Source organism: Eublepharis macularius, chromosome 11, assembly GCF_028583425.1.
Source record: "Eublepharis macularius isolate TG4126 chromosome 11, MPM_Emac_v1.0, whole genome shotgun sequence".
In the NCBI taxonomy this organism is placed as follows: domain Eukaryota; kingdom Metazoa; phylum Chordata; class Lepidosauria; order Squamata; family Eublepharidae; genus Eublepharis; species Eublepharis macularius.
Genome location: NC_072800.1, coordinates 61,895,127 through 62,183,484, shown reverse-complemented (window position 1 = coordinate 62,183,484; position 288,358 = coordinate 61,895,127). Strand labels below are relative to the sequence as shown.

Genomic DNA, 288,358 nt, shown 5'->3' with positions numbered 1-288,358 from the left:
GAGAAGAGAGCAAAACTTGTAATGCTTTGGAGAGTTCTGAAAACAGCAAAACCATTGCAACTTAATCTTTTATAAAATGCTTGGAATGCAAGAAGGACTGACGATGCCTCTTGTCTCGGTGTCTCTCACTGAATCCTTTCTTTTTTCTGGGAAAAGCCCAGCCTTGGAACCAGGCCAGATGTTTGCCACTTACCTTCAACTGATTAACTATTTGGGGATGAAAAAACCAGGAAGACTAACACCACGATGTGGCTGCAGTCACATAGTGCAAAATACTGGACGGGTTTCTTGTTTGTGGTTTTTATCCACTGCACACCAGCCATTTTTGTTTAAAAGCAAAAGCAAAGAAGCACTTCGTTTTGGCCGTGTAGTCTGATTGCCAAAGGAGAAAGAATGATTTACATGATCTGGCACCCAACAAGTGATTTGGTATGGTATCTCTTTGGGGCAGAAATTCTGTACCCATGCAATGTAATGATAGCCAGTAGGAGCAACTGTATGCCTGTGACTTGATCCTTCTTCCTTGTTCAGTGGGCATGGGAGAATGCAGTCCTAACACTTCAGGTCATGGAGGTCCATATGACCTTGTAGTTGTATGATGTTGGGTAGGCGTTTTTGTTAACTGTAGCCACAGCGTATTTCTGTAACTTATGAACAGGAAGTCTCTCCTACCCAGGCATCCAGTAGGCTGGACCTGTATGTGTGGGTTGGTTCTACTCCAGACAACAAAGATAATCTGGCTGGAGCAAGGGAATACCTGAATCAAGCCCTACCTGAGTACTGGTGATTAAAAAGGCCTCCCAGGGGCACATATATTAGGGGCCCTGTCATTTTATTGGGGGGCCACAGCCTTGGTCCCTGACTTCTCAAGGTGTGCTCACATTTAGTGCAGAAACAGAGAGATCTGTACCTGTGTGCTGGCTTCAGGATCCAGCATCTCTTAGAACCTGCATTTCTGTTGCACATTTCTTGCAAATTTCAGGGTTTTTTAAAAAAAGACAGTACTATGATAGGTTCCCACTTTGAATAAGTGGCAAAACTTCTTCAGATTTCTTGTCTCCAAAGTGACGATTCTCATGGTGCCACAGGGTGTTCTGCTCCTCCACTCTGCATTCTATTTTTCTAACAGTGGGTACTTCACATAATACTTTTAACTTCTCCATCCTCTACCAGGACTCTGTCTCCCAAAGCCTGTAAATTGCCCTCTGTTGAGTTAATGGATATATCACTCTGGATCTCTATTTAAAGTGTCCTTACTCCTTACCCCTGTCCTCTCTGTCAATACAAGGTCACCACAGGCAATGATTAAGAAAGTTTTGGCCTTCCACATACTCTTGCTCTTGTACGGAGAAAGAACATTGCAGCAGAATGTTGTACACATGCACACGCTCTCATTCTTTCTTGTTGTGCTTTAGCACTAGAGATGTTGGGGCCTTACATATTAGGATCCAATATCTCCCTCTACTCTACACAATGGGAAGGAACTGGCTGCAGGCTAAATTTTTCTTAAAAAGCAGAGTAGGACAACAATATTATATACACTTGGGAGTAAACACCACTGAACTCAGTGGGTCTTATGATCAAGTACATAGGTATATCACTGGGCAGCACGTTAGGGTTAGAGTGTTTGAACAGGACTTGGTAGAGCCAGTTTCAAATTTCCACTCAGCTCACAGGGTGACCCCGTGCCAGTAATTGTCTCTTAAGCTAACCTACCTCACAAGGTTGTTGTGTCAAATTGAACAGAGGAAAGGAGGATGAATATCAGAGATCCATGGAGGAATAAAAATAGGTTTTATTGTTAGTGGGGTAAAAATTGATACTTTACTATACATTACCAAAACCTTTGAGATCTTTGCCAAGATATAGTATAATTGATACATTTCTCTTGTTATGGTATAACCATTTATTTGTTGAAGATCTTGTCTATCTGTTACATTTTTAACCCACTAATCCTTCAAGGAGCTCAGGATGACATCAATGGCTCCCCCCTTCTTAATTTTATCTTCACAACAATCCTGTGAGGTAGGGTAGTCTGAGAAAGACTATTTCATGATCACCCATTGAGCTTTATAACAGAGAGTGGAATTTAACTGGATCTCCTCAGTCCTCCTGACCCAATACTCCAACCAACACAGCACTAGAACAATGGTTTGGTCAAGATGATCAAGACCAGTCCCTAATCACCAGACACTATAAAGCCCCACCCTGAGAACCATCTCCTTGGTCTGGGAGCAATTTGTTTTGCCTGGAGACTGTACCTGGCCCCTGTTTACACACTGCCTCTTTTGGATACTTGACCTCCTTCCTGTCCTGTATTATGCTATCTTTTCTGGATCTTCAGATCTTCAATTGCTGTTTTTAAAGTATTCAACCTCTTGCCTATTCTTGGCTGCAGTGCCAGCTTCTGGCTTTTTTTTTTAAACCTCAGTAGGATTGGCCTACGTTACTTACTCTGGACCCTGGCCAGTTAACTGTAGAGCCTGACACCTGGCTTCTTGGAGGCCACTGGCTTGCTGCTCTTTAAATTTAGGTAGCAACATCCACTTTCTTCCCACCTGTGCAACAGAACTAGAGTGAAGAGAAGGGGGCTGCAGCTCTCTTGTTCCTACTCAGCTACATCATGATTTTAAAGGGAATGTTTGTTACTTAAAGGAATTGGGCAAACATTCCATACTGAACAGTGAAGCATTTCTGTAGGTCTTTGAATGAAAAGAAGCATGTCTTTAATTTACACATCAACAAGTAAAACAGGTTTTTGTCCAGGATTCACTGTGTGGCATTTTATTACTCCAGCAGTAACTGATATGCCAACTGTCACATCACTGTATTGTTACAGCTGTGGGAGTGTGGAAACACAGGTGACAACCAATTGCCCTTTTCCTCCTCTCCTGATATTTGGTAGCTTTATGGCATTGTTATTACTAGGATAATGTTACGTGTGAATGACTGGGAAATTACAGATCTATTTTCAAAATGATTGCATTTTTAAAAACACAGTTTAAAAACACAGGCCAGAACAAACATGCAGTTACATTGGTTCCATGGAGAAAAACATATAAATAATAGGGCACAAGTAATGAGACTTCCAGATAGGTATCAGGGAGGAAATAATGTCTCATCGTCAGAGGCACTGTTCTTCAAACTGCCTTGCTGGCAGAAGATTCATTACTGCAGTCTTTTGAGTGATGAAAACAAGTCCATTAATATCTACAGTGCTTTCAACAAAAAATGACCACATCTTATATTATCTGTTTCTGCCTCTCATCTCTCCTCAAGAATCTGAGGATGAAATATAGAACCAAATTCTGGATAGCCTCATTGAGGATGTACATGAGAGCAGCAAAACCCAAAAAAGTGTGACTCACCTGAATCTGCTGTTATGGTATTACAACCTCTCTCTCTGCAGTGCAATTTAAAACATGGGAAGTGTTACTTCTAATGGATATTACAGAAAACGCTGGTCTCCCCCCCCCCCCCACACACACACACTACCACTACTGTCAAAATGGGAAGCTAACTAAATAGAACAGCCCACTCGTAAGAGTTAATCCAGACCTTCATAACACTCCCTGGTGGAATCCTTTCAAGACTATACCACCTCCGACTCAGTACTGTTAACATCACTCTATTGACCAGGAACACAAAGCTGTGTGTTGACTCTTTTGTCTGTTGTGCTCCCTGTACTCCATTGCCAAATTATGTTGCTTTCTCCTGTAATATTCCTATTCGTGTCTGACATTCTGCAAGCAGGGTGGGTCTCTAGGATTCTTTAGTGTAAGGCCTCATACTTTGCTGACTTTGGCAGCACAGACTGGAGCTTGCACCTAATGGATCAGTTAATTTAGCAATGCAACCTTCTCAAGCCTCAGCCTAAATAGGTGGAGAGGTATTCTGGCTCAGCTGCATCTGCTGGCAGGCGTGGAGGCTCCTGTCCTGAGTCCGGGCTGTGCTTCGGCCAGGATCTTGCACAACTGCACCACTCTCAAAGCCCTGTGTTGGGTTCAGGCTGGAATTGCGTGTTGCGAGTCTGGCACTTTGCCTCCTTTGTTCTATCTTGTTCCACGGTCTCACGCCTTTTGCTGACACTGCTCTTGCAGAGTGGGAGTGGATCATGGGCCCGAGCAGGGGTTGCCAGGTCTCCTTACCCTCCCAGTGGGCCGATTTAGGCCTCAAACATGCCCAATTTGGCCTGTTTGAGAACTAAATTGGCCTGCAGCAAATCACGGGAATGCTCTTGGGGTGGTGCAATGATGTCAGTGACATTGTCACGCCACCCTGGGAGGCCCCTTCCTGTGACTTCCTCCCCCACCCTTAATGTCTCTATCCAGCTTCTAAACCGCTTTTCACATCATCTTTGGCTTAATCCTTAATGCTCGTTCCCAACTGCGTATAGGCTTCAAGTGCATATAACTTGCATGTGTTGATAATCATAAGAAGACTTCTGTCTACTAGGCTTGCCAAACTCCAGGTGGGACCTGGAGTCTCTCCCAGAAATACTGCTGTTCTCCAGACTACAGAGATCAATTCCCCTGGAGGAAAAGGCAGCTTGAGAGAATGTTAATTATGGCATCACATCTGCACTGAGCTCCCTCTTCTCCCCAAACTCTGCCCACCACAGTCACCACCCCTAAATCTCCAGGAATTTTCTTGCTGATGTTGGCAACCCTACTTGTCCCCTTCTCCCCTCCTTCTCTTCCTTCCATTGTCTATTTGAAATTGCAAGCTTCCTGGGGGGCGTGTGGAGTGAGGGGAACCTGTTTGTGTGTGTGTGTGTGTGTGTGTGTGTGCGTGCGCGCTATTGCCTGCCACTACATACTGACCCTGGACTTCCTTGGTGGTCTCCTAATCAAGGCCGACTCTGCTTCGCTTCCAAGATCTGATGACGACATTGGGAGAGCCTGGGCCATCCCGGTCAGGGCTGTTTACTTAAGCAACTTTTCTCTCTAATATTCTAATTTCATACATGCAGAAAGGATATTTGGAGGGCATTCTGTAGAATTTCTCCATGAACAATCAGAAGTGGTCCAATTGCAGCAAAAAACCCCCAACAACCTAGCAACAAAATGTTATGTAAATAATCTTCCACTGCTGGCCATGCTATACAAACTGTTAAATTGTTTCATTGAGTCACCAGGTACTTACAACTGTATTGATAAGGCAAGATTTGTCTAAGAATCAGAGCTGCATGATAGAGGGCTAATAAAACTGCTGTAACTGTTTCGTATCTGATTACTCTTGCGTGACAAAGTGTTGCTTGGTCTTAACAGGAGAAGTTCCTTGAAGACTCTAGATGTCTGCTTTCTTAGGGTGCAGTGCAACAACAGGATATAAATGCACTCAACGTAGTGTTACTGGGCATGAGAATAAGAGCAGGAAGTTTCAAGGAGTGGTGAAGTGTTGAACTTGGAAAAGAAGCTTGACCCCAAAATTCACTTAAGACATGCTAAAGTCATTGCAAGTTTTCATACTAACCGAGTCTGTAAGGGAGAAACACATATAGCAGTGCATGAAAGACCGAGTCCAGGTCTGGCTCAAGATATTTTGGCTTAAGTTACCTGTGCCTAGCTGTTGGATGCAGGGGATACAGCAACACTGCAGCAGCCTGCGGTGTTTATACAGGACGTGAGCCACGTGCAAGATCCTTTGTTCGCATGCATTAATTTCTCAGTGGCCTTGCACTACAATTGTTCTAGAAAGCTTAGGGAAGAAATAAGACAACTGACGGATGACTTTTAAAAATGAGAATTTTTTCAGATGTTAGAGGGATTCACATAGACAGTTCCTGTCCTTTATTTCCTACTAGGAAAATCTATGGAACATAGAATATATTTCATACAATTCATATAATTATACCTCAGCAAGTTTTAGACATATTTATCAAATGAATTTTTTCACAGCAAGGATACAAAAGTTACTGATTTTTTTTTAAAAAAAAAACTTGCTAAATTATCATATTTTACGGTGTTTTCCATCTTTGGATGACGATGTATTTAAAATGTTTTTCATTTAAAGGAAATAATGCTCGTGAGAACCATTTTGAATCTGGCTGCCAGAACCTTTGCCAATATCCTCTTGCCTACGGAGTTATTATATGAAAGCCAAAAAGATATTAGTTGTAGTGATTATCTGGTTTAGAAGAACAAGTACTACCTTTGTGCTAGATGCTTAGAGTATGCTGATCAGAGCCAGGAAACAAGAAAAGCTATTAACCTTTGTTTGTATTACTGATGGAGGTTTCCATTCAATTCCATAAATTTTAGGTTAAGAGCACTTACAGATAGCTCTGTGGGTTGAGCTACATTTTCACAAAAGACATATTGTGCATCCCATATAGATCTGTACCACTTCAAAACCACACAACTCACTGTTCCCCAACCCTTACGTCAAACAAAAATTCCTGTTTTTGGAAAGGCAGCATGTCAGAGAAGATGATCCAAGATTTTCACCCCCCTTCTAAAGATTCACAATCCCAGAAGGGCTGTACAATGTGATTTTCCTGAATTGGTTCTAGTTATGGACATTTTAAGCATTTAATTTCTTCCATCAAGACCTTCATCCCATGGCATGATGGTGATCAGCATGGCTTGTTTGGCCTTCACAGGTGGACTTAACCGGGTAGACGAAACTAGGATGAAAATGCCTTGGAGGAAATGTACCTGTCTTTCCCTGAGACATTTCTTGCAGCCCCACATACATAGCTAGTTAGATACTGGAACAGATTCTGTGAGCTGCTCTGAGACCTTGGCTGCTTCCACACACGTTGGATAATCCACTTTCAATACTCTTTAGTGAACATTTGAAACTGATTTTCCATGTGTGGAACAAAAAATCCACTTCAAAAGGATTGCGAAAGTGCATTATTCAACGTGTGTGGAAATGGCCCTTGTCTTACACATTGGACAGAATGAGGTGGTAATAGTGCTGATATGATAGGAGGGTAGTGGTGAGCTAAGAAAAATTGTTATAATTTTGTATACAGGGTACTGGGGGATTTTTAGTATGATTGCTTAAATTTGTGTGGGACATCACTTGTTTGGGATTCAAATCCCTATGGTTTGTTCAGGTTCTGAAGGTTTCTGATTATTACTTTCAATGAGGAATCTATTGGAAGGTCAGGAGCAGCTGTTTATAAAGATAATGACACCAAATGTGCACAGAACATAGTCTTCCCTCTAATCTAAAGAGCCCCCCCCCCGCCAAGTTTCAAGTAAATTGGACCAAGAAGTTTGATTCTTACCAACCCCCAATGTTGGTAAGAACATCTCTGTACACAATGTTGGTAAGAACATCTCTGTACACATGCATTTCTCTCCACTGATTCCTATTAAGAGGAAATGGCACTGGTCACTAGCATGAGAAAAAAAAACCCTGTCTGCATTCATTTCATTTTCCTACTCTTACAGTGACTGACTGACAATTTTTTTTTAAGCTTTCCATTGTAAACTCTGTGCCATCCTTCCTTGTTGTGGTCTGTTGTTTGTTTCCTTTTGCAAAGAAAGGAAAAAGGGACTTTTTCAAGGGAACAGGAGTGGCTGTTTTTCATCCAAATTGCACTAAAATTGTAGGGGTCCTAGGGCTGCCTGTCGACTAACGAGCCCCCCAGTTTAGTTTCAAGTGTATTGGACTAAGTGGTCCAATTCTATGGGCCACTGAACAAAGTGGCCCATAGTACTTGCAAAGTACAAAAGGGCACTGCCCCCACAAAGAAAGGGGGGAAGGAGAATTGTGACTCTTTGCAGCTTGTTGCCAAAGGCTGCGAGTACTATGTGCTCCTCTCTTGCAAGGATCCAATTGGAAGGGGAAATGCCATTGCCATGGAAATCAGTGGAAGCAAAGATAAAAATAAGGACATGCGGCATTGCTGGTAAGCACCCAAACTGCGACAGAGACCCATGGATTGTTTGAGGGAGGGGGATTTGTAATTCCCAAGAATCCTGGATTTGTGATACTGTTCTGGGAAATCACTGAAATGATCCAAACCAGTGATTTCCATTAGAGTTGCCACCTCCAGGTTGGGAAATTCCTGGAGATTTGAGGGTTCAGCCAAAAGAGAGAGAGGATCCCTTTAAGAGTTCAGGCTGTAATTGACAGGAGCTCCTTTGTCAGTGATTAGAACAAAGGCTATGGTAATTGGTCATCAACAGCTTCAAAGGTGGCATTCACACACAAGAAAAGAGAGTTGATGTGAGTAACTATTTTGCTGTGGTGACCTGTATTGTTATTTGTAAACAGGCAGAGAATGTTGGCAACAGGTTTGTGTATTTCAGTGATGGGTTTTTTGACATCAGGGACGCCCATGAAAAAGATTAGTGAAACGGGCTTTTGGCTAGCAGCCTGTCGGGCGGACTTTATTGGATTCTCCTGGATCTTGTGTACCTGCAAAATACAACGGGAGACCATTAATCATGGAATACAGAAGAGAATAAGACTATGAACTCACCTTGGTATCTGGGAGCACCATGAAGGCAACACTATTCTTTCTACCTGTTGAAAAGGAGAAAACAGGAATCACTTGCCTTGGACTTCAGGGCCACCATTTCATTTGGCTGGATTGACTTTTTGATATTGTACTCATTGTATTTCAGATGTTTGTATTGATGTACTTAATGTTATTTGTTGTAGTTGTTTATTGTACTTACTAGGAAGGGTATTTTCAAGTGTGAATGCATATTTATTGTACCAAAGCACTTTAATTTCATTGCACTATTATATGAAAATTCTGATATCTTATTAGTCATATTGTTGATTGACTTTTTGACTTGCACCATGGGAGGATTTTATACCCTTTTGTAGAGGTTGGTTTTTACCTGTGGTAGCCTCTCTTTGCATTTTTTTTTAAATAATTTTTTATTTTAACATCTAGAACAATAAACTACAAAAAACTACAATAGTACAAGGGGAGGGAAAGAAGGGAGAGAAAAAAAAAGAGGGGGAAGGGGGGGTGGAAAAATGGGGAAGGCAACTCACAAACACTAAACACTACACTTCAATGCTTTCCCTTCATACTGCCATAATTAAAGAAAATAGCTTAATAAAGTAATGATGGAATGGTTGATCTTACAAAATACAAATTACAGTTCAAATTAAATCTCCCCCCCCCCCTGGGCCTCGGACGCAGTTCTCTCTGAGCAGCTACAGCCGCAGCGCTCGTTGCCTCCCCCCTCCCTTCAGGCTTCAAATCTTCTTCTTTTTGCTTGGTGTCTGGCCCAAATTCTGGATTTTTGTCCACAAAATCCCTTAGCTGATCTTCCGAATTAATCTTGTAAGCTTGATCTTTATAACTAAACCCGATTCCTTCCGGAAGTAGCCATTTGTACTTTATGTCACGTTCCCTCAAAAGAGCTGCCAGCTTTTTATACTTAGACCTTCTCTTCTGGACTAAAAATGGAACGTCTTTCAGTATCTTGACTTTATTTCCCAGAAAGTCCAACTCCACCTTATATGAGTTATATAGGATATTGTCCCGGACCCTCCTGGATGAGAACTCAATAACAATCTTGCGAGGCAGCTGCCGCTTCATTGCATATTTTGAAGATGCCCGACGGACTCCCAAAATGGCGCTTTTTACTTCTTCTTTAGTTGCCCTCGCGGGTGTCGCTAAAAGTTCCGAGGCAAGATCCCATAAATCCTCATTTTCCTCCTCTTTAACATTCTGGAGACGCAAAATGGTCTGTGTTCGCTCCACTTGCAGCCCAATCAGCTGGTTTTCCACCAACTTTAGCTCCTTGTTCGTTGCTCTCATAAGTGACGCATTTTCCCGAGCAGACTTCTCTGCCCCCCCCCACTACTTCCTTGATGGCTTTCACATCGCTCTCAATTAAGCCCACCCTTTGATCTGTTTCATTCAGCTTGTCAACAAAGGGTTTTATGGCTTCAATAACCGATCTTTTCACCAGTTCCTCAAGCAACTCGCCTCTTCCCTGCAGGGCAGCCAAAACTGACTTGCCCAAAGCAGGACTCTGCTTTTTTGCTGCCATTTTAGGGGGGGGGAACCGCCAATCTTCCGAGACTCTGCGAGGGGGGGAAAAATCCGAATCTTCTAAACTTCAGATCCCACCACTCCTTCACATGCGCTTGTAGTAACAGAAGGGATTCACTTACTTACAGGCTTCCGCCTAATCCTGTTCTTTGCTGTTTTCCATTGCCCGGCAGCACACAAGGTGCCGCGCACATCTGCCGGCCTCCATAGGGACAAACGGGCAATTTACCCCCTGCCTCGATCTGCCAGAGGGCTCTTCCCGTCGTGTCCCGGACCCAGACTCCCTCCCTGGGAGCCCTGGGGGCTAACCTTTGCAGATCAGCCGCCCGGTCAGGCTGCTCGGCCGCTTCTTCTCGGACCTGCCGAGAGGAGCGTCCGACATGGCCGCGAAAACGAAACCGAATCCGCCTCTCTTTGCATTTTGGAATACACATAACCCCTCCCTCCTTTTATCCTGCATCATGACATTTATCTGAAATGTGGCTTGTATTTCCAGTTTTTTAAAAAGCACGAGCTCCATTTGCAAATCTTCCAACATCATGAGAAACAGCAGCTTGCAGTTTTGACTGGACACAGGCAGAGAGAGAAAATTAGGTGGAGAATGGAGTTTTCAGCTGTTGGAAACTGGGATGTAGACAGGGGCTTCCCAACTATGGATCTCTGATGGGAGCTGTGCTGTTAGCAGATAAGACTGCATTTACCTTCACTATGTTTTGTTTTTAATTTTTTTAAAAAATATAAAGGTACCATAAGTCTCTAGATCCAGAGGAGTTAGCTGTGTTAGTCTGTAGTTGCAAAATAGTAAAGAGTCCAGTAGCACCTTTAAGACCTTTATTGTAGTATAAGCTTTCGAGAACCACAGCTCTCTTCGTCAGATGCATAAGTCTCTAGTACTCTCTGGTCTAAAGGAAACTAACAATTTAAGTCAATGGGTTTAGAGTGGTGCAACTCTGCTTAGGATGAAACTGTAAAATCAACAGTGGTGCTGCAGCCAGGCAGCCTCCTTTAGCACTTGAATCACTGTACAGAGAGGCAACAATTCTGCATCTGCATTATGATAGGAACATGCATCACAGTTCCTTCTGAGTAATATGGTAGACAAGGATATTGTTTTTTGTGTGTACCTGGTTATCATTACAACATGCTTTATATTCACTGGAATGAGTATTAGTATGGAAAGGATCATTTGATTTTAACCACAACAAATTCTAAAAAATCAGGGGGAGGATTTAAATGTTTAGGGTATTCCCACAGAAAGAAGCTTTTTGAGTGTAAATAAGAAGCTGTATTGTAATTACATCATCTCCTCTTTAAAAATATGGAGTGAATCACATGTCTTTGCCATTCCGTTCAATTACTTAAAATAGAGCTATTTAGTTTGGCTTTGGGCAAACAAATTCAGCCAAGATGGGAGTTAACAGCTAAAGATTTCTCCAGTACAGCATTAACAGTGAGGCTCAGCCGAATATGCAATATTATTAGATGCTGTGCAAATTAGCAATTCAAGATTTTCTCAGCTATAAAATTCATTTGATTAAAAGAAAAACAAACAACACAAAGTGAGTTTAAAACTGAGATTATTCTGTTGCAAGCTGCAAACCCATAAAAACAATCTCATAACATATAAATATGCTACACAAGTTTTCAGCTTTTCTCTGTGACTAAAATCAAATCACTTCCTGAGAACATCTTCTCTTCCCATTGGTAGTCTAGTACTCAGGAACTATGCTATACTACCAGATTCTCCCAAAAGACAGAACTTCCAGAACTTCACCTACAAAGCAACTCCTGACATTAGCTGCGAACTGCATTCTTAATGAACTGAGAATAAGATTAACAACAACAACAACTGCACTTATATACCACTTTTCTAGACAGATTAGTGCCCCACTCAGAGTGGTGAACAAAGTCAGTGTTATTATCCCCACAACACAGTTGGGTATCTGGGGCTGAGGGCCAAGCTAGAAATGACAAATTGCACTTGAATGGCAAATGAACAGACTCAGGTGTATTCCTCCCTGTTCACTTGCGCTCCACTTGCACTCCACTCAATCAAGTGATCAAGTGGAGTGCAAGTGGAGCAAAAGTGAACAGGGAGGAATATACGTGAGTCTGTTCACTTGCCATTCAAGTGTAATTCGTCACTTCTAGCTTGGCCTTGAGAGGAGAGGCTTACCCAAGGCCACCCAATAAGCTCATGGCACTAGTAAAACTCAAACCAGCAGAGTGCTGATTTGCAACCAGCCACTTAACCATTATGCTACAGCAGCTCTCAAGCCATCCATTTTGCTTTGCAAATTATCATTATGCATACCTGGGCAGTTTCCTGAGTAGATAGAGGTCCCTTTGTATGTAGATAGCCCTGTTGTGCCACTTCCAACACCCGCACACAGCCAGCCACTTTACTGCTATACGTAGTGCATCTGATTCCTCGTCCTGAATGAGGCTGGGATAGGTTTTTGCCCCACTTATCTCAAAAGAATGAGGGGTGAGGCATTCTGGGATTTGACTGTTGGTCCCTTGCCCTCTAGCTAATTGGGGTAGCTTGGCAGCACCCCTTTTAAGGCTTGCCCCACCTTAAGGCAGCCATATTTCCACAGATGCATCATACTAGTTAGCCTTTAACCAGGTGGCAGAAATGTGCAGGATCAAGTAAGGTAGGTAGGAAATTGATGAACAACCTGAGCCAAATGCTGGCAACTAGTAGGTTTAGTGGGCAGGGAAATATAAATATGCATCATGGCAATGCTATGACATCACTTCTGCTGCCAACTTGGAAGTGATATCATTGTGTTGGTATGATGCTCTAGGATTTCCCTGAAACTCTATATCTTAGTTACCTGCATCATCTATCTTTGGACCTTTTAGAATGGTGGGTAATATTTTAATATTTCATGTAGAGTGCCAAAATGTTTAAAAGTCTTAGATTGTTGAACTCATTCAAGACATATTGTTGAAGGCTTTCACGGCTGGAGAACGATGGTTGTTGTGGATTTTCCGGGGTGTATAGCCGTGGTCGTGGCGTTGTAGTTCCTGACGTTTCTCCAGCAGCTGTGGCTGGCATCTTCGGAGGTGTAGCACCAAAAGACAGATCTCTCAGTGTCACAGTGACACTGAGAGATCTCTGTCTTTTGGTGCTACACCTCTGAAGATGCCGGTCATAGCTGCTGGTGAAACGTCAGGAACTACAATGCCAAGACCATGGCTATACAGCCCGGAAAATCCACAACAACCATCATTCAAGACATATTCTTCATTTTTTTATGATCACAACTTTCTGAACAAAAATAACATTTTATTCAAAATAGTAAAGAGTCCAGTAGCACCTTTAAGACTAACCAACTTTACTGTAGCATAAGCTTTCAAGAAACACAATTCTCTTGGTCAGATGCAGAAGAGAACAGTGTTTCTCGAAAGCTTATGCTACACTAAAGTTGGTTAGTCTTAACGGTGCTACTGGACTCTTTACTATTTTGCTACTACAGACTAACACAGCTAACTCCCTTGGATTTTTATTCAGAGTATCTGTTGATTATCACCTCCCCTACATTTTCAAAACAGCTCAGTAATTACATGAAGACAACACTCACTCATAAATTCTTATAGCATTGGTTTCAGTTATGCCTGTCATTTAATGAGAATGAAAACAGTATGCTGGCTCAACTGGGAAACCCCTATACCAAGAAAAAGGCCTTTTGAGGCTTTATCCTATTAAAATAGTAAAAAAGTATATGCGTGTGTGCGTGTGCGTAGGGGTGCTCAAATGAATGCCAAATGTCAGCAAGAATAATTAGAATGTTTGCCGTGGACTGCAGTTATAAATTTGTAGTGCAGCAATGCCCTTCAGATTTTGAATATTGTAATTAAGCCACACAAGAGACTGATCTAAACACCCACCAGAAAATCCTAGAAACCTCTTCCATTGTCCTCTAATTGAATTCCTCCTGTGTATACTAGATACATATTATATAATTATTTGGAGGGGAAAGAGTTCCTCACAGGATGTGGATATGAGAAAAGTTTAAAGAAAAGCCTGGTTTTATAGGAGGATACGTGGGCTTTGATCCTTCATTTACAGTATCTTATGTGTCTTCATCAGCCCTTTTACTGATTTCAAAGTCTAGATCATGGAAATATGGAAGGTTTAATTGCAAACACTGATGAATGCTCTAGGGCCTGGGTTCTTAAGCAGTGGGTAATTACCCTCAAGTGTAATTAGGTTTTTGTGGTTGTAACAAGCTAATAAATGAAGTTACTCATAAGTTATTAACTGTGTGGTCTGCCATTACCATTATGAAGTGACAGGCCTATTGGGCAACAGGGTATTTCTCCACCAGGCTGCTATGTGGCAGTGTTGCTAGGATTGTGCTGTGTTGTCTCTATTCAAACTCTAAAAGGTGAAAGGAAGTTTTAGGACCCAGTGGCATGCATTTAGCAAGCAGCAGATTCCTTCTTTGTTTCAATGTGACATCGGGTGGCACAGCTGCTGCTAAAGCATTTAAATTCATTTCTGGTTAATTCCTTGCATCTTTTTGTTTTGCAAGATCTGGACAGAACTTAGCCTACCTTGAATTTAATCCTTGGTAATGGGATGCAGACTTCAACCAAGGAAGAGTGCTGGGAATATAAGAAGGAGATGACTCTCCCAACTATAGGTACTCAGGTATAACCATCATGACTTCAGAAAAGATTCCAAAGAGTTTTTTTTACAATGAGGCTTCACAAGTATTGTTGACAAATCCATTGAAAAGCTTAAGTGTATTCTTTGCAATAAAGTCCTGAAGGCACAGTACATGAAACCCAGCAAATCAAAGGGCCACTTTGGATGAAGTCATGTAGATTCCATAGCAAAAGCTATTGGATTTTTTTTATTAAAGGAGTGCATTCTGAAATCTTCCCATGTGGATTCAACTGGACACTTTGCTCAGACAAATGAAGCTGTTCTGGAAGTAGGACTGCCAGGATCCTCACCCTCCGGTTGGGAGGTGGGAGATTTCATCATCATCATCATCATCATCATCATCATCATCATCATCATCATCATCATCATCATCATCATCAATTAATTTAATTTAATTTAATTTATTGCCCGCCCGCCCTGCAAGCACTCACTTCTCTTGATACCTTTGCGTGTGCCTGGGCTGCGCATTGATGTCACTTCCAGGAAGTGATGTCACCATGCAGGCCTCGTGGCACCCCTGGGAGTGTTCCAGTGCTCCACAGTGGGCTGATTTTGGCTTGTTTGGGGCTGAAATTGGCCTGCTGTGGAGCGTGGAAGCACTGCTGGGGTGGTGCGACAGGCCCCGGAGTGCTCCTGCGCTTCACAGTGGGCTAATTTTGGCCCCAAATGAGCCTGATTTGGCCTGCTGCACAATGCAGGAGTGCTACCAGGAGGGCCCTGGTGAGCTCCTGTGCTTCACAGTGGGCCAATAGGCCCACTGTGGAGCACAGGAACATGCCGCACTGCCTGGGAGCACATCCCAAGAAGCACGTTCCCTTGCCTTTCTCCCCACTGGCCAGGTAAGTGGGGATGGTGGGTGGCGGAAGGTGGGAGCGAGGGATCCCTTGACCCCAGCAGGGGACTGACAGCCCTGTCTGGAAGCCTCCTACTGTTTGACAGAATATAAGAATCAGAGAGGATCTGTCAAGCCATGTCCAATAGAGACTGCAAGGCTGGTCCTGGAAGAGTGACAAGCGAGAAAGATGGGATTGCCAATTCCAGACTAGGAAATTCCTGTTGATTTGGGGGCAGGAGTGGGATTTGAGGAGCGGAGGACTTAAAATGCAATAGAGACCACCATTTTCACTGGAAAATTGTAGTTGGAAGATCAGTTGTAATTCTGAGAGAATGCAGGCCCTATCTGCAGGTTGGCAACCCTGGAAAGGTGAACGTCATTGGAGAATTTCATTGTCCATAAGGAGCTGGAGTGAATGAAGTTAGGTTGTTGGGGGTTTTCCGGGCTGTATTGCCGTGGTCTTGGCATTGTAGTTCCTGACGTTTCGCCAGCAGCTGTGGCTGGCATCTTCAGAGGTGTAGCACCAAAAGACAGAGATCTCTCAGTGTCACAGTGTGGAAAAGATGTAGGTCATTTGTATCTACTCAGGAGGGGTGGGGTTGAGCTGAGTCATTCTGTGAGAGTTTCCCAGGGTGTGGAATGCTAATGGCGGGAGGCTTCACTGTGTCCTGAGGCGGTTCTTTTGCATATGGATTGGTGCTTGATGTGCTAATCTTCTCTGCAGGGCTATTGTCGGGTGTGGAGTGTTTTGTTGGCCTGGTGTTTTTCAGAACTGGAGCCCATGCTCTGTTCATTCTTAAGGTTTCTTCTTTCCTGTTGAAGTTTTGCTTATGCTTGTGAATTTCAATGGCTTCCCTGTGCAGTCTGACAAAGTAGTTGGAAGTGTTGTCCAGTATTTTGGTGTCCTGGAATAAGATACTGTGCCCTGTTTGAGTTAGGCTATGTTCAGCCACTGCTGATTTTTCAGGCTGTCCAAGTCTGCAGTGTCTTTCATGTTCTTTTATTCTTGTCTGGATGCTACGCTTTGTGGTCCCGATGTAAACTTGTCCACAGCTGCAGGGTATACGGTATACTCCTGCAGAGGTGAGGGGATCTCTGCTGTCTTTTGCTGATCGTAGCATCTGTTGTATTTTTCGGGTGGGTCTGAATACTGCTTGAAGGTTATGCTTTTTCATAAGCTTTCCCATCTGATCAGTAATTCCTTTGATATATGGCAAAAACACTTTTCCTGTGGGAGACTGTTTTTCTTTGGTTGTTTGATTCATCCTGGGTTTGATTGCTCTTCGGATTTCATTTCTGGAGTAGCCATTTGCCTGAAGTGCGTGGTTTAGATGATTAATTTCCTCATTGAGAAAGCGCGGCTCACATATCCGTCTTGCACGATCCACTAATGTTTTCATTATGCCTCTTTTCTGTCGGGGGTGGTGATTGGAGTTTTTGTGTAAGTACCGATCAGTGTGAGTTGGTTTCCTGTAGACCTTGTGACCTAACTGAAAGTTTGCTTTGCGGATGACCAAGGTATCCAGGAATGAGAGTTTTCCCTCACTTTCTTTCTCCATTGTGAATTGTATGTTCAGGTGGATGTTGTTGAGATGATTCAAAAACTCCATCAATTCTTCCTCCCCATGGCTCCAAATGATGAATGTATCATCCACAAACCGGAACCATACACTGGGTTTGTGGGGTGCTGATTCTAGAGCTGTTTTTTCAAAATGTTCCATGTAGAAGTTTGCTATAACTGGGCTGAGTGGGCTCCCCATGGCCACCCCATCCATCTGTTCATAGAATTCGTTGTCCCATTGGAAGTAACTGGTTGTCAGACAATGATGGAATAAGGCTGTTACATCCTCTGGGAAAATCCGATTAATCAGTGCAATAGTGTCTTTTACTGGAACCTTGGTAAACAGGGATACAACATCAAAACTGACAAGTATGTCTTGTGGATTGAGTTTCAGAGAACTGATTTTGTTGATGAAATCTGCTGAATCTTTGATGTAAGACGAGGTTTTCCCGATGTGGTCCTGCAGGAGATCTGCCAGATGTCTAGCTAATTCATATGTCGGTGAACCAATGGCACTCACAATGGGTCGGAGTGGGACTGAATCTTTATGTATTTTGGGGAGTCCATATAGTCTAGGTGGCTGTGCTTCTGTCTTGCATAGTTTGCTGTGCGTGTCGGGATGTAGTGAGGAATTCTTGATCAGCGCATTTGTTAGCCTGGTGATTTTGCAAGTGGGATCTCGTTTTAGTTTTTTGTAGGTGGAGGGGTCCAGGAGTTCCTTAATCTTCTTTTTGTATTCCTCCGTTTTCATGATCACTGTAGCATTGCCTTTATCAGCTGGTAGAATGATGATGTCTGGATCTGCATTGAGGGTCTTGATGGCATTTCTCTCCTGGCGTGTTATATTGCTGGTGGGAAGCTTTGCCTTTCGTAGAATCCTGGCTGTCTCTCCTCTTATTTCCTCAGCTTCCTCTTCAGGTAGATGACGGATGGCAGCTTCTACATTTGCAATGATGTCTTCCACAGGAATTCTGGTGGGGGTGACTGCAAAGTTTCCTCCCTTTGCCAAGATGGAGGTTTCTTCTGGTGAGAGTTGACGGTCTGTCAGATTGATGACAATGCGTGCATTGTCGAGCATTGGGCTTGTCTGTCTTTTTTCCTGTAGTTTGTTCTTTGACCTTTCTTCTACGCTGCAGGGACACAAGAACCATTCCATCCTTTCTCACAACTAAAAGAATCTTCAAAACCACACAGGCGAACCGCATTTATGACCGTCTAGAACAGGCCCTCTTACGTGAGAGAATCCACACTACCCGCAGAGAACTTGCTGCCACAGACAAGGAGCTATTTTGCTTGCATATCAACACCAGCCATAAAATGAGAAGTCAGGATTGGGACAAGGTCGATAATCTCACCTACAGGAAGATGGAACAAGTGTTTACCAACCACACATCCAGACAGAAGCAGAAGTTTAACAAACTACAGGAAAAAAGACAGACAAGCCCAATGCTCGACAATGCACGCATTGTCATCAATCTGACAGACCGTCAACTCTCACCAGAAGAAACCTCCATCTTGGCAAAGGGAGGAAACTTTGCAGTCACCCCCACCAGAATTCCTGTGGAAGACATCATTGCAAATGTAGAAGCTGCCATCCGTCATCTACCTGAAGAGGAAGCTGAGGAAATAAGAGGAGAGACAGCCAGGATTCTACGAAAGGCAAAGCTTCCCACCAGCAATATAACACGCCAGGAGAGAAATGCCATCAAGACCCTCAATGCAGATCCAGACATCATCATTCTACCAGCTGATAAAGGCAATGCTACAGTGATCATGAAAACGGAGGAATACAAAAAGAAGATTAAGGAACTCCTGGACCCCTCCACCTACAAAAAACTAAAACGAGATCCCACTTGCAAAATCACCAGGCTAACAAATGCGCTGATCAAGAATTCCTCACTACATCCCGACACGCACAGCAAACTATGCAAGACAGAAGCACAGCCACCTAGACTATATGGACTCCCCAAAATACATAAAGATTCAGTCCCACTCCGACCCATTGTGAGTGCCATTGGTTCACCGACATATGAATTAGCTAGACATCTGGCAGATCTCCTGCAGGACCACATCGGGAAAACCTCGTCTTACATCAAAGATTCAGCAGATTTCATCAACAAAATCAGTTCTCTGAAACTCAATCCACAAGACATACTTGTCAGTTTTGATGTTGTATCCCTGTTTACCAAGGTTCCAGTAAAAGACACTATTGCACTGATTAATCGGATTTTCCCAGAGGATGTAACAGCCTTATTCCATCATTGTCTGACAACCAGTTACTTCCAATGGGACAACGAATTCTATGAACAGATGGATGGGGTGGCCATGGGGAGCCCACTCAGCCCAGTTATAGCAAACTTCTACATGGAACATTTTGAAAAAACAGCTCTAGAATCAGCACCCCACAAACCCAGTGTATGGTTCCGGTTTGTGGATGATACATTCATCATTTGGAGCCATGGGGAGGAAGAATTGATGGAGTTTTTGAATCATCTCAACAACATCCACCTGAACATACAATTCACAATGGAGAAAGAAAGTGAGGGAAAACTCTCATTCCTGGATACCTTGGTCATCCGCAAAGCAAACTTTCAGTTAGGTCACAAGGTCTACAGGAAACCAACTCACACTGATCGGTACTTACACAAAAACTCCAATCACCACCCCCGACAGAAAAGAGGCATAATGAAAACATTAGTGGATCGTGCAAGACGGATATGTGAGCCGCGCTTTCTCAATGAGGAAATTAATCATCTAAACCACGCACTTCAGGCAAATGGCTACTCCAGAAATGAAATCCGAAGAGCAATCAAACCCAGGATGAATCAAACAACCAAAGAAAAACAGTCTCCCACAGGAAAAGTGTTTTTGCCATATATCAAAGGAATTACTGATCAGATGGGAAAGCTTATGAAAAAGCATAACCTTCAAGCAGTATTCAGACCCACCCGAAAAATACAACAGATGCTACGATCAGCAAAAGACAGCAGAGATCCCCTCACCTCTGCAGGAGTATACCGTATACCCTGCAGCTGTGGACAAGTTTACATCGGGACCACAAAGCGTAGCATCCAGACAAGAATAAAAGAACATGAAAGACACTGCAGACTTGGACAGCCTGAAAAATCAGCAGTGGCTGAACATAGCCTAACTCAAACAGGGCACAGTATCTTATTCCAGGACACCAAAATACTGGACAACACTTCCAACTACTTTGTCAGACTGCACAGGGAAGCCATTGAAATTCACAAGCATAAGCAAAACTTCAACAGGAAAGAAGAAACCTTAAGAATGAACAGAGCATGGGCTCCAGTTCTGAAAAACACCAGGCCAACAAAACACTCCACACCCGACAATAGCCCTGCAGAGAAGATTAGCACATCAAGCACCAATCCATATGCAAAAGAACCGCCTCAGGACACAGTGAAGCCTTCCGCCATTAGCATTCCACACCCTGGGAAACTCTCACAGAATGACTCAGCTCAACCCCACCCCTCCTGAGTAGATACAAATGACCTACATCTTTTCCACACTGTGACACTGAGAGATCTCTGTCTTTTGGTGCTACACCTCTGAAGATGCCAGCCACAGCTGCTGGCGAAACGTCAGGAACTACAATGCCAAGACCACGGCAATACAGCCCGGAAAACCCCCAACAACCATCGTTCTCCGGCCGTGAAAGCCTTCGACAATACATTGAATGAAGTTAGTTAGCAAGGACTCTGATGAGGCACTGTCAATGACTGGCATATTTTCTGGTTTGTGAGTGGTCACGATAGAGCTTCTCGCTGAGCTCTCAAGAGCAGTATTCTGTTTCCTGCTCAAGGCCTATATGAGAGGAGCCTCACTTAGGTCTTATTCTGTGTGGGTGTTGGTAGCAGTCTTCCCTCGTGCGATTTGGTGTTCTCTATCCGTAAATGTTCTCTCCCAGTTGGAAGCAGGAAAGAGACCTGAAATTGAAGCAACTGTAGTCTCATGCGTGTTGGGTATTGAGCAAGACTGAAAAATGATCTGTTAGGTAAGCCTTCCCCTAGTCGCCCTACTTCAGAGGATACTACAGTCACAAGCTTCAGCTTTACCAGCATAAAGAGTTCAGGCTGCTGCTGCCTCCATAGATCTGTCAATGCTACCAGAGGTGGCCAAAGAGCAGTGTTAATTTACTGATGATATCATCCAGCGCTTATTTTCCATGGCAATTGGTGAACACTTCCCTCTTCTGGAACACCATGAGATGACTGTGGCACAAATAACACCCCCCAAGGCTCTTTCAGGTTGGGGAGGGGTAGGGCTACCAGTCTCATGGTGGGGTCTGGTGTTCTCCATGAATTACGACTGATCTCCAGACTGCTGAGATCAGTTCCCCTGAAAGAAATAGTGGCCTTTGGGGCTGGATTCTGTGACATCACATCCCTGCTGAGCTCCCTTCCCTCCCCAAATTCTGTCCTCCTCAGGGATCAACCCCAAATGCCTAGGAATTTCCCAAGGCAGAGTTGGCAACCGGGAGAAACCTCACCTCCTTGCATGCCATGATTCTAATCCAAATTTGGTCCTGGCACACCTGAGAATTAATTTTTTAAAAACATTAGGAGGTCCAGACATGAAACTTTCAAAGCACATCTGATTCAGGCCCAATCCGGTCCAATTTGGGATGAATCCAGCATGATTCAGCCCCTGTGGAGCACGGGAGCATGTCCAGGGAGGCTGTGGCCTGCGTGATAACATAACTTCCCAGAAGTGACGTCATCTTGTGGCTTTGGGAGCATGCACGCACATTACGCATGCGCAAAAGACAACAGAGTGGGTAGGTGCAGGGTCCTCCACCTCCCGCCAGGAGGATAGGGGGACCTGGCAACCCTATGCACATACTTTAATCTGCTTGTCCATAAGTTTGATCATAAGAGTTATGCAACTTCATTTAGTAAATTTAGTATATTTTTGCAGAAATATAATTCTGTTATAATTCCACTATTTCCCCTTTTTATATTTACCATTTATAAAAAAAGGTTAAGAGTTGCTTATGTAAGAAGAATTCTAGAATGAGACACCAGCAGATGATGCTGGTGCACGGCTGAGCTAATGCAATTGAAATTCAGACTATAAAACTGGAAGAAAATGAGTGGAAACTATTATAAACTGTAAATATCACACAAGATATAAGTCCTGTGTGGATCTACTCCATTTGTCATCTCATGGAGGAGGTAAAGAGTTTAATTTTAACAGTCTTTGTGGCCTTTGCTCACAAATTTTTGGGCCTCTCTAGATGTTGTTCACCCAAATGTATCATTTTCTTCAGAGCTAAGGTTGCCACTCCCCCGCTGGGGGTGGGGGATCCCCTGCTCCCACCCTCCCTGCTTACCTGACTGGTGGGGAAGGCATGGGCCTCCTGGGAGCTCTCTCCTGGATGGTGTGGCATGCTCCCACGGGCCCGAATCGGACTGAAGCAGGCCAGATTGGGCCCAAATTGGCCCAAATTGAGCCACTGTGGAGTGTGAGAGTGCTCCTGCACTCCATAGTGGCCTGATTCGGTCTGAATTGGTCCAAATCCGGCCTGATTCAGGCCCAATCTGGTCCAATTTGGGCTGAATCCATCATGATTCAGCCCCCTGCGGAGCACGGGAGCATGCCCAGAGTGTTTGCGGCCCGCGTGATAACATCACCTCCTGGAAGTGACATCATCTTGTGGCCCTGGGAGCATGCACACACTTTGTGCATGCGCAAAAGACAACAGAGCGGGTAGGTGCTGGGTCCTCCACCTCCCATTGGGAGGACAGGGGGACCTGGCAACCCTATTCAGAGCACTTGTGCAAAACTTCACATATCTACCTGCTGATAATTTTTTTCTAGACAGAAATTAATCAGTCGCAATCTGTCATTACGAGAGACTGGGATGCTCCTCCGTTCCAAGTGAATTACTATATCTGTGCCAGAAATCAAATCCTGATGGTTTGATGCAGCACCCTGCCCTTCAAACCTTGCCCATCTGCATTTCAGTTTTAACCCAATCTAAACTGTCCCTAAAATAGACACATTCCAGTCACATGTGCAGATAATAACTTAAAACAAAGTTGAAGAAAATGGAAAATGTTGACATTAGAATACTGAAAATGGATCCCTAGTAAATTGCTTTAGAACAACTAGAAATGTCAGGATTTAAACAAAAAAGGCAGCAACATGGTGTCCTGATGATGATATTAATGTCTCTTAAATGATTCTCAAAGTTGATAGTCTATGAAAAATGTTTTCTCCTTGCAACCAGCATTTACTCCCTCCACCAAACCCTTTTGTAGCAAACTAGAGAGTAGCATTCAGCTGAACCAGGGGTCTTCTGACACAATGCATGTGTTGTACCAGCCCTTCTCCTTCTTTTTAAACATTAATAGTTAGGACTGAATCCATAGTATCATATAGGTACTCTCTGCCAATTATGAGAGGATAGTCAAGGGTTTCAGTAAATTGCAATGGATGGGGAGAAGGGAAGACTACTGAAAGTTTGCTTCTGGTTTGCTATGGACTTCTTGCATCCTATGTCTTGGGAAAAGAGTCTGCTGCTTATATGATACTTGGCGTGGGTGGGTGGGGGGACTCCTCACAATAAACTTCCCTCCCCTCCACAAGAAGTCAAACGCTGCAACCAAAATCTTCCTGTACTCTCAAGGTATCTGATTCAGCAACAGCTTGAGCAGAGAAAATCCAAGAGTGATACCATCTGCTGTACTTCCTGGCCAAGATTTACCTCCTAGGTCTTTCAACCAACATTTATTTATTTACACAATTTATTCTTATTTTCATGTTACTCCCAAAATCATAAAATAGAGTGATTTTTTTAAAAAGTTTGCTTACTTCATATCTGCATCTTCCCCTTGTTTAACACTTTACCTTACTTTAGAACTGTAACTAAAGTTTGGGAGAATCCTACTGCTCCAGCCTATGAAAGACAATAAAGATTATTATAGATCAGATAGCTTTACTTTAATATCTTGTTAGCAAACTATAAAACTGGCTCAGTGCTGAGTGTTTGCTGCAAATAGTTTCAGGGGACAGACAATATGCTCCCCAAATTCTCCCTGGTTGTTTGGTGGAAAGGGGAAATTCACAATCTATTCACTGCCTGACTGGCAGCTGATTCCATGAAAATTCACTGAACCTGGGCTTCTTCCTAGATCCCATTAAGAATCATGGAATTAGTATTCTTTCTACCATCAGCACACCACATAGCCATTCAGATATGGCTATGTCACATCATGAAGCCAGTTTAAAGTAAGGGCAATGCTTCTTGCTCTCACTCAAAATGGATGAACATTTTCATTGTTTTTTGTACATACCTCTCTCAAAATTACCGAAAGGGAGAAAATCTTGCAGTTGGCAAAAGGTTTCATGAAATGCAAATATCCCCATGCAGTTCAGGACTAAATCAAATCAACAGACACTTCCCGCATGATGCTATTATTGATTTGTTGGTTAGATCAAATATACTGTGCAGGTCATCTTTATGGCTTTAAAATTAGTTGATTAAAGAGCCAGTTTGGTGTAGTGGTTAAGAGCACGGGACTCTAATCTGGAGAGCCGGGTTTGATTCCCCACTCCTCCACGAAGCCAGCTGGGTGACCTTGGGCGAGTCACAGTTCTCTGGAGCTCTCTCAGCCCCACCCACCTCACAGGGTGATTGTTGTGGGGTAATAATAACACTTTGTAAACCGCTCTGAGTGGGCATTAAGTTGTCCTGAAGGGCGGTATATAAATCAAATATTATTATTATTAAAGAAAGAAAGTTAGCAATATTTCTGTTTAGCAAAAGAATGTTCAGAATGAAAATACTATGCAAATTTTACAGTGAGCAAACCCCAAGGAATGTTCATGTTGCTCAATATAGATTTCTAAGACGTGTAATGAAAAGGTTAAGCTAATATGAATAAATAAATGGGAGTGTTTGTACACACAGTTACATTGACACAGGGAAAAATGGAAGGCATGCAGTGAACTTGGTTTACTAGGAATTTTGAATTACTAGTGGTGTGTATCCTTCACTTACAGTGAAATCCTAAGCAGAGTTATTCCAGTCTAAGCCTATTGAAATCATAGGATTTCACAGTTAGGCTGTCTGATCAAGATAGGATTGAAATCAAATCCTCACATGCTGATAGAACACAAACTTATGTTGTTTTACAGGAAGCCTGGATCAGCACAAGATGGTTGTAAAAACTCCCATTTATTTATTCATGATATTAAACCACAGAGTTTCTAGTGATTCCTAGAGCTACCCTACATCGTGTCTAGCTTTCTCTCGAAGTGACATAGTGAAGCATAGGATGTTGTGGCCCACCCCACATCCCTACCCTCAACCCCCCTGCTGGTTGCCAGGCTGTCTCTCACCCTGACATACAACGCACTCAATGATCCTGGTCGGGCTGCCACTTTCCTGTTGTATGGTTACCATAGAGTTCTGACAATTAACTAGGGCTACCCTATGTCACTTCCAGGTTTTCCCTGGAAGTGACAAAGTGGATCATAGGATGTTAACTTTAAAAAAAATTCATCCAGAAGTGGTAGGTAGCAATGGGCAAGGACGCAGCGGGAGGCCTAGCAGCCCTAGTATTTGAGAAAGAGTTGTGTGTGTGTGTGTGTGTGTGTGTGTGTGTGAGAGAGAGAGAGAGAGAGAGAGGGTGGCATAGTATAGCCCAATCGTATCAGATCTCGGAAGCTAAGCAGGGTCAGTACTTGGATGGGTGACCATCAAGGAAGACACTGCAAAGGAATGCAGTAGCAAACCATCATTGCTTCTCACTTACCTTGAAAGCCCCTTGCTGGGGTCACCACAAGTCGATTGCAACTTGATGGCACATACACACACACACATTTGTATGTATGCACAGGAAGGGATTATATCAGGGGTCCCCAACCTTTCTGAGCCAAAATTCTGATATGTGGAGGTGGGCACAATCACAAAGTGGCTGCTGCAGGAAGTGGAGCCAATGTCAGAATGACAAGGAGTGAGCTTATGCATAACTTTAGTAGTAATTCTTCAACATATCAGGCAGAAGCTCTGCTTAATGGGGATGACATGTTGGGGACCCCTGGACTGTATCATTCTGCTGCCTACATATCTTTAGAACCATGGATACAAGTTGGGACTTGATGATGGGGAACTGAGTGACAAAGGGACTGCGCAGAAAGAAAGCAATTTGCAAAACCCACCACCCCAGGCAAACCTACCCAATTGTGGTTGTCTTGCCTATATGCTTTGCCACAGTGATGGGCAGGCCTCAGGCAGTTCAGCCCCTATGGCCATTGCTGGTATGACAAACCAAGCAATGGTGGTACAATACAGGGGTGTTGATAGCCAGGTTTGATGTCAATATAACCAGGGGATACTGGCAAGCAATGAACAGTGTAATTCTAAGCAGAGTTACACACTTCTAAGCCCACTGACTTCAGCTGAAATGAGGCAGATTCAAGGTAGGGAATTAGTACAGTGAGCACATTAGTTCAGGCATCAGTCACTCTGGTGGGCTAACATACTGTGTAGTGTGCATGTGAATGATTTTTCCTAGATCTTTCTGGATAATGTAACTAAGGATCAGTATTTTGCTGTTCTCCTAAGATCCCATCAATATTTAAGCAGATTGTACCCCAAAAGATATGGGGTTGGATACAATGCAAAACCCTTCATTTGCTCATGGGCTCTTGCGCAAGTAGAAATGCAAGAAAAAGACTGTGGTTAATGCTTACACTAAGTAAACCTTATTGTATCCTGACTTGCACAAGATCTTGCGCCACCAATTTCAGGGCACAAATAATACAGGGAGGAACACACTAAGTGTTGCACAAGATATTGCACAAGCAGAATTGTGCTAAGTCTCTTTATGTTTTCCTCTTGTGCATTGCTGGGTCCAAGCCATGATGAAACAGAGGACGATGCCTACATGGCTGCTAGTCCTGAGACTCAAACATGAAGCTGGTGGCAGATAGGGCTAGACTGGAGATGGGCACAAAACAGGAAAAAACAAAACAAGAGTTTTGCATTTCATTGCGTTCCACGAATCATGGAACACGAACTTCCATGAAATTGTCCCATTTTGTGATACAATTTGTTAGTTTCATGATTTGTCAGAACTTGGGACACTTCAACGGCCCCCTTCATACTCAGAGATGCTAAACTCGCAGGGAGACTTCAGCAGGCTCTCCTCCAGCCACCCTCCAAGTAGCTCTTTTCAGGCTCTCTTTGCTGACTTTTCTCTCCCATCCTCTTGGCCTCCTGCTTTCTGTCGCTGCTGGAAGAAAAGTCAAGCAGAGCAGATCTGCTTGGGTTTTATTCTCTTCAGGTTCTCGTTGCTGACTTTTCCTTCCCGGCCTCCTGCTGCTCTGATATGCCCTCCCCCACCTCCAAGTTCTCGAAGGAAAAGCCAAGCAGAATGAATCTGCTCAGGATCCACTCTGGGGAGCTTGGGGGGGGGGAGGCATGTAAGAGCAGCAGGAGGCCGGGAGATAGAAAGCCAGGGAAGGGTTCAAACGAATCGGCCCAAAAAGTTGTGGATTTCGTGAAAAACGTGGCCCTATGAAATACAGTATCATGATACATGAATAGGCCCGATTCATCACGAAATTTGATTCATATTTCGATTCATACCCATATCTAGGCTAGACCTTGGAAAGCTATCATGGTGTCTTCAAAAGTGTCTGTTTTGTCTGTGGTTGTTTTGAGAAGATACTGCTCTCTGTTGCAGTTGGCTTGGGTTCTAATTCTCCTGCCCTTCCTATTTCCATAGGAAATTATCATTGTTGATAAGGTCTGTACTTTATCACTGATACCAGTGATTTTCTTTTTCTATTAACCCCTGCTGGCCACAGCTGACCTAGGATGTTTCCTGGTTAGTTTGACAGCAGTATGATCTCAGGTGTTTTGCTGGACAGCCAATATGTGGTGAAATGAATTGGACAGAATATCTAACTGGGCATTTAGTTAACAATTGCCACCAAATTTAGCCCAACCTTATACCCATCCTTAGGTAATCTTAATCTATTCAGAATTCTTGATAGCCTTAGTGTACAAAATCTTGAAGAAAGCTGTGTATAGAAACCTGTGATCTTTTGACAAAATTAAATGTTAATGCTGAACTAGAGATTGGAAATGCATTCTGTAGCTTGCCACTCAGAAAGAGAATAAGGAAAAGTACAAGGTAATATGGATCTGACGTGGGAGGATATAGAAGTTAATTAGAAAGATGATGATACTGAAGATAGTGTCTTAAAATAATGTGTTATATTTTTTCCTTTGATATTTTATTTCATGCCTTCAAAGGATTTTTAAAAAATTGTGCATTCTTCCTCAACAATGTTTTCTGCATCTATGCCTCAAAAAGGCATTTAAACCTCTCCCTCCCCATCTCTTCTCATCTTTCCAGACATGTGGAATAACATTTTAATTTTATTTCTTAGCATTTTGTTTCCGTCCGAACAAAAAAAGGAGCAGAACTTTAAAAAGAAAACGAGAAACTCCATGAAATTTTATCAAGCATGAAATGGCGTTTAAGCAAAACAGGAGGATTGCTGAAGCCATGCTTCAGTAAGGAAGGAAATGCCATTGACTTTATTACAGCTGCCTAATGTTTTCCACGAACTGCAAAAAATAATTCATTGTATCTTAGTGACCTACAATAACAGCTGACTGCTTGCACTTGGTGGAAATGTGATTTGTAACTACAATTTCTTTAACTGTTTCATGTATTAGTTCTTGAGCCTACATGCATTTTGCATTCATTTTGAACCTTTTGTATGAATTATTTGTCTAAGGCCTGGTGTTTAGTGAACAAGTTGAATGATACTTTGAAAGCATATTCTTTTTCTGGTGTGGCTCCAAAGCTTTGCTGCACATCTTACTTATTTTGCAATCCATTTGGGACACTGGAAATCTCACTCTGTCCTTTTCTCTTTGCCATTTTATATTCTCTACAGAACTAAACTATAATGCAAATGATCATGAGTGGAAAATACACATGTTCATGTATAACAGTATAGAAGGGAATGCAGCAGAGATGGTTTCCTAAGAGTCCTTAAAACTGAAATGTTAGCTTTGTTCCAGATTTATTAATCAGCTCATCCTCTGACCCAGAACATTTCTAGACTCTTAATGCCACATTGACCCCAACACCCTGCTGGGAGCTTTCTGACTCACCAATATATCTCTTGCTGATTACTGACAGACCCTGTTACCCACTGGAGCTCATCGCAGGCATACATAGTGTATTTTCAGAACAAAGTATAATGCTTGAAGACAGCTTAAACTTGTTGGTCTTTAAGGTGCAACTGGAGTAAAATCTTGCTCTTCTACTACAGGCAACATAGCTACCCATCTAAAATTGCCAAATAGTTAATGGTTGGGACTGGGAGCTTCCTTTTTAGGGGGGCCCATGTGCCAAATCGTGATTGACTACAGAGATATGATCACCTTGTGCTGCCTAAAGTATGTTAAAATGGAAGGAAAATAATTTCTCTCCATTGTATCTGAGGAAGTGAGCCCTGACTTATGAAAGCTTGTACTGGAATAAATGTTAGTCTTTAGACTTCTCTGTTGTTTTGCTACAATACTACTGACGTGGCTACCCCTCTCAAAGAGTGGTAGATGGACTTCAGCAATACAATATCTAAATAATACAACCACTGTTGCCTTTAGAATGAAAAAAATGGCTTGACAGTACCATCTTATTTGGCTGAATAAATATCAAGCATTTAAGCATTTTGAAGAAGTTCTTTATGTAACCAAATATGGAATTCAGACTGACAATCCAGATAAGGCACATTAAGCTTGTGTAATGCCAAATTTAGTTTACATCTCCTTATGGGGATGATATTCATTCCTGGAAAAGCACCCTAGACAATATATCATCATCTCCCTCCCAGCATTTCCCCTTCTTTATAGGAAAGGCAATTAGAAAGGCAGTGAATTTAAATTCATTGATAAATGTGGACCTAATGAGAACATAAGAGTCCTAATGGATCAGATAAGTCGTCCATCTAGGCCAGCATCCTGTCTTATATAGCAGTCACTGGTCAACCAGTTACCCTAGAGAGCAGGGCTGGCGCCACCATTGAGGCAGTGAGGCGGGCGCTGCAGGTGCCAAGGTGCCAGAGAGGGCACCAGAGGGGGTACCAGTGGCGGAGGCGTGCACCATGAAGCTGATGTGCCTGGCCTGCAGCTGCTGCAGCTGGCCAGCCCCGTGCTGCCGCTGCCGCTGCCACACGCCCCTGGCTGGGCACAGCAGCCGCTGGCCAGGCATGGCAGGCACGGCAGGCAGCCTCTGTGCACTGTCCCAGCCTCCCACTGGCAATGGAGCCGGCTTTGCTGCGTGATGACATCAACATGCGGTGATGTCATCACACAGTCCTGGGGCGCGCATGGCCACTACGTGAGCGCATGTAGGGGTAGCTGCAGTTCCAGAAACCCTGGCACTGCTCCTGCTGGAGAGCCAGCCACAGGGTATAGAGGCTGAGGCCTTCTGCTAACTTTGCCTCCTAGTACTGGTATTCAGAGGCTTACTGTGAATGTGGAGGTTCCTTTTAGTCCCCGTTTCTAGTAGCTGCTGATAGACCTGTCCTCCATGAATCTGTCTGATCCCCCTTTAAAGCCTTCTATGCCTGTGGCCATCACTACTTCCTCTGGCAGCGAATTCCACATTTTAATCACTCATTGAGTACAGAAGTAATTCCTTTTGTCCATCCTAATGCCCAAGAGGAGACTTTTCTGTTTTTGTTTTGTTTTTTTACATGATAAAAACCAAAGAACTTTAACACTCCTGCATTTCTTGCCTTCACATACTTGGTGAATTACACAGGAATGTAAGACTTGCTATGCATGTTCAGACCATCTTGTCTTCAGTCATGTAACTAACAATAGCCAGAATCAGATTCTTTGGAAGGTAAAACACCCACCATTGACAATTACGCAATCACATGCCTTAGAGAGCCATTTTAAGTTGTTGGCTTTTATCCAGAAGTATTTGACTCGAAGGTGGAGATGCCCCAAAATATGCTAGTCTAGCTAAACAGAAGACATTTCTATGATTCATAGGTGAATAGCTAATCTTTTCATTGAACAGCTCCTACCTGTTGGCTTTGAGTTTCTTGTAGTAGCAAGTTCCAGGAGTTAGCTGTGCTGTTAGCGGTAGAAAAACTATATTGGTGCGAAACTTCTGATTTTTAACAAATTATTTGACCCTTCCAGAATTAGACAAGATTGGAAGGAAGTTGAAGGAAAGGGGGGTGATTTTCTCCATTCCCCTCTTCCTGAAGCAGACCCCTGACTCCCTCCACTAGCTATTCCAGGGGATTCCTTGTCTCCTAGGAGCAGCATGGGGGGAAGGACGCTACAGCAGAAGGAAGGAGGCAGAGAAGTCTCACTCCACTGATGGAACTCCTTCTGTCAGCAGATATTTTTTGTGAGAGCCACTGCAATCTGGAATGTACTTATTTGGTTGTTTCAATGGGATTTAATGCATACCAGTGCATTACTAATATAATGGTATAATGCCTACGAGTGCTTTTTAACCATGCTGCAAAGGATTCATGAGCGCATTCAGAGTCAAGTAGTCAGGTCAAGCTGACCCGTTTGCTCTACCTTCCTGGTGAAGCAACTCTACTTTAGAACACATACAAGACCTGCTTATAGCTGAGAACTGCATGCATGGAAGGTCGGGTGGGTAAGCTCTTTTTCAGGGGAATTTGCCAGCCATTGCTGATTTTCTCATTGAGGAACTCCTGATAAATTTCCCAAACATCCAGCATTTGCTCTGTGAGAAGGGTGGGCTAGAAATTAAATAGTTCTGCTAAAATGAATAAACATCAGGTAAGTAAATAAATAGTTCCCTAGGGGCATAGCTTGAAAACCAATGGACTAGACGATGGTCAAGGTAAACGAGGAATTCCTGTCTAATTCTCTCAGCTTTGTTCCTTTTTGGAGTGTCTAATAAATATTTGTGGTAGGATATGAGCTTTCATGAGTCACATCTCACTTCTTCATGAAAGCTCATACCCTACCATAAATTTGGTTAGTCTTATAGGTGCTACTGGACTCTTACTGTTTCCTACTGCTACAGACGAACACGGCTACCCATTTTGATCTAATAAATATTTGAAAGCATTTCTCTGTGTAGCCGCTTTCCTATAATTATTTTTCATTATGGTCACAACATAAGTGGCACAGCAACAATGGCGCAAAACCAGTTTTGTAGCATCAAATCCTAGCACTAGTCAACACCTCGTCTTTGAGTTCCTTCCTGTTCCACTTACTGTTTTGACACTACCATTGCTGCGAAAGCTGCAGCCTGATAGGATTATGAGCCCTTGTGATTTCTGTCTATTTCTTGTTAGTGCAAAGCGTGTGCTTACCACTGAGCTATGAGCCTCCTGCCCCTTGTTCGGGATTAGAATCTGGAGTCTGAGTTGGCTGTTGAATTCCTCCCTGTACAGCGAAGCTGACCATGCTTTGGCAATAGCCGAAAGGTAGAATTGTTCTGCTAAAACGAATAAACATCAAATAGATTTTTTTCAAAACTGCAACATACCTCTGAAAGTTGCCTTTTATGTGGAGCAAAGGTTTAATGCTTAATCAACTGCCAATGAATAAAATATTTAGATGCTGCCTACCATGCCATAGAATATGACAGTCCCTTGTTTATGAGATGGTGTTAGAATGATTATGAGAAGTGGTAATTTCCCCTTTATTGAATATAAAAAGCTGCTCTGTATATGTATCACTGGAATTTTTACAGGAAAATGATCCCTAGAATGGTGAGACAGCTCATCTGTAAAATGATCCCTAATCAGTTCCACAGCTCTAAGCAGTGGAGCCAGAAAAGAGTCCGGAGAAGAATCTTCACTTATGACTGGCCAGAAAGCCCAGCCACAGCCAGAAAAAGGCACATTAAATGCATTCCAGTGGTTGGCATCTCATCACCACGACTGCCAGGCACACCCACTGTGTGGCCATGGGTACTGGCTTCATTTCGAGAACATACTGAGGATATGGCCAAACAACCACTAACCAAAGAAGACAGGCCAGGTTACTGCATAAATTATGGTCAAGTGCCAATTTGCTTGTGCTTTATGAAATATGACATTTTACATAGGAAGCATTCTTATTTATGCAATCCAAAATGACAGTTAGCAGAGATATGCTCATATTTGTCACACAAAAGGGATGTGTAGCTACTTGTGCAGACAAGCAGACACACTTCATGGAATTTCAAAGGATCTGAAACAATTCATTTCCCTCTGAAAAGATGACATCACTTCTGGGCCGTGCAGCTGTATTGATGATAGTTATCTCAAAAGAGGTTTGGGTAGTCTTTTCTGAATTCTCCAGTCCTAACACTTTTCACATTATGCATTACTAGTTTTGAAAGTGCTGCAGCCTAATTAGTTGACCCCATCACTTTTATTGTATTTTCCTTTATCTAATACCTTACACTTGGCTTTGATAAGTTTCATTCTGTCATCCTCCCACAACTCCCGTTCTTTGTGAACAGGAGTTTTAACCAAAGTATTTGTTGCCATTTCTAATTTTGTATTATTTGCCAATTTGGTAAATGTTCTGCTCTCTATTTCATCATTAAATAATTAATGAGAACGTTGACCAACATTGGACCAAGTGCTACTGACCCAACGCAAAACCCTGCTTGAGCTAGGATTGGTTGAATGGGTTTTTGCTGGTACAGGCTTGGCTAACTTCCTTGAATCATCTGTACCAATTTGTTCTAAATGCAAGTTTGTTGAGTAAACCTGATTTTTCCTTTCTAATTGTTGTGGAATACTGTTGTCTAGATTGTGCAGACGGATGTGAGGGAATCCTGGATAAGACGATTGCTGTGTGGAGGATTCAGCCACCAATAATACAGTACATAACAGTTCATATAATTTTTCTGTAAATGTTTACTCTTCATATAGAAGTTAATACTAGTGATACTAGTAAATACAGGTAAAAATTAGTAATGAAAACTTGAAGACTAGACTTATTTTCCATAACAAAAATCTGTAATTATACCTAATTTTAGAACCTTATCCCAACATTTTCCTAAGGCCCAGCTCAGTCCTGGCCCCAGCCTGGTGGAACGCTCTGTCAATGGAAACCCGGGCCCAGCGGGACATATTATCGTTCCGCCGGGCCTGTAAGACAGAGCTGTTCCGCCAGGAGTTTGGTGATTGTAGGGGGCGGTGCCATGTTGGCCTCCCACCTTTGGGGTGGGGAAGGTTCTCCCCACCACTGCACCTTGTTAATTTGTTTTATTATTTGTATATTGATTTTAGTTTTTGTTTTTATCGATTTTAACTGTTCACCGCCCAGAGCCCCTGGGGATGGGCGGTATATAAATTGAAAAAATAAAATAAATAAAAATAAAATTGTGGCTCCTTAGGGAAACTTAGCTCTATGCAGGCTTGCTAATTTGGCTTTAAAAAATCCTGGAGATTTGGGGATAGTGCCTGGGGAGGGAGGCAGAGGGAGTTGGATGTGATGCCATAGGATCTGCCATCCAAAACTGCCACTTCCTTCAGAGGAACTGATAGTCTCTGGTGTTCAGATGTAAATTCCAGGAGAACCCCAGGCCCCTCCTTGAGGTTGGTACTCTAGCTATAAGCACTATTATTGAAGTCCTGGGTAAATTTACCTAGTATTAAGCCTCACTGACCATGGTGGAAGTTACTACAGAGTAAACATGCACAGGATTGCCCTGCACACTGACTATGCATTTCACACATCTCCACCCTTTCCCAATACCTGTGTTCAAGCTTGCTTGCCTTGTGACTGGTTGTTGCCACTGAACATAACACATAGCACCTAGATAACTGGCAACTCTTTCAGCCTCTTTATTTCACAAAAATCTCATTCCCCAAACCAGGGCTGGACATCAGCTTGAACAAATCAGCCAAGATGGTAGATAGCTATACTGTATAATGAGCAGGGCCGTTTCCACACGGCTTACCTTGTTCTGGAAAACAGCGAAATCTCACGCGAAGACGCTGTTATCACATGAGAAGACACGATAATAGCGTCTTCTCGTGAGATTTCACGTGAGTTTTCGCTGTTTTCCGGAACAAGGTAAGCCATGTGAAAATGGCCCAGGTTAAATAAGTGAGGCTCGAACAAAAGTGATACTGTCAGTTCAAAATTAATGGTGGTAATTTAGGAAGGTTCCCTGAAACTAGGATTTCTTCATTTCAGTCAGTTACACATTGTGAGGCCGTTTCCCCCCCTTCATTCCAGGGTGGGACTGGCTTCCAGCTCAGATCAACCCACAGTAAGAAGCTCTCTGCAGATTTTTCTCCTGATATTCCCTCAGGCTAGGGTAAGTCCCTACAGCTGAGCCCAGCTGCATTCCTCTCATGGCTGGGATCCCTGGCAATCCCAAAACTGAGGAAACACAGCTGTGGTAATTTTTTTTTTGTCTTTATGAAGAAAATGTTAACCCTTGAGTAGATTTGAACACCTTAAATAGAGGCTGGGAGATGCACTTTTTTGAAATACTGTGTTTAGCAACCTGCATTGATTTGGTGAAACATTTGTTGCCCTCTTCAGATTCTTGGTGAAAGTAAAGTTCTTTAAAAATAGTTGTAGGCTGCAAGCAGATGTGTCAGAAAATGCAGAATTAACATGTCCTAGACTGCTTTGTGTACATTTTCTTCCTTCCTTATAAGATTTAAGGTCTTCTAAAAAAGCCAAAGATATTTGGGGCTCTAAGATATTCTTACCACTCTCTCCATGTTTTTTCTCCCTTTGCTCTTTATTTTGAGAGCTAGTGTAATGTTGTGGATGAAGTTTTGAATTTTGGCTGAAGAGATCAGAGTTCAAACTTCAACTCAGCCATAGAACAATGAGTAAACTTTGGTCAGGCACTCTTCTCTGGCCTAAACTTACAAATTTGTTGTGAGAACGAAGTAGGGCAATCCCCATTCCCCACCTATGTTTATCACATTGACCTCATTGAATAACGGGTGAGATCTGAATGGGATTCTTATTCCCTTTTACTTACTTGAATGACAGTAAGGACTATGAATTAACTGGTTTAAGTAAGAACTTACTTTCTTCCAGGTGATTTTTTGTACTATCCCCAAAGATAATGACCTTCTGAATGTTACATTTATTAAAGGTATTGTTTTTCTTTTTAAAACCATTGTCAAAGAAAAGAAAATCTCAGTAAGTGCTCATCAAATAAAACTTTATCCTGGCTTCTGCTACTCAGACAGTAAAGCCTTCCTATACAGTACCATCTAGTGGTGGCCTTTGGGTTTATAGAGCAAAAAGAAGGTTGGCATAGGGATGCTGCAAATTTCACCATGAACATGTTCATCATCAGTCGAACTTACCATGTGTGCAAGTGACAATTAGATGTGAGCTGATCATGCAGCCTGTTAGGTTCATGCTGAATAGCCATCAATGCCTGTCGAACAGATTTGCATCAGGTTTTTGCAAACATGCAGATATGCAAAAACTCTGTTAATTCAAACCAATAAGCAGCTGTTAGTGTCACTACGGTAGGGCTGTCAGGTCCAGGTTGGGAAATTCCTGGAGATTTTGGCGGTGGAGCCTGGAGAGGGTGGGGTTTGGGGAGGGAGGGACCACAGCAGGGTATAATGTCATAGTGTTCACCCTCCAAAGCAGCCATTTTCTCCAGGTGAACTGATCTCTGTGGCCTGGAGATCAGTTGTAATTCCGGGAGATTTCCAGCCACCACCTGAAAACTGGCAACCCTACACTAGTGTCTGCTTAAACAAACACCAAATTTTATTAAAACTCAGTATTTATTTATCACTTGTTACTGATGTGTCTATTTGAACAGTTAAGCAAACAAGAGCAGTTATGCTGCAAGGACAGGAGGTAGTAGCACTCAGATTGTGGGACACTGTGCATGTGCAAAAAGCTAATTGTGCTGTGTTGCATGGTATGGAAGGAAAACAGTGAAGCAACCTAATGAACAGTCATGACCAGGTCAATGAACAGTCAATCCAGTCAGCCGAAATGCCAGATATTCAATCATCCCTACCTGCTAAAAAAGGAACTGTGTTGTATATGTTGGACTGTTCCATTGTTGCTTGTTGTTTCTTCTGGAGTTTGAAATTTCTGGGTACAGGCCCGCTTGTTTCTACTGTTAATATGCTGCATATCAGGTCCCCCAAATCTAGAAGGATAATGTGCATTTAATGCAAAGTGTTTGCTAATTATGCAGCTCAAGTATATTAATTGTTGTGTTATTGACCTGTCAGGACTTCCTTGAGGCAAAGTGGAGCAAGGACCTGTGCCAGACAGTTCCTGGTTTTGTTGCTCCCACAGTATGTGGCTCTGCATCTTAAACTAATATGTGAGCAGAGAATTCCATGTAGGAGGTCTTTGTTTGTCACCCCCCCCCAATTCTAAACAATTGACAGGTAAATACTAAATACTCCCCTACACATTGTATGGGGCCGAACCTCACATGTTTCCCACAAGTATGTTCCCCAGTCAGATCAAAGATATGTTCTCGGAGCTCCGTGGTTCCCAGCACAGGGACCTGTTCTGGGTTGGGACTGCAGCATGCAATGAGAAGAGGCTTGGCCCCCACCGTGATGTTCTCATGTCATAAAATATCTCTGCTATTTGTCCCACTAGGGGCTTAACGTGTACTGATATAGCTACATGTCAGTTTCCTCAGTAAAGTAAACAAGTGGGGGACCCACATGAACTTGCAGAGGGTGTCTCATTTTCCCCCTCCCCACCATGTCCTCTTTCTCTTCTCTGAACCACATATCCTGCTTCTTTCTCTCCTTCCCATCCACCTTTGTCTCCCCTCTGGTTTTCATCTTTCCTTCTCTCCTCCCCAGCAGCCTCTCCCCTATGGCCAGTTGTGTGGTGCTGGCTGAGCCAGGCCCAACTGAATAGTGGAGAATCTGCAAGGACTTGTGGGGGTACTTCACTTTTCCCTATACCCCCTTCCCCACACTATTTCTTCTTTCCCTCTGACTGGCAGCCTCTATAAGTCCAGAGGAGTTAGCCGTGTTAGTCTGTAGTAGCAAAATCATAAAGAGTCCAGTAGCACCTTTAAGACGAACCAATTTTATTGTAGCATAAGCTTTCGAGAATCAAGTTCTCTTCGTCAGATGCATGATCCGAACTGGTCAAATACAGAAGAGGAGGGGAGAGAGGGGAGAAAGAAGGGGACATATATCACAAGGGGACAGAATGCAATTAGCGTGGAGGCAATCAAAACATTCCTTTGCTTGTCCCCTTCTTTCTCCCCTCTCTCCCCTCCTCTTCTGTATTTGACCAGTTCGGATCATGCATCTGACGAAGAGAACTTGATTCTCGAAAGCTTATGCTACAATAAAATTGGTTCGTCTTAAAGGTGCTACTGGACTCTTTTTGATTTAGCCTCTATAAGTTCATCTTTCTCTGCACCGTCCTCTCCTTCACACCCATTAAACAACTTATCTTTTATCTGCCCTCCCATCTCCACCTATATTTCTTAATTTACTTAATTTGTATACTGCCTTTCTCCACAATGGGGACCCATGGCAGCTTACATCATTCTCCTTCCCTCCCTATTATCCTCACAACAACCCTGAGAGGTAAGTTAGTCTGAGAGTGTGTGACTGGATCAGTCACCCATAGACTTGGCATTTCCCCACTTCCAGCCTCTTCCCCCTGCTTCCTCTCACCTGGCTGGTAACGAGGAAGAAAGGTGCAGGAATACGGTGCTGGGAGCAAAGTGTAGTCCCATGTGATCCAGAGCGCCCCTGCACTCACCCATGTTATGCCCAGAATGACATCATTCCTGGTGCACCACAGAAGTGGTTGCACTAGGATCCAACTGAGTGAATATCAGCCCCCAATTTAGTGTTTGGGGCCAATTTTCACTCAGTCAGCCTCCACCACGACCCATTACTTCCACATTGCACCAACCAGGAATTGTCATTCCTGGTGCAACGCAGGGTGCTCTGGGGGATGCATGGGCAATAAGTCCCCTGATGTGACTCCTCTCGTGTTCCCTCAGCCCCCAAATTGGCCCCCCAAGGACCTAGCAACCCTAGTCACCCAGTAAGCTTCCACCACAGAGTGGGGATTCACACCTGGATCTCCTTCATCCAGCTCTGAAACGCCAGCCACTACACTACACTGGCTTGTGTGTGTGTGTGGTGGGAGGATGCTGTTGAACAGTAGCAAGCAGCTACTGGGTGAGTCATGCAAAGCATGTGGAATCAAGTCACCCAGCGGTTGCTGCTAAAAGGCCAGAACAGTCCTGAATAGGGCCCTGCTTCTGACTCCTGCCTTTCATGACAGAAACTAAGTCTGGAATACTGGCTAATAGTTGCCTAGCAACAGCCACTGAGGGCATCTGGTTAAAGCTACAGGTGCTCCTTTTATCATTTTAGGTTTTTTAAAAACCCCAATGTACTTTTTTTAGATTTCAAGTTTTTCTGCAAACCTGTGGGATTTTTCAGGTGTGTAGGAAGATCTGCCTTGTCTAGTCATGGCTCCAGTCTCTGGATTTAAGTATCCTCAGATCAAGGCCACTTGACTGTAGTATATAAGATTGTAACTTTCCAGAACTTTTTCAGACGAGGAAAATAGTGTTGGGGAAAGTCTTAGCTCCTTCTCCTCACACCATGATCCTGGTCCAAATCTGGTTCCCACATAGGGCTGCCAATCCCCCACCTGGGGCAGGGATCCCCTGTTCCCTCCTTCCCCCCGACCCCACTTACTTGGCCAGTGGGGGGGGGCGCTGTGCCCTGCAACGGGCCCATTTTAGGCCAAATCGGGCCCGTGGGGAGGCGATTCAGCCCTTCAGTAAGCGCAGGAGTGCACACCAGGTTGCCCTTTGACCCATGTGATGACATCACTTCCCGGAAGGAAAAGGAACGCAGGACGCCACAGAGGGTAAGTGCTGAGTTCCCAGTCCCCCACTGGGAGACTAGAGGGACCTGGCAATCCTACTCCCACATGCATGGGAAATGTGGAGCTCCCAGAACAGGCCCAAACATTAACTCTTTGGAGGTTCCACACAAGGAAAGGATTTTGTCATTTCCCTATTGTCAATGTAGAGAAATGGCAGCAGCAGTGGTGCTTTCACATGGTAGGTTTCCTCACAGTTTCCCTGCCCCTGTCCCTGGAAGTGGCTAACCCCCCTCCACTGGTCTACCAGGGTTTTCGCAATTTTTTAAAATATTGGCACTATGACATCATTACAGCAATATACCGTTGTAACAGTAGGTGTAGCAGATTCTATGAATTCCCAGATTTCATTTAAGAATAATATAAGTCTCCTCTGTGAAGATAGGCCTTTCTTTTTATATCTCCTTAAGTGAAGGGGCTAGAGATTTACTTTTTAAAACAAATGAAAGCAGAGAACCTGCTACACTTATTGTTACAACAATATATCACTATAACAATATCCTAGTGCTGTTTTTTTTTAAAATAAAAGCCTCCCAGTGGCTGGGGAGGGGAAATGGCTACATGAGGGACAACATCAGGGAAAATGACTGCCATGTGGGCCATAAAATCGGAAGTTTCTGTTGTTGAGATTCAGGTTTCCTTGCCCAATTGCTTATGACTATACATATTGGGTCTAGAAGGTAAACTATTTGTTTTAGATTTTAAAACAGTATAAGTACTAGGCATCCATGTTTATGAATCTCCAGACAGATATGAGTAGAATGGTAAAGAAGTGGTACAACAACAACAAAGTTTATTAACCAGAGGCCATCACATTCTTGAAATCAATTCAAAACTACATGATTGCACATCAGCGAGACTCACACCATTTTAAAATAAATATTTAAAGGTACATATTTCAACAAATTACCACCTTTAGAAATTTACTTAATAAACCAATCTTTAAATTGATCAGTCCTACAAGCATCATTATTTGGCAACAATATAAACTTAAAATATCCAGGCGATCATTAAAATTGTAGCTTACTATAATTTACATAATATAAATACCTAAAATTCAAATTACCTTATATTATCAAATTATAATACTTATCTAGGATAAAGAAGTGGTAGTAAGGGAAGTCTGATAAGAGCAATTCAGTTTATAGCGTAATACTGACATCTACAGGATAAATATAGATGTCAGTCTTGCTAGCCTGGCCCTGTGCTCGTTCACTATATTCATAGGTACTTATTTCAAAGTAAGTGTGTATAGAATTTCTGTCATGTAGAAAGTGCTTTGTAACAAGTCAAATCTATAGTGTCTGCAGACGTGTATACTTTAATGTCAATAGTATGAGCATTGGCCCTCAAACTAAGCCACATTTGAAATATACGACACATCTTATGAGAAGAGACAAAATATGAAAGCAATTATTTAAATTGTCAATGGCTGTACAGTCACTCATCTGTTACAGACAATTGGTGTACGAGAGAAGAGGCATTACATGTATACATGATCATTTCCTTAGGATATGGGTCCCCAACCTTTTGGAACATGGGGCCGCATTAGAGTACCCAGTCCCTAAAGAGGGCCACATCTTAAATTGAAATGTAACAAAATTATTAACTGACCTATTTAGATCAACCGTAAACATTCAGAGGTCAATGAAGAAATGTTAACTTGTATGCAATTAATTTTGGAACAATATTTTACTGTCAAATCATTTTATCTAGCTACATATGCTTACTTAGTTAGTGTGATTTTTGTGGCTATTTTCTGTTAGCCAAGGAAATAAGAATGGCTTGCAAATCAATTAGTTCCATCTGAAAACAGTTACTTGCATCTTCTGATGCTACTTCAAATGGATTCTGAACCCTTCTCGTGTTCTTTCCATGCTTCTGGCAATCAGTGAATCTGTTCTGGAATTCTACTATCATCATCAGACATAACTTATCAAATGGGCAGATATTACCAACTACATAGTATTAACCATTGACAATAGATTTGAACATAACTGTTCTTTTGGATATGGGCAACTGCCCAGCTGGGCCAGTGCAGCTTCTCATTCCAGAGGAAAGTTCAGTGGGTTTTGGCATGGCTCCCACTCTGGGACTCATCACCTCCAGCTGCCTAATTCAATTTTTGTTACTTAGGCCATTCTATGCATTTTCGAGGCTTTCCCAGACTTAGATGACCTAAACCTATAAAGAAATTTGTTTTCCCACCCACCATTAGGGTCTTTGGTGTAGCATGCTGTTTACCATCACAAATATGCTAAAAGTTATTTATGATGCATTTCTTCTTTTCTGATGTAGTATAAATATTGCTGTGCTCCTGAATGAAAATCCTCTTATTCTTTTCGTTGGCTATGTGAAACACTTTCACAGTATTCATCAGTAATAAGAATATTGGACACATATTTTGTCTCGTCGCTAGATGGCAGCAACATGTTTTACTGAATGAAATAGGTGTTTAAACTAGAGATGGGCATGAACAGAAAAAAAATCCGAACATGATGTTCGTTGTTCGTTGCCATCCATGAACAGGGACTCATGAACAACCACGAACGTGACCCTGTTCACGGACATGTTCGTGGTTGGCTGTTCGTGGGGGGCCAGAAGGCTCTCCTCCAGCCATCATCCAAGTCAGGATCCCTACTGCACCACTCCCAGAAACCTGACCTGAGCAGGCACCAGGAAAGGTACCAATAATAAAAAATAGCTTGGCCCCAGAACCTGGCAGCAGCCCTGGAACTTGAAGGGGTAGATCCCTACTGCACCACTCCCAGAAACCTTACCTGAGCAGGCAGCAGAAAAGGTACCAATAATAAATAATAGCTTGGCCCAGAGCCTGGCAGCAGCCCAGGAATTTGAAGGGGTAGATCCCTATCCCACCACACACAAAGAAAATTCAAACTCCAATGCACTCTATCAAAATGCCAACAGCAACTCTCTCCCTCTCCACTGTCTGCAAACTAAGCCAGAGCTGGGAGCCCCCCTCCCCCCCTGGTCTTTGCTCCCTTGTAACAAATTTGGAGCTCCATACTTGAAAGGAAGACCCGCCTATCAAGCTAAATTGGGCTTAGATTGGGGTTTCCAGGGCAACAGCAGGAGTTCAGACAGAGTTCAGACAATCCTTGCCTAAATTGCCAAGAGAATGCGGCTCTCCCAGCGCGGCAGAATGCCGCTCAAGCTGGCAGCCGTCCTTTGTGGCCCCGCCCTGGAGGAGACAGGCTCCCTTCCCAGGCATCTTGGGCTTAGCTGGGGGGCGGAGCCAAGAGCCTGATCCAGGCGGCTCCGCTCTCTCCAGCTGCAGTCTCTTCGAGCGCTCGGTGAAGCAAGAGCTCTTTGCTCTGCCTTCCTTTGAGTGGTGAAGCTGAAGGGAGGAATGTGTGCTGAACAAGCATTGATGGCGGCAGTGGAGGCAGTTGGAAAGCAGCGATAGCAGTCAGCTCTTGGAGGCGGTTGGAGGCAGCTGGCACCTGCAGCTGCAGCGCACAATACAGGCCAGGGCTTCAGGGCCTTTTGGGGCTAGAGTAATTGAGCGGTTTAATTGAGCAGGCTGGTTGGGCACTGGGGTGGCGGGCAGCTAGGCTGTATCAGAGGGACTTTGGCCCAACTTGGGTGTGGTCACTCCCCTTAATAGTTGTCTTGGAGAGAGTGGGTGGTGAGAGCCCTCTCCCCCCCCCACTTACACATAAACCACTCTTCCTGCCATAAGCCTGTTTGTTTCCATTTAGCCTCCCCCCACCCCCGGCAAGAAGTAATATAAAGTAACTTAAAAACAGAGCCTGTGTTCTTCACTTTGGCTTACTGGTAAAGCGGCACCTAAGCCTATATTCTTGTGGGCCATAAAAGAGGGCCTGGTGGCCTGTCTCTGCCTGACAGCCATTCTGTTGGCAGGCAGATTTGCTCAGGGCTGTGCTCGGCGCCATCTTTTGGTGGAGAATTACTGGTGGCCTGTTTCTGCCTGACAGCCATTCTGTTGGCAGGCAGATTTGCTGTGCTCGGCGCCATCTTGTGGTGGAGAATTACTGGTGGCCTGTCTCTGCCTGACAGCCATTCTGTTGGCAGGCAGATTTGCTCAGGGCTGTGCTCGGCGCCATCTTGTGGTGGAGAATTACTGGTGGCCTGTCTCTGCCTGACAGCCATTCTGTTGGCAGGCAGATTTGTTCAGGGCCATGCTCGGTGCCATCTTATGTGGCAGCTTGGTACTGCTCCTTGCAATTGTTACTTTTGCAGGGGCTTAGTGCTACCTGTCAGGGCTAGCGTTAACAGTTGGTTAAGGGGTAAAGCTGCGAGCCAGTCCAACACATTATTAACGGCTGCTGTGTCATCATTTGGGAATGTTTATGCTGCCCAGAAATGGGGGTGTCCCATCAATGGGGAAGTGGCCTGTAAAAAGGCCAGTGCAGCGGAACCCTACTCGGGCTCTGTCTCCCTCAGACAAAGACGATGGCCCAAGCAGGCAGAAACTTATGGAGCGCATTGTTGCTCTTGAGAGGGCTGGGAGTGGTACAGCATCAGCTGTTGCACCTGTTCAGCCACGCACGGGTGCTAAAAGAATGACCAGGGCTGATTTTAATATGGATCTTGCCTCTTGTCTTTCTGCCCTGGATGGAGTATCAGGAGTGGTGGCAAGTGATGGAGGCAGCAGCCAGGACCATCTAACATTAACTGAGAGTGTGGCTGACATTGACCAGGAATGGTCAGCTGACAGTGGGCAAGTTGCCATAGCAGTGGAACAACCCATGCCTGACGGTAAGGATCCTTTGCCCAAGCGGAGTGCCACTTGGCCCTGGGGCTCTTTGGGACAGGTAGCTGCTACTGGCGCTCCTGCATTTTCTGTTTTGGAGACACATCCCATGCTTGGTTGGCCTTCTGCAGGCCTAACTATTTGGCCTAGTTATGCCAGTGGCTCCTTGCACCTGCAGCAGGCGCAAGTACTGCCTGTATTGGGCTGTGCTACCAGTTGGGATGGATAGGCCTTCCCTCTGTCTGTGACTGGGTGGCCTGGTTGCCTTTTGGTTATGGCAAGCAGATGGGCCTGGCCCCTTATGGACCCCAGAGATATGGCATGGTTCCTTATAGGACACTTCCCCCGGGAGATATGGCATTGCCTGCGGGGGGGGGGGGGAATATACAAAGGGTTAGTACATGGATGTCTTTACCCTTCTCTTCAGGGAATGGGAGAAGAAGGATATAGATGATCTGTACGATAGGGATAAGGAGAAGATCTGCTGCAGGCAGATTGGCAGGAACTGGACTCGTTGGTTGTCTGGGTTCCTGGTTTATGCAGGGGTATTGACTAGGGCACAACCAGGTAGGGCTCTCCCCCTTTTCCAATACATGAATATTATATACAGGGGGTACACGGACTTTGAGGGGACAGCTTGGTTGATACAGCTGTGGGTGCAGGTCATGGCCCTTGCCAAGTCCAACCTCAGAAATAGGAGCGAGAGTGGTCATATGATTATTCTGCCCTCTCAGGGTTCAGGTTCCCGCACTTCTGCGGGGCAGCAGGTTTAATTATGGCTGCTTTGTTGGGACTTCACGTCCGAGGAGCTTTGCAACAAGAAAGTGGGCAAGTATATGCATGACTGCCCTGCATGCATGGGAACCCACCCATAATCTGCCTGCCCCAAAGGAAGACAGGGTGGGAAACGTTTTGGGGGCAGTGGTGGCCAACAAGAGCCTGGAAAAGGGGCCCAGCCCAGTAAAGCTGAGGGTACTTGAACGGTTTCTTCCGGTCTCCCCAAGGCGCAGAGATGCTGACTATTCATCCATTGTTTAGACGACTTTATGATGTCTGGGCCAGCTGGCTTGGGGCAGTGTGCCAGGCTTTTGGCAGAGTTCATGGAGTTTTCTGAGGAACTGGGGGTTCCTTTAACTCATGAGAAAACCAAGACACCATCTGTTGTCATAACGTTCTTGGGAATAGAACTAGACACAGTTCAACAGACCTTAAGGTTGCCCTTAGAGACGGTGGTAGATCTTGGGCTCGATTGGAGGGCTGCTTGAGTGGAGCCAAGATATCTCTCCTTGAGTTGCAGCAATTAGTTGGCCAATTAAACTTTGTCTGTAAGGCAGTTGTGCCTGGGAGGGCTTTCCTCAGGTGGCTGTGCGATGCTATGAGGGCCTTACGGTTGCCCCATTAGCGTTTAAGAATTAATAAGGGCAAGCGGGATGACCTGTTGGTGGGGAAGGAATTCCTTGACACCTTTAATGGGGTGACTTTTTGGAGGGAGGAGCTTTTGCTAGAAGCCGAACTTCAAGTCACCCCTGATGCCTCCTGGTCTACAGGCTTTGAAGTCTTTTTTAGGGGGCATTAAAAAGCCAAGGGACCCGAGGCAGCCCATCTCCCCGTCAGTGCTGAGGGGGCTGGTGACTGCGTGGGCGGAAGTCTGCTCATCCGTGTTTGAACAGAAGCTTTTTTACACTGCTGCCTTAACGGCATTTTTTGGGGCCCTCCGAGTAAGTGAGCTGGTGGCCTCATCGCGTACAGATGCGTCTGGACGGGCCTTGAAGGCCCAGGACATTAAATTTGTGGGGGACAAAGTCTCCATTGGGATTAGAAGGTCCAAGACAGACCAGCAGCAGCAGGGGACCACCTTGCTTTTGGGCCCCTGCTCTAAGCAGGAGCTGTGCCCTGTGAAGGCCCTCAAGGAATATGTCACGGTTTGTGGGGATGCCCAAGGGGGCTTGTTCCGCCATGAAGATCAGGCCCCACTGACTAAATATCAGTTTTGGGCAGTGACAGAGAGGGCACTCAAGAAAATTGGCTTGTCGGGGGTCAAATTCAGAACGCACTCCTTCCGGATTGGTGCGGCCTCCATAGCAGCTTCTATAGGATACCCTCAGCGGGCAATTCAGAGAGTGGGCAGGTGGCAGTCAAGGGCATTTTGGTCCTATGTCCGGCCCCTACATCAGTTCTAAATGGCAAACTAATTGTTCTTTCCTCAGGTGCCGTGTCGGGCCAGGAGAAGAAGAGAATCCTGATTTGTGGCCACAGCATGGTGTTCTGGGCGGCCAATCAAGCCAAGAGAACACAGTTTGGATCCCAGCTGGGCCTGTGCGCTGTGGCCACAGTGGATTGGCAGGGCAGGCGTGGTCTCAGATGGCCCAGCCTGCTGCCTCTCCTGTTTAGGGGACGGAAAGGTCCTCCCCCACACATTGTGGTCATTCACCTGGGTGGTAATGACCTTGGGCTGGCACAGGGCAAGGCCCTGTCGATGCACGTAGCTGAGGACCTTGAATACATAAGCAGCCGATGGCCGAGTGTGCTTATAGTATGGTCAGAGATGCTACAACGATGGGTTTGGTGGGAGACCTTTGACACCAGGGCAATAGAGAGGGCCTGACATAAGGCTAACCACGCCATTAAGAGGTCTTTGGGGCAAGGCTTGGGTATTTATTTGCCACACCCCAAGATTAGGGCCGAATTTGTCCACCTCTACAGAGGAGATGGTGTCCATCTGTCACCTGAGGGCAATGGTATATTCCTAGATGACCTATGGCAAGGGCTTTGGGTGGCTCTAGGCCACCTGTGGGGCGCGAGGGTCTAAGCAGAGGCTTGACCCTTGCGGTGGCAGGAGATTTTGGGAATAGGGTGCGGGCCGGTGAGCCCCTGTGGCATTCCCCAAGGTTGGGGAACAGGGTCTGTCATTAGGGCGGTATGCTTGGGCGGCTACCGTCAGGGAGGGCAGACGCCTGAGTGGATCCCCGGGAACAAGGCCTAACCTCATGCTTGGGCGGCTGGGGCGCAACAGGTGCTTGAGTGGGGATCTGAGGGCCTAGCTGGCCGGGTTGCAGCCCTTCCTGAGATGGCCTACACCCGGGGCATTGGGGCTCGCCCAGACAGGCAAGGCGGTGGTCAGTGTGCTGACCCCAGGGCTTGACCTGTACCGCTTAGTTAGCTCTTGCCGTGCATTACCTTTATGGTCATTTTAATAAACGGCCCTTTATTCCAAGTCTGTGTCTGTCTCTTCCTTCCGGCTGGGGTTGCAATTGATTGCAGGTGCCAGACTGTCTGGCTTGACGAACAGCAATGAACAGCAACGAACGAGGCTTGCAACGACCACCTGTTCATTTAGAATGGGGCCTCACGAACAGCTAGTTCGTGAACAGCAGATTGGGTTGTTCGTGGCTTTTTTTGTTCATATTGCTGTTCGTGCCCATCTCTAGTTTAAACAGACAATGTTATAGGTAGAGAACAATACAATTTGATAATGTTCATGATTCAATTCAGTTTTCATATTTTTTGAGTAAATGTACTTCTTCCATGTCTGATTCCTATCCCTCGTTCTGTAAGCTCTCCAGTACTCAGACGCTACAGTCTACTAACTACAGCTGATGACCTTCTCTATTTGATTATTTGCTTTGACTCATGTTTATTCCTAAGTGTTAAATGGAATGGGTATCTCCAAGTTTATGGGAGCTTTTGCTTCTCTCAGGATTGCTGGAAAATCCTTGATGCTTCCACTGAATCGTAGAGTTTCAGTTGATAAATCTTGGAATTCTTGGATGATATGGTCCTGCAAAGGTACCTCATTCCATCCCAAGATAGCTTGAATCTTTTCATCTTTGTGATTTCAATGCGCACTATGTGATATCATTTGGTTTTATCCATTTCTCATGTAGAAATGGCCAGAGTATATGGGTTCTTTCCATTGTTAGTACTTGTTGGGGTAGGTCTGGACATATTGTAGCCAGCTGTGCCTATATACACTTCTTTGAGCCTGAGCCTTCCTCATCATATTCTGGGGAACTGCGAGTGCATGTGTGTCTTGCACCCCTAGTTTTCCATATCATCTAGCTTGTCCTTGAGTTTTTATTGGAAAGAATGCTTTCAACATTGCTTGTTCCTTTCTCAATGTTATTGGCTGTTTTTTTCACACATCTCTCCCCTCACTCCGCTTCATGATCTATATTGTCTTATTGACTGTTTTATGGGGGCCAATTGAGATCCCCCTTCACATCCTTTTAGTTTCTTTAAACTGAGTAGCACTGCTACATACCTGTTGGGTGAGTTTTAAGCAGATGTTATAGGCTTATTTCTGTTTGCTGTATTTTGAAGACCAGGGAATAAGGTGTTTAATTGTTGCCTGCCAGATGGTTAAAATAATCTTTCAAATCATAGCCCCTTGACCTTTTCTTGCTCCTTTATTTTGCCATTTGTTCTTCTTGATGGATTTTTTTTTAAAATTCTCAATTCTGGACCAATTAGCCAGTGGCTGTAGAGGATCCATCGTGAATGGTTAAGTCACTGGAATCTTTATTTTTTTTAAAAAAATGAAATGATGGTGATTATGATGATAGGGTGAGATGGTGACACTATATTGAGAGCTTAACAGAGTCAGGAGGGCCTGTTCTCCTGTCTTACAGCAGTCTTGAGTTTCAAAGATCATGATTATGTCCAGTAGTGAGAAAACAGAGATTTAGTAGGGCAAATTAGACACTTCTTTGGGATTCCCTTAAATCATGAAAACCTCAGGGTGAAACCAGTCATCTCAGCATGAGATTATTCCAACACTCACTGCATCTCCCCTATAGATGACATATATGATACATGTATTTTATGTCTACAGCCTACCTATCATCCCCCCCCCCCCACTTTCTACTGATAAACTCTAAGGAAAGATATTTTACAGCATTCTTGCAATGCTCTCCTAAGTAGAGTTAAAGCCTTCTAAGATGATTGAATTAAATGGGCTTTGAAGGATATAACTCTGTTTAGGATTTCACTGTTCACTGAACTGTTGGCTTCTCATTGACTTGGGGAATTGAGAGATTCTATGCTTTCTAGGCTCAAGTGTGTGTTATCCACAACCTCCAGTCAACTTAATTTCTCAATGTATCATTAGCCCAAAATCAGACCACTAGAATCAGGTTAGAACTTTAATAAAGCTTATTGATATTTTGAAGCATATTAATTGCAAGGCATAATGATGATGATGAATGGAAGGTAGGGTTGCTAATTCTGTGCAACATATTTTTGTACAAGACAAAGGGCTAATTGATCCCCGGTTTGCAAAAGTTTCATCCGTCATTATGATGAAAAAGAATATGTAACACCAGGACTTAACGTCTTGTTCTCAAACAAGAGCATTTCCCCCTCCAGCCTAACAGAGTGCATCTTGAAAGTTTGCAAACTGTTTTGTTGAGTGAGCCTAACAGAGGCATTATTTTCCTGACACTGTAATCTTTTTCAAGAAGAGAAGTTGGAAGCGTTATGAGTCCAAGGCATATATAGAGGATAAAGAAAGGATCAACAGCAGAGAAACTGTGTGTGTGAGAGAGAAAGTATCGATGAAACTTAGAACAGAAAGAGTGAATGAGAAATTCAAAAGAAAAGACCCCAAGAAATAAGATCAAATACAAGAGAAAAATTATGTTCCTCTGATGAGACAATCAGGGACTGATTTTATTATATGTAAAAGCAACCTTTCTGATAGCAATCGGAAACATTTTAAAGTTTTTTTTAATTTTAATTTTTGTGCAGAGCAAAAAAAAAAGGAAAGAAACAACAACAACAACAAAACTATGAAATAATTCTGGTGAATCTGTACATAAACTTCTATAAAAGGTCTCCAAATATCTAAAAATTAGTCCACGTGCAATTGTCGTCTATATGCAATATGTTCGAATGCTGATAAGTTTATATAAGGTCCTCAATCCAATGAGTTATGGGAAGTGGACTTTTGTCTTCCCTGTGCTGTAATATTTATTTATTTATTTATTTATTTATTCAATTTATATACCGCCCATCCCCAGGGGCTCTGGGCGGTGATATAAATATATAAAAGATATAAATCTTTTAGCGATTGTAAGGTCACAGAGGAGCCATTTCCATTAACCATTGGTTAGATTCCATGAGACAGGCAAATCATTTAAAAGTACGTAAACATCCTCACAAATAAATGAGTATTTTAATACAAAATTAATATGAGTAATGACATCCTCCCCAAAGGACCAAATAACGGGACATGTCCAAAACATTTGCTTCAGAGACATATTTTGTAAGTTACAATGCTAACAATTGGACATTGTACTTAAATCTTTTACTGAAAAGGCGCTGTGGTCTCCAATATACACTAAATAATTTTTTGCTGAATAAGTCACAGCTTAATATCCATAAAAGCAACAGGTATAAGGCTTAAAGCCATGTCCCATTGCTTTGGCAGAACGGAATGATCTAGCTCACTATTGCATTCATCTTTGAGATTCTGCATATAATATTTATTAACTGATATCAAATATTTATACACAAATATTGTAGGTTTCGTTCTTTGTGTTGATTCAATTCAAGTTTCCAAAAGAGGAGGCAATTCTGAAGCACTCAAAACTACAGGGCCACATTTGAACACCAACAGATGTTGCAATTGTAAATATTGCCATTCAGCAAAATTAGGCAAATCATAACTAGACCTCAGCTGAGAAAAGGACAAGAATTCATCATCATAACCTATCAATTGATCATAAAAATCCTCCTGTCTGTCCAAGCCTTCCAGAAAAAAGATTCCCTCCTAATTTTTAAATTTGAATTGGCCCATAATGTTAGTTTAGCAGGTGAGATTGGGTCAAATTGATATTTTCATGATGTTGTGCATCATACTTCTCTAACTGCAGAGATTGCAAGAGGAACATAATCCATTTTAACGTAAGTATATCTTAATGCATTCAATTTAAAAACTGGCTATAAACACAAAGCCTTCAAGAGCCCAAGATGGAGTGAAAGGGGTGATCCCAATAATTCATACAAGTTAACAAATATGCTTGATGATATAAACAAAGATCAGGAAGATTAAAACCTCCTTTTTTAATTGCAAGTTGCATCCTCTTTAAAGAAATCTTAGGTGGTGATGAACCCCACATAAATTTCTGAACAAAATATTAATTTGATGAATATATCTACAAAGTATATGAAAAGAAATTGCATACAAAACATATATAATTTGAGATACAATATTCATTTTGAGTATATTTACTTTATCCTGTAATAACAGGTGTAAACATGCCCATCTGACCAAATCCAAGGATATATTAGCAATTAACTTGCAACAGGAAACATGACATGCAACAGGATTTATAAGGAAACTGTTCTTTAATGCGCACTAGAACAAGCTGCAGTGGTATCTAATAGTGTAACTGTATTCATGAAAGGATTATTACCATAATTTGTGGCAGGCAGCAATATCAATAGCTAATAGTCAAGACAACCTACCCTCCAGTCATTATTTGCTCACTCCCCTCCGCCCCACTGCTGTAGCTGTAGTGGTCACCTAAAGAGATCTTCAGTGGAAACAGAGATCACTTAGAAAACACACTATAATTCATTTTGCAGTGTAGCTCCATATTAAATGTAAATGATATCTTTGTCCTTTAAAGTCAGGGGATGCTGCATGTGCAGTTAGTACGGCAGATAGTAGGGTAGTGATGGTGGAATACACCTCTTACAGCTGCTATAGACAAAACAGATGCGACATTCCATTTACAAAATCCGAGGAACATAGTTTCAAAAACAGTTAAATGATTTCTATGTCATAGGCTATCAGGCCTCCAATGGAAAAACCCAAATAAAAAGACACTCTTTCGATGCTTCTGCCACTCTTCAGTTGACCTAAGAAAACAGGCCGCGCTGGAATTTTCAGATCTTCATCAATACCATAATCCACGTATACAATGTTATCTTCGGCCTTGCCAGTCAGCCGGAGCAAAAGATATTTGGCATTCTTTGTTTTCCATATCTCTCCACTTTGCCAAAGGGCGCTCAACTCATTGTTGGACCAGGTACTGAAAGACTGATCAATTTTTCCTTTATGAATAAATTTATTCAAATTGCTGCCTTTCCCAAGATAGAAAAGTGCTATAGGTTGTTTGGAACGACACATTTGCCAGTACTGTCTATTAAATGCCTTCCTTAATGAATTGATATATTTTTCCATTTGCTTCGAATCTTTATCTAGCTGTTTTTGATTTTCGGGCCAGAACAACAAGGAAGCTAAGAAGTATGGTTCTGCAAATCGATGCTCTAGGTCTACTGACTGTAGGATTGTTCTGAGCTGTTCTTTCAGCTCTGAAAAAGATCTCACCATCTTGGATTTTGGATTGAGACAATGAAGAATAATATTGGCCAAAATAAAATTCTGTTTGTCCCTCTGCAGAAATTTGGTAGAGCTCTGAGCAAGCAAAATGTTATACTTCTTTACTATGTCCTCCAGTTTGCTTATAGCCTTTTCATGATTACTGAGATGTTCCAAAAGCCCAGAAAACTTGTCTGCTTTGGAACCCTCTAAACTCTTCCTATAATTTTCCACTTGCAAAGATGAACTCAATTTTGAGTTCATTAACAGGTCAAAATCAGACTTGCAAAATATTTCGACATATTTTTTAAAAAATTCTTGAACCTTCTTCCGTATTTTGAGCTCAACAATTTCTTTTTCAGGGTTCTTTGGTTTTAGAAAGACAAAGTAGTTCTCAAAAAAGTCAAATGCTTTTTTAAAACTTCCTTGCAAGGTACCTAAATAACTTCCATAGTCTTCAAGTATCAACCTATATTCTTCACTTTCCGTGTTCCATGTGGATTTGGGGATACCTTGGTTTCCTGATAAGAAGTGTATGAGATGCTTTCTAGAAAGTTCATCTTTTTTATTGAACAAAGGAGTACATTCAAGAATTTCTATAGTGTACAACCCAGTTTCTATTTCCCCTAGATAACCAGATGTATTATATATTTCGTACCTTCTTTTGTATTTTGTACTCTGAAAATCTTCCCTTTCACTCTCTTTGTTTTCTGTTTGTTGTTGAGATACTTTAAATGCTCCTGAAGCATTCTTTGCAAGTTCCAATAAATCTTTCAGAACATCAACACTTATGATAGATTTTTGTGCATTTTCCTCAAGCCGATATTTTATCTCACTTTTATAAACTTGGCCCAAAGTGTCTGATATATAGGAGTTATTAGGAGCACCTTTTCTTGCTTTCATAGCCCACTCTAGTGCTACGTCAAATTTTTTCTCCTTAATGTAGAAATGCCGTGCTAAGGCTTGACTAAGAAATACATTCTGGTTAAATCTTTGGGCTCCTTCACTTAAGACCCTTTCGACTTCAGTGCCCCGTTCTTCTTTCTGAATGGCTTCAATTAATGGGGAAAACAATGTGTCTGTGTCATCTCCATGTTCCTTTCGGTGTCTTGTAAGCAGCATGCTTTGCACATCTTGCTGTATTTTGTCTCTCCCTATGCCAGTGTCATAAAATAAATTATTTTGTAACAACAAAAGTGTAATCTCACTTTTAGTCAATTTGTATGTTTGTTTAAATTCTTCTAGACACTGTTTAGCAATTAGTGAGTGACTGATCCGTACCCCCTTGTAGCGGCCACGTTCCTGCACTTCAGTTTGAATTATTATGTTGGAACAATTTCCCATCTTGTCTTCTAAGCTTTCTCTACCCCAGTAAGCCTTTTTGGTGCTAATTCCTAAAAATTCTTCACATTGTGAGACTGAGATGGTGGACTCTGTAACATAAGAATTTAACAGTGCCAGAAAAGAAATAAGTTGAGCTTGCTTACTTGTAACATTAAGACCTTTCAATGTGTTCTTAACTACATTTTCAATGTACTGCTGATCAAAATTTTTTTTCATAATCATAAATGAATAAAAATCTTCAGGATGCTCATACTGGTCTTCAATTTCTTTTAGTTTTTCCTCAAAAGCTCTTTGTTCTTTCACACTTAGATTTTGCTTCAGAGCAATGCTGTTCAGACTGTTGCTCTTTGAACTTTCTCCAGGATTCTGTGATCGCATACAATTTAAGATGATGACTAGAGGATTTTCATACCGAATACCCTTTTCAGTTATAGCGGATTGGATAGCATGCTGCAGCAAGTAAACATTTTCTTGTTCTTCAAAATCATCCACAAGTAGCAAAACAGGCAAATAATCAGACTGGTTTGATGTCCCATATGTGATTAAAGTGGTCAGTTGTGTTCCAATCTCTGCAAAATCAAGTGTTTTGTTTTTCAGAACAGCACATCTAAATTTCTTTCTCAATTCCCAGAGAATATGCATAGCTAAAGTAGTGCCACCACAGCCTGGGTGATGGTACAGGTTGATAATTTTTGTTGAAGATTGTTTTGGGGACTGAGGTTCTGATTCAATCAGCTCTTCAAGTTTCTCATACGTGTCTCGCTTAATAAAAGACAAACTATAGTTTTCAGAGGAGAAATAAAAATTCCACCAAGACACTTTCCCACCTCGATAAAAATTCTCTTCTTGGGATTTTTTAAATTTAGAAAAACGGTCCTTATCCTTCTCAATCTCTGTGTCTTTGCATTCATTTTCACAAAGTATTTCAAGGGCAGTCATGCAGTCTTCATCTTTCTTTGAGAGAATTGAAGAGGAAAATCCTTTAGATGGTAAAAATCTCTGAGAAGTTTGTGTCACTGATTTTAATTTTAAGATAGTACCATTCACCATTTCCAGGCTCAGATTAGATATGCATCTGTCTGCTAGTGCATCTGGTTCAATAAATCTGGCTTGCAAGAGGTCTTTCCAGCGCTGGTAAGTTTTCCCCCCAATACAAATGCACAGCATGTCATCAAGTCCTTGAAGCTCTTGATAAAATGTACAAAATACTTCAATCATGGGATCACCTGGATCCTCTACTTTGGACAATAAGAGAAACACTACCAAAAACTTCCCTCTGGGCATTATGTCTGGACGAGAAAGAAATGAAATCAGTTTTCGGACTTCAGCAGCCCTCTGTTGCTGCCACAGGCTAGGGTTCAATGGCTGAAATGTTTCACCACTCAGATGTGACATACCATTGCAAAAAATCCAACTTGGTTGCTGATAAAGATTCAACTCTTCAGTTGTTTCAGAAGCTGAATTCCCAGGTTTCTGATATTTCTTTGGAATATGAAGATTTGCAGCTCTGTTTTCTCTGAATGCTTTGACCACACCATTGCTTGCTGACTCAGGATCAAACTCCAGAACAGCAAATATGTTTATTTCCTGCAAAAAGTGCACATGTTGTATATCAGATGGATGGCATTTGTTTAGAACTAAAATATACCAGTCATAATGGGAGTTATCTAACAAGTCGTTATTTCCAGTGAGTAGGCTCACCAGCTTGTGACCTTCGCCATCTCTTTTTTTCCTTTTTTCTCGATGTTCTTCCTCAGCTTCCTTTCGTAATGCTGCTAATTTGTCCAATTCAGATATAAATAATTTACGTTCTTTACCATGTTCAGGAAGGTTTTTAGAAGAAGCTCCATCCCTTATAAAGAAATATGATTCCATTTTTTGTGTGTCATAGTTGTACATCTTACTTGGGAAATATTTAGATTGACAAACAGAATGTTTTGGAACCACATCTACTTCAATGACAAATGTCTCAGATGCAGTGTTATTTTGCTGTAAAACTTCCACAAACCTAGGTTCCCTAATGCAACCCTTTGCAACATCTACAACATTTTCAAAATATTTCTTTATCATTGCATTAAAATAGGAAATATATACATCTTTATTTTCAACTTTCACTCCAGCAATTTCCCCATGAGGTTTGTCTCGAACTCCTAAATGGATAGTACCATTGGTGCGAGAATTCATGCATGCTGCAGCAAATCGAAACACCTCGTTGCAAAATTTCATCTTCAAATTCTCTTCAGTTGCATTCTCTATTGCATTTGTAAAAAGTTTAAACTCATGAGCTGGCTCAATGAGATTGAGTGGTCCTGTCTCAGGAATACTGAGAACATGTTGTTGTATGTAACGATGACCACTATGGAAGTCATCAAAAGGATATGGTAGGCAAGTTTGTCTTGTTGGAAGTGGGTTGTTTCCATTTTCCTGGCCATTCACATTGTCCATTGCTTTTTGAATTGCAGGCATTGGTTGTTCAGTGCATTCAGGTTTTGTAAGTTCTGTTGGTATGTAGATGTCAGCTGACTTTGATTTCCCTTGGTCATTTTCTTCCATCCTTCCTTCATCTCTGTTTTTCATGGAAGGCTTAGCATTAAGAGTCTCTGTGCTGGGTTCTTTACTAGGAACTTTGCTAGTGCCTTCTCCTGGATCATCTCTCCCTTTTAGTGCATGCATAATTTGTATAGCTGGGCCATAGGTTATCCCCATATCAATAAAGTCTTGCTTGGACAAGAGCTTCAGAATGGTGCCTGTCACATCTTGCTGAAAAAGGGTATTGCCATGTTTCTCCTCCAGCTTAAGTTCATCTGTCACCCATTGTTTCACATGTTCTTTTGTCCAGTCTTCAATTTTTTCAGGCAAATTTTGCTGGTCATTTTTCTTAATACTTTTGTCTTTAGCCCTTTTAAAAAAGAACCAAAAGTTATTAAGTTCAGCACTTGAAAAAAGAAACAAACTGTAAACAACATTTTTCTACATCTATGCTCAATATATTGAGCATGTTTGTCCTTTGCAGAATCCTGTCCAGCATACCACATATCAATGAATATTTGGTTTGAAACTAAAATTACAATAATTTCATCTTTGACCATGAAAGTGATTCTGAAACAGCAAGATGTTGAGGATCTGAGAGAGGCTACATTTGGACATAAAAAACCCCCTGGAGTTTGTTCGTGATGAACAATAACTTGTGTTGTTAAGCTCATGCATTCTCTCTCTCCTCCCTTTGTTCACAGAGCACAGTTGGAAACATTGGGCCAAGCTACACATGACAAATGACACTTGAACGGCAAGTGGATTGAGTGGAAAGCAAGTGAACAGGGAGAAATACACTTGCTGTTCAAGTGTCATTCGTCATGTGTAGCTTGGCCCTAAGTCAGACGCTCATTAACACTAGTGTGCTGTTGTGGTTAGAGTGTTGGACTGGGATCTGGGAAACAGAGGGCCAAGCTACACATGACGAATGACACTTGAATGGCAAGTGTATTTCTCCCTGTTCACTTGCCCTCCACTCAATCCACTTGCCAGGCAAGTGTCTTTCGTCATGTGTAGCTTGGCCCCCAGATTCAAACCTCCACTCTACCACAGAAGATCACTGGGTGACCTTTGGCTAGTCATTCTCTGTCAAACGCATCTATCTCACAGGGTGATGGTTGTGAGGATAAAGTGGAGGAGGAGAGAACAATTTTGTAAGCTGCTTTGGGTGTAGAATTGTCAGGCACAGCCTGGCAACCAACATGAAATTAGAGGGGCAGGGACATGGGGAGGGGGGAATGCAAAAAGTGATGACAAGACTTCTGGGAAAAACAGGAACTGACCTCAATGTAATCATCTGGAGATTCCTAGATAGGACTGACATCACTTCCAGGTTTTTCCCAGAAATGATGTCACGCCTTTGCTGAAAGCCATTTTTTAGATTAAATTTCTCCCACTGGCCCCCACTAAAAAGAAAAGAGGGGTACTGATAGGCAAGTGACCCTGATCTGAGGATGCTTAAATCCAGAGACTGGAGCCATGACTAGACAAGACAGATCTTCCTACACACCTGAAAAATGCCCCAGGTTTCATGGAAAGGAAAGAAGAAATAGTGGGGAAGAAAAAAATGAGATGCCTCCTTTGTGTCCCCTGCTTGTAGCTGTCTAAATTCAAATAAAGTCTTCAGTCTAACTGTAACTTGTTGCGATGTTCACATGTAGATACTTTAACAAATTAATATGTGTTTCTTTCCCAAGAGCTGGTATTCTAACATTGCAATACTAAAGACACTTTCCTGGGAGTAAGCCCCATTAAGTATACTTCAGTAGGATTCTGAGGAGATTTGCTTAGAATTGCACTGTAAATGCTTTAATCTTGGTTTAGCATCCAGTTTGTGAGCAAGAAACAAAATTCACCTTGGGTGCTCACACTGAATAGCAAATTGTAGTTTAATCAAAGACTTCCAAAAGCAGATCCAAGAATAAACTATAGGCCAAGAATAAAACTGATTTATGCTCAGGAAGAGCACGCTTCAATTTGTTCCTGACAAATTGAACTCACAGATTTTGAACAAACTGAATTTAGACACCCAGATGTTTTAGTTTCATTATCATTTTTCTATGACATTCCTATTAGTTTGAATCACTGGCATTGTTTCAATTAAATGTACCTTTTCTTCCCCATGCTTCAATTTTTCTTTCTAATGATACAATGTCCTGTTTTTCTTTCTTAGTATATCCTGAAAAAGAAAAAAAATGTATCATCTATAAATTTCCCAACAATTTTTCTGCATATTTACAAAGATTAGGAATGTTAATTTGTCCATTCATAGTATACATAAAATAAGAGTTTATAAACTACTTTTGAAAGCTATGTTGGTGTTTTAGTCAATGACATACTGAACTCAGTTGATTTTTCCCACTCTCTAACCATGATCTACGTACCACAGTGTCTGTATACTTACTATTATTAGGAGCTAAAACCTTATGCCTTGATGCTAAAACTTTACATTAACTCCTGTTTAATTTTGTTTCTTCTTTCATGGAGCTCTGCTGGTCAGTTGATGAACATTCATGAAGTTGTCTTATAGCTATTGACAACATTGTTTCTCGCCATCATCTCCAATCCTTGGGAAGAAAGCCAGCCTCACAGTTTACTACAGAGTTAGGCAGGGCTTTTTTTCTGGGAAAAGAGGTGGTAGAACTCAGTGGTGGAACTCAGGACCGCACAATGACGTCACTTTGGGTCAGCTGAAACAAGGGGGGAGTTTTTAAAAGTTTAAATCACCCTTGGCGAAAATGGTCACATGGCCAGTGGCCCCCGCTCCCTGATCTCCAGACAGAGAGGAGTTTAGATTGCCCTCTGTGCTGCTGGAGCAGCGCGGAGGGCAATCTAAACTCCCCTCTGTCTGGAGATCAGGGGGTGGGGCCGCTGGCCATGTGACCATTTTCAAGAGATGCCGGAACTCTGTTCCACCGTGTTCCAGCTGAAAAAAAGCCCTGGAATTAGGTGACCTAAAGAAGGCTGAAAGATGCCTAGAAAAACACTGGTAGAAAACTCATGCTGAAACTGATAAGAGCATGGTACAGAGCCCATTGAAAGACCTATGAAGTGGCAATGAAAGCAGTAAAGAAATGTTATTTCTCTGCAACCATCGCATTAGCTAATTCACAACCATCTGAACTGTTGAAAGTATCTTGACATCTGACTCCTGAATCTGAACCTTTACAGTCTCAAGAACAGGCAATTTAGCTGTGAGGCCTTTGCAAAGTCTTTTGCTGGAAACATAGCACAAATACACTATGATCCGGATGCTAGCTATAATACAGACAAAGTGGAAGAAATGTTTAATAAATCAAGTGGTTAAGTATGGACTACTTTGAACCAGTTACAATGAGGAATCTTGACAAGATGCTGGCATCTGTGAAGGCCACTACTTGTGCACTGGATCCTTGCCCATCTTGGCCATTAAAATCAAGAAAGGGCCACATAAATGAGCCAGGAACCTTCCCCCAGCCACTCAAACAAGCAGTTATCCACCCGATAATTTAAAAAAATCTCTAGACAATTATTGCTCAGTCTCTAATCTGCCCATTTTTGGCAAAGTGGTTGAGAGAGCAGAAGCAGCATTTGATACAGTAGACCATACCATCTTGCTGAGGCATTTGGAGGAAGAAGTAGGTATCAAAGGGTATGCTTTGGACTGGTTTAAATAGTTTCTCATAGAATGGACTCAAGGGGTCACTGTTGGAGACCAGCTATCTCCAGTGTGGGAATTATCTTGCAGAGTTCCACAGAGCGCAATCTTATCCCCCATGCTATTCAACCTCTGTGTAAAGCCTTTAGGAGAACTCATTCTTAACTATGAAATTGAATGGATGACACTCAGCTCTGGATGGATGACACTCAACTCTGTATCTTACTATCCAATTCATGGCAGGATGCAGTAGAAGCCATTTGACCACAGCCTGACAGCTGTGGTCAAATGGCTGAAAGCAAACAAATTGAAATTGAACTCAGACAAGATGGAAGTGATGCTCATTGGGAAGGCAGAGATATTGAAGGACATTGTACTCCCCACTTTTGATGGAGTTTATCTGACTAGACATGGGCATGAATTGAAATATGAATCAAATTTCATGATGAATCGGGCCGATTCACGTATCACGAAAACATGTTTTGTGAGGCTGCATTTTCCACTAAATCCATGACTTTTGGGGCCGATTCATTCAATTCGTGAATGCTTCATGATGCCAGACAGGCTGGTGCCAATCCATTGATTCCCTAGGCAACATAGGCCCAGAATGTCTGCAGATCTTTTGTTGCCGTGGAAACCCCAGTCTTAGCCCACATAACATTGATAGGCAGCTCTTCCTGCCGACTTGAGATCTCCCATTCTGTTCTGAGACCAACGAGCAGGGGGAGATGGGCCTTCTGTAGCCATGGGAACACCAATCTCACCCCTCCAAACCCTATTAGGCAGGTCTGTCTGCCAACCAGAGAGCTCCTGTTCTGCTCTGTGTGAGCATTTCTTATATAAGGCACAGCTCTGTGCCTCCTGCTTTCAGTTCTAGTAAACAGAGAGAGGAGAGCCGTTGTTGGGGTTTGGAGTGAGAGAGAATGGATTTGGGTGCTTTTGGCTGGATTTGCTGCTGTTTCAAAAGAGACTGAAAAAACTCTTATTTTCTGCTCTTGTCCTTGCTGGGAAGGTTGTTGGGTGAGGGTGCCTTTAAAGTCTCCCTGCAAGTTTGGCATCTTTGGGTATGAAAGGGGCCATTGTAGGGCCCAGGATCTGACGAATCATGAACCTAACGAATCATTTCGCGAAATGGGACAATTTCGTGAAAGTTCGTGGTTTGTAGAACGCAACAAACCATGAAACTCAGGGTTTGTTTTCCCCCCATTTCTTGGCTGTCTCTACATCTGACCCTTGCAGACTCAGTTAAGGCCCTAGAGGTTATACTGTGCCAAGCACAACTACTAGAAAAGCAAATTAAGACAGCTGCAAAAAATGCTTTCTACAATCTCAGCCCAGCCTAGAAGATGGCCCCCTGCCTTTACGTGGCCAGTCTGGCAGCCATGATTACATTGAGACTTGACAGTTTATATAAGCCTCCCCTCTAAGCTAACTTGGAGAGTACAATTGGTCCAGAATGTTGAAGCTCAGTTACTATCAGGTGCTAGAAGAGGAATGATTATTACTCCCATTCTGCAGTCACTCTACTGGCTACCTATCAGTTACTGGAATCGGCTATCACATACAAAACTCTTCATGGCCTTAGCCTGGCATATCTATGGGAGTTGGGACCACCTCTCTCCCTATATTTCACCACAGCAGCTTTGAACAGGGCCTTCTGCACACTTTGCACATGGGCAAAATCAACAGCTGTCCACACACGTACATTTTCTGTGGTGGCCCCCTTCTTATGGAATGGCCTACCTGAAGAGGTCAGGAAAGCTCCTGCTCTCCTGGTTTTCTACAAATTGAATGATTCAAGAGGGCTTTTTTACTCAGACAGGAAGGTTGCATTGTAAGGAAGTGGTCTGCATCAATAAAGGGATAGGAACCATAGACTTTACTACTATGTGCTATTGTGTGCTATCTGTTGCTTTGGATATGAGGCTACCGGGTAATTCTATGTTATTTAACGTATCAGTCTTAGAATTGCTTGTGCTCCATTGTCAGCTTTTCTTCAACTCTGTTGGATTTCTGCTGGTTTTAAATCTTTGCAAATTTGCCTTTATAGACCCTATTACATTGTTTATTGAAATGTCCTTGAAACTGACTGTACTAACTCACACTGTGCAATCCGCTTTGAGTCTCAGTAAGAAAGGCTGACTATAGATGATGTAAAATAAATAAAACGTATCATACTATTGGCTCATCAGAGTCAATATTGTATACTGAGACTGGTAGTGGCTCTCCAGGGTCTAAGGCAGACAACATCTACTATTTGTACTAATCCTAAATCCAAGGTCCCCAAAGTGGCAAACTTTAAAACATGTCAAACATTAATTTAATGTTTAATGTTTAAATGCATTTAAAATACAAAAAATATAAAACATTTTAAAAATTAAATAAAACCTATAAAAACATCTAAACACACAAACAGGGAAGAGAGCTAACAAGAGTTAGTGAAGAAGTGCCAAACAAAACAAAAAAGCCTTGACCCGTTGGCAGAAGACTGTGATGGACGGAGACAGATGAATCTTCCTGGAAAGAGAGTTCCAAAGTTTCAGCACCATGACTGAGAAACTCTTGGTTTGCTACTTGAGAGTCCAGCTGCAGATGGTAAGGGCAGCTGAGGCAGAGCCTCCAAAGGTAAGTGGAAAGATAGTCTGCTTGTACTCTGCTTGCCTCTTATTGCACACAGTCAGTCCCTTGGCCCTATTTAAGAGAGCGAGTGAAGGGTCTCTCTAGACAACAGGAAGCTTTGTTCACCATGAAAGACTCTGTTGCAGCAAAGAGTCCAAGCAGTGACCATCTTCTGATATGAAAGATCATTTGGTTAAAGCAAGAAACCATTTAACCTCCCTCTTGGCCTAGCAAAGAAAGGCAGCAGTGCTCATTGTGTAGATTCACAGGCTGTTGAACTACAAGCCACAGGCCACAAATGAATAGTATTACAATGAGAAATGGAAACAGTATTCCAAATTTCACCAAGCATCTGCTGAAACATGCCCAACAATATTTTCTCTGGGCCGCCCTCTAAAGTCTGGTACAGAATATCTACTTGAACAGAATGCCTGGAATTACAATCCCCTCCTTTTGTGTATTTTGCTGTGTGAAGAAGTCATGTAAATGTTTAATAGCTATTCTGAATTGCCACAAATGATATTCAAGTACAAAATAACGAGTAAGAAGCTATCTGAGAAGTAGTAATCTGTGAGGATCAGGAACATGTCAAGGGCTTGCATGCTCATCTCAGTTTCCACTTCTCCCATCATGCGTCCATTACTTCCATTTCCCCTAACCTTAGCTGGCTTTGATGTCCAAATCTTGCATACTATAGCTGATGTTAATATCTAAAATCATGGTTTAGAGGAGATTTGAGTGGCAAGGGGAAGGGGGTGTGAACAAGCCTATGGCATATCCCTGATCTGAAAACCATGGTCTGGAGAATCATCTGAATTGAGCCACAGTCCAATATTCTTCAGCACTACACAATCCATTACAATAGAAATCCTTTACTATGTAAACTCCATGTAGTCCTTGTCATATTTCTGTCCCTGGCCCTAGGGAGGCCCGCCTGGCGTTGACCAGGGCCAAGGCCTTTTCGGTCCTGGCCCCAGCCTGGTGGAACACTCTGTCTGATGAGACCAAGGCCCGGCAAGACTTGCTATCCTTTCGCTGGGCCTGCAAGATGGATCTGTTCCTCCAGGCATATGGGCGGTGCTAGGCAGAGCCCCCCTGGTTGGTTGATGGTGGATTGGGCCCTCCCCACCACAAATACCCCCCATTTAAATCATCTTTTTACTAAGAAGATGCTCTGGAGATTATTTAGGCTGGTTAGTTGTGCTGCTATGTTCATGTTTATATGTATTTTAACTTGTGTAGTAATTTTGGATGTTTTTATGGTTACTAATTTATAATAATTGTTTTATATATTTTAACTGTATGTGTCTGTAATCTGCCCTGAGCCTTCTGGAAATGTGGGGAGGGCGGAATATAAATTGAAAATAAATAAAATAAAATAATAATAAATAAAGGACAAGTAGAACATGATTAGACTACAACATCATGTCTATGCGCCTCCTCCCAAATTGTTGCAGTCTGGTGGCCCAAGATAATCCTCTGCATGGAAGCAGCATTTATCTGGCATTCAGACTGTTCTTGTTTCAACTGGCAATATCTGAGGTCACCAGAGAAAAAGCTAGGTTTCTACAGCTTTACTTATTTACTTAATTACGAGGAAAATGACAAAATGCTTTCTATCTAGCATTCACAGAAGTTTTCTTAAATAGTATGTAAGGAAGAATGGTTGAATATAAAGTGATCTGTCATGTATTTCCCTGGTGTTTGAGTCCGACTCCTAATCCGTTCTGAAAGCTAAGTTTGCTTAGGGTGGATTTCCTGGGTGTGTTTTGATTTCAGGGTGGTAAATGTGTACCATGCCTATCAGACAGGCCTATCAGACATCAGAAACTTCCTTCTGGTAAGTAGTGTCCCTGGAGAATTTGACGGCGATGTGAATTTTATTTATTTATGTATTATTTATTTTATTTACCTCATCTTTCTCCCCAAGGGGGACCCAAAGCAGCTTACAACATTCTCATCTCCTCCCCATTGTATCATCAGAACAACTCTGTGAGGTAGGCTAGGCTGACAGTGTGTGACTGACCCAGCAAGCTTCCATGGCAGAGTGGAGACTTGAACCTGGGTCTCCCAGATCCTAGTCTAACACCCTAATCACAACACCACACCGAAGGAACATCTAGTGCCAAAATAACTTGAAATCTCTGGAAGTTAAAATTCTCAGACTATTTGATACAGTTGATCACTATTAACGTACCACACGGAACTCAAACCCCGTAGAGGTCTCTAATTGTTCCCATAAGGTTGGTAGGCTGATTCTGCTTAATTTAAGGCTCCCACCTCTTTATACTTCACTGCAGGTTTGAGAAGCCAAGCTTCATTTTGGAGGCTGTTCTATACTTGTTGGTCACGCTGATCCTGTCTGGCCTGAAACTCGTCCATTGTGTGATCAATGCATAATCAAATGAGGCCTGCAGTTGCGTATCCTTTAACAGTGAGCCTGCAGTCACAGAAATCAGCTCCATTCACAAGTGATTAGACACAGTGGCAAATAATGTGATAAACATTATTTGCAACTGGTAGGTGCACCAGAAACTTGAGACTGGGTTAACAAGCACACAGCCTGTATGTATCAGATTAGAGATGACAAAAATTCGACAATTTAAAGTCATAGGGGAAAAGAGGAACAACGCTCCACAATCTGCTCCATCAGATAAAACCAAAGTGGTTTAACTTCTTTACATATATGGGTCTAATTGAGGAGTCTTTGGGCATTATTTTTGATATCCCTGAATTAGATTAATAGTGCTGTTTATTAGTCACAGAGATGGATTAAAGTAGCCCCATTGAGACTTTTTCCCCAGATGTTACAATTTTTGTGAATATAGCAGATATATTGAGGATCATTTGTGACTATTCATAAGGTAATATACATTAGTGGTCCATGGCTCTTTAACTCTTAGAAGTTCATTTCAAAACTGGGCATGGCTAGTGCTTCAGCAATTTCTATGTGTATGTTGTTATTAGATATGCATAAGAACAAGTAATTCTAATATCTGTTTCTGCTAATAATGTATTATCTGAATCATTGATAGATACATAACTGCTGGCAGGTCTGTTCAGGGATTATGTCAAGAACATATATGACATTTGTCCAACATTCATACGCAAACTTGATGTGATGAATAGGACATTAAAAAGGACAACCATGTATCATGATAAATCTGAGCTGAGGATAAAATGGAGAAGGGGAGAATGTAGTAAGACATGTAGGGCTGCCAGGTCTCCCAGCCTTAAAAATGGGGGGCAGAGAGGTTTGGACGCACTCCCAAAGTCCTTATTTCATTCATGCACGTATCTCGCGCATGCTCTGGAGCCTTCCTTGTCACACTGGGAAAGATGTCATTCCAGGCGTGACAAGGAAGGCTCTGGAGTGTGCAGGAGCGTGCTCTGGGGCTCCTGGGCCCATTCCCCATGCCGCCTTCCCTCCACTGGCCAGGTGAGTGGTAGTAGAGGGTGGAGGCTGGGAGTGAGGGATCCCTGTCCCCCACTGGGGGACTGGCAGCCCTAAAGCACCCTGTGAGGCTACCTGTGAGGTAGTTTCAGAGGGCCTGATCTCTGTGCTTGCTCCCACATTTTGAGATTAGGTGAGCATGTGCCAGAGACAAGGCCTTCTCAGTGGCAGTGCCTATACTCTAGAATACCCTCCCCACAGAGGCTTGCCTGGTGCCCTATTCTTGTAGGTGTCCGCGGAAAGCATTTTTATTCTTGCAGTTCCATTGTATCTGTTTATGATTTTAGGTTACAGTAATTAATGGCTCTTACAATGCTGCTTTTCGAATATTTATGATATTAATATGCTCTGGTTTTGTGTATTTTATTGCGGTTGTTTTAATTGTTGGTTGTCTTCCTGGATCAGGAAGACCAATCCCTACTCAGCCACTAATCTCATTGAGTGACTTTGGCCTGTCATAGCCTCTAAGTTCTCGAGAGTTATAAAGTAAAAAAAAATACAATGATTGCTTCCACTAGCTCTTTGGAGGAAGGGTAATATATGCTAAATAATATACACATGCCTGAGTTGTCAATTCCAGATTGAGAAACTCCTGGGGATTTAGGGTTAAAACCTGGGGAGGATGGGGTACAGTGTCATAAAGTCCACCCTCCAAAGCAGCCATTATCTCCAGCAGAACTGATCTCTGTTGTCTGTAGATCAGTTGTAATTCTGGGAGATTTCGGCACACCCAGCTGCAGCAAAGCTGCTTTGGCTGGGTGCCGTCCATTGCTGCCTTGCCTGGAGGGAGGGGCAGACTCCCTTCCCGGGCATACGGGGATTCTGGCTGGGGGCGGAGCCAATGCTTTCAAGCGGCTCCGCTTTCCCAGCCAGCAGTCGCTTTCTGCTTCGGAAGGAGAAGGAGTCCTTTTCCCCTCTCTCCGAAGCAGTGGGCGGCAGCGGAGCGGCGAGGGACGAGCGGCGAGGGACGCGAGCGGCAGCAAAGGCTCCGGGTTGCTGTGGGGCCTTTCGTGGCCCCTCGGTGGAGCTGCGGGGCTGTTGGCTCTGACGCGGTCGTCGGGGAGCGTACCTTTTCAGGCCGCCCCCAGCCCCCGTCCTCGACTTGCCGGGCCTCTCTGGGGGAGGCGGGTTAAGCTGCTGAGAGCGGCTGCGGGTTGGCGCCGGTGTGCGTTTGCTGCTTCCCCGCGGCGGCAACGGGTCCTGCTCCTGGGGTCTCGGGGGGAGCGGGCGCTCTCGGCGGCTTCTCAGTTGGCGTGGCGCGCCTTCTTCGGCGGGGCTCGCCTCAGCGGGGCCCCTTAGGCAGCGCGGCCTACGGGCCTTGCTTGGGTTTCTTGGGGGGAGTGGGGCATTGGGCTGCTCCCTGAGTGCTCCTTTATATAGCGTGGGGCAGGGTTTTGCACCCACGTGTGCGCTGGTGGCCGGGCCTAGTCTGTGGGCTTTGCCCTGGGGTTAACAGGGCTGCCCTTCCCCCCCCCGCACTCCAGAGGGACGCGCTTAGTGTCTGGTCAGTGGCGGGCCCTGGGTTTTTTGTTTCCCTTGGCTTTCCCTGCCCAGTTCCCCTCATTTTGTGCATTGTGCACTAGGCCCATTTCTTCCGGCGGCCATTTTAGAGCAGGTACTGCCTGGCGGCCATTTTGGTTGCTACTGTGCAGTATGCCTCCCAAGAAGGGCGGTGGCCCATCCAAGGGCAAACAGCCTGCCAAGCGTCCTGCAAAGAGACCTCCCCCAGCCCCATTGTCATCTTCGGATGAGGAGGAGGGTGTACCCAGCAGGCAGGAGCTGCTGGACAGGCTAGCTGCCTTGGAACAAGCCCGTGCCAACTCTCAGCCTGGGAGCTCGGGGGTTCGGGTGCGCCGTCCCAGTAAGAAAGTTTCTGATGCTGTATTTCAGAGGGATATCTTGAAGCGCATTTCTGCCTTGGAGGAAGCGGCGGCATCCGATCGTGGTGAACCCAGCAGCAGCATGGGGGTGGCTGCGCCGCCTGAAGAAGCACAAGGGGCTGAAGCTGAGCAGGAGTCCGTGGTGGACTGTGGGCAGGTGGCCATAGCGGTTGAGCCGGCAGTGCAGGAGGGTAAGTCTGTTCAGCCTTCCCAGGCATACACCTGGCCTTGGGGGCCCTGGGGTCAGTCTACTGCCTCCACGCCCCCCGGCTGCACTTCACCAGCTACACAACATTTTGCCCCTGCTTGGCCTTCAGCAATGCCTGCATCCTGGCAAGGTGGGGCTGGGACTACTTTTGGCCAACAACAGGCACCTGGTGCTTCTCCATCCTCTGCACCCCAGACTAGGGGCTTGCCCTATGGCTTTGGATGTCAGTGGGGTTTCCCCCCTTGTGGACAATTGCCTTATGGAATGGTGCCGTACAGAGCTTTGCCATTCGGGGATACGGCTTTACCCCTTGGTGACCACTTAACTCAAGCCACCAGGGAGAAGATATTAAAAGGGGAATATGTAGATGTCTTTACCCTTCTCTTCAGGGAACTGGAGAAGAAGGATAAAGATGATCTGGATGAGAGAGACAAAGAAAAGATTAAGCGTAGGAAGGTAGACCGGAATTGGTCAAATTGGTTACCTGGGTTCCTGATCTATGCCGGGGTATTGGCCAGAGCACAGCCTTGGAGGGCCGTGTCTCTTTTTCAATATATAGACATTATTTATAAGGGATACACCGGCTTTGTTGGGGTGGCCTGGCTCCAATACGATGAGGAGTTCAGGATGCGCGCCGCCATGTATCCGGGCCTGCCGTGGGACCAGGTGCACCAGCAGCTTTGGTTGCAGGTCATGTCCCCGGCCAAACCTAATTCTGGGGACAGGTCCGACAGCAGTCATCTTATTCAGCGTTCCCAACCAGCATCAGGTTCCCGCGCCCCCGCGGGGCAGCAGGTTCAACCCCGGCTGCTCTGTTGGGATTTCACATCCAAGGGGCAGTGCAACCAGAAGGCTTGTAAGTACAGACATGAATGTCCTTCCTGCAGTGGCCCCCACCCATACTCGGCATGCCCTAAGTCCAGGCAGGGGAGTGGGGGAAAGCGCTTTGGGGGGGGGTAGCAATCAGCAAGGACCTGGTAAAGGGACCCAGCCCGGTAAGGCTGAAGGTCCTTAGGCAACTGTTGCATTTGTATCCCCGGCGCGGAGATGCTGAGTACCTGCTGTCAGGGTTTGAGTTTGGTTTTCGTATTCCTTTTCAGGGCCAAAGGGGTCCTTTCATGTCAGCCAACCTTTGGTCAGTGGCTGGCATGGAAGGGGTGGTGCGGGCCAAGATTGCGAAAGAGTGCGCGGAGGGCCGGGTGCTCGGCCCTTATGACTCCCCTCCTGTCCCTTGTTTCAGGGTGTCTCCGCTGGGGGTGGTGCCTAAAAAGGCAGCCGGTGAATTCCGCCTTATACACCATCTGTCCTTCCCCAAGGGTGGTTCGGTAAACGATGCTATACCGGAGCATCTTTGTTCAGTCCGTTATACATCTTTTGACCAGGCGGTCAAGGTGGTGCGTAGGTGTGGTGTAGGTGCGGAACTGGCGAAATGCGACATCAAGTCAGCCTTTCGCCTCCTACCTGTACACCCCGGGGATTTTGAGTTGCTTGGGTTTGCGTTTGAAGGGAAATTTTATATGGATAGGGCCCTACCCATGGGTTGCTCCATATCGTGTGCGGCTTTTGAGCGCTTCAGTTCCTTTTTGGAATGGGAGTTGCGGCGCCGCATGGCCTGCCCTGATACCTGTCATTATCTTGATGATTTTTTGTTTTGTGGGCCAGCTGGTACCGGGCAATGTGCCTGGATGTTGGCTGGTTTTGTGGGCCTTGCCGAGGAACTTGGTATTCCTTTGGCACATGAGAAGACTGAGGGCCCCTCCACTGTCTTAACTTTTCTGGGCATTGAGCTGGATACAGTTCAGCAGTGTTTCCGGCTCCCTGCCGATAAGGTTGAGGACCTTAAGAGTAGAGTCGGGGATTTTCTGGGTCGGAGTAAGGTTTCTCTCCTGGAATTGCAGCAATTGGTGGGGCACTTGAATTTTGCCTGCAAGGCAATTGCTCCTGGTAGGGCATTTTTGAGGCGCCTTTGTGATGCCATGGGGAAATTGCAGTTTCCTCATCACAGGTTGCGCTTGAGTAAAGGTATTCAGAGTGATCTTTGGGTCTGGCAAAAGTTTTTGCGGTCATATAATGGGGTGACGTTTTGGAGAGAGGACTTGTTGCTTGAAGCTGAGCTTCAGGTGACCTCCGATGCCTCCGGATCTTTGGGATTCGGGGTTTATTTCAGGGGCCATTGGTGTGCTGAATGCTGGCCGGCGGATTGGGCACAGCGGGGACTGTCTAAGGACTTGACATTTTTGGAATTTTTTCCTTTGCTGGTAGCAGTGTGGCTTTGGGGGCGGGAGTTGGCCAACAGCACGGTACATTTTTGGTGTGATAACCTGGCAGTGGTGCACGTGGTTAACTCCTTGTCGTCAAAGTCACCCAGGGTGATGAGGCTGGTGCAGGCCTTTACCCTTAAATGCTTGCTGCTGAATATATTATTTAAGGCCAGACACGTTCCTGGGATGAGTAATGGGGTGGCAGACGCTTTGTCTCGCCAACAGATGGAGCGGTTCTGGCACCTGGCTCCAGAAGCCGATCGCCGGCCAGCGCGGATGCCCAAGGAGCTGTGGCAGCTTGGGAGGCAGAAGCAAGGCGGGCAATCCAGTTAGCCTTAGCCCCCAGCACACGGAAAGCCTATGACCGGGCGATCAGGCAGTTCACTGATTTTAGGAAGACGGTAGGACTTCGGGAGCTTTGGCCTGTCCCGGCCGAGCACCTGATTCACTTTTGCGTGTCGCAACGGGAGCGCTGCCTTTCTGTCCGGTCTATCAGGGGCCAGCTAGCTGCTCTTGCCTTTTTTTAGCAAGGCACGCGGTCTGCGTGAAGACACTGGGGATTTCCGGATACGTAAGATGTTAGAGGGTTGGTCCCGGGAAGCTGGCCCCTCTAGGGACCTGAGGCAGCCCATTTCCCCATCGGTGCTTAAAGGGCTGGGAGCGACCTGGGCTGAGGTTTGCGCTTCACGTTTTGAGCAGAGGCTCTTCCATGCAGCCTCTTTGGTTGCCTTTTTGGGGGCCTTGCGGGTTAGTGAATTGGTGGTTCATTCCCGTAGGGATGCCTCTGGCAGTGCTTTGCTAGCACAGGATATTTCTTTCGTGGGTGACAAGGTATCTATCCGGATCCATAGGTCTAAAACAGACCAGGGACAGCGTGGGGCCACCCTGTTGTTGGGGCCGTGCACAGACCGTGAGCTGTGCCCGGTTCAGGCTTTGAGGGACTATGTGAGAGTCCGTGGGGAGGCACAGGGGGTCCTGTTTCGCCATAAGGATGGGACACCTCTGACCCGGTTTCAGTTTTGGGCCGTTACGGAGAAGGCCCTTGGGAAATTAGGACTGGTTGGGGTTAAGTTTGGTACCCATTCCTTTCGGATTGGGGCCGCCTCTACGGCTGCTGCTATGGGGTACACCCAGCGGGCCATACAGAGGGTAGGCAGGTGGCGGTTGAGCGCGTTTCGCTCCTATGTTCGCCCTCTGCCTCAGTATTAATTGCCTTCACTAACTGCTCTTTCCTAGGTGCGGCGTCGGTCCTGGGGAAGCGCAGTATCCTGATTTGCGGACACAGCATGGTGTTCTGGGCTGCCCATCAAGCCAGGAGAACACCGATCGGATCCCAGTTGGGGCTGAGTGCTGTGGCCACGGTCGAATGGCTGGGTCGGCGGGGCCTGCGTTGGCCTGTTCCGGACAGTGACATTTTGCACAATTATATACTTGCTACTTACCTGTATCTATGCACTTGTGATTGCTTTTGTATAAATTGGCTTATAATTCATGTATGTATTTATAGCACTTTTGCACTTTGTACTGTGAATAATAGATTACACTTCAATTATTGACTATACCGTAGCCCTGGCTTGTTGTCTTTGCACCCTAGGATAAGGGCCGAACTTGCCCACCTTTACAGGAAGGATGGTGTACATTTGTCACCAGAGGGCAACGACATTTTCCTTGATGATTTTAGGCAAGGGCTGGGGTTGGCCTTAAGCCACCTGTGGGGCGCCAGGGCCTAAGCAGAGGCTTGGCCCTTGCATTGGCAGGAGATTCTCGGGAATAGGGAGCGGGACGGTGAGCACCCAGTGGCATTTCCCCATGTGGGAACAGGGTCTGCCATCAGTGCGGTATGCTTGTGACGGCTACCAATGCACAGGCAGATGCCTGCGGGGATCCCCAGGAGCAAGCCCTTCCCTCATGCTGTACGGCTGGGGCGTTAGGAGCTTGCGGGGGGGGGGGGTCCATTCGCCTGGCTGGCCGGGTTGCAGTCATTCTCAGGATGGCCTACACCCGGGGCTTTGGGGCTCGCCCAAACAGGTCAAGGCGGAGGTCCGGCGTTGACCCCGTGGCTTGACCTGTACCGCATAGTTGGCCCTTGCCTTAGTTATAGTTATATTTACTGTTATATTAATAAACGGCCCTTTACTTCCAAGCCTGTGTCTGTCTCTTCTTTCCGGCTAAGGCAGCAATTTGGCACACCCAGCTGCAGCAAAGCTGCTTTGGCTGGGTGCCGTCCATTGCTGCCTTGCCTGGAGGGAGGGGCAGACTCCCTTCCCGGGCATACGGGGATTCTGGCTGGGGGCGGAGCCAATGCTTTCAAGCGGCTCCGCTTTCCCAGCCAGCAGTCGCTTTCTGCTTCGGCCCACCCACCTCGCCCTGTCTCAGTGCAGGATTGGCCGGCTGCTGTTTCAGAGCCAGGTAGGAATTTTTTGCCTCTTCACTATATTGGCCTTTGGTGTGGGGTTTTTTTTCGCCTACCTTGCACTGATGGCTGTGGCGGAGGTTTTGGCCTGGGTGGTGCTGTGTCGGTCCCTTGGCAGGAGATTCTCGGGAATAGGGAGCGGGACGGTGAGCACCCAGTGGCATTTCCCCATGTGGGAACAGGGTCTGCCATCAGTGCGGTATGCTTGTGACGGCTACCAATGCACAGGCAGACGCCTGCGGGGATCCCCAGGAGCAAGCCCTTCCCTCATGCTGTACGGCTGGGGCGTTAGGAGCTTGCGGGGGGGGGATCCATTCGCCTGGCTGGCCGGGTTGCAGTCATTCTCAGGATGGCCTACACCCGGGGCTTTGGGGCTCGCCCAAACAGGTCAAGGCGGAGGTCCGGCGTTGACCCCGTGGCTTGACCTGTACCGCATAGTTGGCCCTTGCCTTAGTTATAGTTATATTTACTGTTATATTAATAAACGGCCCTTTACCTCCAAGCCTGTGTCTGTCTCTTCTTTCCGGCTAAGGCAGCAATGCAAAACCTCACCTAGAGGTTGGTAACCTTAACTTGCTCATTATATAACGGTGTCAAGTGGTACAATCCTCCACCATGTTAAGGAACTCCTGCTAAATTGCAGGGCAGATACAACTCCAGATTGGGAAATTTCTGGAGATTTGGGGGTGGAGTCTCGCGAGGGCGGGGTTTGGGGAGGGGAGGGGCCTCAGAATAGTTTAATACCATAAAGTCTATCCCTCCAAAGCAGCCATTTTCACCAGGTGAACTAATCTCTGTTACCTGTAGATCACTTGTAATTCCGAGAGATCTCCAACCACCACCTGGAGGCTGGCAACTCTAGGAACTGATGTCTGTAGCCTGGAGATCACATGAAATTTCGGAAGATATCCAGGCCCCACTTGGAGATTAGCAAGATTACTGCCTCTTATTAATGATATCCAGTTAAAAGTTATCTTTATTCATTTGTTAATTCAGGTACTTCTGCAGTATTTTCATGTTTATATTTTTTGTTATGAGTGTGTCCATAGAAAGGCTAGAATCCTTTATGTCAGTGAGTAACACATTCTGTGAAAGAGCTGCAGTTTTGGAAATGGAAACTGAAACTAAAGCATTTCTAGCTGTACAATTTCAGCTCAGCTCCATAACCCGCTCCCAATTTCTTGTTCTTTTGTCATCATGTCTTTTGTACAGTTCTGTATATACATATTAAACAGGGGATTTGGGTATTTTAAAAACAAATATTTACAAATTACCTTTTGAAGTCCCCAAAGCAGTCAAAATTACAGGCAGTTGTTCTGGCAAGCAAGAAAGAAAAGCTGAACAGCACAAGGCTGAATGCAGTTTCTGAAATCAAATATTTTCAGTTTGTTTTTAGTACCAAACTACAATTATTCAAGGGACCGTTAGCGAGACTCTTGTTTACAAAAGCAGTGTTCCAACTGCTCCTTGATTCAGCCAAGAACGAAAGAGGATTATTTCACAGCAATCTCTTTTAACATTTTACAGTAACATTGAGGATTCTTTTTATTGCACTTATTCAATAGCAATAAGATGCTCCATAGTTAGTTTGCTTAGCGTCTAGAAAATCAAGCTCTTAACTCTGTTTTCAGTCACTTACCAAGAGGATTCTGCAGACTTTTCTCTCTGACAGCTGGGTGAATAAATTACATGTTCAGTCCAAAACACCACAGGATCTTTGTTCTTGCTCTTCTTGTGAGCTGCATGAGAAAAATGAATCTGCAAACCAAGTTTGCTAGACTCCAGGAAGTTGATTTTTTTTTTAACAAGCCACTTGTCACATGACTCTCAATAGGAGTATCTGGCGTCTTTTCAAATACCCCCACCCATTTTTCTTAAACTTTCTCTTGAAAAATGCACAAACAGCTGTTAATCAAGCACACTAGTCGTTGTACTGTTTAAAAAGCCTCAAACATCTTGAAAATTAGAGTGTGTATTCAGTAGAAAAGATCTAATTCTAGGAATCCATTCCTGAGAGTTTTATTTGGCAGCTCATTAAGACCATGTTCATGTAAAATTTTAATTCATATCAAGAATAAATTTTTAAAAGTTGCCACAAATATATAGGAAGTGTTCCATATATGGATAGAAATGACAATGTATTTTATGTCCTTGTCCTGAACCTTCCAAAAACAAGATCCAACCTTATCTGAAGTGTCCTAGATTTTTCTTTTGTAACTGTAAGCACTATCAGGAATGGCAATAATTTTAAAAAGATAATCTAGTTTTTCAACCTATGGTAAAGGCACAGCATCAGTTCTTTGAAATACAGAACCTAGCAAAGTGCCAGACTGCACTTGGAGTTCAGTCCTCAACAAGACACTTTACTGTCACTGTATGTAGTTGTTATTTGTAGTATATGCTTGATACACATTTGTGTGAATGGGTCCAGACTAGAATTGTAGTATATGCTAGACTCACATTTGTGTGAATGAGCCCAGACGAGTGACTTCACAATATGGATTCTGATTTCCCAGCAAAGAGTCAGGTATAGACAAGAGGTCTTCCCCTTACCATCTTTCACTCTTAGGAGCTGCTGGTTTAGGTTTTCCCTGGATAGAGAACAATATGTCCAGACTCTGACCATCATACTGTGATTACAGGACCTGTGACAGAGCCTCTATTGCCTAGGGCACCAGAGAATGGGGGGGGGGCACCAGGAGCTCCACCAGGCTCAGCACCACCACCCTAGCCAGCTGGTTGGTGGCTTCGGGCATGCTCTGGTCACTTCAGACCCACTTGCATGCAGATAAATTGGAAGAATTGTGTGGAAGTTTAAATCAGAACCTAGAAATGACGAACAACACTCTAGAACCCCTCAAATCTCTTCGTTCTTTACCATAGAGACATACCATAGAGAACTTTCAAATCTCTATGATCTTTGCCAGAGACTTTGAGGATTCTTAGATCATAACTCAGAAGTGGCAGCCAATCCATCTTATGTTGGGTCTTCCTCTTTTCCTACTGCCTTTCATCATTCCTAGTATCATTGACTTTTCCAGTGAGTTTTGTCTTCTCAAGATATGACTAAAGTGTGATAGCCTCTGTTCATTTTAGCTTCTAGGGAGAATTCAGGTTTGATTTAATCTAGAAACCACTTATTTCCATGGTATCCATAAAACTCTTCTCCAACACCACATTTCAAATGAATCCACTTCCTTCCTGTCACCTCTCTCCATTGTCCAACTTTCACATCCATGCATAGTAAGGGGGAATGCCATAGTATTAATTATATTGGTCCCCAGTGATACTTCCTTATCCTTAAATATTATGGCTTCTCTCTCCTTATTTCTTGGTTGCAATCTCCCCTTTGGTTGATGATTGAGCCAAGGAATAGAAAATCTTTTAACAATTCTAATGTCTTCATCATCAAACTTTAATCTGTGTAATTCCTTGGTAATCGTTTTGTCTTCTTGATGTTCACCTGTAACCTGCTTTGGCACTTTCTCCTTTAACCATCATCAGCAGGTAGATTCCTCAAGTTCTCCACAGCAAACACGCAGGTGTATTGATTGAAGTAACTTTATTAGAGATCCATCAAGTTCAAGGTGCTCAGACAACTGAATTGGCTGAAGTGATGTGGGTGGGGTCGGTAGTATTAGTTTTAGGGAAGGTTCCCGCCATCAGGATAGGGACCGTTAAAGTTTGGGTGCGAAGGAGCCAGGGGGGTGAAGAGGAGAAGCTAGGTTTAGGCTAGACAGGACAAAGAATAAAATCATCTCAGTTCCCAAGAAGGATACATTTCGAGCCAGCCACAGCCGGGCTTCAAGGACACTTGCTGGAGGCAGCGAGGAAAGAGAAAGTAAATACTTGCAAGATAACCTACTGCCTTAACATCAATAAGAAACTTCTCATGCCCTCAGAGGACCAGTACATAACAAAGAATGCATTCATGGCAGATATGCAGACAGGCATATATGACACAGTCATTTCAAGTCTTTACTATTTTCTGCCAGTAATGTGGTGTCGACTGAAAGCCAATACTGCTGTCAAAACAGCTATACATCAGCTATTTCATTACAGGAAAACACATTGCTGCTCTTTCTGTCTTCTGTCTTTAAAGAGTCAGGGTCCTTTTAATGTAGGTACAGAGAAAATCTTGTCTGCTATGACAAAAGTAAGTAGTTATATCTATTCAGTTACAGACAGTTACCTGGAAGATCAGGATGTAGATTAAAAGATGCAAGGGGAAATATGAAAAACAGCATGTATTGTTTGACAAATATTTCTTAAGTTAAATGGTTACAAAGGTGCAGGAACACTATGTTCAATCAAAGATAAATTCACATAACAATAAGAAAAATTCTAACAAATCATTACTAGAGATGGGCATGAACCAGGAAAATGGCAGTTCATGGCGGTTTGTGGTTCATCACGTTGCACGAACCACGCACCAACATGAAATTGCCTAGTTCGCGAACTGGTTCATTTGGTTCATGCTTCATCACTTCCAGAGGCTGTAGAACGGCCCCCTTGGCAGTCAGAGAGGCCAAACTCACAGGGAGTCTTTGGCAGGGTCTCCTCCAGCCACCCTCTGAGTGGGCAAAGATTGGATTTTGGATGTCTGAGCTATAGACCCCCCAAAGCGGGTGCCCCAGGAAAGTTCCATTAGATATAATGGGGGCCATGAATGCCAATTGACTTGCATTGGCTCCATTGAAATACATTGCAGCAGCAAAAAGTTGCAATGAAAATGTGTGATGGAGTTAGAGAATCTTCCTCTGAAAATGGAATGACGGCCCCCAGAGTGGAATGACAGTCTCTGGAACCAGCTAAACTGCCCTGGGAATGGGGACAGAAATACTCTTTGAGGGGACAGTCAAGGAGATGTTCTTGGGGAGACAGGAATATTATTTTAAAGGACAGGAGGACAGAGACAATCTGTGAGAGGAGGTTAATCTTGGGGGGAAGGCGTAGATGTTATATGAAGAGGCAGGAATATTCTTGTACAGGTGATCCATGAGGGGAGGTTAATCCTGGAGTGGGGGGGAAGGATACCTTGGGGGAACAGAAATCTTCCCAATGGAGTGGGCGAGGAAGCCTGGAGGTCACAAAGGAAAAGCCTTTTAATCTGGAAACAAACCTTGGGTAGAAGTTGCCACAACCGCCAGAATCCATCTCCCCAACAGGGTGTCTGTGATGAAAGCCTTCCACCAGGAGAATCCATCTCTGCAACTCATGGAGAACGAGGTTAAAATTCCCCTTGTGTGTGTGTGTGGGGGGGGGTGCATTTGCACTTGGCAAGGAAGTTAACCTTGGCTCGGCCAAGGCTTAGCCCCTGAGGCTGGCAGAGACACAGAGACTGGGGTGGGGTCAGAGCCCAGCTCTGAACAACCAAGTCCTTCTGTTGGGGGAGGAGGCAGAAAGAGACAAAGGAGAAGCCCATCCCCTCAAGATGAGAGTGGCAACTGCCAGAATCCCTCTCTCCAACAGGGTGGCTGAGTGGGAAGCCTTCCGCCAGCAGAATCCATCTCCACAACAGGAGGTTAAAATTCCCCTTGTGGGGGGCTGCATTTGAACCTGGCAAGACTGTAAGTCCTCACAGGAACCCACTCGCTCTGGCCCCTGAGGTTGGCAGTGGCACAGAGACTGGTGTGGGGTTGGAGCCTGGCGTTAGATGAAGAATGTTAAAATTCCCCTTGTGTGTGTGTGTGTGTGGGGGGTGCATTTGCACCTAGCAAGGACTGTCAGTCCTCACAGGAACCCAATAGGCTTGGCCCCTGAGCAATTCTTCCAATCCAACTCTCACAGCGATTAAGTGGAGCGCAAGTGAACAAGGAGGAATACACGTGAGTCTGTTCACATGCCGTTCAAGTGTCACTCGTCACTTGTAGCTTGGCCCTACGTGACCAGTGTGATGTCTGAAGGTGGGCTGGCTGGAAGGGCACTGAGCTCCTGATGGAATAACAGCTGTCCTTCATGTTATCTTTGCGGGACTCCTGCTTCTTTAAGTCATAGACAAGGTCCATCTGTGGCAAGGAAATATATCTGAGAGATCTGAGTGGGATTTGAATGTTTTGAGTGTAAACTAAATTAAGGGGAATTGATATGAGGGATTTGATTTCAGTAGCTCAGAATCAACCTCTGCCTTTTACTCAGTTTGTGACCTTGGCCTTGCTTCCATCTAGTGCAGCATCCTCTGGGATCTTCACACACTGGGCATGAATGCAGCAACGTTTGCCATCATCTGTCCCCAACGCCTGCCGGTAACTAGAGAGATTTTATTTAGTGAAGGAATGATTAATCAGCTAGAAAAGTTACGGCTGGTTAAATCTGGGGGAAAGTATTGTGTGAATGAGGTTGGGTCTTCCATGCTTTGAAGCACTGCTGCTGCAGCATGCACGCACACTTACACAAACACACACATAAAACTTCAGTATAATAGCCACAAAAGTCACTTTATTTGTTTCAGCTGCAGTCTTGTACTGAAAATTTTAGGATGGTTTTTGACCAAATCAGGTGCTTGTTAATAAACACATACCGCGTTCATCATGTTGGCAGTATATAGCTTGTCTCCAACAGTGCAGGTCAATATAAAGTTTTAATTAAAGAATCCAACACGTTGACGTTTTTGTCCCTGCTTGTTGACTTTGCAACTCTTAATGTCCCTTTTGTAATCAGCAGCTGCTTCCAGGGAGCAGGATTTAAAGAAAGCATATACAAAAATATTACGAATGCAGTAATAAGGAAAAAGTTTTGCTAAACTGAGATGGCATTTTCATTATAAGTGGCATAGCTTGGCCAGCGGTTGTTGCTTCTCCATTCACCTCCAGAAACAGATTTCATCAATATACTTCCTTTTGTCTCTTCATGTACAACTGGAACAGATTAAATATATACTTAATCAACAGCCATGATTCAGAGGAGTATGTAGTGTTTTTAAACTCTTTCCTGAACTTGGTAACAAATCCAAAGGCACATCCATTCTATCCTGGGGAAGGGAGAATCATGCAGGGCCTCATTGCCAGCTTCTTGGAGGAAGGGCAGGATAACCTTGCATTGTGTGTGTTATGTGCTGTCAAGTCGCCTCTGACCTATGGAGACTATGGCATTAGACTGACAACCAGCTGTAGTTAGAAAACAACAAAGAGACATCCTAACAAGATCAGTCTCCCTCCCCTTCCTTCAGACTCCTTAAGGATACATGGTATTTCTCATCCCTGCTGTTTTGACCCCCCAAAACTTATTCAATATTTGGTTTATTTTTTTAATTTTAAAATGCTTTTACCCTACCTTTATCCCACAAAGCAGGACTCAAGGGGCCAAGCTACACATGACGAATGACACTTGAACGGCAAGTGGATTGAGTGGAGGGCAAGTGAACAGGGAGAAATACACTTGCTGTTCAAGTGTCATTCGTCATGTGTAGCTTGGCCCAAGGTTGCTTACAATATTACAGTTCAACGACTTCCGGTTTGGGATTCATGGAGGTCTAACGCAGCTCCATTTGCGGAGCTGACCGGACTGCCGTTTTAACCGGCCGGAGGGGTGAAAATAACCCGCGGCCGACTGCTCTCAGGCGGGGAGCAGGCAAAGAACGCTCAAGACCCTAGGGTGAGCTAGATCTCGGACGAGGGGGGGCTCTACGCAAGGAGTCTCCCCCCGGTCCTTGAGGTCCCACCTTGCGACGGGTCGGCTATAATCTCTGCGGCAGTTTTGGGGCCAATTCAGCTGGCATAAGACCTACATACCCAAGCTTCGATCGGGGAGGGAAGTCGAGAGGAGAATTTAAGATCGAAACAGCGATTACAACCCGAGAAAGTTGAAGAGAAGGTAAAGATCGCTATCTCTTGAAACGGGACAGATTGATAAAAACAGAGAGGAAAGAAAGTAGATTTTTAAACTGCAACAGACTAGTGAAAAAGAGGTGAAGATTCGGCAGGAGTTGTATTTTAAAAGAGACTAAATTTAAAGAAGTTATTGCAAAAATCGGACTATTGTTTTGAATACCTGTGGTTTTGGAGCTGTGGGAAAAAGACACCATCGCGAGACCTGCTGTGGGAAGACGGGAGACAGGAAGTGCGTAACAACAATAGAGTGGCTGGAGGGAAGCGGCCCTTGCCGACGGACAGGAAGTAGGGAATCGCTATTTTTGAAAGGGGAAGGGTCGCGGCTTCAGCGGAAGAGGAAGTAGGCCATCTTGGATTACAATAACATAGAGAAACCATAGAGAAAAGACGCCCGACATTTTGGATACAAAAAAAAAAAATTAATTTTGGCAAAGATTGGGACATTTGAAAAAAAGGAAAACGTTTAAATATACGCCACGGAGCTAAGGAAGAGAGCAGATTCGTGGGAGCGAGCTAAAGCAAGCCCCACGATGTCGAAAAAAGAGTGGCAATCGGCAATAGAAAATTTGGACAAAAAACTTATAGATATGATGAAAGAACTTAAGGACACGAAACTGGAGCTTATTAAAGAGGTCAAAGAAGTCACACAGACAGTAAAGTCGGAGCTGTCAGAAGTGAAAAAAGGCGTGGAAACGATTAGTAGTGAATTACAAGGAACGCAGCAGAGAGTTAAAACAGTAGAAGACGCGATGGAGAATTTAATAGACACGCAACAAACAGAGATGAGACTGGTGAAGGGGAGGATGTCAGTTGCAGAAACTAAACACATGGAGAAGCAGCTTCGTTTTCGTGGTCTGCCAGAAGTGGAAGGGAAGTCAGCGCAAGAACAGATGACTGAGGTGTTGGCTGATTACCTGGGGAAGGAGGAGGAGGAAATTGTGGCTATCCTAGATGTGGCGTACCGTGTGAACTCGAGAATTGCAACCCAGAGGAAACTACCAAGGGATGTGATTGTGCAGTTTACAACTAGAAACATGAAAGAGGATTGTGACAAAACAATTTCAAGATCCATTGGAGATTGATGGCAAGACGATTATCATAATGAAGGAACTGCCCAGATCAGTGTTACTGGACAGGAAAAAATATAGAGTGCTAATTCAGACTTTGAAGGACATGAATATCAGATATAGATGGGAGTTACCGGAAGGAGTGTCCTTTGAGTTTGGAGGGGCAAAAAAACGTATCAGATCTGAGCGGGAGATGGAGAGATTTATCAAGGACAATGAAAAAGACTTACCAACAAAACCATGAATATGGAGTGTAAAGTATTATCTTGGAATGTAAATGGACTAAACTCACCGAATAAGAGGAAAAATATTTTTCATTGGCTACTAAAACAAAAATGTGATATTGTTTGTTTGCAGGAGACCCATATTAGAAAACAGGATGTAAAATATTTAAAATCTGGAAAATTGGGCAAAGAATTTGTAGCGGCCTCTAACAAGAAAAAAAGAGGAGTGGTGTTGTACATAAAAGAGGAGCTGCAGCCAAAATTTGTTATGAGAGATGTGGAAGCTAGATTTGTAGCGGTGGAATGTAATTGGAATTTAAAGAGAGTGTTGGTAGTCAGACTTTATGCACCTAACGGTGCAAAGAGACGCTGAAAAAGCGTTTGACAATTTAAACTGGGATTTTTTGTTTGCCACTATGGAAAAGCTACAAGTGGGAGAAAGATTCATCAGAGCAATTAAAGAAATATATAGAGACCAGACTGCAGCAATTGTAGTGAATGATGAACTGACCAAGAAATTGACGATCAGTAAAGGAACAAGACAAGGTTGCCCGTTATCTCCATTGTTGTTCATTTTAGTATTGGAGATTCTGATGATACAAATACGACAAGACGAGGAAATACGAGGAATAAAAATAAAGGACTATTCATACAAGGTTAGAGCATTTGCAGATGACATAATGTTAATTGTGGAAGATCCATTGGAGAACATGCCAAAAGTGATAGACAAGATTAAGGAGTTTGGTGACTTGGCAGGTTTCTTCATTAACAAAAAGAAGTCAAAGATACTATGTAAAAACATGACTAAGCAGAAACAACAATTGTTAATGGAAACAACGGACTGTGAAGTAACTAGTAAGGTGAAATATTTGGGAGTTGAGCTGACTGCAAAAAATATAGATTTGTTTAAGAATAATTATGAAAAATTATGGACTCAGAGAGAGACTTGATCAAATGGAATAGACTGAATTTGTCATGGTTGGGCAGGATTGCAGCAGTTAAGATGAATGTGTTACCAAGAGTAATGTTTTTGCTACAGACAATACCAATCATCAGAGACTCTAAACAATTTGAAAAATGGCAGAGGAAAATATCAGAATTTGTTTGGGCAGGCAAGAAGCCTCGAGTGAAAGTAAAAGTTCTACAAGATGCAAAGGAAAGAGGCGGAATGCAACTGCCCAACCTGAGACTTTACCATGATGCAATCTGCCTAGTTTGGTTAAAAGAGTGGATGACATTAAAGAATAAGAAACTATTAGCCCTAGAGGGATATAAAAAATTTTTTGGATGGCACGCATACCTATGGCATGACAAAGTAAAGGTCAACCCGATGTTCCTGCATCATTTTGTAAGGAGAAGTTTATATACAATCTGGAAGAAGTACAGAACTTATCTACAAGAAGGAACCCCCTTGTGGGTGGTTCCATACGAGGTGATAGATCCGAGAGCTGTTGATAATGAACAACAATGTTTAACGTACAAAGAAATAACTAAAATTGAAGTATCTAAACTTAGAATAAAGACGCAAGAGGAACTATCACCTAACTATGATTGGTTCCAGTATAGACAGATTAGAGACTTATATAATTCGGACTCTGCAAAAGGGGGCATATGAACAGAGAACTCGGAACTAGAGCAGACCCTTCTTAAAGAAGACAAGAAAAGAATATCCAAGGTATACCAAGTATTGTTGAAATGGTATACTGAGGATGAGATAGTTAAAACACAGATGGTGAAATGGGCTATAAATTTCAATAAAGAAATAACAATGGAGGCATGGGAATACTTGTGGAAAACTACAATGAAGACAACGACATGTATTAATATTAAAGAGAACATTTTCAAAATGATCTATCGTTGGTACATGACACCAAAGAAGATTGCGCTAGGGAATTCGAATACTTCTAATAAATGCTGGAAATGTAAGAAACATGAGGGCTCCCTCTATCATATGTGGTGGTCGTGCGAGGTAGCTAGGCAGTTCTGGGGAGAAATAATAAGAGAAATGAGTGAAATTTTACAGTTTCAAATAAATAAGAACCCAGAACTCCTGCTGCTTAACTTGGGAATGGAGGGAATTCCAGCCCATCATAGGACGTTGATTTTCTATATGACTGCAGCAGCTAGACTTTTGTATGCGCAGAAATGGAAAGTACAAGAAGTGCCAACTATTGAAGATTGGATCTACAAATTGCTGTATATGGCCGAAATGGACAAGATGACAAGAAAACTGAGAGATCTGGACTCAGGGCAGTTTAACACAGACTGGGAGAAGCTGAAACAATATCTGGAGAAGAAGTGGGAGGTGGGAGGAAAACTGTGGCAGTTTGAGAACTACTGAACTATAATAAAAGTATAAAAGAGAGGGGTGACTTTACCGGGGGAGGAAGAGAAATGTGAATTTATAAGCAGTTAGACTAATTGATTGAGATATATATAGATATGTTTAGGTTAATTGATAGAACATTGAGAGAGAAAAATTAATGATAAGGTTTAAACATGAGGATTGAGTAATTAATAATATTTTCTTTCTTTGATAAGATTTATATACACCAAACTGAATGTATAGAAGAGTTAAATTGACTGATTATGCGAGGAGTTATATAGAATTACCATAAAAAGATGAAATGAGTAATGTATAGAGAACAAATCAAATTGTTTGATTTAAATGTGGGAAATTTTTATGGTTTATGATATATAGTTTTATATAGAAATATTCAAAACTGGAAAATGGGATAAATTGTTTATCTAAAGACGTATAGTTTGGTTTGGGTGTATAATAAGTAAAGGAGTTAAAGATGTACTGCTTAATATAATGGAGAATGTATATCTGTTTTAGACAGAGGAATTTAATAGAAGAAAGGGAAAAGGGACAGAGGGTGGGAAAGCTGTTGGAAGTCAACAAAAGGGGGGGAAAGGGAGGGGGTTAGAAACGAAAAATTAGGGGAAAATTGATTGTAATGTAAAAATAATAATGTTCTAACCCAATAAAAAAATTTTCAAAAAAAAAAAAATATTACAGTTCAATAAATAGCATTTAAAATCTCATGTGACACAGATCAAGGAGGACAGGTCATCATAGTCCTTTTCCCCAGTCAAAAGATCTTCCCGAGCCCTCAGGCATCTATCTCGTTCTCATCTTGCCCTTTTCCCAGAGAGCCACTGTGGTGTAGTAGAGTTGGATTAGGATATGGGAGAGCCTGGTTCACATCCTCACTCTGCCATGGCAACTTTCTGGGTGACACTGGGCCAGTTGCTCACTCTTGAGAGCCAGTTTGGTGTAGTGGTTAAGGGCGTGGGACTCTAATCTGGAGAGCTGGGTTTGATTCCCCACTCCTCCACTTGAAGCCAGCTGGGTGACCTTGGGTCAGTCACAGCTTCTAGGAGCTCTCTCAGCCCCACCCACCTCACAGGGTGTTTGTTGTTGTGGGGATAATAATAACATATGTTGGCTGCTTCCACACACGTTGGATAATACACTTTCAATGCTCTTTAGTGATCATTTGGAACTGGGTTTTCATGTGTGAAACACAAAATCCACTTTTAAAGGATAACTAAAGTGCATTGAAAGTGCATTATTCAACGTGTGTGGAAACGGCTTTTGTAAACCACTCTGAGTGGGCATTAAGTTGTCCTGAAGGGCAGTATATAAATCAAATGTTGTTGTTGTTGTTGTTGTTATTCAACCTAACCTCCTTCATACGATTGTCATGAGGACGAAATGCAGGAGAGGAAAACAATGTACTCAGCTTTGGGTCCTCATTGGGGGAAAATGAAATAAATGAATACATTCCAAGGAACTCGGGGCAGCTTACATCAATTTCTCTCCTCCCTTTTATTCTCCTAAAACTCCCATGAACAAGTGAGGCTGGGAGACAGTGACTGGCTCCGAAGGGGGATTTGAATGTAGGTTGCCCTAGTCCTAGTCTGGCATGCTAACCTCTATATGATGGTACTCCTCTTCCTTGTGTGAGTTTCCTTGCATCAATTGCTTCCAATAAAGTGTATGCAGTTTTCAACTTTGAGAGTTTCTAATAATACAGCATCCCGCATTATCTCTCCCTCTCATCTGAGTAGTAACTTTGCACTGCAAAGAAGAGGTTCCTTGTTGCCAGCTCAACTAGCAACCAGCATTTGGGAGCCCTGTACAAACATTAGGTTTCTTTGACTTACTCCTGATGGTCATGGTGTTGTTCAGGAATTTGTCTGATAATTTCGTAAACTGTACCATGAAAATCCTGACAATGAACATCAGAGCCAGTACCTGACTGACTAGAGACCTAAAAGAAGGAAATAAAAGTTTTCTCTGAGAAAGAAATGGGCAAACTGGAATAGCAGGGTAAAACATATTACAAACTAGTTTTCACCCTACACATTGCAAAGGGGGGTGGTGGCAGTAGTTTCACTTTAGAGCAAGCTCAGTTCTGCTTGATGTAGGTTAAAGGCTTTACATGTTTTCAGTGTGAATTGCAGCCTGGATCTAGGAAGTGGCTATGACGCTGAGGACGAAAAAAGAAGCAAACAGGAAAACAAAAGCCAGATGTTGCTAAAATGCCTACTTTCTTTATTAATCAGCATGCGTGGTTTCTGTTTTTGGGCATTTTAAAAGTTTGCTTTGTGTCTGTTTCATAATATATAGATTGTTATTGCTATTAGTTATACGAAGATAGAAGGAAATAGCTGTAATTTGATTAAAATTAAATATCTGTAATTATATATCTGTACAAACACCTACCCTAGAAATTCCTGTAGGGTCTGGAAATGCAACAAATTCATATATTCCAAAATCATCTAGTGCATTTTCATGTCCTAAAATATATATATTTATACAAAGAAAAAATATTAGTTATAAACAACAGGGTTCCACTAAACTTCAGTCTCACTGAAATACTTGCTATTTCTGTGTACCTAAGTGTGCATGTGTGTATGTTGTATATGAAGAGTCTTGAGAAGAGAAAAAATTCAAGAGGTACAGAAGATAACTATAACATGGAAACACTGCAGGAGAGATATAGAAATTCTATGAATTTGTTCATTTCAAACAGTTGCATACATTTTTAACTCTTTTTGTAAAATACCTGAGGTAGATCACAACAAATCATTATTTGTGTGCCAATAAATCAGCATTATATATTGTGTGTGCACAATACATGTAAATGATGTATACTGTATTTATAAATACTTGCAAGGAACTGAATAACTGGCACAAATATGAATATTATTAAAAGTAATGAAATAGTGAATGTCTAAAACAGAAAAGATCCAGCATAAAAGGTAAAACAAATTTAGGCAACAGCCGAGAGTAAAAGAAATCTCTAAAAGTCTAAAAGCAGAAAAGAAAAATCTAAAAGATACCAGCAGCATTAAAAGCCAACAATGAAATCAAAGCTGAAATTACGTGAGAGAGAGAAAGGCAGCACATCTTCAGATGTTTGAGTTTTGGCTCTGCAGCTACACATAATGGGAGTACAATGTCACTGATACACACAGGGCCAAGCTACAAGTGACGAATGACACAGTCAGGTTCCCTCAAGTTTTGATGGGAAATGTAGGTGTCCTGGTCTTAAAGCTTGGCTCTCCAACTGCTGTCCAATGGACTTTTCAACTGTCACTCGTCCAACATTCCGCCAAGCTGCCTACATTTCCCATCAAAACTTGAGGGAACCTGACAAGTGTCCAACCTGTGTCATTCGTCACTTGTAGTTTGGCCCACAGTCTCCATTTTGTGTGAACAGGAGCAATGTGTGTGGTTTCCATGAGCATACATGTTGCGGTGGAAATAAAATAAAGATCAATGGTGGGATCGAAACAAACTGGAAGTTTATAAACTATAGCTAAGGGACTCCATGCAGGGCACCCTGTTGCTTGAGTGCCAGCTACATGAACAACAAGTGAAATAAGTTCCAGAGGACAGTCTCTTAAACAGTAAAGTGAAACTTGTAACATAACAACCCTGCCCAAGGGTGTGAAAGTTGTGTCCAGGCAGAACAGGAAAGAAACATCTCTACTTGAGCAGGCAGGCTGAACTGGTTTGGACTGGTTTTAGTTTAGTTCAAGGCTTCCCCCTCTTTTCGTTTTGTGACCTTTTAACCTTTCAGTGCTTTTGAAATGGCCACTACATTATATGTGAATGGGAACACTGGATTATCAAAACTGTTAAGTTCACAGAAAATAATGCATGGTCTCTTTTCACATAAAATGGTGACATGTATCAGCACGATCACAGGTAGCATGGCCTCCCTGTAAAATTGAGTTACTCAGGAGGGCTTTTACCCAGATTATAGGGCTGTGTCGTGGCTCGTAAGAAGTAGGTCAGAGAGATGCCTTGGCAAGGACAAGGACTGAATGCTTTGCTATTGGGTACGATCTGCTGATGTAGATATGCACCTACTAGGGAGTTTCCACATCGCTAAACATGCCTTCTAGTTATGCTTTGTTTCAGAAATATTTCATTTCTGTGCTTGACTTTATGCTTGCTTTCAAATTTCTGCTTCTATACCCTACTATATCTCTTTCCCTGAATGTCCTGTTGTTCATTATTGTACTTTATGTGAGGGGAACTCACCAGTGTCCCAATGTAGGGAGACCCCAATTGAGAACCTGGACTGTCCAATAGACCAAGGCAGTAATGTTGGCAAATAAGAAAGTTTATTGGAGCAACAAACTCAAATAAACTGATGCACCGCAGATAATTCTGGCAAAATGCATGCCATGCAAAGCAAAAGCCAACTTTTATATTCTCTTACAAACAAATCATCAAAAAGATTGTTTAGATTACTATAGCACTTTCACAGAAAATAAACAGATTTTACTCAGTAAATTCTAAAAGATTGGCAGGTCATACAGCCCTTAGAGGATGACACTTAGCACATTTCTGGCACCCCTTGTTATCTTTTGGCATGGCAAGAGGGGTACATTCGTGAGACAATAAGGGGAGAGCTAGAGAACCAGAGTCATAACAATTGGAGACTCTCAATAGGTCTCGGTATAAATGAGTTTATACCTATTTCATGCCATATTCCATATTACCTGAAATGGTTTGTGCTTTTCTGTAATCAGTTTCAGGCCTAAAAACATAAAAGAAAAATCCAGACATTTAACATGTGTGGTCCAGATTAAAAGGAAGACGATGGGGTTAGTAAGGAAATAATTATTTAGTTTTTTCTACCTGCTCTGCAGTTTCTTCTGTATAACTGAAAATAAAAGACAAAGAAATGTCAATTCCTCTTCTTTTTGTTAAAAAAACCATGAATGTGTGAATTCATGTTAACATACCTTTATGAGGCTGAAATCTGTTCCATAATATTAGAAGGGCCATTGATACAATCAAAAATAAAGAAATTCCAGTTATTATTGCTAGAGGTGACAAATATTTTCCTTTTTGGGTCATCTTCGCAGGTCCTGTGTCAGGAAAGGATAATGTTGATGTTTGGTCTGTGGAACAAAACTAACCACACCGCATAATGCAGAGTACCGTATGTCACACATAAGGGTTCTTTGGAATGGGAACAAGGCCACTAGTTAGTGTGAATAAATACCCCTAGAACTGCTGCCGCTGCTTCAGTCTGCACTCTTCCAGCTGAAAACACTTCCCACTTAAGGTTTAAATGGAAACTTTTAACTTCTCAAATGCATTATTCCTGTGTCTGACTTAATTTGCATTACAGACAGGCACAGAAAAGTATTTAATTACTGAACTTGGTCTGGCCACAGAGTGGGTCAATGATGTCTGCAACAATAGGAGGAACCAAAATGTTCCATGAATTGGTACATGAATGGAAGCAGTTCTAGAAACACCAATGATAACTGAAATCTGGTACTCAATCATTTGGGGGGTCTGGCTGTTGTAAAAATTGCAGTGTTAAGTAAAGGTTGTTGGTGCACATAGCAGTCACCTGTCTCATTTTACCATCTTTGCAGCAGCAAATATTAGTCTTCTTCCCTTTCTATTGCTTTCATTCAAGCAAAGGATTATGGGAATAGCCATTCATGTACTGAACCTGAACAAAACTGGGTATAACAAAGCAAGCAATGTGAAAGGAATGATTAACTATAGACAGAAAAGTAATACTACAGCTTGATCCTAAGCAGACTTGGACATTAGGTGCATCTAACTTTGCATAAGATCAGGCTGGTAGTGTCAGCCCGCTTGCGGGGAGGGCGGGATATAAATATGAAATAGTAAAGAAATAAATAATAAATAATGCAGGTAAATAGGGGTATGCTTGTGTCAATTGTAATGAAATACATACTTTACCTTCCTTGGTAATGTAATTTTGCTGGATCTATGTGGAATTTTTCTACACTGGGATTTAAACTGGGAATGCAAATATCCTGTTTCCATTTTACCTGGTGAAAATCACCTTGTGTTCCTATATGATCAGGAATCAGGATATTTACTAGAAGTCTGTGATTCTTTGTTTTTGATATGTTTCACCCTCATAACTAGATACTATTTTTAAAAAGTTAACTGGTCTTTATGTCTCCCGAGTCATTCAATTCACAGTGGCTGCATATGACCACCAGAGGGCACCCTCAGCACATTTTTCTCAGTACTTTCGCTTGGCGTACAAGCTCTTAGCTGCCCGAAGTACAAGAAAATAGGGAGCAGGTACGACAAGATGCTTGTGGAGCATTTTATTCTACCGCTCTGCTCAGGTAATTGCAGAGCCTTCCTCTATCACAAGGAGTTTTTCAGGTATTTATTTAATTTAAAAAGAATGTTTATATCCCTGTCTTTTATTTAAACTGTTTTTGTATGCATGAAATCTAAAAGCAAAATCACACAATCCCATCAAATCTCCCAAAGAGATGGTACCTGAGCTCATCCAAGGAAGCTTCGTAGGATTTGCCTACAGTCATGGAAGTGTGTTTGGTGGGGCCCATTAAGGCATTCTTGGCAGCCGTCACTAAACAGAAGACTGATATTCCTAGCAATACTGATAGGGTTGTCCCCCTTGCTCTTACCCAGATGATCTCTTATTTTTTAAAATAAAAGTACTACATATGCCTTTGTTTAATATTCATTCACTGTCTCGGTGCATCATCTCTTTTTTAAACATTGTAAAAATGTTTGGGAGAGAGAGGTACAGTGACATGACAACCATCAGCCAGCGAATGCTGTGTATAGCGAGGTCAGCGGCTAGATGTACTAAAGTATAAATCCATCAGACCGATTTCTATATCCAACAGAATGAAATATTACAAAGAGTGGCTTATTCAAAACAAGATCCATTAAAAAAAGTCAGTTCATTTTGGATTCTTTGGATGGGATCTTGTTTTGAATAAATTTCGTTAGTCTTTAGTTGCCGCTTCCCTTCTGTTTTATTCTGCAGCTACTGACTACCCATCTGGAATTATCATAGATGAGAAAACGATTCTGTTTGTTTTAAATCTTGTGATTATACTACATTTCCAACTAGGTATTTATTTATTATTAACATATTTATATCCTGCCTTTACTTGTGGCTTGATTCGTACTGCAATTCTAGACTGGTTGTCACTGGTAGTTTTGCTAATATGATATTTGTATTGTGACATCAGCATCGCGAGATATTGGCACAGCGTGGTAAGTAGCTCCTGCTGCCTCCCCTCTGATCGGCTGATCCTATTAGCTATCCCACCAATGTCACCTTGTGCCACATCGGGGTTAAAGTGGGCTGAGGCAAACTGGTCCCATGGCCCTCAAGGTCAACATGAACCCCACTTCTCTAAACTAGAGAACAAGCAGCCATGGGAATGACCTTTTACTTGTCAATATTTCCTGTATTTATGACTGACTATCTTTGCAATTAAGGCCCTGCAAGATAAGGAACTATGAATTGTTGCTTCCTTTTGCAAACACACTAATATTGCCATCATAGAAACCAATACCATAATTAGTCATAGTTTGTAAGGCCAGGAATTCACAGATGGCCTGTGCTTCATGAATTTTTTAAAAAAATTATTTTATCTGAAACCCTTTTTGCTGCAAAAGAGTGGATTTTGAAAAAAAAAATCTGAATTCATATGAAATAATAATGAAACAGCGTCGGCATATCTAAGTGTGAATGCACCCATGAACAAAAATATGATTTGCATTTTGTAGGAAAGGGAAGAAGAATAGATTAAAAAAATAATTCTAACTCAACCTCCCAATACTAAATTTTTATTTGTCAACTACTCCAGAGTTGAACACATTGGAGCTTTCCAAAGAGGCTGTCAAACACAGGCTTTGTTTGAGGCAATTGTCTTTTAGGATTTGTTGTTGAGGGCCACCCACTAGGAGACAGTTTAATATGCTCTAGGGTTGCCATCCCCCCTTACCTGAAAAGCAGGGGATGGTGTGTCAGTAGGCAGGCACTTGCTCTGGATGTCCCAGTGGCATAACTTCTGCTTGAAAACCCCTTACATGCTGGGTCTGAGGGCCAAGCTACACATGACGAATGACACTTGAACAGCAAGTGTATTTCTCCCTGTTCACTTGCCCTCCACTCAATCTACTTGCCGTTCAAGTGTCATTCGTCATGTGTAGCTTGGCCCTCAGTGTGGCCAAAATTGGCCTTGCCGAGACACTATAACTTCTGACTCTTTAGCTTCCAATTTTCAACTGGAAGTGAATCGTTGAGTCCTCTGGAGTGTGTGCATGCACCATTTCGCTGTGTTCAGTAGTGGCTCCCTGCTATCACCCCACTCCTTCTCCCACTGCCAGCCAGGTGAGCAGGGCTGGGGCGGGGGGAAGGTAGGGGCGGGAGCTCCCCTGCCCCCTCCAGTGGGCTGGCATTTAGTGCCCGTACTGTGGATTGATATATGTTGTTTCTAATATACAGCAGGCCCATGGTTGTCATGTGACGATGGATTCCTGAGCTGCACTAGAGGTGAGCTTGGATGCAGCCAACTTTCTGCTGGTAAAAAGGGAAGGAATCATCCATTCTGACCACTCCACAGGGCTATGTTGAAAATCATGGTATCTGCATGTACAAAAGACTGGTGGTGGTGGTGGGGACATAGTATGGAGGGGAAGGCCGAGACTGTGTGAAAAAGCTGTCTGGATCCAACCCATGGCTATTAATGCTCAAATTCCCCCAATGATCAAAATCCTGGAGTTGCAATACTATATCTGAGTCCAGTTAAGCTGCCTCAGCTGGGTATCCATCAGGCAGCTGTAGAACGCTAAATGGTATACCAACAGAAACCCTGTTCTGCCCCAAGGGATCAGCAAACCCACCAGCACCCCATTCAATAAAGGAAGCGCACTGAACAGTGTACCACGTGAGAGAGAGAGAGAGAGAGACTCATTAGGGAATGCAGTAATACCGTTTGCCATCAGTTGTGTTGACCTTGGGATTGAGCATCAAGTTGGACTCCTACCTTATGTTATTGTATTAAACTTCATGTCAAACCTGCAGACTTCATATGTACGGGTCAGTAAAGCAGGAAATGACTATCACTTAGATCTTGGATAAGGGAGCTGGCCTAGCATGAGTTACAGAGACCTGGCTGGGTGTGTCTAGTTAGGGTAGAATCCCTTTTCTTGTCCAGCCAGGTATCTGTAACACTATTCAGGTTAGTCTCTTTATTCCAGATTAAATTCTGATGATAACCCTCCCCCAATGACCACCCAGAAGTATCCACTACAGGACTAGTTTGAAGTTAGAACAATGATTGTAATAAAGTGAGATAATTCGGAAATTACTGGAAACATATTCTGAAAAGCTTGAAGACACTTCTGTCCAATTATATATCTTGCAGACTTCACTATTTTTTCAGGTTTCAAGGTAAACTTTTAGTTTTTTATTAATGTTCTTTGCAGTCCTGTTCCTTAGAGGGGAAAATTTAATATTGACTTCTAATGCAACACAAAGGCTTGGCTTGTGTTTTTCCTTCACTGGCATCAAAGTATTTTTTTCCTTAAATTGTACTTGTTTCCCTGTAAAATTGTAATGCATTTTTCTTCCATTGTCCCTGAAAGCTCAGAACTTTCATCTTCAGTGATTACATTAAATCCCTATATACAACAGACGGCAGCTATCCATGTTTATCTTAAGTATAACTTCAGTTTTGTTTTGCTTCAGTGGACTAACATGACTGCCCCACTGGAATCATCTCTTTGTGTCATGCAAATCAAACAAGCTGGTGAAATATCTGGTAATGAACAAGTTGATATCTTAATTTACATTAATGGAATGGCTAAAGGATCTGAAAAACTTCCTATTTCATACCAACAAGAAAAATATATTATCCTCCTATTATCAGATATTTTTATGAATAGTAACTAGAAGAACAAGCGAAGTCTGGAGTTTTGCTCTCTGTGCTGTACTTTTTGGACATATTAAGCATTTATTGAGGAAAAATAATTTCTGACAAAATCAGAACAATTCTTCCTAGGGTTGCCAGATCCAGGTTTGAAAATCCTGGAGATCTGAGGCGTGGAGCCTGGAGAGCATGGGGTTTGGGGAGGGGAGAGACCTCAGGAGGGTATAATAGCAGAGTATAATGTAAGGATCCCAGATTCCCCCAGTGGGGATGGGGTATCTCCTGCTCCCACCAGCCGCCCCCCAGCGCCATTCACCTGGCCAGTGTGTGTGCGTGTGTGTGTGGGGGAAGCAGGAGAACAGGCCTCCTGGGGTGGCGTGATGACTGGTGGTGGCGTGATGATGTCAATTCCTGGAAGTGATGTAATCATGCCACACCAGGAGCACGTGTGCAAAGACATCCAAAAAAGTGAGTTTTGGATCTCCCCCTTCCAGTGGAAGGGTAAGGGGACGTGGCACCCCTAGTATAATGCCATAGATTCCACCCTCTAAGGCAGCCTTTTTTTCTAGGGCAATTGAGATCAGTTATAATTCTGGAAGATCTCCAGCCCTCACCTGGAGGCTGGCAAACCTAATTCTTCCCTAACTATAATCCTGTGCTAATACCTTATAAATAGTGAGAAAAGATAGGAAAGGAAAGAAAATAAACTTAGTATTTATTTTGTATTTAAGAACACTTGTTGATATTTACTTATAGCCTGATCTTCCTTGATTTGGAGGCACCTACAGCAATGTTAGTATCCAAGACTGAAATTTTAAAAACATGGACAAAGATTTGGGGGTCCATCTTTGCTCACTCCAGGGCCATTTCCAGATGGCTTACCATCTGCCGCTCCATGCCGCAACGTCGCAGCTCGTGCCGGGGAAAACGCGAAATATCGTGTTTTCTCGCGCAAGTTTTGCTCAACGCGATATTTCATGTTTGCCCCAGGACGAGCCGCGTGATATTTCGCGTTCGCCCCAGGACGAGCCGCGACATTGCGGCATGGAGCGGCAGAAGGTAAGCCGTCTGGAAACGGCCCAGTTTAGCTATTTCATTTACCACAGAATTACCTAACATAGCACTGACCCGTCCCAGAAATAGCACATTTTCCTTCTTGGAGTGCCAGCAATTCCGTTCTGGATTCTAGATGCACGAACCATCTCTTTTGCATTTCTTTAATGCATCATTTCTCCTCGAGTTCTTTCTGGAGCTTCCTGTTGGACACTCTGTCACGTCTTCACACGTTACAATTCCCAAGACTCTTTGAAGTGAGGAAATGTCTTTTAAATTAGTTTAAGCCTGCTATATATCTGTCTCGGATATGAAAGCTGGGTTTACTGACACTGGATTTAAGTGGGAATTTTATATGGTTACAGTACTAGACTAAGCCTGTGGAAATGTAAGTTCAAATTAGCCAGCCATAAAATTCATGGGGTGACCTTGTGTCAGTCATAGCCTGTCAGCTTACTCTACCTCACAAAGTTGTTCTGAGGATAGAATGGGTGTCAGGAAAACCACATGCTACCCTGAACTCCTTAGGATAGTTCATACAACCTTTGCAACCTGAGCTCTACACATCCATTCTTACCTATAGGTATAATTACCACAAAGATGCCAGTTTCATCCCGTTTCCCAGTCATGTAATTGTATGCACTGCACCTGTACTCTTCGGCTTTCTCTGTCACCTTTTCAGAAGCAACTTCCAGATATCTTCCATGTGTAATAACATGTGTGGAGTTCTCTGCTTTCCGGATCCATGAATAAATATTTGGTGGATTGGAATCTGCTGAGCAATAAAACTGGACTGCTTCACCTTTATCAAATGTAAACACTTTCCCGATTTTCTGACCTTTGTCAGAATTTACTGTAAGACCATAGGGTCCATCTGTATAAATATGGAGATAAAGGTGAAAAATAAAATAAAATCAACTAAATAACATGCTTCATCTCAAATTATTATCAAACTTTACTTTCACCTACTGGTAATCATTTCTTGAATGTATATAATATTGGCTTTAAGCTGTCTGTCTAGTCTTCATTCTCTTTGGAAATATGCGAGATATAGGAATGACAAATATGTAGTAGGATTGTGGGTGAAGGACGTAAGAGGCACTCTCACTCTTTTTCCGGGAATTTCTCAAGGCACTGAATGTTCAGCAGTGATATAATAATTAATAATATTTATAATGTAATAATAAATATAGAAAGTCAAGAGATTAGCACCTCAGTATTTTGTCTGCACAGCTAGAAGACATACAGTAGTGTTAATTTAAGTTCAAAAATACAAATTATCAGGGGCTACAGTAAAGAGTTGGATGATAACCTTTTTCCTTGATGCCATTTTTCTGAAAGAAATCCCCCCTCCTACAAGCTGCTATGAGACCAATGTACTGGGAAAAAAGACAGAAACAGGTATCTGTATTTTCCCTCTACTTATTCAAACAGCACATGGAGAGATTATGTTAAAAAAATCGTAAGGGAATGGGTTAACACTTCTTCCTCAGTATTTCAGGCCTGATCCAAAAGAGACTGCAGATCCCTGACCTCTCAGGTAGCTTCATGTCAGGTGGTGTAGGAACACCACATGCAACCTTGAACTGCTTAGGATAGTTTATACAACCTTAGTGAGCTACATCATCCCCCTTTCCTTGATGTTATATCTGAGAAAACACATAAACGTTAGGCTGAAATCTTAAAAACACCTTTGAGTAAGTTCCATTGTATAAAATGGGATTTACTTACATGCTTAGGATTACACAGTGATTTGCCTAGGAATTTCACCTGCATACAAAGGTTTGTGCCATCTACGCCCAGTATAAGAAACATTTTGTCCTCTGCCATCTACTTCCCTGAAGGGTAGGAGGTACTGTAGACACCTTACAGGGGACTGAGGACTATAGTGATTGTAATACTTGAATACGTAGAGCAGGGAATGAAGCAAGCAGTCAATGTTAGTCTCAATGCAGCATCAGTCCCCCTCCCCCTGTTGCAACAGCACACCCATGCAGCTCCCCAAGACTGCTTCTTGACAGCCAGTTGGCAAAACTTAGATCGGAGTCAGATCCAAACTCCGGCCGTCGTCACACGGGCTTTTATTTAGCGCTAAAATGGCGCTATTTCCCAGCAAACACCCACCTTATTCCAACACTGTAGCGATTTTCTCTCTTCTGCTTTGTGCTTGATAGTCGCGCTATTTTGTGCCTCAGTGTGAATGCCTCACATCGATGTATTTCGCCTCGCAACGTCCTATGCCCTCCCTTCAATCCCAGAATCCATTTCTTCCTGCGACTCCCCTTTTTTTATTTTATTATGTCCTTATAACACCATAACGACATAACACAATGCAAACTTTCTGCTGAAGTAAAAATGATTCAATCGCCATGGCAGAGTCTTCAGCGATGGGGATCACGTCAGACAGGGAGTTTTCTGCGGGCAAAGGGCTATTTATATAATTTCAAAGTTGGAGAAACAAAAGGGTCGTAATATTTTGCTCTAACGGAATGTTTCTATGCTGTTATTCCATTATAGCAGAATTAAACGCCAGAATAATAAAAAAAAGGGGGGGAGCTGCTTCTGCGCGGTTAGAGAGAACAGAACAGAGTGCTTCGGTGTCGACAGCTGGTGGCGCGAAGAGCCGTTAGGTGACCCAAAGAAACGTTACTGTGCCGATAACAGGTAGGACGCTATATGCTGTAAATTTAACGGAAGAGATGCCCGTGTGATGACGGCCTCCGTTCTCTCACCTAGCTTGCTTTCGCCCCCACTATGCTAAGAAGTTCAAGAAACATCAAGCTTATTCTCAGTGCGCGTTAAGCAAATGTCATTAGCTATGAAGAGGAAGGTGCACCAAAGCCTAGCAAGAGGGTTGTTTCATTTTGCACATGGTTTTCTACAGATGGGCGAAACTCTTCTGTTTACATAGCAAGGTAAATTGCATAAGATTTCTGTTTACAGAAAAAAGATCTGTAAATTAGTTTTGGAGTAGCTCTAGGTAAATAGAGATTATAGTACTTGCAGCTGGATACTTATTTACTGAACAGTCACACAGTAGAATAGAACCGCGAGACACACACTCAGTCATCCAAGTGTGCCTCACTCCGGGCTACTCTCTTCACACAGCCAGAATCGATGTGGCCATGTATCAAAGCAACCAGGACCTGAGAATCTCCGGATGTGGGCTTGAGACTTTGCCAAATTAGCACAGAAGGGAAAAGGAGTGCACAGTGCTGCCTCCTGTAATTAATATTCATGATGTCCCAAGCTTGCCAGATCTTGTCAGATCTCAGAAGCTAAGCAGGGTTGGCCCTCATTAGTACTTGGATGGGAGACCACTAAGGAAGCCCAGGCAGAGGCAGGCAGTGGCAAACCATCTCTGTCCATTGCTTGCCTTGTAAACCCTATGGAGTCACCATAAGTCAGCTACAACTCGATGGCACTTAAATCACCATGAAACCCCTGGATTGGCCAAACTTGGGGTAAATACTACTGGCATTCTTGAGTAACTGACAGAGCAGTTCCTTCTGCTGGCTGTATTTCAACTGCCAGAGGCTCCAGCGACTAACCCCAGAGACCTTATTTCTGGTTTAGATTTGAACATAACCACCCATGGCCCTGACCTGGCTCTATGTGGTGGTAGATTTGCACATGGACTACCCATGATGCCTTGCTAACTTTAATGTGATGGCATTATCACTCATTGAGCTTGCCTAGAAATGAGCTATACGTGTACATTCTTCAGCACACGTTATTGTTTGCTAACAGTCTTGTATGCATCTCATGTGCAAAGGACCATAATGTCAGGGTCTTGGCATCCCCTGCCATACTTCAGGGGCTTGACAACCCCTGACTTGGGCCAAGGACTGGACTCTAATGGACATTGTGCTCTTATGTTAGAGACAGCTGTGGCTGTCTCCTGTGAAAGCATACAGAGGAGGGCCCCCCTCCTGAGCTCATCTGCCTGTCTCCTGGGAAGAAGAACCATTGTCATGGACACATAACCTTGGAACTCCTGAACTTTCTAAAACATCCTCTTTGCTCTCATCCTTAGTTGCTTTGCTTTGCTTTTGTTTACATATTCACCGTAGCTATTGCAGGATGGGAAGTGGGAACCAAGACTAGGCTGGCAGCAAAGGGGAATGGGAACTTGGATGTACTTAGAATTCAATTTAGACTTGAGGCTTGGGGCAGAACTTCATTCCCAGCAATGAACCTGTAGTGGATTGCTGAACTAGTAGATTATCAATAAAGCTTTAACTCGTGCAGTTCTGGACTCATGTAGTGAAGTCATTGAGGTCTACCTGGTAGAATCTTACACATAAGAGACATTCTTTGTTTGGTCATCTTCAGTAGAAGCACATTTACTGTTGTATTGTCGAAGGCTTTCATGGCCGGAGAACGATGGTTGTTGTGGGTTTTTCGGGCTGTATTGCCGTGGTCTTGGCATTGTAGTTCCTGACGTTTCGCCAGCAGCTGTGGCTGGCATCTTCAGAGGTGTAGCACCAAAAGACAGAGATCTCTCAGTGTCACAGTGACACTGACACTGAGAGATCTCTGTGATCTCTGAGTGACTGTGACACTGAGAGATCTCTGTCTTTTGGTGCTACACCTCTGAAGATGCCAGCCACAGCTGCTGGCGAAACATCAGGAACTACAATGCCAAGACCACGGCAATACAGCCCGGAAAACCCACAACAACCAACATTTACTGTTCATTGCAGAGGCCTATTATGGTTTGAATGATATATAGAAATCACGCCAGCATTCTGGCAGTTTAGCGCTATGCTGGTATGTGTGAATTCAGCCCTTGTGATATTTTGAAGTATGATATTATACTGCTTGTGAGTGATTACACTTTATCATACATATTCTTCTCATTTAGCTGACTTTCTTCATCTCTTTCTGTGATGCCATCTGGGGCACTTTGTCCATGCTGTTCCCTATTCTTGGCAAAACTGCCTTTTAAATTGATAAAATACCTTTCCTCTCCTCCTTTAACTCCCCGCTCGAGAATCGAGACCCACATATATGGCCAATCATTTGTCAATTCACCCTAACCTTAAGTTGCCAATTCCTCCATGACCATCTTATTCTACTCAGGTCATCTCTACTGTTTACTGTCAGTCTGACATCTGTAATAGCTGAAATCTATTTTAGAGCACAAACTATGTTTATCTCTAGGTTTTACAATGCATTAACACACCACACTCTAATAAGTATATTTATCTAAAGAAAATTATAGCCCATTTCTGAAGAATGCTCAAGGTGGCTTTGAACAAAAACAAAACCATTAAAACTCTAAAAATCTCAGCCCAACACATACACCAAATAAATCATTTCATCATCTCTGTAGATAAAGGCAGGGCTTTTTTTCTGGGAAAAGAGGTGGTGGAACTCGGAGAAAATGGTCACATGGCTGGTGGCCCCGCCCCCTGATCTCCAGACAAGGGGAGTTTAGATTGCCCTCTGCGTCGCTCGGCAGCTCCCCTCTGTCTGGAGATCAGGGGGCGGGGCCACCAGCCATGTGACCATTTTCAAGAGGTTCCGGAACTCCGTTCCCCCGCGTTCCTGCTGAAAAAAAGCCCTGGATAAAGGCATTTCTGGTTGATTCAATAAGATTCCAGAATTGCATTCTGAAACAGTTTTAAAAGCCATTGTAAAGGCTAGGAGGGAAAGGGCATGGCCAGTCTATAATGATGGGTGTAGCAACGGAAAAGGCCTGATTTCTATGGCCAACTGAACAAACCGCAGAAGAGGGACAGTCAGTAGAGAGAGCCAGTAAGCCAATAGCACATCCCAGAAGAAAGGCATAGTCTGGACGGTCTGGGGAAATACAATAGCCTGGTCCAGCTAGCTTTAACTACTTGTGAAGAGCATCTCTAGATTGATCATGAAATCCTACTTGAGCCTTGATTGGAATTGGATGATCCTTCCATTTTCCTACTAAAACCAATGGGGTAGCTGACCTCTACAATTGAAATAGTTTATGGACCACCTGGCCATTGGCTCTTGGCCCATTGTTGGTTCTGAGCTGTTCTGTTCTTGATCTTGTTGATCAAGTGAAGAAGGCAGACCTCAGTGTTTATCAAACTTGAATCAAGGTATTTCGATCTAGGTCAGTAATGACCCAGTGCTTGCACAGGGGACTACCTTTACTTTTACCTTTTAGGAGTTACATGTGTGTGCTTAAGTTTTATTTCCCTTTGCCTTTGAGTTGACCAAATCCCTTTGACTCTTCCACTTGAACTGAACATTTATTTCACATTTTACTAAAAGAGGAGTTTGTTTAGAGACAAAGACTTTTAATCTGGGGTATTGCTATTTTTTTTAGCATCCAGCCATGCCCTTTAAAAGAGAGGCATCATTACCCCAGTTAAGAAAGGAACAAGTTAGCTTTTCTTTTACAGCTTTCTTTTGTGTCACAGCTCCTCAAACGAAGTCCTTGCTGAGCATCACAAGACATATACAACCAGTATGCTGTAGTATAGTGGTTAAGTGACTGGACTGTGAATAAGCACTCTGCTGGTTCGAATCCCACTACTGCCATGAGCTCAGTAGCTGGCCTTGGGCAAGCCACTCCTCTCAGCCCCAGCTCCCCAGCTATATTGTGGGGATAATAATGACACTGACTTTGTTCACCACTCAGAGTGGGGCACTAAGCTGTCTAGAAGAGCAGTATATAAGCACAGTTATTATTAATAATAATCATTATAAGCACCTTCTCACAAACCATGGTGGCAGACCAAGTCCTCCCCCACCTCCTTACAAACTCTCATATCCTTTTCCCCTACACCTGACCAAATATATTCCTCCTTGGGTCATATCATGCAAGAGGGGAAATATAGCTGCTTTTTTCCAAGACCCGTGTTCCTGATTTTGCATAACCGTGTAGAAACACAGAGATGGTAACTTAGTCTCAACATCTGTTATTTTGCGTGAGACCAGAACTCACGGAAAGGAAAGCTCAAATTACCTGCTGAATTCAAACAATCTACTTAGAACATTGGCTTTGGCCGTGCGATCAAACTGGCAAGCTAATCTGTTCTTCCGAGTTTTGCACTGATCTCTTTCTGTACAAAATGCATTAGCTGTGTAGTACATTTGTTTTTCAATTAATGGACAAATAGAAAGTAGTACTGATAAAAGCACCTGTTAAAGCAATGTTTATTTTTCCAAATAAAAAGCATTTAGGTTTAAGGACGTCTTTGGTATAATTCTCTCAAAACCATCTCTTTCCCAGTATAGTTCTCAGCAGACTGAACCTTTTCACTTACTAAAACCTATTTACTAAATGGCTTGTAAAATAATAAATCACCTCTTCTTAGCAACAATTTACTTCTCAGTGAGAACATGACCAATTGCTCCTGTCGCCATGAAACTGCTATCCATCTTAGCTCTGAACAGATGGTAAGTATTGACTGTGAGTGACCTTTATTATTATTATTACTGTAACTCTCCTGGCAGCGATGGCATATGGCATATGCATAGACTGGAGCCTGCACTAGTTTCTTATTGAGAAAAGCAACTGAAGTTTAGATTAAATTATGTGACTTGAAAGCAAAAGTAGATGAGATCATCATTGCTGCTGCTGACTTCCATGATATTGAAGGACAGTTTTGTTGGTTTGAAGCCAGCAGTTCCATGTCTGAGATTTATGTAACTGTAGAAACTGAAACTACATGGATTATATTTTGTAACTAATATGCCATAACATTTACATCAGCTATCATTCTTATTACAAAATAACCAATATGGAAAGCTGCAAATTACCACCAATGTTTGTGATAACGTCTTTACATCACGGAATACTATATGGTAGCAGCTGGCAAGGGATAGATGAACCATTAAGGCAGACCAAAGTGGCTGCTTTTTTATATCATCATCAAAATATATAATTCACAACATGGCCAAAGCTGCATATCCTTAAATCTGGAGACTGCAGCCATGAACAGACGAGCCAGATTTTTCTCCAAACTTAAGAAAAGCCTTACGTTTGCAAGAAAATCTGAAATCTTAAAAAAAAAAAGAGTAATCCTTTCCAAAATGACAAAAGAAGAACCTGTAGCTTTAAGAAGTAAATGCCTTTTTTGGCTGGTGCGAGGCATCCATAACCACAACAGTATTGTCAGCTGAAGCCTTGGTTTCTGTCAGTAAAAGGAAAGTGCGCAGGGCCCTTTTCAAGGCTGTCAGCCTTTTTAGGGAGAACTCATTGGAACCAGGCCCAGCAGCAATCACTGGGAGACGTACTACTACGTGGCTTGCATAACTCATCCAGGGCCAGCTGCTTCCTACCATTCAACAGTAGCCATCTCACAAAGGCCAGTGTGGTGTAGTGGTGAGAGCAGGGAAATGCAAGTTTGAATCACCACTCTGCTGGGGAAGCTCATTGGTGACCTTGGCCAGTTACACATTCTCAGTCTAACCTACCTCACAGGGTTGTTATGAGGATAAATGGAGGAGAGGAGAATGAAGTAAATATATAATAAATATAGCTGATAATGAGGAGCAGATAAAAGGTAGGATTGGTTGATATATGGAAAGGAAAGAAAGAAATAGGGAAAGGTGAGTATGTGGGAGTTGCCAGGAGGCTGGAAAGAGGAAATAGTGTGGGAAGGTCTTTGTGGGTTCTCCACTGTGCAAATGGGTCTGGCCTGGCCATAGGCGGTATGCTACTGGGCCATAGTTTTTCCTGTTAGAGGCTACCAGGAGGGGGGAAGAAGGGAAAGCTGAAGAGGGCAGATAAAGGTAGGTTGGGTGGTGGGTGAGAAGGAAGCAGGAAAAGGGGAGAAACTATGGGTGGCTTTTAGGGAAGGAAAAGGAGAAATAGTGTGGAAGGGAAAAATGAGAGACCCCTCGCCAATCCTTGCAAGTACCCATTTGTGTAAGTCTAATGGCATGCAAAGGTTCACTCAGACTTGCAACAGGAAGAGACATGCCAAGGACTCAAGCAAAAGATGGCTGCTGGCACCCCAATGGTTCTAGCCATTGTAATCCCATTGTAGTGGTGTCAACAAACCACATGTCAGACTGGAAGGGAACTCCCAGGATTTGGGATGAGGGGAGTTATATAATATTTTGCTTGTGGTTCTGTAATGTTGGAGGCTAGATACGGAAAGAGAAGTATAATGTGCAATATAAATTTTATTCACATATATTTGATTTAAATCCATTTAAATCCTAAAAACTTGATTGGGTCAACCTACATCATAGGTATTGCTTTCTATTTCTTGACAGTAACATAGGACATAAATTTGTCTGTTTTTTGGCATAGAAGTGATTCCTGGTTTACTACACTGTTACAGGCTGCCTGTGGGGACACAGGAAATTACCCTAAGCTGTAGCTGCCCCCATCACCCAAGATATACTATTATTATTTGTTACATTTTAACCTTGGGCAATTCCGCAGTCCCAGCATAGTGCTATACTCATGCAACAAGGGCGTCTTCCTGGTGTGATTTCTGACGTCATCACACCTTGAGGTGCAATTATTCTTCACAATTCAGAGTGGCATTTTAGTCTCACAATAACCTTGTGGAATGAATAAAATTGAAATACTGACTTCTGAAAAGAACCCAGTGAACACCAGAACTCAGCTGGGATTTAAGCCTGGGTTTCCCATATCCAAGCCTAGTTTTTGCATCTTACTCGGCCCTTAACTTTCAAACACTCACTCACTCACTCACTCACACACAGAGCTAAGTAGGATGCTCTCTGGCCAGTAATAATTGATTAAAGTAGCCCTGGCATAACTGTACTGTTAACACCACATACTAACATGAAAGCAGATTTTGCCAGTGTAGAAAGAAGTAAGAAGGGAAAGATGTTGTAGACTATGCCCAACCTCCAACCTGGGAATCTGATTGGATATGAACACATGAAGGAGCCTTATATGGAGCATGATCATTGGTCTCTCAAGGTCTATCTGACAGGATCAGCTTTGTAGGGTCTCAGAAAGAGATCTTTCATACCTATTATCTGATACTTTTACCTGGAGATGCCAGGGATTGAGCCTAGGACTTTATTTAAGCAAAGCAGATGCTCTACCATTGAGCCACACAACCCCACAGGTTTATTATTGGAAGCATTACCTAGAACCGAGAGTTTAAAATGCATGTGGTCCAGTAGATTGAAACGGCTCGTAACTGTGTGGTTACATTGATGTAAGTTCCATTGAAATCAATTGGATTTATGCATGTGCTTATGGATCTGTTGGATCGTAATATAATTCTTTTACCATATACATTAAGTCTTATCTATCTTATTTTCTTTCTTTTCGTTATTTGATTTCTAAGGTCCATATTTGCTTAAATTCACCCGTTTTGTCATGCTATTTTGAAATCAGTTTCAAACCTCTTCAAAGTCAACAAAACTTCTTTCAAGAGTGGGTTAAGCAAACCGGTCTGCTTACAGCTAGATTAAACAAAGTAAATTTTCATAGTCCTTTGTCTTGTCAGTCACATTTCTAGTCGCCGAAACGCTGCATATCCTTGACATTATTTCTAACCCAGCAGAGTCTGTTGTAATTTTTGTCATGTTGTTTCCAGTCAAATTTGGATCCAGTTGATGCAAAATACTTTATTATGGATCATCTTATTGATTTCACAGGTAAAAATTCAAACAAATATATAAAGCTGCCTATACTGACTGTGAAACACCCAAGTAATAATACAGTATAATAATACGAAGTTAAGAGTAAAGAAGCAGATGAACACAAACTTTTCTCTCCATTCTGTATGGTTTCTTCATTTCTCTTCAGCTACTCTTGGATGGCCTTCTGCCCTCATGGGCCTTCGGTGTGAGGGTCCACGCAGGGCAGACATAACTCTTTGGTGCTAAAGACTTACCAGTTGCCTACCATCATACTGATTGTTTTCTGCCCACTCACCTGAGTTCTCTCCAATCAGCTAATGTACACAACAATATAAATATGCTACTATAACAAATATCTCATTTACTCACAGTAAATAGTTGGCATGATCACGTCACTCTGCATGGCACTGACAGAATTGGCAGCTAAACAGCTGTAATTCCCAATAGCTTCTTTAACAACAGGGACAATTGACAATGTGTCATGGTTTGCAGACAAAGAGTAGTTGGTGCTGACTTCAATGGGATTTCCATTTTTCATCCACTGGTAGATAACCCGTGTGCCGTTTCTCACAGTACATTTCAAAGTAATGTTCCCCTTGTATTCCGTAACTCCAACAGAAGGTTCAGTGTATACCACTGGTTTTGTGACAGGAACTGCAACATAAGAGATAGAATATGTTATTTCCAAGACATTTATATTTACACCATTTATAGTTCAGTGGGCTGTGCGTGCATGCCTGCGCATGTATATTACCACACCAGTTGCTGAAGGGATGGTCAGCGCTTTTGGACTTTAAAGTACTGATAATCTATTTGGAAGAGCTGAGACCTGAAATCAGAAGGCCTATTTTCTCAATCCATTATCAGAAATGTATAGCCCCCAAGTGTTGCAGCAGAAATTCAACACTAAGAACCACATTTCTAACACCTCCTTTCACACATGCTTTCTGACTTGAGTGAAATGTATGCAACAACCTTGCTTTAAATGTATTACAGTTGCAGGATTGAGGTACCTGCCAATTTCAGTTTTCTAAGTACTGACTGGGATTTCATTTCATTCATTTTGAAGCTAGTTTGGTTCCAGTTTTAGGTGGGTAGCCAGATTAGCCTGTAGTAGCAGAACAAAATTCAAGACCAGTTGCTCCTTAAAGACCAACAAAGTATTTCATGCATTAGTTTTTGAGGACATTAGAAGACTAACTCCCATACCCCATTCCCCCATTACAGGGCAAATGGAGTGTCCACAGAATTAAGTAGGAACTAACCTAAAAGTGCTTGGTAATTCTCTGGAGGCTAGCCACCTGTGAGGTGAATTATACTACTGCTTAGTGACTCACTCCCTGCTTCCTCAGATGTGCTGTAAAGACACACTTCATCTCTCTCCTGCCTTAGTTATTAAGATGGAATAATTTCATTTGCTCATGAGAATCAAGAAGAGGAAAGAATTGTTTTGGTGTTAGAGAATAAACCATATACATTTGTACAGAGATTTAGCTTGGAGAAACAATTTCACTATAGAGTATAATATTTCAGAGAGAAGGAGATAGCCAGAAATTGGCAGTTTTCCTTATGAGAGCAGAATAGAAACGTTTCCCTGAGATTATCTGAATTTTTGTTAAAGATTACTGGATTTTATATCACACAGACCACAGTCTGTGCTGCCTAGAAAGATGTTTAGAGTTTAACCACCAATTTGTACCCCTCCTGCCAATCACACTACATTAGTCTGCTTATAAGAGAAAGCTATTCCTAACATGCTTGTAGGACTTCTAAATCCTATCTTAAGTATTTAAATTGCTCTTTCTTACTCCTCCAACTTCCCTTTCTATGGGGGGGGGGTGTCTAAGAGCCCTAATTGGTTGCTTCCGGTGTCTGCTGTATAGAAACAAGTTAAAGAGGGGATAGGTGGATAAAGGGGGGGGGAGTACAGACTGTCAGATGAGGTTATATTGATATGCAAACCTATTAATCCATTGATCTACTAAATAAAAGCTAATCGGCTGAAAGAACGAAGCAGTTGATAGCTCTAATTATGTTATATGAATTCTCTATACAACCTAGATTTCAAAGCTAGTCAGATGAGGTCATTTTAGATAATGGCAAACTGTGGTAACATAATTGGTACTCCATAGTTTCAGGAGGGCAAGTTATGTTGGCCTGCAGTAGAACAGCAAGATCCAAGTCCAGTAGCACCTTAAAGACCAACTAGATTTCCAGGATATGAAGCTTTGGAGGGTACAATGCTAAGATTAAAGTGTGGACTGTGAGAGCACTCCTTCTAACCAGGGCTGTTCCCACACGGCTTACCTGAACCCGGAACGCTGCGCAGCATGCCGAAAAAAACGCGGAAGATCGCGTTTTCTCTCGTGAGTTTTGCTTGATGTTGCGCAACATTGCGCAAAACTTGCGAGAGAAAACGCGATCTTCCACGTTTTTTTCGGCATGCTGCGCAGCGTTCCGGGTTCAGGTAAGCCATGTGGGAACTGCCCAGGTCTGCGCATAAGTCCTGTTTTATTTAATGGGGCTTTTCCCCAGGAAAGCATTCTTAGAGTCTCTCTACACGAGGCATCTTAAATGAGAATGCTCAAGTGTAGAGAGTCACAACGTTAGCCAGAAAGTGTAGTTTAAAAAGAAAGTCTGTCAATTTCTCCTCTCTACAGAGCTGGCAAAAATAGCTCCTCAGAGGGTTTGTTAATTTCCTCTTCACCTCTGGAAAGGGAGGTGAAATTGACAGATCCTTCAGGAAGGCAAAGCCTTTGGCTCTGTCTTTTAAAACTATGCTTCCCAGCTAGCATTGTGTCTCCCTACACTTGAGAGTTCCAGTGTAAGATGTCTACATCACCTGAGACTGTGGCTGGCTGGATTGTTGTTTAATACTCTCTGAAGTAGAGAAATGGGGCAAGCAAAAAATAGCACACAAGAGAAAAAGACTCTGTTCTACTCTGTACTTCTCTGTAGTAATTTTATGCTTGCAGGAAGCATTAAAAATGTAACTGCCCCACCCCATGCTGCAATCTGAAACAATACAGTTCACTCTATGACCTCATGAATCTACCATTTAATTCCCGTTTCCAAGAAAAGAAGAATAGTTTATGTATCTCCTGGTTTTGCTGCATGTTTAGACCAGACTTAAATCTATTCCTACACAAAAGTTGCATGTTTTGAAACTCCCACTGAAATGAAAGATTAAATAACATCTTCACAATAGGTGCAATTGTATTTGGAAGAATAGATTCCAAAAGATCGTGTTACTTACCATCAACAGTAACGTGAATCTTTTCACTTGCTGATATTCTCCCATTTCCAACAATAGTAATTTTAACAGTATAATTGCCTTCATCGCTAAAGTGTAAAGACTTTATCAGCAGTGATGCATTGGGAGGCATAAATGTAAATTTATGCTGAAACTCTAAGTCTGAAACTAGTGTCTGATTTACAGACATAAACAGAGATATGGCGTGCTTCGATGGCCCTTCAAACATCCATGTTATCTGAATATCGGAAACTGTTATGTTGAAATTATAATCAACCAAGAGATGGAGTGGCTGCCCTTCAATGCCATGGATTGTATGTGATGGTACTGACAGCTTTAATGCAGAACAGATACCTGAAAAAGTTAACAAGCCATAAAAGTGAGAAAGAATTAAAATGTGAATTGGAAATGAACAGCAACAGTGTGTGCTTTATGCACTATTGTACTAAGAAGGTCCTAAAAATGCTGGAACTGCCAGTGTTTTAAGTATCAGTCAGGCCAGCAGTCCTTATACACATGAAACTGCTGTATACTGAATCTGACTAATGGTCCATCAAGGTCAGTATTGCCTATTCAGACCGGCAGTGGCTCTTCAGGGACTCGAGCAGAGGTCTTTCACGTTACATACCCCCTGTTCCTTTCAGCTAGAGATGCAGGGGATTGAACCTGGAACTTTCTGCATGCCAAGTAGATGCCTATTGTTCTGTTTTGGCAACATATTAGGATGGTCATAATTCAAAAACTGATTTTTATGGAAATAGATCAAGATGGGTAGCTGTGTTAGTCTGTCTGTAGCAGCAGAAAAGAGCCAGAGTCCAGTAGTACCTATAAGACTAACAAAATTTGTGGTAGGGTATGAGCTTTCATGAGTCACAGCTCAGTTCTTCAGATATAGCTAGAATGTGAGTCCATCTGTCCTTATATCTTGAAGAGTGGATTGATTACAGAAGCCAAATGATAATAGCCAGTGAATGACAATAGCAGGTGTGATTGGATAGGGTGGGATATGCAGAGAGGTAGTGTGTGTGGAAAAATCAGCATTGGTAATGAGACAGGAAGCCTAGGTCTCAATTCAATCCAGGTGGATGCATTGTCTTGAACTTCCTTATCAGTTGCAATTCAGCAGTCTTTCTTTCTAATCTCCCTTGATTTTTATGGCTGTAACTCCCAAACTCTCCTAAATTAACCCCCTCTTTGCCAGGGTTAAGGAAAGATTGTAAGACATTTCTATCCTTTTCTGATAAGCCCACGGCTGATATTGTTATACTTGTGAAACTTTCTAGAATATTGTTTTATGTATTTCTAAAAAGTGTTTTAATTGTATTGCACTGGAATTCTCTATATATCTTTTCCGGTATAAACTGCTTGGAGCTGGCTTTTTTAGAAGCAGTATATACATATTTTAAATAAACAAACGAAGAACTTTATAACTTTATCTTCCCCCTTTTTGTTATTTCTCACTCTGCCTTTAAACACAGTCATTTATAGAACCACTTTGGCAATTCCATTTCATTTTTAAACACAGAAAGTTCAGTAGAATCAATCCAATGTCAAATGCAGAGCTAGGACAATAATCAGCACTGTATAGTCAAGATAATACAGATGGAAAATTAAGATGAAAAAAGTGCAAATTATATATAACACCATCACCATTAATATATCTAATTCTCAATGTGGCCAAATCAATGGATCCAGAAAATCTAGAGACTGGAGTCATGAATAGACAAAAAAGATCACGTTTGCAGAAAAATCTGAAATCTAAAAACAATACTTTGAGGGGAGTGTTAAAACATCTCCAAAATAATAGAAGCAGTACTGTTAGTCTCTTGTCTTGAAAACCCCAGTAGGGGTCACCATAAGTCACCTATGACTTGAGGGTACTTTCCACCACCACCACCTGTAACTTTAAGAAATGCTCTGTCAGATGCAAAGCAATCACAACACTATTGCCATCCTTCAAGCCTCTGGTTTCTGTCAGTACAAGGCAGGAGGAAGGGAAAGGCTCATTTGGCCTCTGAGGGAGATGTTGTAAGGGCCAGGCTCAGCAGCAATCACTGGGCAACATGCTACCATGCAACTTATATGACTTACCCAGGAGCGGCTGCTTGCTACTGTTCAACAGCAGCCAGCCCATGAAAACCACTGTGGTGTGGTGGTTACAGTTTCAGACTAGGATCTGCAAGATCCAGGTTTGAATCCCCACTCTGCCATGGAAGCTTGCTGGGGGATCTTCTGCCAGTGACACACTTTCAGCCTAACCTGCCTCATAGGATTGTTGTGAGGATAAAATGGAAGTAGGGCTGTCAGTTTTATATGGGTAATTACTATGAGTTGTGTTCAAGTATTCCCTTTCACTAAGAGCTGAACTAGACAAGATGAATTACACAAGGCTATGCAAGTGTCTAGAATCATGTCTGTTCCTACCTGCCTGTGTCCATTGTACCCTAGGTGAACACGGGTCCTGTACATGTTGAGTAACTGGTGTAGTCACGGTTGCAAGTGGACATGGTCATACTCAGCAAGTCACCATTGTGGAGTGTCGGTTTTGGGCAGCTTCTGCTTCCCTCTCTCCGCTCTTAGATCCTACTTATACCAAACTGTTTTGCTTTTAATCTGGCATGTTTTAAATTCTCTCATTTTGTAGTTGACGCTGCTGCAACCCCCTACTCCTCCTTCCTGCATAACCTCCCCCCCCCAACTTCCTTCTCCTTCTCTCCATGCAGCATCTTTGGTTGGGATAAGGAGGAGGTAGGAAGAAAGATGGTGGCAACACGATTAAGCATCTGAGCCAATGCTCAGAAACATGCCTGATACTTAAACCTGAAAAGGATTGGATGGGGGGTGGTGGTGCTCATTCTCCAGTTTGGTTTGGCAATACAGAGCAAATTGGGTAAAATTTGGCCTTTGTTTCCAATGGGAAATGCAATTTGGGGCTTTCTGGGGCCTGGGGGTGCATTTTAGGACTGAATTTTACCAAATTTGCAGGGGACCTACTCCCTCTAAAGACCCCCCCCCCCCCACCAAATTTTAAGGAGATTGGACCCTGGGGAAGGCATGATGTATGGGTTTCTGCAGGGCCGGTGCCAGAGGTTTTGGCGCCCGCGGCGGCGTGTGCGTGCGGGCGCGCCACGGACTGCGTGATGACGTCATTGCAGACGTCATCACGCGCCGCAGGGGGGCTGGGCGGCGTGTGGAGGACCGCCGAGCGCAGAAGCTGCGAGCTGCTGCTGGAGCGGCGCGCGGAGGCTGCTCCGTACGCCGCCCCAGCAGCAGCTCACGGCTTCTACGCCCAGCTGGGGCGGAGGAGTGCACAGCAGAGCTGGGGTGGCTGGCTGCAGCAGTAGCTGCAGCCAGCCAGCCAGCCCCGTGCTGCCGCCGCCACATGCCCCAGCCGAGCGCAGAAGCTGCGAGCCGGGGCTGGGGCGGCGCACGGAGGCTGCTCCGTGCGCCACCCCAGCAGCAGCTCACGGCTTCTGCGCCCGGCTGGGGCGGAGGAGCACGCAACGGAGCCAGCCAGCCCCGTGCTTCCACCGCCGCCGCCCCCACACGCCCCAGCCGGGAGCAGAAGCTGCGAGCCGCTGCTGGGGCGGTGCGTGGAGGCTGCGCCCGCCTGGGAAGTGTGGCGGCGGCAGCGGGGCTCAAGCGGCGCACAGAGGCTGCGCCCGGCTGGGGTGTGTGGCAGCGGTCGTGGCAGCAAGGGGCTGGCTGACTGGCTGCAGCTGGCTGCAGTCATGCCAGCTTCGCTGTGCGCGTCTCCACCCCCCAACACCCCTTCCAGCGCCCCTCCAGTGCCCGCGCGCCCGAGGCCACCGCCTACCTGGCCTCCATGGGCGCGCCGGCCCTGGGTTTCTGCAGTTGCTGTCAGTTTTTCTCCACAATAGAGAAAAATGGGGTGTCTGGAGGCACCATTTTTGGGATGCCATAAAATGGCTCCCCAAGGTCCAATCTCCCTGAAACTTGGGGGAGGCCTTTAGAGGACAGTTAGCAGTAGGTTCCCTGAAAATTTTGTAGATTTGTTTTGCAAACCACCCCCATCACCCTGGATAGCCATAGTTCCCCCCATAGGTAATAATGGAGATCAGAGGTAGCTAGGACAAACAGACAGGAAAGAGCAAGAAATGCTGCGATGGCTCCTGAGGTGTGGATTGCCCACCCCCCTTTGCATAGATGCTCCCCTTCCTAGTGGGCTGAGCTACAAGATCTCAGCAGAGGTGTGGAACCTCCATTTTTAGCACCCCCCCCAGGAAACCTGGCGGATTCCCCCCCCCATATGTCCAATTCAGTAAACAAGTCTCCCTCTCAGAAAATCTGCAGAGGAAGGTTTGAGCATGCACGAAGATAAGGTGCATCATGGGATACCATGGGGAAAAAACACATGCCAGTCTGAGCACTGGATCGAGTGCAGATCGAGTGCAGCGTAACCGCGGTGTGCGAGTGAACAGGAAAGCAACGGGGAAACACGTGTAAGTGCTTTCACGTGCCATACGCGTGTAATTCATCTCATGTAGTTTGGCTCTATGTAAGGGACTTCTTCCATTGAAAGGGTTTTCATGTAGCAGAGGTGAGTTTTTAGAATTATTCATTTTGATTTCCAAAAAGAAATGTGAGTTGTAGTTAAGATAAAATGTCAAACTGATCATTCTTGGCAGTTCTCTATCAGATGCAATGTTTTGCTATAGTGGGCTTTAGTTAAAGAGCTAAAAGCCTTTTCTGCCTCCTACCCTGATGTGAGGGGCTTTTCCTTTTCCATTAAACTCACTACAGTGTATGTTTTTAAGTACATGACAAGCAATATTCAGAGCTTAATGAGTAGATACAGTTTAAATTATCACGGAGCTCTAGCACTGTTGGCTGGTCATCAATTAAATGCTGCCATCTACTATAGTCAGAGTGAGACACGAGTATGTCACTCTTCTTGGAAAGAGGCCACAGTTAGTCATGTTCTTATCATATCTAGGGAAGATTACTTTGAGAATTATATGAGGGCCTGACTTTGAAAACTGCTTGTAAACTTCACCTGGGGCAAAATGGGGCTGCCACTTTGTTATCTGCTATAGACTCCAATAAGCGTACCATGCCGGTGCTAAAGACTTTAACCGACTCTCAGTTTGTGCCAGATTCAAGTCAAAGTGCCGAAATCTCCACACAGCCTATCTTACAGAGCAGTTCTAGGCAGAGCTGAGTGACACCCTTGCAGTCAATGAAGCTGGAGGGGTGTAAGGATGCATAGGAGTGCCCTGTAAGATACTTCTCCCACATTGACTGGCCATCAGGCCCTTCTCAGTGTGCTATTGCCTTTGGAGATGATACAGATGGTTGCTGGAGAGAGGGCCTTTTCTGTCACAATGCCCAAATTTCCAAATTATCTTTGTAAACAGCCCAACAGGTACCTTCTATGCTAAACTTTACGTATCATCCAAGTTCAGTTTGCTCTCTGATGGTATTTAAGGTCATTTATCCAGTCTCTTTGCTTTTCTTTGTTATGCTCCAGCTTTACTGCTGGATTTAAATTAGAGGACTATTAATTTTATTTTAATCTATTCTTTGTATTGTTGCTTTTAAAAATGATGTTAGTAGATTTTACTGGGAATTTTGGATAGAAATGTCTTAAACAAATACATGATCATCATAGCAAAATCCGCAGGTGCCATTGAGTCCAGGGCATGAGCCCTGTGTGTATGCCTGGTTCTTGTGAAACAGGTCATGACTGAGGCTTATCGTCAAAACAGATGGTTCTGTGCAGCATTTGCTATCATTTAAACCTCACCTGGTTATAGCCATGGAATCTGTCCAAGCTAAAAACAGTTGAAAAACAAGCAAGGAACATATGAAAAAAAAATAATGCTTTTGTTTTTGCTGACAGTAAGGGTGGAGCTCAGCTGCCTGCGGGGGATGTAAATTTGTACTTTCTGAACATGGTCTGGTGATTTATTCAGATGTAATGAGGACAGAAGGACTACTATACAGCCAGAAGGAAATAGGAATTAGGGAAGCTGTTGATGGACAACAAAGCACCCTTGTTTTGTCTATTTATGTTATGGGGAACAACTTTAGACTTCTTGTGGCTCAGCCATAATAGATTTTAATATATGTTTAAAATATCATCAGAAATAGCAGTTTGGGAGCTACGTAAGAAAATGGAGTTCCAATCTCAATTTTTAAAAATGCAGAAAATCCCAATATTTCACAATATTTCATTTAATCCAAACATACGTTACTCCTTAAAGACTGATTCCTTCTTACTATAGCTTCTTACCGAAGTAGAAAAGATCAAGAGTCCAGTAGCACCTATAAGACTTAACAAAATTTGTGTTCTTACTGAAGAGTTATTACTTTGCTGGAGCATGGAAATGCTGTTGATGTAGTTTATCTTGTTTTCAGTAAGGCTTAGGTTTACGTGATATTCTTGTAGACGAGTTGGTAAAATGTGGTTTGGATGCTGCTACTGTTAAGTGGATTTGTAATTGGTTGACAAGTAAATGGTTCCTTATCCTCTTGAAGAGGAGTGACAAGTAGAGAGCCTCAGAGATCTGTCCTGGGCCTTTTGTTGTTCAACATTTTTATAAATGACTTGGACAAATGGGATACTCATCAAATTTGCAGACAATATTAAATTGGGAGGGGTAGCTATTACAGTAGAAGATAGAATCAAGATTCAGGATGATCCTCCTGACAGGCTAAAAAACTGGGTTACAAGTTACAACTAACAAAATTAATTTCAACAAAATAAATTTCAACAGAGATAATTTAAAAGTTCTGCATTTAGGAAGAAAAAAATCAAATGTATAATTATAGGATGGGTGAAACCTGTTTGGCAGTAGTACATATGAAAAGGATATATGGGTCTTAGCAGACCATATACTGAACAGTCTGATGTGGTAACTAAAAGGTGACTGAGATTTTGGGCTACATCAGCAGACGTATCCACATTAGGGTTGCCAGGTCCCGTTACACTCTTGGCGGGGTTGGGGGGAGGACCTGGCACTTCTCTTATTGATTCCCTCTTGTGCATGCAAAGTGTGCACGTCCTTCTAGTGTAGTACAATTATATAACTTCCTGGAATGATGTCATCACTCAGGCCCCAGGAGCGCTCCTGCAGAAGTATAGGAGCGTTCCCAGGGCCTATGTGATGATGTCACTCTTGGGAGTGACATCTTCCCACCACACTGGGAAGATGTGGGGCCTGTTCCCCCACCCCCACTGGCCAAGTGAGTGGTGGTGGGAGCAGAGAATGGGAGCCAGGGATCTCTGCCCCCACTGGGGGACCTGGCAACCCCAATCCAGATCAGAAGTATTCCAGATCAAATGAAGCAATGGTATCTCTTTACTCTGCTTTACTTAGTCCTCATTTGGATTACTGTATTTAGTTTTGGGCACCACAGTTTAAGAAGGATGTTGAGAAAGTGGATGAGTCTAAAAGAGGGCTACAAAGATGGTGAGGGGGCTGGAGACCAAGTCCTGAGAGGAAAGGTGAAGGAGTTGGGTATGTTTAGCCTGTAGAGTGGACAACTGAAAGGTGGTGGTAGGTGATATGATAGACGTCTTCAAGTATTTGAAGGGCTGTCACATAGAGGATGGAGTGGAGTTGTTTTCTGTTGTCCCAGAGGGTTGGACCATAACCAATAGGTTAAAATTAAATTTGGCTAAATGTTAAAAAGAACTTCCTGGCGGTTAGAGCAGTTCCTCCATGGAACAGGCTTTCTCAGGAGGTGGTGGGCTCTCCTTTGGAGGGTTTAAGCAGAGGCTAAATGTCCATCTGACAGCAATGTTGATTTTATGGTTCAGTATGTAGGCATATTGCGAGTGGACGGGCAGAAGTGATGAGCCAGCACTCAGCTCTCGTGGATATTTCTTGTGTGCCCAGGAGAATGCTGATCACCACTTTAGGGTCAGGAAGAAATTTTCCTCGAGACCAGATTGGCTAGGGATTCTGTGTTTTTTTGCCTTCCTCTGGGCATTGAGCAGAGGGTCCCTGGGGGACTGTGTGGTAGTAGCTATGAATTTCCTGCGTACTGCAGGGGGTTGGATTGGTTCCTTCCAGCTCTGTTTCTAATTGTATGATTCTACAGGATTTCTGTGAGATATCTGTCTACCAAGTTATCTACACAGGTTTCCTGACTACCAGGAACTCTTTTTTGTGCTCCCATTATAGAACTGGTAAAAGAGCATGAGCTATGAGCTCATAGTCTGCATTTCTAATTCCTTCTCAGCCATGACATCAATGAGTTGGTCTCCTCCTGGATTCGTTTTCATTTTCCCGGCCATGTCGGACGCTCCTCTCCGCAGGTCCGGGAGGAAGCGGCCGAGCAGCCTGACCGGGTGGTTGACCTGTGAGGGTTAACCCCCAGGACTCCCAGTCAGGGGGTCATAGTCCGGAGTGCTGTGGGAAGAGCCCCCTGAAGTCGATCCAGGGGGTTAATAGCCCATCTGCTCCTATGGAGGCCAGCAGACTTGCGCAGCACATTGCGTGCTGCCGGGCCATGGAGAACGGCAACAAGCAGATTTAAGGTGAAAACCTGTAAGTAAGCAAATCCCTTCTGTCATTCTAAGCGTATGCGAAGGATTGGTGGGAGTTGAAGCTTAAGAAGGTTTGGATATATTCCCCTTCACTGAGTTTTGGAACTTAGTTGGCGGACTCCCCCCCCCCCAAGATGGCGATGAAAAAGCAGAGCCCTGCTGTGAGCAAATCTGTTCTGGCGGCGTTACAAGGGAAGGGAGAATCTCTTGAAGAGGTGGTTAAACGGTCGGTCGTTGAAGCTATGAAGCCCTTTGTTGATAAGCTAAATGAAATCGGACAAAGGGTTGGCTCAGTTGAAAGTGAAGTGAAAACCATTAAAGATGTAGCGTTCGGGGCAGAGCAATCTGCTCAGGAAAATGCAACACTCATGAGAGCAACAAACAAAGAAATAAAGCTTTTGGAGAATCAATTGATAGGACTACAAGTGGATCGTGCTCAGACGGTATTGCGTCTACAGAATGTGAAGGAGGAGGAAAGTGAAAACTTAAAGGATTTGGTGTTGGAACTTTTGGCGTCATCCACAAAGGCAACTAAAGAAGAGTTAAAAAACGATATACTGGAAGTCCGTCGGACATCTTCAAAATATGCAACGAAGCGTCAGCTGCCTCGCGAGATTATTATTGATTTTTCATCTAAGAAGACTTGGGACACCATTTTATATAATTCGAACAATGTGGACTTGGACTTTCTTGGCAACAAGGTTAAGATATTGAAGGACGTTCCATTTTTAGCTCGGAAAAGAAGATTCAAGTACAAAAGGTTTGCAGCTCTTCTGAGGAAGCATGATATAAAATACAAATGGTTATTTCTGGAAGGCATCTGGTTCAGATATAAAGACCAAGCCTACAAGATAATATCGGAAGTACAGCTGAGGGACTTTGTGCTTAATCATCAAGAGTTCCAGCAAGAAGAAGATTCAGAATCTGAAGGGGGGAGTGGGGAGGAGGGAGGGAGCGCAGCTATTGTAGCTGTTCAGAGAGAACTGAGACCGAGACGCAAGGGGGGGAAGAAGACCTGATCCTGACTGTAGTTCGTATCTTATAGGATCTACCAATCTAATAGCATATTAGAAAGTTTAACTTTAAATAATTGTATTATGAAGGGAATGTAATACTTGTAGCTGTATTTTGTGTTTTTTATATGTTGTTTTTTCCCTCTCCCCGTTTCCTTTTTTCCTTTTTCTGTATGTAGTTTTTTTTCTTTGATATTAGCAATTAAAAATAAAAATTTATATAAAAAAAAATGAGTTGGTCTCCTCCTTACTGCAGTGGCTTTTGTCCATAGAGATCTCATTATCCACGCTATAATATTTTTGGAAGTTAAAGGGGATCGCCTTCTCCCTGTTTTACCAGCAGAAAAGCTGCTCTTACCCACTGAGTAGTCTTAAGGAAGCCACTCTCTCACAGCTCCTATCCCATCTGTATTAGGACAATAGTACGGGACAAGCTAGATGTGCAGGATTTTAAAGAGTTGGTAGGGCTGGATCTAGGGTTGCTGGTGCCCAGGGCAACCCAAGTCCGGTCCATGTGCGTGTGCGCGCTTGGTGTGCATGCGCTCCCGGCACTGCGTGGTGATGTCACTTCCGTGATGTCATCATGCAGGGCATAGCGCGCCACCTGCGCGGCAAGCTGGCTGTCCCGGCACGCTGAAGGGGCGGGCGGCATGCTGAGGGGGCGGTATGCTTGCTGCGCGCCCCCTGCCCTCGAGGCAGGCGAATGGTGTGGGCGGGCTCCCAGCCCTCTGCTCAGTTGCCTGCATGCTCCTGGTGGCTGGCAGTTGTGCCTGGCGCCTCCTCTTTGACACCGCTGGGGGCAGACTACCCCCCTGCCCCCCCTGTCGATCTGGCCCTGAGAGTTAGGTCTGGGTTTCTAGAACCCAGCTTGAGTTCCCTGCAGGCACACAGCACCGTTGGGGAACGGCTGTTAAAAAATAAATAAAGGAGAGCCCAAACAGCCTCAGAATGCCTCCTCAGGGGAAAGAAGGGTTCCTCCTTCCCCACTCAAGCTGTTTCCCCATAGCAAAAATAGCAGGGAAGGGAGGTTTGTTTCTTGTTTTTTCTGCTCCACTGTGTATATTGAGCAGTAAAAATGGGGGGGCTCCCCACAAAGGCATTCTGAGAATGTTTGGGCTCTCCTTTATTTTTTTTATTTTCATTTATTTTTAAACAGCGTTTACTTTTTCAGTGCTGTATGGCTGCAGAAACCCAAGTTGGGAACCTAGATCCAGCTCTTTAAAAACCTGCACAATTAGAGAGACTCTAAGATGGATTCACTTTACAGAGATGTTGTAGTTAGGGTTGTGCAATTCAGTATAGATATACTGAATATATACTCAAATAATATCTTATCAATATTATTCATGTATATTGAATAACATCAAGGAATCCAAAATAGAATCGGGAATACAAAATTAATTAATGCTGGATAACCTGAAGTATATTCGAGTTTATCCAGTAAACACATCTACAGCTTTTTAAAAGCTGGCTCACTGTTCCTGCAAGCTCTTTCCCTTCTGTTTGGCAATGTTCCAAGGCTTTCCAGGGCTTTTTTTCCCAGGAAAGAGGAGAGTGAAGCAGGAGAGAGGGGGAGTGAGTGAGATCCACCCCTTGCTAGCTTCTCAGACTTGTTTGGCAATGGTTTGATGTTAGCTGTTGGTTCCGTTGTGCTTGCAACACAGTCCTTTCTTCAGTTTGGCAAAGGTTTGATGTTCTATTGTGCTTGCAACACAGTCCTTTCTTCCTTCATTGTCGTTCTGCTGCAATTATCTTGGTTGACGTTGCTTCTGGTGGTGTTCTCTGGTTTGATGTTGGTCCCCTTCATTCAATTTGGTTCTGGTGGGCTTTGTTGGTTCAGCTTGCATTGGGAATTGCTTTGAGAAGTGCCTTTTGGCTAGGGGTTACCCCTTTGCTTAAGATTTCTTTGTCTGAAAAGCCTTAGAAATGTTTCCCCCATAGGAAACAATGGAGTGTGGTTGGGGGCAATTTGTTCAGAGGCCCATAGAAATAAACTAGTCTTCCTGTATTCAGCTTTAATACTTCAGGGAAAGCTCCCTGCTCCCTTTTGCCTCAAATCCATATTTTTGACCAAAGCAAGATCACAGATTTCAAAAAAATTATTTACTTCATTGGTACTCTTTTCTCCCCAATGGGAGTCCAGCTTACACTGTTATCCTTGCCTCCATTTTATCTTCACAACAACACTGTGAGGTAGGTTAGACTGAAAGTGTACAACTGGTACAAGGTCGTCCAGAAAGCTTTCCTGGAAGAGGTTTCCCAGATCCTAGTCTGATGAGCTAACCACTACACCACAGTGTTTGGATGTCAATTATCTGATTTTTAAAAGCTACTTTAAAGGCAAGCCAGTCTCTGAAAAGTGAAAATAGCTATGTAGAAAGTTTGATTGCACTTTCCTTACTCCAATGATTTCTTGAGGTCAGTTTCATTGTGTTGTGTATCAACAGGGTAGATTTTATCAAAGTGACCTCCAAGTGGAGCTCAGGCTGCCTTCTGCTTTTTATCTGACTTCAAGTATTAGTAAGCACAACATCACCATTGTTGACTGGAAACAACATGCAGCTTTTGTTTAAATAAAAAGTGACATCATATGTTGTGTTTAACGTTTAAATGTAAAAAGCTCCATGGTTCTTTTTCATTTTCAAGGCATTTCACGGCATGTTTCCGTAGCCTGAGTTTAATCCTCTACAGTTTTACATTTTTATCAGTGTTTACTTCCAAGTAGAGTAACTCCTCAAAGAAAAGAGCTAGAGATGTACTTTTTAAAAACAAAAACAAAAACTGGGAATCCAGAGGAACTTGTAGATCACTGCAACTGATTGTTATTACATCACTGCAGTATTCTTCAAGAGTATTCTGCAGTATTCTTCAAGCAATTATTTATTTTTTCAAATAGAAAACAGTAAAAAGCCCTGCAGTGGTGCAGCAGGGGAAATGGCAATGGTGAAGGATTGATGAAAACTGAATGGTACCAATGTGAGTGGAACCTTAAGAAATGAGCACCTTCCCATCCAGGAGAAAAACCTATGTGTGGATGCATTCTTATACTGCTTTATACTGGTGCAGTTTAAACACACTGTACCGGCCTCTGTATAAGAAAATAATGAAGAAAGCACTTCACTGTACAGAACATCTGGGCTGAATCCACACACCCTCGGAGCGTCCCGGCGTTGCGCTAAATGTTCACTAAACACCCGGAAGTATAGCATCTTTCTAGCGTGATTTCTGAATTGCGCTAGAAAGATGCTACACTTCCGGGTGTTTAGCGAACATTTAGCGCAATGCCAAGATGCTTCACAGGTGTGTGGATTCAGCCGTGTTGTGTGTCAAAAGTAGGTGGGCAGTGGACAACTGAAGCATTTAAAATGGCTATGGACCTGCCATCTGGGCACAATTCTATCGTTCTAAACCATCAATCCTTGAACAGAATGGTAACAGTATATATCAGGGTCTTATTAGCATCTCAAAGAGGGTCTTCTCTCTTCTTCTATTTTCCTAGTAATTCTTGTGCTAATAAAACACCAGTCGTTTGCACATTAATTTAAGATGAAGCTGATTACCTTGTATGCATTCCTTAAAACTGGATGAGATTGGAATGGCATTTGCCAAGAGTGTTTTGGCTAGGACCAGGCATCCTCCAAGATGGCAAGAAATCTGGTCTTAGAGACTGGGGGAAATTCCTAGAGCATCAGCATCAATACCATCCCCCCATCTTCTTCCTTACTGAAGGCAGAGGACTGAGTGAGAGGATAGAAGGTTGCCTATGCCACTGGGCAAATGGTAAGCTTTCTCCTTAGTCAGCTCTACACTGGGGCTGGTTGAGTGGGTGATCCTCTCTTGCTGACCAATGCAGCTTCCCATAGACTGTGACATGCTTTGCTATGTATTGTTTTATTTTAGAATAGTCACAACCTGCCTATCTCTGAAGGCTTCAAGGCAGTTGACCTTCCCCACCTAGTGGGGGCAGGGCTGACATACCCTTGTTAAATTAACTTGTACGCACATATGTCCTCTCAGCTGTGAATTGAGAAGAAAGCTGCTGTGAATTTTCTGTCGGTGGAACCCCTGTATTCACATGAAGGCACACTGAATGGGAACACGTGGTCTGTTGACTGCCCTCTGCACAAGAATATGAAAAACAAACATGCAATATGAGCTAAATAAGCTCAAATATTCCAGAGTTTTACCCTTGACTTGCATATGTGTTTTTGAGCCTTCTGCATCATTTGTTAATGTTTTTGCAGGGAGAATGTGAATGAGAAAGCAAATGTACATTAAATTAAGGGTAGTACTTACATTTATGTTATTTGTACCTCACTTTCCTTCATAATGAGGTACCCAGTGTGGCTTACAATATTGTCTTCCCTTTCCTCACAACAACCTTGTGAAGTAGGTTAGGCTAAGTATGAGTATGAGTGACTAGTTAAAGGTCATCCAGCAAGCTTCCAGGCAGGGGCAGTATTTGAACCTGGGTCTCCCAAAACATTGTCCAGCACTAATCACTATACTGCATGACCTCTCCTGTTACAGGCCAATTTAAGCCAAAACTGATCGCAGCAAACCTTAGCTAGAAATTTGTTCACAAACTGACTCTTCTAGGTTGATAAAAACAAAAAGGTGTCTTGTGGCACCTTAAAGACTAACAGATTTATTGAACAATAAGCTTTCATGGGCAACAGTTTACTTCTTCAGGTTCATGAAGTGAACTCTCACTCAGTAGAATTCTCAGTAACTCCCAGAACACCACAAACAATAGAAACAGACACATAAACAGATTATTAAAGACTGATGTTAGAGATTTTCATGACACTTTCTCTGTGGTGTATTTAGACTTCAGACTTATCGGTGTCATATGTTCTTCCTTCAGAGATGAAGCGGCAAACTGCTTCTGTGGTTCTTCTGCTGAGTTTGTGAGTGGTGGTGGTGGGGGGGCTGTACACAGAGTCCGGTCGACTTTATTGGAAACAAATTTGTTTTTAATGCTAAATATACTTTTACAAAACCAATTACAATAACTTTAAGGATATATTTAGAACATGGGTCACCAGCCTTTTCGTTAATGAAAGCTACTTCGGAGTGATGAAAAATATCTGAAGCTACGTCCACCCCACCCTGGCATGTTACAAAGTTTCTTCTGTTCAAGAAACAAAATATGTACTAGGACCTGTTCTAGAAATGAAGCTATTAGCTAAGTAGCCCAGAGAAAAATCCTATGCGATACATGCTTTTTTTTTAAAAAAAGCTTAGAGCAGATTTTTCCACCGTCTTTTCCTGGGTCTTCTAGTTGATACATGAGCTACTTTGCAGCAGCTACCAATAGTTCATGAGCTACCTTTTGGAGAACCCTTAACAGAGTATTATATTATATTACTACAAATAGTAATGGAATAATTAACATTTTTTCAAAAAGGCGATGAAAATATTTGCTACTCCAACAGAACAATTCTAAGCAAAGTCACAGCCTTCCAAGTCCATTGGCCTCACACTGTTTAGGATTGTGCTATAACATTTCATAGTGCTTTTCTAACCACTGAAAGAACATACAATATATACATAACATCTATTAGCTAGCTAGATTGCCCCATACGCACTGATTAACTTATTGTTGCCGTTTTGTTGTGATTCCCACTTCCTCTTTTCAGTAGAAATTACTCAGGTTGTTAGGATCTGAAGTCCCACATAGTTTAATTTCTGTAAAATTATTGAACTTAAAGCATTCAACATTATGAAATAAAATCTCACATATGGTGGAAACATTAGACAGAGCACAGTAAAACATGCCAGATCTTACCTAATAGCAGAACATAGATTTTGCATTGCAATTCATAAAATGTCGCACTAAAGGGATCCATGTATGCATCCTGTCCCATGCAAAGGCCACCTTCTTTTTTGTACAGTCAGAGCTTCAACCAACAGCCGTGGGTTTATTTGCTAGGGAAATCAGCTCTGAGTTAACAGCCCCTACCTTGTCTTGCTGTAGGTGATTTGAATATGTGTATACAAAAGACAGAGGGAGTGGGAACACCTGTTGGATTAGTATTCGACATCTTCATTGCCTTTGACCCTATCATAATTCCCTGCTCTAGTATATTCATAGCAAACACAGACCATGATAAATGGGGCATACAGTATGAATCACTCAGCACTGATAAAAAATAAATGAGCCTAGAGCATGTGCAGGTTATGTACGCCTTAATACAGCATACAGGGAAACAACTGCACAGAAGAATAACGTTGACACACTAAACCCTTCTACACAAGCATTAGTTAGAAAGGGAAATGTTTGGTTAGATCATTTTGATCATTTTCAAAGGGTCCAATATTATTATTCCCCATAATATAAAAAAATAAAATTGGTTCTTAGCCAAAAGAAAGAAAAAACATGGAAGAACTAATATAAAAGCAATGCTTCCCTAAACCAAGTTTCTGTTCCAGGTGGTAGATATGCTAGTTTGTAGCAGGCACAGCAAAATAAAACAGAAATCTAGTGGCTTTTTGAAGACTAACAAAATTTATTCCAGAATAAGCTTTTATGAGTTAATGCTTACTCCGTCAGATGAATTCAGAACATCTGATGAAGTGAGCTCTGATTGTTTTATCTTAATTTTGTTAATCTTTAAGGTGCTGCTAGACATGTTTTACATATTTCTATTGTTAGACTGTGCATGGCATAATTACCTCCTTTCCACTATCAAAGACAGTTTGAATTTGGTAAGACAGCGATTAAGGACCACCGAACCCAATCAGCTTTTCAGCAGCTGTAAAAGGCAGGAGAGGTCCCCTTGAATAGCCACAATAGGCTATGCTGGGGATCATGGGACCTGCTTGGACAAAAGCTATGTGGGATGGTGACTCTAGTAATGGATGGAGTTGGACAAGATCGTATGAAGAAGGATGCAGGATCCAACCCACAGTGTGGTCACTTCCTTGTGGTTGTTTCCAATATAGTTGGTTGCCTTGGCTCACCAGAATTATACATGCACTTCCTGCTCCAGTACACGAGCGTCAATAATCCAGAGTGAGAGAGACGGAGAGAACAAGTCGAGAGCAAATACAAATATGTACACTTTCCTGAACTGGTGGAGAAGAATAGGACCGGGCTCCAAGACAGCATGGTTCTGTGGGTAAATGGTTTAATTTCAGTTTTTGAAATTCAGATTAAGTCTCACTTTAGTTATGAAATCACTGGGAAATTTGGGAATGCTACATACTTCTGATATTTTTCCTTCTCCCCTAATGAAGCTGTGATTGATAAGTAGGTCTGCCAGCTCTACCTGAAATGAAAAATTCTGTTACCGTAGTGGAGTTTAGGAGGCCAGAGCAGATGTCAGTGGGATTTGGGCAGGGGTGGAGCCACAGCTGTTTGGGGTGAGTCCAGAGAATGGTGAACTCAGAGACATGGTGGGTAGAGGGTCAGTTTATCTGCACAGTTTTCAGTGCATTCCTCATTTCTATTGTTCCACTCCAAATTGGGCACCATCCTTGTAGTAAGTGAGGAGAACCTGGGACTGAAGTCTGACAGTCACAATGGATGGGGACTCCAGATTCAACCTTTGTAATCCAGAACATGTGATATGACATGGGAAACCACCAAGTACAAGACAAGTGAGGTGGCCCACCCCATACAAGCCTTGAGCAGGAAACAGAACAAGCATAGCACATGAGATAGTTTAGCTCAAATCTGGTCCCTTCACCTAAATTGTCAAGCTAAAAAACCAACCAAACAAACAAAAAACAATGGCTTACAGGTTTACTCCTCGCTTTTCTAGAAAATAAAAAGGCCTGACCATTTTTTTTTCTTGTTCTGGTACCTAGGGATGAAATTCTTAAATCAGAACCCAAACGAAAGGACTGCATCTCGCAATTATGAGGAGGAACCCAACCCAACATAAAATGACTTAATCAATGGTTGAAGAGGAGCCTCTCCTCTGCCATTCCCCCCCCCCCCCCGGCAACTCTCTTGAAAGCAACAAACCAAGCAAGTCCATTTTATTCCTGATTGGATGGCAATCAGTTGAGATTTGCCATATCTGACTATTTGGTGAGGCTCAAACTTGGATCCTAATCCTTGTTTCTGCTTCTGCCCCTCTTTGTCCATTGGGCAGGAGGGACTCCACTACGCAGTGCATTCCCTTGGCAGGCACTACATGGTTTGAGTCTAGAGGCAACTTAGACCAAGATCAAGAGTATAAACTTTCATGAGTCAAAGCTCCCTTTTTCTGATTTGTATATGAAGAAGGAAGCCTCGACTCTCGAAAGCTTATGCCCTGAAAATCTTATTGGTCTCTAAGGTGCCATAGGACACAAACCCTGCTGTTTTACTGTAGACCAACACAGCTACTGAAACTATCCTTTGACACTAGGTGCTTTCCCACTCATTAAAGTGCCCTAGAGCCTGAGTTACACTCACTCAGCAGCAGAAGACTGCCCTCATAAAGGAAAGGACAGTGTGCAAATGGAATCAAGGAATAGAGTTGCCGACTCCAGGGCAGGGAATTGCTGGAGATTTTGAGGGGGGGGGTGGAGCCTGGGGAGGGGCCTCAGCAGAGTAGAATAATGCCATAGAGTTTACACTCCAAAGCAGTCATTTTCTCTCTGAGAGCTGGTATCTGTAGTCTGGAGATGAATTGTAATTCCAGGTGATCCCCAGGCCTCACCTCTGAAAGACAGTAACCCTAATTGAGATCCATGTCTCCACCTTAGCTGGGAATAATAATCTTTTATTATAATGGCAAATGCTGCCTATTTGAAAGAAGAACTTAAAGGGACATTCTAAATTGGAATACAATGAATATCTGTGGATACACATTCACAGCAGCAAGCAATATACGCTAAAGATCCAAGGCCAACAGTGCAATTCGAAGAACTCTTTCCTGGGAATAAGCCCCATTAACAAATGTGAGTAGGATTCTGAGTAGATTGCTTAGGTTGACACTGCAAGACTATTGCCCTTGATTCAGGGTGTTTTGAATGTTAAAAAACCGAAGGGAATCTATGGGGGGCAGGGCGGGAAGGTTTACCTACTTCTTCTTGAGGGGGAAAAGAAGATTCTCAGGTGCTACAGTGCTTTTGATTAGTTACAGTGGTGGGAGAGGAGGGTTTTTTTTTTGTTTGTCACAGAAGCTGGATTTTGATCCATTCTGCACTTGTTTTTCGTTTCTGTCGAAAGCCCTGATAGTTTTTCACTGTCTTTGTGTATTTTATTGGTAATTTTTTTTTAATTTTTAAAAATTATAAACTGCTTTGAGCTGTCAAGTTTCAATGATGTGATCATACTTTGTAATCCGTTTACAGGATCACATAAATTAACGTTTAAAGAAACAAATGGTTTCGCAGAAGAGACTGCACGTAGAGACAAGAATAGGGAACAAACATTTATCCTGGTTCGCTTTTGACGCTGAATGCACTTTATCCAGCAGCTCGGCTTGGTGTGGCCGCTCTAGTAAGCCTCTTTTCTATTACCTCCTTTTTGATTTCCTTCCCTCCCTCCTGGCAATCTCCGCAGGGGGAGGAAATGGCTCTATGATCCTGGTGGGAATTGTAGTTCATTTGCGGTAAAGTGAGGCGAGCGTGTGCCCATTCTGCACTACAAGTCCCATAAGGCTCTAGGCCTTAAGCGAATGGCATGTCACGTGATTGGCAAAATGGCTTCCCTGTGCCAGAGAGAGCCGAGTTCGAGAGGAGATAGAGGCTGGTGAGCTGCACCACTTGGCGTTGCCATGCAGAAGATCAAGTCGCTTATGACCCGACAGGTATTGCTTAGGAGAGAAGCGCAAATGGTAATAAAGTGGCCAGCTGAAACAGCCCTTGCAGAAAGGTGTGATGCACGCAGTGCAAGGAGGCGGGGGAATACTAGCGGACGTGTTACGGTTGAGGGAGCAGGCCGAAGAGGTTCCCAGTAGCGCTTGAATGTAGTGAGGGCCTCTGCTGGTATTGTGTTGTTGGGTCTGTGTGGGTGTCAGGCACGTTGTTTATTTCTAATTCCTTTCCCCCTGTACAGTATTGTAACAACTTTGTAATCCTCTGGCTCCTCCTCTGCTTTTGTAACTGCCAGATATAATACATTTTGCTAGTTTCTCCTCCGCTCCCAGTAAAGTTTAGTTAACAGAGTACTGTAAAATGTTATAATTGTTCTTATTTAACATAGAGCTGTAAACTTGGAAGCTCCTCTGCAGGTGGTTTTTCTCCCCCACACACCTCAGATCCGGCAAGGTGAACTGGAGATAGGGTTGCCAGCTCTGGGTTATGAAATTCTTGGAGATTTTGAGGATGGAGCCTAGAGAGGGTAGGGTTTAAGAGGGAAGGATTTTATCATGTTATAATGCCATACTGTCTAAACTCCAAAGGAGCCATTTCTCCAGGGGAACTGATCTCTGTCATCTGGAGATCAGCTGTAATTCTGGGAGATCTCAAGGCCATATCTGGAGAGTGGAAACCCTAGCAATAACTGAGGTTCCATTCATACCCATGTAAACTATTTTCAAGATGTCTTCTGGAATTACAACTATCTCTAGATGACAGGATCATTTCCACAGGAGAAACTGGCTCCCTTGGAGGGTAAACTGAATGACATTATACCATGCTGGAGAACCAGTTCTTCTCTAGCCCAGTTAGAAGCCCATGTGGCTGTCAGTGGTATGGGGGGCTTCGCTCCCACTAAGCGAGCTGGAGTACAGCCACCAGGAAGTGCACAAGTGTGTGTGTGTGTGTGTGTGTCTGGTGGTTGTGGGGTTGTGCTTTGTCCTGTGCTGCCCCTGTTGATTCACCACTGCAGATGGCTGGTCTGTTCACTTATGTGTGCCCTGAATGAGGGGTGGGGGTTGATTGTAGAAGGGCAGGCATAATAATACATAACAATAAAAGAGAGAATTGGGTATTTTTAAAAGGGTCTATTTTAAAAGGCATGAACTTTTGTAGGCAAGAACCTGCTTCTTTAGGTATGAGGCAGAGAAAAATAGCAGGAATTTGTGTGTGTGTATTTATGTCATAAGATAAAGTAATGCTGGGATTACTGCTCTGGGGATGGAAAGAAGTTTTCATCAGTTCCAGTGAATGGGCAGGTTAGGTAGGAAATATTTCTTGAGCTCCATTTGTCTTTTGAAGAACAAGATTCGAGTCCAATGGCACCTAAAAAAACCAACTTTCACTCCAGCAAGGCTTATGCACAGAGAGGACCTTGCTATGCATTACTTACATATGGACAAGGAAGGACTGAATGAAGTAGATAAGCTTACTGGGAGAAGAGAGAGAGGGACTGATTGTCTTCTGGTTAATCATAATATATATTAGCACTACATTGAGTTAAAGGAGATAAATGGTATATAAATATAATTTAAAGAATTGAAAGCCAACAAAAGCAAAATCAACCCCCTCCCCCCAAAGATACTTGCAATTTATACACCATTAAAAGCCCTGGCAAATAAAATGGCCTTACTGTGGTATTGGTGTGGGTACATAGAAGAAAAATATATTTATTCAAAGTATTTATATGTTGTATTTTTGCTTGGCCAGGAAGCTCCATAGCAGCTCACAATAAGAGAAAATTGAGATACAGTGAATATAATGAAATTTGAAAATAACAAGGCTGTGGGGACTACTGAAAAAGGGAAGAATGATGCTATAGAGAATATCCTGTCTTTAGTTCTTGGATGCTGCTGCTGCTGCTTCAGCTGTTGCTTTTCAAAGGTTTTGCAATAGCCCTCCCCCAGAAGTGTGCTTACCTGGCCAAGTAGTACTGGATGTTCTTGTTCCTAGGGGGTTGGGCTTCTCCTGGCAGTTGGAGAGTCTGCTGGCTCTTCCTAGCAGCAGTCATAGCTCATTACACACTGCAAGATGATGGTGTCAAATACCTCTCATCAGTGCTTAGATGATATATCCTGCTTTTCTGAGAAGCGGCCTAATAGCGAGGGCGTGTTCTGAGCCTTACAATCCAGAGATCTCCCTGGCCCCAGAGGTTAGCTAGAGAAAAAGCAGATACAGTGAGCTTTTTTCCCTGTCAGAGAAAGTGTGTCCACCTGTCTTTTTATTTTCTCCTTAGGCTTAACCCCTACCTAAACTCTGCCAGCTGCTTTAGCATTGTTCTTCCGTACTTTTATTTATGTATATATTTACTTCATTTATAGCCTTCCTTTCATATTGAGAGACTCAGGGCAGATTACAAAATATTTGCAACTGGGGAGTCTGTTTGTTCCATAAATTGTGTGATGTTTGCTATGACAAAGTTTAGGAACATATGCTCTAAAGGGATAGCAATTCCTGTATATTTTAGCAGGGATACCTCTGTGCTGGGAGAAGAGTGAAAAAAATTCCTGTTGAATCTTGAGTCCATTTTATTTATTTAGTACGTTAACTGCACTACACTGGCACTCAATTGCAACCAAGTATGACCTCAACACATCATTGGCTCAGACTACAAAATACCATATTTTAACATTTCTAAAGACACTGTCTGAGATATTGCATAGTATGCCATTAAGTATTATATAATTATATGACTTACAGTGCAATCCTGTGTACACTTACCTGGGAATTAGCCCTATTGCTTACTGGTATTTATTTCTAAATGGACATATTTACAATTGTGCTATTAGTGTTGCTTTTAAAGTTAGATCTGCACTCAAATGAAATATATAGCCCCAGGGCAACATTATACATGGTTCATCACTTCCATATTGGGATAGACTGGTGCTCTGTAGGAAGCATTTAACCGTTGAAGCTTTACCATTATCAGATTAATACTATATGGCACATTATGTTTTAATTTAACTATTGAGTAGAATTTACATAGAGGTAGGAGCTGTCATGTAGTGGGGTAACCTAGATAGCCCAAGTGAGCCTGATCTCATCAGATCTCAGAAGATAAGCAGGGTCTGCCTTGGTTAGTAATTGGATGGGAGACATCCAACGGAGACCAGGATTGCAGAGATAGGCAATGGCAAACCACCTCTGTTAGTCTGTTGCCATGAAAACCCTGCCAGGGGGTTGCCATAAGTCAGCTATGACTTGAGGGCACTTTCCTCTTCATCCTATTTCACTTTAGGCTGGTGGAAGTTCTTTCAGGCTAATAATATTTCCTCTGCTTAAGTGGCTCTTTGGCTCTTCTGTTGGAGGTAGGATTGCCTGGGGGAAGTTTTCTGTTTCTTTAATAGAAGTTTAATGGGATATTTAACTGTAGAATACACAGAATTTCAGGGATTCCTGAATGGAGCTGATTGATTGGATTCATTCTGATCTGGTTCCAGGCCTGGTTATGGTGCTGGTATTGACCTTTAGAGCCAAACATTGGTAGGGGACAGAATATCTTAAGGGTCACCTTCTCTCTTATGAACTTACCTGTCCACTATGGTTATCTTTGGAGGCCCTGCCATCTGAGGGTGCATGAGCAGCAGCTCAAGAAAGGGCCTTCTTGGTTGTAGCGCCCAAACTTTGAACTCCTGCCCAGGGTGATTTGTCTGTCTTCCCCTATTGTATTCTTCTGCCAGACAGTGAAGATTTCTTTTTGTTTAGTTTGGCATACTCCCGTAACTGTTATTGGCCTTCCTGCCTGGTTTTGGTGTTATGCATTGTAATGTTTTGCCATGTAAATAATTTGTGTGCTTTATTTCTGCTAATTAAGGTGGGTTTTTGAATGTAGGTTTACCATAGTTAACAGTGCAGACCTCTAGAGTAAGGAGGAGGGGGGCTGGATAGGTGAGTGAAGCATGCTGTGATTGGACAGTAGCTGTATGTTAGAGAGCTGAGTTTAGTCAGAGTTGTTCTGTAGGGACTAGACTGTAGTTCAGTCAGAGTTCTTCTGAGGGAGAATGTTCTAGTGTTGGGGAAAGAGGGAGAAGGAGGGAAGAGCTGTAATCTGAGGCAAGTCTGTGTGGTCTTTTCTTTGTGTATATTATTAGCCTAAGTGGCAACAGGAGAAAAATAAATCTTTGTGATTGAGTACATTTAGAAACATTTGAGGATCTTGAAACCAATGAGCTTATGAACTACTCTGAAACCTTTATACATATGTCCTTCTAAATAAACTCTGTTTAAGTAAAACGTCTATTTTATCATTATCTGCCGGCATGAGTAAGTGCCAGGTCCCCTGGCAGGAGGGTATAGGGACCTGGCAACCCTATGCATTAACCATTCTGTCAAATACAAAAAAGCCTTCCTATACTGCAAGTCAGACTGAGAGAACTAAAGCAAGATCCTTTGGTGGCAGCGAAACACCAAGGGAGTCAGGGAGGCAGTGACATACAGGTCACGTGTGTGTATATGCGCCCTCAGTTATGGTGACCCCAGCAAAGGGTTTTCAAGACAAATGAGAAGCAGAGTGGCTTGTCAGTCAGGTCACATAAAGGGAGCAAAATGCTGCATGTATGTTTGTTTTTATTCTATTTTTGACTATATGCTTTATTTTAAATGTTTTAAAATATTACATTGTTTTAATGTTTTGATGTTTGCTGCCCTGGGGACCCTATTTGTATGGAAAGGCAGCATAAACATGTTTTTTATACTAATAATTTGTTACTTAAGCTATTTTTTTCTCCTCCTCAAGGGTCTCAGAAGTCCTCAGGGAGATATTCATGATTTGAGCCCACTTGAGAACTTCAGAATACCAAGCAAGGTATAGTTAATGAACATTTCCTTATTTATTTATTTATTTATTCACTTAACTATATTTATAGACAGTCTTTCCCAAAAGAAAAGTGACTAACAAAGAAACATGTAAGATGAATGTGTGGAAGTAAACTGATGAAAGTGGTCACGCTTCCTCTTCCCTCTCCTGCAGAGTGGTTGGGAAGTGCACCAGATAGGCTAGAGGAAAGGGCCTTACTCTCGCTAGATGCGGAATGGCTGGCTGGAGTCTGAAAGGGGAATGGGCCAGTTGGAGGCTGCATCAAGTCAACTGGTGGGAAAGGGTTCACGCTCTCTCCATGTCCTGCTAAGCTGGTGGGAGGCTGCCTGTTTTCAGTGTATTTTGCACTGGTGAACGTTGCTTCTCAAAAGCATTTGGTCAATCTGTGGCATTAGAAATTGGCAGAAGGTGGCTTATGGGTTAAATCTGGCCTATGGAAGCTGGCTGGCTGTTGCAAGTATTAGGGATGTTGCTTCCAGAGCTCCACCATTGTATAGTTAAGCGTTATTCTGGCAGCTGTATACTTTGCAGCCATGTCTGTGTGGTTGCCAGGCAATAAGAAGACCTTTGTGTAGCTGCAAACAGAAGTACGTGCCCTCTGTCCTTCCCTTCTCCTTTACTTCTGCCTTTGTTTATATTCTCCCATTGCCTAGGTTAATTTGACTCCATCACTTTTGTATCATGCAAGCTGGTGAGAAGAAATTTTCCCAGTAGCTTAAAACAGCAATTTTTTTTAAAGCAATCACTGCCTTTTAGAACTGTGGTAGTTATAACACCCTGCCTCAGCCTTCGGTTGGGAACCCTGAATAGATTTTTTAAAAAACTGTGTTTGAGGAGAAGGTGCATGTTCAGGAGACATTCAGAGGAACTGGGAGGTTTTTTGCTGCTGCTGTTAAGGCCTCTGGTGCTGTTGTAAAGCTTCATGGTTTATAACTGGACTATTTGTAGTGGGAATTGTTGATGGCTAAATGGTTGTGTTAAAGGATGTTGTTTCAGCTGAGGTTATTTATTGGTTTTTTGATCGTGGGCTGTTTTGAACCTTGCCATGAAAGAAACTATACATTTACTGAATGAATGAACCTCCTTTGATGGCCAGTGCTTCCCTGAGCTATTCACTCAAAGGGGGGAGTTTAAGGGGGCTGGAAGAGAACAGGAAGAAATGTTTCTTCTCATTTTCAGTTCTGCTTTTGCTTGAATAGGGCAGGAGGAACATATCTTCTTTTCTTCTTTTTTCCGTTCACTTCCTTCTAAAGCTGTGTGTGTTAGCTTTGTGTATCTGAACACACACAAACAAATGCATGTGTGCACATTGGATGCATGAGGGATTGTATACATGGATTCTTTGCCTCTGCTGATACGTGTATTCATATATATGGGACAGTGCTCTTGCTGGATACGTAGCAAGAAGAGGTGTAGGGTATCAAATTAGTCTCTAAGAGCACAGCTGCAAAGGAGGTCTTTGGTCTTGTAGAGCTTCTACAGCTCTTAATGAGCAGTGGGCTAGAGGAACCAAGGGCTTGACTGAGTACCCTTTCTAACAAATGTGTGCTCCCCTGATCATTTTGAAAAGGATATCTCTTTTCTTCCTAGTCCTGGAATCAACATGCATTTGTCAGATTATTCAGAATTTAGCTTGTCTCTGTGACTTGATCTTTCATGTTATTAATTGGAACGCTGTATAATGACTATGTTATCCACATTAACTATAAAGTAATACAGATGGTTTCTCGATTATGTTTTGGCATACTGATGCAATTGAGATTGATATATATATTTCCATGGCAACACATTAATGTCATGAGTTGCAAGATTATTATATCATGGCAGGAAATGAAGTAAATCCTCTTCAAAAGTATTATTTGGGGATAAGTGTATAAACAACACAAGTGCCTGAATAAGCCTTACCAGAAAATATAGAACATTATGGAAAAGAAGTATGTATTCTGACAAAGTACAGACACAGTAATTTTATTAACTCCTAGAAGGAACACATAAAGTGATTTTATTCATTGCTGACTCTTATAGTTATTGTTTAAATATGTGTTTTCATCGAGTTATCCAAGAGATCCAAACAAATGCTTTAGCTGGAAAAATTCTTCCTAGCCCTGACAATAGTGTCTTAGTAGTCTGGGTGACTCAAAGTTGATGTTGATGCTGAAGGGAACAATCATAAGGTAGTGTACTCAGAAACAAGCCCCATTTTAGTGGTATTTGCTTTACTGACAAATCATATGAGATCCCCAGAATGAGAGGGGGATCCTGTACCCTCAAGGTGCCCGAGGCAGCTCACAACAGTCTTTTTGCTTCTGTCTCTCAGAAAATCAATTGTTCTTCTTCCCCAGCCATTTCTTTTGGGAGGCTTATAATGAAGAGTTGATATGTATATTAGGCATGTTCTCTATCTGTTTTTTACAGACTTATGGGGTACGATTATTTGTGGTTTTTTGTTTTCTCCAGATAACTTTTAGGGCTTTTCCTGATACTGTCCTCTTCATGGGCTGAATATGTAGACATTGCTTATGCACCCAGATAATGTCCTTATGACATGTGTTCTTGTCTATAAATGTTTTCCTGCATTCAGACTGCTAACTATGTGTGCTTATGTGCTATCAAGTCACCTCCAACCTATGGCGCCCCTATGAATGAAAGACCTCCAAAATGTCCTATCATTAACAGACTTGCTCAGATCCTACAAACTGGAAGATGTGGCTTCTTTTATTGAGCCAAGCCATCTCATTTTAGGTCTTCCTCTTTTCCCACTGCCTTCCACTTTTCCTAGCATGATTGACTTTTCCAGAGAATCTTGTCTTCTCATTATGTGACCAAAGTACGATAGCTTTAGTTTTGTCATTTTAGCTTCTAGGGAGAATTCAGGCTTGATTTGATCGAGTGCCCACTTATTTGTCTTTTTGGCTGTCCATGGTATCTACAAAACTCTCCTTCAGTACCACATTTCAAATGAATCAATTTTCCTCCTGTCAATTTTCTTCACTGTCAAATTTTCATATCCATACATAGTAATGGGCAGGGGCTATTTCGTAGAAAAAGAGCTGCAGGAACTCATTAGCATAACTCATTAGCATAACTTATTAGCATATGCCACACCCTTTGCCATCGCCGGAAGTGTGCCATTAGCATAAGTGGTTTGCATATGCCACACCCCCTGAAATCACCTATCCTGGCTGTTTTGGACCCAATCTTGGCCATTCAGGGCCGAAATTGGGCCCAAAATGGCAAAAAGGGGCTGAAAATGGCCGAAAAGGGGCCCCAAATGGTCAGGATTGGGTTGCTGCTGAGCGGGATAATGATCCACCACCCATCAGAGGCCTGATCAGGGCCATTTGGGGATCAATCCTGGCTGTTTCAGCCCCGCTCCTGGCTGTTTCAGCCCCAAGCCAGGCCGCAATGGCCACAAAATGGCCGCAAATCAGGTGGGCGTAGCCACCTGACATGTGACCTCTTTGGAGAACTACCTGTCTAGAACAGTGGATAAGTGGCTAATTAAGTGCACCTGGTGGTTGTCCTTGATTAGGCGGCTCCTCCCCCAGGCTTAAGAAAAGGCGGGGTGGATCGAAAAGAAAGGAGGAAGAGGCTGAATCACAGGAGCGTGCAGGTTGGGTACCTATTTGTCTAGTGGGCTTTGTTTTTAGCTCAGATTAGGTCAAGCTCTTTTTTTTATTGCCATTGCTTTGCCTCAAGAGTGAGTATGGTTAATTTGACTGTTCTCTTGAGCTAATAAATAATTATCCTTCCTGTGTCTTGAGTGTCTGCTTGCTGTGCACAAGGGCTTCCAGCTAAGAACCCTGAAACCTGTGAGTCTGGTATAAACAGGCGGGGCATACTACTCTGGGAGAGCTTCTGGGGTACTGTGTGGCTGTTATCAGCACCAGAACCAGGCCCAGAGGGTTTGCCCACTCTTTACATGGTGGCAGCGAAAAAGGGAAGCTGGACAAGGTGTGGCACAGCAGCAGTACTCTTTCCAAGACTATAGTTGCTGCATAGCAATTGGCAGGTTTGTTATTTTGGTTAGATAAGATGAGTCAGGACAGAGACCTTGACCGGGCCGAGTCCTCGTTGGAAGCGGAAACTGGAGACCAGCCCTCGTCTGGAGAGAAAAGTCTTAGAACTGACTTGCTTCCTGAGAATATTGTCGGAGCAGAAGGAGGTGCTCCTGTGGATTACAGTTTACTGGCTTCAGTAAGTGTTTATAATGGAGAAGTTTTACGTTTGGGAAGAGATCCCTTGTGGCAGGATCAAACGACAAGAACTGGAGGGATGCTGGAATGCTCCCCGCTTAGACACTTTTCAACGGCTCAAGAGGGCAGCCGGACATCTGGAAGTACTCAGCCGTTCTCCAGCCTGCATGGAACAGCCCAAGGCAGAGTGTCAGCAGGTGAGACCCTGAGGGGACAAGATCAGGCTAGAGCTCCAGGGAATGGGCAGGACTCAGCGCAGCAGCAGCTTTGTGCCCTGATGACTCAGGTGTTGGCACAGAATGCCCAACAAATGGCACTGCTTCAGACTCAAGTCACTGCAGGACAGCAGAACTGTTGGGCACGTATGAGATTCCCAGAATATCAGAAAGGGGAAGATATTAGTGCTTTTTTTCATCACTTTGAGGCAGTAGCTCAAGATGTGGGCTTGTCTGAGGACCAATACATGGGAGTCCTTAGACGTTCCTTGCATGGAGAAATATTGGAATTGATGGCGGGCTTAACAGTCCAACAGTCTAGAGACTATTGTTACTTTAGGACCTTGGCCTTACAGCATTTCGGCAGGTCCAGTGAACAGCTGCGGAAAGACTTCAGGAATGTTACTCCCCAGCATGGAGAGACGTATGGCCTGTTTGCAAGTCGATTGCAGAGGATGGCTGTTAAGTGGGTAGAGTCTGCTAATGTCCACACTTTTGATGGGTTGTTTGACCTGATGCTGAAGGAGCAGATGTATAAAGTTGTTCCAGCAGAATATGCTATGCTTGCTAGAGCTCAGAGACCAAGGACTGTGACAGAGTTGGCTCAGCTACTGGACGAAATTGTAGCTGCCAGTCAGGTTTCTGTGGAGTGCTGGCATTCAATTTCCAAGCAAGTGGCCCCTACTCCTCCAACACTGACGCCCCGACCTTTGCCTGTGTCTGAAGTAGGAAGGAGGGAGCCAAAGTGTGGGGAAGGGCAGAAGCCAAGACAGAAAGAAACTGTGTGTTTTGGTTGTGGTCGGTCAGGACATGTGCGCTCCCAATGTCCTGATTTGCAGCTTAAGTCGGGACTGTGGCAGCCTAGAATGCATTTTATTTCTAGTGGAATTCAAACAACTGCACATTCACGGGACTATGTACCTGAAGAAGATTGGGATTTACAACAACAAAGAGAAGAAGCAGGTACTCCTGATTCTGTTGCTTCTTCTGGAGAGATACTCCAGCCTCAACTCGTGAGTAGATGTGTGTCTTTGAAAGGGAAGTGGCCAGCCCAAGTTCGTCAGTCTAGAAGGGACCAGAGCCTGCCCCAAGTTGCCTCACGAGAAGGGAGAGAGAGGATTAATATGAGAACTGTTAGGATGCTGGGTCGTAGGGGAAGTGCCCCAGTGGACCTGAGTCAGAAGCATGTTGACTGCCAGGTGGAGAAGGAATTGGCAGAAATTAAAGAACAAAATTGCCACCAGCAGTTTCCAATAGCAAGAAAAAGAACTAAGTTTTTGCAAACAGCTGTTAAAGTTTCCAGTTATTACCAGAAGCAAGGCAAAGACGTTGCAAGAGATTGCTGTAGAGCAACCTGGAATCAGCAGCCGGCAAGCGGAGAGTCAAGCAGCCCCCACCTCAGGAATGTCCACCACCCCAGCTTCGGTTGTGGAAGCGAGGGGGAGGGGGGGGAGGAAACTCAAACTGCTGCAGAAAGTAAAAGGGAACTTTTTTTCTGTGAGGACAATAATTATAACACCCAAGAGCCTGTTAAGGGCATTCTGCCGCCTCACACTAAGCAACATCTAGCACGTTCCCCTGAGTTGAAACCATCTAATTGCATTAAACCCTTTGTGGTGAGAATAAATGCTTCAAAATGTGGGATAAAGGTGTTGTTGTTTCAGGAAGGCCTAGATAATCGTCTCTGTCCAATAGTGTGCCTCAGTCGTAAACTTTGGCCTAGAGAGAAGAGGTATAATTTGTATGAAATAAAAGCATTAGCTTTGATTTGGGGAATAAATAAACTTGAAACATACTTAAAGGGGACTCATTTCCATCTTGAAGTAGATTACAATCCTCTTATATTTATTCATAGGATGAAGAAGACAAACCCCAGAGTCATGAGGTGGGCTTTAAGCCTTCAGAACTTCTCCTTTGATGTTATTGCATTAAGGGGAATGATAATGTCCTAGCTTATGCCCAGTTGAGAGGTTATGATGATATTGAGTGAAGCTGTAATATGATTGCATGTATCCATCCTGAACAATCCAGTTATTTGTAATTTGCAGTTTGTAATCATTTGTATTCCTGCCATATTTTAATTGTGTATTTTAATTTGCTGACCTTTGTATTGATAACCTATGTTGTCTGCTCACTTGTATGCTGCAGTTATATGTTTGGAGGCTATCTTGCCTAATTGGTTTGAATTCTCCACCATGCTCTAACAACCCTGTTGGAGAATTGGGGGGGATGTCTAGAACAGTGGATAAGTGGCTAATTAAGTGCACCTGGTGGTTGTCCTTGATTAGGCGGCTCCTCCCCCAGGCTTAAGAAAAGGCGGGGTGGATCGAAAAGAAAGGAGGAAGAGGCTGAATCACAGGAGCGTGCAGGTTGGGTACCTATTTGTCTAGTGGGCTTTGTTTTTAGCTCAGATTAGGTCAAGCTCTTTTTTTTATTGCCATTGCTTTGCCTCAAGAGTGAGTATGGTTAATTTGACTGTTCTCTTGAGCTAATAAATAATTATCCTTCCTGTGTCTTGAGTGTCTGCTTGCTGTGCACAAGGGCTTCCAGCTAAGAACCCTGAAACCTGTGAGTCTGGTATAAACAGGCGGGGCATACTACTCTGGGAGAGCTTCTGGGGTACTGTGTGGCTGTTATCAGCACCAGAACCAGGCCCAGAGGGTTTGCCCACTCTTTACACTACCAGAACTGCGTTCCTGTGCGTTCCTCCTCGAAATGAGCTCTGGCAATGGGGAATACCATAGTTTGAATTGCCTTGGTCTTGGTTCCTAGAGAGACATCTTTATCTCTGGTTCCCAGAGAGCCAGTTTGGTGTAGTGGTTAAGAGCGCAGGACTCTAATCTGGACAGCTGGGTTTGATTCTCTACTCTTCCACTTGAAGACAGCTGGGTGACCTTGGGCTAGTCACAGCTCTCTGGAGCTCTCAGCCCCTCCCACCTCACAGGTGTTTGTTGCAGGGATAATAATAATATACTTTGTAAACCGCTCTGAGTGGGTACTAAGTTGTCTTGAAGGGTGGTATATAAATCGAATATTGTTGTTGTTATTATTTTTAAGGATCTTATTTAGCTCCCTCACAGCTGCTCTTCCAAGTCTCAATTTTCTTCTGAAGTTTTTGTCAAAAAATAAAATCTTATTAGTTCTTACTGAAGAAAATATAACTATTATACACTTATTTTCCAGGGGTAGTATCAGTATTTTAAGTTGTACTCATCAGAGGGTATCTCTGACAGTGCTGCCAGCAACTACACAAATCTTTGCTTCCCAGGGCTCTTTGAATTGCTTGCCATTTTTAACTCTCATGATATGATTGGAGGCTGAATGCCTGCTTTGGCAGTGGTCACACAAATACCTCTTAATGACAGGATTTTAATTCAGGTTGTCCAGGCCCATTCAACACTGTCTACTAGACAATTGTTACTTGTCAGACTAGGGTCCATAGGGAGAGCTTTCTTGAAGGAAGAATTTTCTGAAAACCAATCAGCCGTACATGTTGTATATTTGACACTGGTATCTGTGCTTCAAACAGAGAAGAGAATAGGTAAACCTCTCTGCGCACCCATCTGCGCACCCATCAGAGCAATCTCCAGGGACTATTAAATAAATCTTTATGAAGCTCTGTACACCAGAGGGAATTCTGTAAATCATAATTAAATTTTTGTGTCATTTAGCCTTGAGCGCTCTAATATGCTATAACAGGAAAAAGCTAGTAATTACAAAGCTAAGGAGCAAGTGGCTTTCTTGTGTGTGTGGCAGTCTGCAGATGTAATTATCTGGAAAAAAATTGTGGGAAATATGTAGCACACCTCTGTGTGAGCACAGCAGAGGACACAACAATACCATTGTTGCCAAGTTATCTATGCCTTGCATAACAAGATACCTTCCTTGTTTGCAAAGTAGTCAGAATGAACATTAATTTATTGAAGCACAAAGAAGGCTGACAATGTGTGTAGTGTATGCAAAAAGTTTAGTATACAGAAAATGATGTGAAAATACAGAATCACAGGTTCTTTTTCCACAAGGGAGAAGAAAAATTGAAAGGGCTTTTTAGGATCGATGAAATTCAAAGTCTTCCTTAATTCACACTTGTGAAGGAGACTTTAATTTTTTAAAAATCCAGTTGTCGCTGATGCATGAAATTTTACTCCACCAGAAATGCCCAAATAAGTGTCTCTGCCATTTAGCTGTTCAGATATTGATCTGCGGCAGTTGCTGTACTGGTAGCTTTATGTTAGAAACAAAAGACCTTAAATGACTTTATTTATAACTGAATTGCATAGATACACCACATGGTGGCACTTAAGTAAAGCTGTTGACCAGAGTTCTGAACACGCACTGACATGTTTCAGAGGAGTACTTTATTTAATTCTGAAAATTAGATGAGGTGTAAAAAGAAATGGTGCATTAACACACACCATCACCCTTTCCATATGAATTTGTTCCCCTTTTTATGTCTTAGCTTGTTGAGATGAACCAAAAGTGCAGAGAAATCTCTCCCATGCAGTCAGATTGAACCCCTATTTCATTTGCAAATACCGCTTGAATAGTTACAGTTCACTTAGTTGGGCTTTAGGACAACTTTGCAGCTGTGTTTTCAAGGAGGATTGCCCCTTCACTGACCCATGCTCTTATTCTTCTACTCCCCATCTTAAGAGCAGAAAAGAGAGAAGAGGGAACCTGGTGTTGTCCTATGGTAGTTGCTGACATCTCTTCCAGCTTCTTGGTGCTAATGCTCGCAGGATGGGAGAGAAGGTGCCTCTTCACAATGGCAAAGAGAGAATTCTAGAATCAGCACCCTCTTAGATTCTAGTGGAGAGGAGGATGCCAAAAAATATTTCTTGACTCATTTTACTTCAAGCAAAAACTTGTATGTATTTATTAATACCTGCAGATGTCCCCAATGGAAACCTAAATCAGCTTGCAAAAACATTATCTTCTCCATTTTCCTCACAATTTTCTCGAATTCTTATTTGACACCACTTCCCCCTTCCTCTGTTGCACGTTTATCAAGACACGCAATACAGAATCCCACCCCTAGCAGCCAGCTGTCCTGGTGAGTCACCAGGAGAGAGAGTAGTCTGTCTGATGCCTGTCCCCAGCTCCTGTTGCAGTATGATGTTACCCGGAAGTCTTCTGTCATGGTTCCCAAGCATAAGCCACAGGCCAAGAGCTCTTTGGCTTGTGCCCCTGGCAAGAGTTGGCCTTCTGGTAATTACATACAAATGCCACCTCCCATTCAGCCTGCTAGTTAATGTCTATCTCACAAGCCCTGCTCTCTCTGCACCTGCCTTCAGAGGTGAGGTGTGTGGCAACCAGAGATGGGGCTTTTTCAGTAGTGGCATTTTGTTTGAGGAAGTGGCATATTTTTTTTCTAAATAAATTTATGTCATTTATCGTCTGCCTTTCTCACTGAGACTCAAGGCGGATTACACAGTATGAGATTAGTACAATCAGTATCAAGTACATTTCAATACAGTATCAAGGACATTTCATAAACAATACCATAGGGTAAATAGATACAAGTTTAAAAGACATAGTATTAGCAAGAATCTAATGCAGAGTAGAAAAAATACTGAAGCCGAACATAATCAATTCTAGGACTAACATTAGACAACATGGAGCACTGGTGGTACATAGGAATACATATTTATAGCAGCCAGTAATATGTAAGGCCATATAGTGATGAAGTCTATGGTCCCTAACTCATTAGCAAAGTATCTGAGACCCCTTCCCTACAATAAAGCCCTCCCATTTGAGTAAAAAGCCTTTTTAAATAGTTTGGTTTTGTATCATTTACGAAAAGCCAGGAGAGTGGGGCCTCTTCTGACTTCCTTAGGCAAAGTCAAAAGAGTTTACTGTCTATAGCCATAGGCCGTCACAGTTCACCAAACATTGACTAATAAACAATTAAGTCCCTTATCACAGTTTATATAGGTTACTAAAATTAATTAAAATAATACAGTATGCCAAACTATCCCAGCGGTCAGGAAACAGCCTCATTCAGTACCACCTTAGATCTTATCTTTTTGGTAGGGCCTCCAAAGATTAGCATGGCCCCTGCGCAAGGACTTCCTCTGGCAGGTCATTCCACAGGATAGGGCCCGTATATGGGCTGCTGCTGACTTCACCTGAGTGCAGCCTGTCACCTGCAGGAGGCCCTGTTCAGATGAGCAAAGTTGCCATGGAGGTACATAGGGAGGGAGGCGGTCCCATAGGTATGCCAGACCAAAGCCATGAAGAGCTTGTATGTAATAACTAGTACCTTGAACTGAGCATGGTAAACTGATGGGTAACCAATGGAGCGACTGTAGGATGGGAGTGATGTTCATGCTGCCGCTCGCTTCTGATAACAGTCGAGCTGCAGCATTTTGCACTGATTGGCGCCTCCTAGTTAACTTAGATGGGAGACCAATGTATAGAGCATTACAATAGTCAGGCCTTGATGTTACCATAACATGGATCCAAGTGGCCAGGTCAGCTGTGTCAAGATGATAAGCCATCTTCCAGGCTAGAGTGAGGTTGTAGTAAGCATTTTTTGCTGCTGCCTTAACTTGTTTTTCTAGTAATAACGCTGGATCCAGTATAACCCCTAAGCTCTTAACTGAGTCTGCAAGGGTCAGACGAACTCCATCGAAAGTGGGGAGTACAATGTTCTTCAAGATCTGTGCTTTCCCAACAAGCATCACTTCGGTCTTGTCTGGGTTCAATTTCAGTTTGTTGTTTTTCAACCATTTCACCACGTCTGTCAGGCAGCGATCTAAGATTTCCACTGCATCCTGTGGGGACCTGAATAGCGAGATATAGAGTTGGATGTCATCTGCATATTGATGACATCCAACTCCATAGCTGTGAATGAGTTCTCCTAAAGGTTTTTACATAGAGGTTGAATAACATGAGAGATAAGATTGTGCCCTGCAGAACCCCGCAAAATAGTTCCCATTCTGGAGACAGCTGATCTCCAACAGCCACCCTTTGAGTCCGCTCCAAGAGAAACTATTTAAACCAGTCTAGGGCACATCCTTTGATGCCCACTTCTAGACGCCTCAACAGGATGGCATGGTCTACTGTATCAAAGGCTGCAGCCTGCAGATAGATCCAATAGAGCTTTGTATGTAATAACTAGTACCTTGAACTTAATGAATATGAATTTTTAACTGTATTTTAATTGTATTTTAATGTGTTGTTATCCGCCCTGAGCCCGCTTGCGGGGAGGGCGGAATACAAATTTGAAAGAAAGAAAGAAAGAAAGAAAGAAAGAAAGAAAGAAAGAAAGAAAGAAAGAAAGAAAGAAAGAAAGAAAGAAAGAAAGAAAGAAAGAAAGAAAGAAAGAAAGAAAGAAAGAAAGAAAGAAAGAAAGAAAGAAAGAAGCAATAAGGAGACATGGCCTTCATCTATATTCAGGCAGAGATCATCCACTAATGCTACTAGTGCTGTCTCTGTCCCATGCCCTGGTCTGAAACCTGACTGGAAAGGGTCCAGAGCACTAGAGTTATCCAAGAGTTACTGTAAGTTAGACTGAGAGTGTGTGACTGGCCTAAATTCACCCAGTAAGCTTCCATTCGAACTTGAGTTTTCTGGCTCTTGGTTTGGCACTCTAACCACTATGCAATGCCAATGCTTACATATATTTTGTGTTCAATATATTTTAAGTTTAGGTTAGAGGTGGCATCTCTAATAGATAGATCTGCGACAGCCTCTGAAGAATAAGAGAACGCATTGTTAGGCTACTAGTATGTGAGTCCCATCCTTCACAGTAACACAGGCACATGTGTTTGTAATAAATGCAGTCATTCCTGGTAGGCTAAGATTAGACTTACTTTTCATATGAAAGGCTATAAAAATTGGCTATGGCTGTATGCCCACTTGTCATAGCAACAGCAAGAGAGGGCAGAGTTCTGTAGCTTTGTTTTTAATACTGGTGCAACTTCCCTAAAGGCCCAGTGCTGATTTCTTGTTTTTGATCTTGGCGACTAGGAATGCTCTGTAGTCTTGCGGGGTTTTCCTTCTCATGCAAATTCTTTCCCCATTTTTGAAGCTAGCCATGGTGTAATGTGATCTCTGCCCTAGTGTTAACACCAGCCACAGTTAGCTTCAAACCAAAGTTTGCAGCTGTGGTTAGAGGTGGGTTTGTAAACTCTAGGTTGAGCTAATCAAGGTTAGTGTGATCATAAATGCAGGTGTTACCCCTGCACTACCGTTAGGCCTGAAAAGGATAGGGGATGGAGAATTTGCATGTGCTGAAGGAGCATGGGAAGGATCATGGAATGAGCGAATCACTGGGGTGCTCCTGAGCATGATTAGGAGATGGGGAACAGTGTGGACACAAACAAGATAGGATGGGATAGTCAGCCAGCTCTCTTTGAAACAGACATTGTAAACTAATTGTGTGATTGCAGTTTGCAGTCTCTTACGGATTGGTATCTCTTCTGTCATGCAGGAAAAATGAATGCAATAGCATTTGAAGCAGTCAGATGTTCTGTGCAAATGTACTATGATAATTAAATGAGGCAAATCTTTTTTTTACTCCAGCCATGAGTCTATTTAATATTACACATAATTAAATTTGCAGTGTTGTAGAACTATTATTTTGTTTTTTAAGTAACAAGGTAAGTATGCAGCTAAATAAGATTTAAGAGCAATAGATCTGTCTATATAATTTGTTTTATTTACGTATTAGACGAACAAAGGCAAGTTGTAATGTTCCTTTATTGTAGCTAGGCTTACAGAGCAATCCTAAAACAAGTTACACCTTCTAAAATCATTTCAGTCATTGGACTTTGAAGGGTATGACTTTGCTTAGGATTACATTGTTAGATACTGCTATGCCGATAAGAACTACAATCATACCTGTCAACATAATGATCGTGTTAGGAGCAGTTTGGATGCCTTTGCTCCATGTTCTGCAGGGGAAGTCAGTGAGGACTGTCTCTCTCACCTTGGCTTAGTACAGCGGTACTTGTTCCACGGCTCGTGGAGAACCACATTTGCAATTGCCACTGGCCAAAAGAGTCACATTGACTTGCATCCCTCATATGAGGTCTGAACCTCAGGGAGGCTCACAGCTTACCCATTCTTCTGGTGACAGCTGTTTCAAAGTGGAAATTACCAGCCAATCACAAGCAACAGCCATCTTGCCCGTTTTTCTGAAACACGGAGAAGGCACTGTGTTGAAACAATACTCAGAAAAGCCACAAGTGGCATGTCAAAGAATCGCATGTGGCTTCCAAGCCATTGAGTACCACTGTCTTAGTAGATGAAACAGTCTTGCCACATCTCTTTTTCCTCCTAGAACAGCACAGAACAGCAATTGTTTCTTAGAAAAAGCTTTGGGGAAGGGGCTTGGTCAATAGAAGGTTTTGGTAACCATGTATGGAGGAAGCTCTTTTTACAAATGTTTTGTGTGGGAAACCCACTTCAGCAGAGCCTGTCCTGTCTGTGCTAGAAGGTTGAAAGCCCAGAACAGAGTCCCAGCTCTGTTGTTAGTATGGGTAGGTGACATTTATTATGGGTATCTTGCAAAGATTCAGGTAATGAGGTCGGGCCATTCTGCCCCAGGAAAGACAATTCAGCCCAAAATGCTGTGAGTGACTATTCTTTATTCAAAACAGTAAGAAATGTTTCATTGTCATTGTACCTAAGCCCTACTCATAGTTTGCATTGTTAATTTTCTTTGGAATGATATGTCGCTTGTTCTTTAAACATTGTAACGCTTTATATCGATGTATTCTATGTTAAGGATGAACTTAGAGAGCTTCGGGAACAACCAACTGATCCTCAGGCACAGCAAGAAATAATTAACAGCATTGAAGAGGTCTATTTTTCCAATGATTCCTTTGATGTTGTTAAGTATGAGTTGGAGGTAAGAAAAATTTTACACTTTTATCTTGCCCTTCTTCCAGAGAGCTTGAGGCAACATGCATAGTTCTCCCTTCCTCTGTTTCAATCTCATAACAATCCTATGAGGAAGATTAGGATGGGAGACTGACTGGACCCAAGGTCTCCCAGAGTGCTTCATGGCTAGGCTTGCCATTCCCCCACCCGGGGTGGGGGATCGCCTGCTCCCACCTCCTCCCCCCACCCCCACTTACCTGGCTAGTGCTGTGGCACGCTCTCGTGCCCCGCAATGGGCCCGTTTTGGGCCAAATCTGTCCCACGGGGGGTGGGGGGGCAGTGATTCAGCCCTTTAGCAAGCACAGGAGCACTCCTGGGCTGCCCTTTGACTCATGTGATGATGTCACTTCCCGGAATTGATGTCATTATGCATGCTGGGAGCATGTGTTCGCTGTGCACGTGTGCAAGGAAAGATGCTGAAGCCTCTGCCGGGTAAATGCCAGGCTCCCAGTCTCCCACCAGGGGACTCAAGGGACCTCACAACCCTATTCATGGCCAAGTGGGGATTGAACCTGTGTCTTCCTAATGTCTGTCCAGCACCCTAAGTGCTACACCACGTTGAAGTTTTCTAATTATTTGAACTGGAACATTACTTTCAATGAAAATGCATTGTTCTTCAGTACCCTGTACAGGATCTGCCTTTTTTTCCTCTATCAAAATATCAGAGGCACACCAATAATAATAACAACAAGAGCACTGTGCTTATATACCACTCTTCTGGACAGATTAGTGCCCACACAGAGCAGTGAACAAAGTCAGTGTTGTTATCCTCACAAGACAGCTGGGGAGCTGGGGCTGAGAGGAGTGGCTTACCCAAGGCCACCTGCTGAGCTCGTGGAAGTAGTGGGATTCGAACCAGATGAATGCTGATTTGCAACCTAACCCCTTAACCACTGTGCTACAGCAGCTCCCAAGATATGTGGTGGTTCTGGGTAGGTGTCATCCCAAGTAATTCAGCAATTAGGTAGCTTATGTGTGAATATTTTTATTTGTGCTTTACATACAGAAGCTGCCATCTGTGCTGAGTCTTCAAGAACTGGAAGACTACAGAGACAAATTAAAGCAACAACAAGCAGCTGTAAGTAGAATGGCTGTCCCTCCATGAGATCATTAATTCTTCTGCCAAAAGCAAAAAAGATAACTTGAACGTGGTTCTGCATATTCAAAGCAGCCTTGCGATGTAAAAGTGGTTCTCGCACTCCTCCATTTTTCTGAGCTCCACTTCTGCCTTTGTATGCACTTCCAAATGCTCCAGCTGCCCCTATGTTGCGCAGTGGACACAAAATCTGAAGCAAGGGAGGAAAATGGAATGGGCGGTTACTGCCAGGCTGTTTCCACAGTGTAATGCTAATAGAATCATACCCATGGATCCTTCAAAACCAGATTAGCTAGTCTTGCTGGCTGGGCTGTAACTTGGGAGATGGTTCTGTTTGAGTTATTTGAGCTGTTTTACTAAACCATTCCTTGAATTGTGTAAGAGCAAGATTCACATCCAGTAGCACCTTAAAGACCAACAACAGTTTCCAGGGTATACTTTTGAGAGTCAAATCTCCCTTCATCAGATATGAGCAGGAATAGAGATCCCTGAACCATTATGTCCCAGTCAGAAGGAGGGAGGGATGTTGCCGGGGGGTGGGTGGGTGTCAGGATATAAAGGCACAATCTCCCCTTTAAATTTTTCTGTTTGGGGAATGTTGCTCCTAGGTCAGAAGTAGAATGAGAGCTGGACTCTCAAAAGCTTATACTCTGGAAAATCTCTTGGCCTTTAAGGTGCTATTGTATTTGAATCTTGCTTTCCAGACTGCAGATCAGCATGGCTACCCACCTAAAACTTGAACTGTGTTTTTATTTCTACTGTGTGCGTGTGCGTGTGTGCGTGCGCCAAGGGCATGATGAGGGAGTAGCAGGGTCCTTCCAGCTGGACGCACTCTTTTCATGGCATGGGCTGATTTTCCAAAATGAATGTCTCGAGACCAGGAATGAAACCTTTCTGGCACTGTGCATGATTATATGGTAGCACAAAGATGCTTATGGTGATCAGTGCTAGCAAAGCACAAGATGTAACGGCTTCGTTTGCTGGAACCTCAAGGGGCGGGAAGAGGAAAGCATATTTTGCACATTAAAGGAAAAATAATAAATTACATGTCGCATGCAAAAAGTAATTGTGTAAATTTATTTTTTATTTTTAAAAAGTGAATTTATTTAAAACTTCTTTATCAGTGAATCATTTATGATTATGCAATAATAACAAGGTTACTATATTAAACGTCATTGTCTCCTGAGTAGCCTTAATTTTTATTCAAATGTGCACTTCAGTTGAGAAAGAGGTAGGAGGTTATTTTCAATACAGCTGCGGGTTTTCAGAGGGAACCTGTAATTTTGCTTGTTCTTACAGCATAGTGAAGTATGGTCATTGTTCATTACAGCATAGTGAAATATGGTCATTGTTCATTACTTAGACTTGCAAATATTTTAATACAAGGAGTTTAGTGTTGTTGATAGTTTAAGAATTTCTGATGCGATTAGTGGTTTATTAAAAATATCTGATGCGCTTCAATGTATCCGAGGCAAATTTGTTTCCTCTAATTCCACATTTCCCATGATTTGTGTTCCTGACTGTAATATTTTCTTTTCAGGTATCTAAGAAGGTAGCTGACCTGATTCTTGAAAAACAGCCTGCATATGTCAAGGTAAGGTAATGAACGGGGTGATGGTTGTGTGTATGTGTGTTAAACAGTAAAAGCATTGTGTGATTCACACAATGATTTATGGCAAATGTTATTTCAGTTCAGTTAATAACTTCCATTAACTGCAGTTGTGCATGCTTTAGTGAATTGAAAACTGTAGTCTTAATCTCAAATGTCTGTGGCACATTTATTCTGAAAGCTATGCTTGTTCCTAACAACAGTGCACCTGGACCTTTGTCATCAGTACATAGTTACAAAAAATATTTCAAATTAATAAGCCCCAATTTTCTTCATCGGCCTAGTGTTGGCTACAAATGCGTGAACGTAGAAAAAAGTTACTTGTGGTGCAGTACTTCTATATCTAAGATGACAATGGCAGGATAGGACTTAGCCGGAGATGTTAGTATGTTGAATACATACTGTTGCTTTCATGAATCTCACCAGCCTGGGATTGATGGGTTACCTGAAAGAAAAAACAAGGGAATCAAATACTTTCCCCAAGGCACATTGCTTTTATTCTCTTTTAAGGGCCTGTAAGGCCTGTTCATGTATACCTGTTTGCATGCTCCAACACATTCCAAGAATGAAATACTACCAGAAGGATGGGAAGACCATTTTCTTTTTATATCCTAGTAATATCCCCATTTTCTGTCTTCTGAAAGAACAATTAAATCTTGTTTCCTTTGTGATCCATAAAATACATCTAGAAATTGGTTTCTAGGAACGAACATGTCAGTTTTTCTAAGTAAGGAACGCATTCTGCAGAAATATGGTTCAAAAAGCCTGGAATACCTTCTTCCTGTTCATCCAGGTGCCCTATTCGATAGCTATCGTACCCGAAAGAGCTTAAAGTGCTACACTGAGGGCACCATTGTGAATCTTGCCCTGGGTGGTGGCTGACTTGGCTTCCACTGAGAAATGGGCGCCAAGGGTCTTTGTCCATAATGAATGCAGATCCATTCATTCCTCTTTTTCCTCATACCCTGTATGCTGTAAGGCGACCAGTTACAAATGAGGGCTGGATCCTTTGTACCTTTTAGCAGTAGTATAGAAAAATAATTTAGGCAGCTGCAACTTTTTTTTACCTTTTGTGATCAGCGATACCTGCCAAAGTTTTCTCTTCTACACAACTAGAACTGCAGAAGTTGAGTCATGCTTTGGGATGTTGGGTCACCCTAATATACAGAGCTCTCTTTCTATGTCTACCCAGTCCCCTGTTACTAATGGGCATTTTGCTAGTAGAGTCAATGTCTTTGGTATCTCTTGGAGATAATGAATGCTAAGCACTACAGTACATCTCAGGAGTTGGTGAGATAAATACCATATTTACTATAAAAATAACATGCATGTGGTTATCTTTTCTCTTTCAGCTACATCTTTATTTCCGTCAATTGCAAAACCATAATGTGGAACTTAGGCTCCAGGGTTTGCACTATTGACTTTTAAATGCTTTTATTTCAGGCGAGGGCTATTACCCACACATAAAACACACAAAGTAGGTATCTAATGTTAGTAAAAGCAGTAGTGTAGCAGTTTTTAAAAATAGTACCGTGCATAGATTTACACCAGAGCATGACAGCCTAATGGCTCCAAAGGGATTGTTAAAAACCTATTGTGGCAATAAGAGCACTTTCTGAAAGTCAAATGTGTATTTTACCTGATATGAGTTGCAATGTGTCAAGCATATTAAAAATATGTTGTATCAATCCTGAACTAGAAAGTTTTGTAGGGTTCCTTTGGCATGAAAAGAATAAGCTAGATAAAACTTTGACATTGTCATCTACTACCACTGAACGATGGTGGCATCCTGGTAAAAACTCAGTTTTTCTAGACTTGGCATCTTTAATTTCTGTATTTAAGTTGGAAGTTGAGGGGCTAGTGAACATGCAAATCTTGTCAAGGATGTGCTGTATAGTTGCATGTAATTCATTGGATGATATAATATTACAGCTTGGATCCTACAGAGCATATCTGTGGGTAGAAGAAGAGTGATTCCTCCTTCCCACCGCAGCTCTCTCAGTCTCCCACTTATGACGTTCCCGGGGGTGGGGGGCAGCCTCTCTCCCAGGAGCATCACTTGGGAGCATTTTGGGGCTGCAGCAGAAGCAGGGAGGTAAGAAAGTCACATTCTGCTGATGGAAATCCCTTTCATCTGTGGGAATCCTCTGTGGGAGCAAGCCACTGTAATATTTAAGGTTCTATAAAATACTAAGTCAGTCAACTATTCTTATCTTTTAAAGATTCTTGATCCTTTAAAAAGTTATTGGTGGAAGAAATGTGTAAGTGGTAGTTTTCAGAGTCAAATAAGTTTCATCATCTGATTTCGTAGGATTCAGCAGTTTAAATTATGACGATCGCCGTGTCTGCACTGTGTAGTAGTTGATTGAACAGTTTGTAAAAAAGCTTTAGAAAAGGGGTTTCCATCCTTGTTCGAGTGCTTGTAGGCACTTTTGGAATTCTGAGAATATTGAGTGGACATCACTACAAAATAGCTGTTATGGAGGGTACGGTTGATCACAAAGTGGCTACCGTGGTGACAAATCACAAAATATTGGAAGCTTCCAAGCCAAGAGTCCTCTTATGGTGGAAGCAGCTGTTTCCAAATTGATGTTTCTGAAGCACTTCCTCAACCATTGATGTGGAGAAAAACCAGGGTAGACTCTTTGCTTTGAGAAGGAGATGGTCTGAAGAAGAATGAAGTAGGCACTGGGAAATTCTTGAACCAGCTGGTGCCCATGAGCACCATGTTGGTGACAGTTGCTTTAGAAGATTGGGTAAGCCAGGACCCAAGAAGAACTCTCATTCCATTGATGATCCAAAAAATACCCAGTACTCACATTCAATTGTATCTTTGACTTTGTAGTGTAGATTCCCATTCCTTATCACAAACTCCTTTTGAAACTTTCTATAATTTCAAAATAGTTTGCCATAGGATTTGGGAAGATGGAGATGGCTGTTTGAGGAAACCAAAAATAAATACTATGTAATGCCTTTTCGTAAGAGCAGTCTCAAATAACACAGCATAATGTGCGAGCTTTTGAGTTCTCCAAAGCTGATTTAACAGGCTGGATGTTAAAACATTCACAAGGGTGGTGGTGATGGTGAGAAATGTTTTAGGGCATGATTATATGATGTCTGCCTACTGGATAGAATGCTGTAGTAACTCTGATGGGCACAGAATGTGGTTAATATTAATTGGAACTGTGACTTTCTGGGAAGAAGGAACGAAAAATAATGGACATAATGCAGTTGAAAATACAAAGACCAGCAACTGATCAAATCTCTCTCTGATGCCAAAAATAAAACACACAAGTCCTTTACAAGAACATATGGAAAATGTGGTAATCCTTACATTAACAATACTGGAGGTTGTATGTGTAAGCCAGATTGGGGTAGCGTTATCTAATTGTGTTTTCCTTGGAGATTTTTTCCTCCTGTTGAAGTATCTTTTTCATGTTGGCTACAGAAATTAACCTCTGATAGCGCTTCCTTCATGAGATGCTGAGGAAGTTGACAGATCCATGCATGGTCTTGTACTATACCTTGGTCATGCCTTGGCTGGGTCAAGAACCCTGCTTTTTACTTGTTAACATGTTGGTTTAAAGAATGCACTTTTGTAAATTAATAAAAGCATTACTTTTTAACACAGTAATTTTGTATTCTTGGCTAAGTAAATAAATTTAGATGCTGTTATGTTTTTGTAGGAACTTGAACGAGTGACATCATTACAAACTGGCCTGCAGTTAGCTGCAGTCATTTGCACAAACGGAAGACGGTAAAGTGACAGTTTTTACTTAAGTGCTTTTATTTATTCTTGTAATACCATTTTTTCTTATTACATTTGCGTTCTGTTTCATGCCGAATATGGTATGCTTATGCAAATCTTTGTAATCCTAGTCCTAGGTCACTGTTTATCACATATCTTCATATTGATTTACATTGTGTAATCTTTTTTGAGTCCTTGAAAGATGAGGCAATGAATATAATAAATAAATAAATAAATAACTGCTCCCGAGCTGCGCGTTTCAGGTTCAGAGGAAAAAAGATTGATGTGAAACTTCACTTTTTATGAATTGATGTTCTGTCCTTTCTCCAGTGAGTTCAAGATGGCATACATGGGTCTGTTATCTTAACCTCACGATACTCTGTGTCACAGAATGCCCCCACTGACTCAGAAGCATTGTTAGCACCATGTGGTAGTGGAGGCCATCAAGATGGGACTTGGGTGTGAGAGCTCCTTCCTGCAAGTTAGCCCCAGATGGAATCAGTCAAAATGTACTTTGTTCCCATTGAATCAAGGGAATTTAACTGCTCTGTTTGCCCACTTCCTTTGGGTTAGTTCTTCTCTTCCTGTTCTTCCCAAGAGATACAATCTAATATTTGGCATCCCCATGTCTAGGTGTCATATTCCTACTAGGGGTGTGCACTTCGGGAATCCAATTCGGGTAAAATACCCAAATCAGACCCGATCCGGAAAGCTTCGGAATTTCCGAATTGGGGCCAGCATGCTGGCCTCGATTCGGAAATCCTGAAGCAAAGCTTCCTGAAGCATTCAGAATGTTTTGGAAAGCTTCGGGGGACCCATGAGGTTAGGTTTAAAGGGCCCTTTCGCTAGTGGCAGGGCCCTTTAAACCTAACCATTCCCTCCCACCGTTTCCTTCCCACCCCCCCCCCCACTTACCTGGCACCGGCAGAAGGGAAGGCTGGTCCTCTCTGCCGGCTGGCTGTGGCAGCCGCAGTGGTAGCAGGAGGGAAGGCCTTCCCTGCCGGCCAGCCACGGCGGCGGCAGGAGGGAAAGCCCTCTCTGCCAGCCAGCTGCACCAGCGCAGCGGTGGCAGGAGGGAAGGCCTTTCCTGCCAGCCAGTGGCGGCGGCGGCAGGAGGGAAGGCCCTGTCTGCTGGCCAGCCATCATGGCCATGGCGGCGGCAGGAGGGAAGGCCCTCTCTGCTGGCCAGCTGCACCGGCGGCAGCAGCAGGGAAGGCCCTGGCTGCACAAGGTAAGTGGGGTGGGGGTGGGTGGATGGGGTTAAAGGGTGGGGGTGGGTGTTTAAGGGTGGGGGCAGCCTCCTCCCTGTCACTTCAGTATGCTCCGAATCTTTATGGAGCATACCGAAGTGACATGCCGCTTCGGATTTTGGGGATTTCGGAATCTTTTTCCCGCTTTGGGTAAACCTGAAGCGGGAAACCCAAATCTTTTCGGGTTGCACACCCCTAATTCCTACCAGGATGTGAGATGACCTTTTTATTCTTCTCTGCCGGCTTAGCAGCATTTACATAATCAAATCTTAAGTACTGGATACTTAGTTATGAGAGACATCAACAGGTGGGGGATGCTTGAGAGCAATCACCTCCTCTCGTTTCCTGTCTTTTTACGGACAGAGAAACTTCTTGGAATGAATGTGGGGTTGTTGCAGCCTCCAGACTCCCCATAATGTGCTGTAGCCCAAAGTGGGGGACATTTTACCACACATTTCTCTGGCATGATTGAGACCTTTGATCACGTTTTGTTGTTTTGTGAACATGGATCTTCATTTCAAGATCTTCGGATTTTTCCTATTTTGAGTAAAGACCTACTTGTTATTGAACCTCAACTAGTATCTTTTTTGTTTGCTGTTGTTAACCCTGCAGTTACGCAATCTTGAGCCAAATTTTTATCTATTATACTATCTTTGAGACATTCCTCTGTTATGTATTAATGGGATAAATAAACAAATAATTATATATTGCTGGTATAATTTCCCTCTATTAGTTGTTCTTCATTTGATACTGATGTATGATTTGTGATTTTATAATATTGTACTGGTCAGCTCAAAATCTTAGGTTGAAGGAGCCTACTGTTAATAAAGGAATATTTCTCTGCACCCTAGGAAAAAGGGCTGGGGGAAAGAGAGGCTGACCTGTCCAAAGTCAACCAGCCAAATTTGATGTGAACCCTGTTGTTTAGTCCCATATTTTATCCACTCATCATGCTAGCTTTCTTGACAATTGAAAATTCACCCCGATCCTACAGTTTCTTAGAAGTGTTAGGCTCTGTGGGTTTGGATGCATGTGTTTAATGTCCCCCCCCTCCCCGACATGCCTTAGGGTTAAATTAACTGTAGTGAGGCAGGAGCTCTTCCTGTGGACCTCTTCTACAAGCTTCTTCTATTAATGGCCTTGCAAGCAGGAAGTCCTGTGTGTACATTCAACTTCAGACTGGGCAGCTTGTGTTTCTGTGGAATCCTGTTTGAATGAGATAAAAAGATTCATTTGTCTTCACGCTTGGAGCTATCATTCATTTTTTTTTTTTTGGTATTTTTATATTGGGACTGATCTTTGATTTAGAGCTCTGGTTTCTAATCCGTTACTCAGACTTTGACTTCCATGATAGCAGGCCTTACTTAAGTTTATTTATTTTTAATTGTCTTCTGCAGACATCTGAATATTGCGAAGGAAGGTTTTACTCAAGCGAGCCTGGGCCTTCTTGCAAACCAACGAAAACGTCAGTTGCTGATGGGGCTGCTCAAGTCTTTGAGAACAATAAAAACCCTGGTATGTACAGAATATGTCTGACTGTCAAAGCAGCTTGATTTTTAGTACCATTTGCCGTGACATATATTTCTTCTTCTTTTTTTAAAATTTCAGCAACAGACTGATGTACGCTTAAGTGAAATGTTGGAGGTAAGGATGCTTCAGCCCAGAATTTAATGGTTGGGTGGAAGACTGACATTTTCTTCTTATGCATTCTAAACATACTAGAGGCTGACAAGGTGCCATTGTGGGCTGTACCTCTCTAAAGAGAAGGGTAAGGCCTGGTTGCTATGTGATTCAGTTACACTCCCTGTAGCAACTGTGCCTTTCCTGAGGAAAAGTTGTCACTACCATGGTCAGAAGGAGGGGCAGTGAATAGCAGGTGATACCTTTACTGCAGCTGATCTTCAGTTTCTTTTGCTGTACTAAGATGGCTTGTCTAGATTGACTTAAAACGGGGCTCAGTTCTCTCAGATGATTGATTAATTTGAATTAATCTCACGAGGTTCTTTGAAGTTGGCGCAATCCTGATTCAGAAAGCATGCAGAGAACTGGGGAGACCTTGTTTTGTAAGGGAAGCCAGAGTAGTTTTTTAAGCGTTAAATCTGGTGTGTTAATTTTAGATTGTGACGACTGCCCTGTGAATAGACCTTTCTATGTACTCTCCTCTGAGCTGCTGTTATCCTTGGTAGTCAGAAAAGGTCAGGTACAATGTTATCTTTTCTGCTGGGGCCAGTAGCAGCCTGTAGAGGGCGTATGTGTGTGATCTGCCAGGAAAGTGGTGCAGAAACAGAGAGAGGGTTGAATCCCCTTTTCCAGTGCTGCAGCCTTGATCCAAATTGCAACTCCCCCCCCCCGCCCACCCCAGCTGCCGTTTTTAATGTTAAAGAAAATGCTGGTTGATCCAGTCATAGATGGGGGAGGGGGAGAGAAAATGTGGATGTACCTCCCCCTACCTGCTCACAGCTGCCTAGAGAAGATAACTTCATCGGTTAATGACAGGAATGTGCTAAAAGGAAAACCCACACCTGGCAGACCTTTTCCTTCTGTATGCCTTTAAAGGTTTCTATGCCTTTCAAGATGATGCCCTGATAAGCCAATTATAGCAGGATTTCTAGCTAGAACATACATTTTTAAGTTAGCAAAAACAGCTCAGCTCACCAGAAAAGCAGTTTCGTGCAGATGAGCTTCCCCTGTTCACACAATGCTAGCAGTATGGCTGAAAAAGCACATTCTGTGTCTGTTTCTTAATATGTATATTTTTATTTTCCTCAGGAGGAGGATTATCCAGGAGCTATACAATTGTGCCTGGAATGCCAGAAAGCAGCTAGCACTTTCAAACACTACAGTTGCATAAGGTGAGATGACAGATGTTCTCCAGTGCCCCTTCCATTCTTCCATTAGAGCATGGATTGAGAAAGAACATGCAATACTTTAGGGAATCACTAGCTAATTTGAATTTGCTGCAACATCATTGCTGTAAATTAATTTTCTAGTTAGAAAGACAGGTATATCGTTTTCTTAAAGGCTTGTAAAGTACAATTTACTTTATGAAATTTCTGAATGCTTGTAGTGGCTGTTAATAATGCAAATGCCGCATGCTTTTAAGTGGCTTAATAGTTACACTGGATAGAGCTTCCCTTTTTAACATTAATGTTCTTTTGTACTGAAGGCTTAAGTGTGCAGTTCAGCTTGATACATTCGTTTGGGTAGCTGTTTAAGGTTCATCTTTGTTCACAGTGCCATGCAAAATACTTAGTAAAGCAAAATAATTAGCCTATTCTGGAAATATCCACAGAGATCTGATTGCAACCATGGATCTTTGCCCACGTGGAGACTGTATTTTTTTTTCTTTTACTGAGAATGTTCCATGTGTGGAGGCTGCCAGGAAGAGGGGAAGAAGAAATAGTGTGTAGAAGGGGAAACACATTATTTACACAGTATAATCTTTTCTAACTGTAATCAAGCCAGTTATTGAAAATGTGTCCCTCTTGCAGAATGTATTACCTTTAGTGCACAATTCTAGCCACCTTGGCCTTATCTGCTAGAGCAAGTTGCTCAAGTCATTTGCCATTTTTCAGTCCCTGTACAATATAATCATACAGTGGGCATAATAGTGACCTACTTCACAGGGTTTAATGAGGTAGTAAGATCCCCTGACTCAACCTGAGTCTTTGGGTCATAGTAGATATCTAAATGCTATTTCATTCCTAAGAACTTTAGCTTTAGGTGCATCACTTAAACTATTCAGCACTAATCCTCATTGTTGTGAGAAAATTTAAAAAAAACCTCTCACTAGGAAAGTTACGGACTAAGTGCATTCTTTCACTTCCCCTACCAATGAGAAGGGAATGGCATGATCTTGGAATGAGATATAGCTGGATTGAGGAAGGAGCTCCTCTAGAAAAGAGGCAAAAGTGAGTGGGGGGAAAATGATAAGACGTTGGGAGTGGCAGAATTTGGCAACATTCAGCCCCAAAGCCAAAGATTATATGAATGAGCTTGAAATCCTTGAGCTCACGAACTGATTCCTATCTTTCTTTGCTCACAGAGTCAAGAGTGAACCTATGAACCAATGCTCCTCTATTTGTTTCCCATAGTGGACAAACAGCTATTGCGAAAGGGACATAGCTTCCCGCTGTTGCTGCTCACAAGCAGTTGGCTTAGAGAGGTATACTGCCTCTGAACAAGGATGTCTCATTCAGCCATTCTGGATCTGTTGAGACTGAAGATTTAGGCTTTGTTTGGGGTTCATTTTTTACTCAGAAACTTGCTGATTTTTTTACTCAGGAACTTGAATAAACCACAAGCTTAATCCCAGTTTGTGGCAATTCCTAGTTTGTTTGGGTATTCAGATGTCACAGAAATAGTAGTTAGAACAAATATTTCCTAAACTAACTTTGGTTACATGATTTGGTTACGATATTTCCTAAACTATGGTTACGTGTAAGGGGAGAAAGAAGGGAATACACAGCCCAAGGATTTGGGGCTCATTCATTTCACACATAGGGACTTGTTAGTGATGCAGCTTGTGTGTTTGAAGAAGAAATGAAGTCCAAAATTCATGAAGTAATCTCTGTCTTGGGCAATTTTTGTGACAAATAATATTAACACGGAAACATCTGATAAGGAAAAAAAAAGCACAGAGTGCGTTTTGTGCCTTCATAAGCCTTGGCATAAAGGCAGTGGCAAATGTTAATCTTAATGATAATATAAGAATGAAAGGAAAAAGTTTTGTGTGATTTTGCATATTTCTCAATCAAGATTCTTAGCAGATTCTCTTGACACTTTACAAATGTAATTTCTGTAATTTTAAACAGCTGGCTCAGCAGGCAATCACAATGGGGATAAATATAGATGAACAGAAGAATGTTTTTTCCATAAGCCCTGCTGGCATTCAGATTCATAAATCCACATGTTATTGATTGATTGTGATATGAATATTGATGTTTATGCCTTTCACATAGTGAACACATGCTCTGTTTATTTAAATTGTGCTTTAGATTAATATGGGATAAAAATGGAGCAATATCAAAAGTACAAGCCCATTGTACTGAAGAAAATCATTTGGATGTACCTAACTAAAACAGAAGGGGAGATAGTGAGATTTCCTTCACTGGTCTGCCTGGCCAAGTGTCCATCTTGACTTTCCTTTCTCAGGCAGCCCTGCTGAAGAAGGGAGGTTTCTATCTACCTGTGTATTGTGTGTTATTATTGGCCACTTTTAATTTTTCTGTTGGAAAACTAAAGGTAAGATATAAATGTAGTATGTATTTCTTCAGAAACTGTAGCTTGTTTTGAGTATCTGCCTCTTTGACGGGGAAGACAAAGCATGGCTATAAAAAGTTTAGGATTACCATTTCCCCGCTACCAGCGAGTGCTTCCAACCACCACTCAGCTGGCCAGCAACGGGAAAAAATGGCACGAAATGGGGTAATGTCAGCAGTATCCCAACACATTAATGTTTGCTCCCCCTGCACCCAGAAATGATGTTAGTATTTTGCTGGGGATGTTGTGGTATTTTTGCCCTTGTACCACATTGTCCTCTGGCAATGCACTGATACCACTTCTGGGTACACAGGAAGTGACAACACCACATCGCCAGTGACATAATGCTGTTGCTTGGGAGACTGGGCAACCCTAAAAAAAGTTGCATATCGTTAAAGTAATTGTAGGCCTGTCCTTCAAGTGAAAAAGCATTATGTATTTGTTTAAAACAATTATTTATTTATTTATTTAATTAATTACATTTTAGACCGCCCTCTCTGTCAGACGGGCTCAGGGCAGTTTGACAACAAATTAAAAACAGTAAAAACATTAAAACATCGTATAAAAAAACATTAAAATTGGCGGGTGTGGAATATTAAATATTAAAATGCAGCATTGTCCTGCATGGGTGGTGGAAGGTCTTCAGTGGTATGGCCAGCGAGACGACAGCCTAGCCCCCACCAAATGCCCGGTGGAACATCTCCGTCTTGCAGGCCCGGCGGAAAGATAACAAATCCTGCCGGGCCTTAGTTTCCTCAGACAGAGAGTTCCACCAGGTCGGAGCCAGAACTGAGAAGGCCCTGGCTCTGGTAGAGGCCAGGCGGACCTCCCTGGGGCCAGGGACCATCAGCAAGTTCTTAGTGGCTGATCGAAGCGACCTCCGGGGAACATATGGGGAGAGGTGGTCCCGAAGGTATGCTGGGCCCAGTCCGCATAGGGCTTTATAGGTCAACACCAAAACCTTGAACCGGACCCGGTACTCAACCAGTAACCAGTGCAGCTGACGGAGGATAGGTGTTACATGAGCCATAACTGGTACTCCGGCAACCACCCGTGCAGCTGCATTCTGAACCAGCTGCAGTTTCCGGATCAAGCCCAAGGGAAGCCCTGCGTAGAGTGAGTTGCAGTAGTCTAATCTGGAGGTGACCGTTGCCTGGATCACTGTTGTGAGGTCATGGGTCGATAGGTAGGGGACAAGTTGTCGAGCCTGTCTTAGATAGAAGAAAGAGGATCTAACAACCGCTGCAACCTGTGCCTCCATAGACAAGGAAGCATCCAGGACCACCCCCAGGCTCCTCACTCTCGACACCGGCGTAAGTAGCGCTCCGTCGAGAGCAGGGAGCCGGAGTCCTGCACCCATGGACTCATAATTAAGTTAAGTTTATAATAAATATGTATTTCAAATACTTCTTAAGCTGTATTCATTGAGGATATATCTGTCTATAAAATAGTTTCTTTTCTATTAAAACATTAGTAAAAAGCATTAATAAAAAAACCAAGTAATGCTAACTAGGTTTGTGCGCTTCGAGTTCCTGGTTTGGAAAAAACAAACAAACAAACCGGGCCCGATTCATAAAGATTTGGTATTTCCGAATTGGGGCCAGTATGATGCCCCCAATTCGGAAATACCGAATCAAAGCTTCCCGAAGCTATTCAGGTCGCTTCGGGAAGCTTCGGAGCCTTTTTAAAGGGCTCCCTCCCACCACCACCCCACTTACCTGGGACATCTTGGTGGCGGTGGAAGCAGTGGTGTGGACAGTGGAGGCGTTGGCTGCGGCCTTCCCTGCCTCCCTGTTGGCTGCAGCGGCGGCAGAGGTGCCTGCTCTGGCCTTCCCTGCCACCCAGCTGGCCGCTGCGGAGGCAGAAGTGGTGTGTGGAGGTGGCACTGGCTGCGGCCTTCCCTGCTGCCCAGCTGGCTGCTGCGGAGGCACAAGTGGTGGTGCAGGCCGGGAAAGGTAAGTGGGGTTGGGGTTGGGGGAAGGGGGGCTCAGGGGGGAGGTGGAGGGGGTCTCACTTCGGTATGCTCCGAATCATTACAAAGCATACCGAAACGATTCTGATAACCTGAATCTGAAATGGTTTGTCGCTTCGGATTTTTGGTTATTCCAAAGTAGGAAAACTGAATATTTCCCTGCTGCGCACCCCTAATGCTAACTAACTGTTTTCAGTTAAAAAGTCTATCATCTTAACTTATGGAGAGTAACCTCCATGGAACATACGCTGACTTACAAGTTTACATGCATATTATTAGGCTGTTAATGTGTTTAATTTATCATTTGTAAGGGCCTATATGTTATATTGTGCTAACTTATGAAAACTCAAGTTAGTAGGGACTGCTAAGATAGATTTAGACAATACTCTTTCGTCTCTCTACGGAACATATAGATGAATTGCTCAAAATCCTTCAGTCTTAACATCTGGTCTTGCAAAATTGATTTTAATTAAAATACCAAAATGAAAAGAAAGCCTTGATCTTTTTAGAATATATTAAGAATTTGATTATTGTAGCCTATCATTAATTTGTGAGCCATGGTTTAAATGGTTTTAGGTAGTTAACCATGTTGGTTCACAGTAGAACAGCAGGATTTAAGTCTAGTGGTACCTTAGAGATAAACAAAATTTTCAGAGCGTAAGTTTTTGATTGTCAAAGCTCTCTTCTTCAGATACCTTGGTATTTTGGTCTCTGAAGTGCCACTGGACTCAAATCCTATGTTATTATAAGTTCTTTGGCTTTTCTTGACATGTCAAAGTTGGTCCAAATTGACTTTAATCATCTGCAACTTTTTAATTTTTTTAATATCTGTGTTTTATAATTTCCTCCTGAAGAGACCTTGCCTTGAAATGTGCTGTCCATGACAGATTCCTCCCCCTCCCGCCCCAGCATATGTGACTTGTACATTTGCACCTGCTGGTTTTCTTTTTAGAATATTGCTGTTCTGTTTTCCTCTCTCCTGCTGTGAGATTAATATTGGCAAAGATAAACAGAACCTTTTTAATATGTATTCATTAATTGGCTGAGTAAATACCACAAATTACTTCTGCTACTATATTTAATTGCATCCTTCATCGATTGAATCATTATTCCCAGAGATTGTTAACTTTCATTTAGTTGCATGTTATGGATTTGAGCTGTGTACATTGTATTTCAGTCAATTTATTCTGATATGAACAAAGTGGCATTTGTGTTCCATTTTTCCCCATCTGTATAATATGCAATGTACCAAAGAAACACTTTTCCTGGAAATAATCAGCTCTACGCATAAAGCATTATTCGCAGCTTCCAAGTGTGAGCTTCAGTTCAGAAATAGTTGCAAGAAAGAGCATGGGGTTGTAAAATAACAGTTTTCTTCTTCCCAGCTGTATTTTTCTCACTACTAGAATTGACTCAGATATTTAACAGCACTTATAATACTTTTGTAATGTATACATGTGCATCTTCTGTCTGCACTCCATGCAATACTTTTTGTATTCTGTCCTGTATGTAATTTTTTTTTAAAAAAATCTGTTCAACATGCAAGATTTCCTGAATTTTTGCTTATAGTTTTTGGCTTTGTAATATAATAAATGGTGAATTGTTACATTCTTTTAGAGCCAGACTAAAAATGACAGCAAACTCATGGCCTGCACAGGTTCACCATCGCCATTTTAAAGTGTTTTTAAAATGCTCCATGATCCTGATCTCCCCCTCTCATCCCACGCCTTTTAAAGTGCCGAAACAGCTCTGTGTGTGTGTGTGTGCGCGCGCGCGCGCGCGCAGCCCTCACAGCTGTTTCAGCACTTGAAAAGATGTGGCAGGGGAGAGCTCTTTGTTGTGGGCCTAACTGGGCCAACACAGCATGTAAAAAGCACTCTTAAATGACAACAGCGAATCTGTGTTGGTGAACTCATGGCCATTTAGTTTGGTTCTCAGTTTTAGTATGTACAATGGAATTTTTTATTGAGATTATCTTATTATTGTTCCTCTCTTAGCTTCTGGTATGGTAACACCCAGCACATACTTGGATGTATGGCTCATGACATCCTGAGGCTGCACAAACTATTATGAGGTGTAGTCTGGGAGGCTGTCAGGGATGAATCCAAGGGGTAGCAGACACTTTATTCAAATATTACTTTCAGTCCTAGTATGTTAAGGTCCTATACCATGATTTAACATTTTAGAAGCTTGCAGTTGATTAATGAAACCACATTTGTTCACATCTGTTCTTTACCTTAGCGCAGAGCAGTTGGGACAGGTCAAACCCTAAGTACATCTGATTGGTTAGGAGCAGGGCTAGATAAGCCCATCCATGGGCAGTGCAGAGGTCTATCTTGGTAATTTATCTTTTGCAGGGTTGACTAGCACTGATTGTCCCCTGCATGGTCTCTAGTTAGGGTTGCCAACCTACAGGTGGGGTCTGGCGATCTCTCTGAATTACAGCTGATATCCAGGCTATAGAGATTAGAGATGGGCACAAACCAAAATACGAACCAAAGTTCGGCACGAACCAGGCTGGTTTGTGGTTCACGAACCGGCGGTTCATCAGAGCCCATTTCTGATGAACCGCCATGAACTTTAGACCAGTTCGTTTGGTTCATTTTTGGGTTCATCACCGCAGACAGCCTGGCACTGATCAGTTTCCTAGGCAAAGAGGGATGGGCTTTCTGCAGACCTTCTGCTGACTCGAAAGTGTCCTTCTGCTGACAGTGACAATTTGCTGACCCAGAAGTGGTGTTTTCACGAACCAAATGAACCAAGGCAAGTTCGTGAAAGCTCGTGGCTCATGAAACGTGACAAACCACGAATTGTATGGTTCATTTCCCCCCTATTTGTGCCCATCTCTAACAGAGATCCCTTAGAGAAAGTAGCTGCTTTGGAAGGTGGACTCCATGGCATTATACCCCACTGAAGTCTCTGCCCTACTGAAATCCTACCTGCCACTCACAAATCTGCAGGAATTTCCTACCCTGGAGTTGACAACACCACCTCTGGTAGAAAGAAGAGACTGGAAGGTTAGGCCAAGATAATAATATAATAATAATAACATTCGATTTATATACCGTCCTTCAGGACAACTTAATGTCTACTCAGAGCAGTTTACAAAGCATGTTATCATTATCCTTACAACAAAACACCCTGTGAAGTGGGTGAGGCTGAGAGAGCTCCAGAGAACTGTGACTAGCCCAAGGTCACCCAGCTGGCTTCAAGGGGAGGAGTGGGGAATCAAACCCGGCTCTTCAGATTAGAGTCCCACGGTCATAACTACTACACCAAACTGGCTGTGCTAGATCATTGCTAAGTGTCTTAAATGTTCATAGGAACTGGAGAAAGTTTTTGAAGTCTCTTGTTCTGAATATCATTGTAGACAAAAGCCTGTTCCGCATGGTGAACTTTACATTGGGTTTTCTGTGTATTCAACCCATGAGGATCAGATCCACTTTATTCATCGGTTCTGGCCCCCTACTACTTTCATTCTTTAATTCTGCTATTTGAGGGAGTAGAACCGAAGTGGTGTCCGTTTTTTATTTCTGCACTATAAAAGTGCCCCATTTCTGCTGCAGGCTTTAAGGAAACATCAGTTTCATTCGCTGTTTGGTTGAGATCACATCAGTTTCCCCAGTTGATCCTCTGAGGACTGCTCAGTTTCCTCAGTTGCTTTCTGAGGAAACTTACAAGGGGTTTTTATTATTTTTAATTGCATGGTTACAACCTTACTGTCTAATTTTTTTTTAAAATACCCCAAAAGAATAGACTGAAAAAAACAAGACACACAAGTGAAAACTTTAAAATATCAGTGGGATTCAGGGCTTTCTGTCGAGTTTTTGTGTTAGCCGTATTGCAATGTCTCACCCCCACCCCCGGCGGTTGCAAGTTGCAAGGTTTTTTTCTTTAAAACACCAACGTTGCAGCATTGCGAATTTTAATTTAATTTTTTTTTAAAAAAATCAGGAAAAATGGACTGGTTGTTGTTCAACCAATTAGGATGCAGGGGAAAGAGGGGAGGGTGAAAGGCAGGACCAAGCCTCACACCGAAGAAAGCATAGAAAAGCCAGGGAAAGATTGATTCTGTGGCAGATGCAGCCTTTCTCCGTGCAGAATGCAAAAAAAAAAGTCTGCGAAGCAGTTTAGAGACTGGATCGGGGTATTTTGACCATTCATACAGCACTCTGGAGAGGAATCGATGCAGTATGGAGCCCAAAGCGATGAAAAATCCCTGTGTGGAAAATACCAAATTTTTGTCATATATCTAGCTGTGCGGTTCCCGATATTTAAGAATATTTTAGTCTTCTGAAATGTGGCAATTTCCACCATCCCCCCACTCTGTTGCTTTTTCTTAGGGTCAGCTGATCCCAGGAACAAAATTTGAGGATGCCCATTGTGAAGGGAAGGCAGGAAAGTCCTGGTTCATGAACTCTGCAGATCATTCATGCATGCCATTGACATTATTTATCCACCATTATCAATATCAAGTATTATTTAATGTGTATAGCAAAATCTTTGATCTCTTAATAAAACACTTCACTACTTCTTTGCTCCCCAAGTTAGTTTTTCTAGAGCTACTTAAGGAGGCTGATCATGAAGTCAAGCATTATCAACCAGTCATGTACTGTTTTTGGTTTGTATCCTGTATGAACTAAAAGTGTACTCCAGAGACCTTTGTACCATTAGAGGAAGTAATTCTCCCTTCCAATAATGAGCCAATGTTGTCTTCCAACAGCATGAGTGGTTATGCTGTAGCTGCAATTGTGCCATGTTGAGGATATGAACATAAGTGTTTTTTAAAGAAGGAAATTCTTTTGAAATGAATAGCTAATGTTTATTATTATTTTTTTAGAATAAAATATCTTTTAGTTTACTGAATACAAATAATGGAGACTCTTGCTAATGTTTATGATAGAAGCCGAAATCTTAAGTCTCTGTTTATATTTTATTTATCTATTTATGATACTTATAGTCCACCTTTCTCAGTGAGACTCATTGCTTAATGTGTGCTGATGTAACCCTTTGCAAGGCAAAGCAGAGATCCTGAAAACTGAGGTAAATAAAGGAAATTCACTTACAGCACACTCCAAAGAAGAATTACTCTGGTCTAATCCCATTGAAATCAATGGGTTTTGCTTAGAATTGCGCTTTTAGATAATTGTCCATTTTTATCTCTGATTTATAGACTGCCCTTTAAAGAGCCAGTGTGGTATAGTGTTAGAGTATTGAACTAGGATCTGTAATACTGAGGTTTGAATTCCTACTCTGCCATGGAATCTTGCTGGGGAACATTAGGCCAGCTGCTCTCTCTGTCTAACCTCTACCTCATATGATGGTGTTTTGAATAAAATGGAGGAAGGGGAGAGCAGTGTTGTAAGCTGCTTTGGGTTTCCATTGAGGTGAAAAGTGGGAATAAATTGTAAAATAAATACTATCCTATTCCAAAGCCTTGGATGTTAGCAACTAGGGGTGTGCACCCGAAAAATATCCGGGTTTCCCGCTTTGGGTTTACCCGAAGCGGGGGGGAAACATCAGAAAAAACCCTGAAATCGGGTTTCTAAGTCGCTTCGGTATGCTCCATAAAGATTCGGAGCATACTGAAGTGACAGGGGAGGCCACCCCCACCCTTTAACCTCACCCTCACCCCACTTACCTGGTCAGGCTCCAGCCACCAATGCTGCACTTGCCAGCTGGCCAGTGGAGAAGGCCTTCCCTGCTGCCACTGTGGCTGGCTACACAAAAACGGGGGGTAACAAGCTTCAAAATAGTACAACAACAAGAGCAGAAAAAAGCACGCCCCAGACGGAAGAATTCAATAATGAAAAGTATAAATTACAATATTTCATCAGAGTTGTGCATAACTATACAAAAATATTTCCTAAGGACACCCAGAATCAAAACATTGTACATGTATATCAACAGAGTCCAAAGGAAACCAAAGCAGTATTGATGGGAAGATAGTCCGTCCAATTGTAGTCCATAGACTTCCCAAGTACGTGCAGTAAGATGGAATACACTGTATATCCAGGGGCAACCACCCAGAAAACCGTTGAAGGTTTAACTTGAGCTGCTGCAAGAGGAAGGCAAGGCAACGAGCATCTGCCGGCCAAAAATTCTTTTTTCTCGTTTCAGACCTGAGGGTCCTTCTTCAGGCCACCATATCTAAAAATTAATATTAATATCAAACGAGGTTATCCCCGCTGTGCACATATAGGGATCCCTAACAATTCCACTAATACTTACATTACAAAGTCATATGAGCAATTCATTTTCCAACCAGTCATATCCGTGTGTGTCAGAGTGGGGAGGGTGTGTCACACAACATAATTTATACGAAATTGGAAAGAACAATCAATTGAAAGCTACAAATACATAATTAAAACCAATCATTTTTAAAGGTACAGACACATCATCATATACCTATACTGATTACAAACAAATGCAAATAAATGCATGTACACAATTACAGTTAATTAATCCAATAAGTTATATGATCTAATCCCATTCCAGAGGTGAGACAAGAAGAGCCGAAGACGGGGCAGGAGGGGCAAAAAAGGGGGGGAGGGGCAAAAAAGCCGGAACGCACAGGGACAAAGACCAACTAAAGAAAAGGGGAGAATTCTATATGATGATTAAGGCCCGCTGGCATCAGGGACCCGAGTCTGAGAATCCACCTGGTTTCAGACTGTAAGAGAAACCGGTTCCTAGAGCCAGGTGTCACGACAACTTCTAGGACCGAAAAACGAAAAGGTCTGTCACATGAATGCTGTGCCCTAAGGTGTTCATAGAGAGGCAGATCCACTGTCTGAGCTCTACACCTGGAGATGTGTTCCTGGATACGGACTCGCAGCGGGCGTGAGGTGCAGCCAATGTAAATTCGATTACAGTCACACATCAAGAGATAGACAACATTGGAGGTACTACAAGTGGAAAAAGATCTAGAATGCAGTTGTCTCCCGGTTAGAGGATGATTGATCATAGACAATTCCATGCTCAAAGAGCATACGCTGCAGTGACCACAGGGGAAATGACCCTGTGGTAAATTAGAGATGGACTTCTTGCCGCTGAAATCTGAGTGGACTAAAAGATCCTTTAAACTCTTTGTGCGTCGATAGCCAATCTGTGGCAGATCACTACACCCAGGCAAATCTGATATGATATGCCAATTTCTCCTGATCACATTGGAGATGGCGCCCGATAAAGGTGAGTAATCTAGGGCCCAGGAAATTTTACTCGAAGGAGTATCCCGGCTACGGTACTCTAAAAGTTGGGACCGGGGAGTGGTGTCTGCTTTTTGTCTCGCCCTGGTAATGACCCAAGAGGGGTAACCCCGCAAGGCAAACGCTGAGCTCATACGGGCTGCCTCCTGGCAGTAATCTTGCCAAAATGTCGCATTTCTCTTGGCGCGTAAGAACTGGCCCACCGGGATGTTTTTCTTTAAGACAGGTCGGTGATGAGATGTGTATTCAAGATAAGCCGACCTGTCTGTCGGTTTCCGATAGGGTTTAACCCCTAATTCGCCAGTGGGTCGTTTAAAAATAGTAACATCGAGAAAAGGAATAGTGTCCAAACTGCTCTGATGTGTGAACTGAATATTGGGGTCCAAACCATTAACCCACTTCATGAAGTCCATAATTATATCAGAAGAACGCAGCATACAAAAGATGTCATCTATGTATCGCCGATAACAAATAATATCTGAGTGAAAAGGATTGGCTGCCAAGTCATAAATAAATTGTTCTTCTAAATGAGCCATGTACAGTATTGCAATACTGGGGGCTGCGGGGCACCCCATAGCGACCCCCTTGACTTGGTAAAAGAACTGTGAGTCAAATCTAAAATAGTTCTTCTCCATGATGATATCTAGCAAATCAAGTAGGAAACTAGTGGGAGGAAATTGGTGAATGCGTTGGTTCAAAACCCCTTCTATAACCGTTCTGGCATCAGAATGGGGGATAGAGGTGTACAGGGCTTGGACATCCATGGTGAGCAATACCGCTCCCTGTGGGACTTCCATGTCCTCAACCAAGCGTATAAGGTCGGTAGTATCTTTAATGAACGATTTGACATTAACCACAAAGGGTTGTAATAAATGATCTAAATAGAGCGCTAGAGGTTCGAGGAGGGAGTGACAAGCCGAAATGATCGGTCGGCCGGGGGTGAGGTCAAGGATTTATGGATCTTAGGAAGGCAATAGAAGACGGGCACCCTAGGATCAGAAATAAGTAAAGCACGATGGATCGACTGACTTATAAAGTTGTTACTTAGGGCGTTGTCAATTACTATCTTAACCACCCGTCGGATCTCATCTGTTGGATCATGATCTATAGGGAGATAAAAATCCCTGTCTGCCAATTGCCGCAAGGCTTCCCTCTGATAGTCTGCTCGGTTGAGCAGAACGATCCCTCCCCCTTTATCAGCAGGTTTGATAATCAAACTCGAATCCCGCTGTAAGGAACGTAAGGCTGCTAGTTCTTGAGAGGTCAAATTACACCGCCGATGATACTCGCGTCTCTCTAATTCTTCTACCTCTTTAACAACTAGTTTTTCGAAAGTATCCAACCGAACATCCGATACCAGAGGAATAAAGGTGGACTTACTTTTAAGTCCATGTGAAGAATTCAGACCAGTATCATTAAAGATACTACCGACCTTATACGCTTGGTTGAGGACATGGAAGTTTCCTTTGGACTCTGTTGATATACATGTACAATGTTTTGATTCTGGGTGTCCTTAGGAAATATTTTTGTATAGTTATGCACAACTCTGATGAAATATTGTAATTTATACTTTTCATTATTGAATTCTTCCGTCTGGGGCGTGCTTTTTTCTGCTCTTGTTGTTGTACTATTTTGAAGCTTGTTACCCCCCGTTTTTGTGTAGTTTGGTTTGCCTGGGTATCATGACGGACTATCGGGATACTTTTGCTTTCTCCCTTACTGAAAGGGAGAGAATTTTGTCCATTGTTCCCTCCCTGTCAGACGGCAGGGGTGTGTCCCCGTCTCAGGACTGGAATGTCTTACTGAACAATTGATGAAACAAACAAAGTTGACTTTGCATGCCGCTTCACTTATCGAATATAGCAAAGAAAATATCATCCCTAGGGGGCTTCGCATGCATAAGCCCCCGGGCATGTATAAGGAGGATGAGACTTTCAAAAAGAGATGGGCTTCAATACTTAATAAATGTTCTTTCGATCTTATGCTATTACTGATCGAACGCATAGCCCAGGAGAAAGACGAAGTGGAGATGGAGGTGGAAAACCTAAAGAAAGATCTACAGTCTAATTATAGCGAGGAAGAATTTAAGAATAGGACTAGTGAGATCAATAGATTAATTAAGGATAGTGAATTGAAGTTGAAGGATTTGAAAATGAGGAAACTTAGTAGGGATAAACGTGATTATTCCACTGGGAATGTGTACAATTGGAAGGAGCCCACTTTTAAGAAGCGGGTGACTTGGGCCGCGTCTACGTCTGGGGGCCATGATTTTGATACCACCGATCCCTCGGACACTGAACAGTCTGGGGACGAAGGGGGACGCACTCTTAGGAATAGAACCGTCCCTACCCAACAACCTCGACGTCCTTTTTTGTCCAGGGGCCGTCTGTCCCGCAGGGGGAGATACAAGACATAATTTTCAATCTGTCCTCTCATGTCCTGTCCCCTGTTGAACGTAACGTTTTGAATAAAGGCCTTGGCTATGTTCCGACTCCCCGATATAGCACCCTTAACACCCGCATTGATTTGTTTAAGCTCTTCAGACAGCTGAAATTAAAGAAATACTTTGGCAATTCTGGTCTGAATTCTTCACATGGACTTAAAAGTAAGTCCACCTTTATTCCTCTGGTATCGGATGTTCGGTTGGATACTTTCGAAAAACTAGTTGTTAAAGAGGTAGAAGAATTAGAGAGACGCGAGTATCATCGGCGGTGTAATTTGACCTCTCAAGAACTAGCAGCCTTACGTTCCTTACAGCGGGATTCGAGTTTGATTATCAAACCTGCTGATAAAGGGGGAGGGATCGTTCTGCTCAACCGAGCAGACTATCAGAGGGAAGCCTTGCGGCAATTGGCAGACAGGGATTTTTATCTCCCTATAGATCATGATCCAACAGATGAGATCCGACGGGTGGTTAAGATAGTAATTGACAACGCCCTAAGTAACAACTTTATAAGTCAGTCGATCCATCGTGCTTTACTTATTTCTGATCCTAGGGTGCCCGTCTTCTATTGCCTTCCTAAGATCCATAAATCCTTGACCTCACCCCCGGCCGACCGATCATTTCGGCTTGTCACTCCCTCCTCGAACCTCTAGCGCTCTATTTAGATCATTTATTACAACCCTTTGTGGTTAATGTCAAATCGTTCATTAAAGATACTACCGACCTTATACGCTTGGTTGAGGACATGGAAGTCCCACAGGGAGCGGTATTGCTCACCATGGATGTCCAAGCCCTGTACACCTCTATCCCCCATTCTGATGCCAGAACGGTTATAGAAGGGGTTTTGAACCAACGCATTCACCAATTTCCTCCCACTAGTTTCCTACTTGATTTGCTAGATATCATCATGGAGAAGAACTATTTTAGATTTGACTCACAGTTCTTTTACCAAGTCAAGGGGGTCGCTATGGGGTGCCCCGCGGCCCCCAGTATTGCAATACTGTACATGGCTCATTTAGAAGAACAATTTATTTATGACTTGGCAGCCAATCCTTTTCACTCAGATATTATTTGTTATCGGCGATACATAGATGACATCTTTTGTATGCTGCGTTCTTCTGATATAATTATGGACTTCATGAAGTGGGTTAATGGTTTGGACCCCAATATTCAGTTCACACATCAGAGCAGTTTGGACACTATTCCTTTTCTCGATGTTACTATTTTTAAACGACCCACTGGCGAATTAGGGGTTAAACCCTATCGGAAACCGACAGACAGGTCGGCTTATCTTGAATACACATCTCATCACCGACCTGTCTTAAAGAAAAACATCCCGGTGGGCCAGTTCTTACGCGCCAAGAGAAATGCGACATTTTGGCAAGATTACTGCCAGGAGGCAGCCCGTATGAGCTCAGCGTTTGCCTTGCGGGGTTACCCCTCTTGGGTCATTACCAGGGCGAGACAAAAAGCAGACACCACTCCCCGGTCCCAACTTTTAGAGTACCGTAGCCGGGATACTCCTTCGAGTAAAATTTCCTGGGCCCTAGATTACTCACCTTTATCGGGCGCCATCTCCAATGTGATCAGGAGAAATTGGCATATCATATCAGATTTGCCTGGGTGTAGTGATCTGCCACAGATTGGCTATCGACGCACAAAGAGTTTAAAGGATCTTTTAGTCCACTCAGATTTCAGCGGCAAGAAGTCCATCTCTAATTTACCACAGGGTCATTTCCCCTGTGGTCACTGCAGCGTATGCTCTTTGAGCATGGAATTGTCTATGATCAATCATCCTCTAACCGGGAGACAACTGCATTCTAGATCTTTTTCCACTTGTAGTACCTCCAATGTTGTCTATCTCTTGATGTGTGACTGTAATCGAATTTACATTGGCTGCACCTCACGCCCGCTGCGAGTCCGTATCCAGGAACACATCTCCAGGTGTAGAGCTCAGACAGTGGATCTGCCTCTCTATGAACACCTTAGGGCACAGCATTCATGTGACAGACCTTTTCGTTTTTCGGTCCTAGAAGTTGTCGTGACACCTGGCTCTAGGAACCGGTTTCTCTTACAGTCTGAAACCAGGTGGATTCTCAGACTCGGGTCCCTGATGCCAGCGGGCCTTAATCATCATATAGAATTCTCCCCTTTTCTTTAGTTGGTCTTTGTCCCTGTGCGTTCCGGCTTTTTTGCCCCTCCCCCCCTTTTTTGCCCCTCCTGCCCCGTCTTCGGCTCTTCTTGTCTCACCTCTGGAATGGGATTAGATCATATAACTTATTGGATTAATTAACTGTAATTGTGTACATGCATTTATTTGCATTTGTTTGTAATCAGTATAGGTATATGATGATGTGTCTGTACCTTTAAAAATGATTGGTTTTAATTATGTATTTGTAGCTTTCAATTGATTGTTCTTTCCAATTTCGTATAAATTATGTTGTGTGACACACCCTCCCCACTCTGACACACACGGATATGACTGGTTGGAAAATGAATTGCTCATATGACTTTGTAATGTAAGTATTAGTGGAATTGTTAGGGATCCCTATATGTGCACAGCGGGGATAACCTCGTTTGATATTAATATTAATTTTTAGATATGGTGGCCTGAAGAAGGACCCTCAGGTCTGAAACGAGAAAAAAGAATTTTTGGCCGGCAGATGCTCGTTGCCTTGCCTTCCTCTTGCAGCAGCTCAAGTTAAACCTTCAACGGTTTTCTGGGTGGTTGCCCCTGGATATACAGTGTATTCCATCTTACTGCACGTACTTGGGAAGTCTATGGACTACAATTGGACGGACTATCTTCCCATCAATACTGCTTTGGTTTCCTTTGGACTCTGTTGATATACATGTACAATGTTTTGATTCTGGGTGTCCTTAGGAAATATTTTTGTATAGTTATGCACAACTCTGATGAAATATTGTAATTTATACTTTTCATTATTGAATTCTTCCGTCTGGGGCGTGCTTTTTTCTGCTCTTGTTGTTGTACTATTTTGAAGCTTGTTACCCCCCCGTTTTTGTGTAGTTTGGTTTGCCTGGGTATCATGACGGACTATCGGGATACTTTTGCTTTCTCCCTTACTGAAAGGGAGAGAATTTTGTCCATTGTTCCCTCCCTGTCAGACGGCAGGGGTGTGTCCCCGTCTCAGGACTGGAATGTCTTACTGAACAATTGATGAAACAAACAAAGTTGACTTTGCATGCCGCTTCACTTATCGAATATAGCAAAGAAAATATCATCCCTAGGGGGCTTCGCATGCATAAGCCCCCGGGCATGTATAAGGAGGATGAGACTTTCAAAAAGAGATGGGCTTCAATACTTAATAAATGTTCTTTCGATCTTATGCTATTACTGATCGAACGCATAGCCCAGGAGAAAGACGAAGTGGAGATGGAGGTGGAAAACCTAAAGAAAGATCTACAGTCTAATTATAGCGAGGAAGAATTTAAGAATAGGACTAGTGAGATCAATAGATTAATTAAGGATAGTGAATTGAAGTTGAAGGATTTGAAAATGAGGAAACTTAGTAGGGATAAACGTGATTATTCCACTGGGAATGTGTACAATTGGAAGGAGCCCACTTTTAAGAAGCGGGTGACTTGGGCCGCGTCTACGTCTGGGGGCCATGATTTTGATACCACCGATCCCTCGGACACTGAACAGTCTGGGGACGAAGGGGGACGCACTCTTAGGAATAGAACCGTCCCTACCCAACAACCTCGACGTCCTTTTTTGTCCAGGGGCCGTCTGTCCCGCAGGGGGAGATACAAGACATAATTTTCAATCTGTCCTCTCATGTCCTGTCCCCTGTTGAACGTAACGTTTTGAATAAAGGCCTTGGCTATGTTCCGACTCCCCGATATAGCACCCTTAACACCCGCATTGATTTGTTTAAGCTCTTCAGACAGCTGAAATTAAAGAAATACTTTGGCAATTCTGGTCTGAATTCTTCACATGGACTTAAAAGTAAGTCCACCTTTATTCCTCTGGTATCGGATGTTCGGTTGGATACTTTCGAAAAACTAGTTGTTAAAGAGGTAGAAGAATTAGAGAGACGCGAGTATCATCGGCGGTGTAATTTGACCTCTCAAGAACTAGCAGCCTTACGTTCCTTACAGCGGGATTCGAGTTTGATTATCAAACCTGCTGATAAAGGGGGAGGGATCGTTCTGCTCAACCGAGCAGACTATCAGAGGGAAGCCTTGCGGCAATTGGCAGACAGGGATTTTTATCTCCCTATAGATCATGATCCAACAGATGAGATCCGACGGGTGGTTAAGATAGTAATTGACAACGCCCTAAGTAACAACTTTATAAGTCAGTCGATCCATCGTGCTTTACTTATTTCTGATCCTAGGGTGCCCGTCTTCTATTGCCTTCCTAAGATCCATAAATCCTTGACCTCACCCCCGGCCGACCGATCATTTCGGCTTGTCACTCCCTCCTCGAACCTCTAGCGCTCTATTTAGATCATTTATTACAACCCTTTGTGGTTAATGTCAAATCGTTCATTAAAGATACTACCGACCTTATACGCTTGGTTGAGGACATGGAAGTCCCACAGGGAGCGGTATTGCTCACCATGGATGTCCAAGCCCTGTACACCTCTATCCCCCATTCTGATGCCAGAACGGTTATAGAAGGGGTTTTGAACCAACGCATTCACGAATTTCCTCCCACTAGTTTCCTACTTGATTTGCTAGATATCATCATGGAGAAGAACTATTTTAGATTTGACTCACAGTTCTTTTACCAAGTCAAGGGGGTCGCTATGGGGTGCCCCGCGGCCCCCAGTATTGCAATACTGTACATGGCTCATTTAGAAGAACAATTTATTTATGACTTGGCAGCCAATCCTTTTCACTCAGATATTATTTGTTATCGGCGATACATAGATGACATCTTTTGTATGCTGCGTTCTTCTGATATAATTATGGACTTCATGAAGTGGGTTAATGGTTTGGACCCCAATATTCAGTTCACACATCAGAGCAGTTTGGACACTATTCCTTTTCTCGATGTTACTATTTTTAAACGACCCACTGGCGAATTAGGGGTTAAACCCTATCGGAAACCGACAGACAGGTCGGCTTATCTTGAATACACATCTCATCACCGACCTGTCTTAAAGAAAAACATCCCGGTGGGCCAGTTCTTACGCGCCAAGAGAAATGCGACATTTTGGCAAGATTACTGCCAGGAGGCAGCCCGTATGAGCTCAGCGTTTGCCTTGCGGGGTTACCCCTCTTGGGTCATTACCAGGGCGAGACAAAAAGCAGACACCACTCCCCGGTCCCAACTTTTAGAGTACCGTAGCCGGGATACTCCTTCGAGTAAAATTTCCTGGGCCCTAGATTACTCACCTTTATCGGGCGCCATCTCCAATGTGATCAGGAGAAATTGGCATATCATATCAGATTTGCCTGGGTGTAGTGATCTGCCACAGATTGGCTATCGACGCACAAAGAGTTTAAAGGATCTTTTAGTCCACTCAGATTTCAGCGGCAAGAAGTCCATCTCTAATTTACCACAGGGTCATTTCCCCTGTGGTCACTGCAGCGTATGCTCTTTGAGCATGGAATTGTCTATGATCAATCATCCTCTAACCGGGAGACAACTGCATTCTAGATCTTTTTCCACTTGTAGTACCTCCAATGTTGTCTATCTCTTGATGTGTGACTGTAATCGAATTTACATTGGCTGCACCTCACGCCCGCTGCGAGTCCGTATCCAGGAACACATCTCCAGGTGTAGAGCTCAGACAGTGGATCTGCCTCTCTATGAACACCTTAGGGCACAGCATTCATGTGACAGACCTTTTCGTTTTTCGGTCCTAGAAGTTGTCGTGACACCTGGCTCTAGGAACCGGTTTCTCTTACAGTCTGAAACCAGGTGGATTCTCAGACTCGGGTCCCTGATGCCAGCGGGCCTTAATCATCATATAGAATTCTCCCCTTTTCTTTAGTTGGTCTTTGTCCCTGTGCGTTCCGGCTTTTTTGCCCCTCCCCCCCTTTTTTGCCCCTCCTGCCCCGTCTTCGGCTCTTCTTGTCTCACCTCTGGAATGGGATTAGATCATATAACTTATTGGATTAATTAACTGTAATTGTGTACATGCATTTATTTGCATTTGTTTGTAATCAGTATAGGTATATGATGATGTGTCTGTACCTTTAAAAATGATTGGTTTTAATTATGTATTTGTAGCTTTCAATTGATTGTTCTTTCCAATTTCGTATAAATTATGTTGTGTGACACACCCTCCCCACTCTGACACACACGGATATGACTGGTTGGAAAATGAATTGCTCATATGACTTTGTAATGTAAGTATTAGTGGAATTGTTAGGGATCCCTATATGTGCACAGCGGGGATAACCTCGTTTGATATTAATATTAATTTTTAGATATGGTGGCCTGAAGAAGGACCCTCAGGTCTGAAACGAGAAAAAAGAATTTTTGGCCGGCAGATGCTCGTTGCCTTGCCTTCCTCTTGCAGCAGCTCAAGTTAAACCTTCAACGGTTTTCTGGGTGGTTGCCCCTGGATATACAGTGTATTCCATCTTACTGCACGTACTTGGGAAGTCTATGGACTACAATTGGACGGACTATCTTCCCATCAATACTGCTTTGGTTTCCTTTGGACTCTGTTGATATACATGTACAATGTTTTGATTCTGGGTGTCCTTAGGAAATATTTTTGTATAGTTATGCACAACTCTGATGAAATATTGTAATTTATACTTTTCATTATTGAATTCTTCCGTCTGGGGCGTGCTTTTTTCTGCTCTTGTTGTTGTACTGTGGCTGGCTGGCAGAGAGGGTGTTCCCTGCTGCCAGCACTGTGCTGATGCGGCTTGCTGGCAGAGAGGGCCTTCCCTGCTACCGGCACAGAGCTGGTGTGGCTGGCCAGCAGAGAGGGCCTTCCCTGCTGCTGGCGCTGCGCCAGTGCAGCTGGCCAGCAGAGAGGGCCACCACCACTGGAGGCCAGCGGGGAGACGGGAGGACCTTCTCCTCCAGCTGGTGCCAGGTAAGTGGGGTTGGGGAGGAAAGGGTGGGAATGGAAAAGTTTAAAGGGCCCTGCTGCTTGCAACAGGGCCCTTTAAACTTAACCCTCGGGCCCCCCAAAGCTTCCCGAAGCATTACGAATGCTTTGGAAAGCTTTGTTTTGGTATTTCTGAATCCTGGCCCTGATTTGGAAATCACAAAGCTTTCCAAATTTGGACCGATTTGGGTATTTTACCCAAATCGGATACCCGAAGCACACAACCCCAATTAGCAACACATTACCAGTATAAAACATCAAATCCCTTTTTGGCTCCTAGCCCTTCTGGATTTCCTTATAAGGGGAATTTTTGTTCTTTCATTTATTCTCTCCTATGCATATACAGTGAAAAAGCTAAGAAGTATAATGTATGGAATGCGTGTAAGAAAATACATAAAATTAACCACATTACTTTAAAAGTCATTAGTATCAAGTAGGTTCATACAGAGGAAATGAAGGGTACAGCATCTTTTATAATGCAACAGATATTCATTACATAATATTTGTGTTAAACAATTAAATCTCCCAAGATCTGTTCTTTCTTCCTTGAATCATAACAGCTATCTGCCAGTTTATGCATCTGGTGCAAAAATAGCCAGTGATTCAGTGTTACCTTGTTTCTTCCAGTTTAACACTGGATTGTAATAGTGGCTGTGAGTGAAGTACCATCAGGATTTGGGGGGGGTTTGGTGGACTGCTTTTTTACCTGAGTCCAGTTGTATCATGAAATCATAGATGCCCATGGCATTAATAGGACTTTGGAAATTAAATGCAGCTGAAGGACTTCAGGTATGATGCCTCTTCTACATGTTTACTATTGAAATGATAATGTTTCCAGTTTAAGGGATGCTGATAATGGATGGATGCTAATAATGGATGCTTGTTGAAAGTGCAGTTTGAGGGGAAAAAAGTGTCTCTGGTCATCATGTGGAGTTAAAATGTCATATTTTCAGAAAATAAGCTGTGAAAGGATATGCCAAATTAAAGTGCAATACTAAAACATTCACTTTGTCCTGAAACACTTGTTTAACTTACTGGCTTGGTTTTAAACAGATTCTAATATTGAACTTTATTGTTGCAGTGAATTGAATTCAAAACTGCAGGACACTTTGGAACAAATTGAGGTGAGAGCCCATCATTTGAATTTTTACAGAAAGTTAATTCTTTAGTGCATCAACTTTAAATGGCTTTGGCTATTCAGATAGCATTTTTCTTGGTTGTAGGTGGGGAAATGAACATTTCAACCTGAATTGTAGTTTGATATTATATAATTAACAGACTCTGCCTTTTGACGATGTTCATTTTTTAAAACCTTCTTAGGAGCAGCTAGATGTTGCGCTTTCCAAAATCTGCAAGAACTTTGATATCAACCACTATACCAAGGTTCAGCAGGCTTACAGACTACTGGGGAAAACACAGGTTAGCATACTTGGTTTGAAATTATGTGTTGCTACATGGGGGATTAGTCTTTATGATTATTTTGGCTCCTACTTATTGGAGTCAAAGGGTAGTTATGACACAATGTACAAAATGTATGTTTCCTACAAATACTGTCTAGTCATGAGCGTATGAAACTGTTTTATACAGAGTCAGACCATTGATTTGTCCAGGTCAATACTGTATTCCTTAACTAGTAGTCAGGTCTCAGGCAGAGAAGTGTCTGTCGCTTTTGATCAGAGATTGCAGTGATCACAATGCAGTTCTACGTTTAGTGACTTCAATGGACATAGAAGGGCGCAACTGTGTTTAGGATTGCACTGCTGAGCTAGCAAAAATAAGTGCTTTGCTGCTGTGTTGTGATCCCTTCCTAATCTTAGTAGATTCCTGATATATAGCCTGTGTCATTGGGAATGAGGTTGCAATGTATAGCGGCTGCAGGAGAAAAGTATACATAAAACATCTGAAAGAAACGCAGCTCACACTGGTATCTGAAGAAGGGAGCTTTTACCCTGAAAATCTTATGGGTCTCTAAGGTGCCACTGGACTCAAATTCTGCTGTCGAACTCACATTGTCTTTATGTGATTGATCATTCATTCTCCAGCAGCTGCACACTCCTCCCATATTATTTGTGCCTTGGATATGCACAGATCTACCTTTTGAAATTGTTTTATGTTTCCAAGGGTGACTTGGAAGTGATTTTTGAATGCTAATAAATCTTTGATAAAGTGCTCTAGATTTCTTATGCTGGCAGTCAGTCCTGTTGGAAGGGAGACTCATCAGCCACTTGCTACACTTTTGTTCTCTTCCTACAGCTAGTTGTCTCTGCCTTCTTTTACTTAAATGGCCTTTCATTGGTGGTGGAAGTAACTGTGGATTTACTAGCCCATGAGAGGATTTATTGTTATCCAGTTTCACGCTTGAAACAATCCTTCATATTTTAGCCATTCTGTTCCCTACAGCCAACCTGTTTTCCATCTGAATTATTAGATCTTCCATCTTTTTTGCTGTAAGGCTTATTAACTGTTACGTATACAAAGCCCACCCAGTGTACTTTCCAGAATGAGATATGCTCTGCCACTTTTACATCTAGTGTCCATTCATTTTCCTTTGTCAAAAGTGCTATGATTGAAACTGTAGCCACGGTTGTTTAACCTGCAGGGCTTCTTGATGAAGTGTTGAATTGTTTTTACTGTTGGCTTGTATGTCCTCAGCCTCCTGATGAAGTAACTTTAGCTGCCTGGTATTGTGGTCAGTGGTAAAATGTTGTCACTAATGTAAAGATGTTCCCCAAATATGCTTAATAATTTTGTTGCTTTGAGAGCTGTTAACTCTTCTGGAGGACAATACTACACTGTTCAGGAATACTCAGTTCTGACATTGGTCCCTGGTGCTAGTTTTCACAAAGGTTTCATCTGGTGGAATCTTTCCACTTTTTCCACAGGTTCAAGAGGCAGGACAGGCAATCCTTCTTCACTGCAACTCTGTCCAGCATGGCTTTTTAATCTGCCAGGGTCCTATGACCAGTGGCTGGCCAGGGTTGTTATGCAGAGGCAGGTAATGGCAAACCACCACCAGGGGCTTTCTTCCCTCTTACGCCAGAAGCAAAAGCAGCCCAAATCCAACCCACTGACTGCAGCCCCTTTTACTTTGGTCCTTTTCGCACTTACGGTTTAAACTGCCATTTATGAGCATTTGCCTCGATCGCACTGGCTTCAGCTTGGCACTCCCATGTTCCACACTGTCCAAGGCAGTTCTGATTTGACGTCTTGTTTTTAATTTTAGACTGACTTTGAAGCCTCGGTGCAGTTTTGGGCTTTGGGGGCTCTGCAATTCATGTCACACTTTTTTAAAAAAACTTTGAGCATGTGTAGTAATGTTGCAGTGTTGGAACCCATTCCCCCAGCTTTTGCTGATTGGGCTGTCCCCACTGGAGAGGTAATTGATGGCAGAGTTCCAGGGGAGAATGTGTACCACTCTCATTTGTTTTTGTTTTTTAAACCAAGCCAAGAAAGGGTTAAAATGCTTCTGCTTCTTTCCCTTGCTGCTGCTTTGATTTGCAAATCGACATTTGCAGAAGACACTGGGAGGGAGGGAAAAGCAGCCATTTAACCCTTACCTGACTTTTAAAGCCAGGAGAAATGAGGAGTAACTTTACAACACTTGCCTAGTTTTGAAATAAATAAATAAAAAGAGTTTGTTCATACCACGGAGGGAGGAAGGGGAAGGCAGCTATTTAACTCTTTCCTGGCTTTTAAAGTCAGCAGGGAATAAGCAGCAAGGTTAGGAATCATTCCTGGTTTTGGAAAAAAATAAGTGTGTGTGTGCATACACGGGAGGAAGGAAGCCAACAGAGAAGCAGCCTTATGACCCTTACCTGTATTTACTGGTAAAAATGGCAGAAGAGGAGTTCAGAGAGCTGAGGAGGGTGGGAGTGGTTAATTCTGCACAGACCAGTCATCTCCCGGGGAAAAGGAGAGGGGGGAGAAGAGAAGAGGATGGGGAGTCTAGAGTTCATATGGACATTAATTGTGCCAGCTGCGACTTGGCAGCGGCTTAAAAATAACATCGTGGTATGTCTACAGGGGGAAAGGGGATACCCTGGACAAACATCGCTACCGTGTTCCATGACTACCTTGCAAGTGTGAAACTCCTGCAAACATGGAAAGCAGAACAGATACTGAAATGTTTTAAAGTCCGAGTGTGAAAAGGGCCTTTGCCTCATAGAAAGCACTGACAGCCATTCAGTTGTACAGGAGAGAATAAATGTGTTGTGCTTGGCTAGGTGTCCCTGGCTCTGGTGACCTCGATAGCACTTGTTCACTTTTATAAGAGAAAATTAAGCCACAAAGTACCTGAATTCTCTAGTGTGGAACAGCTAACAGCACAGGACGTACACTGTGCTCGGTGAGGAGGAACCAGGGAACTGGCTTTTAAATGATGCATTTTGCTTTTTCTCCCCCCTTTCATCAGACAGCGATGGACCAACTGCATATGCACTTTACTCAGGCCATTCACAACACAGTATTCCAAGTTGTTCTTGGGTATGTAGAGCTGTGTGCCGGAAACACGGACACCAAATTTCAGAAGCTTCAGTACAAAGACCTCTGCACAGTACGTAGTAATTAATGGGTGATGGTTGAAGCATTTTGCATATATTATTGAATGTGCCTGTGCCCTGCTAAAAAGAAATCGTAAGCCCTCTTTCAGCCTTAATCACCCTGCTGCATTACTCTGCTGTATTGGTATAAAATACAAAAAGTAAGAGAAGCCATGTTGGATCAGGCCAATGGCCCATCCAGTCCAACACTCTGTGTCACACAGTGGCCAAAAACCAGGTGTCCTCAGGAGGTCTGCCAGTGGGGAAGGGACACTAGAAGCCCTCCCACTGATTGCCCCCCCCAAACACCAAGAATACAGAACATCACTGCCCTAGACAGAGAGTTCCATCTATACCTTGTGGCTAATAGCCACTGATGGACCTCTGCTCCATATGTTTATGCAATCCTCTCTTGAAGCTGTCTATGCTTGAAGCTGCCACCACCTCCCGAGGCAGTGAATTCCATGTGTTAATCACCTTTTGGGTGAAGAAGTATTTCCTTTTATCCATTCTAACCCGACTGTTCAGCAATTTCATTGAGTGCCCACGAGTTCTTGTATTGTGAGAAAGGGAGAAAAATACTTCTTTCTCTACCTTCTGTATCCCATGCATAATCTTGTAAACCTCTATCATGTCACCCCTCAGTTGTCGTTTCTCCAAGCTAAAGAGCCCCAACCTTTCTTCATAGGGGAAGTGTTCCATCCCTTTAATCATTCTAGTTGCCCTTTTCTGCACTTTTTCCAGTGCTATAATATCTTTTTTGAGGTGTGGTGACCAGGATTGTACACAGTATTCCAAATGAAGCTGTACCATTGATTTATACAGGGGCATTATGATACTAGCTGATTTGTTTTCAATTCCCTTCCTAATAATCCCCAGCATAGCATTGGCCTTTTTTATTGCCGTTGCACACTGTATTGACATTTTCAGTGAGTTATCCACCACGACTCCAAGATCTCTGTCTTGGTCAGTCTCTGTCAGTTTGGACCCCATCATTGTGTATTTATATTTGGGATTTTTGGCCCCAATGTGCATTACTTTGCACTTGGCCATGTTGAACCTCATTTGCCACATTGACGCCCACTCGCCCAGCCTTGACAGATCCCTTTGGAGTGCCTCAGAATCCTCTCTGGTTCTCACCACCCCGAACAATTTAGTGTCATCAGCAAACTTAGCCACTTCACAGCTTACTCCCAACTCCAAATCATTAATGAACAAGTTAAAAAGCACTGGACACAATACTGAGCCCTGCGGTATCCCACTGCTTACCACCCTCCATTGTGAATATTGCCCATTTATACTCACTCTCTGCTTCCTATTCATTAGGAAGTTGAAAAATGACTCTGGGTTAAAGAAACCTTTTAAAACTTCATTTTACTTACATTTCATCCACTATTTCCTACCAAGCGTACAACGTTAACATCAGATGTTCCACCTATCTGCCAGTAAAAAGCAAAGGCATGTAATCTGTGAGTTTAAGGGCAATGTATGAAGAGAGCGTATTTATTTATTTAGGATATTTTTATGCCCCCTCTTCAGAGTCCTGCTTGAGGCAGCTTATGATCACAATATAAAAACAAGCCAATAAAAACAAGCCATTGGAAATATGTAGCATAAAAACTGTCCATAAAACCGAAGCAGACTGTTAAAGAAGCTGTTAAGATAAAATCCCCTAATTAAAAGCCTGGGTAAAAAAGAACTGTTTTATCCTGATGTCTAAAGGACAATAAAGTAGGTGGTAGGCGAGCCTCAAAGGGGAGGACGTTCCAAAGGTGAGGTGCCACCACAGAAAATGCCCTGTCTCGGGTTGCCACTTACCTCACCTCTGAAGGCAGGGGCACAGAGAGCAGGGCTTCAGAGACAGATCTTAACTGGCAGGCTGGACAGTATGGGAGGAGATGGCATTAATGATAATTTGAGTAATTGTGTCTAACCTATCCTAAGATGACATCCTGCCTTGTGGCTTATAGAACAGAATCCAGAGTATTTCAGAATGTAACAAATATAATTTTTAGGTCTGCCAGATTTTTATAGCTCAGTGAACTTAGCACATCTTGAACATCTTTGTTCCACATAGCCATGTGGACTTCATCCATTAAAAATTATTGGAGAAAATTCCACTGTTGGGGATAGATGGTACATAAATCCAGTCTTAACAGCTTTTCAGTTCTTCCTGTTGAAAGACGCTCATGAGAAGTTGAATATACCAAAATCAATATACTAGCTTATTTAGGGACAGTGAAAATGGATGTATTTTTTTAAAACAGTGCTTAAATATTTGTGTGGTGTGGTGCTTATTAATACTGAATATTAGGTCATTGGTACATTCATAGCCTTGTTAAGTGTGCTCCTCAATACCACTGCAATGTTGTAACTGTTCACAAATACCTTTAGAATCTTCTGCTATTCAAGAAGAGCAAAAATAACTAATTACTACTGAATTGTTATACTGATCTGCTGGCAACTTGTCAATTTCCTTTGATATCTGGAAGAAATAATTCTATTTTGTCTTCTGTTTGCAATTACCAGTTAGAAAATGGAAGTGTGTATGTACCTATTTTTGCATCTTTTTAATTTTGCTTTTGGTGAACGCTTTAAAATGAGAAAGCAGATGAAAGCATCAGAGTTTTTTCTTGTATGTTCTGCAGCACATTACATCAGACAGTTACATTCCATGCCTTGCTGACCTCTGCAAAGCTCTGTGGGAGGTAATGCTTAGTTACTATCGAACCATGGAGTGGCACGAGCGATACGATTGTGATGAGTCTGCTTCACTTTCTGGTAGGCAATGGTATTTGAAACTAACATCAAAATGAAATATAATAATAAAGAAAAATAATAACATTCAATTTATATATTGCTCTTCAGGACAACTTAATGCCACATTCAGAGCGGTTTACAAAGTGTGCTATTATTATCTTCATGACAATCACCCTGTGAGGTGGGTGGGGCTGAGAAAGCTCTGAGAGAGCTGTGATTGACCCAAGGTCACCCAGTTGGCTTCAAACAGAGGAGTGGGGGATCAAACCTGGTTCTCCAGATTAGAGCCTTGCTGCTCTTAACCACTACACCAACGTGTGCTCCTAGTTTCCACTTCAACAGAATAATGGCAGGTCCAGTACATCTGATCTATGTGAATAGCAGTATGAATTGCAATAGAAAACTCTATGTAAAAATACTAATTTTATTTGATTGGAATCTTTTTGTGTCAGTGTATACTTTTCGTAATATTTTTGGGTGATCTTCTGATGTTTTTGTTGTTGTTGGAAGTTATACTGGGTGATTTTCAGTGTAGCCCTAAGCGGAGTTACGTCCTTGTAAGTCCTTTAAAGTTAATGGGCTCAGAGAAGTATAATTCTGTTTAGGATTCCTTTGTTCATCTGGAAGTTACTTTGATAGCCTTTTGTTTCTTTAGGGGTCCAGCAGATTTAGCAACACTTGTTCAGTGAAGAATTATACTATTGGTTAACTCTAATCCAGGTGTCTTCAATGCAGTTGAGCTTGCATGCACTTCTAGAATGTTGAGAATGGGTGATGTCACAAAATGATTACCATGGAGGCCCAAGGCCAATCACTCCCATTCCACCATCAGAGGCAGAGCAGCACCTGACTCCTTCCTGCTTGGCTCGCAGGACACTGTACACTTCTCACTCTGGGAGGAGGTGCTGGGGACCCACCAATTAACAGCTGCCATGCTACCATCAGAGGCAGATATTTTATTTTTTTGTATTTTTAATGATTACTTTTACATTGTAAACTGCCTTGAGTGCTGCAAAGTAGAAAAACAGTGAATAAATGTGTAATGATTCCAAGTAAATGTGTGCATGTGTCTTTAAATGCTTGGTTTGACCTAGGTGAAGAGTGGGGGTGAAAGAGAGGAATGAGTGAGCAATATGATTGGTTGACTGAGATTGTGGGCGGAGTGAATGCAGTTGAGACTGAGAGTGCAGGGAGAAAGGGGGGAGAGAGAAGAAAGCAGGCTAGCTGTGTGCTGCCTGAATATGTTGGAGTGTTTATGAGAGAAATATAACCTGTGTGGAACCTGAACTGAGCATGTTTGTGAAAGGACACTCAGTCAGGGAAAGAGAGGCCAGCTGTGTGAATGAGAGTAAATGAAGTAACTTTAAGAACTAAGAACTACTTTTATGAAACCAATACGCTTCTTGAAAAATAAACATTTATTTTGTTTTATTATATCCCAGTGTAGCTGTCATTGCTATATCCCATTCATATCCTCAGGGCCACATAGAACCATGAAGGAGCCTGATGCTTAAACACGTTACCAAAGGGGAAATTTGAATAAAATATTTTGGAATAACACATTCCTGGTGGCAGCAAACTACCCAGAGGGTGCAAGGGGAAGATTAAAAGAAAAATCTACCCCAAAGAAAGTGAAGATCATAACGAAACGTTTTAAATAAATAAATCAGAAAACAGCTGCTATAAAGTACTGGGGCCAATCACAAGATATTGGTTAGTTGCTAGGGAAGCATCGTCCTACTAGGAAGTCAGTTTGTTCTGGGTTCTTGTTTTCCAGAAAGATAGAGGAAAGCCAGGAATAGGTCTTTGGTTTGGGGAAGAAACAAATGAGCAGCAGAAGCCCATGGCTGGCATCACCCATGTAAACATTTAGCCTGTATTAGGGATATGGACCTACAAAAAATTTAGAAATTCTCAATTTTTTTTTTTACTGCATCTGAGAAAAAAATCAGATTTCCCTGAATTCTGAATTGATTTTCTAATTCAGTTCAGGTATTTCTGAACAATTCGGCCATTGTTTTCTATGGGAAATTCACTAAGGAAGATATCGGGTGGGCTGAAGGGGTCATTTTTCAACTAAACATCACTGAATTTGTAGGAAACCTACTCCTGACTGTCTCTAAAGATCCACCAAGTTTCATGAAGAATTGAGTCCTGAGGGCCAATGTTATGGGCCCCCAAAGAAGGTGTCCCCACCTATTCTGCACTATTCCATATGGGAAAATATCTGGGGGCTATCCAGGGTCTGGGGATGGCATTTTTCATGCAAACACCACCAAATTTTCAGGGGACGTACAGGAAGATTGGTCCCTGGGGGCCAGTTCTATGAGCCCCTGAACAAGGTGGCCCCAGCCACTCTATTGTTTCCTGTGGCAACTTAGCCCAACAGAAGCAAACTAAAGCAAGGGAATGCCAGTGTTTCCCCACTGGCTGAACCCAATGTCTGGCTGATTCTGCTGGGCTAAGTTGCAACAGTGTTGCTTCAGTTTGGTTTGGGTGGAATGGATGTGATTCTTTGATGTGATGATGATCCCCTTGCTTCACTTTGGTTTGCGGGGGGGGGGGAGGGGGGAGGGATTCCATTCCTGTACTTCAGTTTGGTTCTATTGGGATTTCTCTGGTATGAGCTCAGCTTGCATTTGGGAGTGTGCCTTGGCCGTGGCAGCCTTGCCCAAGTGTGTTTCTGCAATGGACGTCAGCTTTGACTTTTCCCCCATAGGAAACAATGGAGTGGCTGGGGGCACCTTGTTCAGGGGCTCATAGAATTGGTCCCCAGTGTCCAATCTTCCTGAAATTTGGGGGTTATTTGGAGGACAGTTGTTTGTAGGTCACCTAAAAATTTGGTGGAGCTTGCATGAAAAATGCCACTCCCAGACCCCAGATGCCCCCCAGATATTTTCCCCATAGGGAATAATGAGGAATGGGTGGGGGCACCTTTGGGGACCCATACAATTGGACCATAGGGTCCAATCTTCATGAAAACTGGGGGGTCTTTAGAGAACATTCCAGGGTAGGTCCCCACCAAATTTGGTGGTTTGGTTGAAAAATGTCTCAAGTCTACTGGATGGATAGCTCCCGGAGTGATTTTCCCACAGAAATCAATGACTGAATTTTACCGGGTTTTTTTTTTTTTTTTTGGAAATTCAGTAAACATTCAGGATGCGTAATTTTTTTATTTGGAATACCTGGATTTTACTCAATCAGCCACAATTTGGTATTTTAATCTGAATTCTGAACTGAACGGCATACCTCTAGCCTGTATGACAGTTCCTAATTTTGTCAAGATGAGACTTCTTAGAACACTTTTTTATTCTAGAGGCAGGGAAGGAGTAATGGTGAATGACATTTTAAGAACTTCATTCCTCTCAAATTTTGAAACAGAGTGAGCATGGAGTAAATGAGAGGAGCGTAGAGAATATGTTACTTTGGCTCATAAAAAAACAAATAGTTCCTGTTTTTTGGCAGCTTGAATGAAAAAAAAACCCTAAATTTCTTTTCCAGATGGAGGCAATATGACGGGCAGTGAAGAGACCAATTTTGACCGCAGTTACGTGAAAAAGAAATTGGAACATGGACTTTCACGAATATGGCAGGTCTGTTTTTAGAGCTGGCAAAATGCTTCCCCCCCATTGTTATTTTTGTGCTAAAAATCTTAGTAATGTGGCAATACATTCTCCCAGTCTGTTTGTAGTGTCCGGCTAAATTGGGCTTATTTTTGCAGCATATTGTTATGTTCTTCAAACAGGCTTTAAAAGAAAATTCAAAACACTTTCAGGATATATAAACCAAGGTCTTGCAGTAACTATTATTTCCTAGGCAATATTTTGCCTACAGTCCCTTTAATACAAATTCACAATACCGTCTGAATTTTTTTTTGTTCTTTAAAAGCTGTTGCTGATTTGTCTTATGCAATTGAATGTTCTCTAGGAAATAATGGCCAGGGCAAAACTTCCTATATTTCTGGCTGTGTGCTGTTTTTACTTTTTAAAAATTGTTTTCCCAAAGTGATGAATTTAATAAGTCTTACTAAGGTTCTATTACATAGTAAACCTGAAGCTCGTTTGAAGGTGTGAGATGGAATACAAATCCAAAAGCCAGTATGGTTAGAGTGTCAAACTAGGATCAGATTGGATCCCTACTTAGCCATAATGCTCATTGACTCACCTTGGTTCAGTCACTGTCTCAGTCCAGCTGACCTCATTGAGTCATTGTAAAGATAAAAGTGGGTGGGGTAATCATATACGTTAGCCTGAACTCCTTAGATGAAGAGTTGGCTAAAAATGAAAGAAAGAAAGATGTACAGGCCATACTTACTTAAGCTAACACACTTGTCTTTGGAACCTCTACTCTGAAGAATCTTTTTTTAATCCTCACACAAGTCATATTGTAGCAATTAAGAATAAACTAACCAAGTGCTTTTAAGGCCCCATTATAATTAATGGGATAGAGTTGAGCAGGTGTCCAACTATCTTGCCTGAAATTATTCAGTCAAAAAAGTGTCTGGACATCCTTATCAATGCTGAATTCTGACTTCAAGGGGAAAATAAGTACTGATGCTATGGATAAAGAGAGGGAAGCTTGAAGCAACAAGAGAGCCTTACTTCTTCAGCTGCATTCAGCTGTTGATCTTCTTCCTCAGGACATCTGTTCAGTACTTCCCTCTGCCCTTCCTGGCCCCAGTAGCAATGATTCCTCCAGCAGGAGTGAGCTTGAGAGACATCAGTCCCTCCTGAAGGGAAATTTATGAGCTGTCTTCCTGTGCCTTTGCCATCAAATGCTTTTATTCAGCTTGCCAACATACATGATAGACATTTCTCCATACCAAACATTATTATCAGCAGCAGCAGTTTGCAACCCAATCTGCTGCTATCCCTTCCCCATAAACAGAGCTTCCCTTTCATCCCTTCACAAACCCATGTTTTGTCCTTTCCTGGCTTAGGGAATGTGGCCAGATGGTAAAAGAGCAAGGGGGAGGGCTGTGGAATATCCTAGTTTACTTCAGAGTTAAAAACTTTAGGAATTCACTGAAACAGCTGGATGGATGGGGGGAAGGAAACTAACCACCCTTAGCCTAGAGCAAGGAAGAGCCTTGGCTGCTCCTAGTCTTCCCTTCCTACTCTGTTCCTGTCTTGTTTACTGCAACTAACTAATAACATGTGGGCTGCATACATAGGGAGGTGTTGCCAGTAACCTGGCAATACAAGGAAATTTGGGATAGCATCCAGGGATTCTGCTTGGAGGTGAAAAAGAGGGCAAGCAGCAGACTAGCCAATATTTATGAGGAAGCTGTGGTCTGTTGTGTACTAGTGGCAGACTAAGATTGGTGCAAAAAAAGGTGGTTGACTGATTGATTGTAAAGTCAGAATAGAGACAGAGGCTCTCCTTTTTGTATAGGCTGCAGCTTCTTTGTAACTTTAAAAATGATTTTGAATGATCGCCTTTCAACTCTCCCCTCCTTTCCCAATAAAATATGTTGGCCATCGATGCCCTGCACTTTAAGGATGAACACAGAGCTCTTTAAAAGATTTCAGTTGTTTCTGCCCAGTGGCAATATAATCGTGGGTGACCAATACAAAAGTATGTGTCAGATAGTCTGGAGTTATTCAGTATGCTTGTATTTTGTAGGATGTACAGCTGAAAGTGAAGACCTATTTGCTGGGGACAGACATGTCTAACTTCAAATATGATGACTTCATCTTTGTGCTGGATATTATCAGCAGGTATTGGTGTGTGTAAGGGGAGAGGCATCCATTTGGTGAAGTTACGCAATACAGAAAAAACTAACAATGATTTCTAAGAAATTAGGTGATAAATGGTTGTATTTGAAGGGTGGTGCAATTGGTCCTACTCTGTTTCAAAGTAGAATATCTGAGTTGTACTGAAGATAAAATGGACTGCTGTGGATTTATTTCTCCAGTATCAAAACAGTTCTTAGTCTTTGATCAGTCCAGTTTATGAGAGACAAACTGATTCGGAGAGTTGACTTTGGTAAGACTAGATCAACTTAGGTCCAAATACTCTGGTTTAACTGGTTCATAGATCAGATTGCCCATGTTAGTAGGAGAATGCAAATGTCTTCAGATGTATCGGCCACATCTACAAAACAGTCTGGACCAATTAAAACTCCCCTTTCATGGCTTTCCTTTAGGAACTTTTAGGCATTGTTACTTAGCTGGGAAAACTCTGAAAGGTCCTTCAGAAGTAAGTGTCCAGAGTTGCATGAGTGGTGTTGGAACCAAAGCAGTTTACAAGACTTAAATGTAGAAGTGAGCCACTGTTAACAATCAGAGTGCCTGGTTGGCAAGACCGCACTATTGAGTCTTCACAGCAGTGGTTGATAAGGCATGCCTTGTAATTAAGTGTGCCTTCTAAATTAGTCCTATAAATTATAAGTAACATTTATCACCCAAAAAGTGTGAGACCCAACTGACATTTTTTCTTTGAGTTCCAAGTGTAGGGATTCATTGCGAGTTGGCTTGATGCTTCAGTTTCTTCCCTAAGGTGAAAATCACGATGAATAAGCAGACTTGTTATTAGAGAGCAGAATCTGTATAGACTCCAGAGCACTACATATTTTAATTGCTTGGCTGGAAATCTCTTTGCATTTTGGTTCTTTGTTGATATGAACAGATGGCACATAATAAGAGAGAATAATACTTTATATACAGGTTTATATTCCGTGGGGTTTGGAAGACATAAATGCAGAGAAGATGGGGAATTGTCCTTGAATTAATAAATGTTTCAGTAACAGTTCTTGACTCCTGTATGTTAAAATAAGCATATAACTGGAAATGATTTCTTATAGGCTGATGCAAGTTGGAGAAGAATTTTGTGGCAGCAAGTCAGAAGTTTTGCAAGAATCAGTTAGAAAACAAAGTGTTAATTATTTCAAGAACTATCACAGGTAATTTGACAAACTGGTTATCGGTTGCAGGGTTATATTCACTTTTAAAATCATGATTATAACCTTTTTGGTTGAAAAATGATGCTTATGGGTCCTTTCCAAGGCTGTTCTGACATTTGAGGGAGGGCGCATTTGAGCCGGACCCAACAGTAACCATCAGGTAACTTCCTACCACCTGACTTGCATGAGTCACCCAAGCCCAGCTGCTTGCTACTGTTCAACAGCAGCCACCCCATGAAAGCCAGTGTTTTATAATGGTTAGAGTTTCAGACTAGGATCTGAGAGATCCAGGTTCAAATCCCCGCTCTGCAATGGAAGCTCAGTAGGTGACCTTGAGCTAGTCACACACACTCAGCCTAACCTGCCTCACAGAGCTGCTGTGAGGATAAAATGGTGGAGCAGAGAACAATGTAAGACTCTTTGGCTCTTGTTTCAAGGTTGGAGATTCAGCTTGAACCATGGTCTGACCATCATCTGCTGAAGACAAGGCGGAATATGGTGCCAAAGCCCCGCAAAAATGGGTGTGGTTAGAGTGCTTGTCTAGGACCAAGGTTCGAATCCCCTTTCTGCCATAGAAGCTTGCTGGGTGACTTTGGGTCAGTACACATTCTCAGCCTAACCTACTTACAGGGTTGCTGTGAGGATAAAATGGAGGAGAGGAGAATGATGTAAGCAACTTTGGGTTCTCATTGGGGAGCAAGGTGGGGTATAAAGGAGGCCAAATAAATAAAATAGTCTGCTCATGTATCCACAATCCTCTGGGGGATTTTAGGATTTGGAACCAAGCTTAGTCGAGGCTGTTTAGAACATGAAGTTCCTTGAAGCTGTTGACAAAGACCTCATTGGCCTCTCCTGCCCAACCCGGTGGTTTGCTGTGGAGCTGGGTGACCAAAAGAGGGCCGGAAGATGTCTAGAAAGATGCTGGTGGAACTCTCACTGAACCCGACAAAGCTTTCTGTTAGGGCCTATTGGAAGACTTATGAAGTGGCTGTGATAGCAGTGAAGAAATGTTATTTTCTTCAACCATTGCATTAGCCAGTTCACAACCCTACCAACTCAACATCTTCTGACTCCCAAATCTAAACTTTTACTGTCTCAGGAACAGACAGTTAGCTGTGATATTTTTATGAGGTTTTTTATTGATAAAATAGCATGAATGCGCTCTGATGTATAACATTTGTGTGAGAGCCAACATGGGGCAGTAGTTAGAGTGTCAGACTAGGATCCTGGAAGACCTGAGTTTGAATCCGTTCTTCTGCCTTGGAAGCTTGCTGGGTGACCTTGGTCCCAGAAACTCTTGCCTGGCCTACCTCATAGGGTTGTTGTAGAAAGATGGAAGAGGGGAGAACTATGTTCGAAGCGGCTTTGAGTTCTCAATTTAGGAGAAAATTAGGATGTGTATAAATGCATTAAAATAAGTCTATAGATTAAGCAATTGCTATAATTGTGCATTTGCAGAAACCATGAAAAGAAAATGCCAGAAATGTTCTAACTACCCTTGCTGATACAATGTTTTGGGGGGAGAGGTGAGAGTAGTGGATGATAATTCTTAGATAAATAAATTTAGCCCCGGTACTTCTTGCTAATCTGAGCAAATAGTCCTTAATGGTGACTGTTAGATACGGATGTTGAGTGGCTGCTGTAAAGCCTTGTTTCGTTAGCGGCATCTCCAAAGCCTTTTGAAGATGTGAAGATTTCTACCCAGCCATAAATGTACTATTCACATGTTGTATCCTGAATGACATGATGTTTTTAGGGGACTGAGGCTTGTCTAATTAAAGCACATGCAGCTCTTTTTTTCCATTGTGTATTTAATTAAGAAATGTTACATGCTTTTGAAGGTGCATTAGTACATAAAAACAATCTTGCAGATATTTATAGAGCATAGCCTTTTAGTTCATCTTGACATACATGAACAAGTGGGCTGTAGATGTAGTGATGCAAACTGTTAGCTGTAGTCCAGGGAGGGCATCAAGAACACTGATGTATAAAACCTGAGGGGGGGGGCGTACTGCATGCATGAAGCATTTTAATGGGAAGTGCCATTATTTTTGAGAGGCTGAGAGGTGTTTGTGTGGGAGTATTTGTGAAGACCCCCTGTTGGTGAAAGAGGCAAAGGTTTCTAGAAGGATCTGATTGATTTGCTTTTGTAGGTGCAAAACTAAGGTTATGTTTTCCTATGGAAATAGAGCATATCAGATATCCAGATGTTAGGGCATTAATTTGGGAGATTTCTTGTGATATTTCAATGGCATTGCAGCCAACTTCTTGATTGAAATAATCCAAGGTTCAGTTTTGCGTTCAGGTTTAATCTGATGTAATGTTTTTCTTCCACTGAAAGAGATCTCTTGCTTCTGAGAAGGCCCCCATTAGTTGAAAAGAACCTTTGAATCCAACCCTTTAGCTTGTCTAATGACACAGAATGAATGCCTGATTGCACCCTGTGACACAACATCTTGGGAGCACCGGAATGTGGGCATGCTCATGATAGATTTTTCAGAATAACATTGAGCATTCTCTCTGGACTTCTTACCAGATTTAGTCTTCATCCTTGCTTTTTCTGCCTCCATTGGTAGTTCAGCCTAATAATGTCTGCATCAGGTTGCCAACTCAGAATTGGGAAATTCCTGGAGATTTGGAGGTGGAGAGGGCAGGGATTGGGGAGGGCAGGGCATCATCATCATCATCATCATCATCATCATCATCATCATCATCATTTATTAAATTTATAGTCGCCCTCCCTGTGAACGGGCTCAGGGTGGATTACAACATACAGATAAAAACGCATTAATAAAACAGTACATCGAATAATAATAAAAGCCAGATTTAGCAGTATAAAAACAAACTCTGCACGTGTTCCCAGGATGGGATTCACTCCACCCTTCCTGCCAACCATAAGGGGGAGAGAGGGGTGAAGACGTGAGTTGGGGCAGATGACTCATATAGCCCCCCACTAATAGGAGACAGGCAGGGAGGCCAATGGGTGGATAATAACATAGTTTTGCCTTCAAAGCATTCATTTTCTCCTGGAGAACTGGTAGCTATATTCTGGAGATCAGTTGTAATTCCAGAAGATTTCCTGGCCCCACTTGGAGCTAGGCAACCCTACTTCTGACCCATCTTTCGGCTTCAAACTTTTGTGTACTGACATGCTGAACTTCAGTAGCTGAAACTGCTGACTGCTTAAGTGACAATGCACTTGTTGAACAGTTAATGATTTCTTTAAAAGATGTAGTGAATGAGAACGATGTTTTAGGGGTGTGCACCACAAAAAAAATTCCAGGTGATCCATATCTGGGTTTCAGGAATACAAAAAAAATTCAGAATCCCTGAAATCTATGTCAGATTCTCTAATCAGGCTAGAGAATCCCAAATCCACTAAATACCTCCCAAGTTTCAGGAAGTCCAGTGCTATGGGCCCCTGAACAAGGTGCACCCCGCCACTGTCCATTGTTTCCTATGGGGGAAATATTTCCAAGACTTTCCAGACAAAGGAAACCTTAAGCAAGGGCAATCCCAGGCCAGAAGCCAGTCCCAAACACAGGTCCCACTTCCCATGCAAGCTGAACCAGCAAAGCCCAACAGAACCAAAATGAAGGAGAGGGAACCAATGCCCAACCAGAGAATCCCAATGTAAGAGAATCCTGACCTGAACTGAAGCAGGGAGGGAGATGAGGCTCGCTGGAGCTGTCACATTTAAAAGGTAGCTCATTTAAAAGGGCTCATTTGGAACTCGGGCTCATGGGGTGGGAATCCACTCTGCCTGCTGCCTCCTCTTGCCTCACCAGCTTCACCTCACTTTCATGCTGCAGCATGGATGGAGGGCAGTGCCTCCATTCGCATCACTGCTGCCTTGCTCACACCACTGCCTCTCACTGATTTCTGCTCAGCCTCTGCTATGACTGTTTGTGGTGGCTGCCAAATAATCTGGCCTAGCAGAGTTTGGATCCCTAGATCCAATCCAGGGTTCTCTTATGTGATCTGGCATAGCTGGATTATGCCAGATCAGCATAAATCCAGATGTAAGGTTGAATCCCAGATCTCACACCCCTCCTATGTTCACTGTACCTTTTGAAAACTATGAGGAATGGATAATTTAATGTGTGTTTGAAAGAGGACAGCAATTTATTAAGGGTTTTTTTTTTACCAACCAAAGTGTACATGCAAGTTCTTGGGAGATGGTGACCTGTATTGCCCTGAGAAGAGTGTTCCTACCCTGCCTTACTCTGATTCCCCAGATTTCTGATGTATGGTATAATTTTCCTCACTACTTAGCAGGAATACATACACTACACTACACTACACAATCCTGAAAAATAACAGAAGCAAGACATACTAAATTCAAGAGCAGTCAGCTGGTAACCTCACATTTGCTACCTGCCGGCTGCTATCAAGTCCTTTCCAGAGAAATGTAAAAAAAAAAAGGTAAAATATTGATTATGGAAGCCAAATAAATTTCACAAAACAGACACACAGTTGCAGGCTTAGTTTCCAGAATTATGATTGTGGAGTTTGTTGCAGAATATGCTTGTTTTTAGTATGGAGCAAACATTGTTGCATCTACCACTCTGCCGTGCAGTGCACTTGGTGAATTCTCATTCTGCTTCTCGTTGCTGCTTGCTCCTCATATGCGTATATATTGTTTGTAAGTTCCACTGTGACAAGGATGAGTTATGTTTACCTTCATAATAGCCTGCACCTGAATGCTTGTTGTGTTACACCGGGTTCTCTGCTTATGTTTGTGTATTGCTGTAAGATGTCCAGTTTGAGGTATATATGATAGGGTGGGGATGTAAATAGTTCCTTCAATGACTGTTATGTAATTATAGGGGAAAATATTAAAGAGAAACACAACTGGACTTGGCTATGACTTTTTCCCAGTGAGAAGATACTTCATTCTTTTCTTGACTATGTAGTAGCAGTGTGCTTTTGCTGACAGTAAATGTTGTGTTTCAGAACTCGCCTCGAAGAGCTGCGAATGTTCTTGGAGAACGAGACGTGGGAGCTTTGCCCTGTTAAATCAAGCTTCAGCATACTGCAACTTCATGTAAGTGCCAACTGTGTTAAAGTCTGGCATAGGATGAATTTATGGCATGGAAGTGGGGAGGGCTTCCTAACCTTTTCCTATCATTTTCCTGTGGGAAACCTGTTTCCTTTGGTGGCTCTTCCTCTTTAAATCTCAGCTCCAGTGGCTGCATTTATAAAATAAAAAGACTCCCAAAGGAATTGCACAAAAGTGTATTTCTACCCTTGCATTTCAACTGAAGTCCCTTGTGTACAAGCAAAGTTGTCTTGATGACAGTGGCTTGAAAGAAGGCATAAGTATAAAGACACAGAGAATAGCATTGAATTAATATAATTCTCACACTTGACAGCCCAAGTGCAGTTTCTTTGGTTGTATGAAAATTGCAGTGAGAAAGGCAAAGGCATGAAAGACTCTTGCTATTAAATGTGTTTTAGTACAGAGGGGGGTTGGAATGAAGTTTCAACAAGCTCCATAGGAAAACATGTATAATTTTGACATTTTTCTTTCTAGCTCCTCTTTGGGATGCACAGAAGCCTTAAGTCTCTCTCTCTCAACTGACTGAGACATTATTAGACTGATATTTTTATTTTATTTTTATTTATGCTATTTATAGTCCGCCTTTTTCATTGAGACTCAAAGCAGATTATATAGTTTATGTCAATACAATCAATGGCTGGGACATTCAATAAACAATGAATTGCAGAAATTTGAAGACAAGCAAAAATCTGATACAGAGCTGAAGCAAAACATAAGCAATTTGACATGACATATTACATAATGCGTAAACTACCCAGCAGGAGCAGTTACAGCAATAGATCACAGTAGCATAGCCTACAGTCCCTATCCCTTTAAGTATCTTTCTGAACCATTTCCTTACAGCATAGTGCTGTGTAAAAAGCCATCCTGAATAATTCAGTTTTGCAGAGTTTGTAGAAAGTCAGGAGAATGGGAGCTTTTCTGATCTCTTCAGGCAAGCCATTCCATAAGACGGGGGCTATCACAGAGCTACAGATAGACAGGTATGGGCAGCTGTTGATTTTGCTCATTTTACACGGTTGTAGCTGCAAAAGGCCCTGTTCAAATGAGCAAAGCTGCTGTGGCAGAGCCCAGGAAGAGAGGCAGTCCTGTAGATACAAGGGGCCAAGGCCATGAAGGGTGTGATAGAGAATACCTTGAATTGAGACGATTCACTGATGGGTACCCGTCATATTTATAATAGCCATCTATTCTAGATTACTTTGTTCACTTTTGTTGCCAGACAGCAGGGAGCCTGCCGTCTGATTTCTCTTTTAAGATACATACTGCTCTGATAATGTCTTCTGCTTGTACAAGAGCAGCTGTGGAGTCAGTCCTACATTTTTGCAATTGTCATGTGAAATAGCTATGAAATAGCTCAGAATTCACTTTTAAATGGTGGGTCTCCTAATTTATCACATTACTTCACTAACTAACCTAACCTATGCTTCTGAAAGACTGTGACTTCAAAATGCAGGATGCATTTTGTCTGGGGTAACTGGAGTTAATATTACAAGCATCAGATTAACCCTGAAGTCCTAAAAGTTAAAACTTAAGAACAAAAGTCTTGTTAGCTAGAAGGCTAATACAGCATTTGCCCAGAAGCTGCTTTTTCATAACAAACAGTCTTTAAGCACCAAGGTTATATGTTCAGATTGTCTTCTCTTTATGTCAATAGGAATTTAAGTTCATGGCTCAGTCGCGTTCTCCTTCCGTCTCACCAAGCAAGCAGCCTTTGTCAGAAATAGAAAGAACCCTTACCCTTTTTGAGCAGTATTGTAATGGAGGAAACCCATTTGAAATCCAAGCCAACAACAAGGATGATGAGACGGAAGACGTACTGGCTTCGAATGGGGTATGGAAAACACTCTTTGTGGTGTATTTTGGATACCATATTTTAAATATTTTTTACATCAGAATTTTAACCCGTGGCATCTGCTTTACAATTCATGCCATTTCTAAAATCAGTAAACCAAGTTGTGTTTTTATTTAAATCACTAACATCAAGCTTCATGCACAAAACATGCTTCTTGTCAAATGTATCAATAATTTTCACCCAAGCCTGATGTTCCTGAGTTCTTTGTAAACAGTGTTTTACCTTAAGAAAAGAAGTAAGGAAGTACAAACTTATCAGAGGTAATGGAATCTTGGATAATTTCTTTTTACGCAGGAAAAATAGATCTGGTATTAATGCAGTGCATCTAGCTCCCTCTGGCTCATTAGTTAGTGAATTAACATTACAACTTGATAGGTCTACGGCTTTTGCTTATGAACACAGATTACATTTGGGAAGCTACAGTCATAGTTTTTCAAAACATTTTACTGGTAATTTTGGGATGAGAAATGCATTTAAAAGAATAGACTTCAGTCTTAACAAATTTGTTTCTCAGTCCAGTTTGGTTCCTTTGGGAAGAGGAGCATACTAATTCCTTCCCCGTTTAATGACCATTCCTCTAACAGATCTTAGAAATCACTTTAAGAAGAATCTTCCTGGTAATTTCAGAGCATTTGGGAGAATTGACCTTGTTTTTAGAAGATGTATTGCAATCTAATCTTGTACGGCAGTCTATTGGAATCTGGACAAATTGGATAATTCCCACTCAATTCCTTTTCTCTAGGCTGTGTTAGAGAGCACTGTAATTGGATGAGGGGAGATGGTCCTGTTTTAGGTCTCTGGTGGATGAGCTTTTCACAGGCATTACACTTGAGTTCAAGGAGCAGAACCCTCCAGATTGGATTGGACATTAGCTATTTATGTCATTATTTAATAATTTTGTGACCAGAATGGTTTACATTCTCCCTAGTAATCTTGTGTGAGATGGGTTAGACCTGGTCTATGAATATATCTTTAGACCGTGTGTGTGTGCGTGTGTGCGTGTGTGTGTGTTGCAAGTCACCTATGGCAACCGTATGAATGAAAGGCCTCCAAAACATCCTGTCATTAACAGGCTTGCTCAGATCTTGCAAACTGGAGGATGTCACTTCTTTTATTGAATCAAGCCATCTCATTTTAGGTCTTCCTCTTTTCCTACTGCCTTCTACTTTTCCTTACGTTCTTGACTTTTCCAGAGAATCTTGTCTTATAATGTGACCAAAGCACGATAGCCTCAGTTTTGTCATTTTAGCTTCTATGGAGAATTCAGGCTTGATTTGATCTAGTACCCACTTATTTGTCTTTTTGGCCATCCACGGTATCCGCAAAACTCTCCTCCAGCACCACATTTCAAATGAATCAATTTTCTTCCTGTCAGCTTTCTTCACTGTCCAACTTTCACATGTGAAAGTTAGACCTTGGGCTTGTCATTCTTCTCAGCCTAAGGCTGATCGCAACACATTCTCGGCAACTACCCTCTTGTCCTTCTCTTCTAAGACACATTGCATCTTTATCACCTGGACCCATAGGAAGGAGGCTTTTGAGAACATCCCATTAACCTAAGCTTGGAACAGTCCATGCAGCTGATCCACTTTCAGAATACCACAGGACTCTTATGCAGGAGACACCTGAAGACCACCTTATTGTGGAAACCACCTAGGGAATGCTCCAGCAAAATAGTTTCAAGGCTCTCCTCCATATTTTCCTTAAAGAAATAAAGACTCCGTATCCACTGCTCAAGATCATTGCCTCAAAGGAGCTGGAAAGGAAAGGAAAAGTCACATTATGAGAAGACAAGATTCTCTAGAAAAGTCAATAATGCTAGGAAAGGTAGAAGGCAGTAGGAAAAGAGGCAGACTCTTGTGTGAAATTGCCGAATTGTAATTGATTAGCAGTTTGACACAATGGAATTGGCTCCAAGAGGTCCTTGGAATATTTGGTTCACTACAGAGTAATTCGCCTTCATCAGCTGTTTTATTTACGCTATTGGTGCAGCTGTCCCAATCCATCACCACTGGCTGCTAATCCAGAATGGTTCACATTTGCGCTGATTGGAACCTGCGTTAATTTGATTCTGTATTGATTTGTGCTCCGCAGACAACTCCTGTCTCTTGAATTGCTTGGCTTTTTGGACTCACTTTGAAAAATAAAGTAGTTCTTTCTGAGAGTTACGAATCCTCTTCATGAATCTGAAAGAGAGATCACTGGCTCTGTAAGCTTAGACCACAATATATTTGCTAATTTTTAGGATACCTCAGATATTTTCATTGGTTTTGCTCTTTATTTGGGACCTTATATCCTTTTCGTAGTGTATAGAATTCTGGTTCTGTTATATCATTGACAGTTAAAGGTATTGTCATAATTTTACACATGGTATAGATTGAAATGGGTAGCCTTGTTTGTCTGTAGCAGTGGAAAAAATACCAGGTATCTGAAGAAGTGAGCTGTGGCTCACAAAAGCTCATACCCTACCACTAATTTTATTAGTCTTATAGGTGCTACTGGACTTTTGCTCTTTTCCACTGTTGGAAGTATATTCATTGTTATTTGTGGGCTCTAGGTTTATGTGATATGTACACACCTATATTTTGCACTCTTCTGTATCTGATACTTTTTTGTTTGTTTGAATGGTTTCCTTACTTTTGGGAGGTTGTTTTCTATTAAGAAAGCTACTTTGAGATTCTGTATAATATATCTAAAGCTGCTGCTAGCTGGTAGATAACCAAACATGCTATGTAAATGCCTCAAGTGTTTGATTTTGCCTTTACAATTTCTGGTTAGTGTTCAGAATTGCAGTTGATCCCATTATAGCCTTTCCTATGCTAAAATGTGAATACATCATGTCTGCATTTTCAAACACGCCAAAAAATTGTGTCAGTTTTACAATCCTAGCAGGACTGTTACCAGGACTAGCCACTAGAAGGAGTAAAGATCACATCAGCTAGCGATAATAGGCTATGGTTTTTTGAACGTGGTATACTTCTTCTGTAACCTTGTCATGGGTTGTTTGTCTGTGACAGTGCTGAATTGCATTCTCTTTGTTATGAAGACTGACAGATGTGGCCTTGTGCTGCGGTTGCTTCACTTCTTGTTGTTCCTTGCAGGGGTGCATGCTGATCTAGAGCATTTTGCATTAGTTAATCCTCCCTGTGACATGAAAATGAATTTGTGCTGGGTGATTGGCTTCTCTGTAGTACTTGCAATACAGAACATTCTGTGAGGAGGAAATTAGAACGCTGAAAAAAATGAGTTATGTACATGTTTTCCTTAAACTTGATTGAACAAAGTTAGATTTGCAGACATTATAAATGGATTCATTAATCTTGCATGTGGCATTTTACCTTTTTTTTTTTTTTTTGGAGCACTGGGCTAACTTTAAAAAAAATTAAGGTGGTTTGTAATTTATTGCCATTTAACAGCGTCTTATATTTAGAGCAAGGTTTCAATTACAATATTTCTCTTGCTTGCTGAGCGCTGGTGATGGAATGTTTTTAAGAAAGATGTTGATTACAATGTGCCTTGTTTGCATTTCCAGTCTACTTCAGCACACCCTGGCGTCTCAGGTTGGATAGCAGAGGTTTAAAACACATGTCCCCTGTGTCAGCTTGTAGATCAGTGTGTTAGATCCAGGTCAAGGGGGTTTCTGCTTATGGAAGGGTACCTTTGACTCTTACTCAAAATTCCTCTTCCATGACTGGGAAGGCTGTTCTACTCACACAGAGGAGGACATTTCTTTTCTAATTCTCCCTTCTCTCAGCAGACCCCAACATTGCACTGTGCTGTCCCTGAAAGTCCCCAAGCCCCACAAGTTGCTATTTCGGGGAGCAGAGAGGGCTATAGTGGGAAAGACAGATGTTTCACTCTTGGTCCTTTGGGTCCATCCCTGTATCTGTCTAACATATATTTTGCATTATTCATGCAGAAGAGAGATTATTTCTTGCAGTTAAGAAATACTGCAGTTTTGCTTTTTTCTGAAGTTCCTGTCTTGTTATAGTAGATTATCTATCATTCACCAGAACAGCCATGTGAAAAGCATTACCTCACTTGAAGTTGCATTGCTCAGAGCAGAGAATTAAACTTATGGAAGGATCTTGCATGTGCTCCGAGTTACTGTGAAGAAACTGTAAGCTCTTCTGATTTATATCTTGATAGTATGAATCGGACGAGCAAGAGAAGAGTGCCTATCAAGAGTACGATAGCGACAGTGATGTTCCTGAAGAACTGAAAAGAGATTATGTTGATGAACAGACTGGAGATGCCCCTGTGAAAAGGTTATCTTGAATCACATGTTTGGCATTTTGTAGTGATCTATTTTCTTATCATGCTTTGAACTCAATATCTTCTGTCAGCTCAATTGGTATAGTGCTGCTGTTTTCAGACTTTCTCCCTTAAGGGAGCTCATTCCACATCGATGTGTTTGCTGAGAACCACATATGTTCACCTGTCATGGAAGACCTACACATTACAGAGGGATCTATGGCATTCTTGGACTTATGTTTTTCAAAGTAGCTTACAGATCTGTTGGATGTCTGTGATGGCTGGGCAAAGGTCCTGCCCTTTTCTGTCAGTCATGAGTCCTCTTTAATCCTGTTTGGTGAGTGTGCAGAGCAGCCACTCAGGACCCATACAGTGCTGAAGGAGATAGATGAGAGTGGAAGAGAAAAATCTGTTAAATGGTCAGTTTGGTCAGATACAGTTTGTGTCTCCAGAGGTTTAGATTGGAAAGATCCTGTCTCAGGAGACTTTATAGGTCTCAGAGCCTGGCTTTTGAGAAAAAGCAGGCTAATTTCAGTGAGTACTTTAAAGAGGAGACTGTCTCAGAGCCTGATTTTCAAGGAAAGCAGGCTCATTTTGGTTAGGGTTAGAGGGTTAGCTTTCTGTGGTGATGGCTACCATGGATATCTCTGTATGGATTTGTGAGAGCAATAATTGGAAAAATATAATAATTAAACTATAGACCCCTAAAGGTGGAAAAATAAGTCTGGCTTCTAAATTTTTGGGAAAGCCCCCAAAAATGTATCAAGGCCTGTCCTAGCACCAGTAGAACATACTGTACAATGGGGGACCACCCCCATAATGGGGAAATGGTGCTGCATAAGTGGAAGCAAGGCTTAGGATACGAGTTAGTGTTCCTATGGAGCAAAGGCTTACTTCTGGTTTGAGACAACTGCTGTCAAGCAAACCATTAATCCCAGTTTGTAGCACGCTTATCTAACAAACCAGGATTAATGGCGTACACTATTATGTGATGAGGCTTTAAGATGTTTGCTACTTCCTTGAAGGTGAGATTCGGATGCATGAATGTAGTTGTGAATATCTGTCTTGTTTTGCAGATTTTGGACCACCACAGACAGAAAACCTTCATATTAATTTAGTTCATACAAATGTATATTTGTTTTGTATCACATGATAACTCTTACGAGGTTTTAGTATCATCTTCCTCAGTTTTTACAAGGTTGAGAGGCTAGTGCAGAGCTAGGAACAACTCCCCCCTCCCCAAGGCTATAGTGGCACCCCAGACCATTTTGCTTGGCATCCAGGGCCATATCTCCACCCAGCTTACTGAGGCATGGGCAGTACAGCTGGGGCCAGCGGTGTGGTTGAAGGCAACTGGCACAGTTTATGCCTGTCATTACTTCCCAGATCACACAGCCACCAGCTGAGTCCATAATGAATCCTTGTGATGCTGGCAGTTGTCATTGGGACTTGGCTTGCTCTGAGCAGGTCTGGCCAAGTACAACCTCCATCTTCCCCCCACCCAGTTTTGTTTGCTGCACACCATCACCTTCACAGGTGCTTGAGTAATATACACTTAAGGATTCAGTAGTTCTTTCCTGCCGTCTTGTGACCCAGAAATGGGACTAGGTATGTTACTTTTAAAAAAAATGAATTAAGTTGATTTATTTGTATACTTTCATGAACAAAACATGTTGATTTATTTGTATATTGTCCTAAACAAAATATGAGTCATGTGTGTTTAAGCATTTATAGTTACACTTATTTTCTTCCTAGTGTTTCTCGAGAAACCTTGAGGAGCAGGAAGCGATCAGATTATTGCCTCAGCAAGGTGAATGCACCCATTTTAACCAACACTACACTTAATGTGATAAGACTTGTTGGTAAGTGAATTTGTTTCTTGGTTTAATTTTTGTTGCTGCACACTCCATATCATATCTTTATGTGAGTTTTAAAGGTTCTAAAGATGCTTAAAGTAAGAAATTCATATTCTAAATGAAGTAAATAAAATACATGTAGGAAAATAATTAAATACATGTATAAAAGTAATATTGCATTTGTTTTCATGGATTGTTACATCAAAGGAAATGAGCTGGGAGAGAACAGGAGAGAAAAAAGCATTCTATATCCAAAAAAGAAATTTTTGAAAATCAGTTTGCAGCATTCCTTTGTAACTCTGTAATCTTTAAAAAGAAATTATGGTAAAATTGTTATGTTGAATTTGGACTAAATTCACCAATGAACTTGGGTGTATCTTTCTGTTAGTTTCAGTTCCACATATAAATTTAGAAGTCTTGCAAAATTGGACAGGGTAAAAATTATAAAAATTAAGTTGCACAAATACAAAAAATTATTCAATTTAACACAGGGATTCTTTAGGAATGAATGAATAAGTAAGTATACAAGTACACGGCTATGAGACCCACCTATTTCATTTCTGTGGGTCTCATCCTGACAGCTTTTCCATTCTATCTCACCCAATTCCTCTTCTTACTACAGTCTTCATCCCATCTGGCTTTTGGCCAGGCCAATTCCATGATCCCCAGTATAACTTTTTGTGGTGGTCAAAGGAGACCCCTCCTTTTTCACCAGCAGACAAGCTGGTTGGAGCCAACCCTGTGTGTCAAATGTATATACTTAACTTAAGCTGGACTAGCCACTGGAAATGTAAAAATGAAAGGGAAAGCACGTGCATTTCCTGCGCGCCTTGTTCATATCACTGCTCTCATAATCACTCTGTGGCCTCCTTTCAATTCTGTAGTGGCAGCATTGCCTTGATTTCAGCCATTTAATTGTACGCAGGCTGTGATGTAAAGAAAGGTCTGGATCAGGGCAGTTAACCCTTCTCCTTAGGCCTCCCAGACCTTGGGCAACATTACAAGTTGTCAAGATGGAAAAAGGGAAAAACCCCAAGGAAAATCTGTTGCCTACATACAAACTGTTGTGGGCGCCTCTGAAACGGCAGGTTTAACATTTTAATGGAAGCAAGTGTTATTGTCTTGTTACTGGGTTATAATACCTGCTACTTGGCTAAGAGATTAGAAGCAAATTTCGGGAGTTTACATAAACAAATGTATGTTTATGGCTGTGGATGTAGCTGAGCATCCTTCAGTATTTGGGGGCTTTTGGTTACTTTTTTATCATGCTTTATTTTTTTATTTTAAAAGTTACCACCACTTGAAGACTTTAGTTTAATCTATAATGTGAGCAAATTGATTTTCATCTCATAGATAGAGGGAACGTAATTCAATTGTATTGGGTGGATGTTCATTTTCATGCCTGTTTGGCTGCCTTGTTCTCCCCAAGCTCTTACTGAAACTTCATTACACTTGGAAAAAAATTGTGCATGTTTGCTTGACCGAATGGGCAGATCTGCTGTGCTTTGATTCTTCTGGGACACTGCTATAGTAAGTTAATAAATATCACACAATAGTTGTTGGCCCTCGCATGCTAACTTTTGCTGAACTAATAGCGTGGTGACGCATCTGTTTGCTTGAATATTCAGAATTACCTTCCACAAATCTGAACAGGCTCTTTGATTTTTATTGTACTTCACAATTTTTAGATGAATTTGGCTGAAATTATGTTGTTCAGCAGTTACAAGCCAAAAAATCTAAAGAAAGTCCTGGGTGCCGAAAGCTCCATTTTTAAAAAGATATCACTAGATTGGCTGGAGTTACATGCAGAGCATTGTTCCAAAGATTCTGTACGTGCTGGTTTGTTTTTATGACATCTGAAAGGAATACAGAGTCTTAGTCAGAGATGACTGACTTCTGGCCCTCAGATTGGATTCATTCCCTGGTGGCTCTTACTAAATTTTAATCAAGTGTGGTACAATTGTTTGCCTATAGTTCAGCTCTTCAGGAAGTGGGGGGAAATCAAGTTGTAAGAAATAGAAATATTCAACATTTTAATGTTGTCTCTCTTTTAGATTTAGTATATAATATCACCAGGGCTTTTTTTCTGGGAAAAGAGGTGGTGGAACTCAGTGGGTTGCCCTCGGAGAAAATGGTCACATGGCTGGTGGCCCCGCCCCCTGATCTCCAGACAGAGGGCAGTTTAGATTGCCCTCCGTGCCGCTGAGCGGCGCGGAGGGCCATCTAAACTCCCCTCTGTCTGGAGATCAGGGGGTGGGGCCACCAGCCACGTGACCATTTTCCAGAGGTTCCAGAACTCCATTCCACTGCATTCCAGCTGGAAAAAAGCCCTGAATATCACACCTTCTAGTAGAAAAACCTCTGTTATAATAGTTTAAGCAGCAAAATTAGGCAACCCAACAGTCCAAGGTAGGGAATTCTGCATTCTTTGGACATCCTCGGGAATGCAGAAAAATATGCCTTTGTAAATTGACCAAAAGGGGGAAATAGCCCACTGAAGAATGACTATGCTTCTAAAGTCATGGAATACTGAGATCCATGGAGAGTCATTTGCGCGGGGGACGTGACAGTTTTACTATCCTGGCAGGGGAGATTACAAGGACGCGAGGATTTCCAAACTGTTTTCTCCTCTTGCTATTCTTTGTGGGCTTCAATTTGTGTATATAAATCTATAAACTTTGTTACCTGGCACTTTAATATCTAGAATGGCTATTTATTTATTTATTTTATTTATTAATTGTATTTCTATACCACCCTCCTTGCAAGCTGGCTCAGGGCAGGTTACAACAATAAAACATAATCTACATTTTAAAACATCAATAAAACAGCGGGATTCCCATTGTCACCACCCCCAGACAGCGGTCTTGCAACCACCCCCTGCCAATAAAACATGAAGGTTTGGCCTTGAGTGGGGATTTAAACCTAGGTCCCCCATATCCCTGTTTTTTAACCAGCATCAGTCAGATGGCAAGCTCCATCTTCCTATGTTTGGGTGCACGCACGGCCCATTCCTACATTGCCAGCTAGCATGATGCTTCCATTCATTGCTGGCAATTGACATCAGCCTTGGGTGTCTCCTTTCCTCTCAGCCTGCCTTATTGGGAACCAGCTGTGCTGGAGGGCTCCCAGGCAGCTGACCCATGCGTCTGTCTGCTGCACAGGACTGCTTTGTGGCTCAGGGGGAAGAGGAAGGGTCCCGCCTGGCTTTGGAGCTGTCACTGGGGCATTCCGAACAGGGTGGGGTGGGATTACTGCAAATTCCTCTAGGTATGGGCAGGACAGTGCAATAAGCTTGAGTATTTGGCACATTTGAATAACCAGCTACCCCTGTTCCCTATGAATGTTGAATAACATTGTATGTCTGTATAGTTCTTTGCCTGAATCCTTGTGCTCTGTAGCAGGGAAGCCCGTATTTGCTGGATCATGCTTACATATATTACAGAATCTGACCTGTTACGAGTGGGTCTGATTGTACAGCAACCAGACTTCTGTCGATTAGTAGACTTGGCCCCTGAGCATGCGTAAGTTGACCATTCCTGACCTAAGATCAAGGCAAGTTAATTGGCCAATCTTTGACTTCTAGAGCAGTTCCTGATGAACGTTCTGTAGAAGAATAGCAGAAAGCAATGGAAACGTTTAATGGTTATTATGAGCAAATGTGCTGCAGAACTCTGTTGTGCAGAATTAAGTGGGACATTTAAAAAAGAGATTGTGAAAGTTATATATTGCTGATAGAAGATGTTACCTAATCGCCCCTGTGAGAGATCTGTTTATACAGACACTGATCGCTTTCAAGAATACCCTTGTTAGGTCTTCCCTGCTAGCTGATCCTGATCCTGATATTACTTTAGCTGTGGCTGAATTTCTCACAGCAGTAGCTTCTGTGCAAGAATGGTAATAGAAGATGATCTTTGTAAGATTGGTTCTGTCCAAGAGTGCTGGGTTATCAAACTGTTAAGAAATAAACAAACATGAAATGCCAGCTAAATGGCCACTGTTGTGGCTTCAGGGTCATTTTCTTTCAACGGCAACTCCTTCATTGCCTGAAACAAGCGCACACCAGACATTTTTCCAACACAGTATGAGGAGTTGCTGTTAGGGGAACGATGAAAATGCAGACATCCTTGTGCAAGTACACAAAGCCATTTATGTGCCTAAAGAGTCTCTTTGGATTGCAACTATTTTTAATTATAATTTTATAATTATAAATTTAATTATAAATTTAATGAGTGACTTTAAAATCAAGTACCCAAGTGAATTTATGCAGAATAAATTGTGGCATCAAAAGCAACAAAGGGACTCATGCTCCTTCAAAAAGCATGAATCTTCCTGAGCCTCAATTCACATGCATTGTCCAAGTGTGCGCTGATTCACAAAATATTATATTATAATGCCCTTGTTAGTCTGTGCAGTGCTGGTGGACTTCAGATGTTTCTAACTGCAATTAACTATGCTATGAAGTATTTTGCTATTTCAGCTTTCTAAAACAAAGGCCTTTGGCAGAGTATTTGCCACATGACACTCAATCATTGTGAATTGTTTTTCAATAGCTTTCCTCCCCCCGTATAGAATGCTTGATAGTTCTTGTATGTTTAGCCTCGTAATAACCCTGTGAAGATCATTAGATTGAGATTACAAAACTTGGCTTTCCTGAGTGAACCAGTTCTTTACATGAGCATTACAGGGCATTTACTGTAGAAAGAATGTGAAGCATGCATAGCATGGATACCTCAAAGAAACATTTTAAAAGACAGTGGTCGTTGTCATAATTTTGGAATGCCACGGGAAGATTGAAAACATATTTAGAAAAGAAGTGGGACGTAAAGGGGGAATTATGGCAATTTGAAAATTATTAGAATGGATTTGTTATTAGAAGAGATAGAGTCTTTACCATATGAAGTGAAGTATTAGCTAATTGTTAGCCCAAATGTAAGTGGACTTAGAGTTAATAGATATTGTTAGAATTACTAAAGTAGATATTTTATCCGACTGTTAGTTAGTTTAAATTTAAATATATGTGGAGCTAATATAAAGTAATAGATTTTAAGTTTATAAGTTTATAATAGATTTTAAGTTTATAACAATATTTTTGAAGTTAATAGATAGGGCTTAGTTGAATAAAAGAGTAAGTAAACATGAGATAAGGAGTTACAGAAAAAGGGGACAGATTGGGAATAGATTAGGCTATAGGGTTGGAAAGCTGTTGGAAGTCTTGGAAAAGGAGGGGAGGGAAAGGGTGGGGGAAAGGATAATGAGATGCTATTTGAAAGTTGTATATTAATATTCTCACCTAATAAAAATTTTCTAAAAAAAATAATAATTTTGGAATGCCATGTAGTCTTCTGCCATTGCACGTAGGCTTACGTAATCTTTTCTGCAGATACACTGTAAAGCTGTACATCTCTAAAACAACACTTGTATAAGGTACTATATGGTTTGTTATGCAAATAGTGTATTGCTGTTTAATTTCTTTCAAACTTATAGAAAAAAACTCATTTCTTTCTGTTGTCACCTTTTCACATATAAGAGAAGATTCAAATGACTCTTTTGTGATAAACTCATCATGATTGTTATTTTCACTTCTGATTATAACCACTGCAATGAAAAATTTCAACTGTTACATGTAATCATTACCAGTGAGTAGGGCTGTGCTGTTCGGGTTTCTCTTCGGGTAAAGATACCTGAAGCAGACCCGATTCGGCAAGCTTCAGAAATACTTTGGAAAGCTTCTGGGGCCCTTTAAACATCAACCCCCGCACCTCCCCCCCCACCTACCGTGCGGTGGCTCCGGGCTGGCTCCTCTGCCACCGCCGCCCAAGCGCGGCGGCCATTTGAGGGGCAGGAAGGGCCGGAGGAGGCGGAGAAAGCTGCGGCCATTTGAGGGGCAGGAAGAGCCAGAGGAGGTGGCTCCAGCCTTCCCCACCACCCTGCAGGCTTGGGCGGCGGTGCAGTGGTGGCCGAGGAGCCAGCTGGCTCCAGGCCGCGCTGCCTTGTGCTGCCGCCGCCAAGCTGATGACCCTCCTGCCACCAGGTAAGTGGGTGGGGGTTGGAGGGGTCTCCCCAGGGTTGGGTGGGGGGTAGAGGGGTTGCCCCAGGGAGGGTGGTGGGTGGTGGTGTGGAGTTTCCCCACCTCGCTTCAGTATGCTCCGAATCTTCATGGAACATACTGAAGCGATTCCCGAACCCCGAATTAGAAGCGGCTGGCCACTTCGGATTGGGGGGGTATTCCAAATCAGTTTCCCGCTTCAAGTAAACCTGAAGTGGGAATACCAAATCTCCCCACCTGTGCACAGCCCTACCCGTGAGCATATGAAAACACTAATAAATGCTTGCATTTTATTTTTTGGGTAGTTGTAAATCCATCCCTAACCATTTGGCAAAATATACAATATAACAAAGATAAAATTTCTTTAAATTGCTGGATTTAACTGTACATAGCTAGTTACAGTGTGCCTTAGCTTTACCAGTTAAGATGATAAAAATATTTCTAAGAATGCTGTACCAGTAGCTTACTTGAAAGTTAGCATCATTGACCTCAGTGCTGCTTACTCCCAAGTAATTATACATAGGATTGCAGCCTTGAAAAGTGCATGGTTCAAAAGTGGTCTTGCTACAAGATAAATGTAGAGTGCTGCATGAGAAGGTAGTTTCTCAGGTGCTTAACTGCTGCCCCCAGTTCTGGGTATGTCCGTAAAACAGAAATGAATGGGAAAGGCACCTGTGCTTGAATGGAGCACTGGGTTGCAGAATATGGTGGTTCTCTGGCTGGACAGGCATGAAGAGAAATGAAATGGGAGCTTTATTAAGGGCCTAGGGTGATGGGAACTCTTCTGATGACATGCCGCTAGAGAAGATGTGCATTACAAATGTATTGGCAGAGTGGGGTGGGGTGGGGTGTGGGAAGAAATGTTTTCTAATGGATGAATGAGGAATCTTTGGTTACAAAAGAATGGCATGCTGGCCTCAAGACTTCTTCACTGAATATTCCATTTTTGCCATCTTTTGCTATAGAGCACAATTTTGTTTTCAATGGCTTGTTCAATTGTATGACTAATAATAAGCTGCCAAGAAGGCAGATTAATAAGGTAGATCATTTTGCAACTATGCTAAGGTAGCTGAAAACAAGTTTCATTCTTCAGGCAGCCAACATATAATGGAATCTCATGAAAACCCCTGTTGCATGTTGGAAGCATTGAGAAATGGTGTGATTGATTTACTATCTTTTTATGTGTCTTCTTTTTCTGAAAACATTGTTCTCTACTTCACTTTGGAGTTTTGTCTTTTTTTTAAAAAAACCCAACACCACTTATGTTGTCGGTGAACTGTCTGTCCGATACCTTTTTAGATACCTGTTCGCTGCAAACAAGTTGCTTAATAGTTTTAGAGAGGACAGTTGAAAAAAAAACTGGCATTATTTATGGAAGGAATGAAGAAGAAATGTTCTTGGAACGTGAATGGTGTCAAGATGCAGAATGATGCAGTGATAAAGAAATGTTCTTGGCATCTACAGAGAGAAGATTTTACAGGGACAAGATTTAAGGGGAAGAGTGCCTTCTATTGCCCATAGTCTCAAGTGCTGTCTTCTACCCCTTCTTTTCCATAAATGTACCAGCTGAAGAGACACCTCAAAAATCCATCCTTTCTAGACTATAATACATGAATTCTATATCCCATGTAAATAAAGGATTTGTTTTGTTGCAGAGGAAGAATGCAGACCATTTAGCAGTACAGGGTGCGTTAATAAAAAAACCTAATTTCAGAGAATACACATGAGAATCTTCAGTTTCTTTAATGCTTTTCATAAGACTTTCAGTCCCCCTTAATGTGAGTACATGTTCTGTAGAAGAAAATGAAAGCATCTTTTCATGTCTTTTGTTTAACTGCATCACATGTCCCAGAGTACATGTTTATCAATCTAGGAAAAAGAAAATAAATTTGTTTTTTAATAGGGTGTGGTGGCCAAAGTCTGTACAATGCTGCAGTGATGGTAAATAAAATAACTTAGGATAACTTCTTGTGTTATGTGGAAGTGTGAGTGAGTTGTGCCTCTTTTTTCCACTATTCAGTAAAGTATATTGGGGAAATCTAACCTTCTTTTACGAGTGAAGGCGTCTGCTTATTTCTCACTGAAAGTGCTGCGTTCTGCTGTAGCTGTTACATTACTGCTCGGGCAACTGGCAACCCTAATGGGAATGTGGAGGGCCATTATTAGATAGGGGATGAGTTATATATATGGCTGTGTTTTTGTTCCATGCCTACAGCACACTCTGTCAGAGTGGCAAGAAGATGTACGATAATGTTTCCTTTTTTTTAAATGGAAAGCCAATTGAGGAACTCTAATTTTCCACATACATTATTATCAAAGCTTTCCTCTCCAAATAGAAAGAAGTATTTGAAGGATGTCCTTCATTTCCATGTGAATGAAAAATAAACATACCTGAAAATCCTCATTAATTTCAATGTTGAAAAAGTCTAATGCCATCCTTTAATTTATTCCCTGGAAATTTCCCTGGAGCCTAATGAGAAGTTCAAGAAGATCAAAGGGAAGAGATGAGAATCCCTCACTTTTCTTCCTCTCTTCATTCTTCCCCTCACTTAATGAACTTGTAGTAGCTGGCCAGGCATGTAGCCTGTTAAATCAGTTTTTTTCCTCCCTCTGCTTCCCCATGTTCCTTGGTGCATCTTGGGACATGTAGTCTCTAAGATGCCTGATGTTAGAGTGTCTGTCACTCTGAGAGCTACTTTTCCCAGGATCTCTGGAACAGCATATGTGGCACCAGAGGGGTAGGAGAAAGATTCTTTACACATGCACCCATTGGGAAAATCTGGCTGTGTAGCAGCACTGGCAGTAGCTGTGCCACCTCCAACACAGTTCATGTGGTGGAAAATGGATAGATGTAGGAGGGCTTTTCCACTGAAACAAGTGGGACTAAAACAAATACAATAATGAAAATGAATGCATTTGTAACAAATACAACAGAAACAAATAATTTTTAAATAAAACATTTCAACAATTGTACATGCTTACTTTAAAGTGGATTTAATATGGAAAGTTTTTTCCTACATGGTTTGCTATTTTTTAAAAAAAAAAACCACAAGTACTTTGTTGTTTACTGTAAGCTCTTTTCTGGGCTTTTTGCACTGTGACACAATTAATTTAGATAGCTCTTTTGACTGTATGTTCTGTGTATTTTCTCTTGCTGAGTATTCTGCTGAGGGCACTGAAGTTTGCCACTTTCACACAAGCCTTATTCAGAGTTTGCTCAGAAACAAAACAATATATTTCATCAGGATGTGGAAAGAGTTTAACTCAGAGCACAAACATTAGTTGACATTAAGGAATCCCATGAGGTAGGGGAGCTGTATTTGGTAAGCAGGAATTTGATGGGCAGGAATCTGGAATTGACCCCATCTTGGGACAGTTATTGTCTGTTTGTTGATTTTATGATGAACTGTTGTTTTATGAATTGTTTTAATATTTGTATTATATTTTTATAACTGCTGTACCTCGCTCTGAACCTGCTTGCGGGAAGGGTGGGCTAGAAATATAACAATAACAATAATAATAAGCCATTTTTCAGGAGGGGCCATGACTCAGTGGTAGAATATCTGCTGGGTATGCAGATGTCTCAGGTTCAGTCCCCTGCATCTTCAGTTAAAAGGTTTGGGTAGTTGGTGATATAAAAGAGGAGGAGCTGCTGTACTGACCTTGATGGACCAATTGTTTGATTCAGGATAAGACGCTGTGGGAGCAAAGCAGGGTAAAATAGTTAAATAAAATGCTTCCTGGTATTCTGAAGAGGTCCTGGCCATGCATAGGCTTCTACTCCTACTTACATGATTACAGTAGCAATCCATAGTAATTTTTTTTGCTTGTATATATGTCCATGATCACTTAGTTTGTATGGTGTATTTGTTCACATGGGTGTGTTCCCAGGGATTGCTGGGACTACTCAGATGTTCAAAAATGTATTCTGTAAGCTAACCCAGAGAAAACAGAAAAGAAGGAATTCCTTAGACATGCACCAAAAGAGACTTTGCATTGTGATGAACTTGGTAATATTAGTAGAGCTAGTAAGGGTATTTTATTGCCCTTCTCTTGCCCTGAAGATTGTTCTGTGTCTTTCTTACTTGCCCATGTATCAGTGACTCAGAGCCATGAAAACAATTATTTTACAAATTGGTCCTAGTGTGGGGTTATTTTGTGCAGGTGTGTACAGTATAGTACAGTGACTATAGATGCAGCTAAACCTCTCCATTGTTGAGCTTGGAGAAGAGCTTTTATCACTTCATTATTCTCTGATGTATTACAACAAGGTCCACTTGACCCAAAATCTCTTTTGCTCAGCTTCTGCGGTTGGACTGGAGATCACTTCCTCCTCCCACCTCTTCCTCCTCCTCCTGTTGTAGATTCAGGAAGTAATGGTAGATGAGCTAGCCAGCCTGGAGGTGGAAGTGGTGGATGAACCAGCCAGCAAGGAGGAGTGAAGAGTCTCCCTGCTCACCTCTGCCCTGGCGCTCCCTGAAAATACAGCTCCCGCATGAATATCCTTAATGTCAAGACTCGTGGGAACTATCAATGCTGTTGTAAGCAGAGCTATAGCCTTCTCAAGTCCATTGGTCAGTAGACATAGTGGAGTGTAACTCTGCTTAGGATAGCATTGTATGTTCACTAGAATGTACTGAGGGGGAGGAAGGCAGGGATAGAAGGAGAAGGATACTTATAAGAGTTATGAGCAAAAGGAATAGAGCACAATTTCAGAGCACAATTCAGAGAGGAACTGGGAGAGGAGATTGTCCATCTTTAATGGAAACTAAGATACTGCATCAAATTGGGCAGTGTGGTGTAGTGGTTAAGTGTTGGGACTAGGCTCTGGGAGACCTAGGTTTGAATCACCATTCTAGTTTGGAAGCTCACTGGATGACCTAGGGGAGTTACACTCTCTCAGCCTACCTACCTCATAAGGTTGTTGTGGAGGAGAGGAGAATGTAAGCCACTTTGATCCCCCATTGGGGAGAAAGTCAGGGTACAAATGAAGTAAATAAAGAAATTAGTATGATATTCTCGGCAAATTTGCTGTGTGTTCAGTATGCATAAGCCAGAATGTTCAAGCTCTAAATTCCACAAAGTTTATACGTCGATCTACCCCATAGTGTGACAAAGAGACAGAATCCAGAATGGAGCTATGCAGTTAGGAACAGGCTTGTCTTAATTGCTGTGGTCATCAGAGCAAGTCCTTGACTGTACCTCTTTGCTCCTATGACTGCCATTCATTCCTATAGAGAAAAATGTTTTTCAAGACAATGTTGCAGTGAGGTGGAAACCTGCCTTTTACCCCAAGAATGAGTGGCTCAGTCACATTGACAAGGATGATTTTTGTGTAACACACACACACACACACATAGACGATCACCCCAGTGCTGGTATCTTTTCAGTGTATACTTGCTCATCATTCCTATAGTTGTTGTAATCTTCAAGAGTAAAACAATGAGTAGCCACGGAAGTTAGTATTTAAACTTAACAACCACATTAATATTTATTATGGGGAAATTTGTCTTGGGAATCTTAACTTTTGTGGCTTGTCTTTTGTTTTCAAGGCAAATACATGCAGATGATGAACATCTTAAAACCAATTGCCTTTGATGTGATCCACTTCATGTCCCAGCTTTTTGACTACTACTTGTATGCAATATATACATTTTTTGGCCGAAATGACACAGTAAGTAAATATATTGCCATTTAATTAGTTTGTGGGGTGCATGGGTGTAGGCAAGCCATGACTATTATTTTTCTTGAAAGGCCAACATAATGCTTGATGAAGGGTGAAGGGAAGATGATAGGAAAGCAGGAATAGTAAATTACTATTGAGGTCCAGTGATTATGAGGTCAACAGATTTTTGAGGTGGGATACAAATTGAAGAGTTGGGAAGCGAATCTGAAGACTGAGGAATAACAAGCACCTGGCTGATGATATATAGGCACAGGAAAAGGGTGAAACCATGCTAGAAGAATTAATTGTATTTCATTGAGTTTTTCAAACATGATATTACTTTAACTCAGGACGGAGTTCTCACAGTGTGTCATAGTGAGACTTAATAGACTAGGAGAACTACTTTTCCTAGGTCAGCTGTGCTCAAGAACAGACAAAAGAACTATTTGGATCATGGAGGCTTGTTGGGTATGCTTTATAGTCTGATAAAATTCCCATTGCATTGTTTCAGTAATTTAAAAATAAGCCTGTTTTGACATTGGCTCTAGAGTCGTGGCATAAGTTGCAGAGGGAACAGCACTGTTTTTGTTATCCTAGTTTTAATAGGGTATATGTGATGGATTGTCAGCAGGTCTCTTGGCTATTTTAAGATACAAACGCAGAGGAGTATAGAAAGCACTTGTGTGGTTCTTAGCATCTCTCAGTGAACCTTCCGCAGACCAAGTAGTATGACTTCAGCTGGCTTTCATCTGCACCATGCTCAGCATAAATAATTTAAGACTTCTAAATCTTCTAAGGATGTCTTGAGGACATCAATATAAACAAATGAAGGATATTTCCCATGTTATAGTGATTGCAAAATCAATACAGTATAAATCAACTGCGTGATGAACCTTAACAGAATAAGATTCAAAATCAGTAATTTATCTGCTTGACAGATGCACACATGCACAGCATGTTCTTTTTGGAGGGAGTGATATATTGAGACTTGGTTGTTTATAGAGGAGTGCTAGGCAGAGAAATGCATAGTAGTTGAATAACGCAACTACTTAGCGTGCCTTTTTGTTGGCTTTCTTTAGGATAAATAGGAAATAATTGAATTACAGAAAGTATGTGGATTTAGTTCAGATTTCTTATAAAGGTGATGTGATATTCTCTGAAGTTTTAAAACAACTTTGCATGAGTTCAAGTTATTTACTATGTGCTTTAGACCGGAGACCTTTTATCAGAATATACCCGTCAGCCATGTACGGTGAGCCAATAGGACCTCTTGTTGAGGTTCCTGTTTTTGCCTTTGATCGCAGGAACTCTCTCTGTGTGCAGATCATACATGTCTCTTTGATTACATTAGGCTTGGTGGGTCACCCTGAACTTGTGTGAAACTAAACAGCACTATTGCCATTTTGTTTCATTTTTTTTGCCATGAAGCTTCTTTGCATTACTCTAAATTCACAACTGTTTCTGCACTACTTGCATCATAGCAGCAAATTAAGAATTGTCCCTTCCAGGATGAATATTTATAGTCCATTTTATCTCTTTTGATACATGCATTAATCTGTTGAGGAGTAGCGTTCTCTCAGTATCATGTTCTGGGAGATATCTTCGGGCATATTATGAAATATCTTTTAACATCTTTTAATCAAGAAGTCCAAACAAGCCCAATTTAAATGACAGAGTGGGAGATCCACGGTTAAAACCCCACAGAAAAAAGGGAATATGTGAGGGAATATGTTTCTGAATTGAATTGGGGATACTAATCCTGGGTGTGTATGTGGACGCAGGGAAAACACATGGAAGGATTAACCCTTTACCATCCTACTATCTGCCTGTAATCTCTCCTACTCTAGCTCTTATCTGATTTGGACCTCCCCGAAGTTGCTTTTAACTAAACAAAACCAAAACCAAAAACCACTTCTGAAGATCTGATCATAGATCTTCTGTTGTCTTGTAAAATTTGATACTTTGGTGCTTTACTTGAAGGCTCTTTCACCATGCCTATGTATAATATTACACAATATTTTTTTTCTATTCTTCCTCAGGAGGTTCAGTTGGACGCTCTTAAAAGTTTCAGTTCGCTAAAACTGTGGAAGACACTGACCTCTAAATTTTCAGTAACACAGTGCTGTACTCCATTTAATACTCCAACACTGGCTCAGATCCAGCGGTGCGCAAATGGAAACATAAACGGACTTAGTGCAGGTCCACTTACTCAAGACCTTGGGCAACACCTAGCAGTTTCCTCCCTAGAGTGCTCAGAACTTAGCAGCAGCAGATCTTGCACAAGCAGACTTGCACGTTTGGATACAAGTTTGGCTTAATGCAGGAGGCTACCACAGTTTTTTCCTTGCATTTCTGTTTGCGCAGCAGCTCTAGTCCAAGCAGAAATTTTGTGCTGGATTCAACTCACTGTCCTAAACTAAACACAGAGAGTGTTGTATTATTACTTCCTGTTATATTTTAATTTAGCCATTAGTCAACATTTAAGTCAATGTTTTAATGAAAGAATACAAAGAGAAAATAAGAGTCAACGTCATTTCAAAATTAAATTTGTTATTCTTTCTGCCACCTTATTAGAAAAAAACATAATTTTTAATGTGATTCAAAAGAAGGGGAAGGGGATGATTTCTGCCAATTCTTCTTTTTGGTTGAAGCTCTGCGCTGCATCCCATAGTGTTCCTAAGGGTACCCTGAGCCTTAGGAGCAGCTTTGGGTAAATGGTCGAGTGGGTGCAACAGAAACAGGAGGCCTGCAAACTCCCGTGAACTGGATCCATTTACTGTTTTGTAGGATCGAACCCATGAGTTAGATAAATTCAACTACATCCTCAGATACTTGAGGCAATCTGGGCTGAGATGACCTGCTGGGTACCTTAAGTCTGGGCACTTGCCCTTTTAAAAATGCCAGCCGCACCAAAATAAGGAGGGAATCTTTGGGAATTTCAAAGATAAGTGTAAACCAAAAGAAATTAGTGGGTTTTCTGAGGACATTTTGTTCACTAAAAGCAACTTGTGTTTATGCTGCCAAGAAACAGTGGTAATGTAAGCACTCTTCAGTATTCATTTCTCTGCATAATAGCAGGTGTTGTGCTTAACAGTTGTATTCTGTTTAAAATGACGCACTTTAAAGTAATCAAGTCTGTTTCTTTATTTTAGCCACTATGTGGTGATGGAACATTAAAAGGACTAGCTTAGTTTATGCCCCAAAATATTGTGGTTTTGAATGACACTTTTAAAAATAGGAAAGGTTGTTATATTTTATTTGAATCAAAGCAACACCTGTTCCTAAACTAAAAAATATATTCCTCATTTGAAATGTATGCTAGAATCTTAGTAATGTAACCAAAGTGACCTTGTTAATGCAGGTATATTTCAGTACTCTTATCATGATGTAGTTTTATTAATCAAGCAATTCTATTTGAGCCTGTATCATTTCCACTGAGTATAAAAATGGATAAGAAGCAATTGCTGCAGCTGGTAAATTCACTGATACAGTTGAAGTATGTCAATAAACACGCACTTGAAAACTGGGCCATGTTTGGGGTCTTGAATAAACTGTGACAGCAAAGCACTTTGTTCTGTTCATATATATAATTGGTTATTTATATATTCATTCTGATTGGCATTAGATCAGTTTTTAACTTGGCAGAAATATCTGCTGTATTACAAAATTGATGGTTTTCCTGTGTCCCACCAAAATCATTTTGAAGGACTATAAAAGATTCTAGCGTTCAATCCTCCCAGTACAGCGGGTGGCTTGGGTCACTTGCATGTAACTATTGACATTATTTTTGTTTCTATGTTCGTTTCGGCTACAATGCCGCCAGGAGCTTTTGTGCATTGTCATGGTGGATAGGAGCAGTTTGCAAACTTCCTTTGATGTGTTGGTACTCTTCTACACAAATTTAGAATTCATTCTTATTTCCAGTTTGAATCAACAGGACTGGGACTCAGCAGCAGCAGACTTCGCACCACTCTGAACAGAATTCAGGAAAGTCTGATCGATGTGGTAAGTCACAGGGCTTTGTCTAAACTGATCAAGGAAGGGAAACTTGCTCAGCATTTGATGCTACTCTGGATAATTTTATCACCCTCTTTTTATAGTTGAAACAGTAAGTGTGAAAGAAATTTTCTTTTTGCCCCGAAAGCTTAATTTCAAGAATGACTTTAAAAAGAATATTTCAGGCGGTTAGCTGTGTTAGTCTGCAGTAGAACAGCAAGATTCAAGTCGAGTAGCACTTTAAATAACAAGTTTGCCCCGGTATAGGATTTTGACAATCAAGTTCCCGTTGTCAGATACCAAGTGCTGTATCTGATGAAGAGAGCTTTGATTCACGAAAGCTTATGCCCTGAAAATCTTGTTGGTCTTTAAGGTGCTGCTGGACTCAAATCTTTAAAAAAGAATATATGTGACACCCCTATGATAAGTGAACTAATTCTTCACAATTCCTATGTTACTCAGATTTCATGTAACTTTACATCTGTCCTTTACATTCTCAACAAAGGAGAATCCATCGTATAGGAGGTGCTTTGTACTGTTCTGAAATCCTTGGTGCTGATCAGAGCTCACTTGACTCAAATTCCAGTTTTTCTGCCATTAATCTGAATTACGCTCTTAAAATAAAAGCTATTGCAACTAAGACCGAAATAGAAATCTGTGCTGAAGCTTATATTAAAAAGCTTTCTACCTACAGTCCATATTTTACCTGATAATTTTAAACCATCATATATCAACATTGTTTTTAAAACACCTTATTTGACACAATTTACTGAAATATTGAAGAGGAATATAGGCACAAATTTGTCACAGAATCACATTTGGGATAGCAGGAGTAAGATAGAAGGTAATGGTAGAGGAAATATTGTTTATTAAAACCCTCAGGGAGTTTGTTCCACACAGAATTTATATTCTGATCAATTGTCCCTGTTAGCCTGTCTCATGGAAGGGATATTGTTGTTTTTATATAAGATGTGATATCATATGCATTCTAAATTTTCATAATTGTTTAATAAATTTCTTCTTGTAATAAGATCTGAATTACATCAATGATGGGAACAGAGGGTAATAAGTACTTTCACCTCTACATTTCTTTCTTATATTTTCAGCATCACAAGTAATCTTAGCATAATGTTTTCATCAGCAAGTCAAACTCTCTCTGATAGAGTGGAATAATTCAAACAAATTTAAATTGTCTGGTCCCTCTGCTTACCTATGCATAATTGTGATATTCATTGCCTCTGATAATAAGCTTTGGTTCTAAGGTGGAATGTGAAGACTTAGCCACTTAGTAGGTATGTGTCTTGCTTAAGTGAAATCTTGATGTGATGTGGAAATTTTCAAAAACGGTTGAAATCCCAGAACTTTGTGTATTGGCATACCAGAGTTTATGGAACAGAGGCTCAAGTGAGCCAGACATTCAAATAAGTATATAATAGGAGCATGTACCAAGTCGATGTTTATACCCTTTTGAACTAATGCTTGCCTTTTATGTATAACTATATTAAGCTCCCAGAGTGGAGACATATTCTGCCCAAATTAATGGTAGATGGTGAAATAATTGTGTAATATGGCAGTTCTTTTGTCAAAGACCTGTAACCAAGTCAGTGTTTCCCAACCTTTTTTTCATGGAGGAACCCCTGAATTAATTTTTCAAGTCCTGAGGAACCTCTTATCAATGAAAAAGTTTACAGGCCAGAAAAAGTTCATGGCAAAGAGTGTGTTTCAATTACTGCTAAATTAAATTTAATTGTAAATAGCTGCTATATGTATATAGATATACACACATGCACAAGCATAAACTTAATAACACTGAAATTTTGTGGTATACTTGGGGGTTTTTTTTGCAGTATTTCAGAAATTTTATTTATTCTATGTAGCTCTGAGAAATTGTGGAATAAACACTGAGAAACACTGCTCTGAATCCTGGGGAGGAGGTCAGAGATATTATGCCTGAGGGTCCTCTCCCTTACTTCTTTCAGACGCACTCCTAAATAACTTAATTGCCAATCCCCAACTATCATTTTCAACTTCTTAATGAGGTACCATGACCAGGAAACCATTTTTTCTTAGGATATTGTCAATCCCCAGATGATGCTGTTCCTTAGCATTCTGATCTCATTGGGCTCCTGTAGAGGTCAGTGATTTATCCCACTATATCCATCAGACTGTTTCATCCAGAAAGGTCTAGGAATTTGAGCTGATGCTGCATTCTCTTGTCACCTAGTCAGATGTACACTGCTTTCAGGCTCCCTCCCCTCCCCATCTAACTTTTCCTTGATACAAACATCCATTGGTCCCATACTGGGATGTCTGCAAAAATACAGGGTATGTAATCCTGGCCTACTTTGCATCAGAGGGCTGGCCCTGCACAGACTTTAGTTCTTATACTACTTGTCTCTTAAGCCTTTAGGAGAGATTTCCTCCGGGCCTGTTCCATCAACTGTAGGTGAGGATTTTAAGGTGTTCTGGAGCAGCCCTGCATTAACAACCAAGTTTTGCAGGATATTTGTATCCCAGTTATTATACGTTTTCATTCAGATGGATCTTTGCTGTACATTTTTGGAATGTAATTTCACAATATTACATGAATTGACATTATTGGTCATGTGGTTTTGTCTTCTACATGTGAGATTCTATAATTTGGTAAAGCCAGCAGGAGACATTTTACAGGTTCTTGCCTGCTCCCCTCTCTGCCAGGCAGGACAATTACAAGTTCAGCATCATGTTCTGCCAGACTTCTTGTGTCCTTTTTCAGCTTCTGAGAAGCTTCATAAGGTTCCTTGGGAGCTTCATTGTTTTATAGCTTCTACTGATGCCAGGTAGATGTTAGGAGCAGGAGACTGAATCAGGGCTGCACAACAATGCCATTCAAGAGGAATAGTGTTGTCAGAGGTTGACACTGGAGCCCTTCTCTGAGCTGTCCAATGCTCTTAGTGATTGTTACCTCTTTGAATTTTGGGGGTGTGGTGTATAAGGTAACTGGTAGTTGTTTTAACATCCAGCTAACAACACTTTCAATTATTAAAATTAATTGCCTCATGAGACATTTTTGGCATGGTACAGTTACATATTTATCAAAATAATAAAGGCATATGACAGTACAGTAGTGGGTGTCTTTGGAATGGGTCAGAATTATCTGAAGAATCTCTGGTCTTACAATTAGAGAGTGAACGTAACTTGGAACCATACCACAGTTCTTTCAAACTGTCCTGTGGGCATGGAGTCAAATTACTGCTTTAGCTTTCTCCAGATTCCAATTCGCTGGTGCTTTATTACTCATTAGATTTAAATCTTCTGGGATAGAAAGAGGGGGCATGTTCAGAACACTGTTTTTTATTTAAATGTATCTTAAATGGGAGGAGACTAGTTGGCTCTTCCTAGAAGCGGTGCCATCAAGTAGTATAATGTTAGCACAGATTAGAAGAACATGAAGAGTGGACACTTGTTGGGATATGATCACTGGAAGATTACATTTGTGGCAGTGCAAAAACCCACACAAGAGCAACATATACACATGTTTCAAAACTTTGATAAAAGACCACTGGTCGTTTGGAGGCCACAGTTGCCCATCTAGATGGTAGTTGGGAAGTAGGAGAACTGTTCCTTTGTACTTCATAGTCCTTAATGCTTCAACTTCTACAACCTTTTGCTATTAAATGTGATATCTTTTTATTATACCACTGTGTGATCCACATGAATAGAGCTTTTTGTTAGACATTTGTCAAAGGCCATACCGGCATAGCCTTTGAATACTGTAAGAACTCTTGCAGTCAAGTTATACCAGTTTTTAATATATGATAATTTTGGTCTATATTCACATTTTACTTCCTCAAAACATCAGGATGGAATTTAAAAATTCAACAAAAATTCTATATAAAACCTTACTTTGGATAGATAAAGCAACGAATAGGATCATTTGCATCAGATATAAGTTCCACTTTTAATATTCTGTTGGGAAGTGTTCTGTGCTCTGTAGAAGTTATAACAATACAAGAATCTGAATAGAAAAAAAGCAGATGTTAAATTAAAGCTTTTATCACAAAGGTAGCCTGTATCAAACTGGATTGATTCTCTGAACAAATTTGTATTGGAACGTTCTATGAAGTTCTAGGAAATGTCTAAGAATGCTCCTCTCCACAGATACCCACACTTTCATTGTAGAGTCATTATGTAATATTAATTTGTGAAACTTTTATGTATAAAAATTCAACAATCTGCTCTGCATAATTGCGTTTCTAGTTAGAGGCAAACAAAGTAGTAGTAGGGCTCAAAAGAAAATGTCTGTGGACTAGTTCTCTCCCTCAACCAAGCCTATATCACAGGATGCTTGTGAGGGTGAAATAGACTATAGTACAACTACAAGCCCCTTGGAGGCAGGGGTAATTAAAATAAATTGCAGTTTATGTGATACTGCTAGCTTGTTTCAGGCAGGTAGGCATGTTGGTCTGCAGTAGAAGAGCAAAGTTTGAGTCCATTAGTACCTTAAAGACCAACTAGATTTCCAAGGTGTGAGCTTTTGAGAGTCAGAAAGCTCATACCTTGGAAATCTAGTTGGTCTTTAAGGTGCTGCTTGACTTGAACCTTGGTCTTCTGCTGCTAGCTTGACAGTCTTCCAGAAGATGAGTTATAACATCCACTGGTGGTGCTGAATGTCCAGCTTGTCAATTCAGTATTATATATTTTCAACTCTAAGTCCTCTATGAAAATCATTTTCATTAGTATAAGAGTAAACAGATTCCTATTAATGCCATCCTGCATAGCTTCCCATAACCATTGGTCCAGGGGATTGATCTTCAGTTTCACAGTTGCCAAACATCTGTCCTTTAATATCTGCAAATGAACTAATTTCATATCTAGCAGCTTTCCTGGTGCTTTGCGTGCAATGGTAATGTTATGGGCAACGTGTGGCCTAAAGCGACAGCTGGAGTTCCTTTAGGGTCGAGCTGCTTATGTATTACACATCATCAACAGGATATTTCCCAAAATTTCATTGCATGCACATCCCTGGATACTTGAAGTATTATTTGTTTCTGGATGCATTTCACTTGTAAATCAGAGCTGGAGCCAGTGCTTATTTTTTCTGTAAGAAAATCTGAGTAAACAATGCAAAATGGTCTGTAGAAAAGCAGGCTGGAGACCATCCTTGGGAAATGTTTGATGGATAGAAATGGCACGTCAATGCATCCCATGTTATGTATAAGACTGTATTCTTTTTTGTTGTTTGTTTTGTTTTGGGTACTTTCCTCAAATCCTGTAGGTTTATCAATAATAGAAAGTCTGGATTTATATATGAAATGGTAAAACTGACTCCTTAATAGGTAATCCCTTCAGACATAAGGCTGTCCCCTTCCGCCTATCTCTGTCGTTATGGTATGGATTAGCTTCCAAGGGAAGTATTTGGTAGCTGCTGATTGGGTGTTTTTGTTTTGCTGTTTTATTGACAACTACCAGGGTGGTTCTTGAACTTTCTTGATGCCGCAGCAATATAGTGTATTCCCTTCTAAATTATATGCATTTACGGTTATGTTTCTCCTCTGATAAATAATGGGATGGAATAAGCAACCAGGTTTATCACTGTCAACTGCTGAAATTATTCAGAAACATTTATCTGTGGAAACCATGGGTTGAATCCAAAGGCTCTGGTCCTGTAGTGGTGGGACATTCTTCTGGTGCAAGGAGTGTTCTACAGGGGAAGAGGTGTGCTCCACTGGTAGAAAGAAGGCTGTACCATCAGCAAATCAAAACCTTTGGCTTCAACCTGTATGGAGTAGAAGTTGGAATATTCTGATTATTTCTCATTCCCTGATTCTGCTGGGAATGAATTAAACAAATGAATTCAGAAAGGGTGGGCACAAATGGTACTTCAATCTAGCAGGAAAAGAATAACAGACTCTATGGCAGATCCTGTGGACAGCTACCATTTTCCTCATAAAGACATGGATAGAAGGAGCTAGGGAATTTATGGATCTTAGCAACATAGATTTGTTAGGAATCCTGGAATGTTTTTGTCTACCTTAAATGATGGTTTTGTGTATTTTTTCATGGGTGTGTTTTTGGAATAATCCAAGAATGGGACAATATGCTTCAGCATTGAAAACCCAGATGGATTTCTTAGGAAAGATCAGTAAATTGCACCTACCTGCAGATATTTGATGCGAATTTGATCTTTAAACTATTTTTTTAAGTTATCTGGGTGCATTTAACATTCTATATACTCCTTTGTGATTAAAGCCAAATCAGATAGGATCTAATTTGGGGGTTGGGATTGTGACCATGTATATCTGTTGTAATCATATCTAAAGCAGGAATATGAGGCTAAGGGGAGCAAAACAATTTCTCTCTGCTATCTTGCTGCACTGTGTTCTCTTGCTGTCAGCATCTTTCTTCCAATCTTCCTCTGATGCCAGGCTGGAGGAAAAGTGTGTAGGGGTTTAGTTCCCTTCATCCCTGCTTTAGTGTGAGATGCATGGATATGTTAATATCTAGTTCAGCCTTGCATTTTGGAAGTGACCATCTGAGCATGCCCTTTTGTTAATTCAATTGATTGTGGATTTTAAAAAAAATCTTGTCTAGTCAAGTGTATCCCACATTCCTGCAATTTGCCCAAGAATAATCTTGCTGCTAAGTGCTTCTATTTGATAGTTACATTATTTAGATCTTTTTACCAAGATTTTTAGTTCCCTGAGTGTCCTGTACTAAATCCAAAAACACTGTGTTTCAGTGTGTGCGTACACTATTTCATTCTTGAAACTATACTAAATGAAAGTTGTTAATAGGTAATCAATGTGGCTTGTCAGAGAAAAGGAACTCTCAAAGGCATAGAAAGGGAAAAGATTTGTCTAAGCTCTCTCTCTCTCTCTCTCTCTCTCTCTCTCTCTCTCTCTCTCTCTCTCTCTCTCTCTCTCTCAGAAATCTTATTTGTTGATTTACTTTGTTTTTATTATAGGTAACTTAAATCATGTAAGATTACTGGAGGAAGTTGCTAATATCAGATAAAATAGAAAAGTGGAGGCGAGTAGAATGATGTAAGCTACTTTGGGTCCTCACTGGGGAGACAGGTCACATATAAATGAAATGAAATGGCATTCAGTTATTCAGTTCTGACCAAGTGTCTTTTGGGTCACTTCCTGCCCAGGGTGGACTGTGAATGGTGCCATTAAATTTAATAAGGCTAATTTTACTTTGGAAAAGGCCAGTTTTTAAAGTAATTCTGCTAGTAGCAAAAATGTCAAATGACGATCTGCATTAAACAGATAGCGATCTTGAGTCCAATCTCGTTTATAACTTGGGACAGTTGATAATGTTGTTTAGAAATTAATATAGATGCATGTCATCTATTTGCAGAACAAAGTCTCATGATATGATCACCATTGGGAAATAAATGGGATAAAATCCATTAGAATACATTATGGAAAAAAATAGTTTGGACAAATAAACCAACTCTGTGACAGAATCATCAACTGTTAACCTGAGTATTCCTTAAGTCACCAGTTGAAGAAGAACTCTAACACAGGTCTTCTAAATCCATGTCTTGTACTGATTCTAATACTAGCTTGATTCTAGTACTAGCCTGTATAGACAGATCACTTGCCATTTTCTTCTGTGAAATCAAGTTATGGCCATTGTTCTCAGTGAAAAGAATCCTTGTAAACGTTGTATAGACTTTCCCCCCTTGTGAATTATTTTATAGTCAATTCAGAGGCACTTTGTATTGTAAGGGCAATAGAAGAATAAGACATATTTTGGTGTGCAAAACTGCCCTTGCCCAAGGAAAACATTAGTTGGTGAATAAAATATAATTAATATCATCCATCACTTTGAAGGGGGTGAGAGTAGATAACATACCAGTGCTCCTATTCTTTAATGGCTTTGCATTCAAGTGTATGCATACACAGAATATGCACTTTGAGAACGTGTACATGAAATTTTAGATTATCAGGCTGAATATAATTATATTTTTTGAAAAGTAACAAGCAGTATTTTTTCATATTTAGATGGAAGCTTGTTATAAGAGCAATATATATCATTTGAAATCGTGTGAGAAAAGGGATTAATGAAGACTTTCCACAGAGTGCAACTCTTTGCAGGTGTCCCTGCAGTGTTACGTCTGACTAAGTATAGGTTTGGACTGCATGGCTGCAATCCTGTGCAGGCTTATTTGGAGATAAGTACTATGGAACTTAATAGGACTCAGCTTCAGATTAAATTTGCATAGGATCGGCCTGCATTTTATTTTATCATATTCAAAAAAGCATTATTGAATCAAGAAACTTGGGGTTGTGTAAGATTTTAAATCAACATCCATTAACTTTCTGCAAATATCTGGGTATACTTTGCAAAATACCTTTACTTTTTGCTTTGTTCATTATTTCCTGGTTATATATAATGTAGCAATCCAGTTCTGACAGCCTTACCACATTAAGGGGGAAACCCCTTTTTATTGACATATGCTCTTTTCAAATGTATGCACATTTAAAATGGCTTAATAAAGATTGAGCTAAGAATCTGGCCTCTTCAGGTTGACTGGTTAAATGACTCCCTTGTTTTATGTAAATTGCCACGGGTTGGCTTAAATGTATTTATTAATAGAATTCTTTAAGGGTTGTAGAACCTGAACAATCATCATCCATACCCCAGTAGTTTTAACAAATTAACCTTGTATTAATAAGTGAGAACGCTCAAGCATTTTGACCTTGAGGGTTGCAGTTTGTTGGATACTCTTTCAAGATTAAGAATGGTTAACACAGTTTATTATAATAGCTTAATAGATGTAAAAGGTATCTTTCAGGTCACAATGACATTTAATAGAGCTAGAATAGGTCTCTTTTTAAAATCCCTGGTAAATTCAGAATACAGACCTGTGTGAGCGGTGGTGAAGTTGGTCAGACTTGTACCTAATCATTTCCAATATGGGTGAGAGTAGGTGAATATTCTGTTGGTACTGAGACTACTGGAATGCGTTTTAATGAGGTTTCCTTTGAAAAGTGCTTGGAAACTACATTGGCTCCAGAATGTAATGACTGAAATATTGATTAGAATGAGCCACATGGAACATACAATTCTAGTGTTGCAATCTCTTCTTTCACTCCCCGTTGGTTACTTGACCCAATTCAAAGTGCTGGTTTTATTCTAAAGGATCTGCCTTCTCCCAGTTCATTCTACCTAGAAATTAGAAAAATTCCTTAGAGCTGCTGCTTCCTATCTCTCCCCCACTGCCTAGGGACAGATGGCCTTCCTGAGATATTGGTGTCTGAAAGGGTCTACCCAGAGCCTAGGTGCTGATATTTTAGTGAGTCGTAGTGAATGAGCCCTGACCTGGATAGCCCAGGTGGGCCTGATCTTGTCAGATCTCAGAAGCAGGGTCGACTTTAGTTAGTAATTTGATGGGAGACTTCCAACGAAAGCCAAGGTTGCAGAGGCAGGCAATGACAAACCACCTCTGGTAGTCTCTTGTAATGAAAACCCTACCAGGGATTGTCATAAATCCGCTATGACTTGAGGGAACTCTCTATCACCACCATAGTGAATGACAGCTGGTTGATTGTGGTGATGGCAACCAAAAGAGATGCAGAATATGGGACAACATCAGCAGAAATCTTGTCTTAAGAAAAGAATTCTGTGATTTGGCAGTAGGACTTAGAGAAAGACTGAAGAAAGAAGAATCTGAGATAGGTCAGCTGAGGAAGTAGTAGTCTTTGCACTCACATTGACAATTCATGGAGCATTGTTGCAAGTTTCTTTTTTGTGATTGATGTTTTTTTTATTTTACTGTGTTTTATTATTCAGCAATAATTTTTATATGGCCATATATGTCTTGAAGACTACAAAGGAAAGGCTAGAAACATTTAAATAAACAGATCACATTCTTTGTTTTACTCTGGTGAGTATAGCAATCCATCATTGTCTCCATTGTTAGGTTTTCTTTTTTTACAAGCCGTTAATTCCAGACATTTACATTTTGTTTCAACATGTTGGTCAAAGACAGAGCGTACCATGTTGCGTTCCTGAATGTAGTTATTTTGCATATAAGATGGTCGGGAGATGTTTACTTGACTTTGAAAGTTGTTCCTCTTCAAATCTGTTCGTGTCTCCACTGGACAATCTTACACTGTCTGAAAGCCTTTATCGAAATATCAGTGAACTCTCTTCTGTTTTTCTAATTATAAGGAAAAACACTGTACAAAAGCTGTTGAGATGTGGTGCTTTTTTTCTCTGAATGACACCTGTAAATCTGACAGTTGCTCAAAGGTCCATCGTGTTTTCCTGTTCAATGAAGGGGAAAATGGAGCAAGAAAATCTCTCCTTTGAATGCAGCAAATACTTGAGAGACAGAATGACATCTTTCCTTTTTTTTGGGTGCTTTTAAAGCTCAAACACTACTAGTATAATAGGAGGCTTTTCTAGTGCCTAGCTGCCTTTGTTGTCTTAAAATAATGCTTTTCTTATATGTATATCCATAAAAGTACAGAGCTGTATCCTAAAGAACCAAAATGTCATCAAGGGCCAGAGAGTTCATATATTTCCCTTGCACGCTTGGCCAAAGGCTGGTTATTTTGTTCAGGAGTCTTACATGGTGGGGGTGCAAAAGTCTGACTTGATACATTTCGTTCTTTTTCTGCATCCTGTCAACCTTCCATCTTGGGACTCTGTTGCTAGGGCAGCACATAAGGATGTAAAGGTGCAATGCAGCATGATCTGATGGGAGGGGCGTAGCAAAGGAAGATGTCAAGATCTAAAGGTACAATTGGTACAGTGCAGCTTGGTTAGAGCAGAAATTAGCATCTGTAGTGAGATAAGAATCCTAAACCTCTATTCAGCCCGGGTGTGTGTGTCCATTTTTCTGAATTTGTCAATGAACTCCATTTCATCAATCTCATGTTGTAATCTTCTCTTAAAGTTTCTCTGTTTGAGGATAGCTACTTTTCGGTCAGCAATAGTATGTCCTGGAAGATTAAAATGTTCTCACGCTAATTATTGAATGTTGTCATTTCTAATGTCAGATTTACGTCTGTTTATTCTTTTGTGTAGAGACTGACCTGTTTGTCCAATATAGAGAGTAGGAAGGCACTGGTGACACTGGATATCATATATAACATTGGAAGATGAACAAGTGAATGAACCTGAGATGGTATAGCTGGTGTTGTTAGGTCCAGTGATAATGCTGGTCAGAGTAAATATGGGGACAGAGTTGGCATCTTGGTTTATCGCAGGCTCTGGTCCCAGAGTCCATGTCTCTGTTGGGAAGTACATTATTAAGAGTGAGAAGTTGCTTAAAGTTAGGGGCTGTCTGTGGGCCAGAAAAAGTTTATCTCCGCTTGTGAGAGAAAAGTATCATTGTCCAGCATAGGTCATTGATGATGCATTGATCATTGATGATGCATTGAATTGGTTTGAGCTGAGAGCTGTATGTGACCACAGTGGTGTTCTGTTGTTGTTTCGCTTGGGCCTGGCTCGTAGCAGGTTATCCTTGGTGTCATTTTGGCTTTGCCTATCTCTTTTCTTACCACATCAGGTGGGTATTGTAATTCTGTAAGTCTGTTCTGTTAGTGAAGACCTGTGTGGAAATTAACTCCGTATAACTGAGTCTGAATATACCTTTAAGAAGATACAATTGTTTTTCAAACCACCAAGCTTAAGAACTATTCTGAAATCAATACACTTATCAAAACTCTTCATCAAACTTATGTCCTTATATATAAATTCTGTTTAAGCAAGAAAGATCCCCTTTTCCCCTCATAACCTCACATGCTGACTGTTCTGTCGAACTGTCATCTATAACAAGCCTTCCTATACTAGCAGTTAAACTGAGGAGGTCTAAGGCAAACGCCTTTAGTGGCAGATCCTGAGAGATAAGTTTTAGGTAAAGTAAGGAGGAGCTGGATTAAAGGTGCAAAGGTATAAAAACAAACAGAAAATCATTACAGTGCTACAGATCCTGCTGTTAAATTCGGTAGTTGTGGCTTCCTCTCAGCAACTACTACTAGCTCTTTTCTTTCCCACTTGGCTTCTTCTCTCTACCACACGCCACAGGTCACACACACACACACCCCGGCCCACCCTGGCATTATTTACTAGCAGTGCTAGGTGAAGGGATAGCTGCCCCAAGCCTCCTAATTCTGGGCGCTGAACACAGCTACTCCAGCAATCAAGCAGGTGGGACACACTTCCGTTTACTTGGCTTTCCAATCTCTGGGTTTGTTCTGGGATGTACCCACACCCAAGTCATGAATTCCAGACTCAGTTTAATTGAAAATTATATTTATTACCTTTAAGGAGTGTTGCAAAAGCAATAAAGTGCTCATATACAGGCAACAGACATAAAACAAGAAAACCTTACTGTTGCTATCTAAAAGTCTGCCTACCCAAAAACTTAAGATTTTGCTACCTTAAGTATCTCTGGTTGGCATCCATTTGTTGTTCATCTTTCCCATCTGGTAGAATGCATGCCCCCTTCATGCCTGGATGGTATGGCATAAGAATGTCCCGAGGTGGAAAAATAGAGAAGAGGACTGGGTGAGCTGCCTGACAGCCATCTTTTCTAGAACTCAGTACAAAACCCAGCAACACAAGAGCCAATCAGGGCCAAGCTGTTAATTAGCATTTCAGCTATGAGAAAATCTAGGGAGTAAACGTGGAGCTTCTCTGAAAACAGCCTCCCAAGGTCGAATTACTGAGGCACTCAAAAGACTGCTCTGCAGGTGTTGTTGATAAGTTTAGCCAACACATTTTGAAGTTAGGCCAGAGCCTGAAAACACTTACAACACTGAACGAAAGTCCAGCTGTCCTTACTAGAACACTGGATTTAACCAGCAACTTCCTTACACTAGGTAGCTCCCTAAGTGGCTGATGTCTTATGATGTAGCATCGTAGGATCTCAAGTTTTCCTTAAGTTAAACAGCTTTGGGAGTTTTTAAAATCACCCTGACCATTTTCTTTACTTTTCAGATTTTACTGCAAACCAAGTTTGTAGAAAGATCCCCTCTATCTGTTCATGAAGCGGTTTTGTGGATTTTTTGATCTAGACTCTGGAACCATGTTTAGAATCAGGGACGAAGAAGTCCGTAGGGACAGCCCAGCATAGAAGGCCTTCCAGTGAGGCAAAAAGAAGTTGCATTAGCAGGTTTATTTTGTGAAACGTTGCAGCACTAAATTGCCTTCTCAGAAGGTGTTTGCATGTTAACCATTGTGGCCTTAATAGTTCCTCTGTTCATGCAGAAAGTAGAGTAGGAGGTGAAGACATCCCCTCATCAGGGACTATTCTTAGGCACAGTTAGCACATGAAGGGAAGTAAGGTGGCAGAGATCCGCAGTATTAGATGGACTGCACCACTTCAGTTTGCAAGTGGAAGAACATGTTTTGGAAGGCTTCCCTATGTTAAAAACACCATGCAGATAAAAAACCAGAGCCAATACAACCAAGAGCAGCACCGTCTGTGCTACTCAACATGCATAGATTATTTTATATGAAGGACCATTCACAGAGTTGGAACCCACCACCTGCCATCTCTAGTGGTTACAGTTCATTCTGCTGTCCAAGGGCATTGCCACCTCATTCTCTTGTGAGTGTGAACCAGGGTGAAGAATCTTATCAGTGATTCACGTACAGCCCTGAATTGTGATTCCCTGAGAATGAACACCATTTTTTCCAATGGATTCCCAACACTTTTCTACCTAAGAAAAGATAGATGACTTAATAGAGACACTCACTTTAAGCCAAACTTCAGATTTCAAATGAAAAGGAACTGGATCAAAGGAGGTACCTTTTAAGGCTCCTGAAGATAAGGTAAAACATCCACAGAAGAGGCATGGCTCCTAACAGGCACTGGTTATTCCTACTGGGCAAGTTGGGAGGTGTAGAGGAAGGTTGACATATAGCAAAAAACATACTGCAGTCTCTGGATGGGGAGAGATCAGGAAGGAGTACGCAAGTTCCCTCCAAGCAGCCTGATGTGCATGTTTGAAATTATAGCCAAACCTAAATTTGGTTAAAGTGCCTGAATTTTAGCTTTCCATTTGTGCCCATATTTCTTACCATTTTTCACACACCTGCTAGTTAGTATAATCAAACTAGTTTATGGATCAGACTTAAAAATGGTAATTCTAGCCAGATTTTATTTTTAAATGCCCCTGTTAAGCATTAGCAGCCTGAAATCTATTGCACTGAAGTTTGCCAGTTGCTGGAGAGGTGTTTCAATTGCAGCCCACGTTTTACTTTTAATATATGAATAGCTTTTTGACTTAAATGTTGACAGATGCAATAGCAAAGAAGACTGTTTCCTGGCACAGACTCCCCAGGCCAATTTTTTGCAATAACCCATCTTTAGGTTTGTCATTCACCTTGCAAACACAGGTGGATTTTTAAAAAAGTGTTTCTGTAGGACTCAGCTTTCCATCTTGTTAATGTGCAGGAGAGACAGCACAGCGCTGCATCTGATGAGGTGTCTGCTGTAATAAATACTACTTAAAATAGAGTTGTTAAGAGAAGGTGCACGTATTTATTGCTGTGGGATAAGGCTGGAAGTAAAGATATTGAGATCTTCACTGCCAATTACTGTTGACACAAATCTAGGGATGGGAGACTGGTTTGTTTGAGATTGCTGAACTACTCAGAGGTTGTTCCTTGTGTTTAGCTGCACGTTGTCTAGGTTTCTGTCAGTGTGCACCGTCAGTTGTCTTTCTGCCCTGATGTATGCTATGGAGAGGGAACTGATAAACCAGCTGTAGATGGCAACCCTATTAAGCAGTTACTCTGCCCCATGTGTTGGCACCCATATTTATTCCCTCAGTTGTCCTGAAAAAAAATGTTTTATATAAGATTTTTATTTTTTTTTTAAATAGAAAATAGGGAGTAGAAAGTAGAGGGAAGGGGGATAGAAAGAAAAGAGAGAACGAAAAAAGAAGTTACGTATCTGTTACATTGCACCATTCACTCTAATACATGTCATAGTATTCTGCTAGTCAGCTCTCTATTTGCAAGTTTTTCCATTTATCTTCTATAATGTCCATAAAGGACCAGATCTTAATTGAAAATTAAATTTCTCCAAACTTATCTTGTATCCATTTGTAAAAAGGCTCCCAAATGTCATTATAGATTGTATTGTCCAACTCTTTCAATAAACTCGACAATTTGTCCATTTCAGCCGTCTCAAGTATTTTTTCGACCAGGTTTTCTTGTGTTGGGATAGTTGTCATTTTCCAAAGTCTCGCATATGCAATCCTAGCTGTTGTAATTGTATTCAACATCAAATGCTTTTGCTCTTTATTGTCCGGGACCAATATGTGGTTTAATTTTAAAAGTTCTGGTTTCAGAGGTAGTGGAGTCTTGAGTATCTGTTGTAATATTGTGAGTTGTCCTGAAAATTTTTGAAAATTACCAACCTGGTAAAATTTTAATAAATTCTCACTGATCATCTGGTTTGCCTCACATGAATACGTGGTGCTTATTTTCTCCATGCATTCATATACAGCAAAACTCCATGCATTGCAGCAAACTGTCAAAAGTAATTTGTGATATGGTATGGAGGCCACTGGACCAGGAGAATTGCCTTGTGTGAGAAACCAATTTGGATCCCAGGCATAGCCTTCCTGTAAAATCAGAATGGTGTTCACTTGTATCTGATGACATCTGCTGGATTAATATCCAATAGACACCTAGAATATAGTTCATGTTGAATGCAATCTAGGTTTCCATATAATTATGGATACAGGTGAGCAATACAGGACAGTGGTGAATTTTGATGAAGTCTCCTGTGTTGTAAATCACCCCAGTTATCTTGGGGGGGGGGGATCACCTCTATTGTGGTACAACTTGATATGCCCCTAAAGCATTTCATGCATGATGAATTTTCTGATCAGGCTTCCTGCAGAGATTTGTTTGAATAACATGAAAATGCAACCAATAGACCTACAGGATCCCACTGAATAAAGCCATATGGTTATTATTTAAGTAGTATGTATTCTGTGTGCTTGTGCAGATGAAATTTAACAAAGTCATAGACTAGTAAGTAGATTCTTTTGTCATCTGTAAAATAGCTGTAGGGTTGGAGTCAAATAGGGCAAACTTTCTCTTAGCTTATAGCTGTGATTGTGAATATGCTATGCTACCTCTCGAGGTAAGGAATTGTCTTATTAATTATGCTTCTGAAATTTCAGGTTCCTTGCCTTAGAAGCCTGCTGAAGTGTGTGAGTTCTTAGGGTCAGATAATCTGTCCACTGGAAACTAAAAGAGGGACTATCAAATTATCTAGCTTATGATCCCTAGAGGGTCTGTGTTACAACTGAAACTTAGCTTAATAGAAATGAGACCTGCTAGTTTCTGAAACCTTAATTCTGTAGCTAATCTTAACCTTTTCAGTTAGTTTCCTTTTGCTTTTCTTTTGTAGGAGATGTCCTCCGATGCCACTGGAACTCTTACTGCTGCTGAAGAAAGGAAGGAGAAAGTTCCAAGCCCACATCTCAGTCACCTTGTCAGTTTAACATCTGGTAGCACTCTGTACGGCTTGGCAGAGAGAGTGGTGGCCACAGAATCCTTGTGCGTTAATACTTGTAAACTGGGTTTCTTTTAATTTATTGAAAGGAATTGTAGGATGGGCTAACATGGTTGTTAAAATGGTTTTGAATAGATTTACACTGGGTAGATTTATTATTCTAGTAGTCTTCTATCGGTTGTACCCTGTGTGCAACTAAGTTTCAGAGTCATCTGTGCAAGGAAAAGCCTTGTTGTAGAGGAGCTAAGGGATAGTAATTGCCTAAAATAGTTAAATAGCCACGTTTGGGTGTTTTGTTTTTTTTGTATCACCCTGGGCTTGTGGGGGGCGGGGCGGGTGGAACTTCAAGTGAGGTTAATTACATCAAGGTTAACACTGTGCTAATTCTAAATGAGACAGAATGCAAATATCAGAATACAGTTAAAATGTTTTGCTTATATGATGATGAGCGATGGAATAACCAGTATAAAATCATATGGATGCAGAAGATTACAAAGTACAAAATAAAGTGATGTACACTATTAAGCTTCCTAGTGAAACACAAGTCCTGCAATACCTGCCAGTCTTCCCCAGAAGGGAAACGGGATAAGACAAAGAGTCTCTCTGCTCCATCATACCTGCAAATACACAGATGCCGCCATCCATCCATCCATCCATCCATTTATTTATTTAGGCTTCTATTCCACTCTCCCCACAAGCGGGCTCAGGGCGGATTGCATCATTTAAAACACAACACATAATTAAATACAATTCCATAAAATACATTAAAACATTATAAAATCATCCAGTTTGATACAGAATTATAATAGTAGTTTCCCCCAGTGGCAGTACTCACTGCTTAGTTAATTTAAAAAACACACACAGGGTGGTGGACAGATCTAATAGGGAGGTTTAACTCATTCACCTCCTTCTCTTACATGGCCAGTGGAGGCCTGGCACAGCCTCAACCATATGCCTGGCGGAACATCTCCATCTTACAGGGCTGGTGGAAGGATAACAAATCCTGCTGGGCCCTAGTTTCAATAGACAAAGTTCCACCAGATTGGAGCCAGGACCAAAAAGGCCCTGGCTCTGGTTGAGGCCAGGCAGGCCTCCCTGGGGCCAGGAACCACCAATAGTTGTTTTTCCACTAATCAAAGCATTCTCCAGGGTATATACAGGGAGAGGCGGTCCCGCAGATATGCTGGTCCTGGTCCACATAGGGCTTTATAGGTTAATGCTAAAGCCTTGAACCTGATCCAGTATTCCACTGGCAGCCAGTGCAGCTGGCGCAGTATAGGTGTTATATGTGCCCTATTTGGGACTCCCGCAATAACACATGCAGCTGCGTTTTGAACCAGTTATAACCTCTGGACCAGACTCAAAGGAAGCTCAGCGTAGAGTGAGTTACAGTAATCAAATCTAGAGGTGACCATTGCCTAGATCACTACAGTTATATCATGGGTCGAAAGGTAAGGGACAAGGTGCCTGGTCTGTCATCGGTGAAAAAATGAAGAACGGGCAATCACTGCAACCTGTGCCTCCATTGTCAGAAAGGCATCCAGGATCACCCCCAGGCTCCTAACCCTCAGAACTTGCGCGAGTGGCACCCCATCAAGGCTCCGGAGCCAGAGTTCCAAGCCCAAGGGCCCATGGCTCACATACAGGACCTCTGTCTTCGTAGGATTCAATTTCAGTTGACTCTGTTTCAACCATCCAGTCACAGCTTCAAACGCACACTCCAAGACATCTGGGGCTAAGTCGAACTGGTTGTCCGACTCAGCCGGTCCAACTCATCTGCATATTGATGGCACCCAAGTCCTAAACTTTGCACCAGCTGGACAAGGGGGGACATGTAGATGTTAAGCAATAATGGGGAGAGTATTGCCACATGAGGGACACCACACACTAAGGGGTGGTGGGGTGACAATTTCTCCCCTAGCGCCACCCTCTGTCCCCGACCATGGAGAAAAGAAATAAGCCACTGCAAGGCAGTCTCTCATATCCCTACATCGGCAAAGTGGTGGGTCAACAGGTTGTGGTCGACCATATCGAACGCTGCTGAAAGATCAAATAATGTCAGCATTGCCAACCACCTCAATCCAGATGTCTGTGAAGATCGTCTGTGAGGGTGACCAGCAATGTCTCTATTCATGCCCTGGGAAGAAACCAGACTGGAAGGGGTCTAGGGATTAGGAATCGTTCAGGAAACCCTGCAGCTGTTCCACTACCGCTCACTCAAACACCTTACCCAGAAACGGGAGGTTCGAGACTGGGCGGTAATAGGTTGGGTTGGTGGGGTCCAAAGATGGTTTCTTTAAGAGAGGCCTCACCACAGCTTCCTTTAGTGTTTCAGGAAAACCCCCAGAGCCCAAGGACATGTTAACAATGGCCTCCAGCGAGGTCCTTAGCCCATCAGCAAAAGCTTTCACCAGCCATGATGGCATGGGTCCAAGGAGCACGTAGTGGGCCTCACTGCTCACAGGTTCCTGTCAATCTCATCCCCGGAGAGCGGGCTGAAATGATCTAATATTGGCCCAGAAGATGGTCAAGGGGCTTCTAGTTCATGTACTGTATCAATCGTGGCTGGCAAGTCGCAGTGGAGAGACAAGATTTTATCAGCAAAAAGGATCCCCAAGGCCTCACAGCTAATGTCCAAATTCAAAGTTTGGCAGTCTCGACTTCCGGTTTGGGATCCATGGAGGTCTAACGCAGCTCCATTTGCGGAGCTGACCGGACTGCCGTTTTAACCGGCCGGAGGGGTGAAAATAGCCCGCGGCCGACTGCTCTCAGGCGGGGAGCAGGCAAAGAACGCTCAAGACCCTAGGGTGAGCTAGATCTCGGACGAGGGGGGACTCTACACAACGAGTCTCCCCCCCGATCCTTGAGGTCCCACCTTGCGACGGGTCGGCTATAATCTCTGCGGCAGTTCTGGGGCCAATTCGGCTGGCATAAGACCTACATACCCAAGCTTCGATTGGGGAAAGAAGCTGAGAGGAGAATTTAAAATCGAAACAGCGATTACAACCTGAGAAAAGTGAAGAGAAGGTAAAGATCGCTATCTTTTGATACGGGACAGATTGACAAAAACAGAGAGGAAAAAAAGTAGATTTTTAAACTGCAACAGACTAGTGAAAAGGAGGTGAAGACTCGGCAGGAGTTGTATTCGAAAAGAGACTAAGTTTAAAGAAGTTATTAAAGAAATCGGACTATTGTTTTGAATACCTGTGGCTTTGGAGCTGTGAGAAAAAGACACCATCGCGAGACCTGCTGTGGGAAGACGGGAGACAGGAAGTGCGTAATAACAATAGAGTGGCTGGAGAGAAGCGGCCCTTGCCGGAGGACAGGAAGTAGGGAATCGCCATTTTTGAAAGGGGAAGGGTCGCGGCTTCAGCGGAAGAGGAAATAGGCCATTTTGGATTACAACATCATAGAGAAACCATAGAGAAAAGACGCCCGACATTTTGGACACTTTAAAATTTAATTTTGGCAAGAAGATTGGGACATTTGAAAAAGAAAAACGTTTAATTTTACGCCACGGAGTTAAGGAAGAGAGCGGATTCGTGGGAGCGAGCTAAAGCAAGCCCCACGATGTCGAAAAAAGAGTGGCAATCGGCAATAGAAAATCTGGATAAAAATCTGGACAAAAAACTTTTAGATATGATTAAAGAGCTTAAGGACACGAAATTGGAGCTTATTAAAGAGGTTAAAGAGGTTACACAGACAGTAAAGTCGGAGCTGTCAGAAGTGAAAAAAGGTATGGAAACGATTCGTAGTGAATTACAAGGAACGCAGCAGAGAGTTAAAACAGTAGAAGACGCGATGGAGAACTTAATAGACACGCAACAAACAGAGATGAGATTGGTGAAGGGGAGAATGTCAGTTGCAGAAACTAAACACATGGAGAAGCAGCTACGTTTTCGTGGTCTGCCAGAAGTGGAAGGGAAGTCAGCGCAAGAACAGATGACTGAGGTGTTGGCTGAATACCTGGGGAAGGAGGAGGAGGAAGTTGTGGCTATCCTAGATGTGGCATACCGTGTGAACTCGAGAATTGCAACCCAGAGGAAATTACCAAGGGATGTGATTGTGCAGTTTACAACACGAAACATGAAAGAGAGGATTGTGACAAAACAGTTTCAAGATCCATTGGAGATTGATGGCAAGACGATTATTATAATGAAGGAACTGCCCAGATCAGTATTATTGGACCGGAAAAAATACAAAGTGCTAATTCAGATTTTGAAGGACATGAAAATCAGGTACAGATGGGAGCTACCGGAAGGAGTGTCCTTTGAGTTTGGAGGGGCAAAAAAACGCATCAGATCTGAGCGAGAGATGGAGCGATTTATTAAGGACAATGAAAAAGACTTACCAACAAAACTATGAATATGGAGTGTAAAGTATTATCTTGGAATGTAAATGGACTAAACTCACCGAATAAGAGGAAAAATATTTTTCATTGGCTACTAAAACAAAAATGTGATATTGTTTGTTTGCAAGAGACCCATATTAGAAAACAAGATGTAAAATATTTAAAATCTGGGAAACTGGGCAAAGAATTTGTAGCGGCCTCCAACAAGAAAAAAAGAGGAGTGGTGTTGTATATAAAAGAGGAGCTACAGCCAAAATTTGTTATGAGAGATGTGGAAGCTAGATTTGTAGCAGTGGAATGCATTTGGAATTTAAAGAGAGTGTTGGTAGTCGGACTTTATGCACCTAATGGTGCAAAAGAAAGCTTCTTTGAGGAGTTAAGGAAGCATCTAGACGATCTTGTATATGACCAGATAATTCTTGCTGGAGACTTCAATGGAGTGACAGACTTGGAATTAGACAAAAAGACTACAATGGTACAAAAGAAAAGAGGACTATTACCAAAGCTTTTTTTTGAGTTGATTCAACAAGAGACTCTCGAAGATGTATGGAGGAGAGAATATCCTAAAAGTAGACAGTTTACTTTTTATTCTGCAAGGCATTCTACATTATCAAGAATCGATATGATCTGGGCCTCAAAAGACTTAGCGCTATGGACTAAGGAGGTAGAAATAATGCCGATGGTAGGCTCAGACCACAACCCAATTATGTGGAAATTTGGAAAAAGGAAAAAAAGGAAAGCATGGAGAATAAATGAGGACTTGTTACAGGAAAGAGAGAATATGGAAATACTGAGAAGAGAGACAAAGTTTTTTATACAATACAACGTGAATAAAGAAGTACCAACCAACAAAGTTTGGGATGCATACAAGGCGGTTGTAAGGGGCATACTAATGGACTTAAATGGTAGAGCAAGAAAAAAGAAAGAGGAGAAAAGACAAGAGATTGAGGAGAAAATAAAAGCCAAAGAAATACAGCTAAAAAAGAGACCAGGGAAAAAGAAGGTATACCAGGAAATCAAAATTCTTCAAGAACAGCTAACAGCAATGAGCAATAAAGAATTGGAGTGGAACCTTAAAAGACTGAATCAAAAAGTGTTTGAGGGTGCTAATAAACCTGGGAAATACCTGGCATGGCAATTGAAGAAGAAAAGGGAAAAGAAAATAATAAATAAAATTTGTGAAGATAATAAAACGTATTTGGAGCAGACTACCATTAGTAGAGCCTTTTATAAATTTTACGCTAAGCTGTATAATAAAAAAGAAGTAAACAAAGAGTCAATAGCATCATATCTGGAGAAAACCAAACTTCCAGAAATCTCGGAAGCTTGGAGAAATAAGCTGAACAGTGAAGTAACTGACGAGGAAATAAGCAAGGCAATACAATCCGCAAATCTAGGAAAGGCGCCAGGGCCAGATGGACTTACGGCTAAATTTTATAAGACAATGGCCAATGAACTGGCACCATTCCTAAAAGAGGTGATGAATGGAGTTTTCAGGGATCAAAGGATTCCAGATACTTGGAGTGAAGCGAATATATCATTGATCCCAAAAGAGGGCCAAGACCTGACTAACGTGAAAAACTACCGACCTATATCACTACTTAACAATGACTATAAAATTTTTGCGAAGATATTGGCGGAGAGACTGAAGGGGTGGCTCTCGGAAGTCATAGAGGAGGAACAAGCAGGCTTTTTGCCAGACAGACAAATAAGAGACAATTTAAGGACAGTGATCAATGCTATTGAATATTATGACAAGCGTTGTGACAAAGAGGTTGGTTTCTTCTTTGTAGACGCTGAAAAAGCGTTTGACAATTTAAACTGGGACTTTATGTTTGCCACTATGGAAAAGCTACAATTGGGAGAAAGATTCATCAGAGCAATTAAGGAAATTTACAGAGACCAGACCGCAGCAATTGTAGTGAATGATGAATTGACCAAGAAATTGACGATTAGTAAAGGAACAAGACAAGGTTGCCCGTTATCTCCATTGTTGTTCATTTTAGTATTGGAGATTCTGATGATACAAATACGTCAAGATGAGGAAATTCGTGGAATAAAAATAAAGGACTATTCATACAAGGTCAGAGCATTTGCAGATGACATAATGTTAATTGTAGAGGACCCATTGGAGAACATGCCAAAAGTGATAGATAAGATCAAGGAGTTTGGAGACTTGGCAGGTTTTTATATTAACAAAAAGAAGTCAAAGATACTATGTAAAAATATGACTAAGCAGAAACAACAATTGTTAATGGAAACAACGGATTGTGAAGTAACAAGCAAAGTGAAATATTTGGGAGTTGAACTGACTGCAAAGAACATAGACTTATTCAAAAACAACTATGAAAAACTATGGACTCAGATAGAGAGAGACCTGATCAAATGGAATAGTCTGAACCTGTCATGGTTGGGCAGGATTGCAGCAGTTAAGATGAATGTGTTACCAAGAGTAATGTTTTTGCTACAGACAATACCAATCATCAGAGACTCTAAACAATTTGAAAAATGGCAGAGGAAAATATCAGATTTTGTTTGGGCAGGCAAGAAGCCTCGAGTGAAAGTAAAAGTTTTACAAGATGCAAAGGAAAGAGGCGGAATGCAACTGCCCAACCTGAGACTTTATCATGATGCAATCTGCCTAGTTTGGTTGAAAGAGTGGATGACATTAAAGAACAAGAAATTATTAGCCCTAGAGGGATATAAAAATTTTTTTGGATGGCACGCATACCTATGGCATGACAAAGTAAAGGTCAACTCGATGTTCCTGCACCATTTTGTACGGAGAAGTTTATATACAATCTGTAAGAAGTATAGAATTTACCTACAAGAAGGAACCCCCTTGTGGGTGGTTCCATATGAGGTGATAGATCCGAGAGCTGTTGATAACGAACAACAATGTTTAACATACAAGGAAATAACTAAAACTGAAGTATCTAAACTTAGAATAAAGACGCAAGAGGAACTATCACCTAATTATGACTGGTTCCAGTATAGACAGATTAGAGACTTATACAATTCGGACTCTGTAAAGGGGGGCATACGAACAGAGAACTCGGAACTAGAGCAGACCCTTTTTAAAGAAGACAAGAAAAGAATATCCAAGGTATACCAAGTACTGTTGAAATGGTATACCGAGGACGAGACAGTTAAAACACAGATGGTGAAATGGGCTATAAATTTTAATAAAGAAATAACAATGGAGGCATGGGAATACTTGTGGAAAACTACAATGAAGATAACGACATGTACTAATATTAAAGAGAACATTTACAAAATGATATATCGTTGGTACATGACACCAAAGAAGATTGCGCTAGGGAATTTGAACACTTCTAATAAATGCTGAAAATGTAAGAAGCATGAGGGCTCCCTCTATCATATGTGGTGGTCATGTGAGGTAGCTAGGCAGTACTGGGGGGAAATAATAAGAGAAATGAGTGAAATTTTACAGTTTCAAATAAATAAGAACCCAGAACTCCTGCTACTAAACTTGGGAATGGAGGGAATTCCAGCCCATCATAGGACGTTGATATTTTATATGACAGCAGCAGCCAGACTTTTGTATGCGCAAAAATGGAAAGTACAAGAAGTGCCAACTATTGAAGATTGGATCTACAAATTGCTGTATATGGCAGAAATGGACAAGATGACAAGAAAACTGAGAAATCTGGACTCAGGGCAGTTTAACACAGACTGGGAGAAGCTGAAACAATATCTGGAGAAGAAATGGGAGGTGGGAGGAAAACTGTGGCAGTTTGAGAACTACTGAAGTATAATAAAAGTATAATAGAGGGGGGTGACTTTACCGGGGGAGGAAGAGATAAATGTGAATTTATAAGCAGTTAGATTAACAGATTGATATATATATAGATATATATAGGTTAATAGATAGAATATTGATAGAAAATAATTAATGATAAGGTTTAAATATAAGGATTGAGTAGCCAACAATATTTTCTTTCTTTGATAAGATTTATATGCACCAAACTGAATGCACAGAAGACTCAAATTGATTGATTATATGATGAGCTATATAGAATTACCATAAAAAGACAGAATGAGTAATATATAGAGAATAAGTCAAATTGTTTGATTTAAATGTAAGATTTTTATGGTTTATGATATATAGGTTTATGATATATAGAAATATTTAAAACTGGAAAATGGGATAAATTGTTTATCCAAGATGGAAACAAAGACTTACAGTTTGGGTATATAACAAGAAAAGTAGTTAAGGATGCACTGCTTAATATAATGGAGAATGTATATCTGTTTTAGATAGAGGAATTTAATAGAAGCAAGGGAAAAGGGACAAAGGGTGGGAAAGCTGTTGGAAGTCAACAAAAAGGGGGGGAAAGGGAGGGGGTTAGAAATGAAAAATTTGGGGAAAATTGAATGTAATGTAAAAATAACGGATTCTAACCCAATAAAAATTTTTTCAAAAAAAAAACACAAAGTTTGGCAGTCTCCCCCTGATAGGGAGACCAATGACCAAACCACTTTAAACAATTTTGCTGGGCGTGAGCTAGCTGACGCAATGGAGGAAAGAAAACTGCAAATGATGCACCAGCAGGGTTAACTTGATATTTTCTTGCTGATACTTAAAATTTGGATGTATTTCTATGACTCTTGGGTCCCTTTAACCTAGAAGTGAATTTTGGAGAAAATAACAAAGCTAGTAGAATCTCCTGGAGTTTGAGAAAAAGTGCAAACACTTAGCCATGCTTTTCAGAAGCATTTAGAGAAAAGAAATGCACTTGGAGAATACAGCAGCTCTTACGCTATAGGTAATACCGTCGTGTGTGTTCTTCCAGAGTAGACCACATGGCCTCTTCTGCTCCTCTACCAGTGCTTGCATTGCCAGCTGTTGCTTTTCCTTTTTAAAATGTGCCCTGAGTTTATAAATTCTTCCCTTTGACACATGATTGTGGAGAGCCAGTTTGGTGTAGTGGTTACAGTGTCAGATGAGGAGCTGGGACTAGTTCTAATCCCCATGCTGCCATAGAAGCTTGCTGGGCGACCTTGGGCTAGTCACATACTCAGAGTAATTTATGACACAAGATAGAATGGAGGACAGGAAAATAATGTAAGCCGCTTTGGGTCTCCATTGGGGAGAAAGGTGGGATATAAATGATGGAAAATAATTTTTTTAAAAAAATTAAGAAATAATCAGAAAATGCCTCTGTAACCAAGGCAACACATTGGCACCACCGGGAAGTTTCTCAGCATGTTTCCTTCAATAATAAAATTAGTAAGGGGGGGAGGTTCTTGGGCATTTGGTTTATAGGTTCTAATATTGATACAAATCTGTATTAAAAGGGCTTAATCTATTTTTTCAAAGTCTTTCCTTTGTCAGCCACATGAGAGTCAGACTGAAAGATTGTACCAGGTGACAATGGATTTTCTGTGTTGTTTTTCAGAGTATTTTTAGCTGAGCAGTTTGAGTTCCTTCAGCCTCATCTCGATACTGTGATGCCTCCAGCCAAGAAACCTTTTCTTCAACAGTTCTACTCTCAGGTCAGGATTCTGTGCAAATTCCCAGTTTTATTTCTAAAGCATAGGAATCATTGACTTTCTTCTACAGCCTGATAATATCTTGTGCAATTTGTTCGTGCATCGTGTAGATGAGAAAAACCAAGTTCTGTTTTACCTGTTCCAGACGGTGTCAACAGCCAGTGAATTGCGTAAACCTATTTACTGGATTGTAGCTGCTAAAGCAATTGATTATGAACAGATGCTGCTCCTTATGGCCAACGTGAAATGGGATGTGAAGGAAATCATGTCCCAACACAATATTTACGTAGATTCGCTTTTAAAGGTAAATATCTTTTCTTCCAATGTTAGGTTAGTTTAAGACAGTTGAAATCAATAGGCTTAGTCTGAAGTTATTCTAGGTAAGATTGCGTTGAAAATGAGCTGCACTTTTTCCTCTGATCTTTTTCCTCTGATCTAGGCCTGAAAGAGGCAGGGGGAAAGCCCTGTTGGTTTATCCATTGTTAAATCTAAAGATTTAAGAACAATGTAACAGGAGATTGAATGAGGTATCAAAGATAGTAGTTGGTGTATGAGTGAGTGACAGGCTAGCAACGAATGTTGAAATCTGTTTTTCACAAGAATCCATTTCAGATTATGAGCTGGACTTTCTGTTGAACAAGGGCATTCCTTAGACTTTGGAACTCTTAGAAATCTGAAAAATATATTATGTGAAACACTGCGTAGACAAAAGGAGTCAAATGTAATTTAATAAATAGTTGGCTTTGCCAGGACATGGTCAGATTGACCTTGAGTAATAATCTACTCTAATTTCTTTATTTTCCATTTTATTCTGTTTCTATGATTTTGTAAAGAACATCAGTGTTCCTAGACTAAATTATAAATGTTAATCCTATAAGGAGTTTATTTTCACTAAATTTCCTGGACAAGGGTCACAGATGTGTACATTACTTTATCAAATCTACAAATTATTGTATTTGTCAGTTTCATCTGCTACCATGTGGGCCATGTTTCCAAGCTAATGTATCCAATTTTAAGGCTTAACTGAGTCTAAAGAAAACAAAAAGTTGAACATTCATATTGAAAAGACAAACTGTAATATAAACAGTGTGCGCACATGCGCATGTACTCTTTGTGAACATGTACACACTTTGTGAACATCATAAAAACTTGAGATGAGCATACTCCACTGATTTTTAGTTCAGTAATAATTTAGATTTACTAGATGATATGAAATCATCGTACTTGTAGCTAGTATAGTTCTTAGCTTTGCTTTACATACTTTTGACAGAGTTATGCTTAGATTGTTATGGTTATGCAATGCTGACTAATACATATTTTATATGTTACTAGGAATTTGAACAGTTCAACAGGAGGCTGAATGAAGTGTCTAGGAGAGTCCGTATTCCGTTGCCCGTGTCAAATATTCTTTGGGAGCACTGTATACGACTAGCCAATCGAACTATTGTAGAAGGGTAGGGGCACCATTATACTTTTCTAAAGATTAAGTGCACATTGTCGCACATAGTTCATTCCAGCTCTTTCCTTGTGCTAGCATAAAACATAAAATCTAGATTATGTGGTTGAATTGGTTAGAGCCGGTCACATATCCCATAACCTTTTCTTCACCTTGGAGTCAATACATCTGTCCAAACCCTTTAAACTTATAATGTATATGTCTGCTGACTGTTTGGCATCTGACATATGGGCTGGGGTGGGGGTGTTTGGAATCCTTGAAGTGAGCCTGAACTACTGTATACATGTGAGGATATTGCCTTTCTAGTTGAAAGCACTTCCCTCTGGAGAAACAGCTGCAGCAAGTACTTCAGGCTGCTTCCCGTATCAGCGCACAGCTTTTGATCCATTCAAAAGTATTTAATAGCATTTTAGAGTGTTTGGATGCATCCCAGCTTCATGTCCTTGATGCCCATTCAAAACCTAGATGACACCTGCTCCAGATGGATTGCAGTCAACGTAGAGATGACACAGGAGATCAGAATCTCCCTTGAACAAAAGAAAACCACAATGGCTCTTTAGCGGGAAGGAATTGCAGCGCTAGGGAGACTGGCAGTCATGGTCCAAAAAAATTATCATGGTCAGCTTAAAAGGTCGGCCTTTGTAGATAACTCACCCATAAATAGTAAATGGAGATTTCCTTAATACCTTTTAGCTTCCTCTTACATACTAGAGTAAATTGTGGAACAGATTGGAATACCAAGGCAATTGCCAAACAAAGCACAAGCACATGACTTTGTTTTTCTGCTGATGTCTTGCTTATCTGCTAGTTATGCTAATGTCAAGAAGTGCAGCAATGAGGGCCGTGCCTTGATGCAACTGGACTTCCAGCAATTTTTAATGAAACTGGAGAAGCTCACGGATATTAGACCGATTCCAGATAAGGAATTTGTTGAGACCTACATCAAAGCATATTATCTGACTGAAAATGACATGGAGCGCTGGATCAAGGAGCATAGGGTAAGAACTGACCGTTGGTTTCTCATACTGAGTGGGGGTAGAGAGGAGGGTCAACATTTCTGCTTATTTATGTTGAGAAGAGAATGGAACCGTTCTGGATTATTTTTAGCTGTTTTGTCACAAGTGGGAAGAATCTTCATTTACATCATTAAACAATTAATATTCACTTCAAATCTTTGATGTAGTTGATATAAACTAACAGTAGGAAAATAGATTATAAAATAATTTACCTATAAGAAAGTAACTCCAGTGTCTTGGTATAGTAATCCATTGGTATTGGTCACCCCAGTCCTATTACAGTTTTGTTATTAAAATATACAAAGTCTGTAAGTAAAAATAAGTACATAGAGGTATAACCTCAGTAAACCACAATAAAACCTCTGCAAATTTCTTAATATATTTCTTAATATACACTATCTTCTGCATAGCTAAATTTAACATGTTAGGCCTCTTTTGGAAGTACATTTCTTGAGGTTTTGGCCACCACCAGCAAGGCCCTGCTTTCCCTTACAGCAAACCAACTCTGTTAGAGATGGACTTTGAGCAGGCTTTTGTTGTAGAACTTGGCACACAGAAGGGCTTGCAATGTTACAGTTTCTTCTGTGGCTGATCAAAAATATTTTGAAAAGAATGTGATCTGGAAGAAAAAGAGAAGGGAAGGTTTCTCACAACCATGGCTTCGCCATACAGGCAAACTTGGAAGCTGATCATTCAATGCTCCTTTGATCAGTCAATAGCACTGTTAATTAGCTGTGAGCTGTTGGAATATTCTGGGTGGTAATAGTCTGGGAAGCAATAACATATGCTGAATCAGGAAGTGCTGGAAACAAAATGAACTGGATGTGCCCGAGTTGTGTTTAGTTTTTAGTCACTCAATGAGACATCTGAGAAACAAAGTGCACAGAAGGCCACCAGTTAATCATCTGTCTTTAAAAAAAAATCTAAGCTGCAAATTTTACTCTGTTTGTCAGTGATTTTTTTAAAAAAATAAACTTGAGTAATAAAGCCAAAGAAATTTTAAAAACCGTGTGTCTGCCTTCATACATACATAAACCTACACACTGCACCATCCACAAATCTTGTTTCAGCTTCTTTGAGCAATACCCCATGCCAGAATCTAAATAGGTATGTTAGATGTGTGTATTTGGCCATTTTGGTACATATTCCAAACTGTGACTATTGCATTTTGTAAACATAGAAGTTAAAGGCATAGTCAGTGCCATGATGGGCTTGTTGGAGATATGGATGGTTGCAATGTAGAAACTTCCAAAACTGAATTTGTAATTCTGGATCATCTTCTGTTTCTCTCTAGCTAGACTTTTGCTTTTCTTGGATATGAGTAATCCTACTTTCACCCTTCTTCCTAATGCAAAAGAAATGTTAAAAGCTGTTGGTCTTTACCTCTGTTAATCATTCAGTTCTGGCAGTGTCTAAAGGCAGAACTCTGTTTGAATAGGCAGCTGTTTCCTGGCAAACCTCGCTGTTTTTGTAGGGTGTAAGAATTTTTCCAACTTTTGTTTTTTTGCAATTACAAATTTTGTTTCTTTTGATCTGATATAATGTTGCTAATTTATTCTCCAATCCTTTAGGTAAAGCTAAATAGGAAATATGAGTAGGAGTCCTAAAAGCAGATTTGTTGAAACAGCATTTTTAGTGTCTGTTTTTATAGTTATTTTCAATGTTAGCCAGTTTTTCATATTTTTCCCTACAGAATGGAAAATATGTTTTATGTGCCTTAAGATATTTAAATTTTCACAAAATTGCCTTTTATTCAGAACTTGACTAAAACTTTATTATAATCTGCCATACTTGTAGCAAAACACCTCCTTTTAGCTTCACAATCACAAATAGCTTGAAGGCCATAGTAAAAAAACTGACTGAAAACCACAAATAGTAGCCACATGTAGCTTTTAGTAGCTCTATAAAAAGTGACAGGTTCTGTTGAAGGATGAAAAATAGATTTTGTCCACCCCCCCCACCCCCCGACTCTTCAGTTTGCTTGAAACTAAAATTATTTACTTTCTTTTTGGCCAGGAATATTCTACAAAGCAATTGACCAATCTGGTGAATGTTTGTCTGGGATCGCACATTAACAAAAAAGCAAGACAGAAACTCTTAGCAGCTATTGATGACATAGATAGGCCTAAAAGATAATGGGAGCATATTTCCAGCCTTGTGGCTGTTACAGCCTCATGTGAAGCATGAGAAGATCTCTCTTTTGAACTACTGAGGGTTTAAATGAAAATCTGTGCATCCTTTCCTTTTGGCTTCAGAAACACTCCAGAATCAGTGTGTGGTTCTTCTCCAGTACAGTTTTTACAATGTCTTTTTTTTCTGCTTCTCTTTGTGGCCAAGAGGGCACTATTGCACCATTTTTGTCTGTATATTTTCCTTAATTGTGTGTTATATGGCTAAATCAAAACTTAGAAGGAAATATACTGAGTTAATATATTTAGTTGGTGACTTTATGTTTTTTTTATTTGTGTGAAGGAACTACTTACTGTTTTAGTAGACTTTCCTTCAATCTTGAGAATCCCTTTTATTAACGAACCAGTATAAAGAAAGAGAACCTTGTACAGAGACCTCAGATTATGAATTGTGCATGTCCTTTAAGAGTGTATGCATCAGCAAAACATTCCTGTCATGTTTAAGCCCCATTGCCTTTCAATGTACTTTTAAATGCAAATTCATTTCAAAATGAATCCTGTCTTTGTCGAAATAATTGACCACAAATTATGGAAAAGTTAATAAACAGTGTACATTAGGGTATGGTGTGTGTGATCTCTTCTTGGTTGTTTATGTTGTCTCTGATTCATTTTACACTCCTCCAGATGTTCTTGGTTGTATGTGACATTAAAATATTCCCCATAAGTCAGTTGGAAGCCCTTCTGCCCGGTCCTACCATGCAACTACATACTTCCAATAGGATTCCACTGCCCATCTTTCAAATGTAGTTGAGTCTCCATTATATAAATCGTGAGGCATCCTGAATTAATGTCTGCAGCAGATACCACTGACCCTTCTCTGACTATTTCAGATTCAGAAGTATGCACACTTGTAGGCTTACTCACAACTTCTGCAACTGCTCCATCCCCACTGGGGAGGCTCTCTTGGCCAAGAAGGATCGCAGTGTCTGGGATTAGAAGAATCCAGATAGTAAGGCAGGAAAGCTTCACTGGAGTCATCATGGTAGAGAGGGCTTGAGAGGAAACACTCTTACTTAGCTGTGCTGCATTCTTCTCTTCCTCTCATCCTGCCTTATCAAATTTGATACACTGCACTGTACGAAGCAAGCAGATTCAAGGAAATTCAAATCTCTTATCCTAGAATTGTGACTACTCTGGTCACTTTTGCATCTTTTAGATCATTCCACCCCCACCCCCACCCCCACCCTCACAGCTCAGAATAGTTTTGACAAGGAAATTCATGTTTCAATTCTCTGTATTAGCTTACATATTGGTCCTAAGGAAAAGTGACTAAATTAATTGGCCTAATGGACACATCAAAATCTTTGCTTGTATACCAAGGTACTAACTGTCATAGGGATAGACTGGAGAGCCTGCAAAGAGTGTTGAACTAGAATCTAGGAGACCCAGGTTCAAATCCCCACTCTGCCATGGAAGTTGCTAGATAATAATAACTGTGCTTATATACCACTCTTCTAGACAGATTAGTGCCCCACTCAGAGTGGTTAACAAAGTCAGTGTTGTTGTTATCCCCACAGTACAGCTGGGGAGCTGGGGCTGAGGAGAAGGGCTTACCCAAGGCCTCCTATTGAGATCATGGCAGTAGTGGGATTTGAACTAGCAGAGTGCTGATTCGCAATCTATGCTACAGCAGCAGGATGACATTGGGCAAGACGCGCACACACTCAGCCTGACCTACCTCACAGGATTATAGTGAGGATAAAATTGAGGAGGATGTTTTGGGACCCTATTGGGGAAAACAGTGGGATGTAAATAAAGTAAATAATTTTTTTAAAAAATATCACTTAATTTTGAAGTCAAGACCTGTGTGCTGGTAGTAAAATCTACACAATAGGATCAGGTGTGAAGGGTTCTGCATATTTAGGGAAATTCCCAGGTATGCGTGGAAAACTGTGTTCCTCAACTATATTCTTAAAATTAGGGTTTTCCCTCTCAAGAGTTTCTTGCAATCTATGCATGTGTCTAAGATGTATCACAGGTAACTTAAAAAGTGCCTGGACAGTCATACTGACAGCGCTGTTTCGGCCTTAACAACCTGGCCAGATGCTGAAATCGCCAGCTCCTGTTGTGCCTCCATGCCATGCCACCCATTCTTGGGCAAGCATTGGGTGTTTGGTGGGGCATTCAATGCTTGGCTGAGGGCATTATACTCTTTGGAATAGGTCCCATGCACAATGGGAGCTGCAGATTTCAGTATTCACTGGATTAGTATGGCAAATTTTGGGTTGCCACAGCAACCTGAGAGACTGCCTGATTACTCAAGGAGAGCAAGAATAATTCTGAAGATGGGAGGGATGGAGAAGAAAGGAGATAGCTAAAGATAGGGTGGAAGGAAGGAAAGGACAAGCAGGGCAGGAGGAGGATGCTTGCACTTTACCCAGGTCACGCACTTGTTAAAATACTAGTTACCACCTTGCATGAGGTGTTCCTTGGGAGGAGCAGAAAGGTAGCTACTGCTAAACAGAGAAATCTAATTATGTATGTGGGGAGGAGAGTTGTGGGGGAAGGGGAGTTTAGTTCCACTCTCATTTTTAAGTTTCTTGACTTTTATGTTTTGCTTGCGTTTCTTTAAATTTTGCACCTTAGGCTGTGGAATTACAACTTGGTCTTGCACAAAAACAAAACTAGATTCTCGTCAAAGTGGTGAAATGTAAGCTGCCTTCTGGGACCTTATGAAGGATAAGGTAGCATATGAATGGACTGAATTTTATTAAGATATCAGCTCTATGGAGTCGTTTAACTCTCTCCTCTCAGCGTACAGCGCTGAGAGGAGAGACCAGCTGAGAACCACATGCAAACTGTTCTACTCTCTCCAGACAATAGTTGGGGTATAAAGACAATAAATAATTGTCAGATTAGCAATTGCAGACTAATAAATCATTGAAACAGTTGCTTATGATGTCTCCATTTTCAGGAATATCCTCTCTATATTTAACACAATGTTCTACAGGTTGATCAGTGTATTATATCAAACACTCTTTCAATCAAATTCCAGGGGTTCTTTTTATAATAGTGGAATCTGAAGACCAGATCATATGACCATTATGTGTTGTGGCTGCTGAAACATGCTTAAAATTGCTGCTCTAATTAGTTTCCTCCCTGAATGCGGAGAATTGTGCTGGAGTAGCATAATAGTATGCTAGCAGTCCCATCTGTGGTGCCATCTTGATCATATTTGTGAGCAATGATTTCAAGCAGTTTCAGCACCCTCCATACACCCAAAGATCATCTGAAAAGACTCCAAGTCCATAAACTTAGCAGGGCCGTATGGTGGCTGAGTTCTTGGTGAAAATGTTGCCCTTGGCTTCAGTGGACCCAGAATGCTGATCCAAAATTCAACAAGAAAGTGACTAATGGGGAAACGGTTCATTCGCTCTTGGCACAGTTAAATATAGGCAGCATCAAGCAGATTCTTTTGTCAACTACAGGGCATTACATTTCACTCATAACTGGAAACCAAAGAAGACTTTTTTCTTTTTAATTTTCAGAGCAGAAAAACCTCAAGACAGACTATAAAAAAATCCTGCTCCTGTAATATCCAGTGTTAGGAAATAAAAGCTCTGGCTTATATAATTGTAACTGAAAGTGGGTTTTGAGTTTGATAGGAAGAGGTGCATCTCAGTCCCATTCTTTCAACTACAATTAAGATACTGAAAGATACATATTCTTGACAATCAGAAAGCCTGATGCTGACTTGGAATGATTTTGGAGTATTATTCAGTTAATAGCAGTGTAAGTTCCTCCTTGTCAAAGGGTTGCATTCTCCGCTTCCCCAATATGGAGCCTTTTGCTGCTGGAAGAGTTGCTTCTGCTGCAGGAGGACCTCACACTTAGCACAACAAGGGGGTAAGCTGTGTCGTACAACCAAGGCTAACGCCCCCCCATAGCAAGCACCTGTTACATCACCAATCATCCCAAGTGGCGGTGTAAGTAAAATTAAGATTTATTATTTACACAGCATATCATGATGGGAACATGGCCTTTGAATACCTCAGTCTTCTTGAGAGGCCTAAAAAGAATCCTGAAAGGCAAACATTTTCTGTCTTAAACCCCCACCCCCCATTTAGGAAAGAAGGGGGGTGGTTTCTTACCTCAGTTTGATTAACTAGATGCTTATTGGAAAGGATACATATTCAAATTCACATACCACTGAAATTAATGCATTGGAGAGAGATGATGTCTATATTTGGATATTCATAAATGAGTCTGTACTTTCGATGGGATACTCATCCGAACACGGCTCATACTCAGTTCCTCCTCTACCTTCTGTACCAACCAGTTATGTATAGCTAGATCCAGATAGAGGCAAATATCTTACTGTGCGGTCCTGTTGGGCAAAGTAGCCACCAGCCTAGCAAGACGGGAACATCCACTTGGTATCCTGGGCTAATTGGATGTGTTCCCTTGTTTCCAGTATCCCTTCAGAATGAAGGCAATGGCAGGGCTTTGTTTGCCCTTGGTGGCCTCATCACATAATTCTAGTAGGCTATATGGTGAAATAGTATTGTGTTGGTGGCCCATAGAGGGTTATTTCAATTTATTGTTCTCAGTCAGTTACAGATTGCATTGTTATGTTCATTGAGTGATCCCTGATAGGCTGCACTGAAGATTTACAATAGGCTGTAATATAGGTTGCAACATAGATATAGAAAAGGCATGAAAGAATGGCAGGTTAACTTTTTAATACACCCTTTCTTCCCCACCTCCAAATCTTACTGAAAATGTATAGAAGCTCCACCAAATGTACAGGGGTTTACATTTTAGCAAGTTTAGATCTAGGTTCTAAACATGCTTTTTGCAATTCCTTTGGTGTGATCACCTGCCTGGCATGCTTAGAGTGGAGCTATGTTCCATTTAATCTTCTTTCATTTGTTTCATTCTTACTAGAAATAGATCAGCTCAGTAAGTCAGTTTGACGATGAACTGCTCTGTGATCCTGAGCTGCTGGTATTGGTTGAGATGCTAAATATTTCAATGGGTGCAGAACCTCCTTGGAAGTTCTCTAGCTCTGGATATAAGAAATTGCCAGTACAAAGATTTCCCTTTTCATGATAGTTCCCAGAGTTTTAGGCTGCAGTCCTAAAGACACTATCTTTGGAATAAACTGTGCTTAATAACATGGGGATTACTTCTTCTGACTAGGCCTGGTTAGGATTGTTCCCTTAGCTTTGTTTGCATTTTTCTAAAAAAAAAATCACGCTATTCTCAGAGTCTTTATTTTGGCAGTTTTAGATGCCTCAGTAGCTTTTAATGTGAGAACACAGGGTACAAATATTTTAAATAGAGTTTTATTTAGAACCTGCAAGTTTCTGAGCATTGTGGCCGCCAATATATTTTGGAATAAATATGCTAAATGGAATGATGTAGATCTTTTTAAAGCACTTGCATAAAGAACATAAGGCTTTGTTGTCAGTGGTGATGATTTAATCACTGCTACAGGCATGCTGTATGAGGTAGTGAGGCTATTGTTCAGTTTTACTCTTGGAAGTTTCTGATGGTGCAAAAACAAAATCTGTATTCATCATTAAAACAGAGGGCTTGTATCTAGGTTGCATTCCTAACACAGGAACAGAAACAGAGGTAACCTACTAGGAATCCCAGAAGAATTGTGTGTCAAGAGAGAGAAGTATTTTGGATAAAGGTTAGCAACCAGAATTTTGGGTAGATTGTTTATGTTGATTTGGGGGTAGCCAAGAGCCATGGAGCTTCTTTTGGCACAGCCAGTGACTTGGGCACATCCGCTCAGAATCCTTTAAAATGTGTTTTCCACCTCTACCACCACCACCCTTTTTTTTCAGACCACTGTTACAGGATAAAATGCTTCAAAGTGAATCCCCCAAAATCTTATGGCACCTTAAAGATTACAGTTTTATGGCAGAGTATGCTTTCATAACCCAGAGTCCATTTTATCAAGTGGACTGTAGTCCACCAAAAATGTATGCTGTGGTAAATTTTAATCTTTAAGGTTCAACATGGCTGTGAAATTACCAAATATCAAGTCAAACCATTGATCTCTAACTCAGTATTTGTATTTTGGTTGACAGTAATTCTCTGACAGGTGAGACTTTCCTAATGCTTTCTACTTAAGATCTTTTAATTCAAGATGGCAGAATTTGAACCTGTGACTTTCTGCACACAAAGTGCTCTACCATGGCACTACAGGCCTACTTTTTTTTTGTTTTATTGTTCCCATGGTTATCCCTCTGGAATTTATGCCCAGAATGAAAATTTTCCTTGTCTTGGTACCTCTGATCTGGCAACTGGAGTTGGTTAATAATCTGATTTGACTCAGTGAGCTGCTTAGATTCAAGTAGATAGCACAAATAGATTCAAATGCTTAATTTGCATGCCCTCATTTCATCAGGACTAATTTTTAATATTCATTGCATCTTAAAGAAGTAAGTTATGTGCATTATTAAAACCTTCTTCCTGGGTCCTAATGAATCATTGTCAAGGCTTGAAATGACTTTTTAAAAATCAAGAATCTGTGTCAGCATGAAAAGAACTGTGCACTGAAAATCTGAACTGAGAGACACCTGAGATTTCATAAGCACAGTTTGGAGGGTGGTATGTGGTGGTGTTATTGTCTGCTGTTTAGAAGGAATGATTCTTGTGATGTTAACTGATTTACATCTTGTCTTGTACTGCTGAAATAATACTAGGGAGAAAATGGTGGAAATGTGAAGTCCAATGCAACCACAGAGACAAGCTGCAGGTGGGCGAGGATCAGCCATTATACCTCCTATACTGAACGCTTAGTTCTTGTGGCCCTTCTTACATGCCCAGGGTAATGCCAATCGCCACCTTTGGGTCAGGTAGCAATTTCCCACAGGCCAGTTTGGCTAGGGATCTGGAGGTGTTTTGCCATCTTCTGGGCATGGAGCAGGGGTCACTGGGGCAGTCAGGAGGGGTAGTGTGAATTTCCTGCATTGTGCAGGAGGTTGGACTAGATGACCCTAGAAGTCACTTCCAGCCCTATAATTCTATAAAAGCATGGAACTGCCTTATACTTGGTCAGACTTTTGGTATGTCGAGGTCACAAGTCCCCTGTGACTGACAGCTGCTGTCCAGAATCTCAAGCATTCTATATTACCTACTACTTGACTTTAAAACAGGGATGCCAAGGATCGAACTGGGACCTTCTGCATAGAAAGCAGATACTCTACTGCAGAGCCATGGCCCCAACTCTGAGAAACTTGTGGGGTGCTTCAGGTCCAGTCTATAATATTAATCTTTCCCTCAGGTACTTTTCCCCACAATCCCCTGCCTCTTTCCCTTTCCTTAAATACTGTTCATTAGAACCTAGCATGAAATCCAGAACAGGGATTGCGTTCTCCATGACATCTCTAGCTCTAGTGTCTTAGGGTTTTCAGATGTGGGTGCAGGGCTTTTTTTCAGCCAGAATGTGGTGGAATGGAGTTCTGGCACCTCTTGCCCCAGGTGCAGAATTCTGAGGGATCCGGTGTGAATGGCTGCTTAGGGAGGGGGGGCTGGATCATTGTGAGGAATGGGTCTCCCCTATAGATATGAGGGACTCGCCTCGGCTGCCCCGGGGGAGGGGGTTAGAGGCAGGGCTGGAGAAATTTTGCACCCCTCAGAATTTTGTACCCGGGGCAAGAGTTCATGACTATAAGTATTGTGATACTGGGTAGTTTGTATGTCATTTAATACCACCCTCCCCCCCACAAGATAGAGAGTTCTGTCACAGTTGATGTAAGTCCATAGCGCATGAAAATAATATTATTTCAAAGAATCTCATGTGTTTCTCCCTCATTTCCCTCTTAAGAGTTCCACCACCTCTTTTCCCAGAAAAAAAGCCTGGTGTGTGTATTTTGCTTTCAGTATTTAACCATTGCCAGAACAACTTGCAGGAGTCAATTTATATCTTTAATCATAACACAGAAGCAGCACTTTATGGGAATGGATTGTGTTCTCCAGAAATCTTCTAGTCTGAAATTCCTCTGATTCTATAAAATGTCTTAAAATGTCAGAGTTGCCTGTTCAGGAAACATGAATATTGTAGACAGGACCTGAAACACCCCACAGACCTGCAGATCTTCCATTCTAATATAAATCTTACCCACCTATGTCTGGGCAAACAAAAGAGATGTGCTGAATGAACTCTGCAAAGTGCAGAAAAAGGAGCTTTTTAAAATGCCTGTGTGTGTGTATGGGTGTGAAGTAGATCACAACTTTTTTCTTTCATTTAGCAATCATTCAAGTAGCTTTCCAGTCCATCAGGTTTGGGTGCGATTGTTAGGTCATTTACAAAATGATATGTGTAGTGTCTGTTCTTTTGTGGGTCTTTTCTTCTTGAAATGTCACGGCACTGAATAATTATGTGTAATGGAAAGAAAATGTGATCAAGCCATGTTGTCCTATGAAAAGGATGCATTTGCTTTGTGGGGGGAAATTTTTTTTTCTGTCTTGCCATTATGTTTTCCAAGAGCAGGGTAACCTGAAGTATGACAAATCTCTTTTATTGTGCTGTCTGGAAATGTACAACATCAGCTTGCATTCAGAGTCAGATTCATTATAAAGTGCTTTTTTCTGATTGTGTATTTTTTCACTTGTAATAAAGCAAGCTTTAAATAACTCAGAGTACAGATTAGTTATCTTTTGCAAATATAACCATTAAAATGAATAATTATGCTTTATAGAGATTATTTTAATCTGATTCCCCAGTTGGAGATCTCTTTGCATAGATTTCAGGAAACTCTTGAGAGGGAAAACCCCAAGAATATAGTTGAGGCACACAGATTCCGCCCTCCCCTCCTCAGTACCTGGGGATTTCCCTGTATATGCAGAGCCCTTCCTCCCTTCACATCTTATTCCCCCACCCAGACACATTTCCCAAAACATTCCTCTGGGGCATTAGAAAAAGGCTCTGATAGGGACCAAGAGTGTACTCTTGAAGATATTCAGTAAATCAATTTTGGTTTTATCTATTACATTTTATCCCATCTTTCCTCCAAGAAGCTCAGGATAGCATGCATCATTCTGTCCTCACAACAACCCTGCAAGTACACTGGCTAAATTGTGACTGCCACAAGATCACCCAGTAGGGATCTTGGCAGAGTGGGGATCTGACCCCAGGTGTCTGTGACTCTGGTCTAACACTCTGACCTCTGCACAGTGTTGGCTGTCATGGTACTGCCTTGGGGTGAGACATGTAAAAGAGAAACCAAACTACCATTCACAGAACAACTTTAAAACAAATGCTCAGACTTGGATACGTAGTCCAATTGTGTTAAATTGTGTTTGTGGGTTTCTCAAACAGGATTGATGCATTTATGTTCTACTGGAACCTTTTCAGATAGACTGGTAGGCCCAGCCGTTCGTGAAATGCTGAGGTCCCAAAGAACTTCCTAACCCATCCTTACTTGTTACTCGGGAGGGCTTTAGAGATGCCTCTTGAATGGCAGTTTTATATGCCAAGTACCAAATTAGGATAGACAGTCAGAAGTTTACTAATCAAAACCTAGTTTGAAAGATGCTCATTCATACATACTTTACAAGCTCCCAGCCAACATGGATTTGTGGCATTTGTGAGCAGTTTGAGGCTTCCTAGCCTCACAGTTGGTCTGGTGCCTCGCTGTCTAGTTTCAGTTTCAGATACAGTGCTGCCCTTGAGGGCCCTGATTCATTCTACCATCCATCCATTTCTCCCAAAGGTTGCATTTTTATCTTGGTTCAGCAATTGTTGCTTTTAAAAAGATGTTAAAATTCACCATGTCCTGCTGCTATATGTGGCACATCACTTGGGCCTACATAAAATATGGCACTTGCACGTAGAGATGTCCCAGCATTAAGGCAAAGCGACACAGTGCCAGCCAGCTACAAAGCCTTTTCTCTCGACAGTTCTAACAGCCTTGCTGAAGACTGTTGTATGCAGCTCCAGCTATTCCTCTGCTTTTCTTTATCCCTTTGAAAACTTGTGCCAGCTGTGATTTAGGGAGAGTTTCTCTGAGACTGACCTCTTTCTGAGCAGCAGCATCACCAACAGTATAACTTGAAAAAGATTGCACCATAAATTATAGAATGAAGTACATTACAAAAAAAAAAATCTGAAATTAAAACATTCTGCTAAATTTGTGCCCATGTTTATTTCAAAATTGGGATTCAGATGGTTTTTATTTCAGCAAGAAACAAGTATAAAAAAGCAGTCTCATCAATATGCTTCAGATTTCTGTCTCCAACATTATTTGATCCTGATTTCTCTCTGCAATGTCAAATTCAGCTGGCAAGAAAACTAATGGTCCCAATCCAGTGCAGAGGCACGTTTCAGCTTTGCAGGTCAGCGTTGACAGGGCAGCGGGGAGGAGGCTCCAGCAACAAAACACCCAACACAATTGACTGGGGTAAAACAGGCCACAACTTTATTGAAATTACAGCTAAAGGAGCATTGGCAACACACAGGGGTCGGATCCCAAGCATCGCTGCCCCGCCTGCCAGCTGATCATCCACCAGCCCCCTCAGACCCCAGCTGAGGGGGGGGAACCAAGGAGTGGCAGGCCGTGGGTTATCACATGGGTATACACTCCTGCATGAAAACCCCTGCCACCTGGGAGTGAGCCTGCCCCAGAAGCCCCCGAGCTGGGCATGCACCACCATGACTCACCCCAAGATTCCTTATGGGAATCCCCTTCATGAGGAGATAGAGCCTGCAGGCCTCGTCTCCCCCCAAAAGGGATCCAATCCCAATGCAAAACGCCTAACAGTTGTGACAAGAAATACAACAACCACAAAAAAACAGCAACGAAGTGAGGGTGAGCCACCTTCCACAACTATTGAGGGGAACGCAAGATTTGATACAAGTGGAACATCATCCAAGTCAGGCTGCTGTCATTTGGGGGGGGGGCATGTCCAGCCAGTGGCCATTTGCTCTTTCACTGGTGTTCCTGGTGCTTCTGGGTAAGGGCAATAATTTCTCTTTAATCATAATTGCTCTGCAGTTCCATTTAACTGTCATTTCCCTGATCTTTTCCTGCCTTTCAAAATGTCCTGCAGAGCCCAAATGCAGATGGAGCATCCTTGGAGGAAGCTGACTCGCTGGGACTCTGTATCCTAAGAGGAAGATGTCCCTGCAGGTCTTAGCACCTTTGCAGCCAGGAAGAATCCATATACCCTGATAGGGGCAGAAATGAAGTACTGATTGACCTGCTGAATCCTGTTATCCGGGAACATGGCCATTGCCCTTTGTTTTCCAATACAGGCCACTGATGATCATGAGTGAAAGGACAATAACTAAGTTCAAAGCAAGGAGATTTCCTGCTCTTAGCACAGCTTCTGAGAAAGGCCCTCATATTTAAGTATGATCAGATTGGCTGCCTTATTTCATCTAGAATGGGCTTAGATGTAGGGCCAGCTATAATGTCCTATAGTGGCTGCATGGACCTTGCAGATGCAGCCCCTCTTTCTGACCATTTCCTTAAATTCTGCCTGAAGCTCTGCTTACCTGGCTGAATAGCTCTCGTGCTGTGTCAGTTTACCTAGACCTGTTCTTCACCCTGCTGGACAGCTCCCTCGCCTCTCTAGTATTTGAGGAATTTGCCTTAAGGGCCAGACTAGGTTAAATTTTGTAATTAGTCAGATCTGGGTTCCCTCTTAAAATGCCATTCCTTACATCTGCTGTGAAGCTCTGGAGAAAGAGAATTGGATCTGGGTTCCCTGCAGCCACACAACAAGTATGGGGAATGGTATCTTATAGTTCTTCAAGTATCCAATTCAACTCTGGAGTGCAGCATAGGAGGAAGTGGGGCTCCAGCCTTTGCCTGCACCATTTTCCCAAACCAAAATGGCCCCAGTGGGAGTTGTTTGCCTCCTTTTGGAACTGCTCATGTCCTTGTGGATCTTTAACATGACAATCCCCACAGCTCCATGGAACCTGGACCTGACTAGTTTCCAAATGTAATATGTAGTTTAAGCCCTTAGATTGCCAGTCTAGGCAGGAATGGACATTGCAGTCACTTTTTGCTATTACTGGCCAGAAGGTATCTGAGCCAGTTGCCCCTGATCATGAGATTTGATAAACCATTAGTTTAGAACAGGCACAAATGTTCTTAAAAAAATTATTTCTTATGCATGTGTTTCATCCCCCTCTGAAGTAAGGAGTGGCAGAAGATCTCAGCAGAAGATCACTCTAATTTGAAAAAATAACATCTTTTACTGTTTCTAATCATGCAAATAACCTCTACTATCTTCTATGAGTTTCGACTTCAGACATTATCTTGCTTCTGTGACTAGACCACTTGTGTGATCAGTTATTTATAAGCATTAGATGGTTGCATTAGTAAATGCTGGCAGCAGATCTTCAATATCTTTTAAAAATCTAGAAAAGAGCAAGAGTCCAGTAGCACCTATAAGACTAAAAAAAAATTGTGGTAGGGTATGAGCTTCCATGAGTCACAGTTCACTTCTTCAGATACAGCTAGAATGAAAAAATCTTTATAACTTAGGGAGGCATGGTTTGTCAGCAGTAATTATCTATGCAAGCACAGCATTTGTATACCTAAGATTAACAAATGTAGGGAACAAACAGGCTTTTTGGCCTTCAGGCCTGGCTTGTGAGTGTCCAAAAGAAATCTTATTGTCCTATTGGGCAAAGAATGTTGTGCTAGATGGACTTTTGCTCTTATCCAGCATAGAGTGTTCTTACTGATCTGGTTCAGTCATGGAATGTAGGTGAAATCTTATTTTCTCTGGAAAACAGCAAGCCATAGGGCCAAGCTACAAGTGAAGAATGACACTTGAATGGCAAGTGGATTGAGTGGAGGGCAAGTGAACAGGGAGAAATACACTTGCCATTCAAGTGTCATTCGTCACTTGTAGCTTGGCCCACAGATTCAAAATGTATTCTGCTCATTACAAAATACAATCTCTTTATTCCCCAAAGAGTAAAATAACCTTTTTTCTTTTTTTAAAAAATAATGGCTTATAATGCCGTTCAGCATTTTTTACTTGTATAAAGCATGCTATCGTTTCCCCATTAGAGTGTATCCTTTTCCATTGCTCAAGGAGAGGGAAGTCTGTCCTGATTCTTTTTAAATGGCTGGGGGTAAAAAATAATAATGATGAAACGAAATTAATCCCTATTACTTTTCTGGCAAGGTTGAGAGATGGCTGTGAAGTTCAGCGGGAAATATATCAGGATTTTTAAAAGCAACAATGCCCCACTGTGTTTGTAGATGTTTATTAGCTATATTTTGGGCTCTCCTCAAGATGATTAAATGTGGCATTTATGTGGCAACAGAGATGCAGCTCTTCTCTCCCCTTATTTTTATCATGCTGCCGTGTATTTGAACTCTCAGATGGTTCCCCCTGGCTGTAGACCCTGGTCTGTCTTTTGAACAGAAGTGTAACCATTCCCAAATGATGCTGGTATAGAGATTAAAGTAAAACTCGGCTGTGAGGAGAATTGGTCCCAGGTACCTACAGCTACAAAAGTCATACGATCAAGTATTAATGGTCTCCACTATCTCTTTATGGGTATGCTTGTTGAGAGGAGACCAATGTTTACTTCCCTTGACAGTGATTGCTCCATGGGTGTGCTGCCATCAATTGGTGTTCTATTCCTTTTCTATAATGAGCAAAAACAGCTTCAACGAAGCAACCCTTGCTTTCAGTTCAATACTATGCAGCTATTTTTATCCATTCTACAGCCATCATCTCCTTGATTTCCTTTGCTTTACTTTCCAGCTTCAGTGTGGTTCATTCCTTTAAAAAACTCACATAAGTACTATAGAATGTGGTACTTTATTAGCAGTTTATTGCATTTAGTTTTCTAATGACAAAGGATGTGCCTGTTAATCTAATAAATCTATTCTCCCAATACACGTAAGCTAGTTCAAATAGCATGTAGGCATGCTGTAAACCTCACAGAGGACAGGTTTGGTAGGCATGTGTGTTTCCCATGGGCCGAGCCTCAGACCTACCTGCCTCACCACCCTTGGCCTTGAGCGGCTGACGATTCGTGGCAGCAGGAGGTGCATGGAGCTTGCTGTCCCATGATACTGTCAGGTCCATGGAGCAGGCAGGAATGTGCAAGGGCCTACCCTCCTCTTCTGCTAACAGGGCTATTTCTTGAGTCTAACATGGTAAAGTGAAATACAAGTTGCACAGCACCACACCACACTACATGGAAGGAGTAGTAACTAACAAGGTTGGGCCACTTGCAAGCAGCAGAAGAGACCATCAAATAAAGGGCACTCTGCCTGTGACCTGCAGATATGGCATGAACTGAGCCAGTAAGTATTTGAACCTCCCTACTACCTTAATGAGGATCCACCTCTCTGCCACAATCTTTGATCTGGAAATGAAACATGGACAGAATGTTCCGTCTTCAGCTTGCGTATCTGGAGGCCATTTCCAGGTGGCAATTGGCCATACTATCTAGCACTACTTTGACATGTGAGCCTGTCCAGTTTTGGGGAGGATTTTCATGCTGACAACAGAGGGATGAACTATTGGGCATCAGCAGATTGCCTCATTCTGTTCCTTTGTCATTCTGAACTTCAGTTCTGCGCTAACAAGAGACAAGAGCATGGACTCTTGGTTGAAGCTTTTATTTTCTTTGTTTATTTGTCTTTTCCACCCATACATTGTCAATGCATATGTGCACATCTCTAAAATTGCCAAAAAACCCTCAATGATTCTTTGTGAAGGATGTTTTATGGATATGCACAGACAGCCTGTGCATTGCTTAATGTTGTTTAACATCCCATTGTGGCTAGAGGCCCATGGGATAATGCGAGGTTCTTAGGACAGTGATCTTTGATGTATGGGATCCCAATGGAAAATATAATCACATCAAGGAGCCAATAAGAAAGTAAGTTTGAGTGAACATGAGCCACAGATAGCTGCAAGTCTTACAATATGCTTTGACAAGGGTCATAAGAGTCTATGTCTCATGTCTCATTAGCTGAATGGGGCTACAATTATAAAACACTATGCAAAAAAGATTCTTGATATAGTTGCATATACACTTACAGCAAGATCAACCTTTGCAGTGTTTCATTGACATCTACATGCACATGAATATCGAGTGGATATTAAATGAGAATGCATGAAGGAACACATGGCACACTGCGCATGCGCAGCACTCTGTAGAAAATTCAGAAATGAAAAAGCAGAATGAGGGAGGATTCTTAGTACATTTTTTTCTGCTTCAGAAATGTGAAAAATTAATTTATGTCTCCAAAATTTGGGGAGAATTTTGGAATAAGAGAATGTTGGGAGTTTTTCTACCGGGAATGTTCAATGTTGTTGTGGAAACTCTCTTCATAGGACACTGTGCACTAAATGTCACATGTAGATATGATGAGTTAATACAAGGAAGCAGCTTCTTGTGTGATGCAGTAATGTACAGAAAAACCCTTTCTGTACCGCTTTTCACATAACTCGCTAGCTTGGGAACATAATGTCTGTGATTCACTGTCTGGGAATGGCTGTCCTGTGGGTGCAAGAGACTTACAATATCTGCATGTTGTTCTATCCAGTGGTGTTATAGGCAAATTATACTCAATGGAAGGTTTGCCAGAGATGTCCATGTATTACTGGATTCTCCCAATGATTTTGATTCAGCACAAGTTGTTAGTAGTTTTGTAATATTGGAAGTTCTTACACTTATGTCAATGGGAAATTCTGATCCAAGCTACTATTCTCCTCCTCTCCAAGTCCCTGTTATGGTATACATCAGATAGTAATCTCTATTGAAAGGGACATGTAACAATTTGCTTTAAATTCCTCCTCCACCCCCACCATTTTTCATATGTAAACAAACTCTACAAGGAAAATCATTCCCTCAAATTCTGGTCTGCTCTTAAACCTTATTTGATTTCATCACATGGAAAAATGCTATGAGAACCTAGTTCAGTTCACTAGAAATAACAAGATTATGGGTTGGATCTAGTTGTCTTTATCACACAATCTTGCCCAATATTTACACATCTCATACTTTATTTCTGCCAACTGAATGCAGTTGAAACAGTGAAACATGTTATTATAATGCCTATTTTACAAAGACATTAGCTCTATACCCCTTACTCCTATCTAAGTTTCCTGGCAGATCTGATATATTTTACATATCCCTCCTCTTCCCAGATTGCTGTAATGATTTTGTGTCAAATTTTGTGCTTTGGCTTGTCTGTATATATAGATTTTGTATTTATGTGTGGACAGTGCAGTTAAGAGTCAATGGAGTTTTGATCTTTGGACTATATGTTTCCATATTTGGAAGATTTATGCAGGCTTGAATGGCATGTTTTGGCTTTTTCAGCAGCCAAAGTGATTTTTCTGTATGAGTTGAATGCTTTGTAATTTTAAACTGCTTACTACTGTTACCACATGGTTTAGGGATTGGAATACTTTGTTTAAGATCAATGCAAGGTTTTGTGTACAATATTGTTTATTAAGTTAATAGACATTGTCATATTTATTAATTATATTGTAAAGTTATAAACACAGTAGTTTCTTTGTTGTTGTTCCTGGATGCTGTGTTGCCAAGTGTTTTGCTGCCATTACACTGATGCTGGCTGATCTTTGAATGTAATAAATGAAACTGAACCGAACTGATAGTTTTTCCTTGGACCTTAAAAATGTTTTTGGTAAATAAGCACAAAAGATTGTGTTTGCTGTTCCTGCAGTAAATAACTAGTTGTGCCAACTAGTGATGAAGGAGGGAGAGGTGTTATAGCGGGTCACTGAACATTAATCAAGGCTGATACCCTCTTACCAGCAAGCATTTCAAGGGGACAGCAGAGACAGAAATGGAAGGCTGCTGATTGGCTAGCAGAATGAGGCTGCTGATTGGCCAGGAGAATTCAGCATGGGATGATGATGTCAGTAGACTGTATCCAGTAGACTGATGATGATGCCACTAGACTGTATCCAAGCTGAGTTCTGTGGTGAGTCAACAGCTGTGTGCCAAACAACGCTAACTTAGCTGCCCCCTATTTTTGCTACTGTCTCATCATGACACCCCTAGTAAGGATGCTGGGTACCTCCCTTTTCACCAGTGCTTATCAGTGGCTCTACTATGGATACTTGAACACCTGCCAGTTTGGCTCACTTCCCGTTTGCCAGCAATCTATGGACTATTCTGATGTTGCAACCTGTTCAAGTGTATTTGCAGGAACAGGCTACTTGCAGTCATCAGAAGCTAACCCTGATGAGGGATCAGCTGAGAAATGGCCTCTGATTCCCCTGTTGGAAAAATGTTGCTCTATTCCCAGCAATGTTTTTTGGAGGGGGGTGGTCAACTTTTAGCAGAGCAGCTGGAAGTCAGGCTCTTTGGATCTCCCTTTCTGGAAACTTTGCTGACTCCTGGTTTTGCTGAGATGTAGCCCCAGGGGTGAGGGCAGTATCAAATGCCCAGCTATTTTCCTTTCTCTTGTTCCTTCCCAAGTTGTTGGTTTGAGCTAAAGAGAAAAGGAGAGAGATTAGCCGTTTCACCTCTTCCTTTTACAATGCAGAGGTTAAAAACATTGCATCTATTCTGACCCAGCTCGGAGGGGAGGGAAGAGCTCCCTTTTCCAACTTCAACGTTTAGTTATTTTGCTGAGGAGCAGTGTGGATAATAACCTGACTTCAAGCCGATCCCCCCAATCAATTGGCTTCTGACCAACAGGCAGCTGCTAATGTAGTGTTTGGCAGCTGTTGAGTTGATTGATGCAGTCCAAACATATCCCTGATCGGGTCACTGTCTGATTGTGTGTGTCAAACAAGTTTGTCTGCCAAACTAGTTCACTGAAAAATTCATGGCATCTCTACGCTTACCCTTCTAACGTGCCAGAGGCCACTGACATCAAGCAACTCTCAAGTGCTTGGGGCTTCATTGACATTTTTATCATCCAGAAGGTCAGAAACTTTCTTACACACAGAGAATAAATGTGCAGCTTTCTTACAGTCAGAGAACAAGTCTAAATGAATACATATCTCTGCGACAGGTACAAAACCAAGATGCAGTAAACACACTACACAAGTATCTTTCCTACAAAACCAAGTGAATGAAAACATTAAGATGCAAGACGTAATGCAATGTAACCATTCCTAACTTTAAAAAACCCATAAAAGACCACAATCAAGCCCTGGAATACACTGAAAATTATGACTTTTGTATCTCATGATATTATCTTTTTTAGAGTGTCAACGAGTTGTTTGTGGTTTGAATGAAAAAGTATTTTTAGTAATATATATTTCTCTCTCTCTTTTTCTGTGGTGTGTTTTTGCAGTTTCCCCTCATGAATGAATCCATGCTTCCATAGCAAGAGAACAAAGAAAAACTAAAAACAAATGGCCCTGAAGTACCCGCCAGTTGGCAAGGAGACTGAGAAACAAACAAAATGACCTGGAAAGAAAAGTTACTAACACATTATGTCAGCCATCCATTTTCTCTGGAGCCTCCCATAGATTTTAATAAGGCTGTCCTGAGATGATTGTCAGTTTGAGAAAGCTGAAATCCACAACCTAAACATCCAAATTGACTATTTCCCATGGCTTTGCAAAACTAAGCTTAGCACAAGCTTCAGAACATTTCCATCCTGACTGTAAACACAATACTCAGATGCCAGTCCAATTAATTTTAGTTAAATTCCCTTTCAAATGAATAGGTGCATGCTCTAACAGGCCTGTGAAACTTTTATGAGCAAAGTTAGTACACCTATTTTAGTAAAAGAGGCAAAGTTGTACATGCAGATGTCTGTGTACTCATCTGCTTCCTCTCTGAAATGAATGTGGAAGTGCTTGAAGGAGAAGGAGCTCACTATATGAACTGGAACATCAGCAATGGTGGGAACAGGGCAATTATTTTGGGTGCGTTCCCAACAAGCTGCAATTGATAACCAATTGGGCATAAAAATAGTTTGGTTCTATGCTCGTGCATGCTCTCCATTCCTTTCATTTCCCCCCCACCTCTTCCTCTGGGAGCTCTTCCCAGCTTGATTGAGCTCCAATTCACTGTGATATACAAATCTGCAGGCGTTGGTGAATTGGAATGTGCTTGCTTTACACAACGAGATTAAATTGAGGTTTTGAATTTGGGTTTGTGTGAAGTCAGTGCAGCAAACTCCGGTTCACCATTTGACTACTATGGTGAATTGGAGCTTGATTAAGCAAGAAAGTTTTTAATTGAGCTCTGCATTCTTGAGGAGGAGGGGGGCATTGGGAGGAGAAAGGGCCTTTGCGAGGATAATGGCATACCATGTTTGTGCCTAGATGGAATTTAACTATAGTTATCTGGATATCTAAATGAAGATTCTGGATGCTATTTCACACTAATTTGCATTTCTAATCCAGAACAAGTGTTCACTGGGCAAGAGTTCACAGAATAAGAGTTTATCGATAAATCTTAGTGTCCAATTATTTTGCCACAAAAGTTCAGACACAAGCTCTTCCTAACCCAGATTTGATGCACGTTCTTTTACTGAACACATGAATCTGGCTTATGCTGAGTCAGACTGTCTACCAAGTCCAGTGGTGTCTACTCTGACTGGCAGAAGCTCTCCAGGGTCTCAGGGTCTTTCACATCTACTACTTAATCTTTTTAACTGGAGACTGCAGGAGTTGAACCGGGGATCTTCTGTGTGAAAAACAGATGCTGCACAACTGAGTCACAGCCTCTCTGTTGCTTTTGAGGAACATCAGAAAGTAAAAGGAGGACAAAGATCTGGTGCTATTACGAGAGCAATTTCAGATTCCAGTTAGGGTCATGGTTCAAGGCTATACTCAAAAAACCCATCCTTGGCTATTTTAAAAATCAAATTACCTCTCACTGCTGAAACCTGAAACAACACCCTATCTTCAAAGCAATCACTGTCTCTTTGTTAGATATCTTTGTAATCCTTAGCATTTCTGGGCTTATACTGATGGCTGAATTAGTAGGAGATGAGCAGGAAAAAAACCTTGATATAGTCAGGTATTTCTAAGCCATGCATTCTGATGCTGACTTCTGCAGTTAATAGTATCAGCAATTCTTCCATTTGCCAAATTAAAACGCTGAGTGTTCATTCTTTAGCCAAATAATTGCTGTAATGACCCCAGTATGTGGTTATATGCACACCCTGGTTAATTCCTCATCATGCCGTTATAAAACTTAACACTTTTGGCAGAATGTCTTTTATGATTACGTACGCCAGTCCTTTTTCACTATCTTTCACAATTGCTTAAGAGTTGAGAAATGTCATTTAAAACAATGAATGGTGCAAAAACAAATCAGAGATGTTTTCAATTATATTCTCTGGCAGCCTGATTTGAAATATTTACCAACTCAAGAGTCTTCTTTTATTTGGAAAACATACATTTTTTTAACCGCAAACAATAAATCAATAAAAATCTGTTGGAATTAAATATTTAATCACTGCTCAAGTTGGGCTGGGTTGAATGAGAAACACTGAACAATGTAAGTATATACAAAATAGACGTTTGTTCATAGTACAGAGATAATACCTGAATTTGGAAGAGTCCCTTCAAAAAGAAATCAGTACTCTTGATGAACACTGAAATCTGCCGTCATGAGTTGAATCTCAGCAGTTAGCAACATCAGAGAATCTCAGAACAAGGAAGGTTTAAATGGTATGAATGCCAGAATTAAGAAGCACTTCTGTGATTTGGATCTTGGTTGTCAGGTAACTTGGGGATGTAAAAAGAAGAGCTAAATATGGTCCAAACTGTTTTAGCACTTTTTCCACCAAAGTGTTCCAGGTTTCAACGTAGGTTGACAGATAGGTGTTAATACTGTCTGAAAATGCTGTGAAAGTTTTGTTTCATGAACAATTGATGTGAGATCACACCGATTTTTTGTTTCAGAAAAAGCTCAAGCAGATAAATCAGCAAATGAAGACTTATGGCATGAATATGCAAAAGAAGATCCTTCCCCTCCAATGCATAGACATCTCCAGGGAATCACAGTGGGGGCTCAGTTAAATTCATTTCCATCTCTCGCTTTCCATGATGCAAAAATTCTATGGTGGAGCAGAATGACTGGGTTTTCTAAGAGAGGGCTGGACAGGGTTTGCATGGATGGAAACAACTGTGTATGTTGTATCTGACACCAGAGTCTTCTGTCTGCAGGCTGCAAATGTTTACCATGTCTCTCTCTGTCTCTCTGTCTCTCTCTCTCTTAATGCATTTTCTGAGATGTGATAACAGTCTCTGGGGAATTCAGAAATAGTCACAGGAACAGAGTCTTATCCTGTGAAGCTAAATGAGTCAGGGAGCAGCTTGTACAGCAGACCCTACAATTATCACAGCCATTCAATTCCATGGACTTGACTCCTATGTTGTGAATCAACTTCTCGGTTTACATAAAAAAGATCCATGCCTATTTCTGTTTGCCAGGTTTGGAAGGCATGTATTCAAGGAAGATCCACTTAAGTTGGAGGAAGACTCCTTAGAGGAAGGCTCCTTGGGTTCATCCCAGCATCCATGATAAAGACATGAGGGATAAATTCATATTCAAATGGAGTGTCTATTCATAGTGAAATCCATAGCAAAATGATGGAATGCATATTGGGAAAAGATCTGTGGTGATGCTGAAAATGTTCTTTGAGAGTATGCATTTTGGCTTTCCTACAGCTGAAAGAACCACAAAATTTGCCAATGTTTGTATACTGACATCAACGAAAAGGAGGAACACATGACAGCAGTCTTTGCAGACGGACAGCATAAACAGAAGGACAAGCTTGGAAGAGCAGAACAGGCCTTCATGCAGCCCGAGAGATTACTTTGGTCTAGAGATTTGCGAAAAAGCATTCCCTTGGAGAAATTCATAGTACCAAATGCCGAATATATCAAAAAGTGATTATTGCTTTTTCCAGTGCTGGCTGCTCTGGGAAAAGCTACCAAAACTAGTTCTGGCTCAATTTCTAATTTCAACTCATTTTCTAATCTCATTTGCATTATTTATCAGGAAGTTTAGATTACTTTGTGATCAAACCAAGAAGACGGTTACAAATTCAGTCTCATAGCTGGAATGAGATGTCCTAGTTTTGTTGAGAGCAAGACTGAACCACCGTCAATGTAAAGATTGAGGATTATTTATTTATCTGTATTTAGTCCACCGTTCTCACTGAGACTCAAGGTGGATTACATAGTGAGGGCCAGTACAATTAATTTCCAAGATATTTCAATCCACATGTAATAGGGTATATACCTGCAAATTTGCAAAGATTTAATACCAGCAGAAATCCAATACAGAACTGGGTAAGTAATTCTAAGTAATTCTAAGATGGACATATTAAATAACACAGGATCTACCCTGTAGGATCATAATTACAGCAACAGTAGTAAAGTCTACAGGTTATTATACTTACAGCAATAGTGTTAGCAGTCAGACCCCTCCTCCCGCTGAGGTGCAGTTTATAGATATGAAAACTTAAACACCCTTCCTCATATAGCTTAAGTGCAAGGCACTCCCAGGTCTGGAATAAAACAAAATGGATTCCAGCAGGGCAACAGCCTGGAAAAATATTTTAAAAGGAAAATCCGAATGGCTGGCTGACTAAACACTCCCTCCTAAACACCCCAGGGAGATGCATAACTTAGGAAAATGAGGCTCCCAGGAGGCTCCCATTCACCTTGATTAAGAGCCACCTAATGCTATTCAGCAAACCTGGTAACTTTTTCTATCTGGTACTCAAAGGTTCATCAAGCACCATTTACCCATTAAGCCTCTCCCAACTCCATTGTTCACCTCTGGAGAAACCCATTAAGTTACTATTTTGAGGGTGAAGACGTCAGTTGCCCCAGGGAGCATTTTGCCCTATAATTGGACTCTCTAGCCCCCAGCAAGTGTGTGTGTGTGTCCTTGGATCTGTCCCAACCATTTGGGCCTCTTCGCCATGAAATGCTGATCATTTTGCTGCTGCCTCCGCGGACCTCTATCCTTGAGACTGGTAACTATTGCCTCCCTGAGACTGCTTTCTCCACTTTTACTCCCTGATTTTCTCTTAGTTAGTTATGTATGTGTGCTGTGTGTGGTTTTTCTATATGTTTGCCCCTTTATTTCTCTTTAAGAATAAAAAACCTTTTCCAATTGAACATCTGCCTGGCTTATTTCAAGAGTTCTCTTAGGGGAATAATCCCCATAAACATAGATGGAGAATCCTAGTTACTCCCTCTCACTTGTCTCCTTCAAGCGGATTCCCCCAATTAATTAGAAAACTGCCTATTTGGGTAACAATAGTAACAAAGTCTGCTGTCACTCCCTATTCCTTTACTGATGCATCTCTTTGAGACAGCTTCTTTATATTACAGCCCTCTTATCTGAGTAAAAAGTCTCTCTTAAAGAATTCAGTTTTGCATAGCTTACAGAAATTCTGAAGAGTAGGAGCTTTCCTGACCTCTTCAGGTAGGCTGTTCCTTAAAGTGGGGGCCACTACAGAGAATGCATGTGTACAGGCAGCTGTTGATTTTGCCCATGTGCAAGGTGGCAGTTGCAGAAGGTCCTGTTCAGATAAGTGAAGCTGCTGTGGCAGAACATAGGAAAAGAGGCAATTCTGTAGATATGCCAGACCAAGGCTGTAAAGAGCTTTGTATGTGATTGACAATACCTTGAACTGAGACCAGTAACTGATAGATAGCCAATGAAGTGAATGCATAATGGGAATAATATTCACGGTCCTCCTAACTCCTGATAATAACCAAGCCAGTTTCTGGCTTGTGCTGCAAAGACTGCCCATTTTAAGTAATTGCTAATTAGGTATTTTATTTCAAATAGATTCTTTATTTCAAATAACTTCAAGGCAATTTACCTTTGTCATCTCGGGTATGTCATCTTGTTCTAAAACTATCATTACCATCAATTGTTCCAGAGGTATCAGAAAGCACACAAGTAACTCCCTATTATTGAAGAGAGAAGCAATTTTTGTTTCAGTCATGAAAGGAGTTTGGTAACCTTCTAGATCTGACTGCCTGATTTAGTTCACTTCTTGATTGCAAGCATAATTAAGACTTCCTGTGCATGTCTGTTGTTTACTATAGAACATCACACAATGTGAGAAGCCTACTGATTCTTCAACTCTTCTGATTATGAGGAACTTTTGTTTAAAAAGAGAATTAAGAGGAAAATGTGGATTGAAATAAAAGATTTGAAAGTGCAGCTTCATACCTTGTATTTCACAGAGGAAAACAGAGATTTGGGTGTATATTTTTGTCTCAGGAATTTCAAAATGCGCAATCCTACTTCTAGGGTATGCCGGTCTATCACCCACCGTTAAGGAATCCCTGTTTAGGTCTTACAAAAACCCAGCATTCATAGATACAGAATTTGAAATCTGCTGATAGAAATATGGGTGTGTGGGGACATTTTTCTCTCTCCAATGATATGAACGTACAAAGAAAAATTACAGAACAAGCAGCTTCCTGTTCCATTCTGTACTCTTCACTGGATTTCAATCAGGCAAATGTTTACTATAATATGTGCAACCAGCTGCAATCAGCAGGCTGTTTTCAACCCACAAGGAAATTACTTCTTTCCCTCCCAAAGTGTAAATTGATGACAGATCAATTTTAGAACTTGGACATGACTTGCTAAGCACTATTACACATTCCTTGACATTTGGATTTCAAATGAAATTTGAATGGAAGAAGTAATAGATAAACACACACACACACACAAAGATTCATCATAAAGTATAGCCAACCCTACTGACAGATCAGTGCCATGGTTATGTATAACTCATTTACAGTGTAGTCTTAAGAACGCTTTACTCTCCCCATTACTGTTTAATATCTATATGTGCCCCCTTGCCCAGTTGGTGTGAAGTTTCAGAATTGGGTTCCATCAATATGCAGATGACACCCAGTTGTATCTGATGATGGACGGATGGTCCAACTCGGCCCCAGATGTCCTGGAATGTGCTTTTGCAGCTGTGACTGGCTGGTTGAAACAGAGTCGGCTGAAATTGAACCCGACAAAGACGGAGGTCCAGTATTTAAGGCTCGGAGTCGGGACTCTGGCTCCCGGCCCTTGATGGGGCACTGCTAGTGCCAGTTCCAAGGGTTAGGAGCCTGGAGGTGATCCTGGAGGCCTCCCTGAAAATGGAGGCACAGGTCACAGTGGTTGTCAGGTCCTCTTTTTTCTGTCTGCACCAGACCAGGCAACTTGTCCCATACCTGTCAACCCGTGACTTAACTACAGTGATCCAGGCAATGGTCATCTCTAGACTAGATTACTGCAACTTGCTCTATGTGGGGCTGCCCTTGAGCCTGACCCAGAGATTATAGCTGGTACAAAATACAGCGGCACGTGTTATTATGAGAGTGCCAAATGGGGCACATATAGCACCGATATTATGCGAGCTGCATTGGTTGCCTGTGGAGTACTGGATCAGATTCTAGGTTTTAGTACTGCCCGTGACCATCTCTCCCCATATATTCACTGGAGGACACTCTGATCAGGAGATAAACAGCTGTTGGTGGTCCCTGGCCCCAAGGAGGCCCGCTTAGCCTCAACCACAGCCAGGGCCTTTTCGATCCTGGCTCTCACCTGGTGGGACACTCTGTCTACTGAGACCAGGGCCTGGCAAGACCTACTATCTTTTCACCGGGCCTGTAAGACAGAGCTGTTCCGCCAGGCACATGGCTGAGGTCCGGGCCTCTGCTGGCCTGAAACAAGGGGTGTATGAAATCTAACCCTCCCTGCGGAGACTGCCACCATCTTGTTTTAGTTTGTAAGGCTGACTGTATAACTAGAAATGTTTTTATTTGAATGATAATTTTAAATGTTTTATGGAAATGGAATTTTATTGTATTTTAATGGGTTGTGATCCGCCCTGAACCCACTCATGGGGAGGGCAGAACAGAAATGTGAAAGGAAGGAAGCAAGCAAGCAAGCAAGCCAGTGGGATGGACCTGAATAGGATTCTCAGTAAATCTCCTTAAGATGGTGCTGTTATTATCTTTAGCATTGTTTTTAACACTATATTTAATGACGTAAGCCTGTCTGGTTAGATTTTTCTGTTTCTTCCTGACAAACAGCTCAATCCTAAGTTTTGAGGCAGCGTCGCTGCTCGTGCATTGACATAAATGGGGCGCTGCTCCATGGCACCCTATGGACTTTTGCAGGAGAGTCCTGCTGGTGCTCGAGCATGGCAAGGCGAGGTGCAGCTGCCGCCAGGAGCACCTGTCCGCCATTCCCCAGACAACCCTGCTCACACCAGCCAATGGCCACACCCCTCCCCTGACAGGCAGGCAAGGGGCAAGCAGCAGCACAGCCAAGGGGGAGGCTGCGATCCCCGCTGCCATCAATAGCCCCCGCCCTTGGAGAGCTGAACTGGCTGAACTGAGGGAAAGGGGCAGGGAAGCTGGACAGGGCACCATTTGACACTTGCTCCTTCTGGCACCAGAGCCCACCTCATTGATCCCAGCCCTGAGCCAGGAAAAATTTGTGGGGATGTGTGAGAAGACGTCCCAATGGGGAGTTGGGGGTGGCGGCAGCTACTGTCAATGTCAGGGGAGCGAGTGAACATACAGCAGTTTCTTGTTTTTCTTTTTTTTATATATAATTTTTTATTTTCAATATCTAACATACAACTACTACATACATACATACCCTACAGAACAGTAACTACAAAAGGGATTCGGTTTCGTTTTCTCCGCCATGTCGGACGCTCCTCTTCGCTGGCTCGAGAGGAAGCGGCCGAGCACCCTGTCCGGGCGGCTGATCTGCGAAGATTAGCCCCCAAAACTCCCAGTGAGGGAGGCTGGGTCCGGGACGCTGCGGGAAGAGCCCCCTGGAATCAATGCGGGGGGTTAATTGCCCGTTTGTCCCTACGGAGGCCGGCGGACGTGCGCGGCGCCTCGAGTGCTGCCGGGCCATGAGAAACGGCAAAGAGCAGAATTAGGCGAGAGCCTACAAGTAAGCGAATTCCTTCTGTTATTACAAGCGTACGTGAAGGAGAGGTGAGATCTGAAGCCAAGAGGGCTCACTCTTCCCCTTTGCTGAGTCTCAAAATTTGGTTGGCGCCCCCCCCCCCCAAATGGCAACAAAGAAACAAAGTCCTGACCTTGGCAAGTCAGTTTCGGCTGCCTTAAAGGGAGAATCGTTGGAGGAAATTGTACGGAGGGCGGTTGGTGAAGCTATAAAACCCTTTGTTGACAAGCTGAATGAAACAGATCAAAGGGTCGGCTTAATTGAGAGCGAAGTGAAAACCATCAAGGAAGCAGCGGGGGGGGCAGAGAAGTCTGCTCGGGAAAGTGCGTCACTCGTGAAGGCTACGAATAAAGAGCTTAAACTGGTGGAGAATCAGTTGATCGGGCTACAAGTGGAACGAACACAGACAATTTTGCGCCTCCAGAATGTGAAAGAGGAGGAAAACGAGGACTTACGGGGTCTTGTCTCGGAACTATTGGCGACACCCGCGAGGGCAACTAAAGAAGAAGTTAAAAGCGCCATTTTGGAAGCCCGTCGGGCTACTTCAAAGTATGCAATGAAGCGTCAGTTGCCGCGCGAGATCATCATAGATTTTTCATCTAAGAGGATCCGGGACACTATCCTATACAATTCATACAATGCGGATTTGGACTTCTTGGGCAACAAAATTAAGATATTGAAAGACGTCCCATTTCTAGTCCGGAAAAGACGTTTTAAGTATAAAAAGTTCGCAGCTCTTCTGAGAGAACGTGGAATAAAGTACAAATGGTTATTTCCGGAAGGAATCTGGTTCACCCATAAAGATCAAGCCTTTAAGATATTATCAGAAGATCAACTAAGGGATTTTGAGGACAGGAACCCAGAATTCCAGTGCACCAAGCAAGACGAAAAGGAGAAGTCTGAGGGGGAGGGGGAGGAAACGAGCAATGCGGCTGCAGTTGCGCAGAGAGAACTCCGTCCGGGACCCAGGAGGGGAAGAAAAATTTAACTTGAAATTAAATTGTAATTTGCATTTAGTAAGGTCAACCACTCCATCAATATAATATAAAACTTTAACTTTTGAATAATGGCAGTATGAAGGGAAAACAGAAATGTAGTGTTTAGTGTTTAGTGTTTGTAGGGTACCTTCCCCTTTTTTCCACCCCTCCCTCCCTCTCTCTTTTTTCTTTCCTCTTTCCTATCCCTTGTGTTATTGTAGTCTTTTGTAGTTACTGTTTTGTAGGGTATGTATGTATGTAGTAGTTGTATGTTAGATATTGAAAATAAAAAATTATATAAAAATAAAAAAAAGTAACTACAAAAGACTACAATAACACAAGGGATAGGAAAGAGGAGAGAAAAAAGAGAGAGGGAGGGAGGGGTGGAAAAAAGGGGAAGGTACCCTACAAACACTAAACACTAAACACTACATTTCTGTTTTCCCTTCATACTGCCATTATTCAAAAGTTAAAGCTTTATATTATATTGATGGAGTGGTTGACCTTACTAAATGCAAATTACAATTTAATTTCAAGTTAAATTTTTCTTCCCCTCCTGGGTCCCGGACGGAGTTCTCTCTGCGCAACTGTAGCCGCAGTGCTCGTTTCCTCCCCCTCCCCCTCAGACTTCTCCTTTTCGTCTTGCTTGGTGCACTGGAATTCTGGGTTCCTGTCCTCAAAATCCCTTAGTTGATCTTCTGATAATATCTTAAAGGCTTGATCTTTATGGGTGAACCAGATTCCTTCCGGAAATAACCATTTGTACTTTATTCCACGTTCTCTCAGAAGAGCTGCGAACTTTTTATACTTAAAACGTCTTTTCCGGACTAGAAATGGGACGTCTTTCAATATCTTAATTTTGTTGCCCAAGAAGTCCAAATCTGCATTGTATGAATTATATAGGATAGTGTCCCGGATCCTCTTAGATGAAAAATCGATGATGATCTCGCGCGGCAACTGACGCTTCATTGCATACTTTGAAGTAGCCCGACGGGCTTCCAAAATGGCGCTTTTAACTTCTTCTTTAGTTGCCCTCGCGGGTGTCGCCAATAGTTCCGAGACAAGACCCCGTAAGTCCTCGTTTTCCTCCTCTTTCACATTCTGGAGGCGCAAAATTGTCTGTGTTCGTTCCACTTGTAGCCCGATCAACTGATTCTCCACCAGTTTAAGCTCTTTATTCGTAGCCTTCATGAGTGACGCACTTTCCCGAGCAGACTTCTCTGCCCCCCCCGCTGCTTCCTTGATGGTTTTCACTTCGCTCTCCATTAAGCCCACCCTTTGATCTGTTTCATTCAGCTTGTCAACAAAGGGTTTTATAGCTTCACCAACCGCCCTCCGTACAATTTCCTCCAGCGATTCTCCCTTTAAGGCAGCCGAAACTGACTTGCCAAGGTCAGGACTTTGTTTTTTTGTTGCCATTTTGGGGGAGGGCCGCCAACCAAATTTTGAGACTCAGCAAAGGGGAAGAGTGAGCCTTCTTAGCTTCAGATCTCACCTCTCCTTCACGTACGCTTGTAATAACAGAAGGAATTCGCTTACTTGTAGGCTCTCGCCTAGTTCTGCTCTTTGCCGTTTCTCATGGCCCGGCAGCACTCGAGGCGCCGCGCACGTCCGCCGGCCTCCGTAGGGACAAACGGGCAATTAACCCCCCGCATTGATTCCAGGGGGCTCTTCCCACAGCGTCACGGACCCAGCCTCCCTCACTGGGAGTTTTGGGGGCTAATCTTCGCAGATCAGCCGCCCGGACAGGGTGCCCGGCCGCTTCCTCTCAAGCCAGCGAAGAGGAGCGTCCGACATGGCGGAGAAAACGAAAACGAATCAGCAGTTTCTTGTTTTTCAACACACATTTTCTGAAACTGGAAAAGGTGCAGAGGTTCTCTGGAAGTATTTTCTGCCAATGTGACTGAGCCACAGGCTGCCTTGGTAAACTGCTTCCTGGGCAGGACCTGACTGGCACTTGCAGAGGCTTATGGGGAGCTCAGACAGCCATGTCCCTTGGTCTCCCAGACAAGTGGCAATCTGCCTGCAAGGAAAACAGACATGTGTAGCAAGTGATCCAGGCCAGTGTGTGGCTGATGCCAAGCCCAATCTGCAACATTTGGGAAGGTGTCCTTTGGTTAAGAGCTGTGGTGGCAGCTCCACAGGTGCAGCTCACAACCACGTGATGCATGACTCTCTGGTGAGACAGTGCTCTGTCTTGGGATGATCTTATCCCATGAGGGAGAAAGTCAAGTGGCTGAGCACCCTTCAGCAACAGAGTGTTATGAACACCCAATCACCCCAACCACTGGTCACACTTCCTCCTGTACCAGGAGGGGCCCCAGCTGAGGGAGTCTGAACAGAGCTCCCACATGTGTAGTGCCCCCCCCGATTGGCTGTGTCAAATGTAGTTTTATGGGAAATTGCCTCTGGGGCAGGCAGGGGCTGCAGCCACCGCCTCCTCCCCTGCTGAGCCTTACCTGAAGAGGCTAGCAGTCAGGCAAGGGGGCAGCTGGCACAAATCAGAGAGCCGGGTTAGTCGCTGCCCATTTCCTTCTTACCTGTCAGTGCTCCCTCATTCCTTACTGAGCTGGAGTCAGATAACTTGCAAGGAGACTTGAGTGGTTATTGTTAGTCAGATATTCTGCCCTTTTTCCCTTGAGCGAGTGTAAAGTTCTCCCAGTTTCCCCCTAAGTCCCCCCCAGTGCACTCAGGGCTTGCCAGCACCATGAATACCCACTCTCCTGCCTCATGCACAAAGTCCCTGTGGCAGAAGGCTGATGGGCAGAGCCTTCGGCCATGTGCTCATCTACCTGAGGTCATGAGCAGAGCAGCCTAACGTTTTGTAGGGTGTGGGGGCTGGTGATTGTGTGTGGGAAGGGGCTCTCCCAACCCGGAAGCGCATGTCGATTGGCCCCCGTGGTATTTCCCATCCTATGCTCCTTCAGGCCATGAGGATGGGGCTGGGTGCCGGGACAGGGGCCCGAGTTTTCCCCATTCAATGGGCACCTATGGGCTACGCCTCCTTTTTTTGTGGTGTAACTTTACGCCACTGCAGAGGGTGTTCCTGGGCCTGGAGTGGCTTTGGAAGTGGACTAACTTGCGGCCCGCCCCCTGCCCCACCCCTCCTGCACTGGCGCTGCACTTGTGCTTCCACCCAGTCACCAAGTGTGCCCGCCGGCGGTATCCCATCTGCAGTAGTGCGCCTCGGGCGGGTGCCAGCGGAGAGGAGTTTACATCTATGTAAGAGCCAGTTCCTCCAGCATAAGTCTTAGTTCTCTCCCTGAACGCTTTCCACCCCCCACCCTTAGGATTGAGCTGCCCAAGTAATCTGCATTCATGTCACTTTCCTACCTGTGTAGATAACAAAAACGTTATAAATTCAGCAGGAAGAACTTGTTTTTATTTTTACATACTATCACAATCAGAAAGCATCCAATCACATTGATTTGTAAAAAGTTTGAGCAAAGAAATGAACAGTTTTTTAAAATGCAGCATATCCTATACACACACAATACATATTTCTCCTTTAAGATGCTAACAACTAAGCAAAGTTCCCAGTTGCAAACAGTGAAACAAAGTAGAGGTTTGCCTTGAGGCAAACTAAGTTTGAATGAACCTTCACTTTGCATTTTATGGATAGATTTGATCTTTATCTTATCTGTGTGGCCTTCAGACTCATTGGGTTGAATCCTATGAACCTTGAATGGAAGGAATGCATGATGGAATAATTTCTTCTGCCCTGCAGCCCTTCCACCAAAGCCTTTTGATGCCCCCAAAGCTGCTTTGGTTAGGAAATCCTCATGAACAGTGCATGTTATGGGAGGGCTGCAGACAGAATGGGAAAGAGGCAGAACCCACTGCCCACAAACAAGTTCTTCGCTTGTAGAAGAGCTTATGATTTCTGCCAATTTCCCTTCAAGTTGCAGCCCCTCCTACTGCATTTCACTGTGTTCTTAAGGTCCATTGCCCTCAGGAGCAGTATTTAGCAGGGAGGTAGGCAAGGGGCTGCAGAGGAAAGGGAAAAGGGGAGGAGATTTACTCCTCGAACTCCTTCTAATCATGGGTCATTGGATCTACCACGTTCTATTCTGCAACAAAAAAAACTTTTGATGTTTTTGGTCAACACTGTAGAAGGCAGAACTGTCAACAAACAGACGTAGTGTTAATTGGTGATATCTTGATTGTAAAGCTGCCAAAGTTTTTCTCAGTTTAAAAAGAGAATCCATTCCCTACTGCAGCAATTAATGAATTTAGACCCCCCCCCCAAAAAAATTGGTGCAAAAATGAAATTAGTAATGAGTTGTCTCTTTGGACGTATAACTTTGAGAAAGTATTTTTTCGAAGACAGAATATTTGCTGGAGTATGCAGTTTTACAGTTTTGCTGCTTGCTTTATTCTTCCTGATTATTAAATAAAGTCACTGTTCCCACAACAGCCAAGACTGTCTATGTTGCTTCTCTTTCTCATTTTATTAAATAAGGTTTGACAATAAAGGGATGGATGCAATTTAGCAGAAAGGAATGGAAATGTGCTTCAGAAAACATTGTCATAAAGAAGGTATAGTGAACACTATTTTTGTGGGCTTTGCACTTATATTTATTTATTCATTATATATCAGAAAATGTTTATGATGAATGTGGCTGTTATTTGCAGATTCAAATAGGTTTTCAGCTATTCTGTCCTCAGCTATTCTCTATTGTTTCCTATGGGAGAAAATCCAATGCTTTCTCCAGGACAAAGACAAGAATCCTATGCCCTTAGCTAAACACAAAAGAGCAATCTCACTGGCCAAAAACCTGTCAATGTAGAAAGAACCAACAAAAGCCAACAGGACCAATATCAAACCAGAGAATCCCAGCAGAACCAACCAAAGCCAGGGACACTGTTGCAAGCCCAACCAAACCAGTGTCACTCACAGAACCCAGGCAGAACCCAGGGCCATTTGTCTGGGAGCCGTCTCTCTCATTCCCTGCCCCTTATGCCCTGGGAAACCTGAAAAGGATTTTAAAAAAACTTACTGCAACTTTTGAACTGCTGGTACCACTGATTCCCAAATGTTTCCAAATTATTCTAGGTATAGTCAGGAATGGATTTATTAGTACATCTAAGGATTCAAGATTCTTAGATTAATTTGGAATTCCTGAATATACACACAAATACTAAGAAGATTTTTTAGGGGTATATATTCAGACCAGATATTCCAATCACACACCCAGAGATCTGGTAGAAGATGATGTGAAATACCTCTCCTGGACAACCCCTGCTGGTCAGACTAGACAATACTGAACTTGATAGACCAATAGAATAACTCTGTAGAAGGTAGCTTCATATGTTTATGTTGGGTAGAATTGTCTTTTATTATAGTGGCCATTTACAGATAAGACAATTGTTTAAGATGACAATCATCTAACAATAGAGCACTAACCCTTTCCCCAAAATATCCAAATGAACATTTCTCATTGTACAAAGCTGTCAGCATTTTGATGGGATGAAAACAGAACAGTTAATGAACAAATACAACCCAGTTTATGCAAACAAAAGGACTATTGTCTTATAATTCATGAGTCTAAGTCATCTTGATTGCCAGCTACTCAGCAATCAATGTTGGACATTTATTGTTTTCTCAGTGCAGGTGTATTTAAGCAGACTGACTTGTAATAGAGTTATCAAAGCTTTTTATTTGTAATCTTGACATTAGCCACAATTAATCTAGAGCTCTTATACGCCTAATTACTGTGCATATTATTTCTGTGTGAAATTCATTTCATAGTACTCTTGGCTTATAAATGGCTGAGGCATACGTGCACTAGGTATTCGTCAAAAATTAAGCACATTTAAAATTAAGCATTAAACACTAACATACATTTAGCAAACATAAAACCTTGAAATTGTATTTTTCCCTTCATTTGATTATCTTATTTTGAAGTAATGTTAGTAACACTCAAATATCCACCTTGTTCAGTTACATTTTATGCATTTGGATTTTTTAAAGCTCAAAAAAGCAATAATTTAACCACTAATAGTAAGTAGCAATTTAACCACTAATAGTAAGTAGCTATTGTTGATTTTATAAAAAAGCAGAACAGGCCTGATACAGGTGAAACACAGCAATGTATCATTAAAAGCTTTAAAGGCTGCTTTTTATTATTTATTAAGTCTAATGAATTCTACCCTATCAAAATATGTCATCTCCCATTAATTTATGCTAAATTTATTATTGCAAGTAGAATTCCTTATTTATCTTGTGTCTCATATATTGGTGATTTGCCCTCTAAAATAAGAACTACAAACTTAGCACCAGCTCTTTAAATATTCAGAAAAGTAGCAATTGGTGGAAATACTGGAAAGAAAGGCCAATCAGAGATAAATATTTTGCAGCTTCCAACTAACAGATAGAAATTGGAAGGGGAGCTTTGAATGCTAACTATTCCTTTAACTTTCACCTCATTCTAGCATTAAAAATACACAACGGATGGTAGCACCATCATGTAGGGGAGAGATGGAGAAGGAGCTCCCTGGGTTTTAGGATGCACAAGCAGGGGACCTGCAAGGACTTGCAGAGGCCATCTTGTCCTACACTATCCCTTCCCTGAAAATGTCCTTGTTTCTTCCTTTTTCTGGCTTCATTTCCCACCCATCAGCCAATCTAGTTTTATCTAACCTTCTTCCCTCCCCCTGGCATCCTCTTCCTGGGAAAACATAGCCCTAGTTTTGCATTGCCAGCTTTAGGGTTCCCAGTTCCCCTGGTCAGGGCATTGGATCCCCTGCTCCCATCCCTGCTCCCTGGCTGGTGGGTGGGGAGGGGAAAGGTGCATGGAATGGGAACTGGGGCTGTGGAGTCTTCATTGTCATGCTGGGAATGACGTCGTTCCCAGCA

At 42.1% G+C, this 288,358-nt stretch overlaps 3 protein-coding genes across 5 annotated transcripts; 1 reads left to right on the top strand and 2 right to left on the bottom strand.

The window, feature by feature from the left end:
* Positions 1–50,413: 50,413 nt before the first annotated feature.
* Positions 50,414–75,126, bottom strand: SAMD9L (sterile alpha motif domain containing 9 like). Its single transcript, XM_054991954.1, has 3 exons — positions 75,020–75,126; positions 59,019–59,087; positions 50,414–57,275 (listed from the first exon to the last, which is right to left on the bottom strand). Exons 2-3 carry the CDS (start codon positions 59,030–59,032, stop codon positions 52,475–52,477), a joined length of 4,815 nt encoding a protein of 1,604 aa, XP_054847929.1. The 5' UTR covers positions 59,033–59,087; positions 75,020–75,126; the 3' UTR covers positions 50,414–52,474.
* A 4,670-nt stretch (positions 75,127–79,796) lies between these two features.
* On the bottom strand, positions 79,797–125,062 carry HEPACAM2 (HEPACAM family member 2). Of its 2 annotated transcripts, XM_054991568.1 has the most exons (10): positions 124,938–125,062; positions 109,619–109,969; positions 106,732–107,016; positions 96,365–96,661; positions 89,776–89,901; positions 89,669–89,693; positions 89,530–89,567; positions 87,236–87,309; positions 86,674–86,780; positions 79,797–80,237 (listed from the first exon to the last, which is right to left on the bottom strand). In XM_054991568.1, exons 1-10 carry the CDS (start codon positions 125,014–125,016, stop codon positions 80,228–80,230), a joined length of 1,392 nt encoding a protein of 463 aa, XP_054847543.1. In that variant the 5' UTR covers positions 125,017–125,062; the 3' UTR covers positions 79,797–80,227. The 2 variants fall into 2 exon arrangements, with proteins under 2 accessions (XP_054847543.1, XP_054847544.1); XM_054991569.1 differs by lacking the exon at positions 79,797–80,237 and having other exon boundaries at positions 86,670–86,780.
* Positions 125,063–128,798: 3,736 nt separating this feature from the next.
* Positions 128,799–254,220, top strand: VPS50 (VPS50 subunit of EARP/GARPII complex). Of its 2 annotated transcripts, none has more exons than XM_054991497.1 (28): positions 128,799–128,898; positions 133,683–133,751; positions 147,911–148,033; positions 149,072–149,143; positions 150,702–150,755; positions 154,457–154,527; positions 157,166–157,283; positions 157,377–157,412; positions 158,538–158,620; positions 180,784–180,826; positions 181,023–181,121; positions 184,114–184,254; positions 186,889–187,021; positions 190,502–190,593; positions 192,626–192,720; positions 193,806–193,904; positions 198,861–198,951; positions 200,624–200,800; positions 204,971–205,089; positions 206,831–206,937; positions 218,530–218,651; positions 222,567–222,647; positions 239,020–239,168; positions 248,899–248,995; positions 249,138–249,296; positions 250,325–250,446; positions 251,257–251,446; positions 253,481–254,220. In XM_054991497.1, the coding sequence occupies exons 1-28, from the start codon at positions 128,866–128,868 to the stop codon at positions 253,598–253,600; spliced, it is 2,895 nt and encodes a 964-aa protein (XP_054847472.1). In that variant the 5' UTR covers positions 128,799–128,865; the 3' UTR covers positions 253,601–254,220. The 2 variants fall into 2 exon arrangements, with proteins under 2 accessions (XP_054847472.1, XP_054847471.1); XM_054991496.1 differs by having other exon boundaries at positions 192,626–192,726.
* The last annotated feature ends 34,138 nt before the right edge of the window (positions 254,221–288,358 follow it).

What these genes read in the sequence shown, in the direction of transcription:
- HEPACAM2 (XM_054991568.1), bottom strand. Translation starts at nt 125,016, where the DNA reads ATGGGACAGGATGCATACATGGATCCCTTTAGTGCGACATTTTATGAA. An exon ending in CAGAAGAAACTGCAGAGCAG is followed by an intron (nt 89,568 to 89,668) that starts GTAGAAAAAACT and finishes TTATGTTTTTAG; the next exon opens with GCCTGAAACTGATTACAGAA. An exon ending in AAAAGCACAAACCATTTCAG is followed by an intron (nt 87,310 to 89,529) that starts GTAATATGGAAT and finishes TATATATTTTAG; the next exon opens with GACATGAAAATGCACTAGAT.
- VPS50 (XM_054991496.1), top strand. Translation starts at nt 128,866, where the DNA reads ATGCAGAAGATCAAGTCGCTTATGACCCGACAG. An exon ending in AACAGCCTGCATATGTCAAG is followed by an intron (nt 150,756 to 154,456) that starts GTAAGGTAATGA and finishes ATGTTTTTGTAG; the next exon opens with GAACTTGAACGAGTGACATC. An exon ending in GACTTTCACGAATATGGCAG is followed by an intron (nt 190,594 to 192,625) that starts GTCTGTTTTTAG and finishes TGTATTTTGTAG; the next exon opens with GATGTACAGCTGAAAGTGAA.